The following is a 288,358-nucleotide window of genomic DNA, read 5'->3' as shown; positions in this document are numbered from 1 at the left end:
AGGTTGGACCCCAGTAGGAGGAAGTTAAGTCACTGAGGGTGTGTCCTTGAAGGTATGTTGGACCCTAGTGGGAGGAATTTAAGTCATTGGGATTGTGTCCTTGAAGGTGTGTTGACCCCAGTGGGAGAAATTTAAGTCATTGGGATTGTGTCCTTGAAGGGTATGTTGGACCCCAGTGGGAGGAAGTTAAGTTGTTGGGGTGTCTTTAAAGGGCATGTGGGACCCCAGGTCCTGCCTCTCTTTCCTTCTTAGCTTTACTCCACCATGTGGTCCATCTCCCAGGCCCCAAAGCAAACGAGCCAACCAACAAAGAACTGAAACTCTGAACCAAAATAAGCCTTTCTTCTAAGGTGATGGTCTCGGATGGTCGTCACAATGATACAAAGCTGCCTGGCACACACTGATCCCCACTGCCCCAGGCTAGTCTACAACCACTGGTCAAATTTCACTAGTGTGCAGTGTATTCAGCTTGATTCTTCAATCATTAGACTTACTGAACAGTGTTAGAACTCAGAGCTATGACCTTTTCATCTCTGAATCTTCTGGGTACCCACATGGTCCTCAAAACACACACAGTGCTCAGCAACAGTCAGTGAAAGACTCAGCCACCCAGAAGAAGGCCATCTTCTCTGGAACTCTCCAGAATCTGGCATTGTTTTCTCTCCCAGATCCCTTCCCAGAAGGTTAGAAAAATCTAATAAAACTCTCCTCAGGAGGTCTTGGGGAAGATAGAATGTGTGTCACCTCAGGTGTTAAATGGGTACTACAGCATTCAGGCAGTACATTCAAGTCAAGGGGGCTCTTTCCTTCTCATGAATCTTGCTGGCGATGGTTAACTCCAGGCACAGAGATGGAGAGATGGAGATGTATAGAGACAGACAGATGGAAATATATAGATAAGCCAGTAGATAGAGACAGATGAATGATAGAGGAAGTGAAAACTGGCAGGGAACGCCATGTGTCATGGTGAGGAGATGAAGGATAGAGAAGCAAGACTGATTATAGCTCAAAGAAACAGAGCCTGAAGTGATGCACACGGAGAAGACAGTCTTCAGAAGACTTGGAGATTAGCCTTTTCCTTGGGCGTTGCCATGGCTGAGAAGGATTTTTTCTTTAATTATATTTTATAAACACTTAAGAGAATTGTATTACTTTATTTGTTTGTTTGTTTATTCTGTACACATACTTTAAATGTGTGCTTGCATCCCATAATGCACGTGTAAAGGACAGAGGAAAACTTGGTTGGAATCATCTGACTAGTTCCATCATGTCCGTTCAGGGAATCCAACCAAGGTCATCAGGCTTGGGGGCAAATGCCTTTACCCACTGAGCCATCTTAACAGTCCTAATTTTTTTTTTAAAGCAAAGAGTCCTCATTTTCAGTGCTTTTGACAAGAAAGGCTAAAGGAGGCAGGATGGTCCATGGGTGCTTTTGGCTAAGGGAAATATAGATAAATGCCCATATGTACAGAGATTGAGTTACAGACACAGCAAACTAACAGGGTCCATGGGTCATGCATTCTCACCAAGGTCCAGCTCTGGATGTGTCTTGAGCATATGCCCTACAGTAATGTTTGGTGTAGGTGTATAAATTCCTACAGGAACCAAGCAAGCCAGCTTCTTCGGGCAGCTGGAAACCTGGGGTCTTGCAAGGAGGGTTTGGAAAACAGAGTATGAAAGGCAGAGAACTCTCATTCACCCACCACCTATGTTCCGCCTACAAGTGGTGTAGTTCTCCAAAGGATCCTGGAGTGACAGGGAAGCCACTACCTGCCCTCCCAGCAGATAAACAAAGAAGACAGAGCAGGGACCTGGTCGAGCATTGCTGGGCTTCCTGGCCAGCCAGGACTCATGAGGAAACTGAGGACTAAGCTGACACTGAGTGTGACTGTGGTCCTCAATCCAGCCCTGCTGTCAGTGCCAAGAATCAAAATCAAGAAGAGTCACTTGTTCCCCAAACTGCAAGAAATACCCAGTTCAGTTTGTCTTACAAAAATGCTAGGTATGGCTTGGCCAGTGGTGGTGCACACCTTTCATCTCAGCACTTAAAAGGCAAAGACAGGTGGGTCTCTGTGAGCTCGAGGCCAGCCTGGTCTACACAGTGAGTTCCAGGACAGCCAGGGCAACACAGAGAAACCCTGTCTCAAAGAACAAAAACAAAACACTAGGTATGGGATTGGCTTTTCTGTTTCTTCGTCCACTTCCCATGAAATTTTATCTCCATATCCAGTACTGTATGTGGTAGGTTGAAGAGATGGGAGAGTAGGGGATAACAACTGCACTCAACATCTCCTTGGCTTGCTCCTAGGAAACTCTTTTTTTTTTTTTTTCCAAGACAGGGTTTCTCTGTGTAGCTTTGCACCTTTGCTGGAACTCACTCTGTAGCCCAGGCTGGCCTCGAACTCACAGAGATCCACCTGGCTCTGCCTCCCGAGTGCTGGGATTAAAGGTGTGCACCACCACCACCCGGCTATCCTAGGAAACTCTTTCGCCAGCCTCTGGACCCATGGAAAGGTCAGCCAGGGCCATGCTCTTTCTTTAGGGGTTAAGTCTCCCTTAATTCCCTCTTCCCTGTCCACAAGATTAATAGGAGCCATGCCTCAGTATCAAAAGAACAAGGCACCAAATGAAGCAGAGAGCTGAGCACAAAACAGGTGTTAAATGTGATCCACTGGCGACATGTACAGAAGGCAGCAGACTCCATTTCCGTCTGCCCCCTCATGAAAGTCGTTTCAGTGGCGTTGTTGAGGAGTATCACCACAAGTGTCCACCTGCTATTTCACCTCAAAATAAACGAGGCTTTCTGGAAGCTGCCTCTACTCACCTGTCAAAACTGTAGCTGTGGAGCATAGAGTCCTTCACAGGTGGGAAGTCTATGATGTCAGACAGGTCCCTCAGCTCTGCGAAGACCGAGCTCCCTTGTCAGGTCTAAATATATCCCTAAAGAACATGTCTCAGCCCTTTCTTTGGCAAGGAGCTGTTGGCTTGGTTCTTAATCCACGTAGGGGTGTGTGTAGATCACAGTAATGCGGTCTTCCCTCACTTGGGGATGAGCCTGCCAGCTGTGTGATTCTGTGAGCACATGCATGGAGGAAGGATCTGATCTATGTCCCGTGGTCGGTTCCACATGAGTGTCTGAGTAACAGTCCTGCAATGAAGCTGGGCCCCTGTGGAATAGGTCAACCCAGACAAGGCCCTCTGAGATTGACTCTGTGGCTTTCCATCAATTCCCAGCTGCAGGTAGCTCATCTGCCCACGGAGCATATTTCTTACAAAAATATCAAACGTGAGTGAAGATGCATGAACCCAGGGCTAAGTATATTCCTTACAGAGTCTCATTCCTCATGCAGCCATCCAAGGAGGCAGGAGCTTCCACGGCCATCGCTGTAGATGGGAGAAATCTAACCCTGCGTGGGGAAGGAACAACTACATGCCTTGTTCAAGCTCACCCAGAGTAGACGGGCTCGCAACGATTTAAGTCTAGCATTCCAAACCCTGTTCTTCCTATTGCTGGTCCCTGACATATGCACAGTTGCAGCCACACAATGCTTCTGAAGCTTTTGTTGGTGAGAAGGAGCAAATCAAGGTTGGGATTGGCACATAAAGGTGGCCGAAGGACACCAACCGGGAAGGAAGGAGCCAGTGGCACCCCACACTGACCTCAGTGCAGGTCCCTTCTACATCCAAACCCAGCCTGCGACCCAGGGTAGTCATAGTTCTTCATGAACAAGCGATTGTCAAGTCTCTATAAGAAGGCCTACTCTGGATAAACACAATGGAAACAGAAGTCCCCCACGTGTGGGGACTGGAGTGTGTGGGGATTAGGCAGGAGGGTGTCAATTTCCTATGGAAAGATGGGGGGAACCATTTCTCCCTGGATACCTCTCTCCTTCCTGGACCTTGGGTACCTCCACTAGGTTCTTGCTCTGCAAACTCTGGCCTTCGCTTCTTGTTGTCATCCACCATTTTAAGCTGGAGTGTTTTTGAAGCAAAAATAGCAAAGGGGGAAATTATCTCCCTGGCCTGATTTAAAAATATCACTGAAACTGCAGCTAGTAGGAACATCTACAGCTCCATGTCCAGTGGGTAACTCATGAGGATGGCCTGATAAGACTTCATAATAACCAAAGGAGCCTTTTTACTGGGCTCCAAGGTCACAGACTGGAGTCCACTATTGTAGCTTAAAATGTGTGCGCCGACCTCAAGGACAGTGAGGTGATGTGGTGGGCATATTTTGATGGGGAGTTGAGTGGAGCTGGAGCTTGAAGTTGGGAAGTATGGTAGCAAACACTAATTTGGTTTGGTTTGAAATGAGATATTCAAATGCTTCTCTTGATGTTATTTTTCTTGGGTCCATGTGTTGAGAACTCCAGTTAGGTCAAGAGAGCAAACACATCTCAAGGAGATGGAATCTGTATTCACAGTGAGATGGCCTTGACTTTTAGTCTCTACCAGATGTCTAGAAGAAATGCAGAGGCCAGCAAGACCCTTCTAGAAGATTCCAAAGATCCAAGGAACAAAATTATCCTTTCTAGTGATAGCACCCACTCTGGTCTGTGTGGTAATATTTTATCCATGTCCTCTAATAAAATTTATCTGAGGATCAGAGGAATAGGAAAAGCCACAAGCTAACCTCACCTCACGGATACCTCAGTCTCCAAAGAGACCTACTTCCTGCATACCCATGCCTATATGCTGTACTGTTCTGCTATATCCTATGCTCTCTTCCCCCAGCTACATCACTTCCTCTTCCTGCCCAGATCTGTCACTTCCTGTCTGTCTGTACAGACCTCCAGACCTCCCTGGTTAACTAGTGTTGGAATTTAAGCTGTGTGTCACCACACCTGGCTCTGTTCCCAATGTGGACTTGAACTCACAGAGATCCAGACAGATCCCTGCCTCCTGAGTGATAGGATTAAAGGTGTATGCTACCATTCATTGCCTGGCTTCTATGTTTAATATATAGTGGCTAGCTTTTTTCTCTGATCCTCAGATAAATTTTCTTGGGGGACACAGACAAAACATCGCCACAAGTCTGCAATAAGACAGTAATCATGGAGATAATGAGCGGAGGATGTCAGGGAGACCAGGGCAGCTCGGAGAGGAGCATCCCTCAGTGAGGGACATGGTGAGCCCATCATTTGCTGGCTCTGTGAGCTCCAGTGGCATCCTGCCTGCATTCCTTACTTTTCTGTTGCTGTGATGAAATAGCATAGCCAAAATCAACTTAAGGAAGAGAAGGTTGGTGTGCGCTCACAGTTCCAGTGGGATAGAGTGTGGAAGGCATGGCAACAGAAATCACATTTTATCCACAAACGGGGAGCAAAGAGAGAACAGGAAGTGGGGCAAGGCTGTAAAACCCTAAAGCAACCTCCCATGACATACTTCCTCCAGCAAAAGTACGTAAATCTTACTCTTACTGTGTGGCTGGCTGTGTAGATGGGTGGCTGGGTGGCTGGGTGGCTGGCCCCTGAAGTCCTCTTCCTTCCTCTCTTGTTCCTTCTCTCTCTTCCCAGGTTTCTCCTATTTATTCTCCTCTGTCTGCCAGCCCCACACCTATCCTTTCTCCTGCCTTGCTATTGGCCATTCAGCTCTTTATTAGCCCCTCAGGTGTTTTAGACAGGCACAGTAACACAGTAACACAGTTAAACAAATGCAGCATAAACAAAAGTAACATACCTTAAAATAATATTCTACAACAGTAGTATCTGATGTCTGTACATTATTCTTTGAAGAAAGAACACTGTATCAAAGGGCGAGGCACTGGCCCACACATCTCCAGATCTATATTTTATGTAAAGTTTTCTTCAAAGGGGTCACATGTATTTCCCCAAAAGGGAATTTTTCCAAGTGATATTTTATTTCATGAACTGTTTACTTTTTTCAAAAACAGGTTTCAGGACACTAGGCACTTGATTGTGAGCCAGGTATCCTGCATCCCTGCCTCAGGGAAGCTTACAGTCTCGGCTTATTGCTAAGTGGTACTTGGTAATTCTAATAAACAAAGTAAGCCTGGGGTGTTCCTGGAGCTGACAGGCAGCAGTGTAGGGTCTGTGAAGTCCTTTCCAAGGGCACACCGTGTCTGGTTACAGCTTGATTCCTAGGTGGGAGAAGGAAGATCAGAAAAGTCGTCAAGCCAAACACTGCTGTTTGCTCATCCCTTGTATTTTTCTGGCTAAGCAACCCAAGTACATAGGAATGTTGTTGGAGTTTGTAGAACTTTCCTTTACATAGACCTTGTGCGGATATTAAATGCATCAATTCTAATAAGTTTTTACTGGCTATCTTAGGGTTTTGCAGGTTAACATACTATATGCAAATCTAATCTTTATAAAGCCTACATATAATTTTCATTTTTTTTTTTAATCTAACAATTTGGAACAACAACAACAAAAAACAAATGGAAAGGTTAGGAAGAGAGAGATGGCTAGGTTAGTGAAATTCTTGCTGTACAAGCATGAGGAAGGGTGTTCAGAACCCAGTAGCCATGTCAAAAGCTGTGCATGGTTCCAAGCCTACAATCCCAGCACAGAGTGGGCAGACACAGAAGGACCCGTGAGGCTCATTGGCCAGTCTAGTCCAATCGCAAGTCCCAGGTCCCAGTGGGAAGCCCTGCTTCAAAAGATAAGATAGGATAAGTGACCTCAAGAGCATGCTATGGTACTTCTCTCTCTCTCTCTCTCTCTCTCTCTCTCTCTCTCTCTCTCTCTCTCACACACACACACACACACACACACACACACACACACACACACACACATTTTATTTTCTGCTAGATAATCTGGTATGTCCTTCTTAGTGCCCTAAATGCACCTCAGTCAAACCTCACAAATTACCCAGAGTGCTATCTGATATGCCATAATATGGTAAACAGGCTTTTGTTCTCCATACTTGTAGCTTTCAAAAAAAAAAAAAGAAAGAAAGAAAGAAAGAAAGAAAGAAAGAAAGAAAGAAAGAAAGAAAGAAAAGAAATATTATAGGTGTGGAATAAACTAGATTCCTCCCTCTCCTTTTATGAAGGGAATCCATGAGAGCACAATTGGGGCCATCCTCCTGAGTACCACAGGAGGAGCCATTTAATTGTCAACTGTGGCCTGTGAAATGTCATTCAATTGCAGACTCAAGGAAAAAGCCAAATGGTTCTTAGCACAGCAACGGCTGGAGCTAATGTTACGTAAAAGGCAAGAACAAAGTGTTGCTAATAGGAAGGATGATCTCTTCTTTTTCCAAGACTGTAGAATCTCCAAGGTGAGGGAAACCTTCCTGCCTGATCTGTGCTTCCCTCTGAGATGACGCAGACAGCAGGCAGCCACTGCAGAGGATTCCAGTCTGTTCCTCACCAGGCCCTCAGAGCATCTACTGGCAGCTGGTTCCTTTCCAAATGTAGGCAGTAAGGCACATATGGGAACAGGGTGAGCCCTGAGCTCCTGTGACAAGGCATGGGGTCTCCCCATGAACATGTAGGACAAAGGACTTGGAAAGGCAATGTCTATGCATGAGGATACCAAGGAGAGAAAGGCTAGACAGGAAGTAACATCAGCCCCAAATTCCCTCCTCCAAGCCTCAGGTTTTGAAGGATCTTCCCTCAGGAAGGGTAGAGGAGCTGACCAAATTCATGAAGTACCAGTTTCTGGCCTCCCTCGCTTCTTAAGGGCTTGCTGACCCTTCAAGGAAGGCCTTCGTTCACCTCTGTGCTGCTCCTCGTATTGTCTGAGGGGGTGAGGAAGCAGGGTAGCTCTACTCATGAGCCCAGGCTGCACCATTCCTTGTTGGAGACCCCCTTTGTGATAGAAAAAGAAAGGGTCCCTGCTGTAATCCGGTCACATGAGCCATGAATACATCAGACATTAACAGACACGGGAGGGGCCTGGGAGCCACCAGAAGACTGACAAAGGCCAGCTACGTGCCAAGTCTAATGGAACTCTGGCCCTGACTGAGGAGAAGGCCCAAACTGGTTACTTTTCTGTTGCTGCGCTAAATTATCCTAACAGAACCAACTCCAGAAAGGAAGGGATTACTTTGGCTCACAGGTAGAGGGTGCTGAGCTTGAAGCAGATAGTCACATGACTTCTGCAGCCAGGAAGAAGAGAGCAATGATGTCTCTGTGCTTAGTGAGCCTATACTTCCTCTGATGTAACCTGGGGCCTAAACCCAGAGAATAATGCCACCCTCCTTTGGTGGTGGGAATCTCCCCACCTCAACTAACCTCATCTGTTTAACCGCTCACAGACATGCTCAGAGGCTAACTGAGTCTAAATAACCCCTCACACAAATCCCTCATAGCATGTCTCCCAAGTGAGTCTAGACCTTGTCAAGTTAACAGTTAACATTAACCGTCACAATACCCATGCTCAATGATGGACCTATTCTGAAGGAGTCAACCATCCCCAAATCAGCTTTCTAGCCTACTGACATGTCTGGCCAGACAGCCTGGAAAGTCACATAGCTTATTCATCTCTGTGAGTCTTCACAATAATATGCAGAGGTGGGCATCTGTGATTCCACTGTTACCAAAGAAAAGACAGAGACTCAAAATGATGGCTACAGAGTCTGCCAGTGGCCAACCCAACAATCATCTATCCTCGGTCCATCTTTCTCATCAAACCCAGATTTCACTTGGTACATAGACCATTGTGCACTTCAGGAGTCCCACAACCAGCCCAGCGGGGAGGAAGGGGACACTGTGGTGTGAGTCAATTGTGATGTCCTTGGCCAGACTGGTTATGAAAAAAAAAAAACAAGTGATAGATTTATAGAAAATGAGAAATGTTGTGGTATCATCAAAAGAGTTTCCAGAAAATCTTTTCTTTCTGATAAAAGAAATGAGCATTGTTAAGTCTGCAGGGGATTTCTGGAAATCCTGGCAGCAAGTCTTAAATCATGGGATCCTAGGTTAAAAGCCCAGGCTAAAAACCCACTGAGGAAGGCAGACAAGGATAGAGACTCACCGTGTCTCCCGGGTGAGCCGCTGAACTCAGCCCCTTTGGGGTTATTTTAAACCACAGCTTATTAATATAGGACACAAAACCTATTCTTGCTATTCAGTGACTGGTGCAACTTCTCTTTATCGTAGACTCAAACACCCAGATGGGTAGAGGAGTAAGGTCCCTCGCGTGATGTGGACCAGGAGGGGAGCCATGAGTGAGGCCAAAAGTCCAAGTTCTCGGACAAATACCACCTCAGCCTCTCCTCTGCTGGAGTGGGTAACAAAGCAAGAGCAACTTCCCGGGATTCACTAGGTGTCATCCTCACAGGATGTCAACTACCCAGTACTAAAAAAAAAAATAAAAAATTCTCCAGGATAACATTTTTTAAAGAATACAGAACAATCGCCCTCTCCCCCTTCAGTATTTTCCCCTCTCTAAAACATCACAAGTGATTCTTATTCTGCCCATAGTGTCAAGATAACAGGATTTAATTACCAAATTTATATACCACCAGCATGACATAAATGCATTGGCCTAAAATAAAACGAATGCAGTTATTTAAAAAAAGAGAAAAGAAAAGCCGCATCAATATGGTGACGGCGGACCCTGAGATGACAGTTTTATTTGCTTTATCTCCTTGCAGGAAGCAGTTAAGCCATTTCAAAGAGATTATTGGGTTTTAATGATCCAGGGCATTAAAAGACATCCTCTCAGCAATACTGACACTGTACCTCAGGTATCGAGGTAATAATTCAAGAAACAACAGCCTGGCTTTCCCCTCCTCTTTCCTCCCTACCCCCAAAGGAGGACGCCATCATGTCTATTCTCCACTTAGTGTGGCCATTGGCTGGGGAGGTCAGGGTATGCTGTTCTGTCTTCCTGCCAGTCCAAAGAGACCCTCCTGAACTGGGACTCAGCAGCAGCTTTCAGTCTCTCCAGTGGGCACCAGCATGGGTGTGGAGGTACTGCCTTGAGATCCAGAGGAAGAAGAAGAGAGAGGAGAATGGGAACTTGGGAGAAAGGGTGAGAAATTCAGGCCCCTAGCGTGTGCCGAAGAGCTTCAACAATGCCCTCCAAGGCCTCAGGCTGCCCTCATTCAGATTGGATCCAAGGTACAAGAATCAGGGTCTCTTTTCACACACACCCCTCCCACCATCACAAGCTGATGAGCTTCTAGAGACCAGCTGGGGAGATTCCCTCAACCTGACCATCCACAGAGAACATGTATCTCAGCCAGAGAAGTGTTTCTGATGTTTAGATTCTGGTCTTTCACAGAAGAGGCCTTTTGAAGAAACAACAGTCACGATACATGCTGTACACATGTGGCCGTATGTTGGAGATCCAACCTAGGCACTAAGCACACACACTCTACTGCTGAGCTACACCTTCATCAACAATCTGGAATTTTAAACTTGGAAATTAAGGATCAAGGCAATGCCTTCGTTTTGCAGAGGCTAAGGACCAGAGAGAAGGAAATTAAGGCTGGGAGGTAGTGGAAGAGACAGATGAAACCAAACCAAGTCTCCCCTCCCTGGCTACTCCTGGATTCCTCTTGAGGAGAATGTCAGCCCTGAAAAGGGTAAACTTTGAATGAGACTAGCAACCATGCCTGTCAGTCCCTTGGCCTGCTCAGGCATGCATGAGTGACCCCCTCTTCCCAAATGGTGATTTCTCTCACATCTTTGAAGATTTGGTCTGCATTCCAAATCAAGTCAGTGCTTACTGAGCATCCATATAAGCCACAAGCTCCTGGTGTCACCTACAAGAGTTCCACTCTAGAGATGTTTCCGTGGAAACCTGAAGAAAATAACAACTTGGTTAACCATTTTCCTAATAACCATTTTGATGCATAGCTGAGTTTTGCAGTTCTGAGTAAAGCGTTTGCATATAACTTCAAAGGTCATGACCATTTGGGACAATTTTACCAGCTAACATGGATGGGGCCTTGGTTCTTTATCCTCTAGGACATTTCTAGGCCAGGCAGCTCAGAGAGTCCACCCAAAGTCTTCATCTTCTGGGAGTTCAGAACACCAGCATCTGGGGTGTTACGTGTGCTCAGCCCAGGGCAGCCAGAGGCAGAGAAGCTGTAAGCAGACTGCATGATAACAGCATGAAATGAGGAGATATGCAGTTTGGAACCTGTGGGTGAAGGAGCTGTGCCCTTGTCCCAAAGGCACTGAGCACCTCCCAGGCATACAGGTGGAGGGTAAGGTAACTTCTTCAGAAATGAGAGGTCCCTGTGGACCAGGAAGCTGGGGAGTAGACACTAGAGCCATGAACGGCCAGAGAAATAAACTGTTGCTTGCTATGTTACTGCTATTTGGAACTTTATGTCCTTCAGAGGCCCAGGTATTGGATGAAGACTTCACACCCAGTTTGATGCTATTGGGAGATAGGAGAAATCTTTAAGAGATGGGGTCTGGGGCTGAAGAGACGGCTCATTTGTTAAGAGTACAAGCTGTTCTCACAGAAGACCTAAGCCAGGATCCCAACACCCACCCATGTCTAAACGCTCACAACAGCCTGTAACTCCAGCTCCAAGAAATACAATACTACTGTGGTGGTTTGAAAGAAAATGGCCCCCAAAGAGAGTGGCACTATTAGGAGGTGTGGCTTTGTTGGAGTAGGTGTGGCCTTGTTGGAGGAAGTGTGTCCCTGTGGAGGCAGGCTTTGAGGTCTCATATATGCTCAAGCCACATCCAGTGTCTCAGACCACTTCCTGTCATCTGTGAGTCAAAATATAAGAACCCTCAGCTCATTCTCCAGCACCATGTCTGCCTGAATGCTGCCTTGCTTCCCACCATCAAGATAATGGACTAAACTTCTGAACTGTAAGCCAGCCACCACAATTAAATCTTTTTCCTTTATAAGAGTTGCTATAGTCATGATGTCTCTTCACAGCAATAGAAACTCTAACTAAGACAACTACCTTCTAGCCTCTGCAGATGGTTCCCAGATGGCTGCTAACAATCACCCATACCTCCATTTCCAGAGGATATCAGATATCAGACGTGCACATGGTACACATGCATACATGCAGGCAAGCATTTGTACACATTAAATAAAAAATGTTAAATCTAAAAATAATAAATGAAAAGAATTGTGGGACCCTGGTCTACTCCTCCCTTGTTCATAGTCTAGCCTATGACTACGAACTAGTCTATGAAATGAACTACTTTTCCACTGCACATTCCTTACCATGATGGGCTGCCTCACCACAGGCCTAAAGCAACAGGACCAGTCATCCACAGCCTTAAATCTCCAAATCTGTGAGCCCAAACAAGCCTTGTCTGTTTACATGATGGTTATCTATGGTATTTTGTCACAGTAGTGGAGAGCTGACTAGTTCCATTAGTAAGGTCACATCCCTAAATTGTGTTTACCATGCAGATGTAGAGATGGGACAATTCTCATAGAGGTTACATAGTGAGTACTCAGCTATTATAAAGGAAGAAAAAGAAAAAAGAAACCCAGGTATAGGAAAAAAAATCCTTTTAGAAAAGTAATCCCTCTCACCCCAGCTCTTTCATGTGGAAACTAAGCTGTCTGGGGCAAACTCTTCAGTCTCTCCCAGGCCTTAGTCTTCCCAGCTGTACAATGGGCATGAGAATAGACCATCCTCATGGGAGTGGAAGAAAGCCTGGATTCAAGGCACTCAGCATTGTGTCTGGCAAATTAAACAAATGGTAGCTATTACACCATTGATCTGTTCTTCACACCTCCCAGGAGCACTCAGGACCAAGCAGGGGCTGCAGTAGAAAGCTCCAAGGCCACAACCTTTCATCTTATCAGTCTCTCAGGGGAGAACACTCTGGTAGTTCTGCCAGGGTCTGGGGTGGGAGCAAGGTCATGTCTGAGCATCGGGGAAACAAAAGACCCAGGAAGGGAGCATCACAGAGAACTCTTGAGTGGGTCTCAGAAGAGGAAGCTGAAGACTCTGCTGTCCCAGAGGGTAGGCTCCAGTCCCCCGGAAGGAGGAAGACCAGAGCAGTCCCAGGAAGTCACCCTCTCTAGAGAAGGTAGGTCAAGAGCAGAAGGTGCTTCCCAGAAAGGCTTTGCACTCCCTTCTCAAAGGTCATTTTGTATAGTTGGGGGGGGGCAGGCAGAGGGGGCAGGGAGCACCATCAGGAGGAGCAAGCCACTGAGCTTCTACCTCAAGGAAATGTTCAAGCCCCAGCCAGATGATCAAATGTTGATGAAAGGCACCAGCACAAAACAAGCCTAGAACCAGGAAACCTGCACCTGGAATGTGATTATTTACGGTTCAGCTAAGCTCAGGGCATAACATACAACAGCTGACCTCAGCCCCCAGCCCCAACACGAGGCAGACACTGCTTGCAACTCCATTTTGCAGAAAAGAAAACTGAGGCTCATGGATGGGCAGCCAGCCATGACCTTAATTCTTTTCACATTGCTGTAACAAAATGCCTGGTGTTAAGTACTTTATAAACCAAAGAGGTTAATTTAACTCACAGGTTGGGGACTAGAAGTCTAAGGGGAGGTGGCTCCAACTGGTCACCTCCAGTGAGGACCAACCAGCTATGTCACAACTGGTAGATAGCATCACACAGTGAGAGTGTGTCTGTGAGAGGAAGGCAGACGCCATGTTCTTCAGAATTTGTTCTCAGAGTAACTACTCCACTCATGCAGAGACCTGGCCCACTCTGGGACACTAGGATTAGGTGTTCCACATGAGCAGTCATGACCTCATCACCTGTCACTCGGCCTGCCTCTTAATGGTCCCTTACCTTCCAATACCACTACACTAGGGGCCAAGGTTCTAGCATATGAACCTTCAGGTGACACACTCAAACTGTACCCAAACGACAGCAGTCCCTCACTCAGAGTTGGTCAGTCAATAGACCACTAAGCCAGAATCCTAATTCAAGCAGTGACCCTGAACCTATGAGCTAACCAGTATTCTGCATTCTCGAGCCATTTTGTAACCTTTGTCCTGCATTCATGAAGCTTCTGGTCCTTACCTCTGGTGACAAGGATGGGAACATGGGGACCTGAGAAGCCAGTGGGTGCCAGGACAGGTGTGTGGGGGTGTGTGCTAAGAAGTGTGTGTGTGTGTGTGTGTGTGTGTGTGTGTGTGTGTGTGTACACATACATACATACATAGTTGCTTAACTATGACATCGGCTTTACCTGTCTTTGCTTTCTGTGTGTAACAGACATTGGATCTCTTCAGTACCTGTTAACTGCATCTCCCATGTGTCTTCCTTGTATACCCAGCCTCTCACTAGGCAGAGCTATGCCAGCCACCCACTCCTTAAGTCCCTAGCTTCTGGTCCTCAGCTGCCCTTCTCCAGCCTGGCGGGGGCGTCTCCCTCCTCCTCCCCTTCCATACAGGGATCTGAGTCATTGACAGCAAGTGGGTGAGAAGAAACAGAGAAAGCAAAATCAAAAACTAAAAACTCCCGAGGGCAGTAACAATTAATATTTAACTTGAAATTTCCTGGGAACAGATAGTGCAGACAATTCATGTGCAAATCGTATGCAAATAATATGCAAACATTCTCCACACTGGCCCATCGCTATTCTGGAAACCGACTGGGCAGCTCTGAGGGCAGCTGGAGAGTCCTCACGCCCTAAACCTGCTCCAGGTGTGCAGGACCCCAAAACAGGACTTGATAGGGCACCAGGTGGCATCATTCAGGGGACACCAGGCCACCCCAGAATCCTCACTTCAGAGAATCCCTTCCAATTCGTAAGGTCATGTGTCTCCTGCCAAGGACCGAGTTCCTTGGGCCTCTCCAGAATTCCTTCCTGCCTGAGGGCTGCCCTTGGCCTCCTCACTTCTCTGCACCAGCCTCTAAGGTCTAGTAAGAGCTTCCACTGCTGGCCCCTGAAGCTGCTCTGTCTACTGGCCTTTCTGTCCTTCTCAGGCCAAGGTCAGCCTCACCAGATACACACTGAGCAGAAGAAGCATGGCTCTTTCTGGAAGATGACAAGTCCCATCTAGGCTTCCTGTTGTTCTCTCTGTGGCAGGAAAACAATTCAGCCCCTCAACTCTCCTCTGGTTACCCCCAAGTCTAGAGGAACTGGGAACTCAGATCCCACAATCCAGGCCCAAGCCTTCCAGCTGAGGACAGAGCCATGCTCAGGTGCCTCTCTCTCATAATCAGGATCAGGAGCTCCTTGGATGGAAGCTGAGTGTAGGCACAAGCTCCACACTGACTCGGCACCTCCAGCTGCATCCATGCTGGGGAAATAAGCCAAGGACCCAAAGGGGAGCCTTAGCCCCTGGGTCAGGAGCATTGGTGGCAGTGCCTGTTCATCCCTGAAGCAAGCTCCCTTCACTCAATGCTTCTGCACACACACCCAGCATCGTCCAGCTGAGCATATGTAGGGAGACTGTATGTGCAGAGGTCAGCACAGCTAGCCGGGTCAATACCTCCTCAGTGGCAACTGTCCTCCACGATAATGAGGAAACGGGGCAGTTGTCCTGAGATCCAGAGGGTTTATGCTTGACCCTTCCTGGAGTCCCGGAAGCTAAGGACATATGTGGGAAGGCAGGAGCCACCCAAGGCCAGCATCCTGTCATCGTCTTGTCCAGATCAGGTGGGAAGGGCTAATGGAGAGCAGGAATGGTCCTGCTTATGGTCCTACAAGACTTCTAAATTCTGAAGGTGCCCCACATGAAACTGAGGATCTTGTAAGACATGCAGGTGGATGACGTGGGGCGCAGTGGAGCGCTTGCATGTGGAGGTGATTCTTGAAGAAGGCTGTCTGAGGATAGGAGCTGGAGCTAAGATTTCAGAGTTGGGATGATGATGTCAATGGAGGAAGAGAAGAAAGAGTGCTGGTATGGAGGCGGCCTGACCCTGCATCCGGGAGGTGAGTCCGGGGATGAAGAACTGAGTCCTGAGGTAGCCACTGTCTAGCTCTATGGGATAAGTCCTTGATTTTAGCTTTAGTCAAATAATGCAGCTCATCCACTGAGTATGTCATGAGCACTCACAACGTGTCTGTACTGTTGTGGGCATGGTAAGAAAACTTTACTATGGGGCTTCCAGACCAATGGGTGAAGATGCTCAGGAGACAGATCCAAAACATAACAACCTCAAGAAGGAAAAAGAAGATGTAGACCACATTAGACATTAACAAGAGGTAACTTGTGAGATTAAAAAGTGAACCCCATTTTTAGAAATATTAAAAAGTAGGGGAAATGGGAACTTGAGGTCTGAGAGGCTATAATAATATTATTTACTGTATATAACAATAGGAATTGGATCTATAATGTGGTAGCATAATGATAAAGGGCATTTATTTTAATTTCAAATCCTGTGGTTGCAAAAAAGAAAAACAGAAATTTGCTTACAGCAGCTGAAGTTAAAAAAAAAAAAAAAGGCAATGTATGCCATTCTAGAGGGAGATAGGCACCTGGTCCCATAAGATTTGTGTGGAGCTCCAGATTATCACTGAGGGTGGTGTGGCCACCTTCCTGTGGTCTCTTTTCTTCTCCTTTCTCATTTCATACTTCTTTACACTGGCCAGCTTACTCCAGCACACCGTCTGGTGGGCTGACCCAGCCCCTGACCTTTCCTGTGACTGGTCAGCTCTCTCACAGCTAACTCCCAGGTTTCTGGTTCCAAATTGCAAGGAAAGATTTTCAATTTATGCAATGTGTGTTCAGATATATAACTTACTGTAACAAGGAGGAAGTACCCAAGAAACCATCGGCTCAAACAAGACCAACCTTTCTTTCTCCTCTGAAGGCTTGGTTGCCATGCCCTGTGTTCTGTGAGAGCATTTAGGACCTGGGGTCTTTTCCACCTTTACTCTACCGTTCTTCTTCTGGTAAGGACTTTGCTCACATGGCTCATACCACATCCACACTGCAGAGGCGGGACAGAGGTGCTGAGCAAGAATAAAACCAACCCAGTCAAGAACAAATTGTATTTACTTGGAGCTAATTAGGATTGCAATCTGGAAGAGCGCAGATTCACAGAATCCTGGAAAGAAGCTGCATTTCTGATTTTGATGCTATTGTTAGCTAAGAATTGACATATATGCTGTCAATCTTATCAGAAGAGAATTGGACTCAGAAGTCTCTGCCTCTGGGTGTGTAAAGGGGCCCACTGTACAGGACAGTAGAAGTTAGCAAACAATGTTTAAGCAAACTGTAGCTACTTGGTCTATCCAAGAGAATGGCCTAGTTCAAACATCCAGCTGAAGATGGGTCCGAGATATGCTTAGCAATGGCCTCCTGACTCCATTTCAAGTGCCCAGAATCAATGTTACTACATTTTTACTATGATTATTATTATTGTTACCTCCATTCCCAAGACCAGAATTTATCCATGGGACTAAGCCTAGTTTCAAAGGAACCCAGAAAAATGACATCTTTGTCAGGTAGACACCTGGCCACACCCACTGTCTCTGACACAGGTAGACCAGTTAGCTGTGGTGGCAGGAGGGAAGGAAGGTCTGTCTGCCCCAGGGGCTGTGCGGAGGACACTCACCCGGTCCACACCATCCTGACCCCATATCAGGCCTTGCACTCTGTACCACAGCTTCTGTCTTCTCAAATAGATAAACACTTCCTGTGGGGAGGCTGAGGAGATGAGCTGAAACAAAGTGGTCAAAGCCACAGCATGTGTCTCACATCGAACCAGCATTCAATTAAGAAAGAAGTTCGCCTGTTAGATCTGAGCATCCAAAGTGGGTGGGGATGGCCGTTCCAGGTGGGGCTGCTCTGCATGCCACTCAGTTCAAACACTTGGGCAGTCTTCCTTTGCACTTCCAGTTCCTAGGAAGCAGTTCTCTGGATCTCCCACTCCTAAAGATGCTGAGCCTGTTTTGCCTGGAGTAGGACCCAGACACCTACTTTTTTCATGCCAGAAAATTTGGGGCCAGCAACTGAAGAGCTGCGTACAGAAGAAATATCCGTGTCTTTGATCATTTCTGAGTACAACCACCAACCCTGTGCTCGTAAAGACACAATTTTTTCAGTCTGCTTTTCTTGGTTTTCCAGGGGCTAGAAGAGGGCATGGGCTCTACAGAACAGAACATTACAGTGGGTGTTGTTTGGTCTCAAAATTTAATGTGGAGCATCTCTAAGCCCACTGGTGACCTCCTCCTCCAACTTCTGTTAGAAAACCAGAGGCCGTTTGGACAGCATCTGTATTCATCTCTATTACCCAAATGTGCAGGCTGATAGGAGTCACTATTAATAGCGCCAATAGGTGTGGCCAAAACCACACGTGTAAAATGCCTCCTCAGGGAGATAGTTAATCCCCTGAGAGCCCAGGTCATCTCAGGCTTGACTTGATCTTGGCCCATCTCCTCCGACATGACTGCTGGGCTCCAAGAAGTGAGGCAGGGCTGGACACCGATGGCCCAAATACAGCCTTTCCTACAGGCCCTTACTCTCCTGCTGCCCACTCAGAACAGCCCTCAGTATTTGAATAACATGGACTGGATAGTGTATGATTATAGAAGAAATATACAATCATCTAAAGTGGTTTCTGAAGATAGAGGAAGTCACAAAAGAAAAACAAAAGTCACCTGTAATCCTGCTATCCAGAAATAACCATTATTAACATTTTAGAGTAACACACTACTAGTTTTTCCTATGCATACATTTGCATAAAATTGCATACATCAAACCTGGATTTCACCAAATCCCCAGCTCTGTAACCGGCTTGCTCCACTTAACAATACATACCATTTTCCTGCATCAGCTCTTCCTGACAACCTCATTTTTAACAGCCCATCATAGCCTAGCATGTGGATGCACAATAGTTGGAATATTTTAGGCTATTTCTGTTTCTTGTTTTGGTTTTATTTTTTTAGTTTTGCTATTACAAATCTTATTATATGTTAGTAATGGTTTTCTCAGAATCAAGTTTGAAACACTAAATTCTGAGGTCCTGAAAACATACATATTAAAGTTTTAGTCACAAATCACCAAATTATAGATACCAATTACTGCTGGGGTAGGGTATGGTGAAGATCGTGCCCTGGGTCAGGCTGCAGGCTGCGAGGAGGGTGATGCTGAGCTAGTGTCTACCCCAGTGTCATCTCTCGAACCTCAGAATATTAGGGGAACCTTGCTTCCCCATCCCCAGATCCCCCAAGCTTGAGGAGCCCCTTTATAACCAACCTACAGATAGTTCTCTTTTGTGGTGATATTCAGCCCATTTTAGAAATCCTATGCAAACCTTTATCTGGCCTAAAGCAATTATTTCTGAAAAACCAGACTTGACAGAAGTACATTTAACTTTTTAAAAATAGCATTTTTTTAGTGCATGCTATTATCATTGTTACTTATTCAAATGTGTTGATGGTGGAGTAGGTGGAAGGTTGATGTTTGCATTGGCATGGCAACCAATGACTAATTGAATTCTTCACAGCCCATGATGGCTCCTGTGCCTTAGGTGGGGCAGAAATGGATTTTCCTCCCTCTATGTGTCATGAGCTTATGCTAGAGAAAAGGCTGCCCACTCAAGTTCGAGCCCCACTCATGAGCAAGCCCTTTCTCATGCTATTTATATTTTCTGTTTGTGCCATTTCTTGGCCTGGGAGGTTTAGCGAATTTACTTCCCACTCTGTAAACGTAGGACTTCTGATCTACAGATACCCTTTGGGGCTGTAAAATAGGACTCCTAATTATTGTAATAGCTAATAAACATTGGACCTTTCCAATGGTACCACACTCGCCTCAAGGCACTCAGTATTTTCTTTTTTTTAATTCTTGTTTTGTTTTGTTTTCTGAGACAAGATTTCTCTATTTAACAGTCCTGTCTGTCCTAGAACTTGCTCTGTAGACCAGGCTAACCTCTTAACAAGCTGTGTGATGTGGATATTGTTCTTGTCATCTCTCTTTTGTTTTAGGGTGTTTTTGTTTGTTTGTTTGGGTGCTGAGGATTAAACCCAGGGTCTTGTGTGTGCCAGGCAAGCATTTACCACTGAGCTATACTCCCACCCTCTTATAAACCTTTCATGTTGTCCTCATTTGTTTGCTTTTCCTTGGGGCTGCTGTGGGGAGGGTTCAGACAAGACTTCACATAGCGCAGGCTAGCCTTGAACTCCCCACCCTCCAGCTTCCATTTGCCATCACACCTGGTTTATTGTGCTTTCTCACACAGATGAGGAAACAGAAGTGTCACATGCCTGACTGACTTACAAGGGCACAGAGTTCCCACTGTGAGGGATGACACAGAGCTCTGGAAGCTGAGGGTTTCACCACAGTGTGCCCAAGCCAACCTAGAAGGTATGGTGAGTCCTTCACTCACAAGGGTGGGTCAGGGCTTAGCACAGACTTTTCTCTCACATTTAGGACAGATCTTCCAGCTCAACTAACCTAGTCAAGATAATCCCCCACAGGCAGAACCAGAGGTTTGTCTTTTAGGTGATTGTAGAACCTGTCAAGCTGACAAGATTAACTACCACACTATCCATCCTTTCTTCTGGAGACAGAGTCTGTATTTTACTTTTGGAAAGCATCCTTCCTCACTTAGGCCCCAAGCACAGGTGAGGACAACTTCATTCTAGCTCAGGCCCTTCCTTGTGGCCACAGTCATCAGCTGAGAGACAACACATGAACCAAGCTGTTCCCTTCGGAACCATACCAAGCTCTTTTTACTGGCTCTGCCAATTGTGACTTTGGATCTGCTATAAGCAACCAGATAGAGCAAACCTTCCTGGACAACAGCATTAACCCTAACAGATAAAGAAGTCAAGCCCAGATGACACTGTGTGTTCACCTATATCCAGCCACACCTGAATCTTCACCACTTTTAGGTTTTCCAGTCAAATGCTAAACAATTCTAGCATTTTCTTTTCACTCTTACATAAGTTATTTTTAAAATGGAATTCTTATGCCTTGTTTCTAAGAGTCAAGTCCTAAATTACTCAAGCAGAGAATTCCTCATTCTAGTCAGGGTAATGAAAAGAGGGTCTTCCTTCTCCTCCCAGTGTGTAAATGAAGACAGATGCACACCAACTGACACACACACACACACATGCACACGCATGCATACACGTGAGAGTTATGGGTATGTATTTTCTCTCCTCCTACCTCGACCCTGTTTCTAAACTTTCTACTTTCAAAAAAATTTGGTAACCAGCAGCGAAAATGGGAAGAATTCTTTCTTCCTTGCCCTTCCTCTTGGCTAGTCCCCACCCCCCTGTTTCCAAAAGAAGTTACAGATCTTGAAAAAAAATTAAAGTGTGCAGAGGGACTCTTCATAGCTAATGCTTACGACTGTTAAGACCCATGTTACTTGGCAAAATTCAAAACCACAAACAAGAAAGGCTATAGGGAAGTTACAAAACAAACAGCATTCTCCCGGGTTCTTCCCAAAGGCTTCCAAACAGGGCCAAGCATTGGTTCAGCTAATTCGGTAAGTGCTGACATACAGGTGTATTTTCCTCCCAGCGAGGGGAAGGGGAAATCAATAAAATATGCAAATAAAGCCTCAAACTTCAGAGCATGGAAATGTGGGTATTTTAATTTCCCTCGACACAGACAAATGCAGCCCTGAGAAATTTCTTCAGGAGGGTTTGTCATCTGCCGTTTATATTGAGGAAGACGTTAAAGAGCAGTGAGCAGAGGAGCGAATTATTCAGAAGGCAGCAAGCCCCTTGCCCACAGTGTGGTAGGCCCAGTCATTCCCAACAGGCCTAAGTCCTCCCAGAAGCCACTCAAAACTCAGCAAAGTAAGGATGAAATTGTCAGATTGTGCCTTGTTCTCCATGGCTGCCCCTGTGTTTTTGAAGGACACTGAAGGGAGCATTTTTGCTCCTGGAAGCTTTCTGGTGGCCTGTTTGGAAGATGTCTCTTTCTGTGGGAGGACACAGTTGAGCTTCTGAGCCCTGCTTCTGACAGGCTGCTGCTTCGGAGGGCCTGGCTCCTGACTGAGCTGCTGCAAAGAGGCAGCCTTGGCCCAGCATCCCTGGCCGACTTCACCACTGACAGCTTGTTGCTATGGGAGGCGGCTGAGCCTTGGTTTCCTTAGGTACAGAGTGTAACAGCAACACCTGCTCCAAAGCTTGGTGGTGAACCTTAAAAACTAGCCAATAGGCCAGGCATGGTGATGTGCACTTTAACCCTAGCATTCTGAAAACTGAGGCAGGTGGGTGTTTTGAGTTAAAGTCCAGCCTGCTCTGTATAGCCAGTATTAGGCCACCCAGGGCTGCATAGTGAGACTACCTTTAAAATGATGATGATGATGATGATGATGATGATGATGATGATAATAGTAATAATAAATAAAACCATACAAACTGAAAGCTAATAGGAGCCAGGAGTGGTGGCATACTTCTGTAACTCTGTGGTCAGAAAGCTGAGGCAGGAGGATTATGGTGAGTTCAAGGTCAGTTTGTGGCTGTATAGTGAAATCCTGTGAAGAAAGGAAAGCAGGGAGGGAAGGAGGAAATAGACTCACGATCCCTTTACAAACAGAAATGATCTATGGACACCTAGATACCTTCACTCCACACCCTTAAGTTTGTGTCTAGAAACCATACAGCATGCAGTGAGCATGCTCGCTCTCCCTCTCCCTCTCAGACCAGCTACATGTAGGAAGAATGTGATTTCCTTTTCCACAATGAGTTTAGGGAAGGGAGATTAGAATAGTAACATAAGGGGTAGACTTCTACCCTAGGGCTTAGCCACTGAAAAGGAGAAAGGGTTTAACTTTGAAATAGGATGAAGCTACGAAGGATTGAGTCCCTTGGGGCACTGGAAGGACAAGAGGAACTTTCTGGAAGTTACTTGGTGCTCCTGGGTTAAGGCAGCTGTGAGGTAGGAATGAGAACACATTACCTGAGCCAGAACCAGATGCCAGCCCCTTGCTGATGGGAGTCACTGCTTCCTCCCTGCCTCTGAGCAAAGAATGGGGCGACCCCCAGACAGGGTTAGTGTGGCATGACAGAGCCCACACAGGGAAAGCCCCCCACCCCATGCCAGGCAAGAAGCAAATGCCAAGAACAGCTATTATCTGAAGAGTTTGGATCCCATGAGAGTTAAAGAAAAACAGTTTTTACAAGGCAACAGAGAAAATAGACACACAAACACTACCCAAGGCCTGTCAACAGATTACTCCATATCCTTTCTGCTTTCCAGTGTAAGGACCCTTCTCTCTTTCATCCTTTGTCACCACAACAGCATAGTACTCTGGTTTTACAGAACCCCTGCATCGCAGCAGGGAAACCCCGTGGAAATGAAACCCTTAATGCTGTTCCCAACTTGGAGGATTTTGGTTTGGGTGGCTGCAGTGTGATGCTCTGCATTAATCAGACAGCCAGGGGCATCTGTTCCCAGTGCCCAGGCTGGAATAGAAGAGGTTTGCACCAAAGGCCAGCCAGGAGCCTGGAAGAAAGCCCAAGTCCACTGAGTTAGGTCTTTCCACCTCTGCCTCATCATGCCTTCTGAAAGAAATTCCCAGAAATAATAGCTGCCAGATTCAGAAGAAAAAAGAGAAAAAAAGTCCCAAACTCCATTCAAATGTTACTTGCTATTTGTCATCTTTGAGGTGGTCAAAGTTGTTCTCCTCAACATCAGTACCAGAAAATGAGAGCTGATTCTGGTTGTAAGGGTTCATTTTAATTGTCAGCTTGACACATTCTAGAAGCACTTGGGGTAGAAAGGATCAGTGAGGGACTGTCTGGATCAGGTTTACCTGTAGGCATCATGGGTTGTCTTGATTTCACTAATTGATGTGAGGTGACCCAGCCTAAAATAGTGGGCAGCGCCATTCCCTGGATTAGGCCCTGGAGTGTCTGAAAACCAAGAAGGTGAGCTCAGTGTGAGCTTGCATGTACCCTCTTTGCTACTGACTGTGGATGTGACCAGATGCTTTGGTCCCTGCCTTGACTTCCTCACAATGATGGACTGTCACCTGGAATCCAAAGTAGACTTAACCCTTTCTACCTTAAAGTTGCTTCTGTCAAGACATTTCATCATAGCAACAGAAATAAAATGTTGTGTGCCTGTGGCATGCACGCACCTGCACACACATCATATGTACACCCAATAACAATGATATATTAATTTAAAAAACATCTTTCCATTCAGTGTAAATATCAACTGGTTGGCAACAGCTGTATACAACAGGCAAACATACGCGACTACAAGCGTGGATGGAGAATCTGCTCCATGGACCACCCTGTGCTAAATGCTAGAGAAACAAAGCATGAGCACCCCCATCTGATGTCAGTCTGATGGGAAATAAACCAGGTCTACAGCCTTAACACCTGGGCATGCCCAATGTCGTCTCAGGGAAAGAACCCAGCTCTGGTCAAGGTTCTTGCTTGCAGACAATGCAATCCACTCTAGCTCATTTAAACTGAAGGGATTAATTGGGGTTTATAAATATCTCAGAAAATCAGTGGGAAGAAACGGGCTCTTGCCTGAGCTTCCACAATCCTGCCAAAATAGCCTGCCAAAGACATGCTGTCTCTGCCACAGACAGGAGCCTCTGAATCAGGAAGCCATTGCCACTGCGGCTGACTCCAGCACCATCATCCAAGCCAGCAGAATGAACGGCCCATGTCCTGCTTCTTTTCCCATGAAACTTACACCCAAATCCAAGTCACTCATGAATGTATCTGGCAAACTATAAATCACTATCCACGCCCTCACAGAAGGGGCGGGAAATGCAGAAGCTCTTCCATGGGAACTTGAGGTGCTTACCATGGGGAGCTATCACAATGTAGAGAAGCTTCTAACAAACAAACAAACAAAACAACAATAACCAAAAAAAACCCCAAAAAAACAAAAACCCTTGGGGTTAGGAAGGACCACTGTCCCCTCAGTGATTAAAGAACCAGCTGCTATGTCAAGTGGGACTGATGTGGCTGAAGTAGACGCTTCATGATGTACTTGGGATTGCAGAGAATGTCTCAATAACCTGGCATGACAGAGGCATGGTGGTAACTGATCTTCATTTGACCTTGACTGAGCAGGGGCTGGTCTGGCAAAGGGTTGCAGGGAGAAAACATTCCAAACATTGAAATAATTTTAGGACCCCACAGATTTCCTATCATACACAGAGACATGATTGTGAACTAAAAGACCCGTGCTTTACCTTCATGGGTCCCAGAGTTTTGGGTAACAGGAGAAAAGGTATAAGAATTTGCCAGAAGGTCAATGATAGTTAACCTGGAACTTCATGTGCTGTGACTTGGGCAAGGGCTGCCCACAGGCCAGGGTGTGCTCATCAGCCTGGAGCACTATTGGGGGCCGCTGGATCTTTACTGAAGGTTAGATGACCAGGGACTTTGAAGGGACATGACATGGCACTGAAAGGACCAAGCAGATGCCATAACAGGCTATCAGTCTCCGAGATCAGGCCCCATCATAAGACACCAACGCTTATACCACTCTGCTTGTGGTTTTTCCCTTAAAAAACCTCTCACCCTGAGAGCTCAGGGCCATCCTCCTTCACCCGCTGCATTGTAGTGTTGGACATGGACCAAGCCCAGGCTTGCTTGTTATCAATAAACTCCTGTGTGTTTTGCATTGGATATTGGCTCCGTGGTGTTGCTCAGGGGTCTTGAGACACAGGCACAACACCACCTTACCACAAATCCAAAAGCAACAGGCCAACCTGCTATGGATTGAAATTCCTGGAACTGTGAGCTAAAGTCATCCTTATTTCCTCAATTAACTCTATTAACTTGGATATTTGTTTCAATATCAGAAATCTGATTAGCCCTGGGATGGGGAGTTGATGTGACGTTGATGGCTTCATTTACGATCGTACTATCTTCTGCCTTTACAAGGCTTCTACCTCAACCTAGATGTTAGTCAGCTAACCCATTTGCCAGCCCATGGCTTCTGAATTGGTAATTAAGCACAACTTGGCCCAAATAGAGACCACAGTAGCTGCCGACACATGATCCTCTCTTGGGATTGAGCCAGAATGTACGAGAGGATGTATAAGCTATATAAAGTTCATCTGTTGGGAGCTAAGGGGGGCCACAAGAGATCTCAAGCTATGGGTGAACAAAACAAATTCAAGGAGGTGACAGGTACAAGGCCCTGCTGAGGGATGAGGGCCCTGCTGGAAAGGCAGGAACAGCAGAAGTGAAGCAAAGTTGGTTGAGTGTCTGTCAGTGATGGCAGGGGAGCCATAAACTCTTGCTAAAGACCACAGGGAGGGCTGGTCCAAGTACTGCCCTACAGCCTTCCATTTCCTGGATTCTGGTACGGGCTCTGCTCTGTGGCTCCTAGGAGTTTGCCTGCTTCCATTCCCATCTTCAAGGTTTTCTGAGCACGCAAGAGGGAGTATCACGTAGTCTTTGACTCTTCAGCTAAAGAATGGGTGTCTGAAAGGTCTAGACTCCACCCAATTACCCACCATGGAAGGAGAAATCGTTTTATTTTTTCTTTAATAGAAAGAAAATGAGAGTTAAATATTGGTTGATTACAGTTTAAATTTATAGTTTTAGTATTTTATTTGTACCTATATATTTATCCTAGCAAGATGCCGTATTGTGTCTACTGACTGGCTGGTGTTGCTGTGAAAATGTCGGTAACCGTGAGTCAAATCACATATGCTATTATTCCACTCTCCCACTCCAATACCCCTTGATAGCCACGCCCACCTCTGCACCTAGAAACGAAGCCCACCATGTGCATGAGGGAGCTAAGGTCACCAGGAACACAAGCGACAGGAATGGATGTTTCATCACTTTGAAGGGAGCCTAGTTTACATTCAGAACAGCACAGTCTTCCCCCCCTCGCCCTCAGCGATCAGTAAGTGCTAACCACATCCCTGGACCTCTTCTTAAGAGCGTATTGACCGATAACATTATAAATCAAAGGCTATTGAAAGGGAAGTTTGCTTCTGTGGGAAGTTTTATTGAGAAAGCAAGGCTGCAGGTGCCCTCCTAAGCGGCGTGGTTGGATCCCATTACTGGAGCTTCTTTCTCAGAAAGCGAGTTCACTACCCTTCTGCCCTTCTGTTTTTAACTCCCCCTCCTCCCCCACTACACACACATCCAGGATTCCTGTTCCAAGAGGGGAAGGGTAGCAGGCCCAGATGTAGGGGAGACTGTTCCCAAGGGAAGCCAGCAGCCAAGGGGCCGGATTAAGCAAGACATTAGAGAGCATGAAGATAGGACTAGGGTTCTAGTGGGGGAGCTTGTACACTCATTCCCTCTTCATTCAGCCATTGTTTCTGTCATGCAGCAAAGATTTGTTGAGAATAGGGATATAAGACTATAAGATTCAGGTTCTCGGGTTACAGGGCACAGAGTCATCTGGGTGGTACTGTCAAGTGGCATGGAGGTGCCTAAGGTGAGTCTAGCCATCTCTAATGTGCCAGTGGATCTCATTGGGGGAGTAGAGGAGATGGTTCATGTGTAAGGTGCAGCTCTGCCTGCCAGGAGCTGGTTAGAGAAGGCCTAACAAATGACAACGTGACAGGTAGCGGGGACCCAGGCCAGCTGATCACCATCATCCACATCTCCTCCTCCTCCTCTAAGTATTAACTAATAAGACACTTATGAGTACTTACTGCATGCGAGGCATTATGTCAATTGCCTTTCCTGATTTTCCTAATTAAATTCCTACAAAAAGCCTGCAGGGGCACAGACTTTACAGGTGAGGGAAAACAAACCACTGGGTGGAGGGAAGTGATAAGTCAGGGCTATCAGAGAGCTAGGTAAGGGCAGGGACCAACTGGGGGTGGCAAGACTCCCACTGCTGCTCCCCCAAACCCCAGGACTCTTCTTTCTGTCTGGGTGAGGTACATGGGCCCCCTGAAAGCACAGCTGGTTCTGATCCTAAATATACCGCAGCAGCAGCTATGGAGGACCTGATGGGAAGAATGAGTTCAGCAATGCTGGTGTCTGTAGAATGTCAAAGGACTTGAAGGCCTCCCCTCCCACCTACAGTCAATGGAAGATACTGTGGATGTCCCTGAACAGAGCCAAGTTCAGTAGCTAACCACTAAACAGGGCCCTAGGTGGAGCCTGGAACCAGGAAGGTTGTCCCAGGGTCTCAGCACAGAGAGGTTGCCTTTCGACAGTTACAATGCCCATGTGGAGGCTGCAGTTGTCAGAGGAGGCTGGGAAAGAAGGTGAATCTTGCTGAATGGAGCATGGTCAAGGGGTGGGAAATTAAAGGGCCCATTGTTGGCTGATGATACAAAGGAGCAACTGGTACGGGAAGTCAAAAGAAAAATTGGATGCCTGTCTTTCAACAAGGAAAATGAGGCTTATAGTGTCTTTACAATGCCGTTGGCTTTACCCCAGCAATGTCCTGTGCACCGAGCCTTTGTTCTTCTGTCCTGATGCTCTGTCTACTGGGAGTATTTGTCTGCAACCCATTGAGAAGATACAGGCTTATTTGAACAAGAGTTAATATTGTTGTGAGAATTCATCTTTAAACTGAAGACCATAGGGCCAGTTTATCCTATTACCCTTGGGATGTTCGTTTATCTGTCTGGTTTTTCTTTCTCCTTCCAGGCCTCTCCTGGCTGCTTGACTCTTTGCACAGCCAGTGTGTTCATGGGGTCTTGTGTTAACACTGGGATGCTAGAGGAACCTTGAATCACTCTCAGAACTACTGCCCTGCTCATGCGGTCAGTTGATTTTAAAAGTCAACGCTGTTTTGCAATGCTCAGAATTGAACTCAGAGCCTTGTGGATGTTGACCAAGTACCACTCATGCCTGGAGCTACCAAGTTTCCCCAGCCCTCCGTTCCATTTCTGACAAGCAGATGCTGCTGGTTGAAGATAGGGCTTTGAAAACTGCTGGTCTAAACTATTCCCAAGACACCTAAAGGACAGTGATTGAGAATCTGAGTACATCCCACCCTCATCTGTTTAGATCAGGATAACAACCGGATGATTCTTTATAAGGAAATGTCATCATAGTCAGAGAGATGGCTCAGTGCAAGGCAAGTCCAAGGACCTGAGTTCAATCCTCAGAGGTCATGTAGAAAAGCCAGATATGATGTTCATGCTTGAAATCCCAGTGTTGGAGAGACAAGACAATAGAATCCCTGGAGCTTGCTGGTCAACCTAGCCAAATGGGTAATTAGTGAGTTCCAGGCCAGAAACTCCTGAGGATCCTCTGGTCTCTCTCTCTTCTTCCTCCCCCACCACATATCTCATCAAATGCAGTGAACCAATCTACAGTTCAATACCCCTAAAAGATTCCCAGGCTTCAGATGATAGCCTTGGTGGGTACAGCTCCTGCTAGGGATACACCCTGGCAGGACCCCATCTGAAACAGAGAAGGTAGGGGAAATGAAGTGCCCAGTTTACAGTTCCGCATCAGCCATGATCCCCAGGATGGTACACCTGTCCTGGGCATTCCTTTTCCCCAGCACCTGGCAGACGATGCCCAAGAAGTCACCTGAATGAGTTCAGCAACAAGTCCCCAAGTCTTTCCAGAGCTTTGTGGGGACAGAGACCTCCTGTGCATGTCTGGGAGCTTCAAGCTTGCTTTCTCAAGAGAGGATGCCCCTCACTGCCACTACCTGCCATCTGCTGAAGTTTGGATCTCATTACCCAATCACTTTAGCTCCTGGGACTACTCAGTCTGAATCTTCTTTTCCATTTGTGATTGTTCAAGAAAGAAAAGAATTCCATTCATAGTTACTTCCTGGAAGCTTAAGAAGGTGGGGGGGGGATGGCTCTTGACACATCATTATTAAAAAAAAACAAAAAACAACTCTCTGAATGCAGGTTAAGGATAGTAATTTGCTTCCTGTTTATCACAGACATTTTCTAAAGCAGTCCTCCTGCACACCGTTTTCTCAGTAAGCTCATTAGTCTGCTGCACGCATCATATCTAGAGCAAAGGATTCCAGGATAGGGAACAGGAAGATGGGAGGAAAGGTTCCTTTCCACCTCACATTTTGAAAGAATTACACATTTATTTATGCCAAGGACACCACAAGATACGTAGAACACTGTGGTAATAATAATTATCTGAGGAGGCAGGATTTTGCACAGTTTTTATTCATTCTTTGCTCTTGTGGTTTGTGATCAGAAACGCACAACCATATCCTTATCATCAATCTTAGCTCCCACGGCCTTCAGGGCATGGGTGTGCATGGGAATGGCAAGGAGCCGCTCAAATGGGAGGGTGTCTGTGGGCCAGGACAGAAAAGTCTAAGGAAATGGGATGTGGTAGGATCCCATGGATTCGTGGTTCAGACTAGGGATGAAAAAAGTTAACACTATTTCACAAATCAGAACCAGTCTTTCACTGAAGGAAGATTAAAAAGAGAACGGTCCCAAGTTTCAGTTTAGGGGAGCTTCCCCAGAGGCAGGCATGTCCTGTATCCAGGACTCAGGGCTTATCCACAAGGCCCTCACCTCTGTTCCTCACAGGAACTCTTCTGTGATAGAGCAATAAGGTCTGGTCTTCATGACTTTGTTGAATCAAGCTGTGCATGGCATCCCACCCTGGGGAGGGCCTGGGACTTCCTTCCTTTTCCTCCTCTGCTCCCTTCCTCCCATGTCATTATGGGAGGCCTTGCAGCCTGGCCTCCCTCTGCCTCTACTGAAAGCTCTGTGGAGACTCAGGCCCAGGGAGCCTCTCTTCCCTAGCTCTCCCCAGACTCCTCCTCCTGACTCTCCCTTCTTTTTCCCTGACTCTCCCATGCAGCTGGCAGAGGGTGTCCTGCACAGCAGGCTCTGGGGTACAGGTTCCCCAATGCACTTGTCTGCTCAGCCTTTTGAGGAAACTCTCTTAGATTCTTACAGTGACTAGAAATAACCAGTTAAAATGAAAATGACCACAACTTGAAACTGGGTTCTCATTTGCTGCTCTTGGGCCAAGATGTTGAAGTGACTTTGTATGGTTCCGCAGGCACACATACACTCCTATGTGGGACTCCTGTGTAAGTTGACGGGACATTGACAGATGGCAATTTGCCAATGATAGAAGAGCTTTCTGGCTACATCTTAACATTGGAGCTAGCGATTGCACTTTTAGTAATGAGCTGCAGGGAAAGAGAGATGCCCACACACAGTATTTTGGGCAAACGTGTTCATCAAGGCACTGTTTACAGTAAATGCTTCTTTTGTTCTTTTAAGACGGGGTCTCCCTGTGTAGTCGAGGTTGGCCTCAGAGCTTGAGACTGTAAGAAGAAAGGACAGAAAGGCGTCTCAATAGTGGGAACAGGTTTATTTTGGGATAAACCTGAGAAGGACGCGAGAGAGCAAACCTCTTGCACAGGCCAGGGTTTCTGTAGGGCTTGGGAGGTGTTAGTCTTGGAGCTGTTTTCTGGAAAGGGCAGGGATGGTGCTCACTGTTTTGACTTCCAGAAGCTGAAAGGGTTAGTAATCAGACAGAGGAGGAGGTTGAGGCCAGAATGAGGCTGCTTTTGAGGTAGGATGGTCCTGCTCCTGTTCTTGAAGGCTCTCCTGCTTCAGCCTTTGGGGTGGTAGGGTTCCAGGCATGGGCTGCCACAGCCAGCCGTCTATTAGTTAGAAGGAAGCAGCAGAATGCAGATAATAGAGACAGCAGAGCACCATGGAGCAGCCATGCATATTCTAGAAGTACAGGTGATCATTCGGATATGGCTTGGGCTTTACTGTGAATCAAAATGCTGACAACCGCATCCAGCCTGCTGCAAGCACAGCCCTGTCCTGGACAACTGGTCATCAGTGACAGCTTCCGTGTGGGGGCTGCGACACTGCCCTGCACCCAGTGCTTTGGTCTGTGCTCTAGAAAACATGGCAAAACCAGCATTCCTCAGGCAGATTTTTGTTTTTATTGCAATGAAAGAGAACCCTAACCAAGGGTTTAGGAATCAAAGGCCTTTAACTGGCTAATGACCCAAAGGCAGGGCTGGCTGCAGTTGAGAATCCATCTGGCAGGGGCACTTGGTCACCAAGGACGTGGGTTCCTTCTGGGGAGAAAGAGGAGAGATTCAGCATCCCCACACTTCCTTAGGAGCAGCCCCTGAGCATTAAATGACAGCAACAGTCTGTTGAAAGGCAGGAGGGCCACTGGAGCGCTCACTTCCTCCGGGTCCCTCTGGGCGGAGCCTGTCTAAAGGGCTTCTCTGCCCTCCAGCAAACTGATGACCCAGTTAGGCTCTTTTCACTTGACGCCTGCCACAGCTCTTTCACATCTCCAAGAACAGGGAAAGGAAAGGGTGGGTACCTTTTGTGCACAGTCTGCGATGAATGCTCTCTTGTATCCAAAAGCTTTCATATGGCTGTCCCTGGACCATTCAGTTAAACCAAAGGAGGGGATGCCCACATCGTCTAGAGCTGGGGATCCTGAGGAGCTATCACAGTTCAAATGGACCACCAGACACATAATACAGACAATAAAGGACAACAGACAAATAAATACAAATAATTATTCAGATTTCTTACTCTGAGCATTGTTATGCTAATGTACACACAGTGAGCTGCCAAGAAAGAGGTGGGGAGAGAAAGTACTTAATTTTCAGTATTTCATACAGGGCACACTTTGAAAAACACTGTACTAAGGACGATAAGAGACATGTAAGCAAAGGGACCATCTGCCCCAATCTTTCTAGAACAGCCTCAGTTTATCTCTTTCTCCAGTCTGTTATTAGCCCTCCCATGCCCTCTTTAAAGTGTCTTATTTTAAATGGCAAATGATCTGGTCACTTCCAGTGGCCTGGACGGAGGACTCCATGTTAGATAGTTAGTCGTGGACATGATCAAATCATCTCTTGGAGGACTATGAATTTGAGACTTAGGAAAATAGGAACACAGAACAATTGAAATAGAAGATCTGGAACACTACGACTCAAAGAGAAAGATGAATTGGACTAGGAGCTTTGGGGACACTTATTTTAAGGTGTGTTACTTTTGTTTATGTTATATTTGTTTAACTCTGTGAAGTTGTGTTACTGTACCTGTCTAAAACACCTGATGGTCTAATAAATCTTTTTTTTTTTTTTTGAGACAAGGTTTCTCTATGTAACAGCCCTGGCCCTCCTGGAACTCACTCTGTAGACCAAACTGGCCTCAAACTCACAGAAATCCACCTGCCTCTGCCTCTGCCTCTCAAATGCCTGGATTAAAGTCATACACCACTACTGCCCAGCCCTGATGGTCTAACAAAGAGCTGAAAGGCCAATAGCAAGGCAGGGAAAAGGATAGGCAGGGGTGGCAAGCAGAGAGAAGATATAGAAGGAGAAATCTTGGAGAAGGAAGAAGGAACAAGAGAAGGAGGAGGATTTCAGGGGCCAGCCACCCAGCTAAACAGCCAAACACAGAGTTAGAAGGAAAGAAAAGGTAATAACAGAAGTAGAGAAAAAAATAGAAGTAGAGAAAAGTAAAATCCCAGAGGCTAATTTAAGTTAAGAAAAGCTGGCTAGAAACAAGCCAAGCTAAGGTCAATCATTTATAATTAAGAATAAGCCTTTATGTGTGACTTATTTGGGAGCTGGGTAGTGGGCCCCGCAGAAGGGCAAAAACAAACAACAACAAGAAGCTACATGGGTGTGCTTCCCCAAGAATAGGGAGGGAGGTCATCCAACATCCCATGGACCTCATTTCCTGCTGTTAATTGAGCTGCTGGGATCCTCACTACTACCTAAGATACTGCCCAGTCTTGGCTCCCACAGTTCACCTAGACATGTCTGTATTTCCTGAGACAGTCTTTCTCAGTGTAGCTTTCAACTCTGACTGCATGCGGGAGTCACCATTGCATGTTCTAAGACACACAGTCTGAACACTTCCATCCCCTGCTGCCCCAGATACTTTGTTTTTTGTGATACCATAATGGTTAATATAGATTATCTACTTGACAGACTCTAGCATCACCTAAGAGGCAGCCCCCTGGGAATGCCTGTGTGACCTACCCTACAGGCTGCTCCATGGACTGAGGTCCTATACTGAATAAAGAAGAGAAATCAAGCTGGGCACCAGTATTTATCTCTCTCTGGTTCCTGATCGCAATGTTATCAACCACCTCATACTCCTGAAATGCTTGCCCCCCATTGTAGGCTGTACCCTTGAATTGTGCACTGAAACAAGCCCTTCCTTCCTTAAGTTGCTTTGTTTTGCCCCCATAGCAATAAGAAATGTATCTTATAATGGTATACCCTTAGCCCAGCTGAACTTGAACTCACTATGCCTCTGAGGATGACCCTGAGTTCCTAATCCTTCTGCCTCCACCTCACAAGTTGTCAGAATCACAGGGTGGTGCTACTGTGCTCCCTTGCCCTAGACTTTTTATTTATATGGAAAAATACAATTTAAAAAGGTAGCTTCAGACATGTGATTTGCTCAGCTGGCCCTGTCAATGAGTGATGGGGACCTGGCTCTGAAGGCCCAAAAGCAGGAGCACTGGCCCTGCCTGTTCCCTGCTGCAGGCTGCATTGGGTGAGCTAGCCGAGGCAGTGCTGGAGAGCTCATCCAGGTAGTGTAGATGAGGGAAATCTAAGGAGCTGACCAACCCAGCTACCACCCAGGCCCAGTACTCAGGTTATGAGTTGGCTCACCCCAGCGTCCATCCACTCCATGAACTGCTGGAGCATGTTAAGAGGATGAAACCTACAGATCCCAAACAGTAGGATCTTCATGACATAAGACAACAGCAGATATCCAAGAGGAGCCCCAGTGACAACCCATTATTGGTGGTAGAGCAGAAACCAGAGGCTTCAAGTCAGGCCAATGACTCATGGTAGCAAACACTTGCAAGTGAAAATGAACACACAAAAGGGTGAACTATGTGTCTCAATGGGCCACACTACAGCTTCCACCACAAGATTCATCTTTTCTTTCTGATTTTTGTTTTTATTTTTGTTTTATTTCTTTGTTTTGTTTGGTTTTTTATTTTTCTTTTAAATTTGGTTTTGTTTCTGGGGGGCAAGGAGTTGGCAAGGGCAAAGGGTGGATGGGAGGGGACAGGGAGGTAAGTGGGATCAGAATGCATGATATGAAATCCACAAAGAATTAATAAAAGTAAAAAGAAAAAAAAAAGAAATAAATCCTCACGTTTCTGGTTAATTGTCAACAATGACAAGGTGATTCAATAGGGAAAAAAAGAGTAATTGTCCAATAAATATGTTGACATGATTATACAGGTGAGGAAGAGAATGAAGTTAGATCCCTAACTGCCACCACACACAAAATCAACTCAAAAAGGATCATAGACCTACAGGGAAGAGTTACCACCATAGAATGCTCAGGAGAAAACTTGAGTGTAAATCTCCATGATTCTGAGTTCCAGAACACTTTCTTAGGTATGATAGCAAATGAACAAGAGAAAGTAGGAGAGAGTTGGGAAAGAGGGAGAGAGGGGGGAGAGATGGAGGAGTGGAGGGGGGAGAAAATGCATATATGTATATTGGAGTTCAACTAAATTAAAAACTTTAAGATATTGTGTTTCAAAGGGCGTGGTTTATGAAAGTGAAGAAGTGCCCATAGAATGGGAAAAATATTTTCAAGTTGTATGCCTGATAAAGAACTTGTTTCCAGAAGATGTGTATGTCAGACCATGGCAGAGGGTGTCCCAGGGTGAGACAGACTAAGCAAGGCAAGAAGTTTACTTTGATTTCAAAGCCACTCTGTTGATAATCCATTAATTCGTTAATCCATGAATGAATTGATCCATTCACAAGAGCTGGCTTGGAACTCATTATATAGACCAGGCTGCCCTCAAGTTCCAAGTCCTGAGATTGTGTGTGCCCATATTTGGTTCCTAATGGCCTCTTAAAAGCCCAATTTAGTCCCACCACTTAATACTTTACATGGATTAAATTTCAACATGTGCTTTGATGGGGACATTGAAATCAAAGCAATAGTCAGGTTAGATAGAGACAAGTAGTTTAGTAGTTGCTGAGGATACAACCTGGAGGGCATAGCAGCTGAAGGGTATAGCAGCTGAGGGGTGTGGCATCCCTGCTGAGGGGCGTGGCATCCCTGCTGAGGGGCGGGCATCCCTGCTTAGGACTGATGGCAATGTTTCAAGACTCAACTGAGGTGATATTGGGAAATCTTGTGCAAGACAGCTGGGTCCTGCACTGTCAGGAGTGAGCCTTTGGGTGTATGAATGACTAAGAACAAACCAATACAGAGAATCATGTAGGGGATCCTGGGATAACAAACAGTTTGAATTCTTTTTATTTTCATAGAGTTCTGGATTTTTTTTTACCCAAAATTAATTGGGAAGTGGGGGGAGGAGGATTTGAAGGGAATTAGTAATTCTAACCCATCTGTCCTTATTATTTAAAATATATTTTGAAATAGTTTTCATCACTTCTAGCCTTTTGGCTATGATCTAGTATAGAATAGCTTTTGACTTAATAATTTTTTCTTTTTTCTTTTTTTTTGTTTGTTTATTCGGAGCTAAGGACCGAACCCAGGGTACTTGCTAGGCAAGCATTCTACCTCTGAGCTAAATCCCCAACCCCAACTTAAAATTTTTTCTGTAAATTTAGATTTATAGAAAAAGTATAATGGAGTCCTCAAATACCCAAATATACCCAGTGCCTGCTATTAGTAATAACTTCCATTAGTATAGTACATTTGTCATAACTAATGACCCCAAAATGATGCATATGATTAACAAAAATCCATGCTTCATTCAGATTTCCTTGGCTGTTGTCTTTTTTAATCTAATGTGTTTTTCCACCACAGGATCCTATGCAAAAATACCACATTATATTCAGTCATCTGTTTTGTTGTACATAAGCTCCTGTTGGCTGTGCTAGATTCTCAGACTTTTCTTGACTTTGGCCGTTTTGAGACATAATAGACAGATGTTTCACATGGCCCCTCTGCTTAGGTGTACCTGATGTGTTTCTCACCACAGACTAGTGTCATGCAAATGTTGAAGGAAAGATCATAAAGGTAAATGCCATTTTTGTCACACATCAAGGGCACATTTTAGCAGAATGACCTGCTGCTGTGGATGGTGACTTTGGCCACTGGGCTGAGATGGGATTGGGTTTCTTTATTGGTGAAGCTACTGAGTTTGTTTGTTTCTCTTCTCCTCCATATTTGACTCAGGAAGAATGTCTCTATGGATAGCCCACAGATAAAGAGCTGGGAGGCAAGCCGAATTTAGATCTAGAATGTTCTCCAAAGACCCATGGGTAAAAAGCCTGCTATGGGGAGGTGGTAGAAACCTTAGGAAAGATCTATGAGAGGACTTTAGGTCAACAGAGTGTGGCCTTGAAAGGGACTGTGGGACCCCAGGTCCTGTCCTTTTTCCTGGGTTTTGTGGTTCAGGAAATGAGTGGTTTGGCCTTCGTGCCTTATTGTCATGTCGTACCTTATTGTCATACCCCAAGCCCAAAGACTGCAAACCAGGAATAACCCTTTTTCTTAAGTTAATTGCCTCAGTAAAGCCAATTAACAAAACTCACTTCCTTGGAGGAGGAATATTTACAAGTATCTGGAATTCTCCACCATGATGTATAAAAGTCACACAAAATGATTCCTAACTATCACATATTATAAGCTACTGCTGAATTTTTCTCGACTATCAAAATGTTATTATTTATTACTATTTATTTATTACATTTGGGTTGCTCAAATCAGGTTTGCTCTGGATTTGACTCACTATGACCTCATTGTAGCATTCTATGCATGCCTGTCAATATTCTAAACTACAATTAGATCTAGAAGTTCATGACCTCCAAAGGTAACAACATTAACACGGAAGCCCATGTCCTGACTCAGACTTTTAATTCTGATGGATCCTTCTCTCTCCAGGAAGTGGATGTCCTCCAGGGCCCACATTCAGAAGGAGAAAGGCAGAGCTCTGAATGTGGATTTTAAAGCTGCCAAGAGTTCACTCCTGTCCCTCACAGTGCCTTATGGGTGTGCCAGGAGAGAAGCAACTAGGTCCACATGTGTTTTAAAGCTTGTGATTAGTTTTTGCTAGTACCTAGAGTCTATTTTTCCCAGAAGCACTATTATTTTTCAACGTGCCATTTTTAGCAAAATATATGTGACATTAGGTCAGAAATGCTGGTACATTTTTATTTAAAAAAAAAAAGTTGAGAATTCAGACAGTCCTAGATATTTCAGAGCATTGGGTGTCTTTATGTCCTGAGTCATTCCTGTTACATTCCCACACCCACCTCAGCATTCTCACAGAGGGGTCCTCGCTAGAGTCTTCGTTTGATCCTGTCATATACCCTGCCTAGCAGGTCCCTGCCTGCACCTGTAGCTTTTCTGGCCCCTTCAGTTCTGCTTTGCCTGGCCTCACAGCTCCCAATTTCCTACCTGTAAGCCAAACTGCTTTCTTTGATAGACTCTTGGCTGTCGGTGGCCTGCCTGTTCTGAGGATAGCCAATCAAACTCCTCATCTGCCACGTAAAGAGAGGTTCTCAGAAGTGCTGCTTAATGATGAGGCCAGTCACGGACAGGGCAACCCCAAACCGTGGTGATGGCATGCTAGACTTCCACTCCCAGCCACGGCAGAGGGTTGCTGCTTCTGAGGGCTTTTTCTCAGTGAGTTCTACAAAGCATCAGGGTTCCTCAGTTTTCTGCCTCTCTTTCACTCCCCAATCCTGCCTCTTAGTCGCTGTTCAGCAAAAGATTAAAAACTTAGCAAATCCCAGCACTCTGGAGGCAGAGCCGGGGGATCTCTGTGAGTTTGAGGCCAGCCTGGGCTACAGAGTGAGTTCCAGGAAAAGGTGCAAAGCAACACAGAGAAACACTGTCTCGAAAAACCAAAAACCAAAACCAAAAACCAAAAACCAAAAACCAACAAACAAAAAAACACAAGAGGATCAGAAGTTCAAGGTCATCCTCAGGTACATAGTAAATTTGAGGCTAGTCGAGACTAGGCAAGACCCCCCCAACTCAAAGAAAAGAAATCCAGGAAGCTTTGGTAAAATTACACTAAATAAAAATTCAATACATTTAAATATACATCTTATAAAAAAGACCCCCCCCCCAAAAAAAAACCCTTTGTTGCACTTAGAGGCACTGGGTGGACATTGTCTGGGAAGCCCTGACTCTATGCCTTTCCTTTAGGGGGCCTCCATCACCACAACACCAAAGGCCTGAGGGACACTGTCAAGTGTCCTCTCTGGAACATGGCATCGTGTCGACAGACATGCACCAGAACTCGTTGGGGCTGTCTGGGGAAAGAGCCACAGGCTTCAGCTGGAGTTTTATCCCAGTCAGGCTACTACCCAGCCCCATGCTGCACGATGGCTGATTGCCACTTTGCAGATGGCCCTGCAGCGGCTTGGGCCCTGTTCCTCTACATTCTGGCCTGGCTGTGATTCCAGGAAGGTTTGGGAACTCAAATGAGGGGGGAGTGGAATGGAGCGCTGGCTCCTCATGTCATTCACTCTTCTGGCCACTAGCTTCCTTCATTCCCAGTGTTCCACTTTCTCCCTCTCAGAAACCTGAGGTGTGTGTGGGGGGGGGGGGGGGTTGTTTTGTTTTGTTATCTTTCCATGCCTTCCTGGATCCCCACCTCCTCAATTCTTCTGAACATTCTTCTCCATCCCTCAGAAATTGTGTCCCAAGTCTGTTCCTGTGATGTTTCCCAGCCTAAAAGCTTTCTGAATCTAGACAAGGACGGGAGGCCTGTTTCTGCCACCACATATTTGTGTGGCTTTAGGCAAATGGCAGAGGTGCACAGAAGCCCCTAAGTGCTCACTGGTAAAACAGAGCTCAAAAGCAATCTAGTTTTTTTGTTTTGTTTTGTTTAGATCCATGTTGCATCAAAATCAGTTTGCCAAAAGGTGACTGCTAGTGACGGCAGCATTACCAGCTTCTAAACAGTGTGCCCAGACACTTGCCTACAGAGATGCCATCCCACAAAGATAGACTGGAGGCTACAGGGAAGGCTAGCCAGGCCCTGAGGGATCTGCCAAGCCAAGACCCTCCAGCTAGCTTGGAGCTTTTCAGGGTCTGTTTAGCTTGCTTAGGCTCCCTGTCCAGTGCTGACCCAGGGAGACAAGGGACTTGGAGTCTGCCCCAGACACTCTGTCACTGCCTCCCAGTCCCGAGGCCAAGGGTGAGCCTTCTTCAGATTCTTGCCAAGTTCCCCTAACTTAGCTCAAAAAGGCTGAGGTGTAAGGAGATGAAGGTCCCAGGAACGGGCAGTTCTGGAAACTCAAACCCGACTCTCTTGGGCCTTCTGTTTCAGCTGCTTGCAAAAGGTTTTACAGCTCTGGGGGACACCTGGGAATTCATTCCTCAAGAAACTGGGGCTTTGGGGTCAGTCTGCAAGAATCGGATGAGACCCATCTTCCTCTGCCAGTTCAGTTAGTTTAAAGCTGTAATCCAGGCTTGCAGAAGGCAGCCACCAGAAACGGGTCCAGCCACAGAGAAACACACGCCTTGGATTTGGGGAACAGAGATCAATGTTTTGTCTCCAAATAGATTTTGCTGAAGGATGGTGTGTCCTCCCATACCCTGGACACACCCAGGAAGTTTCTGTCTTGTGAAGTAGCAATTGAACATCCACTTGATCAAAAGAACGTTTTAATTTATCAACTGACAAAATGCTTTATTTATCAATCCATTCTGGGGCCCTCTAAAGATAACATGGAGGCAAAACCCAAAAGAAAAACCAAAGGCAGCCTTCTGCTCCATTTCATTGTGAGTGGAGGGCAATAATGCGCAGGCTCCCCTGCAAAAGCAGCAGTGTGATTTTCTTTTGTGCAAGAGAAATCCTGAGGTACAGGATTTCTTAACTACAAGGAGTCTGATGGTGGTGGATGGCTCCCATGCACTAATGATGTCTGCCTTTATATCTTTGGCTTGAACTCTAATTTGCTTACAGTTTAATGAACATCCGTTCTTGCTGCGAAGCATCTAAGTGCCTGGGAGATTGAACACTTAGGCAGTCAAATGTTCTCACTCCCCACACCAATCTTCAAGGTCTGTCTGCATTCTCAAAAGACTTCTAAAGGAGAGTGGCTTTTTCAAGCCCAGTGAGCCACTTCTGAGGAGTAACAGTACACTCAAATTAAAAGCTATGATATGGATGGAGCCTTGGGTTGTGCTGTGAGAGGAACAAAGGCTTCTCTAGTTTGGGTAATGGTGAATTCCTGACTGCCGTCACTGGCAGGTAGAGCTTCATAACGGCTTCCCCCCCCACCCCCCCACCCCCCCACCCCCCCCACCCCCCACCCCCCACCCCCCGACTTGGCTTTTCCCAACAATCTCAACTCCTTTCCTTCTTCAAGAATTCTCTTCATCTCTGAGTATTTGGAAACAGGAGGCCAGGGAAGAGACTTCCAGTGTGACCCCTGTTGCTGATTCCTGAGGTCACTTTATTTCAATACTTGGCCCCTGGAATAAACTGAAATTATTTGATAGGGTTACCTAAATGTATGTAATTATCACCAGTGGTCATGATACATTTCACTTACCTTGACTTCTCAAAGCTCAGCCTTTGGGGTAAAGCATAGGAGTGAGTGCCAGTGTATGGATTCTGCTGCAGCAAGTCTGGGATGGGACCTGAGATGCCACATTACCACCGGTGAACTCCCAGGTGAGGCTCCTTTGTGCTGGTCCATAGACCACTCTTGCAGTAGTCAACTTCATCTGGCATCTGGGTGACCTAACTTCACTTTCAGCCACATGGTAGAATGCAGATTAATTAAAATTTTGGGTTAATTTAAGTTATAAGAGCTTGTTAGAAATAAGCCTAAGCTATCAACTGAGTTTTCATAATTAATAAGAAGTCTCCATGTGGTTGTTCAGGAGCTGGCTGGTGGGACAGAAAAAGTCACCTGCACTGGACCACTGAGATGTGGAGAGGGAATTTGATTTCATTATGTCTGACTCCATTGCCTGAGCAGAACACTACTATACCTACCTCCTCCTCTTTTAAAAATAATTAATTAATTTATCTATCTATTTATTTATTCTATATGTCTTTTATATCACGTATCTTGATCCCATTTATTTCCCCATCCCTTCATATCTACCCTTGGCCCCACACCTCCCCCCAAATAATGCAAAATTGAAAGGAAAAAAAATTTAAAAGGGAAAAAATTTAAATCTCATCACAGAAGCTGCAGTGTGGCACAGTAAGTCATACCATAATTCCCTTTGTCCATTTATCTTTAGTTGCAAGTGTTCATTGCAAAGAGTCATTGGTCTGGTTCAGGGCCTCTGGTTTTTCCTATCCTATCAATGCTGGGCCTCCTCCTGGACTTCCTGTTGTTGCCCTGTGTTGTGGAGATCCTTCAGCTTTGGGTCTGCAGGTCAGGTCCCTTCACCTGCTTCTGGAGATCATAGATGGGGTGGATGTTGAGGCAGGCCAAGTCATATCCTTGGGTCTGGGCCTGGGCAGCTGTAGGGTTGGTCCACCAGATGTGAAATGGGAGCAGCTCTCCCATGTTTACAACGTCAGGGTTAGCTCACCCACGCCTGCACTAACAGGGTTGGCTCTCTCACTCTTATGACCACAGGGCCAGCTCTCCCACCTGCCGCAGGCATTGATGGGTGGGATGTGGGTGGGGGGAAGGGCAACTCTCTTCTGCCCATGCCACCATAAGACAGATGGGTAATGAGGACAGCTCTCCCATGCTCACAATTTCAGGGCTGGCTCACCCACACCTGTGCCAACAGGGCTGTCTCTATTGTGCTGTCCTGGCAAGGTGCAGGGCCTGCTCTCCCGAGTGTTGTAGCTGATAGCTAAGTGAGTAAGACTTCTTCCTGCACAAGCTTGGCCTGAATTTGGAGCCCCAGCCTCCATATAAAAGAGTTAGGCATGGGCTAGAGAAAGAGCACAGTGGTTAAGAGCATGTACTGTTCTCCCAGAAGACCAGAGTTCAATTTTCAGCATCCAGATCAGGCAGCTCACAGCTACTTGTAGCTTCACCTCCTGGGAGATCTGACCCCTCTGGCCTCTGCAGGCTCCTACACACACACACACACACACACACACACACACACACACACACACACACAAATAAATAAAATAAAATAAAATAAAATAAAATAAAATAAAATGGGGAAAAAAGCTAAACATGGCTGCATGTGCCTGTGACCCTGATGCTGAGGGTGGCAGAGACAGAAAGCTACTGGGCTTGCTGGACAGCAGCCCATCTGAGGAACAGTGAGCTCCAGGGTCAGTGCAAGACCCTGCCTCAGAGAATCAAGTGGAGAGTGATATAGCAGTACACTCATTTTTCTCTTCTGGCCTCCACATGTACACATGGATGCTTGCACATACCCACATATACCATATGTATACACACATGCACACAAATAACATTTTAATTTTTTAAAATGTGACTAATTGTTTAGATATTAAAAAAACAAATAATCTAATTGAAAATTGGGGTACAGATTTAAACAGAAAAATCTCAATGGGAGAATCTCAAATGGCTGAGAAACACTTAAGGAAATGTTCAATGTCCTTAACCATCAGGGAAACGCAAATCAAAATGACTTTGAGATTCCATCTTACACCTGTCACAATGGCTAAGATCAATAACACAAGTGACAGCGAGGATGTAGAGGATGTAGAGCAAAGTGTACACTCTTCCATTGCTGGTGGGAGTGCAAACTTGTACAGCCACTATGAAAATCAACATGGTGGATCCTCAGAAACTGGGAATCAACCTCAAGACACAGCTATACCACTCTTGAACATACACCCAAAGGACTCTCCATCCTACCACAAGGACACTTGCTCACCCATGTTCATTTCATCTTTATTAATAATATTCAGAAACTGGAAACAACTTAGCTATCCCTCAACAGAAGAATGGATAAACAAAACATTTACACAATGAAGTATTACTGTTAAAAAAATATTATATCATGAAATTTGCTGGCAAATGGATGGAATGAGAAAAAAATCACCCTGAGTGAAGCAACCCAGACCCAGAAAGACAATATTCACTTATGGATAGATATTAGCCATAAAGTAAAGGATAACCAAGCTACAGTCCATAGACCCAGAGAGGTTAGGTAAAGAAGAGAGGTCTGGGGGAGCAGGGGGCGCATAGGAATCTTCCTGGGAAGGGAAAGTAGATTTTACAAGTAGACTGGAAGCAGGTAGGGATGGGATGTGGGGATCAGGTAGGGGGAATTGGGTGGAGAGAGAGAGAGATACAAGGAGAGATGGCTGGGATTGGGGGGTACATTTGGGGTGATGATGTGGATACCTAGTGCAGTGGAAACTTCCTATAATCTATGAAGGTTATCTTAATAAGGATTTCTAGTAATGGGGGACACGGAGTCTCAGCTGGCCATCTCTTGTCACCAAATGAGGCTTCTAGTACCAGGGTTGGATTGCATTCAAGAGAGTTGTTGGCCAAGGGGTCCCATAGCAACCCAGGCTGTTGCTAAGACAAAAGTTTGCTCTCTTTAAACTGACAGCAATTGCCCAAGGACAGCACCCACACAATTCACTGGACATACAGAAATAGAGCTGGTGCCTACATGGAGCCCTCACCTCTATGTCCTAGACTCTTTGGTGTAGGAAGGTACTCTGCAGGCTACTGAAAAAGAAAGGCAGAAACCAACTCAGCCACAAAACCATTGACCTACAATCTGCCCTGACTGCAAAATATGCTAGGGCAATGGTGGCACAACTTGTGGGCATAGCCAGCCAACTGACTTGACCTAAGGCCCACTCCATGAAAAGGAACCCACACCCAACACTGCTTGGGTAACCAAGAACTGGAGACTAGATAGCACAGAAACCTAGGGTAAAACCAAACACTACTGCTCTAAAAAAAATAAAATAAAAATAAACAAAATAATTCTTAATGATATTCTGCTATACTTATAGATCAGTGCCTTCTCCAGTCATCATCAGAGAGACTCACTGGGGCAGCAGAAGGGAGCAGATGCAGAGAGCCACAGCCAGACATTATGTGGAGAGAGAGAGAGAGACTAAACTGAAGATCTCTATCAAATCCCTTCCCTTAGAGCTCAGGGAATCCCATAGAAAAAGATGCAGAGCCAGAAGGGATGGAGGACACCAGGAGAGCATGAGCTCACAGAGGTTGAAACAATAAGCACAGGGCCCACATAGTTCTAGATCAGGTCCTCTTTTGATGTATAACTATTAGCTTAGTGTTTTTATGGGACTCCTGAGAACAAGTGAGTCTCTTGTGCCTGCTCTTGGGACTCTTTTCCTCCTGTTGGGTTGCCATGTCAAACTTTGATATGATACTTTTTGCTTCATCTGACTATATTTTATTTTGTCATGTTAAAAATATGTGACTATCTGGTGCTAACATACCGGAACAGACAACATGGCTGAGCACACCCATGAAAATGGGTGTTGTTCTTTTGGGTTTTGTTGGTTTCCTGCATGTTTTAGGATAGAGGAACTAAGTGTACTGATGCTTCCTAATAAAGAACAATGGAAAATGTCCACAACCTCAGGAAAGCATTACAGATAGTTCAAAGAGGGCCAGTGAGATGGCAGGGGTGGGGGATGGGGAGTGGGGGGGGGTGTTAAGGGTGCTTGCCACTACAATGGATGACTTGCATTCAATTCCTAGAACACATGTACACACACACACACACACACACACGCACACACACACACACACACACACACACACACACACACACACACACTCCAAAGCAGAGAGAGAGAGAGGGAGCAAGGACTAGGGTTAGAGGTCACCTCTATGCACCCCCAGTTCTGGCACTGTTGAAGCGAAGGATTGATTCCTTGGCTAGTAGTTATGGTGGTGACAGTATATGCTGAGCCTGACTCCTGAGCTACTTCTTGGACGCTAGCTGTGGAAGGCCTATGCATGCTGAGCCTATCTCCTCAGCTACCTCCACAGGACTGAAAGGCAAACATGCCTTTCAAATGGAAACACACTTTTATTTCCTGAGGGCCCTCTAATCAAGGCAAAAGCTATTACTTGATCGCATAATTAACCTTAGGAATAGAAGTGTAAACAGCACAATTCATGAAGCTGTTAATTGGTCTTCCCCGCTACCAATATTAGCCCAAGTTGATCTGTTGTTCTCCTCTGTTGCGTATTTTAAACAGGAAGTTTTCTCATTTGGATTTCAGCGCAACCAAGAGGGCAAGGAGGAAAGCAGTGTCTTTCCAATGGTCTGAGAGGGTTTTGTAGATAAGAGCTATTTGTTTCTCCTGGAGGAAGAGACCACTGCGCATATTTGGACCCGGCTCCAGTCTGCCCTTCTGTGCACTCGCTAGTGGTGGGTCCCTGATGGAAGAGAGCAGACCCCCAGGCAGCAGAAACATAAACCAGCCAGGAATGCTCATGTGCACTCATGCTGCCCACACTTGGAATCTCAGTCTCATTTTGCACTGATTTATCTGCACCAAGTTTTTGACTGAGTAGGAATAGAAATGTTGGGGAGTGTGTAGACTCAGGGCCTGTGGACATGTGTGTGTTTGAGAAAGGGAGATGCTTTGGGCTTGGGGGAGTACAGCACCAGAGAGGGCTTTGGTTTTATGTATTTTATATTTTATTTTTATTTAGGGGTGTGTGTGTGTGTGTGTGTGTGTGTGTATGTGCTACTAAAGGCCGGAAAAGGGGTTAGATCCCTTGTAGCTGAAATCCCAGGCATTTGTGAGCCACTTGACATGGGTTCTAGGATCTGCACTGCAGTCCTCATTGTAGAGTGAACATGCTCATAACTATTGAGCCACACACAGGCCTCACGAACGTGAAAGAACTGCACTTGGCCCAGGTGTGGTGCTGTACCCTTATAATCTCAACCCTGAAGACACAGACGCCAGAGTCCAAGGCCAACCTGGGAGACATAGCAAGGCCTAAAGAAAGAGAAGGAAGGGACAGAGGGAGGGGAGACGGGCAAGGAGAAGAAAAGGAAATCGTTGTATTCAGCGAGGCAGGAGACGTAAATTCTAATACATGTCACAGCAGTCTCTGCTTTTCCACAAGGCACACCCATGTGGGAACGTGGGCCAAGGTCCAGAGGTGGGAATAACACTTACGGGACTCTGTCATTGAAACCCTGAGTGTGGAACCTAGTCATTTAGTTAAGTTAGACCCCGAGCCTCTCAGGGCTGCTTTAGCTAAAAAAAAAAAAAAAAAAAAAAAAAAAGCTGAGGTAGTAGTAGCTTGGGCCTGATCTATTCACAGGTACTTTAAAAAGTCTGACGACGTGGCCAGTGAGCCATCGCCAGTACTTCAGGAAATGAAGAAGCCGCCTGCTTCAGCAAACAGCCAATTCCAGTTGATAAATAATGGTTACAAGGTTCTACAAAACAGACAAAATTGCTCACGATCTGTCTTTGCTTTGAAACCTGCAGTCATCTTGCTGCATGAAAGTCTAGGCCACTGAGCCGAAAGCCACAGTGAAGCATGCACAAATGGAGAGCTGTGACTAGAGGGCTCACAAAGCCACAGAGCGCAGACAGGCAATGTCTGTGGTTTAGGGGCTTTGGGACAGTCTAGGGTGTGCTAGAAGGATCAGGTGACAGCTATTTGCCTATCACTTAGACTTTGGGATATGGCCTGCAGGGCTGCGCTGACACCAGCTAGCCCTTCTGCATTGGCCACCACACCCAAGGGCCACAGGGGGGTGGGGGAAGTGGGGGAGTGAGGGGGGGAGCTCAGTGGTTCTAGAACCTTCAAGGAGTCCAAGCCAGGGCACATGAATTCCCTCAAGGGACAGTCTTGCCCTTGCAAATGGAAGGTCAGTGATTGCCCACGGTACCAGTATCCACCCACTCATTTCCCCTGCCACTCCCTGGGGACAAAATGCCTTTGGTGTCGGGAGGCCTGGTAGCTACTGTAGACCCAGAGAACTCCTTCCAAGTCATGTTTCTACGCTTCCACTCCGGCCTGGTTGAATGTTGCCCTAGACATTTTTTTTGAGGGAGCAACAGAGCTATAAAAAATGGATACTCTAAACTTAGCTTTCCAGAAAAATCAGCTATTCACACTTTGCCAAGAAGTACTTTCCAATAGAGAAAACACCTTAAGACTCTTGGTAGGAAAATTGGGAAGCATATCCCACTGTAAGAAGAACTGATGGGGAAATGGGCCAGGGAGGAGGGGGTCTACTGCCCTTGAGGCTCCAGGAATGGTGAGTCCTCTTCAGGAAGGGCACACAGGCTGTCTATCCATCTGTACATGCCTGAATTAATTCAGAATCTGAATCCAGAGCTCCAAGGTCATGGAGGTGAGCATCCCAACTCCTGAGTTCTGATGTGGATCTCTGTCTTTATAGGCAATACACACCTGGAGTTTCATCATTAGATATTAATAATGTCTAATTATGGTCAAGGAAGAACAAACTCTCTTCTTCCATCCCTCCTTGATTTGATCAAAGTCATTAGTGTTTATATTTTATGGCTTTGTAAATATTGTATGCCTTAGGACTAATTAATGCACTGTGATGGTTTTTTATACATTTTTAAATTACTGATTGCCTTATCTTATCTATTGCATAGCTTTTATATATCGAAATTTTCTGTTTCCCAAATATATCATTTGAACTTCTGAACTTGGAGAAGTTTCTTTTCTGTCAGGGTGGATGATCTGTTGTTCTCTTTTGAATTCTTGGGACCTCCACTTGTCGTCCCAGAATGCCCTTTGCTCAGCTTCTGAGTTGATATCCTATTTTCTGCATGACACATTGTCTTAGTCAGTGTTCTGCTGTGAAGAGACGCAATGACCACAGCAGCTCTTATAAAGAAAAACATTTCATGGGGGCTGGCATATGTTTCAGAGGTTTAGTCCACTATCATCATGTGTTAAGCATGGTGGCAAGTAGGCAGACATGGTGCTGGAGAGGTAGCTAAGAGTTCTATATTTGGGTCTGCAGGCTCCAGGAAGGAGAGTGAGCCACTGAGCCTGGCTTGAGCTTCTGAAACCTCAAAGCCCACCCCCAATGACACACTTCCTCCAATAGAGCCTATTCCAACAAGGTCACATATCCTTTTTAAATAGTGTCACTCCCCAGGAGCCTATGGGGGCCATTTTCATTCAAACTACCACACACATGTTCTTTGCTCATGGTCTATCTCACTGTTTTGTTGGACAATCCCTTTACCAGGACATTTGGAGCACGAGCTCTCTGGGTCTTTCCAGCTCTGAAAATGTCTTTTCTCTCTCCCTCTCACTTGAAATGTGTTGGCTAGGTGTTGAATTCTCACTTGAAAATAAATCACCTATGTAAGTCTGAATGAAGGTCTGGGGCTCATATCTACTGCTGCTATTGAGAAGTCTAAAGTTTCAATTCTTCCTCTTCCTTCTTGTCTTGTTGCAGTGCTGGGGATGTATAACCAGGGGTCTCAGAGATCAGCTGGGGCTTCTGGTGCTTAGTGTCTTGTTCAAAGAACTGAAGCAGCCCTCAGAGACAGAGGAATAGTGAAGGGTTTCATTCAGAAGCAAAGCAAACACGCAGAGTGGATGCACTGCCAAGGGGCTGCCCTTCCTGATCAAGCGAGACGCTCAAGAGTATGCCTTCCTGTCTTCCAGGAGAAAGTCAGTTGCTAGAGCCAGGGTGTGGGTAGTTTTCTGATTGATAGACTTAAGCTATGCAAGCCTTCATTCACTGCATGTGTTCTTTACCATGATGCATCTGCTCTTAATCATGTGTACATCCAGTCGTGCATGAGTATAAGATGTAAATACGGGTTTATCCTTAAATGCTTAGAAGACACAGTTTGCCTTGTTGCACATGGACCTAACTAGTGTAGGCTGAATTGGTGCACTGCCTCAAATGTCAGAATATGTTCCAGGGTGTGTTTGGCCAAAAAAAGGGAAGTTACCAGGGGCTGCTAAGGAGCTGTAAGTTGAAGTGACTTTATTTGGAGATGAGTTTGTGTATTGTTTGATGCAGGTGCTGGGTGGTGGGTTGTTCCAGGTTACTAAGTTACCCCTGTAACCTCCCTGCTTCAGCTGGAACTCAGGGCCTTGTGCATGTCTGATAAGTGCCCTATGGACTCAGTTGTATCTCTAGCGCCTCTGGTTCTCTTTTTTTAGCCCTGATTCTCTCTCTCTCTCTCTCTCTCTCTCTCTCTCTCTCTCTCTCTCTCTCTCTCTCTCTCTGTGTGTGTGTGTGTGTGTGTGTGTGTGTGTGTGTGTGTGTGTACGAAAGTATAGGTGCCTACAGAGGCCAGAGACATCAGATATCTTAGAGCTGGAGTTCCAGGCAATTGTGAGCCAATGTGTATTCTGGGAACCAAACTGGGTCCTCTGCAAGAGTAGTATGTTCTCTTAACCACTGAGCTATCTCTCTAGCTCCATATTATAGTCCCTTATCAAGGTTTATTTTATATGACGTTTCTGGAAGGGGAATTACTCTGAGATTACAATCTTTTTTTTTTCAAATGCTCAGTGATCCTATCATATTTAAGAGATAGACACCAAGAGACCAAGAAAACTGGGCACAGGGGTGTATGTTTGTAACTCCTGATCGTGGGCTGAGGTGCAAGTATCACAAGTTCAAGGACAGCCTGGGCTACTCTGTCTCAGGCAAAATAGTAAACATAAAGCAATAAATGTATGCCAACAGGAAGCTGTGTTGATTGGGTGGGCCAACAGCTCTGCTGGAGGACTCCTGCAAGTCCTTCAGCAAAAGGCAGATGCCAAAGCCTCCCATGCAATGCCAGTTTGTGCCAACTTTTCCCCTCTCTCACCTCTTCAGGGAAAGAGGCTGCACCGCACATTACATTCCTGTAGGAGAGACTGCTTTCGGATCCCTGGCACATTTGGGGAGGTACTTTGGAAATGGTGTCCGGGAAGTCTTAAGTTTGGAATGGTGACCTGAAATAGTCACCATGACAGTGTTAATGACAGTGGCAGTGATGATGATGCTTACTACAAAGTGCACATGTACTGAGTCACACACTTTGCCCTCCACACAGGTGGGATGGCATGTGCATGCCCCCCAGCAAATAATAAGTGCTTTAAAATCTTTAAACTTTAAAATCTTCTAGAGCCACATGAAGTGGCTGATATGGAATTTGAATTCAATTGTCTCTTATTCCTGATGATGATAATAGCAATTGGCTGCTACCATGTATTGAAGACTCACTGTGCTTGGGTTTACCTTCCACATGGCCTGGCCTCCTTTCGTGTCTAAGAATGCAAAAGCTTGCTCTTCCTCTGTTTGGGTGGCTGTTTTTGGCACACACAAGTAGACCAGTAGCATTTATTTTTAAAAAATTCTTATATAATTGAAGCCTCTCTCTTCTGTAGCAATCATCCCTTCCCCCACCCAAGGACCAGAAAACAGACTTTCTTAAAAGGATTATTTTTACATTATTTGTGTAGGTGTAGGGTACAGGCATGTGAATGTCAAAGCACAACTCGTGGGAGTTAGCTCTTACCTCCCACCACGTGGATCCCAGGGACTGAATCCAGGCTGCGGGGCTTGCCGACAAGCACCCTTACTGCTGAGTCACCTCAGCGGCCCTAAAAAGGTGGCTGCTGATTTGACCAGCACTGTTGCCCAACTCTTCCTGTATCCCACCACTGTTCAGATCTCAGAACAAATTCTTTGGCAACTCTTCTGTTTGTGCAGTTGGAAAAGGTGAGGGATTCCAGCACACAACACTGAGAAACCAACACATGTGTGCTCTACAGCTCTCTCCAGTTCAATTAAGGCTTCTGGTTGCCTTCATAGCTTCCAAGTTGATAGGTCAAGAATGAGGATCACATTTTCTGGCATGGTTTGTGTGTGTGTGTATACATACAAATATAGATTTATGTGCATATATGTAATACACATATATACATGCATACACATATACACACCCCCTCATGTTTGTAAGAAAGCTCTGAATGTATATATATATATATATATATATATATATATATATATATATATATATATATATATATATAGTGAATCGTGGTACATATCTTTAATCTCAGCACATAGAAAGTGGAAACAGGCAGAGCTTTATGAGTTCAGGTTAGCCTGATCTACATAGAGTATTTCATGCCATTTAGGGCTATATAGTGAGACCTTAAAAAAAAAAAAAGAAAAAAGAAAAAAAAAAAGATCTGGGTCTCTGGAACCCCAATACAAGTTTCTTTTCTTCTGTGTGTTCTTGACAATAAAATGAGATTATCTGTAATAACTGCTTTATCACACAGATTATTTAAAAATACTTAGAACCGAAGTCTACAGTGACCACTAGCTGCTAAAGTTAGGGCAGTTGTTAGTTCTCAAACTTGGGACAAATGGCTGAGGTGCCAATTTAAAATACCAAAGTGGACCTGGCTGCCGGGTTCTTCCAGCATCCTTCAGTCCCTAGCTGTTAAAGGGTCCTCCTGGCTGGCATGCCCCTCCCCTAAACTTCTCCAGCCAGGGGTTGGGTTGCCCTTCGCCCAGCTGCTCTTTGCTCTATAATCCTGCCATTTTTGGCAACCCTGGCCCTTTTGGCCTCTTGGCTCCAGGTCCCTTCTCTTCCTCTCCCCTTTCCTCACATGACCCACCTCAGTCTGCTGGTCATGTCCACTCTGGATTCTCCCAGATGCCTCTGTGTTTTCCCTCATATATATAACAAATGTCTACCATACCTATTGTAGTCATGGCCTCCTTTTGTTTTTTCCATTGAGTAGCAACTATAACCCTTTAATGACTACTACATGTCAGGCACTACACTAACTTGACCTACATTGTGTCATGTTGTCCTCATATTACCTCACTTACAGATGAGGAGTCTGAAGGTGAGAGACTGGCCTATTCACCTTGAAACAGATGAAGCTATGTAAGGGAGTTGTCGCACTCCAGATGGGTAGGGGTTGCTGGGAGTTGTAGTCCTCCTAGTGGGCAGAACCCATACTATAATACGCATTTCTAATACACATATCTGATGACTGCCTAGACGTCTCAGAAGGGATCCACATTCTCAAGCCTTCAGAAGTTTGTTGTAGCGTTCTTATACTAAATGCTCACTTTGGATCCAGTTTTGACAAACCTTTTTACATTGGTAAACATCAGGTCTCCCAAATCTGGACAGAGTCTTTATCACAGCTGCTCTCAGGTGCACCCTTACCTTTATACACACAAGAATCCTTTTGGGGTATATTTAAACTAATCACCTGACTTTACTAACCACCTTGACGGTCTCACTTTTCCTGATTACTACTTAGTATGGTGTACAGAGGGTTTAATGGAGTCTTAAGGCTGCAATGTGAATCTTAAAGTCTTGTTGGCAACCTCCTTACAGTGAGGAGTGTTTTGCTGTTTCTTTTATAAGCTGTGAACATCCTGGGGGGGGGGGGGGGGGGAAGCGGTAAATTGGTAATATGTTTTTGTGGCCTATTATTGTTGAACCTTTGATTTGCAAGAATCACTTCAAAGTAATTTTTCCTCGCAGAGCCCGGCTGCCAAAGTGAAGCAAAGTCCGAAGACAACAGAAGAAGATTTTGCCACAAGATGTTCAGAAGGAGAGAACCACCAAAATGTCTCCTCAGTGGTGCCTTGTCCTTCAGGAGCCTAGGAAGAATCAGATCTGAACTAGAAATGCTGCTGTTTTTATACTCAACTGCAAATTGGGAAGTTGCCAGACTTTTACAGCAATGAGTCTTCCTGGGAGCTGGATGTGGAATTCATTTCTCCTTTACACTCTGGGGGAAGGTACCCTCTGGTGCTCCCTTTCCTTGAAGAACCTTTGGAATTACCTTTTGATAGTTCCCTGTTAGTTTGCTCTGTCCACCTAACCAGGGGCAGTCGGCAGGAACTTCATTCACTTGGGCCCCATTGGCATCACTTGAGTGGCTGGTGAGACATGTTGGCTAGTTACAATGCCAGACCATGCCACGTTTGTTCACAATTCAAAGAGGTGACCAAAGGAGCTGGGTGCGGCCATTGTGGATCAAATAGTATCTATCTAGCTTGTGGGTGGCAGAGAATGCCAAAATGAAAAATTATGTACCAACTTTTCAAATTGCCATATGTTACTTAAGGCAGGAGTCCGGGAACATTGTGTGAACACACACAACCACCTTTCAGACCCAGTGGTCAGTGATCCACTGAAGACACACTGGGTCTCCTTGGACACCAAGCCCTTTTTAAGATTTTTGTGGCCTCGATCTCCTGATCTCCCTACCTCCTGAGTGCTGGGATCCCATACAGGAGCCATCAAGACCAGGTTTTCCTTTATTTTTTTTTTCCTTTGATGGGTGAAGAAGGAAAAGGGATAAGGGGAAATGATATTATGTCAACACACAGAAACTGTTTCCAGTAGTCTTTGTGTTTGTAAAGGTGCTTGTATACATAATCTTCAAGTTGCCAAAGCAACCTGCCCCAGAAGCCCTTTATTCCAATTCATTCATGTCTTGGCAACACAGCGGCACTTGGCCCTTAGAGTTACAACAGAGTTGCAGAACAGGATGCTCTCCTGCACTGCCCTAAGGTATGGCAGGTGAGATCCTTCATTGACTGGCAAACCTGAGAGAATACAGGTCGCAGCCTGGATCTTTACTGGGGAAGAGGCACGCCTAACAGAAGGAAAGGAATGAAGCTGTCTGAGGGGAATGACTATTGACTGAGAAAGAATTCCCAAGTGAATGAACCAGAGGATGGGAAACACAGTGACATCCGTTCCTGCTAAGCAAACAGCAGGGCTTCACACAGTCCTAGGGGCAAGGCTAGGCAGGCTCACTGAGGGCTCGGCCCTTCTGGAACCCCTATTTCATGGGGTGTGGTAGATGCCTTAGGGAGAAGGGTCTGGAGGCATGGCATGGCTGGGGCTGGAAAGCTGCTTGCCTTGACTCCTCATCCATTAGAGACAGGCTCCCAGGAGGTGTCTCCCATTACTCTTTGCATCCTCTGATTCACTCAAGGAAATGATATTACAATAAACTAGCTGGAGAACTGAGAAAATGGCCCACAACTGCTCACACAAATAATTCGATGCCAATTGTTGTTTTTTTGAAATTAGACACATAGGTTGGAATATTCTCATAGCCCTTTGGTAGGCACTAGCTGTTGAGGTTAATGAAAGAGCTGAGGCAACCGAGTTGGCCAGGGGGCTTCCCAGTCAAAGTTACAAACAATTCCAGTAAGAAATGATGCCCAGTCCATGATACCCTTAGCAACACTCGACAGCACCTACTGAGCACCTGCGCTGGGCTCATTTCTGTATTGTGATCCTAGCATTAGCTTTTGTTATGATGAGTTATAAAACTGTAGTTACATGGAGCAGCAAATTCCTTCAGCAGAAGTAAAGCAGTAGAGGACCCTCAGTGATTTTTAACTACGGTAATTCCTTAATTTCCTTAGAAATGAGACTATCATTTTCCTTTTCAGGAACAGATCTACTGTCACTACGACCCTTTTTGAAGTACAGGGGCTCATGTATCCCAACCTCTAATAGAACTTGCTAGAAATAGAAATGAACTTCTGATCCTGTTGTCTCAACTTCTCAATAGCTGGTTTATGTGGTGCTAGGGACTGGACCCAGGGCTCTGTGCATGTTGGACAAGCACTCTACAATTATACATCCGTAAACATTATGTATTCCTCAAATACTTAACACCTGAGTGGACACAAAATCATTGTTAGGTGCTCAATGTGAGATGGGAGAATCCATGTGACTCCACTTAAGATCATGTAAATTGGTATAATACAATGTATACACACAGGTAAGTATAAATTCTACATTTCTATCTATGCCATTTTCATGATATACCTGAATGAGCCACAAAACAATTGTCAAATAGAGAGCATTACAATGACCTGGTTCTGTTATCTTGAAAACTGTATTTATTTTTGTGTGGGTATGATGGGGGCAGGTATGGCATTCATATGATATGGTGCATGTGTAGAAGTCAAAGGCCACCTTTTGGGAGTTGGTTCTCTTCTGTCATGGGTCCCAGGGACAGACCTCAGGGCACCAAGCCTCTATTAAGCCTCTTTGCTAGCCTAGTGAACATTTGAGTTTTACGTGCTGCCGAAGACCTACTGTGCTTTGTAACATCCTCACACTAACGTTAGGAGCTACCATCCAGTATAGAATGTGAGGACAGATGAGGTCAGACTGTCAAAGACCTAGGAACTGACATTATTAGCAATGGGAAGCCTGATTCTCTGCAAAATCAGTGAGCTTTTATTTTCTGTCATGTTTTAAAGGTGGGTGTTTTCTTCAGTAATACCACAGCATAGCCTCATTGTAGGCAACTCGTTGAAAATATCAATTTCCAAGAATTGTATCAGCCACTGAGTTTTTGTTGACTGATGTCACTAATGTGAGCAGCAGGCAAGGCTCTGGGCTGAGGCCTAGTCTTCTCAGAGCTGCACTCACAGCCCAACTAGTCTGTACTGTGCTCCCTCTGTCTGTCTGTAATGCTCCAGTCTTGACTGTCGCTCTCCCTACTGTTCTTACTGTGTAGCTTGCTGAGGCCTACTAAACCAAAGTAGAGAGTGTGTAAGCCAGTGCCTTTCCATGCTCAGGGTCACGTTTAACAGGCTCCTGGCCCCACGCCTAAGATATGACTCAGCCTTTGAGCAGTGGGGCTCCGAGAGTCTCGTTCTCTACAAGAAAGGACTCCACATTTATTTGAGCTTTGTTTCTCATGGCCTGGATAGTTGAGATTATTAGAGATATATGTTTTTGCAGACTCTGTAATGGCAAATGAAGAATGTAAGGAAACAAAACAAAACAACAAAAACCAAAAACCAAGAGGGCATTTCCCTCCCAAATCTTGTTTTAGTTCGCTAGAATTTCATCAAAGGCTGCGCGAATTCGGTTTTTGAAAACGATTGGGTCCTGCCATCACGATGGTTAATCTGAAGCACTGCCTACACAGCCTGAGCTGCAGCTCTCAGGTCTACCATGCTTACATACCCAGCACAAACACGGAAGTAAGCCCAGTGGAGTGGCCTCCCTGCCCGCGCAGGGTGACATCCAGTGCCTCATGCTTGGCTGAGCCTGGAAGCACTGGTTTCTATGTCAGAAGGAAGGGAATGCCAAGACACCAAAGCTCGACTGTTTAAAACAGTAGACACAAACACTATATATTTATAACGAAACAGTATTATCTAAGTGGAAGAAATAGGCATAATAACATGAAAAAACACATTTTATTGCACTTAAGTTATAAGAAAATAAAATTTCTAAGTGAATCAAACCATAGACACAATCCCTTTAAAGGTTGTTTTCCTCCATCATGTCAGGTTGTTACATAACTAAAATTAACCAACTTGAATCTGATTGTTTTAAATCAGACTATAAATAAAACAAACAAAAAATAAACAGGAGGAAAAAAGACTGCCTAGGATACAGTGTTAACCACTTTCACAGTTCAGCTTGAGTTACGGCTCCTGGTGAATGAGGCGGACCATCTGACCCGTTCATCGCGCTGGTTTGCGTGTGACGCCATCACTACAGAGCGAATGTTCCTCTCACGTCAGCTACTCAGAGCAATGAAACTGTAACAGTTGTTTCCCCAAATACTGTAAGATGCTACGACTGACCAGCAACTTTCTTTTATTTTGTATTTTATATATATCTTTAAAATATCTTGTCAGTTTTACTATGTACGTTCATCCATTCACCACAGCCCTCAAAAAAGAAGTTTCTCCACAGAACAGGCACCTCAGGCTCTGTCCCAAGGAATGTGTTTTAATTTTTGCCCAGATAAAAGAAAATAAGCTTTGCACACACTCTCGATTCTTTATTTGCAGGCAAACTTCACTCTTTATTATCTGAAACTTTTCCATTCTCAGCCTCTTAGAGGCTCAGATGGCTCAAGTTTCAGTGGCAAAAAGTCTTTTTTTCTGTAACCAAACTAGAGCAAATTTGGAATTCAGTCTGGGACTAAAACGTCACAGCAGAAAACAAATAAAAAATAATAATTTGCTTTTTCTTTCTTTCCTTTAGCAGCATAAATAAGTTTGGCCACTGGAGTACAGTACAGGTAGGACACGATCCCGTATCTCAAGACCTACTTCTAGCACCAGCAGCGAGAGTGCCATCCATCTCAGGACTCACAGGACCCAGGACAACTTGCCAGCTTCGAGCAACGGATGCACTGAAGAGTGTATATGGAAGCAACAGTAAATAGATTAACAGAGGCTAATACTGTGATTGATTGACATTGGCAATGGTTGGCAAAAAAAAAAAAAAAAAAAAAAAAAAAAAAAAAGAAAAGAAAGCTTCATGATAACTGTACAAAAACAATTCACAGTATTTCTTTAAGCTTTTCCACTTCAGAAAAATGACTTTTGTTGCAGATGCTCTCTGATTGGAAGATGAACCAGCACGGGTTTGGATAGTATTGCCACTCCTTTCTAGGTGACGGTAACAAGGTCTTGGTGTAGCTCTGTCCAATGGCCACTGGAGAAGAAAATCAAGAATAACTGCACTGGGTTGCGTTTAGAAAGCCTCGTTTTGCAAAGCTGCCCCTCAGTCAGAAGTGAAGCCTGTAGGTGCGGCGATGGCCGCCACCTCTGTCAGTTCCGGTTTCTGGTCTCTTTCATCCTTCTTACCTTCTCAGTCTGTAGGTCTCTGCAGTCTGGTGCCCCAAGCCAACGTCCTGCACCACTGAGTACAAGGGATATTTTTTCCTTTTCTTTTTTTTCTCTTTTTTCTTTTTTTTCCTTTTCTGTTTTTTTTTTTCCTTTTCGGTTTTTTGTTTGTTTGTTTGTTTTTTGCGCAGGGGGAAGGGCAGGGAGTATATTGTCTACACAGCTGGACAAAACTCATCTTGTCTGCTCCTTCACTTCAAGTCCACATCGAAGTCCAGCACCAACAGCTTGGTTTCCTCAGTCCCATTCCGACTGCCAACAGCACATACCAGCTTGGTGTTGGAGGCCCTGATCCGCCACACAACTCCCCCGCTCCCCCCACTCTCCAATGTGACTAGGTTTCGAATAAATTCACCCGTTTTCAAGTCCCAGAGTTTTACAGTTCCATCATCTGAGCTGGTAATCACAAAGTTCTTGTTGAACTGTAAACAGGTCACAGCACTCTGATGCTTGTTGGGACCTAGGCAAAAGCACAGGGATTTAATTACTAGTTAGAAATGATGGTCAGGGGCTTTTGCACAGGACTTGTCTTCTACTTAGAACATACAAGAAATTTAACATCGAAAGGCTGCATGTTTAGAAACCTTGTTGTATTTAAGACCAGCGTGCATATAAAACCATCTGGTAGTAATTTCTAACTGAAGCCCCAACCCTCAAGCCCTGAAGTCCAGGAAGCCTGGTTAGCTACAGGCACACAGTTTGTTCTCTGGCTCTATGAAAGAGAGTGTTCCTGAAATGACACAGAGCAATGCAGCTTTATACCTTCTACTGTCGGAAAAAGGAATGTGACAGACCTGTCTGTCACTCTACCACTCTGAATGGACCAGCCAAAGAAGAAAACTGAACCCGTACTACCCCAATTTCCCAAGAATAGGCAAAATGAATGGGCAAAGGCTACCACGTGATGCCCCTCCAGATGGCCTCACTAAAAACAAACCAACCTTATAAGGGCTGCATCTAAATATAAAACTGTGAATCATGAAGAGTCCAGTGGTGCCTGCTGCCAATATTAACCTTCTCCCGCACCTCTGTATCTCAGAGGGAACCATTACTCCTTCCCATCCCAACTAAAGCAGTTGGCTAAGTGGAAGCCAAAGTAATTTCCTATCAGAGATGCTTCAATTCAAAATATAATGATCAGTCAAACAAAGTGTTGCTTCTGTGAGACAGCCAAGTCTTTCTTCTCATTGTTAAGGTTAAATAGAGTCGACTGAACATGCAGGAAATGCGTAAGAATTTTCACATTAAAGACACAATTGGAAACCATTTCTCAAAGTGGCCTAGTTTTGAAAGCCAAACCTTCATAAAGTCATCAGGAGTTAAGTACTCTGCACAAGGTTAAACCTCTGATCCACACAGGTTCTCTCCCGAGCAGCAATGACATTTTGAAAGAAAATGGCTGTAGGAGGGCCAATACTTACCTTGCAATGTTTGTAAACACTGTCCTGTTTTGATATCCCAGATTTTAACTGTAGAATCTGCATTCCCAGAGACAAGAATATTGTCTTTGAGTTCCATTCCACTTGTTAACGACTGGTGTCCTGTTAACGTGTGAATACAATTCCCTGTCTCCACATCCCAGACTCGGATTGATGTATCAAGAGATCCACTCACCACATGGATGCCGTCAAACTACAACAGACACAGCATATTAGAACAGGGACATGGGTATCTGTCCTCTCAGCGGGCAGACCTTCCTCACAATGGGGAGGGGACACAGCAACATGTAAGGCCAGAACAAAGAGCGCACTGGGGTAAACTCGCTGGTAAGCTGATGTGCATGCCATCATGCCAGTGTGTAGACCATGTCTCCAAAACACTCTTCATAAATTCTCTTAAAAATTGAAAAAAAAAATCAAAACGGAACAAAACTTCCCAATAGTTCAAACACAAGGCAGAAATAACTTCAAAAAGTAAACGAAGCACCTGAAATGAACATCATTTTCAAATCACCTGGTCCCAGCTGGAAGCTACATCCTACGTATTCAGTAAGAAAGCTGAGTCTGACTTGCCCATAACAAGCCCAAGCCAGAGCTTGAGACAAAAGCTGTGCTTATCAGCACCCAAGGCATAAGAAGGGCCACAGATAACTTCTGTGATGCTCAAAGTAAACTCCATTAAAAACTGTAAAACGAAGTTGTTTACAAAACTCATCGCAGACAGGCAGTGGTGGCGCACATCTTTAATCCCAGCACTCAGAGCCAGCGGATCTCTGTGAGTTTGAGGCCAGCCTCGGCTACAGAGTGAGATCCAGGGCAGGCACCAAAACTGCACAGAGAACCCTGTCTCAAAAAACCAAAAAGAACTTACTGCTAATTAGGAAATATCCCAAAAGATAACTCTATCAGGAATGAGAAGGAGGCATTTTAGTAACAAAAGCAAGCTATGTAACCTCTCTCTCAGCTTCCAAGGACTCTAAAAGCCAACAAACACCTATCAATCCCCAGGAGGCATATCTAACAACTGGCTATGTATCCTGAGATCTGAGATTCTCTACAGTTCTGAGCACACCACAAGTAGCAACAAGAGTGGCAGGCAATTTCCTCCCCTTGGAAGCCATCATCTTTTCTAAATTCACATCTTTCTCATCTACCGGTATTTCATTACTTGGGCAGCATCATCAATTAAGAATCAAATGCCCTAAGAACAGCAATGTCAGCACTGGGATCCTGTTCTACTCGGCTGATCACTAACAGGCAAGTAACTGGGAAGAAAATTATGTAACAGGAAATATTTTAAAATGGAAAATGCTGCATTTCCAGAAATAAAGGCGACCCATGTTTTATGTCTAGTTACTGAAGATCTTGAAATATCATAATCTACTAATAAATACTAAGTTCAAGTCTAAAGGAATACAGCAGGCTAGCCAAATGCACCTCTCTATGGCTCCCAGTCAATGGCCCTGGGCAAGTTCGTAGTTTTCTGCAGACAGGCTACACAGCCACTTTAAATGGGGATGGAATCACAATTACATGGCCCATCAACTTTTAGCTATCAAGGCAAAGGGGCAGCTTTTGGCCAAATTAATCCTCAGCTAAGGAGTTTATTAAAATCCAAGGTATTCTCCTACGAGACTATCTATTAATTAATGTAGCAAAATTTACAGCCCTGAAGTATCAGGTTCTAAGACAAATATTTGCATTTTTGAGAGAAATGGATCACAGAAATTGAAAGCATTAAATCAGTTAAATGATTTTGGAATTAATGTTTTCTTCATGCTAATTTTAAGGTATATATATATAAACAGCAACTTGGCAGTAACTAACTGAGGAGAATGATCTTATGAGTCATCAGCAAAGCATCTAAGGGATGGGAGAGACACAGTCTTACCTGTAATGAATAGACTCTATTAGTGTGTCCCTGTAACGTGTGTAGACAGGTCTCAGTCTCTGGATCCCACACCTTCACCATAAAATCATACGCTCCACTAACAACCCTCCTGCCATCATATTGAACACAGCGGACGGCTGCTACATGACCCATCAAGACGTGTAAACACTGGCCGGTCTCAATATCCCAAACCCTAAGAGTGGCATCTCGAGAGCCGCTAACAACTCTGCAGAGAGGGAACAGGAAACAAGGTATTAGAATTCTGAAGAGCATGAACACACCTGACAGGTGAAACGGTGTTTGCTTTTTCTCCTTCTTAAACACAACAGAAAGATCTCCAGAGGAGACACCCTACCTAATGCCTTCAAATATGTATCTGAGTCGCTCTCCCTGGAAAGGGAACTGAGGAAGACCAGAGGCTCATCTGGTGGTCCCCCTGATTTATGGACCTTGGTTCCCCCTCAAGGTTCCATGGCACAGTTTGGAAACAACTGCACTGTATCCAAGAAGCAAACAGCTCTCCACACACACAAGCTATCTTGATTAGAAGTGAAATGGTAACATTGCACATGCAGCTCACCCCTCAATGCAGATCTAGGTGGTATTAACTTAGAACATTCCAAAACTTACTTTATGATCTTTGTCATTTCATTACATTTCAATTATGAATTCCTATTAAATATTTGAGAAAGTAAAAATTTCAATGATTTGGGACTCAGAAAACTATGGCTGTTTCCTTATACTTCCCATGTAGAAAAAAAAGTCAGCTTCAGACATGTGCTCACAGCTGCTGATGCAGACTTTTAAAGATAGTTCAGAAATGCCTTCAGAAATTGGCTCAATGTTATAAAATTACACTCTTCTGAAAACCAGAGTGATACAATCATGCAGTTACCTCTGGATTGCTAACCAGGCACCTTCATGTCATTCCCAAGAGACTAAAGCCAGTCTCCACACTGCAAAGAGTGGACTGATGACATGTGGGAAAATGAACACATCCAGAACGGAAATGCAAGGTCTCTTGAAACTCATCCCTTACATTTCAATCACATAACACACTGTGCAAAGCAGGCTCAAATTAAAATAAAAAGGAGCCCCCTGTACACACCACAACTGTAGGGGACAATCTATTTACCAAAACAGTTCTGAATTAAAAAAAAAAAAAAAAGCACTATGGATAGAGTACAGGCCATGGCTGCTGTGGATGCAGTGTAAGGACCCTTCTAAGATACATTCTTTTAGAGGAAAAGCTGTGAATTCAAGGATCCTCCCGTTTCTACCTTCCCAGTGCAAAGATTAGCAGCAACATGGATCACATAAGGCCAACAGAGTATTTTTTGACAAATGAAGTAGAAAACACAATTTTTAGCTGTCTGCAATGAAGATGTGTGAACAGAAGGACATGATTTTAGCAGAAGGGCACTGCAGGCAAGATAAAAAGCACCAGGCAGAGGCATTGGGAAGGCGAGGACAAGCAGACCAGGCTTGGCTGAAACCACTTTGAAAACAGGACTGGAAGATCCCATGTAATTTGTGGGAGTAGAAGGGCATCAATGCTATCCTAATATCTCCATCAGCTGTGCAGAAGGCAAGACCACATCTGAGAGCTCTGAACAGTTCAGATGACAGGTAACGAGAAAAAAAGTCAAAGCCCTGGACCACAGTGTCAGTCTAGTTCCAGGGATGTGATTGGGGGGGGGGGGGCAACGTGGGTGGGTCACTCAAGGACTCATAGGCTAGAAGTCTCAGTGACTGAATTTGTTGCTCTTGCATAACATAAATGTGATAATGTGATTACCAAGAAAGAAAATGACTTTTTTCTTTTTTTTGGTTTTTCGAGACAGGGTTTCTCTGTAGCTTTGGAGCCTGTCCTGGACTAGCTTTGCAGACCAGGGTGGCCTTGAACTCACAGAGATCCACCTGCCTCTGCCTCCTGAGTGCTGGGATTACAGGTATGTGCCACCACCGTCCGGCTAAGAAAATGACTTTTGTTTGAAGATGATGAATCATCAAATCATCAACAAAAGGGAGTGGAGAGCTGAGCTTCAGGAAAAAAGGCTATACCGTCATCTGAAGTGACACAGAGAGACAACCCTGCAATTTTAAGCCAATATAACCAGACTTTCCTAACTTAGGAACATTATTGTACTTTAATCATTAGTGTCTACTTTAAGAGCTCATTAGCACTATGAATCTCAAATTCACAAGTAAGAAAAGTGAAAGTCCCCACCATAATGGGATTTCCCTTACCTCTTTTCATGGAGATGCATACAGCGTACGGTGGAAGTGTGCCCATATAAAGTGTGTATACACTCTCCAGTCTCAGCATTCCATACTTTGAGAGTCCGGTCAGTGGACCCACTAATGATGATATTGTCTCTCATCTGTGATGACCATACTCCACCGGTGTGTCCCACTAACGTTCTTAGACACTGGAAAAACACTTCAGATGATTAATTTTAGGTAGAAATGAAAGCAAGTCAAAGAATATACTAATATCTCACTAAAGTCTAGAATAAATTTTACTTATTCAATTTTATTAGAGCATTAGGAAAGCATTTTGCTCACCAACGCTATACGACACCATTATTACCAAACTGTTTATTTGGTAGTGATACATGCTCATACATGCACACACCACTGAGCAACAGTGCTGACAAAGCAAACACCAGATGAAAAGAAGATTAGCATGACAGGGCTGGAAAGACGGCTCAGTGGCTAAGAGTACCGACTGCTCTTTCCGGGACCCGGGTTTGATTCCCAGCACCTAGTGCCCCACAATCACCTATAACTCCAGTGCCAGGGAATCTGACACTCTCTTCTGGTCTCCAAGGGCACCTGGCATGCACACATACATACATACAGGTAAATACTTACACACATAAAATAATAAAATGAAGTAAAAAAATTTAAAAAGAATTGTAGGTTATATAAGACATGACAGAAAGCAAATATAATAAAATGCAAGCAAGTTTAACAGCTCTAGCCTGGCCGCCATGATTGAAAAATATTAAAGCTGCAGCAGGGTGTCTCCCACGGAAGAGAACCAAGGCAAGAACGCCAAGAGGGTTGGGTGTGGCCACATACCACAGTTTACTCGTCTGCCTGCAGGCAGTAGTTAGGGGCTGGCCATGCTACTCTAGACATGTAAAGACAGACACGGAGACTCTGAGATAAGTCCAAAACTAATATTATATCCCAGAAACATGTAGCTGCTTTGAAAATTTAACATCTGCTTTGAGTATTTATAAGAGTCTTGTCCAAGGAACAACACAGCAAAGACATTTTTAAAAACATAGATTATTCTCAATTTTCTCTTACCTTTTAAATGGTTGATTACTTAATGCATGAAAATACTCTCTTTTGGACAGATAAAGTCAATGCTCACTAGAGACTCATTAAGGAATGCTATAGGAAATAAAGCCACTGCTTGGACTACTTGGCTTTTGAACCCAGTATTTAAAACCTCCCTGCTTCATTCACTTACTGTAATTCAAGACTGAGACAACTTCAGATTAACAGGATTGACTTGACTTCTAAATTATAGCTAGCTCAGCCACAAAGCAGTCTACAAGGAAACTTACAAATCACTCAGTCATATTTGGAAGATGTTGGGGATAACGATTCTAATTCACATGGGCAAGGTGAGAAGTAAGCTCAGAGAAGAGGATGTGCATCCGAGAAACCTTAGACCATCTAAGTGATAGAGACAGCAAACTACTGAAATGAAGAAAACACCACTGCCACCATGCCAAGGTAACATTTCTAAAGGCAGCCTGATGTTTGTTATCACAACAGCAGAGGATCAAACCCCTCCTTTACTGTGACTACACACACAAAACGGCAACTCGAGGAAGTGTGGAAAGAAGTGAACTTACTTTGCCAGTGACTGCTGACCAAACTTTTAAAGTGTTGTCATCAGAACCACTAACTATGCGGTTACCGCAGAACTGGAGGCATGTGATCACATGGTCATCATGCCCTTTCAGCACCTGGAAGAAAACGTACATATCACATTTATGTTATTACATCACGTTCTTTAAAATACAGTGAAGTGCCGCAAAGGTGGTTCAGATAGATGGGGCCTGGGGCCAGATCCCCAGAACTCACGTAAGAACTGGGCAGAGTCACACAAAGGCCTGTACCCGGACACTGTCCAGTGTGGAGACAGGAGAACTGCTGGAGCCTATGGTGGCCAGCCTAGCTCCAGGGTCAGGAAGAGACTCCATCTCAAAGAAGTCAGTCAGAGAATGAGAACAGGAAAGCTGACATACTCCTCTGCCTGTGTGTGTGCATGGGTACATGCAAGGACACACACATATGTGCATACAACACACACACACACACACACACACACACACATATCAGTGAAAGCAAGAATGGTTTGTGTGTCAGAACAGTAATCTGTAATCTATTTTTAAGATGAAATTTATGTAAAATATACAGCACATCTTGGGCTACCAAGTGAGCTCCAGGCCAGCCTGGATAACCTAGGCAAACCTCAGCTCAGAATTAGAACAATAAAAAGAGGAGGAAGAGGACTGGGCTCTGGGTTCAACTTTTAACACTTCAAAAAATAAAAGCACCTAGAAACAGGGGAATAACAAATAACATTTTTTTTTCAACCTAAAAATTATGCCAGTGAATGCTGGCATATAAAACAATGCCTCCCAAAATTGGCTAATTTTTTGTTATAAAAGTTTATGCACTGAGGATTTCTACCACTTATATATCTGAAATAATATTCTAATACAGAAAATGAGACTTCTGCTTCAAATTATAAAAAACAAAACACAGAAAAATCCACAAAAAACAAAACTGATATTTCTAAAATGTAATAATGATAATTAATAATATCAATGTCATGCAGAGTGATCCAGAACAAATTTACTTCCTCTTAACTCATCTTTATTGGGAGACTTTCTTGAGACCAGGTCTCATACCATAGTGCAGGTTGGCCTAGAACTCAATATGTTTCCCAGGTTGGCCTTAAACTTACAGATTTCCTTCTGCCCCAGTTTCTTGAGTACAAGCACAAGCCCCCATGCCTGGATCAACTCATCTTTGATTCCAATAAAATTATCAGATTAAAGAAACCAGAAATAAAAGAACACTGTTAGTTACACTTTGAGTTAATTTTAAAATACAGCCAGCTTTCTTTCACAGAAGGTAGGCAGCAAGTGTCCTTCAGGCCAACAGAAGAGCTGGATCAGGTATTCCTACTGATTGAAGGTTTCTGTTACCTTGGGAGACTTGAGTTCTCCTCGTCTCCAGTTGGTATCAATCCTGTGCTGTCTGATGTACGCACTCTTCCATGGGCTGTGTATAAAACCTGGCTTGATTATTTTTCTTCTCTTGATGTGCAACGGTTCATCAATTCCTAAAGTATCAAAGAGTTCAAGAGAATAGGTCCTTTCACCACTAATAAAAATTACACATTTTATAAAGATCTTGTTTTGTTCTGCTTAGCACAAGTGAGGTAGCATCTCCTAACTTGTAACACATCACTGTGCCATTCAGCAGTGAGTCTGCATTTGGCATGGCACCTCTGTACTCACTGTTACTTCTCCTGCTCACAAAGAAGGTGCTGGTGTGGACACACAAAGATATGATGGGCATGTACTGCTTGTGTGAATGTAAAATGGTACCACCACTGTGGAAATTAGTACAGGGATTCCTCAAAAACACAAACGTAACACACAATGTAGCACTTTTAACTTCTGCATATATACTCAAAAGAATTAAAAAGAGAGATGCGAACAGGTATCTACACACCCATGCTCATACTGATACTATACAGTTAGCCAAAAGTTGGAAGCAGTCCAGGTGTCTGTCCAAAAACCCCAATACAGCAATACACACAATGAAATGCTGTTCGGCTTTAACAAAGATGCATGTTGTGACACGAACCTTGAAGACGGTTTGCTAAGTGAATAAGGCAATACAAAAGGAAAAACATTGTATAATTTTACTTATCATAGGTTCCTAGAATAGTCAGTTTACAGAGATAAAGCATGTAGGCAACAGGAAAGAAGGAACGGGGAGAATATCACTGGATCATACACAACAAAATGACTTAAATGATACTGGCCTGGAACGCACTATGTAGACCAAGATGGCTTTCAGTAATCCTGCCTATATCTCTCAAGTAGTATGATTACAGATACACACCATTACCTCAGGTTATGTATGTATGTATGTATGTATGTATGTATGTATGTATGTATGTATATTGAGACAGGGTGTTACTATGCAGTCCTGGAACTTATTATGTAGTCCAAGCTGTTCAGAATCATTTTTAGCAAGCACAGTTAAAGGACATTTAAAAATGATTCTGAAGCTGGGCATGGCAGCACACACCTTTAACCCCAGCACTCAGGAGGCAGAGGAAAGTAGATCTTCATTAGTTCAAGGCCAGCCTGGTCTACCTTTCGATTTCTCAGACAGCCAGGGCTGTGGAGACCCTTTCTCAAGGAGGAAACAAAAGATTTTGAGAAAGGTGAGGCAGAGTTGATTAACCCTAGTTTACATATGGAGATGCTTGAGAAAGAAGATTTTACTGATTAATCTGAGCAGCCAGAAGTTGACTTCAGGACCAGGCTTAGCAAGAAGCCCCAGCTCTTCACCTCAAGTCTTTACTAACCCTCACCTGGCCACACAGCTATGCAGAGAGCATCCTCTATACAATACAGCACTACCAGTTTTTCCTCTAATATTCTGCTTTTCAGAAACAATTTTTTTCCAAAATGATTACTTTTCTAGATGCTTATTTGCACAACAGAAGGTCTTACCTTTGATCAATATGGAGGATACTTATTCCCTTCCTAAGAAAGGGGGTTCAAACCAAACCAAACTATGCTTCAAGACTACAAGGTCCAAATCAGGAGGAAGATGTCAAACAGTACAATCTTCCCAGCATTTATGAATGTCCAGCTCATGGGGGGTGACCACCAAGTATCTATGGGAGTAGTGGATACAATACTCAATTGTATGGGTATTAATTGCTGAACATGGTTTCCTTTAAATCAGGTGGACTCCTTCGCTGCTGGGATCAAGGAAGTGAATAGACACAGACTCACTCTGGCAGGTACCACTGAGCCAGCGATTTATTTTCCCTACACAGGGAAGTTATTCTGTCTACTTGTCTCCAGAATCCTTTGCTTCTGCAGAGTAGAAACACATTCTCTATGTGATTTTGAACCTTACCCTCTTCTTTACATTTCTCTCTCCAGAGAAGGTTGTCCTCAGCCAAAATCCTCCAGTATCGACAAGTCTGAGCTGCTTGCAGCAGGTCCTTGGGTTCCAGGAATGAAAGTACATAGAGTGCCAGCTGTGGGAAGGAAGAAGGACAGCACACTCACACTTCTGAAAATAATGGAGGTTACTCTCCACAGGGTGAGTATCTCCACAGGGTGAGCATCTCCCTAGGACAACTGTTATTTGGTAGACTGAGCGAGCAAATCAAGAAGAGCAGTATTTTAAGAGCAAAGAAAACGCTCATTAATCTCCTATCAGGAATCTGAGGCTTTATTCTGGATGATTTTATTGGTATTTACTTACAGTGAGAACAGTGCCAGTGATCCCAAGTTTCTTGTGTGAGCCTAGTGCTCAAGTTCTTAGATTAGCATAACTTTCTAACTTCACTAATATTTTTTTTTATCTCTGACAGTCTTTGAAAGAGCATGTAAGCCAAAAGAATCTTCTGAGGCTTACCTTTTATTAATAATCTGTGCTTACTTCTTAAATGCTAAAACATTCTCAAACTGTGAGGCTTGGTGATGGCTCAGTTGGCCGTGTTTCATGCACAACCATGAAGATGAGGGTTCGGATCTCAGCACTCTTGTAAAGCCAGGCATGGCAGCGGCAGCAATAATCCCTGTGCTCGGGAGGCCAGACAGGAACTCACTGGCTACTCAAGCTGAATGGGTAAGCTCTGGATTCAGTGAGTGATCATGACTCATGACTCAATAACGTGGGAACAACTAAGGAACACACCTCTGGCCTCCACATGTACATGTGTGCAGAAGTATCTGCATGTATTTATGTACACTCATTTGAACACATGCACATCCCACACATATACAAAATAACCCTCACAAAGATTTTCAAATTCTATTGATTTGAGGTCAGGAAAGTTTTTGCATGTTGTCTATACAAATAAAAATAAAGCAAAACAAAATAGAAAAACTCTCAGAGATAACTAAAAACACTAAGCTATAAGAAAATCTGTAAAATTAAGATTCTAAAGGAGAGTTTCAGGTATGTAAAATATATCAAGTGAGTATTCACTTCATTTACAAAAAGTGTTTCTCCTATTTTATGTCCTGATGACTTCATGTTACTTTCCTGAGTTTATTCAGAGTTTTGTTGTAGAAAAAGCTCACAAGAATAACCACTTCTTTTGTGGGACAATGTCATTTTTAAAAAGTACTGCTAAGGGGAAAAACACCAGGAAAAAGATGTTTTATCAATTTTGCTTTTCCCTAGAGTTATGTTTAGTTTCATCGACTGTACTCAAATTTAATGCAAAATTATACTTAGGACTATTAATGTCTCTGAAGAAAACCTTAGAGTGGTTCTCTAAGAAAAGAGACAGCATAACTACTTTTCTGCTCCAAGCTGAGGTTTCAGGATCATCTGTATGGTGTGTCCCTTTTTCCTGCTGTCATTTTAGCTGGTATGTAATTAGTAGCATGTGTATAGTAATTTGAGAAAATATAGAGCATGGGAGTTATTCCTTTCTTCTGATAAAAATTAAGCTGTGAAGTCTAAAATGTCAACACATGCATTATATTTAAACTATGTAGCCACATATGGCTGTATGATGAAGTGCTGTAAGAATGGAATTTCTATTTGATCTTTCTCTCTCAGATGGAGGATGACTGGTAAGAATGGACAAGGACATATAGGGAAAATTCTACGTATTAAAAATAATTACAGGGGGTGGGAGATATAGCTCAGCAGTTAAGAGCATTGACTGTTCTTCCAGAGGACCTGGGTTCAATTTCTAGCACCCACATGGGAGCGCATACCTGTCTGTAACTCTGGTTCCAGGGCATCTGACACCTTCACACAGACATACATGCAGGCAAAACACCAATGCACATAAGAAAATAAATAAATAAATAAAATAACGACATAATTCAAGGACCAGAGAAATACAACAGTCAGAAAACTACTAGTCTTGAAGGAATGTGAGGGAAATAAGTGACAAAATAAGAGCAAAAATAGTATTACTGCTTGATGAATCCAGAATTTTGAAAACATCGACTATAAATAATAAACATACTCAAATAACTAAGGTCAGGTTTCAGGTAACCGAGGGAAAATTTGAAGAAACTCAGTGATTCTTATGCAGACTTACCTATCCACGTGGAAGAAAGATGTACCTTGGTTATAAGCATACTGTATGTGACAACTGCACCATTAAGCCGTAGACAGCAGGTTGTCAAACCGTAAGGAGCAGGACACTGCTCACAGGAGGCAGCGGTTACACACTTGGACAGCACCCGCATGGGCACCACTGAAGGCCCTTACTTACCTCTTTGGGGAGCAGGGAGATGAAGTCTCGCTGGAACTGGGGCTCTATCACTTGCATCATGTGCTTCACCTGTGTTGGTTCACAGCTGTCAATGAGCTCATCTAAAGCCAGCAGCTTCTCTGGTCCACTCCAGCTCTACCAAGGAGGGATTGGACACTTTTACCACCTCAGAGATGTCCCAATTACAAACTACACAGAAGACCCGAGTGTCCATGTCTGAGCAGTGGAACCACATGACAAGGGACCATGGACTGAGAACTTGGCCTCCAGAAGCCTCTGAAGCCATCCAGGTTTTAGTTTCAACAAATTTACGGAGTACCTTTCTTGCAAAGCATTGCCATGACTGGCAGAAGAAAAAAAAAAAAAAAACCCTGCATTTATTTTTAATTATAATAGTTATGCATTCATCTAACACCAAGACACTGGAGGAGATACCAAAATCTTGTTCCAGAAACATCAATCTGGGTTATTGAATAAATATGGAATTTTGATAGATCTTTTTTTTTCTGTATTCATTTTAGTTGACAGCCATAAAATTTTATGGCTTGATGAAGACCACAAGAGAACAGGAAGAAGCAAAGAGCTAGAGAGGTCCCCAGAAATCCACAATGATACATCCACTGTAGACTACTGGCAATGGTTGAGAGAAAGCCTAAACTGACCTAGTCTGGTGATCAGATGGCCAAACACCCTAACTGTCATGCTGGAACTCTCATCCAATGATGGAGGTGGATGCAGAGATCCTCAGCCAGGCCCCAGGTGGAGCTCCAGGTATCCAATTGTCGAGAAAGAGGAGGGACTGTAAGAGCGTGAATTGTTGAGACCAAGATTGGAAAAGCACAGGGACAAATAGCCAAACTAATGGAAACACATGAATTATGAATCAAAAGCTGTGGAGCCCCCAACTGGATCAGGACCTCTGGATAAGTGAGCCAATTGAATAGCTTGAACTGTTTGGGAGGCACCCAGGCTGTGGGACCTGGACCTGTCCTTAGTGCATGAGCTGGCTGTTTGGAGCCTGGGACATATGCGGGGACTCTGATCAGCCTGGAAGGAGGGGACTGGACCTACTTGTATGTACTGAATCTACCAGGTTGAGCTGAATCTCCAGGGAAGTCTTTGCCCTGGAGGAGATGAGAATGGAAGGGAGGGGCTGGGGGGGGAGGTGGAGGCAGGAGGGGGGAGGACAGGGGAACCCATGGCTAATATGTAAAATTAAAACACAAATATAATTTAAAAAATTTTATGGCTTGAATAAGGCTTTCATCTAAGAGCTAAGAGATTTGCAACATCATTTAGAAAGAAATTAAGTTGGATATTCTGCATATCTGACAAGTGTCTTCTCTAAACTTTAAAAAATGCTGTTTTATAAAAATAATAAACAACAAATAACAGAAAAAATTACCTAAGTTAATTTTTTAAAATTAGAATATAAACAAAGGCCAAAAAGGAGTAAGAAAAAAATGCTATACTTATGAAAAGTGAAAACACATAATTACACTTCAAAAATATTAATTCCTTTAAACAGCTCTCAGGCTGGATTTAGTTACTGTTTCATTTTCTTCTTTCTCTTTTTTTTTTTTTTTTTTTAACTATTTTTCCACCAGTGAGCATGACTGCTTAGGAAAGCCATGGTTCTTAAAAGGAAAAATTCTTATGGCCATATGAGTAATTTAAAACTTTGGAATTTTATAATAACTATGTAAAACATTTAAGTAACTTCATAAGAGACAAAATACATAAAGACTGAGCTGTGGTTGGTGATTTAGCTCAATGGTACAGCGCTTGCCTGGCAAGCACAAGGCCCTGGGTTCGATCCTCAGCTCAAAGAAAAACGTTTTAGGGGCTAGGCTCTCCTTCAACTTGGTATGCCAGACTTTGTTGACTACCATGGGAGGCCTTACCCACTCTGAGGAGTGGATGAGGGTAGAGTGGGAGGGAGGTGAGGAGATGGGAGAAGGGGAGGGAGGGGGAACTGGGGCTGGTATGTAAAATGAAAAAAAATTAATAAAAAAAAAGAGCTGTGTTAAGGCTCTCAGAAAGCTTCACTCAGAATAATTCTTAAAGAGGTATTTACTCCTTTAGACTCTACAATGACCTCACCTCTCCCTTCTAAATTTACTCCAGATGATGCTAGCATTACGGAACAGCAGCCAGTATTTAACTACTTCCACGACCTATCTCCTTTGCCAATGTAAGGAACCACAGGCTCCAGTAAGTCGTGTCCTCTCCTTTCACTTGCACATACAATGTTCAAAACATTCATGCCACTCATCCTCAGTCCTCTGTGCTCAGGCAGGCACACACCTAGATGTTGGACATACAATACATACAGTGCCCTACTCTTGAGTAAAAGCACTGGGTTGTTCTGTCTTCTCCACAGCACTTCAGGCCTTGGCTCAGATGTGACCCATTTGACAATGTGGTCAATTTCCATTCATCACTGACCATAGAGTATACATAATTTAAATTTTCTTATTTATTGACTTACATCCCTCACAGGGTTTAAAAAGGTTTTTTAATATGTTGGTCATTTCTACCTGTTCTACATTACAGAAAATTTGTAGATACTATCATGGCCATGGCCATTTTGGGAGATGGACAACTATGCTGACTCAATGAAACTGCAAATTTTAATTAAGCATTTGAAAACAGAATAATAGTGCAGAATCAGAGACCAACAAATCCACCAACTTCAAAACATCGAAAACTTGGTCATCACTGCATCATCTAAGCCACCAGTGTCTCTTCTAGATGATGATGTTCAGACCCCTAAACAGCCTCTGGGCTTCATAGCTTTGTTCTGTTCTATCGCCACACAGTCCTCGGAGATTGGTTAAAGGGACTCTTCTCCTTACAACCTTGAGCCTCCTAAGAAAAGAACTGGTTGGCACAGTAGTTCCCAAACACTGTCCAGGATCCCACAATTCACTCCAAGGACAGTTTAGTTTTTCTACAAGCAACTCATCCGACGTTGATTCAGGTGGTTCATGAACCAGCACCTGGGGACACTGGCAGGGTGTGCTTACTATTCCAATCAGGCACAAGGTTTTATGACCTTAGGCAGCACTGAGCTTCATGGTAGAAACTCACTTCTCTAGAACCTAAGCATGGCAGTGCAGTCTACCTGACTGTTTCACTTTGAGACAGGGTCTTGCACTGTAGAGTCTGGACGGGTCTTAAGTGCATGGCAATCCTCCTTGCTCTACTAGGGTTACAGACTTGAGCCACCACACCCAGATTACCTATCTCTATTTGAACAGCTCCTGTACTACTGTGGGCAGTTCTCCTTGTTAGTCCAAACAGCTTTACAATCCAACTCAGAAAACATGATCCATCACATATTGCTTTCTAAAGAACCCAAGACTCAATCTGCTTTATTGTGATGTAAATACATTAATTTCTTCAACTTTCTTACACAAGGTGTAACAAGCTTTCTTCATCACGCTGTAACAAATACAATTTCAAAGCAACAATAAACTGACCTTGTCACTCTCTTGAAAGTTTTAATCTTTTGTTCACTAACAAATAAGACAAGTAACATAAAGCAGAAAATACATGTAATTTTGGAGGTAGCATGGAGCTGGATAAATCCTTCAATATAGATTTTATTAATTATAAATCTCAAAACAGATGTCTTTTATAGTTCTTGGTTTTGGTTTGAGTCTTAACATCTTTCCAAAGCACACAGCCTTAATTTAAATCTGTCCTGCTAAAGTGTGCAGACATTTGCATAATGCTAACTCTCTCACACACACTTCACCTTTGTCCCTCAGATTCCCATGTGAAGCCAAGTACTGACAGGCTCCTCTAGACCCAAGATAACTTGGCTGACAGCTGTGTCTTGGCGAATGGAGGAAATTGACATTTACCGTTGTCCTTCCACATAGAGCTGGAGGTACATCTATATACTTTTTCCTTTGGACACTTTTTACTATACGATTTGTTTTATGTAGTATGAAATAAAGGGAACAATGGTTCTTTAATAAAATTACCTACTAGTTAGGAGGCAAAACCAAAATTTGAACTAAGCTTTTTCATCTAGACCACACATGTTTCTCTTGTATGATGCCTTTGAACCATAAAAGACTAATTCCATTAGTGTCTTTACCTACTATAAAATTTTTAAGTGAAAAACCATACACTGTATTATCCAAATTACATAAACAACCAAACAAACCCTACCCCTCTGGCTAAGGGAAAAAGCAGACACAATGACCACGGGACAGTTTAATCAATTAGAGCAGTACAAAGTTTGGGTTTTTGCTTCTGTCTTTAGTTTACATTTCTGTTTTTCAGTAATAGTCTGTTATCTATAGTATCATTTGTTCTCATGCAATTTACAAATGGAGTAGAGAGTACTTTGTCAGGGTAGATGAAGCTGGACCAAATGCTGTATCACTGCCTGAAGAGCAACAGGAGGACAGTAAGGGGACAAGAGCTCCCATTTCGCTTGTTACACAACAGGGAAGTCACCATTAAATGCCCCAGTCGCATATTTGTAGAAAGCTTGCTAGTTTAATTACCCCTCATGGGTCAGCTCACACCATCCCACTTTGCCATGGAGCTGTGGCTGTCTATAAGATTGGCAGTGAAGCATCACAAGCCTTCAGGCAAGTGATTCAATTCTAGTTAGTTTGGCACTAGTCTGGAAACACACACCACACCACACCACACCACACCACACCACACCACACCACACCACACCACACCGTACAAGACAAGACAAGACAGGACAGGACAGGACAGGACAGTGGGGCCGGGTCATGTCAGAGACAGACATGGAACAGAAGATTAAGGTTGATCTACCTTGTCAGGTGGGCCTTTAGTTGCTACAGATTTGTTTAAACAGAATGTCTGGGGGAGCAGGACATGATTAAGATCTTTACTTGCAGGGATAATTTCACATTATTTCTGTGAACTAAGAATGGGCTCTCTCACTACAAATACTCATATGAAACAGACACACTTTTATAGGACCAAAAATGGCTCAGTGAATTTGGTTTTCTGATTTTATTTTTACAGCTGACATTTTTGAAACTGAGATGTAGTGAGTATAACATGTGGGCAGTTTATTAAGGAAAGTATGGGTACTAAATAAGCATTGAATAAAGAGCTCTCTAAAACAACCTCTTGGAAAGGAAGCATCAATGTCTCTACTGCAGGTATATATCAGAAAAAGTTCTCTTAATCAACATCCTAAGTGGCTTACAGAAAATATTTTGGTACATTAAAATGCTGTGGGGAAAATGGGCCCAACCATATAAAAATTTAGAATAATCTGCTAATGAGCTTTGTTCCAATCAACATTTTGAAGGCTATTTGGATGGACGCTAAAGCTACCATTTGGTTTTCAACATCTGGATGAGACATGAACTCTGCACTCCTGGGTGCTAGGTTGTGCACACACTCATGTGCATGCAGGAGAACACACTGATATTCCCATTTCCCTGGCTTAATTAGAGATTAATATTTTAAATATTCCTGTAAGACTATATAAACAGATGTCTGGATTTAATTTTGAGTCTTATTTATTTTTAAAGGGCTGGGCAAGAGAATTCTCAGGGTATATATTAGAAAAAAAAATGAACTTGAGGCAAAAGAAAGGGGGAAATGATAATCCTTACGTGAGTTTCATCAACAAGTGTCTGTGAACATGAAAACCCTTTTTGTAACTGTAGTGTTACAACATTTCCCTAAGTCAAATGCAACTTCCATTTCTTTAATCCCAAGACTCTTAAACTTAGTACTATGACATTTTGGGTTGGATAACTATGTTTTTGGAGGCTATCTTTCATATTGCCTCTTTCATCTGGGGAAAAACTCAATCCTGTTGAAGAACCAGGGCACCACCCCTGTCAGTTACAGTAGCTCCACCTGCTCCAACCCACTTTGCCAGTGTTCCAGTAATCACTAGAAGACACAAAACAATCTCAAATCCATCTAACTATGATGAAAACCACACACACACACACACACACACACACACACACACACACACAAAGAGAGAGAGAGAGAGAGAGAGAGAGAGAGAGACACAGACAGACAGACAGACAGACAGACAGACTAAGTATTTAAAATATTAGGATTTGCATAACAGGGCTTAAATATTAGAAATGACAAATAAAGCCAATATAAGTTTTTGAATTATAGCTTCCTTATGTGTTCATTATATACCTAACAATTCAAGAATCCAGAGGGAGTGAAATGTGTTCATTTTATATTAGTATGGTGGCCAATATCAGGTATGTTCACATTTTATTGATTATTGTCTGGAAAGAATTATTGAGGACTTCATCTATGGCAGCTGTTTTGATAAGCACTTGATTTAGTCTACCATTCACGATAAGATGTAAGACAGTCTAACTAACTTAAGTTATAAAAATCTGTAGTAGTCAAGGTGACTAATCTTCCCAGTAAATGTTCAAAGAATTTAAATTCTAGTAAAAGACAGTAATTGGAACTTGAGCAGATTAAAGCCAAATGCAAACAAGGCACTGAGAGGAGCCACCAAGTCATCTCCACTAGGGAAGTAGTGAAGGGTAAGTCACCTCCAGAGACTCGCTGACAGTTCTTAATCTCAAATTCCTTATTCTCAAGAAACGTGTTCAGAAATCAAGAATACATTCAATGACATAGAAATCCAAACACAAACAAGAAAATAAAGACTTGTCTAACTAAAAAAGCAATAGATATGCAAATATAAACTTATACAAATAAGCACTATACTTTCATTCTGAAAGATGCATGTCACATCGTAGGCTTGTTATTTTAAGTGTACACTCGGGGATTCCCAGGACTACTGTCCTTCTGGATGACTACGACCCTACCCAATTCCAGAAATCTTCTATCATCCTCCCTCCAAAAACCCTACCCCTCTTAGCAGGTAGCCCCAGTCCTCTCCCCTGTCTACCTGGCACCCACTAACCATCTTGGTCTCTTTTTATTAATAACCATTTCCTTTTACATCTGGCTTCTTTCCTTTCGTGCAGTGTCTCTGAGGCTCATTCATACCCAGCACAGCACCCAACAACACGCCATGTTTCAAATGGCTGAATGATCCCGCACTCCTATCTCTGCCCCAAGCCACTGAGTGAAGCATTTCAATAGCGTGGTCCCACAGTCACCTGAAACATTTTCAGCCACTCTTGGAGGCCGGTGGGTGGCTGGACCGATGTGATCCTGCGTCGCTGTTGCCCTTGCCCATTGGCAGCTCTTAGGTCCCCAAAAGTTGTTGGTGTTGCTGAACATGGTACAAGCCCAGTGGTACTAAAAACAAAAAACAAAAGTACAGAGTGGAGGTAAAGATAGGTCTTGGTTAAGAACTGTGAAGTCTGATTTCATCAGAACAATGATCTGGTGTTCTTCAAACATCAGTACAGCAATCCCTTTTGCTGGCTATCTCAGAGGGCAGGGATACACAAAGCCTACTTTGCTTTCTTCTTTTTCTCCTGTTCCACAGATGGTCCCACTATGCAGACAAGGCCAGCATCAAACTTACTATGCAGCCCAGGCTAGCTTTGAACTCACAATTGTCCTGTTTCAAACTCTTCAATGCTGGAAATACAGGCATTGGCCACCACATTTGGCCCTGTTTTCCTATTATAATTAAAGTTTCTTCTTATCATCATCCAGGCAATTTTATTGGCCATCACATGGAAGACTCTATGAAAAATCTGTATGTCACCAGTACATGTTTGCTTAGGGCTACAGGCGCAATTAGTAGCAGCGCACATGCTGAGTGGACACGGGCTGCTTCCATTCGTACCCCAAGTGAGTGAGTAAATGACCAAGCAGACAAGCAAGCAAACATGCCCTAGAACATACAGCTCCTACTTCTATGACTAGTCCCAATTAAAGCCTAGATTTTCCTTATTAAAAGGAATGTGAAAGCATTAATGTTACCAATATTACAGAGATAAATATGTTCTGGATTTCACTTCTTATACATAAGTCCTTAAGCTTGTCCCAGATGCATTTATTAAGCTGAGCTTAGGTATCTGGTTGTAGTCAGCCTTGATCAGACATGCAGTTTTTCAGAACAAGCAGAGAACTTTCAGGTAAAATTAAATGAAAAGAGACTGTTGAAAGATTCTTATCCAATAATTTAAACTTTGAGACAGTGGGAAAAAAAAATCTAAACAAATACACTCAGAACCCAGTACAGTGTTTCTGATCGAGCTCTGCTACCTAACAGCAGGCAGAGTCCAGCCCTATACTGGTGTTCTCGCGTGGTGGCTGCTCTAAGCCAGCTCAAGCATCCACAGCAGGGCAGACACTGAGCTTTTCTGTAGGCAGTACGAAAAGGACAAGCCCTGTCTAGGGAATTCCATCTGTGGGAGAATCCTCAGTTCACTGAACTCTGGGAATGAAAATGTTTTAAGTCCACAGAGCAGCCAGCTCACACCTGTTATCAAAGCCCTTGACGATGAGGCAGTAGGACTGGCCCATGTTTGAGGCAAGCCCAAGTGAGACATAGTGAGGTCCAGGCCAGCCTGGGTTACAGTGAGGGTTTGTTTCAAAAAGAAAATAAAAGAAAAAGAAAAAATCCAAAGAGCACATATAAATGTACCCTAACAACTGATTATCAACATCTGACAAACTGCTAATGAAGCAACTCTCAAGTTTTTAAAATGATACCTAAATCACTGTATTTTACAGAAAAATCTTCATGCCTGTACTCTCTGAATCTTTTAATATTTATTTAAGACAATCTCTAATATTCAATCTTTCCTTCCTTCTAATTCAAGAGCAAATTCAGCTTCTTTTTCTCAAAAATAAAACAGGATGTGGTAATAGTTTAAACTTCCTAAGGAAAAAAAGGCAGAAAATGAGTTTCGTCTTATTACCTGCCAAAAACCTGTCCAAAGCATCCCTAAATATCAAACATATACGTTAGTAACTGACAAAAGAGTCCCAAAGACATGACCATAAATATGCATCAGTTCTAATTTTGCTTTAGTACGGATGATTTCTTGTGCAAAGGCAGTTGCTTTCTTGATATAAAAAGTAAGCAACTAAAATTTTATGAAAATCTGTTCTGTACCAAAAATTCCATTCTAAAGTAACTGAACATTCAATACTTTAGTCTCGGTATTAAAACATTAACAGAAAACCAAAATGATGTGGACTGACTGACATCTGTCCATTAAAAAATGACATTGACAATTAGTTTAGCATCAAACTCAACTTTCTCAACTGAGAAATACATTCTCAAGGTTAGAAGGAAACGCAAATGAAACGAACATTTTCCTCGCCACTCTCTCTCTCCACACCCTCTGGTGGAAGTGCCTAAAACAGTGGGACTGTCTGGTGGCCAAGAGAGCGAGGGGAGAAGAGCTGCTCTGCAGCAGGAAGCGTCTGTCCTGGCACTGTCTCTCCAGAGCTTTCTGTATGTAAAATTATTCTAAGTTGTACGGCCCCTTAATTTTACAAAAGAGCATTAAAGAGATTTCTACAATTGAATGAAATAAAAACTAACTGTTGGAGGGGGATGCAATCTGTAATAAGGTTTTAAGGAACCTTGTATCTAGGCAATGTTAATTTCATTCTACTTTATAGAATAAAAATAACTAAATCAAAATGCTTTGGAAAAAAAAGATCATAACCATGAAGTCCTTAGAATGTCTATTGTTCATTCTGACCTGTTTTTTCTTTTTTTAAAGGGGGGGGGGGGGACACAAAGGTTCTTAAGATACTTTTGTCATTTAAATTTTAAAATGCAGCATTCCAAAGCCATTTTAATTGGCTGGGAAATGAGATATTGTGCTTAAGAAGTTAGCCTAATTAGCGTGAGAGTGAACAAAGTTTTATACTGATGCAAAATCCAAAAATGATGGAGTGAAGCAGGAAACAAGCCTACAATTGTATCTAGTTGTTATGGAAACTATTCTACAAGAGTAGAAATGTATGTGTTAAAACATCAAGTCAATAAATGGGGATTTCTAACACATTCATTCCATGGAGTAAGACTAAGTTCGTAACTGTGAGATTTACCTCACTGCTAATAAATTTATCTTCGATTTGGTATATGTAAGTATCTTCCCTAGAACAGCAGTTGCTATAGTAACTAGAGACATTTCCTCACATTCAGATCTCCTGGTTTACTGTTTAGAAGTCCCTAAAATTGTGGACTTTAAATTTATGTTCAAAGAAGTCCTGCATGTGCCTTCTATTAGTATATTAGTAAGAAGGTACAAAATGGACAGTGCCAGCTCTTCTGCTCGGGTTTAGACTGGAGCCCTTCCCCATTTCTATAACATCAAAACATGTTAGAACAGCTGACAACACTGAATACAGTAGCATCGTTATTCTGCGAAAACAAATCCAAAGAAAAGCTTTCAATGACACCCCCATCTACCCCCTCTATTTAACATTACCTGGTATAATCTGAGACTTTGCATGGTTTCTTTCCCAAAGAAAAGGAACGGACCTCAGAACCATGGTCCAACTTTCTTTTCATCTATAAGGTAAAACAGATAAGTTGTTGTTGTTGTTTTAAATTACCTGGTCCATTATCAGACTTTGAGTTCGCATGCTAATATTAAAAACTGTTAATTTTTCATGTACCTACAATGGTGACTATTGGTAGTTTAAATAGAAAATATATTACATAGTTTTTCCTATTTGCTTTACTCTTATAGACTGGGTAGGTAATATTCTCTTAGTATTCTGTTGGGATGAACAGTGTATGGTGATTTAGAAACTAATATTCATCATATCCTTAGAGAATTATATACTTTTTATATTTCAGTTTAATAACAAGAAAAATTTTATTAGCACACACAGAAAAGAACCATATTTAACATGCCTTTCTTAGTAATCTTCATTTTTCTTTAAATTTATTTTAAGCTAAAAAATTAAATTAAAAATTTCACAAGCAAAAATATGGATAACTGAATTTTAAACATTCATATCATTATAAAAAGGTAGAGAGCAATGTACATAGCTAATCTTGACTAGTGATTATAATAAAGAAGAAAGTAATTAGCGTGGACAACAGAGACAGTTCAAAAGAGTAAACCCTAACAGCAGAGAATCTGCATCTGCTACAATAAAGCTGTAGGAGAAGCCATCAGCTGCTACATGCAGAGTATACACAGCCCATATTCAGGACAAAATAGTCTTAAAACAACGGAAGGATTTTAAGAGAGTGAACTATGACTAAGATATATGTATATAAGACATGTCCAACACGTACATCCTAAAGGTTTCTCACTATGCGATGTTATGCTATCAATACATTCAAAACTGCATTCTGTTGATGTTAATATTGAAATTTACTTTTTGTATTTCACTATCAATTAATGTAGGTCATCTGAGTATATGTTTATTTCCAAACTAGAAAATAAGATCTGTTAAGGTTCAACTTTTTCTATTTCAATACCCTCTCTTGGATTTGCACGTACTCACTAGCTACTGTATTATTGCATGTTATGGGGAGATAGCCATCTTTATTTTTATAGTAAAGTAGAACCCCTATTTTGCAGCAGCCTCATTTTCCTACCTATTGCTTCACATAGGAACACATGGAACATAGTATATATACTGTAAATACTAAAAAGAACGTAAAAGACTCAAACTCTAGATGGGACAGCAAGGACTCTAGTCATCATGCACAAAGTCTTCCAGTCAACACTGGATGGTTCTAGCTGTGAAGGTTCAAGAAGCTTATGCACAATTTATACCTAGTTCATGAAATACCTACTGGGGAAAATGGAATTGGTCTGTGTTCTTCCCTGGGAAGTTTCTATACTCAGATCATTTTAAAAACAATCCTCTCCAAAATATACTGTTTCTTTCTCTTTGTAAATAACTGTATTGAAAACCGGACATAAATAATATAAAAGCTGTAATACATAGATAGCCATGTGCTTCCACGTGTATAATTCACAGACACACAGATATGCACATGTACACGAATGAGTCCATCAGGAAGGTCATCAGCACAGAACTTGATAACTTTCACAGATGTCTTTCACCATCATTATGAGAATCTCTGATACTCATCTGAATTAAGTCAGTAATGCTGGCTCTGGCTCTCAGAACTTCCCAGAATGTCTTGTAAATACACTGGTACAAATGCCATCTGCCACTAAAAGCAAACTTTATTTCCATCTTAGACTCTTTCAATGAATAAAAATACTTAAAACATATATCAAGGAAATCACCGAGAAGGGGGTTTTATGTTTAAATTATTTTATAAAACAAAGCACCTTTTGAATGACTATAAAAGTCTTTTAAATATTGTACTGTTAACCGAAAATACTGACTTTACAACCATAAATTAATTGGATAATTTTTTAAGGTACCACAACTAGTACAATCTCTTCAAATATGAACCCCACACATTTCAGTGACTACACTTTAAGAGTTAACTAGTGAACACATATGTATGTCTATGGTACAGGAAAACTGAACAGAAAGGTTCACGAAAAGCCAAGTGAGGCTGAGTATTTCCAGGTCAGCATTTAACGGAGCCACATTTCTCAAGTCTGGATACATTCTCAGTGAAAAATTCTCAGATGAAAATATACATTTCATTTTAAAGCTTCCCCCAGCTCATGCCGTCGCTCCATAGCTGCTTACAACATTCATGAAATAAAACAGAATACCAGACATCCAGCCACCCACCAAAATTAGAGGATACTGCAGCCATCTCTGATGATACAGATTTTCCTTCTCAGGCAGGCACACACACACAACCACACAGCACAGGAAGAAAACAGATTACTTACTTTGTAAAAAATCATTTTTAATGTGCCGTAGAAACCCATATTTTCTGTATTTTTCCCCTTCAGGGATTCTGTGCCCCCGTGTGTCCGGCTGCTTGGCAGTCTCTGACAATATAACCCCTTTTCAGGTAGGTATGTCACAGATTCTAACGTGGACATGCTCAGGCACGCCAGAAGAGGAAGATTAAGCAGCGGAACCGGCAGCAAAACTCCCCAGCACCAGCAGACGCAGCTCAGAACCAGAACGCTGCTCGGGACGCACACACGCATGCAGCTCCACTGAGGAGAACTCGGGGAATAATGAGCGAGAACCCACAAGATTATTGGAGGAGACTATGCCCTGTCAAAGCCTTGACTGAACAGATTCCTCCCTCAGCAGCAGAGGGATCAGATTACATCTTCCCTTGAACACAGAATGGTGCAGTCCAGGGTTCAGCAATGCAGACTGCACATCAATTATATGGTGATCTGCTCCAGGGAGCCCGTAAGCACACAACGCGCCGAACAGAGGGCGGACGTGGGCAGCAGAGACCGCCCCCACATGACAGCCCCTCTCCCCTTCCAAACTTTCAGGAGATTATTTTTGTGTTTTGTAAAACCCACATTTTTGGCGAGTTTTAAATAGCACTCAGCGTTACCACAAATAAGTCCTTCCAGAAACATTTTGAAAATGAAATGTATTTGGGTACCCCCGCCCCCAAGGCAAAAGCAGGCTATTTCATTAACTGTCATCCCACCAGCCAGAGGGTGGTCAGAGGCTGATCAGGCTCTTCACCTAGCTTGGGCAATACGGAACGGGCAATTCCAAAGGGAGGAATTAAATATTTTGGGGGGAACTGCCAATAAAGTAAACAGGTTTGAAGCATATAGGTTTTGTTTTTTTTAAAAAAAAAAAAAAAAAAAAAAAAAAAAACAACAACAACAGAAAACCACCCAGAAATGATGTAACATAAGATATATTTCGGCTGGTATGCCTCTTATATTAAGATTTAATGAAAGTATTTTTTATGCTTTACCATTACATTCTTTTAAAACATAGTTTTCAAGATAACTACCAGTGATTCTGGGGAACCAAGAGGATTATCGTTAAAGATAAGCCAATTCTACCTAATGCAGAATGTTTGTCTGAAGGCTACTTTCTCCAAAGTGAGCAAAAGCTGCTATACTCCCTGCTCACTGGGGAACCTCCTGACTTTTGTCCAACCTGGGTCAACAGGAGATAGTGGACTTTGATCTCAAAAACGATTTTGACAATGCACATTGCTTAGCATTAAAAGGGAACTTTATATAATAATAAAGAACTGCCTAAAGGCAACATTTTTCTTAGAATGATTATTGTATGAATTTAGGTATTCATCTTGCAACCTGCTACACAGTTGGAGGCGGTGATAAGGCTCCTTAGGTAAGAAGAGCCTGTTATTAAGTGCCCAGCTAATTAACTCCTACCTTCCCCACTAATGTTCTTTATTACAGGTAAGCTATGCACCTATAGTTATTTAAAGTACTTAGTTTCTTTTTCCAGAAAAAAAACAAAAACAAAAACAAAAACAAAAAAACCCACCAGTTGAACACTGACTAACAGTTCTGCATGGTGATAGAATATTGTATAAAATATCAACTTTAAAAATGCTCACTATTATCACTAAGACAATCGATGTAAAGCCGTTTACTTTCAAATGAAAATAGGATAATGTAAAATTTTATGGAGATGCACTTCTTAGATTCTTTCATAGAAATTATGTTGTACTATTATCTTCTCAAACAGACACAATATGTACACAAATACTTAGCAAAAGTTAGTTTTCCTAGCCATCAATTCATTTTCTTCAAAAGGACATTCTTTTAAAATTGAAATCTCTTAATTGGGGGGGGGTGTCCAATAATTAGGAAGATACACAGACCCCTAATTACTAGTTGCCTTATGATTTAGGAAAATAAAACACAACAAAAAACAGCAAATAGAACTTCCTTGTTTGTTCCAGGCTATTGAAGAACATTAACAACAAGCTGGAATCTCCTGTAGAATTGTCAGGGTCAACCATCTTGTCTTGGGTAAACTTAGTGAACCAGGGGTAGGACAGGCCTATGTCAGCTGAAACTGTGACCTACCTCCAACTGAACTAACCTTTTCCAAGTACTGAGTTAAGAACAGAGATGAACTTTCATTAGTAAAACTGAATACTATCTCAAAATGTTGCTGTTGAGTCTTCTATATGGTCAAAGGAATGCTCTCATGGTTACACAGCTGCCATGAAGTTACAGGAAAACTGGCTCATAAATGTTTATTGGAATAATACACTGGCAAGTCTATACTTCCCCCATTCCTTCATCTATCTAGGTTCTCACTTGGGAAAGACTTCTATTAACTTATTCATTTGTGAAAAATACGTATGGTTATAATCGCTAATGATGACCTCAATCTAGCAAGTATTTAAACAATTCTCCCAATACTTAATTTACAATGCTAATTTAATTGACAAAGCAAAACTAGTTAACCAATTTTCTAATCAGATTTCAAAGTAACAAAGTAAAAATTTTCCAATGTCCTTTGAAGTCCTTTCAATGAAAATTATGCTGTGTCTTTCACCAAAATCCATCTACTCATGAACATTGTAAAGGAAATCAACCACATAGTCTGATTTCTGGCTGTCTTAGCTTAAATACTGATGGTCTCAAGCATTAGTCACATTTTTATAAGATCCTTGTTTCTACCAATATTACACCTGGGTAGACAGAAACATTAGAATTTTAGTTTATGATCTATGTAACTCAGCTTATTTTGTATTTTATGCCTTATACTATAATATCAAATAGTAAGTTCATCAAAAAGATTAGCTAGTGGGTTACTACCACTAAGTAAATATTGAGAGGAGTTGTATAAAATTTTAGAATATCACATTAAATAGATATTCATTACAATAAAGTAAATTTTCATGTAATTTCAGCTAGGCAATAAATTTTCCATTCTTTAGAAGCATCCCTTGTGCTAAGAAACTATAAGCATTACTTAAAATCTATTAGCAAGGTGAACAACTTTTGAGTTGGTGATGTATATAAATGGATGCCAGCAGTAACTCCAGAAATAAACACACAGATACATGTTCTGTCGCAGAGCCCAAGCCTACAAGAGATCATGTTTGTAGAATGGTTAACTCACAGAGCTAGTCCAAGTAAACAGGCTCTTTCTCAGCAAATGGTTGGAATCACTGAGTTCGTTAAACTAGGTGCTGGTTAGAGACGAAACCAAACAAAACCTAAGTACAGTGAGAAAGAATAAGCAGTCTTCTGTGGACGGTGCAAGTGCAGTCTGCACACACCGTGCGGACAAAAGAAAGACTGAGCCCGAGTCCTCTGCCTGCCCTTCAGGCTCACGACCCCTCACACTGCACAGCTCCACTGCCGCTGCACAGCTCCACTGCCACTGCACAGCTCTACTAAAGGTCTTAGAATTGCTTCTGTCCCAGCACTCTGGCGTTATCTTCATACACCTTCATCTCTACTAACTACTCTTTGAAGGTTCATATCTCACTCAAGTTTATTTGTAGGACGTTCAGAAAAACTTTATGTATCAAATAACAGCTTTAAACAACAACTGGCCATACAAGCATGCAGTAGCAACCATAGCATAATTTAGTAAAGACAGAGATACATATGTATGTATGTATACATAAAGTATGTTTTTTAATACCTATTGTGCTTAGTATTTACAGGCTTATTGTAATATAATCAGTTGGTTGTACCGTGACCATAATTTCTTTGTTACCTTGCTAACATTTAAAAATACATTTCTACCTCATAATAGTAAAAGGATGTGTCTGTATTTTGATGCCAGTGATTCTGTTAGCATGACAACTCTACTCTGGGAAGGAATAGGAAACTACCTACCACAGTTAGCTGTCTTGCCCTGAGCACAGAATTTAGATTAGAGACAGTTCAAATTTTCTACATCAAAGAAAGGAATGCCAAGCATGTTGAGGCTGTAACAAACGTTGTGAAACGTTACCAACTCATCACCATTAACTTTCTGGGATGTAAGTTCATACTAAAAGGCTCCCAGCATCTGCACGTGTATTGCTGCGGTGAGGCATTTCCTACATTCATTAAAAAACGTGTCAAGCATAGGACAGTATATGATTTAAGACATTTTCTTCTAATGTATAGTAAATTAAGAAAGGACAAGGTAACACACATACACACACACACACACACACACACACACAGTTCTTAGAACCCACAATAAAATTAGTTCTAAAAATACTAAAATCTAGTTTTTGAGACTACTTTCCAACTAAACCAACACTATAGTATTAACGCGTTACTAAAAACCACCAACATTAAACAGCATAATCCATAACTTAAAATATAACTAAAAGCTTACACAATGAAGACTTTATAACACGAAAGCTGTGACCATAGAAAACCAAACTGCAAGTGAACACAAAGCTCTGACTTTACAGGTTTTATTTAGCTAATTATAACTGTAAAAGTAGTATTTTCTTTCTTTCTTGTTTTATTTTCCTTCCTTCAAGTTCAAGCTATTTAGTATCCTCTTTACAAAGAACCAGCCTCTGGTAATTGACACAATCAATTACAATGTTAATGCAGAGATTACAACACATGTGTACATACACAAAAACCTAAATGCATAAATGTCCACACATCCAGAACTTACACACAGATGAAAGATTTCCATTTAGCATAGTCACAGAAGAAAATAATAAAGATAGGAGTTTTATTTATTTTTCTAGAATTATATTTCTGTAGAACTGTCGGGGACTTAGTATGAGGGCAACATCCTTCACATTCTAGTCAATGCCTGTGCACTAGCCTGGCACCAACACATGCAAGCCATCTTTGAGTTAGCTCCAATTTACCTAAGAAGTACTGAGTTTCTCCATCTCATTCATACTTCAGATCTACAACATAATATTAGTATCTTAAATCTGTACATTATTAGGTATTTCCCCTTAAATTTTTATTGTAAACCTATTCTTATAATAATATTTTTCAGTAAAGTAAGGAAAATGTCATGGAAAAAATACAAAAAGAGGTCGACTTTAAGAAAAACAAAACAGTAAACTAACACACAGGAAAGAATGAAACGATAAAATTAATTTCCCTTTAATGTAAGGCTTATAGCCTAATTTACTATCCTATTTTCTCTATCCACTTCCAGATTTATTGGATGTCCAAATGTATGTAAGAAAAGTTTTCATAAATCTGAAATCTTATGTGTGAATACCAAGCTTATATTCATTTCAAGGTGTTTAAAATTCTGGAGTTAAATTAGCTATTAGTCACAACAAAGTTTGGGTCATTAAAAAAAAAAGCTAAAAGCTAAGAAGTAAAAGTAGTGTTATCCATTGAACCAACAAAAAAGTTGAGTAGTAGTAGGCATCCATATGCCATGGAATGGACCTGGAAGCCATCTAATCTAGATGTCCTTTGTGTGAGGATGAACAGAAGATGCAGAATCAGAGGAACCTTGACTTAAACACCAGTGTACCCTCAGTCACTTGGCCTTCATGAGCTCAGTTGGTAATGGTATTTACTCACATACCCCACAGTCACTGTAAGGACTCTGTGAATGTCCAACATGTAATGAGTATCCTACAAATGGTAACTGCCATTAACAGGTGAAAAGGCTAAGAACTGAGTGTCTTACTTAGGTTAAACAGGACTTGGCTCTGGCTCCAGAGCTCAACATTTCTAATTCCCATTACATAGGTGGTGGGTCAAGCTGAGCAAAAAATCAGACACTGCTAAAGAAAAAAAAGTGCTCTGTTATTTAGATAATAATTATAAATGCAAACTACAAGCTAATCTTACTCAGCTCAACAGAACGATCACTCTGGTCCTTACAACCATGCTTCTATTATTATAAGTAGGAAATCTGAGGAAAGTGTCAATTCAGGAAAAGGTGACAGAAACTGAGAAGAAAAGTTAGGTTTAAAAATCTATCAACTAGCCAGGCAGTGGTGGTGCACGCCTTTAATCCCAGTACTCGGGAAGCAGAGCCAGGAGGATCTCTGTGAGTTCGAGGCCAGCCTGGTCTAAAGAGTGAGATCCAAGACAGGCACCAAAGCTACACAGAGAAATTCTGTCTGGAAACAAACAAACAAACAAACAAACAAAACAAATCTATCAACTAAGAAATAATAATTGAGAGAAATTCTCTCTCTCTCTCTCTCTCTCTCTCTCTCTCTATATATATATATATATATATATATATATATATATGTATGTATAAAATACTAAAGACAAACAAGAATACTACATTAAATACTTCAGGGTAACTCATGCACCACCCCATCTACTAACTCAGTTACCTAACATTAAAGTTTCAATGTTCTTTAATTTATTAGCCACCTAATTCATTTAAGAGGCCTGCATGCTTTTCTGTACAAGGAGAACTTACAGAAATGTGTAAGTAGGCATGAAGACTGCATTTTTCATTTTGGTTGGAAATATTGACTAATAAGAGGTCTTTCTCTTTCACAGACACTCACAAGCAAGTTGTATTCTTGAATACAGTGTAGTGGAAAGGACAGTTTAGAGAGATTTCTTAACCATTAGTAAAATGCTATACTCCTAGTGCACCTCAGGGAGGCAGAGAGAGATATGACTCATTGATTCCCACTAAGAGGACCCTTACTATTAAAAAATGAATAGTTTGTTTGGAATTTTTTCCATATTGTTCTACCATCAGCCCTTTCTCCTATGTCCCTAGATTCAAAAGTTTCTTTCTAAAATACCTACGTCACTACTATTTATCAAATACCAAACTGGGGAAGGGCTACTTTGAAGTTCAACAATAACCCCTTAAGGAGGAGGGAAGAAAAACCTAAACATAAAAATGTTAATGGTGGCCATCTAAGTGGCCCTATAGGCCTTCTCCTTCTTTCCTTGCCCGTCAATAAAGAAACAAGCTTGATCTCTGAGCACCTCTTATGTGTGCATAAGCACATTACTTGGATGTAGTGTGCGTGCTCTGCGGGAGGAGGGAGACAAACATACTAAAATACGAACACAAGAAGTTCATACCAGCTCTAAGACAAGAGTAGAGTGCTAGGAAACAAGTGAGCAGTTCAAGGACAGGGTAATTTGGAATGGTAGCACCTAGGAGACAACTTTCAGTTAAAGTGATAGGGTTGAGCCCAGGTTCAGGTTGTTCAGAGAGGATATGGCCATCTGTTTAGGCTGAAGCAATGGTGAATGATGTAGTCAGAGAGGTAAACACAGGTCAGAACATGAAGGATCATACAGACCACTATCAAGAGTTTGAAAGGCAATGTGAAGTCACTAAAGGACTTCTAAATGGGAATGATTTAACACAACATTCCTGTATAATGCCTGCCCATACTCTTGTGTATTCTCATCAATGTAAAGTTGTAAGTCACTCACAAAGTGATCATTACCTTTTGAAATAAGGGATACAATAAGGTCTCTGCCATGTAAGCACAGGACCTCAGTTTGGATCATCAGCACCTACATAAAAGCCAGGTGAGGTGAGACTGCACCTATCTGTAACTCTAGCGTTGGGAGAGAAGGGCAAAGACAGAAAGATCACTGGAGCTTGCTGCCCAGAGCACCTAGCCAAAAATTAGCATCAGACTCAGTAAGAGACTGTCTCAAAAATGAAGGTGCAGAGCTGTAAGGGACTACACCCAATGTTGACTTCTGGCCTCCATTCACCTGCAGGCACACGTGCACATGCCCACTTGAACATACACACACACCCACACAGAGACATGGTGAAAAGTCTAATAGTATTTGACCTCTTTTCAACTGCTCCATATTATAGTTACCACCTCAAAACAGCTCTCAAATATAGCACCTAGTTCAAAGTCCACTAAACTAGGACCAAGAAGAGACCTAAGAGCAGGTGATCTCCCAACCCCTAGCTACTATGTACCACTTATAAAGCACCATTTGAGGTTCTTCACACTTACTCATGCAGTTCTGTGAGAACCAAGGAGCTAATACATTACAGCCCTATCTCGCTTTCTGTTCTCATTTGATTTCTACATTGGATAATTTACTATTTTAGAGGGCAACTAGATTCAAATAACCAATGACTATTATTGTATCTGCCAGTATTTGCTTTAACAAATGTCCACTACAATAAAAGATGTACTTACTTTCAGTTATCGGAGCTGAAAGGACATTTCATCATAAACTATTCTCTGTGACCATAAAGGAACACAGAGAATAATCACAGAACCTCCAAGTTAAAGAAGACCTTCAACCAGAGTTGCTCTTACCCACAGATGCAGCCTGGCAACAAGCAGTCATAGATCTGCTTTGCAACTCTATGACTTGATATGGTTGACTCTCTGACTTTGGCAATTATGTTCAGTTGCCAACATTTGGTGGGTAGATACATAAAGTCAGATTCAAACACTGAACTTTTAGAAACAAGCATTTCTTCTCACCAACTCAGTAATTTCCTAGAATTCAAAATAACAACAGACAGTTTTAATCAATTTCTTCTTCCTTTTTTTTTTTTTAGACAGAGTCTCACTCTGTAGCCTTAGATGGTCTGTTAAGTAAATTTTAAAAACTCTAACCATGAATCAATGCCTGTGAATACAAGCTTACCCCACTTACTTGGAAACACTGAATACTTATTCTACATTGGTTGTAGGCTAATAAACAAAACACCACCAGTTTTTTGCTTTATGAAAAGTACATCAGAGTGATCTTTTAATGTAGCTTACTTGCTCTTCCAAGTATTTAAGCATTTGATGTACTGTCAAGTGAGCAGGAAAGAAACCAGTGATCACCCCACTATGTTTAGAAAGAAAGGAAGGTGCTAAATATTCATATCAAAAACATCAATTTACATTTGAAGCAGTTACTGCGTGTATAATTTAACAAATTGCAAGAATTATGAGTAGCATAATGCTTACATGATCTCCTACCTGTGCAGCAGATTCCAAAGACAATTTGAATACAAAAGCATATTGCTGGAAATAGACGGGCTATTAGTAGAGTTTGACATAATCTTTTATTTATAAATTCATTCTGTTTATTCACTTAAAAAATTAGCACATGATCTAAAGATGTATACCAATAAATACTTGAGACCTTGAATGTCTAAAAATTGACTTTAAATGGTTGTCATACCTGATATCTAACTTCAAAAGGTTCTTTTTTTTGTGGAATGGTATCTTGAGTTTTTCATTTGTCAAATGAAGGTGTGAAATGGAAGGATGGATGAGCAGATGCTGGGATAAACTGAGATCCACTCTAGCCCTGGACATGGCAAACAGCTGGCATCCCTACACTGTGGTTTGATGGTTTTTTGAAAAGTGATTTTTAATCTTTTAAAAATTTATGTTTACAAGTCAACATATGTGTACGTTTTTTAAGAACCTGAACTAACCATATTAGGAATATAGTTAGAATACAAACTTAAGACTAGCAAAAAGGTGTCACACTTGACCAAAATCTTAAAATCATGGCATTTGTTAGTTCTTGAGATAAAGATGTACACTCACAGATAAATAATTTCTTTATGTTAAGCCTCTCCTTTAAAAATTATCCTAGAGAAATAAAATAGCATATTGAAACATCTTAAAGATATTTCAAGAGACAATAAATGAAGATCTAATCCGCAACACAATCACACCAACAGCAAAGATTAAAATTAAATGTTGCTTTCTAAAACATTTTTATTTATCTGGCTTTTATTTAACAATAACAATGAACAGGTTTTTGCCAGGCCAAGCTATAATTTACCTCCACTAATCTATTCATTCCAAAACTTTAATTTTGTGAAATCACTGCATTTGTTCATATATATGTAGCACAGGAAAAGGAGATTACTGGGATTAATTTACACAGTGATTTTCTAACCCCAAACCCCATGGCAATACAATCAATTTTAGCCAAACACTTTCTGAGTGATATAATGGTTTCCTATTTTCTAAACAATAAAGGAGAAGGTGAAAAGCGAATTAAGGGTTAAGCTTTAAAAAAGAAAATCTAAATCTACCACATTTGAGAAGTATTGAGCCAAGGTTAGCAAATTCTAGACATTAGCCAAAATTTTTTTAAAAAGATGTAAAGCTGAGCATAATATAGTAGTCTCTATCCTAGAATACTTCCTAATTCACAAGGAAGGGTAGATAGGTCAGTTAAAAAAAGAAAAACAGATGAGTATAATTAATGAAATCTATTCCTCAATTCATATAACAACACGTACAGCTAAAAAGATGAAGAGATAACTATTTCTAGGAAATACATATGATAATATCTGACACCAAAACAATACAGGGAAAAGTCACTAGGTATTAAAATGACTGTGTGTTCCTTCAGTGGCCACAATCAAAGAGGCTATAAGCAACTACTTTACCCGAAGGTGTCCTTCTAGGAGGATGATGTGCCCTGGGAAGAGAACATACCAAGTGAGGCCTTTTCCAGGTGGTTTTGTTCACTGGCTCAGGACAACTGTGCAACAGCCTATGACAAGGGTGCCATGACTCCAATCCGATTTTTTGTGAAGAAAGAAGCTGAGAGTTTAACTAACTTCCCCAAGGCCAGAAAAACATGGTAGTAGAACACAGGCTGATCTTGGCCTCTAATTACAGAATGAAATGGTATTCTCAAAATTACGGCAAGAACTATTGGTAGTTCAGATATTCTAGGATGTTTTCTAGGATGTTATATGTAGATGAAATCTGCACCAAAGCTATGGTAGACATAGAGAAGAGACAAGCCAGGTACCAGGTAGCTACATGTGTACACTGACACACTGCACATATGAATTTGCAAAACAAAATTGCATCTTTTTTTTTTTTTTTTTTTTTTTTTTTGCTTGACTAGCTAGAAGACAACAAATGAGCAAGCTAGGATTGTTTTTGTTGTTGCTGTTTGACTGTTTCTGCTTTCTGGAGGACAGGAGAGAAGGAGCATGTTTCTGAGACATCCAAACTAGGATGCACCATGTATCAACTGGCTCTGAAGCTCAGAAGGTCTGGACTGAAGAGGAAATAGTGTAAGTCACCTGCACAGAGGTTTCTCCTAATTTCTCCCTAAAATCTCCTCATTCTAAAGCTGTCAATCACAGTGAAGCCAGAACCTTGTCACAGTATGACTACCCCATTTGTCTTCCCCATAAGACTATAGGCTTCATGACAGCAGTGACCATTTCCATTTTGGTGCTTCTGTAGTGCATCAACAAATAATACTCATAAGAGATTATTGGCAATGTAAGATATACTTTGCCAGATAAACACAGACGTACAGAAATAATTTTAAAATGTTATCTATTTAGTTTATTCTATTATATATTATTTATAATTTTGTATATTTATGTATTTTCTCCCTAGGGAAATGTTGTGTGTCTCAGAAATATAATTTGATACAAAATGGAAATGGAATGGAATGGTTTGAGACTTCTCATACCTTTAAAACTGCCCCACTGAATATAAACTTTCACTATAAAAGGAACATACTTTAACAATGTTTATCAATGTACAATATTTTCTGCAAATCTCAGGTAGTTTTATTTATTTATAGGTATTAACAGAATTTGTGCCTCTACCAATCCAAAAAAAAAAAATACAAGCATGAAAGTTTATAAACAAACATGTTATAACTTCAAACCCCAAATTAACTATCTATATTTTATATGTAATGTGCATTTATGTATTTTAATCTCCATTAACAAGAGTTTTACTTACATTAAAATTAAAGCAGATACTGTACATTTTACACATACTTTCCTAGCTGTATTTCACTTTAGCAGTTCTTTTTAATAATTTTCCACTGAGACAGAATATATAAAAAACTAGAGTTAATATAAAGGAGCCAAGCTGGGCGGTGGTGGCCGACGCCTTTAATCCCGGCACTCAGGAGGCAGAAGCAGGTGGATCTCTGAGTTCAAAGCTAGCCAGGTCTAGTTCTAGGGCAGCCAGAGCTACACAGACAGAGAAACCCTGTCTTGATACAAACAAACAGAAAGCAAACCGGGAGGGGCCAGAGGAGCAAGAAGCTGCTGAAACACTTTCTTGTTGTTTTTTTCTTCACAGTCTTGATACACAACCATGGCTAATCTGGCACTTGTTATGTACCACAGAGTAGCATCAAACTCCCAAGTCCTTATATTACAGATAGATGTGTGCTACCTCATCTAGCTGAAAGTTTTAAAAGTAAGTACTGACAGTCATTTCAATTTGATCTCATGTGGCTTTATGGGTATGAAAAATAAGCACAAGATAGTTTAACAAGACATGCCTCTCTTCATACTGTTTCTAACTTTACAAGTACGTACCTTAATCTTCAGTATACCCAACACCACACATACACTCACATTTCTAATTCTTCTGCCATTTTCATCTTCTAATATTTTAACACTGTATAGCAAAACTGAGCACTATTGTATTTTTCAAAGTATATATTTTGCATATAGCTTGAAATTTAATATATTTAAAATTATAACGGCACAAACTGGTAAGAGACAGTAACTGATAGGATCAATGCTTCTGGATCATGTTAGAGAAAGATAAAACACACTAAAATAAAGAAAAAGCTCTTCAGATGTTTTTGGAGTTGGGGCTTGCCACTTATTACCTTTAGTATTAATTAAGATTCTAAAAAGGTCTGTTCTATTCAAAGCTGAACAACCTGGAAAGCTCTAAATTCATGACAATGACCTTGGACTTTCTCAGAAGGATTCTTAACACACTCTGTCATTAGTAAAGCCTGCTCAGACACATGCCCATCTGCCAGCACCCCATCTGCAAAAGAGCTTCTTATTCTTATAGCCAGGACAGCTTCTGCCTGCTTCCTCCTCATCTCTACACACCAGCTGTATGGTAATGAGTGCGAGCAGCTGAGAAATACTGCACGATAACAAAGCTAACAAGAAAACAGCAGAGCAACACTTCCTTCCCCTCTGGGAAGCAGTGGCAGCAGGAACATAGCTGATAAGCTATTAAACAGGGGTGCAGACCAGAATAGTGTGTGTGTGTGTGTGTGTGTGTGTGTGTGTGTGTGTGTGTGTGTGTGTGTGGTGTGTTCATACATGTAAGCATGTTGAAGCATGGCTCCTACAGGACTAAAATACACAAGAATGAAGAAAACACAGTGTAGTAAAGAAAAGTCTAAATGTTTAGGTACATTTGCTAATATCTGAAGCTCAGTTCTCCCGAGTTTCTGCCTGCACAGTAATGAGCACCACTTTAATCAGATCATCTTCAAAGATGCCAACAAGTGTGTTCCATTTCTTAATTGATGAACTTGAGGGGCTTTAGGAAGGGAAAAGGTATAACTTAAAATCATAATGGAAGGGACTGACTAGAGACATTGAAGGAAGTAACAGAATACATGAATCAATAAACTGTTTTCAAGTCTTATATAGCACTTGTAAAAATTCCATTTAATGGCATTTTAAGCCAACACCAAACAAAATACAAAGATGTCATGTATCATTTTCCCATTGATATAGACATAATGGGGTTAATTTTTATACAGGGTAGTCACACTGAATGAATCTACATAATGAAGGTAGAGCCAAGTCACATTAACTTTCTATAGGCAGTGATTACCAGTCACTCAGCAAACTAAAAAAATTGACTATTCAAAATTGACACTATGCATTTTCTTTCACAATTTGAAAAATATTCAAAATACTTACTCTAGAAATCAGAAGTAGAAGTAAGATATATTGATATTGCAAATTGATCATACTCTTTAGCCCCATGGGCTTGAGGACAGTGAGCTCTTGTTACACAGGCACACTTCCTGTGGATTCTTTTGTTTGGCCATTACAGCAACCCTATGATGTAGATAGGCTTACTTGCTAAGTATTTACTTACTAAGGCTTACTTAGTAAACAATACAGTAAGGATGCATACCCAGGTCTGGACGGCGCCATCATCCACGGACTCAAGCACTCCACTATTCTGACATGAACCAATAGTGAAGACTGAGTTTGCTTTTTTTGCTGTTCTTTCTAAATATGGAAAGCAGTCCTCAGATCACAGGAAGCGTTGAAAAAAACCAAATTAATAGATGGAAATACATTTGGCTCAGTTTTCTCTTAGTGAGAGTCAGGGGGAAAAAAAAAGAACTATAAAAATGTGTAACAAAGTGTGTAATGATCTTAGTTTTAATATTGAAAAATAGTACATACCAATTACAGAATCTTAAAGTAAGATTATATATTAATCTAAGTTTTGTTTGCTTGACAAGCTGACAAAAATTTCCCTCACAATCTTGAAAGGCTCTTATAAAACAATTAAGAGCAAATTGCAATGATTGTAGTAGTATGCCTATTTTCATGAATTAATTTACTCACATTTTACTGTCTAACTACAAATGAATTTTATTCTTTTAATTAACAACACATTCCTTGACTTCAAATACAAATTAAGGATGTGAGTTTTTGCAAAACAAGAGCTTTGCATAATACACATGAGAACCTGAATTCAACCTAACAGAGCAGGGCCAACTGTGCACTGAAAAGTGAGACATCCAGTTACCATTCATCCAAGAACAAGTCTGTAACTGCAACAGTTTAAAAATCCCCAAATTCAGACAAGAGACACAAAAACAGTGCAATGCTGCCTCTACGTGTTCACAGCAGTAGTAACAATGACATTCAAAAAAATCTAAACTGGTAAAGACTTCTGTGGACGACTGAAAAGCTATAAATTGCTTACAAGTGAACTACTGCATATGAATCACCCAAACATAAATGTAAATAAGCACATAACAAACTTCAGTTCCCACATTCAAGAACAACAGTAAAGGAGAAATTTAAGACAATAGCTTTATTCAGTATCACTGTATTTTTTTTCTTCTCAAAACAGATCTCAATATCATCATATGAAGATATCACAAAATAACCTACGACAAGCATGTTAACTGTCCATGTGTTTTGGGGGTCAGTATTTAACCTTTTCTGTCTTGGGTTTCTTTAGGTTTATTTTTATCTCAGGTAGGAGATTGCTATCAGCAGAAAATTTTATACCACATTTCAAAAACTCTTAGATTATTTCTATTATTATTTAACTGATTTATGTGTTAGAGACAATTAACTTTTCAGAGAAAATAAGAGAGAGGGAGGGCAGAGAACTCAATTCTGGCTGAGGAATAATTCATATGCAAGTTACTGGGATGTGGTTGACAGAACATTAAAGACTCTCAAACAAAAGTCTTGTTATAAAAATACAATTAAGATGAAATCATGTATACTCTTTAGGTAAAGTGTGTATATATCCATGTATGTGTGTAAACTTATAAGTGTATACTTACAAAAAAACTTTTAATACAAATTATTGCAACTAATTTTAAAATAAAAGTATATAATAAAATAGGGCTGGGAAATGGCTTAGCAGTTAAGAATGTGTACTGCTCTTGTAGAAGACCCGAGTTTGGGGTTAAGCACTCATTATTAATTGGCTCACAACAGCCTGTAACTCCAGGAGATCCAATACCTCTGGACTCTGGAGAAACGCATGCACGTGTTCTTGTTCTCTCTCTCTCTCTCTCTCTCTCTCTCTCTCTCTCTCTCTCTCTCTCTCCTCTCTCCCTCCCTCCCTCCTCCCTCTCGCTCTAAAATAAATATTTTTAAGTGCATTGTAAAATAGTCTGGGGAGCCGGGCGGTGGTGGCGCACGCCTTTAATCCCAGCACTCGGGAGGCAGAGCCAGGCATATCTCTGTGAGTTCGAGGTCAACCTGATAGCCAAAGTGAGTTCCAGGAAAGGCGCAAAGCTACACAGAGAAACCCTGTCTCAAAAAACCAAAAAAAAAAAAAAAAGTCTGGGGGTTGGAGAGATGGCTTAGTGGTTAAGAGCATGGGCTGCTCTTCCAGAACACCTGGGTTCAATTCCCAGCTCCCACATGACAGCTCACAAATGTCTATCCAGCTCTAAGTGATTTGACACCCTCATATAGACATACATGCAGGCAAAATACCAATATGCATAAAATAAAAATAAATTAAAAATAAAAATAAAAGAATCTGCTGACGTATTTTGGCACAATCCAAATACAAATGCACTCTGTAACTACAACAATGTCTGGTCTATTTAATACCTATTTGATGAATGAATGAAATCATGTACCTATGGGTTTTGTTCTTGTTTTGAGACAGGGTCCCACTATGCTGCCCAGGTTGACCTGAGCACATACATCTTCCAGTCTTAGTCTTCCAAGTGCCGGCATTACAGGCTACACCATGTCCAGCTTGTCATTCTGGGTTTTTGACATATGACTACAGAATGAGAACAGGAGATACATCTCTCAAGACAGGAAGACATCAGTGGTCTCCTTATCAGAAGCTGCTCTGTCTTATCCATCTTTACAATGCTAACAAAATACACAAAGAACACAAATCTGTAATGGAAGGTTAAAGCTAAATTAGCTGATCTTATTTTAACATACACAAACCTTCAAATGTGGTTGGGGTTCTTTCCTGTGATTTAATGTATATTAAACACTGATGAAAAATGATACTTAACTCCAAACTATCATTATATTACAATGACCGACTAGGTTAATAAAATTTAGGTTATTTATCTATCTAATGCATGCTTTAAATATATATATGTATCTGTACAGGAACTTAAGATAAAGCTTGGATAACCCTGACATTTCCAAGTGCATTCCATTTTAAATGTAAATGATAGTTATAAATCTTACAATCTACAGCTTTTTAATTCTGAAAACAGCTAAATTCTTATATGTACATTCTGAATTTTAGAAAAGTAATATGGTATATATATTACATATTACAAAAATTCCTAGCATATTATATTAGTATTTATGCAGCAAAATAAATAATCATTTAGGCAAGTATTAAAGGAGGCCATCACACGTGAGCTTTAAATTAAGTCTTTTAAATCTTAGTTTCCAGAGCTTGTTAGATTTCTGGTGTACAGGCAAGGGACTGGGTAGATTTATTTCAAAGTATTTACTTTGCCAGGAACTTACTTCCAAGTTTATTTTTAGTATATTTTTCATCTGCTGCTCACTCTACAAGTCCTACTAGTCAATTTGTTTCTTAAAGTGTAAATTACAAATGTAAGTAGCCCTGTTTTTTGATGCTAAGGCTACTAACCATTTATACAGCTTGCTACGGGTGACAAGAAATGATTCAGTATTTCCTCAGTGTGGTTGTTGATTTGCATATCATGTGCTAATTAAATCTGCTTTATGCTTAGATTTAACAATGGAAGCAAAACCCAATGTTAATAAAAATCCAATGACAAAATGTCTAGAAAGCAATGTCATAATTACATAATTATGAACATTCTGGGTAAAGATGACCTGTTCTATATACAGGTTCATTCAAAGTTCTCAACTCTGTTCCATGTACTCAGTATCTTTTGGTGAGCATTAGTATTAAACCAATGGGAAGGTAAAGGTGATTAACTAGCAGCAGAATAATGGAAACCCCAGCCTCCAGTGAAAAGGATGACTAATGAGTAAGTTCTTATTGCAGACCAGTGCATAGCAGTGGTTGTTACCCTGGAGACTGACCAACTGCTTGAGAACTACATAACTCCTCATTGTAATACAAGTTATTAAACCTTCCTATGCCTCAGATCTCCCACACATGTAAATAGGAACAATATAATTCAACCTACTTCATGAGGCTATCTTAAGTATTTGATAGAAATAGTTAGAGTGGTGTCTCATGTGCATAACCAATTAGACGCTTCCATTACCTCATGTGACTGTCATCAGAACATGAGCATCTCCACGAGCACTTCTGGCCTCCTTACACTAGAATCTAAGCTCCGTAAGAGCACAGCATTTTTCTCTCTAGTCCGGTTTAATGCAAAGGCTACAGAAAAGCTCGCTCTCAACTTGGTCCAGGCACTCTGTGCCAGTGGATAACCTGCAGCAGCAGGATTAACGTGAGGAAACAAGACACAGGCATGAGCAACAGGCCTGTTCCTTGACTGGCCAGCTGCTTAGCAAACACCATGCTTGAAGCAAAACTACTCTCAAGTTTTCGTAAACGTTGAGGGCCCCTCTTTGTACAGAGGCCCATTTAGGCATTTTTTCCTCTTGTATTACAATGGCTTGAGGTTTTACCAAGATGCTTAAAGGATTGTATGTTTTTGTTTTTTCATAACCCTGTTTAGGAGTTTCTATTTATAGCAAGTGCCTCACATGTTACAGAGAGTACAGACTCCCCAGGAAACCATGATTTCTACTTTGTTTACTCATGTCTATGCATGAGGCATGCAAAGTTCTCAGGAATAAACAGAATGACAAAATTTTAAATTGCATAGTGTTACATGGTAACCAACTGGTGGCCTTAAGAGCACATTAGAGGACCTGCAAATGTCAACCCTTCTGACGTTCCAGTGGAGCTGTGTGCAGAGGGACACTTGGGAAGCAAAGTCTCTACTCCTCACTCTAAATTAGCTCTCTCCAGATCAGCTCCCACAACACTCATCTTCCTCTTCTAAGTATTAGGCATTTTTTTCTCTTTTAGCCTTTTCTGACACTCTCAAGTCCTTGTGCCTCCTAAATGACTCCTAGATGACTACACTATGTATTTGTTTCCTTCGCTTTCAAAACTGGTAAGTAGTAATTACTTTTAAAATTAAGTGTCAAACTGTATCTGAGTTTGGTTAAATTTAGAAAATGAAATATTCAAAATCACAGCTGCACAGTCATTTTAAAACACGTAAACAAAAACATGCTATGCTCTAACAGCACAAAAACTCTTAGAAGGAATTTTCAACTTTAACAGCTATTTCAACAAACCAGTCATATAAATATTTATACTAACTTTCTCCTGCATTATCACTTGCAACATAAAAAAAGTCCTGGAGTCAATCTCTGTAGTCTAAGAGTTGACAGCCTAACTGAAGCCACCATGTTTCTACAAAGCAGTCACACAGCACCACTGAGAATCCCAAATCATGTCAAGGGCAAAGGTAACACAGCAAGTGCAGTAGGTTAAGGGGAATGGATGAGGACCACTAAGGCAGAAGCCAGTGCCTGGAGGAAGGATTAACCATCCAGGCAGGCTCCACTGTGAGGTCTTCGAAGGACCTGGAGAAACAGACCCACAGATAACACAAGAGGCTGATGTATGTTTAAAGGTTTTCTATCTCTCTGTTAAAGAGCTATCCACGCATATCTATATATTCAGCTGAAGGTTCCTAGAAACAGATGTTGAGTGAAATCTGATTTGCCTATCAAGGTATCCTAGATGAGAAGACTTGCTAACAGCTATGAGGAACGAAAGTTAATCATGGCAAGAGAGGAATGCTGAAGAAAGGGAGAACAAGGTAAGCCTAGAAAGTGGCTAATTGGCAAAGCTATGACAAAAATGTTCGACCTAAGTAACACTGTACAGAAACAGGCAAGTATCTCTGGCAGCTGCTGCTGCTAGCAAGAGATTATTAATAGCAATACACTTTGGGAGAGGCTGCCATTAATACTGTAAAAATACCTCACGAAAATCCAGAAGTGTAAGAGTATAATGTGACATAAAAACCAAGGCATCTATCAGAAGACCAGTAATAAAAGAAGACGCTGAATCAGAAATACATTTTTTAAAAAATCACACATGGGCAATCTATTTGTATAAAAACATAGAGCACAGTTTAAAAGGTATGAGAAGAGTAGAAAACCCTTACAGTTGGAAATAATACAGATGACAAGTCTACGGCAAATGTCCTTTCCACATTAAAGAAAATGATCACTGTGAACAAATAATTTTGGATTTATTTTCACGTTTTCTTCATAAAGAAATAATGACATGTACTTAGTGGAAATTCCAGGACAGATATTACCTAGGTAAATGTCCATAACATGTTTCAGTAAGAATAAATAGGCTTGGGATTATCTTTGTATTTTAATAATGTTAGAAACCCCCTGTGGCATTTTTATAATTGGTACAATTTTCTGGAAAGTGACTTATCACTAGCCACTAAGAATGGAATAAAGTTAATTCTCCTTTACCAAATCATTCTACATCTACAAAATCTGTGCATAATGATATGATTAAAAATTGTGTGTGTGTGTGTATACATGTCACTATTTAAATTAACAACTGTATAAATGTCATGTACTTAGCACACTTATGGCACATTCCTGTGGCAGATGAGATACATTCCAGAGCTCATGTCTTAGAGAAACACTAGCAACACAGTAAGAATGGGTACAACTGTCAATTTGGTTTAAAAATAATTAAATATTTAAAACTATTGTTTTGGTTGTTTCTGAGCAGTAAAATTACTAACAATTTAGGAAGTAAAAAAAAAAATCTTTGGCATATAATAAGCATGTCCTATTTTTGAGATGTAAGAGGTATTAAATATTAGAGGAAAATAAAATGTCATTATATAAGCTATTGAATTCAGATAATTTGGAGAGATGTTACACTTCTAAATTCAGAATGGTAGTACATTATACATTTGCTTTACTAAGAAAGGCTGTCATGACTGGCATACTCTTTAGGAGCATGCAAAATCTCTATACACATGAAGATTTTACTACAAAAGGGATAATTAGAGGCACTCTTCCTAAAACAAATAACAATACAACTGCTTACTAATTCTGGCAGGCCTTTGCTGAAAAATTCTAACTGGGTGGTCTAAAGTCCACTAGTAGAACATTATTAAAATTACATACAGCCTAAACTAATGAGTTTTTACATACAAAACAACCTATGAAGTTATGTCTGAAGGAACATTAAAAATTTGAATACAGCTTTGACTCTATTAATGGCACAATGATTAAGAAAAAAATCCAAACCCCAAAAAGTACTTCGGAGGAGGTGCTGTGTAACTCTGTCCTTGCCCACAGCACTGACTGAGGCCGTGGATGGGAAGGACACTGTGTCACTCTGTCCTTGCCCACAGCACTGACTGAGGCCGTGGATGGGAAGGACATTGTACTAATGGGAGACAGACCTGTCTCGAGGGCTGCCAGCCGAACACAGCCACTCAGGTACATCCCTGGCTAACAAGGAGACAAAGAACAAACTAGCAAGTGACATGAACATTTCAAGATTTTCACTGAGTAAAACTGTTTCATATTGGTGACTTAAATTAAAAACCTCAAAGGTGATTACATAAGACATTTTAAGATTATAAATGGACTTTGCTGCAAAAATGTACTTGTTGGTCAATATCTCCTCAGAAATGCCTTTTAACAGTAATATGCTCCCAGACTTACCTTCCAAGCCTAATTATCACAGTAGGTGAAAGGGTCAAGTTTGTAAGGAAAAAGCCTGTGTAGCCCACAAAGGATGGTAGTAAGGATAGCGGGCACCTGTAGGATCAGGGTTCCAAGACTAAACGCCAGCTCTGCCATTCACCACAACAGCTGGGCAAGTTCTCTTGGTTAAGTCTCCAGTCCCTTATCTACTACCTGGAGAAACATCTTGGCTTACAGTATTTATCTTGCATTTAAACCATTTAAACTAAAGGCTCAAAAGAAAACTATCCGGAAAGAGCAGTACCTGGACTACACACTGGGCTCTCTAAAATCAAGCACGGTGGTGTATAATCCTGGTACTAGGAAGGCTGAGGCAGGAGAATCTCTAGTTCTAGACCAACCTGAACTACACAGTGAGACTGTCTCAAGAAACAAGCACAAATGAATAACAGAGAAGGACTCACGAGTCCTTTCCCACACTCATACCCGCCTGTCACCAAGCTCTGCCCCACTCAGTTCTCCATGCTGCTGAATGAAGCCTGCACTCCACAAACCCAAAACATACAAGCCACTCTGAGGTCATTATTGGGCCATGAACTAGCACAACCAGGTGCATGAAATTTTTATCTAAGCCGAGTGGTGGTGCACACCTTTAATCCCAACACTCAGGAGTTAGAAACCCTGTCTCAAAAAAAAAAAAAAAAAAAAAAAACCAAAACAACAACCCTATCTATACCAACAACTACATATCATCCCAAAATTTCTGACAAAATAGTAACACTGAAGAATAAAACTAAAAGAACAGTCTAGATTCTTAAGTGTTCCAAAGCTGAAATGAGTAAAGTGAGATTTAAACACTGAGTGGTTTTCTTCAAAGATACTAACTGTAAAATTTACCATATTTTTCTTAGTTAAAAAATTTTGCATCTTTGTGTTAGATGTCCTCAAAATGTAGAAAAAATAGTGTATCGGTATTTCAGAAATATATTACTATCATAATTAAAAGCATTCCAATTTCAGAGAAAAAATAAAGTTAAGCAATTATTTCTGTCCTTCTAAAGGATAATCAAGGCTTATTCCTAAACTTCCGTGATACTAAGAATTGCCTGTAGAGCTTATCTTTGAAAGGATTTTTTAAAATGGTGTGCGTGTGTGTGTGTGTGTGTGTGTGTGTGTGCGTGTGCGTGTGCGTGTGTGTGTGTGTGGTGTGTGTGTGTTTAGCGGGGAAGGGGGTCTGTGCATGTGAGTGCAGGTGCCTGAGAAGTCTAGAAGAGGGTGTCAGGATCTCCTGGAGCAGGAACTATAGGTGAGCTGTGAGCCACCTGATGTGCTGGGAACCGAACTTGGGCCTTCTATAAGAACAGTATGCACTATTAACAACGGAGCCATCTTTCCAGGCCCCCGCACAGTTGGTTTTTTAGCAAATAGTCTAGCTGATGGGTTCATCGATGCAAAAGTATTTTAACTCAATAGTTACAGATTAGTACCTAGTTTGTTATTTACTTACTGCCACGTTAAAAAAAAAATTAATGCTTACATACTCCAGGTGAGAGCTTAGAAAAACTAATCAATTAGACCACCCACATTAATATGATACTTGATAATAAGTTAAAGACATTTTCTAAAGAGGGGAGAGGGAGAGAGAGAGAGAGGTTGAAACTGCAGCTATGGTTATAGCTTTAAAGAATTTTTCACAATTTCCATACTGTCATTGTTTTCAATTTCATTCAAAACATTAGCCCTACAAACATGAACTGACTCAGCATCTATGAAAGGGATATCATGTTCTCCAAAACATCTGGCATAAAATATAATCAACTCTATGGCACTTCAGAAGAATTCTCTCATAAACAAAATACACTTAAAATATCTGCCACAGCTGTACCAGGGGAAAGTTAGTAAGCTAATGAAGATACTGTCAGTCCATTGAAAGGAAGCGGTGTGGAGAGAAGGTCTCAGAACCCTGGTGTTTCCAGGAGGCAAAGCCAATGGGTCACACAACACTCAATGATGAACAGGCGCACAAAAACTAAATGATTGATTTTCTTTATAAATTAAAACTTTTCAAACCTTTAGACATTTTTTTAACTTCTAATTTTCTAGTTCAATTTTTATTTTCATACTTAGTTTGATCATGGTATTGCAGCTGCATGGCTATAACTTACATAGTAACCTAGAAAGTCAGAGGAGTGACATCAGAAAACCTCCAGGAAAGCCTCAAGGTCCTTCTTCCCATAAGATCAGCTTCTATGCAACTTCCAAACAAATGCACTGTGACATAACATCTCCCACCTATCAAAACTCTCTAAGTTTGTTACAAAGTAAGAACCAGATAAAATTAACTTGGTTATTAATAATCTAAGTATTTAATGTAAAAATACTTAATATGGGCTTCATGTTTTATAAGTTTGTTAAGTTTTGTCTTTTGAACTTATTTGTGCTTTTTTTTTTTTTTTTTTTTTTTTAAGAGAAGGACTACATTAACCAGTTATTTTACAAATGCCTTTACAGCTGTCAGAGGCCTCTTATAAAACACTCACATTCAAGCAGTGACCTCACTCCACAGAAGCTCTCCAACTGACAAGTGAAGATGGAAATCAGAAGATGGAAGAGCCAGGAAAGGAAAGGAGAAGAGGAGAAACAGGACAAGAGAAGTACTTGGATTCTGTTTCCAACTTTTAAAATACACTGTTTTCACTTCGTTTTCCAACATGGCCGCCACTTATTTCAGACAGAATTTGAAATCACTCAGAAGGAACTAAGCAAGTAGAAAAAAATTATTACAAAGCCCACTTCAATCTCAGTAAAAAGAAGAGTCTCTTTACAGAGACAAAACTATTTTTTTTTAATGTTATGGGTTGGTTATTCTTCTTGTCTCTTTTAGTTTAAAGAAAAATAACTATAAGAGGTCTAAGACTCTATCAACATTGATTAAACAAGCTCTCATTTGTTTCCAAAGAGACTGTATGTGCGCGTATGCGTGCATGTGTTCCTATACAAACAAACATGTTAGGGCCTAATGTGCTCAGGATCATAAACGCATTTCAGATCTACAAATGCATCACTCTAGTAAATAATTAAAAATGCTAACACCAGCTAAGTCAGAAGAAACACATATTGCTAATACTAACAGCTTCAGTAGGTCATACTGAAAAACATCCAATGGATCTTGAGTTAATTATACATTAACACTAGTTCGCAAAATGCAAGTTAGTTCGGGATGTCTATATATAAACTATATCACACAGCAGCATGCTACTTCTGTCTCAGCAAAAAAGTGACATCTCCCTTAATTTATTAAGTTTTAATTCATGAAACAGCTTTTAAAAATAACCCAGTGTTAAGGGCCAAAGACATCTAAGGACCTGGAGTGCTCTTTGAACTAGATGCTGCATTTCCCACATGGAAGGAATTCACCAACAGCTTTTGGCTTCTCATCAAAATAAAAGTTTCAAAATTGAGTTTGTAATATTTAGCTACATATCTCAAGACGTATCTTTTTCATATTTACCAGTTTGAAATAAGTTTAGAGGAGTCTCAGGAAAAAATACAGGAGACAGAAGACACAGTGGGTAAGCCTGCCAGGCTCCAGGTCATCTGTAAAGCTAGTGCTGTGTGCATTTTCCCTGACTACACAGTGCATCGCTGGTGTGTGTGTGTGAGGACATGTGTGTGTCCTCACAAACACACATGTAAGCCTGAAGCCCTGCTTCACTAGAAGAGAAACAAGCATTTAAAGAAACATTCTTGCTTTGCCAATGTGACAGACTTACCCGTCTTCGACAAAAGGGCAGGCCCTGGGCAATGATGCTAATGCTAAAGATCTTCATCACAGTCTGATGTGGCAGAGGTTCTTTTGTGGTTTTAAGATCAACAGGAACCAAGCCATGGTTCACGGGAGCTTTTCCCGGCTTTGACATTTTAAACTCCTCTTGGTTGATGAATACTCTCTACATGTAATACAGGCACATTACTAAAACACTAGTCACCAAATCAAAAGACATCCATAGTAGTTTTAAAGGGCCGAGAACCCAAGGCCTGCTGCTGCTTTTGTCTTTCAGCCTTCTCTTTGCGAGTGTCCTGACCTGTCTGGGGCTTGGTGAAGTCCAAACTGTCCTAGAATAGCCAGGAATTAGAAACTCCTCAAGTGAGCGCTGCTGCTCCTGCTCCTGCCAGTCAAACAGCTGGTGAGCTCCCACAGCCAGTGAGTGCCGGCCAAAGCAGAGCAGGGCTGGGCTGCAGGGGCCTGGGAACACTCCAACTAAACAACCAAGGTGCTCCCCCGAAAGCGAAAAGTACCATTTTCTTTACAAAATTCAAAACACACACAACTCTATTTTCTCCTATTGAGTCTTCCTTTCTCAAATGTCACCATAAATATCTGAAGAATGCTTTGAGTTGCTTCAACTTTAAGGGGGTGCTTATACATGTTAAAAACAACATGCTTGTTCAACCTCATCTGTATTAGCAGGTGCTCTTTTCAAGTCTGCTGTGTGCTTTTTCCTTTCTACACAAATCATTCTTTATCTCCTGTTCACCAAGACAGTAAACACGCCCTACCTCTCTCTAGCTATTAATAACCCTGAATCATTCTACTGGATATTATCGATCTCACTTTCTCTGTAATTCTGGAAAACTCCCTGATTCTAGTATAATAGCCCTCACACTGACTGGAGGCACATACACTGTTTATTATTTATAGAATAACCTATGACAGACAGTGATCGTGGTCACACGCCACTTCTCAACAGGGACATGCTCTAAGAAACGCATGGCAGTGTGCACACGGCATCACGCACACTGACACAAATTCAGTGACTCAAACATTGGATGGCACGTGGAAATTCCTAGTGCTTAATTTCTCCAACGTATCCGTTAGACAAAGCTTCCCAAACCACAGAAAAGGACTGAGCTGTACAATTCCAAAGAACTTTCAATAGCTCCCTAATGCCCAAGGTAAACTTTAGAGGCAAAGACTCTACCTCAAAGTATTCCCAAACCAATCTCTGCAGCATAATCTCAAATACGTCCTTAAACTAACCACTTAGGTTGACCTCAGACCTGCTATGCAGCCAAGAATGACCGTGACTGCTGACCCCTCCCGCCTGTAACTCCCGAGAGCTACAATTAGAGGGGTGAGCCACATTGTCCGGCTTCTTTTCCCCTCCCACTTTGAAAAGATTAATCTTACTCTATAAGGAGCAGACTGATAAAAAGACAGTTTTATAAATATTCTTAGCCCTATCCTGATGTATCTTCTTAAACCAGATCAGCTTCTTTCTAATATCAAAATTTGAAATGTAGTTTCAAATGCAAACTCACTGGCAGTACGTAGGGAAATTGGAATATGGTGGAAATCACTGTAACTGCTATGGAAAATGGTATGGCAGCTCCCCAAACCTCGTGCAAAGGCACCACGTCACTCAGCATTTCCACTTCCAGATACACACCCAAGACTGAAAAGCAGGAACCTGACTAGAAGTACCATTACTCACAACAATCCCAAAGTGTGAATAACCCAAGTAAACGAAGTGCTACACTCATACAGTTGAATGCTATTTGGTCTTCACAACGAACATTCCAGCCTCTCTATACTGATGAAAATTGAGGCTGTCATACTAAATGAAACAAGTACATTACACAGAAACACACGTAGCATGACTCCATTTATACCAAATACTTAGGCAGTATGTAGAGAAAGTTCAGTTCAGAGACAGGAAGCAGAAGGGTGGTCTCAAAGACATGGCAATAAATGTGTTTAACACTACTACAGAGTTTCAGCCAGAAAAAATGAGAAAGATGCAGAGAGGGGAAGTTATGCATAACTGTCATACAATATTGTGAATGTACTTAATGCCACTGATCATACATGAACAAATATTACATTTTATGTTATAGGTATTCAACAGCAATAAATTTACAAAGTAAATGAGAACAGACCAATACACCAAAACTCCTCCACCCTGGGACTGGAGACTTGGCTCCACAGACAGAGTTCTTGCTGTGCAAGCATGAGGACCTGAGTATGAAGCTTTGTACCCACCCATACATAAAAAACTGGATGTGGCCCCATGGGTCTGTAACTCCAGTGCTGTGCAGGGGACAGAGGCAGAGATTTCTGGGGACTGTTAGGCTTCAGTCTAGCTCCAGGTTGAGTGAGAGGATGTCTCAGGTAATACAACAAGGAGTGATTGCATAGGACACCATATGTTGCCCTCTGTCCTGCAGAGGATGAGACTACACAGCACAGACACCCACACATACACGCACACGCACGCACACGCACACGCACACACACACTGTGTCTATTTATAAAATAACTTATGATGGGCAATGATCACAGCCACATGTCGCTTCTCAACAAGGACAAGCTCTAAGAAACGCATGGTAGTGTGTGCTTGGCATCAATCCCCAACAAAGATCCAGAGTCAGAACAGAGAAAAGATAGCAGAGGGACACTGGACATCTATAAACTGTCAGATTGGAGGAAAGTTAAAACAGATAACTTAGACCACCATGTCTATGGTCCCAGCAGCCTCTCAAGACCCTCAGGAAAAAAAAAAAAAAAAAAAAAAAAAAAGCTACACTCTCCCATTCTCAGCATCGACTCTGATACTCACTTGACTCTCCTGAGTAAGAATGGCATTTCTGCTCATATTATATAACCCTCACTCATATTTTGCCTGTCTCCTTAGAACATCCCTTTTGCTAATGTATCCCCAGATAGAATCACTACTTATTTTGCTAATATTACAATATAATTTTATACAAACTGAGATCTTTATTTTCAAAACAATTTGTTTCAGTGATAAATCTCTGAAAACAATTAGCCCTTCTAATTTCTTTTTGAACAACACAGAAGACATCATTTAAACTAAATGATACTTCAATCCTAAAAATAAAGAGGGCAGTACATTCTGTAAGTTTAGCAATCATTCTGCATTAAAAAAACTATCAAGCAGGTCAGTTGTGATTTTATTTTTACTTAAACCACTGGTTAATTAAATAGCAGCACCCCAAACATTGTCTTACTCATATTTACATTTAAAGGCCTCAAAGACTGGAAAGGCCATATTGTTTACATGTGTGTACTTTTAAGATCTGGATTCCCAGACCCCGCCAATCTATGCATTTCTCAAATCTGATGTAAGTGGGAAGACTTGGAGTTTAAAGAAACTGGAACTGGGAAAAACTTCAATGAACATCAAATTTCTTCCCTTGGTTCCTAAAGAACTAAACAATTAGGAAGGAAAACTAGACTTTCCATGTTCCCATGATTGTTTAGGATATTAGAAAAACCCAGGTGAGAAAATGAACACTGTTGGATATCAGAAACCACAGTTTCTGAAGTACCAAGTGGTAGCATTCTAAACTCTTAATCGGTAGCCAGCTGCCCTCAACTGGATTGTACAGAGCACTGCAGCTCTAACAGACCTAACACTAAATGGAAGGATGCCTAGCCAAGCCTTTAGAAAGATAATGTATTTAGTGGTGATCAATGTGGGGTGTTAACTTCCAAGTGTCTGTGCTTTAAGGAACTCTTAATTCTGAAGCTATGTTCTTAATCTAGAATGTAAATGTGCAAATACCAAACCTTTCAACTACACAAGAAAACCCCGGTCAACAAAGGACACCAAGTGACAGTGTGTATGTCATCTCAACTGCTAACTAACACACAAAGCTGGAGCCAGTTCCATGTGCTCCACAATCAATGAAGGACGTTGTGGACAGTGTATATGGCACCTTACCTGGAACACAGTGTGTGTTTTAAGGGGTCTCCTTACAATGTCCAGGCTAGCCTCAAATTTCTGGGCTGAAGAAATCTTCTCTCAAAGAATCCTCCTGCCTCAGCTTCTAAGTAGCTAGGCCTACATGCATGTGCCATTGCACCAGCTCTAAGAAACTGAATTAGTATCATGGGTTTTCACATTTTTTTTCTATGGAGAGAATATTAACACATGCCATTGAATCTTAGTGTTTCAAGTATTCAATGCTTCTATGAATTCAAGCCGAAAAAATGACTTAGTTCTTAGTGAAATGAAAAATTCTAGATACTTTAAAATCAATAGCACTAACTAGAGTAAAATAAGTCAGAATAACTATTCTTCTAATAGACAACAAAGTATTGTCAACCATACTCTGGAATTTGTATAGATGTTACTGTCTGTGTTGAATCAATTTTCAATCTTTCATAGCACAGCACCAAAGGGGGAAAGACTGTTACACTATTGTTCACTAAGCAATTTATGCATGAAGATGAAGAAACTAAAACAAACAGGAAGCAGTCATGATCCAAGAAGTTCTCTGCTTGCATTACTACTACCTCACCTGTAGAAAAAGACAGTCAGTAAAAAATGAAAACTTAACTTTATGGTGTACCCCATACACCCTTAGTATCCATAAAATGAAATCGAATGGAAGAATTGTTTTCTATAAAAAGCTGAAGTTCCGTGCAGAATTATTTCTACAGAAGTTCAACACAGCATTTAAATGCTCCAAGTGCGCATCACAAAGTTCACAATTTCCAGTTACAGATACTGGGGCATCACAGCATGTGAACGTTACTTGTGGGTCACAATGTATTACTGAGCTTCCCTGATAAGTTTTGTTATCTAAACACAAAGGACAACCCCCTAATCCCTAACCACATAAGCAGATAGTAGCTTGGGTTCTGAAACAGCAGACAGTTTATACAAATAGACATGGCTGCTACACATTCAAAAACTGAAAGCTGTACACACACACACATGCACACTCACACAGAATATTTTTAAACAAAAACATCCCAGAATATTGAGTTGTAAAAGGTATTATAGTTATTGTGATGTATATACTCAAGGTGGTTGCTCCAAATTCCACTGGAAATTCCCAGTTATAAATTAAAAGTAAAATGCCAGAAAGTTCACCAAAATGATCAGTTTAAAGGTGACAAAAACCACACCATAGGACACCAGATATTCTCATCCTTTAAAGTTAGTATCTATGAACTTACTTACAGCTAAACTATTTTTTGAACTGCTCTCCCAATGAACATCCTCTAGACCAGTGGTTCTCAGCCTATGGGTTATGACCCCTAAGAAGGGGTCGAATGACCCTTTCACAGGGGTTGCCAAAGATCATCAGAAAACACAAGATATTTACATTACAATTCATAACAGTAACAACTACAGTTATGAAGTAACAACAAAAAATATAATTTTATGGTTGGGGGTCAGCACAACATGAGGAACTGTATTAAAGGGCCACAGCATTAGGAGGGCTGAGAATCACTGTCTAGGCTGAATTATCTAAAGCGGAAGGGCAGCTGTGCAGCACACATAGAATAGTGGTTGAATTTTAAAATCTAGGTTCACTGTCACTATGAACTGGGAACCTTAGGCTGGCTGCTTACCCGACACTTGAGATTCCCAATGAAGAGAACGGGGCAGAAGACAGAGAGTGAAAACTTTGCAATCTGGAGTGCATATGGTAGCTTTATTGGTCTTATGCAGATTATCAATTCAGTGAGCCTTCTTTTACTACAAGTTAGTGACTAGTAAAGTTAGCTCTACAAAATATATCCAACATGGCTTAGTGGAGAAAGGTGCTTGCTTGATCCCCAGGACCCAAATGGTAGGAGAAAACCAACTCCTATAGGTTGTCTGTCCTCTGACCATGTCTACTCACCTCCCTCCCAATAAATGAATTTAAAAAAATATTAAGGCCGGGCGGTGGTGGTGCACGCCTTTGATCCCACCACTCGGGAGACAGAGGCAGATGGATCTCTGTGAGTTCGAGGCCAGCCTGGTCTCCAAAGTGAGTTCCAGGAAAGGCGCAAAGCTACACAGAGAAACCCTGTCTGGAAAAACAAAAAACAAAAAACAAAAAAACAAACAAAAAAACAAAAAAAACAAAACAAAACAAAAAATTAAATCTTTGAAATACAATACATCTGAATAAAGCTCACTGCTTCAATCCATTTGTGTACTCTTCCAAAGCAGGCAGCTGTGACTGTATGGTAGACAGAGCAGTTGAGCTATATACAAAGACAGTATTTTAACTGGAAAGAAGTTACAGACACAATGAAAAATGTTCAAAAATGGACCAAAAGATGAAATTTAAGAAATTAACACTACAATCAATTACCTATTTTTATTTCCTTCTCCTATCTACCATAGGGACCTAGGCAGTGACATACAAGGCATACAGACATATGATAGATGGATTTTCTCTTTTAATGTAAGCTTTGGATTTCAATCCTACATTTGAATCTAAGAACTGTTAACTTCACAACACATTTTCATTCTTTTATCAGGTATTTACAGAAATACTTGAGATTAAAAACTAAAGCCCAAATTTCAGATGATATTTTCTAAGTATCTCAGCAATGCCCAGTATGAAGTCCTCAATGTCTACAACATAATTTACCTCATGATTAAGTTTAACTCTTATGTTCTGTGCTGGGTTACCCCAGCTGTTAAACTGGCCTTACACAGCTGCTCGCCAAGAATTCAGCAGACGATTAATATAGCTGTACCTTTAAGTCAACTATGACAAAAATGGCATTGTAATTACAGGTATTTCAATCATGCAAGAATCCTAATCTCACATGATGACAGGGAGAGGCTGAAACAACTTCATCTTCCAGTTTTCAAAATCGATGTAAAAATCTAAAGTCTGTCATTTAAATTACTTTTATAAGCAAGTTTAGGCATAAATAACTCATGAACTTTTTAGCTAAAATATTACCTATAAATCATTTATTTCTCCTGCAAAAGTCCTAGACTGTTTGCAGGCCAGGAAGTCACACTATTCTGTGCCTGCAGAAAGTGTGTGTGTGTGTGTGTGTGTGTGTGTGTGTGTGTGTGTGTGTGTACATGTGTGTGGTGTGTGTTTGTGTGTATGTGCACGTGTGTACACCTTTAAAACATAAAAGAATTTAAGTATTTACTCTAAATGAAATAGTTTAAATATACAATAAACCTAGAGAAAATAATTAATTTAGGGTTTCATTCCTAGATGAACTGATAGTCTCATAAATCTCAACATTAATTTTATAGCAGACATCTGAGTTTTCATTTCTTCAATAAATAAAACACTAATTAGCTATCAAAAAGATAAATTAACTCCATTTCTGTAATCCCCGGTGCGCTAGTGCAGAGAGATCTTGGAGGTTAAGAGGAAGAAGTCAGAGGCTGTGGGAATACCACTCGGGTAGGGGATTACTTGCTCTGCACACATGAGCAGCTAGAAGTCAAGCCCCAGTCACCATGTTTACATGTATAAAGAAGGTGGGCCCAGGCATCTAAAATTCTAGTGCCCAACATGAGAGAGAAGGATCCCAAGCCTGGCTGGCTGGCCAGTCTAGCAAAGTCCAGGTTCAGTGAGACACCTGCTATCCACCTCTAGCCTCTACATAAGAAAAGGCAAGCAGGATGGAGAGAATAAATAATACAACATCTACAGCATACACAGTACCAAAGATGGTCACTCTGGGTGTTCCCGTCTTCACACTCTCCGGGGGGACAATAATACTGTTTACTCTGAAAGGTAGAGACCACATCCTCTTCACTGAAAAACTTACCAGACTTTTCTGTTCTTTAAACATCTTTAAACATTCTGTCCTTTAGAACATCCTGTGACAGTCTAGGTTGTCATAAAAAAGACTCAGCTTGCTTTTCACACTGATGTACTGTGCCCAAGTGACCTGAGATCACAGAATAAAGTCCAAAGTAGCTTAGGTAAGAAGAATATACAAGGATAAGGCCTGAAAGTGAATGATGGGAAGAATACAATTCAGCCTCTAGGGGACTCGAACCCATGGCTTCACTTCTAGCTCCACTCTGACTTGTACAAACAGACTGAATGTGTAATGTGCCAGTGGATAAAAACATAAACAAAAAAAAGGGCACCAAGGATACAGCTCCATTATGATATGATACCTACACAGTCTACACTGTGGTATGGTACCTACACAGCCTTCACTGTGATATGGTATCTACACAGTCTACACTGTGATATGGCATCTACACAGCCTTTACTGTGATATGGTACCTACACAGTCTACACTGTGATATGGTACCTACACAGCCTTCACTGTGATGTGGTACCTACACAGTCTATACTGTGATGTGGTACCTACACAGCCTTCACTGTGATGTGGTACCTACACAGTCTATACTGTGATGTGGTACCTACACAGTCTATACTGTGATGTGGTACCTACACAGTCTATACTGTGATATGGTACCTACACAGCCTTCACTGTGATATGGTACCTACACAGTCTATACTGTGATGTGGTATCTACACAGCCTTCACTGTGATAATGGTAACCACACAGACTTTCCAATGAGTGTTAATTTGAAACTTTAACAAGAGTGGAAAGGAGAAATGGCTGTCCAAAATGAAAGGATGACTTGCTATTCTGAGAGTAAAAATATTTTGGTAACAATTTCCCACTTTGATAATGTCTACCTAAAATGACCCATTTAGCAAGTCTCTGGCTATTTTCAAAATAAAACTTCAGAAAATGTTACATAATACTTAGGCTTGGATTTCTTGTGAGCCAGTATAATATATGAAAAAGAAAAGAATATGAACTCAATTCCTCATCACCACACTTTCATCTTTATTTCATGAACACTCAAAAGACCAGAGTAGTAGACAGGTAAAAATAAAGAAAAGAAGTCAGTTTTAGGACCTGGAAATCCCAATTCAAAGGAGTAACTGACGATGTCACTTAAGCAGAAGCTCCTAGGAAACCCACATACCCTACAGTTTCAATGGAATGTGCAAATGCAGTATTTTTATCTGTAAATTTTCCAAATATTTTAAGTGTTAAAACATTTTATGAGACAACAGTTTGCAATCTCTGTTATTTCTGTCTGGAATAAAGAATCACAAAATAGTTAAAAAGAGGCAAAAATACTATTGATAAATAATTAGTAGAATAATGAGTTCTTACATTTTAACCTAAGCTTCCCTACCACAGATAGGGTCTCACTATGTAGCCCTCAAGAGCCTGAAAGGTAGGTAAACAAGGCTGGTCTCAAACTTACAGAGATCTGCCTGCCTCTGGTACAAGTGAAGTACTGGGATTAGAAATACACCACCACACCAGACTAGTTTTTCCCACAGCAGTAACAGAATAAAGCAAGACTCCTCAAAACTAACTGTAGCTGATAAACACCACAGACGTACCTCACCTACTTAAAACTGTCACTCATTATACCCTCATATAGATGTCAACACACTGGCAAGCTGTAAATAACTATTGTTGAGAATTCTAAACATAATGTAGATGAGCAGAACCAACACACACAGTGATGAATAATTTCAAGTGTCCCCAAACTCAGCAGCACCTTCCTCACAGTCCAGTCTTCACTGGCTCTTCTTTCAACAACCAGAAACCCAGATATTTAAAGCATTTTGAAAGTAGAACATCTCCTAAAAGGAGCTTCTATTTGCAAAGCAGAAGTCATTTTAGTGACTACATTAGCAAGGACCATCTGACAGAAGGGCAAGGAACATCTGTCTAAAGTAGGCACTTTTCTGGGGAAAATATATTTAAAATGTTGTAAGATGTTTAAACCTGGTGGTCACTGAAAACAAATATTCCTCTCTCTGCTCCTATTTCATAGTGAGAGGTTAAGCTCCTAGCAGCTTGCTTTCCTTACTACGGCACTTACTGTTAGGAGCAACCAGTTAGGACTCCAGGCCTTACAGCCAATGAGTACACCAAAAGTTTACAAAGTGTATTCTTTCAAATGCACCCTAAGTACAAGTAATTGTTGCCTCTGTTTACAATGGCATCTTCAGTGTGAACATCTAGGCATTCTCTCTAGCTCAAAGCAGGAACTAGACCTGCAGATGTATCAAATGGGCCCTTCCTTCAGTTACTCCACTCACTGTCCCACAATACACAATCATCTCAAGAATATGCCCTTTCATCTCTTCTGAACATTTTCATTTGGCCCCAAGCTTATCAATATTTTCTTTTAAGTTCTTTTCCAAACTCCTCCTTCTAGTTTCAACATTAAGCAATTAATTATATAAAGCGTACTTCACAGTTAGTGCTAACTAAACTTAAATAGCCTACATTTCAACTCCATGTTAAAATGCCACGATCATTTAGGCAGAAGTCAGTGGAACAGTTTCAACTCACAAATCTTAGAAACCAAAAATGTTTTGCATGACACACTATCAAGCCAGCTTTAGCACAAACTTGTAACTTTAAAGTAACTGACATTATGAAATATAATAAGCTGATATCTACTGAAGACTCATTCCTCATCCTTGTCCTGGCTACCTTTCAGACCACACTGAACCCTCTCAGTAACACTGTGATAGGTACGGCCACCATTCTTAACATCACAACATAACAATAAAAGTATTATTAGTAGTAATAGTAATAGTAATAATAATAATAATAATAATAATAATAATAATAATAAATTAGACACATGGCAGCTGAATACCTGAAAATAATCTAATTCAAAAGAAAAACAGACCATACAGCACAGCTGTGGCACTCAATGCTGTATTTCTACCCAGTTCTTATTAACACTTATTTACTTGATGAAAACTATTTTGATTTTGCAATTAGTAATAAACACCCACCTTTTTTTCCCTGTGTATGATCTAGAATGAAGGTGGCTTGTAGTGAAACAAAAGTACAGAAGGGCTTTATTAAAATTTTGGAGCATGCAGAATATTAAGAAATCATGAAATACCATCTGAAAACACATGCTTAAAAAGACAAATCTGGCTCCTTCAGCTCCTCAGGGGTAGGCAGTCTTTGAAAGCAGCAGTGCAGGCATTTCTCACGTCACATACTGATCCCTCTTTTTACCTGCTTCATGTTTTTAGCCATTTAAGAATTTAACTTTCAGGGCTGGTGAGATGGCTCAGAAGTTAAGAGCACTGGATGCTCTTCCAGAGGACTCAGGTTCAATTCCCAGCACCCACAGGGCAGCTCATAACTGTCTATAACTCCAGTCCCAGGGGATCCAGATACAGTCAAGTTGACAACCAGGAATAGCCATCATAAGCTGTAACTTTAATATTCATTGATATGCAAAAGGATTAACTTGCCTATAGAATTTAGATCTCCAATCCAAAATTGCCAGCTTATTCTTCTAGTAAATAAACTAAAAAAGTGGCTTAATAATAAAATGCCAACCCAAGGGGGCACTCAGGGGATGCAGTGGTTTACATCTCTGACGGTGTCCGAGTCCCACCCTTGTCGGCTGGCTTCATGTCCTCAGTTGCAGAGAAGGTGCTCCAACTGTGTTCATGATCCTTGCCCATTTCCCAGAAACAGTGAACACTGACTAGTGAGAATGACCTTTGTCCTCCAGAAACTAAGAGAGAGAAGTGTTCTGTCAAATAAATACAAGCAGGAAATGCCATTTCTGAACAACTGATCATGATCCTCTTCACACAATCATACTACTTAGTGAGAGTCTAGAGGGGATGGTTCACCAACACCACTATGGTGATATTTTACTTGTGCTGAAATATGATTTTATTTGTATGTTAATAAATAAAGTTGTCTGGGGATCAGAGCTAAAAGCAAGCCATTTAGCAGAAGTCCAAGGGTGGTAGCACATGCCCTTAATCCGATAACATGGCAGGCAGAGTCTCTGCATAGTCAAGGACACAGCCAAGCAGTGACCCGAACCTTTAACCCCAGTACGAACCATAGAGATCTGGAGGTCTGTATAGACAGGCAATGACGAGAAAATCATGTGGTTGGGTTTAGAGCCAATGAGAAGGTAAAACAGAAAGGCAATAGAAAGACAGGTCACGAAGGAGAAGGTCTCTCTCTCAGGGGAAGAGACGGCAGTGACTGGTAAACTAAAGGTAGTCTTGGGCTTCGCTAGTGCTCTGATCTCTTAGGCTCTGATCTCTGTATTTGGCTCTGCATTTCTTATTTACTAAGACCATTTATAATTTCATCTACACACCACACTAAAAGAAAGCACGAAAATCCAGTCAATTGGTGACCATTTTTCACTTCATGATGACTGGATGCTTATAGCCCACATTGATACTAACACAAGAGGGACCACCTTCTTTTGCACATGTGCTGAGGAAGCCCAGAACAACCAGTCATGGGAGGTCTTCTGACTGAAGATTATGTGTAAATTCATGACAAGGTTTCAAAACTGTACTCATCTCCCCAAAGCAATGAATTTTGTACACATGGACAATATACACTGTATCTTTTTGTTATTAGATAGCAAAATGGGAATATGCTAATTGCTTGCTTTAAAAAATACAGAAGTATTATATGACAACATACATAACCATCCTAAATATTTATTCCAAATTGGGGCAAGAAATGACAGGCAAGAGACAAGCAGACAATAATATATTTAAATACATGAAAACAGAACTATCAACAAGGTACTACATGGCCCTCTAGTGTTCAATGAAGAAACTTAAATGTTTACATGTTTTACTGCCAAAATGACTTTCTCCAATTTACTAAAAACACTGCTAAATATATCAATATAAGACTCCTTAAAAACTGAACATTCCCATCTCTTTGTAGTTGTTGTACTTTCTTTTTAATTACTATCTATATGCTGAGTATACAGCAAGCAAAAGAATTCTAAAATGTAGGCTGGAAAGGCAGGGCAGTAAAAATACTTCCACACAGTTTCAACTCAATTCCCAGCAGTTACTTTGTAGACACTGACAAACTGCTCCAACATTTATATGGAAAGGCAGAAGACCTGAGAGAGCCAATCTAATACTGAAGAACAAAACTACAAGACTGACACTATCCAGCCTCAAGTCTTTTCATAAATCAAGAGAGCACTGTTAGGAAACAGATAAATACACTATAATTACTTGAGGGCCCCAAAACAGACCAATGTAAATGCAGTCAACTGATCTTTGACAGTGCAAAAGAAAAGTCAGTTTCCCATAGATGGTGCCACAGCACCTGGACCTCTACATGCATCAATGTCATCATCCATAGACTTTACACCTTTCCAAAATTTTTCTTAAATAGACTGCAAGCATACATGTAAAATCAACAACTATCAAACCCCAAAAAAGTGACAAGAGAAAACTGAGGCAGATAGCCTCGACATTTTAGTTACCAGGTAAAAGGCATCATCCATGAAAGAAGTAATCGATAAAATGGACATCATTAAAATTAAGCAGTGTCTCTGAAAGGCACTATCAATAGAAAAAGAAGACAAGCCATAAGCAAGATGAAAATTCTTGTAAAAACACATCCAGGGGGGCCAGAGAGATGGCTCAGCGGTTAAGAGCACTGGCTGTTCTTCCAGTGGACCTGGGTTCAATTTCCAGCACCCACATGGCAGCTCACAACTGTCTGTAACTCCTGTCCCAGGGATTTTGACATACTCACATAAATATACATGTATGCAAAACACTAATTCACATAAAATAAAAATGAACTTTAAAAAATCCAGTAAATAACTTATTGAAAATCATAAAACTCTAAAAACAGTATTGTTAAGAAAACAATCTAATTTGAAAATGAACAAGAGACCTGAATAGATACCTCCCCAAAGAAGATGCATTTACAGTTAAATATGTACCTGGAAATATGTTCACTATTATACACCACTGGAGAAATGTTGATGAAAACATTGAAGAAATGCAGCACATCTCAGAACAGCCCCCAGTGCAGAGCACTGGGAATGCAAGCACCAGCAAGGACGGACAGCGCAAGCACACTCACTGCCAGTGAGAAAGCAAAGACAACAGAAGACACTCTGGCAATGTCTCACAAAAGGAAACCTACGGCTCTAGTCCTCCTCATCTGCAGCTTTGCTCATGGAGGCCAAAATCTGGAAAACCAGAACAGTCTCTATTTGGTGAGTGGATAAATAAATGGCAGCCCACCCAGACAAAGGAATATTATTCAACCACAAAAATAAATGAACGAGCCAGCCTTGAAAATACACTAAAGAAATTTAACAAATGCTATTAAAAAGCCAAGCTAAAAGAACGGCATCCTCTATGATTTCAATTATATGGCACTTTAGAAAAGGGGACACTGGAAACAGTGAAAAGACTGCTGGGTGCCCTGGGTTGGGTGGGTGGAGACGGAACAGGCTCATCTTGAGGATTTGTAAGACAATAGAAACGATTTTATAAAGCACTACACTGGTAAGTATGTCATTACACGTTTGTTCAAACCCACAAAGTACATACCCCAAAGAGTGAAGTCTAATGTAAGTTTGGCTTCTGACTTATCATTTGTAAAGCATGTATCATTCTGGTGAGGGAGGGGGTTTACAGTGGGGCATGATACGTGTGGGCGGGGCTAAGCAGTGGATGCGAGCCCTCTGTGCTCCCACTCAAAGTCCTTTAAAAATAAGTTTATTCATTTAAAAATGACAAAGAATGGCTAGTGCAGGAAAGTCTCCCACAGAAACCATCTTCCAAATCTGGAGGATCCTGTTGAGTGTAAGGCATTTCTTCCTACCAGGTACGGGTAGGGTGAATACAGAGATGAAACAAGGTCAAAGTTCGTAGGAAGATTCATGCTAATAGAGCATAATTTCAGTGGTGTAGAGAGGGCAAGTGTCTTTCTAAGAGACCATTAAACAGGCTACTAAATGAACTGTCTGTTACCACTATTGGTAATTCAAGGATTACAGTGGCCTGAACCATGCAAAATATGTACTCATGTGGTCAAAGACTGGCAAATTAATATTATACAAATGAATCCACAAAATAATAGCCAGTAGTTAGATCAGAGTATTCCTGAGAGGTGATAAATATTAGGCAAAGTTGACATAAGAACAATTTTAATACAAGCCCTAATAAAGCTGCCATAGGAGCAGAGATTTAGCTGGGGTAATACTGGAGAACTGAAAACAGATGTTAAAGTTTATGGGTGATTTCCTGGCCTGTGGACCCCAAACTTAGTAACGCTATCTCACTGTACATTCCTATTTTAAAGGAGTTACAACCTGGACTGAAAGTGAGGCCTCAGCTCCAATGCCAGCTCTGCTACCGACCTTACAACCAGGAGAACTGTTCATGTGTCATCTCAGACATGAGACTGACAACTAAAGACTGCCGTAAGCACCACGAACAGACACATCAGGAAACTGGCAGTGTTCCCAACAGAGGAACAGCGTTCAAGAGACAGTTTCTTATCTGTTTTGTTTGCTTGAGACAAGGCTCTTCTATGTTGCCCAGCCTGGTATTAAACTTGTGGTGATCCCTAGGAGGAGAATATATAGTAGGTGGGACTAAAGCACTGTGCCACATGACTGGGTGTCACTATTATGGCGATCACCATCACTGATGCCATCGTCCATTGGACTGGTAAGGATAGACGATGGTTGGGTCACTTGCCCCTCAGCAACATCACACTGATGCAACTTTTGCAGAAAAACCCCCAGGACGGTGTCCTGGGAATACATCCAGTATGACAGAAGTCTTCTAATGAAAGGGCTGTTAATACTCTAGACAGAAATACAATGGCCAAAAAGAAAGAGAGCTCAACCTAAAGAACTGTCTAAAAATACAAAGCTACTTCAAGCCGATAGGAGCAGTCCCTAATGATGACCTTGCATTTGGAGCTGATGATCCCAACAGTCTCCTCCATTTCAGATTCTAATACAGAGCAGTTAAAAAGTAGGGCAGAGGCCTGGCAGTGGTGGCGCATGCCTTTAATCCCAGCACTCTAGAGGCAGAGGCAGGAGGATCTCTGTGAGTTCAAGGCCAGCCTGGGCTACAGAATGAGTTCCAGGAAAGACGCAAAGCTACACAGAGAAACCCTGTCTCGGAAAACAAAAAAACAACACAACAACAAAAAAAAACCTAGGGCAGAAAAGCTAAGTAGTTTACTGTATTAACAGATCTAAGTAAATGGAGAGTTGGGAGCAGGAAAGAAAACGGAAAATATTGTGGCCTTCCTGTTAAAGCACTGAACATTTCAGAACTATTTTTAAAGCTATATTCTCAAACTGTTCCCCCCCACACACACACACACACAAATTAAATGAAAGAATGTCTCATGGTATGATGGTTGGACCAAGAACGGGCCCCATCAGCTCATATATTTGCATGTTTGGTCCTAGCTGGTCAGACTGTTTGAGAAGGAATAAGAGGTGTGGGTTTCAAAGGCCCAAGCCTCTTTTTCTCTTGGACCTCTGCTGGTGATCAGAGGTAAGCTCTCAGCTGTTGCTCCAGCACCATTCCTGCCTGCCTGCCACCTCCATCTCTGCCATGATGGTCATGGACTCACCCTCTGAAACTGTAAGCAAGCCCCCAATGAAATGCTTTCTTTTATAAGTTGCCATGGCTATGGTGTCTCTTCACAGCAAAAGAAAAGTAATCCATGGAGAGCCTAAAGCTGTCTGGGACACCCTGAAGAATTTGTTTAAGAGACCACATACTAAAAAAAGTTTCAGCTGAAAAAATGGCTTAGTGGTTAAAAGCATCTACTGCTCTCCTAACGTTCCCAAATCCACGCCAAGCAGCTAAGGACTGTATAACTTCAGCTCCAGGGATCCAACACCTTCTTCCGGGATCTGGGCACCCACATGCACATGGAGCACACACACAAACATCAATACAAACAAATCTTTTCAAAAAGTCTCAAAGACAAGAAAATACAGCACCATATAGCTGTCTTCCTCCAGCAATGAACTCAATCGATCTGGCTAGAATGTGCCAGAGCTCTAAATGCACCTGAGATGTGGGACCTCATCACACCCAGACAGAAAAGCTGCCACTCTCGCCACAACACTCAGTGACCTTTACAGTTCCACTTCTCTCCTTCCTTTAAGGACATATGCCAGCTCTTGGGAGGGACTTTTTAATCTAACCCTCTATTATGCATTATAAAAATTATTCAAAAGCCTAAGCTAAATAAATGGTTTCTAGTAGTTATGTCTATTTTCTTCCGATACTAATAAATGCTTGCTATAATACAACTGGAAAATGTATTTAAGAAGAATATTGAGATTATCTATCAAACTAAAAATGAAATTCATCCTGAATACTATGTGCTCATCCTGCATACCATCTTCCTTATCACCACCACCACCAACAACAACAACAAAAACATTGAAAAGATTGCCCTTGTAATTACACATAAAAAGCAATCTGCCTCAAAACATCTTGGGATAACTCTGCTCCAGAAGTTTATCATCTGTACTCAAGTTTTAAAATCCCCTGTTCTGTTTCTGTTTTTGAGACAGGGTCTCTAGGCTTGCCTAGAGAGATACCTACATTTGTTTCCCAAGTACTAGGTAAAGTACCCCATTCTATACAAAGGATATCTTTAGTTTACAGAGAAAACTTAATTAAAATAATCCTTTCATTATTTCAGTGAAGATACAGATTGAAAAAAATCTGATTCACACACAGATCTAAAATGTATTTAAAGTAATTATAGTTTGAACAATGTTAAATATTTTTAAAACTCCATTAACAGAGATTAATTAAAATTTTACCATAAGTTGAATTTACTTTGTCAATCAAATGTAAGCCTTTCAAGGCAGTTTAACAGAAACTTCACAGTTAAAGACTGGAAAAGGTATAGATGCACTAACAAATTCTACCTCAAGTTAACAGCCTATGCCTATTCACTGCCAAGATCTTTATATTGAAGCCCAGTTTGTTAAGTTCAACTACCATAACCTTTGTCCATTAGTGGTGATATAATGACTAAACACTAAAGATTGTGTGTGTGTGTGTGTGTGTGTGTGTGTGTGTGTGAGAGAGAGAGAGAGAGAGAGAGAGAGAGAGAGAGAGAGAGAGAGACAGAGAATAGATTGCATTTTAAGGGATAGATACAGACAAAGCCAAGTCACAGGCTAGAAAACTGCTCAATTAAACCAACCTATATATTTTAAAATTATCTTGATTTCAAAATTTAAGTCAAAAGATATGTTGCTTTGGGAGAGAGGTTATGCTTTTGTTTCTACAGGAAATGATGGATTCATTCTGGGTTAAGGAAAATCAGGTTTGATGAAGGAATACCCCCGGAAATCCTGGCTATAGACAAAAATATAAACCTATGAAAACTACAAAACACATAACATATATTTTATCTGCTCAAACACATAACAAAATTATCATCTTTGGCTGAATTGTATACAGTGCACAGTCTATACTTAAATTAATACAAATATGTATGTTACCTTTAAAAGTTTGCATATTTTCAGAGCAAAGAAACCAGACACCAGTAAAAACCGGATGGCCCAGGTGATTCAACATCCAGAACAGTTTCAAGGCTGCTGACTGAGATGATCCAGCCTCATAGAATACTTCAGTCAGGACTTGGTTATAATCTTGAATTTTCTCAGGGTCTCCCAAAGACTACTAGTACCCCCAGTCAACAGGAAGTAGTTTAGAGAACTATGCCCACTTTCCAAAAAAATGGATTACAGATGTTTGTCTTTGTTGGGGGGTAGGAGTGTTTGCAAATTATTATTGGTCATGGTAAAAACAAAACAAAACAAAAAACTAACCAAAGGAATTAGATTCAAAAATCTATTTATAAAGGAAGGAAAGATAGGATATAGAAATGATAGGATAAGAGGTACAATGATAGGATAATAAAGTACATTATTGAATATACTTTAATCCAAAAAACAACTATTAATCTTAAATATTTTACATTGGTATTGATTTTTGTTTATTGATACAAATTTAAAGTTAACTTGGATATACTGTATGTATACTGCTACTTTTGTTTAGGTTATTGTGCTTATACAGCTCATTTAAAAATGTAATGTATAATTAAGAAATACAGGTTAATAGTCATTTATAAGAGTCAAACTTTAGTCATGTTAGGTATGTTTTCAAGGTTAAACAGATATATTTAGATACAGATATGGTCTTCAAACAGTTCAAAGACCTACAGAATATGGCATTTAATATGTTTAATAACCTAAGGCTTTTCATGGCAGTAAGGCATGTCTGCTACTTCAGAGAATATGGCATCGAAGAAACTCCATATGGATTATGTTTATTTATGGCAAAAGCTAGCCATGTGGGCAAAGAAACTGTCCTTGCCTCAAATGCTGACAGTTTACTGTCCAAAATGGACCATCAGAACACAAGAAAGGTGACTGCCAAACTTTGCCAAGACAGTTAAGACAGTCCTTCAGAATTCCCTGCTTCACAGGAAAGTCTGTCAAATATGCTAGGCCTGTAGGCCAGAGTTGGGTGGCCCAATGTTGCAGAGGAACTTTGGGTGACTGTCCAGGCAGCCTGAGGTCCCTGCCATTAGGTAACATTTCACCCTTCTGGGGTCTTCGTTGGAGTTGAAGACTAGATAGTTATTGTTTTCTTTAGTTATGATAAAAGGTAAATTAGATATAAAATTTTAAACTCACCAAGGTAAGTTAGATAATAGAGTATTTTCTCTAATTTTGCCAAATACAAACAGACTGGACATTGTAACTGTAATTCTTACTTGATAACTGCTTTTGTTGTATATAATGTTACTATGTTAAAGTTAAAACCTTCCTTTTTAATTAGACAAAAAGGGGGGAAATGCGGTGGAATAATCCTTCTATACACGTGAATATGTATTACTCTCATTGGTTAATAAAAAGTTGACAGGCTGGCAGCCAGGCAGGAAGTACAGGTGGGACTGCCAGGAACAGAAGACTCTAGGAAGAAGAAGATAATCAGAGATGTCAGCCAGCCGCTGAGCAAGCAGGATGTGTAGAAAATGAGTTAACAAGTCATGAGCCACATGGCAAAGCATATATAGAAATATTATTTAATTTAAATGTAAGAGTTAGCTAGTAACAAGCTTGGTCAAGCATTTATAAATAATATTATGCCTCTGTGTGGTAATTTGGAAGCAGCTACCAGGACAGGGAGTGGTTGATCAGGACAGAAAAACTTCCAACTACACTAGCCTACATTTCAGTCAGAACCCAAGCTCCAATACCAAGAGCTATCACTCCTTGTGTTAAGGGAACCCATCTCATGCCTTCTGGGCTGCCCCTTCCCCTGTTCCATCATCTGTTCCATATTCTAAATCAAGTTAAGCCAGACCCCACCCCACCCCATTTCCATTTCTTCTCATTTACAAGGCAAGGACACAGCCACTCAAGGAGTCGTATATCCTAACAAGTGTTGTATAAGACAACTGCTTTCTAGAAATGCCTATACCTAACAGAACTTTAGACTTATGGGCAAAAATAGGCCTTGGACTTTCTGTGGAGAACGTCATTCTCTAGGGAGTAACATAACTTAGGTAATTACCTTCAAGTTTCAGCTGTTGGCCACATTAGTCTATAAAGTTTTCTGGCAGTTCCAACTCTAGTAGAGCCACCACACAACTGTTACCTTGATCCTGGTCCTGGCCACCTTCAAACTTATGGTCTAAAGCCCTTCTCTCTGGTCCCCAGGACTACAGGCATATGTGACTTGACCCTGCTTATCCTCTACTGTTTAGAGCCTAAAGACACAATCTAGTCAACATACTACGTTGCATATGTATTCATGTATATACATAGTTCTTATTGGAGGCAAATGGATAAAAACAGATAATAGAAAAAAAAATCTAAGAATCAAGATGAGTAGAACAATCTGAGATAAGAAACGAAGTTCCAGATGGAAGCATCAGAAATGACTTCCCAAACATGCTTGTTTTCATGAAAAGATCAGAAGAATAAAGACTTGATGTCTGGTAGTCGCATTTGCTTTTCATTGTTAGCTGAAATTGAGCTAATAAAAATAAAACAGTAACAAGAGTTAATAATCTGTATGAAAATTTTCATGTCAAAGATTCAATATGAGCTAAGAATCTTGAGAAAATAAAAAATTAAGATGTTGTAAGCTGTTAACACAGTTAAAACCTGAAGAGACAGATACTCATAACTGTCCAAATAAGCTGGCTCTCGAACTTTGGGAAGACTACTTACACTGAGACAAACAGCTAGCATAGGACTCCTAGGTCAGAAGCATGTTTGATGGACTCTAGAGTAACCAGCCCCAAACTTCTTTCTCATGATCGCTTCTTCCTCTTTCAACTTCAGTCTTGCAGCCTCGCATCTTCAATGATGTCTTGTTAAATATCACAAGAAAAGCAGTTACCTGGGTTCTCAGGTGGTTCTAAGAGGAGCGGAGGTCGCTTCATAATACTAAACCCGTTCCCACTTGGAAAATACTCTTGTACTGTTCGTTACATTCTACCATAGGGGGCAGCATACCACATAGAAAAAGAAAGGTTCTTAGAAACTGGGCATATCAAGAATAAAATTTTTTGGTATTAAGAACGTGGACAGGGCCTGCACAGGTTTGTGCCAGATGGGATCCCAGAGCTGAGAGAACCAGCACTCATCCCTAATCCAGAAGCTATCTGCAATGGAAAACCACATGTAAATGAAAAGATTAGTTTTCTCTAACAGAGTCTCACTGGGGAAACAAAGTACTCTTAAGGGAAGGTCCCCTGCCCAGCAGTAAACACACAAATGAACTCAATGTTAGCTTTGGAGGTTCTTTGTCTCATAATACTTTGTCAGGGTACTTTTTTTTCTTTTTACCTCACAGACAGATCCTGTGAATGATTGATTATATATATGGTTTCCAGTTCTGTGTTTTTAATGGGATTCCTGTGTGTATGAACATGTGTGTCTCTGTTTCTTATGCTTGGTTTTTGGTTGTTTTTTTTTTTTCTTCTGTTTGCTTGTTTGTTTTTTCTGTCCTATTCCAGTTCATTTGTTTTTGTTTTATCATGTTTTATTTTATTATTTTCTATAGATTCTTGTTTGTTTTCTATGGAAAGCTAGAAAGGGTGTCGATTTGGATGGGAGGGGAGGTTGGAAAGATTTTGGAGAGCTGGGGGAGGTGAAGCATCATCAGAATATATTGTATGAAGAAAAAATCTATTCTCAAGAAAAGAAATCTAAACATGAAAAAAACAAAACCTAAAAACAAGTGTGGTATGGAATGAACCATCTGGCTCTCTCTATAGACCTCAAGTTTCTCATCTATCACAGGAATTGAATAAACAGCAAATCCTGACTACCAATAGCCGTGGCTTTTAGTATTAGGTTGGCCTGGAATTTCTAATCTACACTGTTTACTGATGTTAAGTTTCAAACTCAGGACATCTGGCTGAGGTGCCTATTTAACACACCAAGCTGGACCTGGCCACCAGGTTCTCCCAGCATCCCTCAGTCCCTACCTGTTACAGGGTATGACTCACATACCCCACCCTCTACCCTGAGCTCTCCAGCTCAGGAGTTGGGCTGTCCTTCTCCCAGAGGCTTGTCTCTATATAATCCAGACATTTTGGTTTCTCGCCTTTTGTGCTTTGGACCTCCTGGCTGCTTTGCCTGGTTTCCCTCTCCTCTCTCCCTTCCCCTCACCCTCTCCCCACATGGCCCAGCTCAGGCTGGTCATGTCCACTTGAGTTTCCCGGATGTCCCTGTCCCTGCCTCTACTTACACTCTCCCTTTTATCTATAATAAAATTTCTCTACCACCATTCCTAGGAGCAGTCATCCTTTCCTTTCTTTCTTTTTTTTTCAAGATTTATTTGTTTGTTTATTTGTTTATTATCTATCTATCTATCTATCTATTTATTTATCTATTATGTCTACAGTGTTCTGCCTGCATGTATCCTTGCAGACCAGAAGAGGGCACCAGATCTCATTACAGACAGTTGTGAACTGCCATGTGGTTGCTGGGAATTGAACTCAGGACCTCTGGAAGAGCAGCCAGTGCTCTTAACCTCTGAGTCATTTCTCCAGTCCCTCTCCTTTCTTTTTTATTTATTTATTTTCATTTAACTGTACATTTCCATAAAAACAAAACTTAATGAAAATGGAGTGTATCTTTCTAGTAAAGAACAGAGACTCCCTACAACTAAGAGTTAATCCAAATGGGTCTGTCCATCACCGGGATAGAAAACACCTGAAAAGAAATAAAATAACATGGGAGTAGGCTATTGAAATTACACAGACACTTTCTCTGACACAGTTGTTTTTTTTTTTAAACAAACTAAAACAACACAGATTCAGCAAATTGAATTTTAAGCCAAATGTATCAGACACTGTGTTCCAAGTCAAACTGTATTGAAATAGATGCTGTTAAAATTGTAACTATTTATAAGTAAAATCCAATGATTCATTGTTGAATTAAAAATCAGCAAATAAGAAGTAAAAGGATGTGTACTATAGATGGTGTTTGTTTTTATGTCTGTAAACGAGTGAGCTATTATTACTCAAAAACAATCTCTACAACAGTTTACCCTCTAAGGATGTTCTACATGGACATTCCTGAGTCCCAGTTAACTTTTGGATAATGAAACAGAACTATTTTCAATGATTTGCAGTAACTTACATATTAGAGTAACTCTGGTAAAAATACAGCCTATGAATACATTAGCTATTTTGCAAATAAAAAGATTCTCCATTATTTGATTTATACACATTATGTTTCATGACAGCCCTGCACACTCACACAAACCACTTCAGCAGCAATCTGAAGCTGGTAATTTTTTGTGGTAAGCAAGATCATTTTCCTCCGTATTTTGCAATCAGGTTGCACTCTTACCAGCACTCCAATTTATAACACTGTCTGATACCTTTAACAAACTAAAACTTAATAAAGTTGTTACACACGTGAAGCTCGTTAGCAATGTTCCAAAGACTCTGAGAATGATTTCATGACACCGAAACAGCACAGCAGTGTGTGAGACGAAAGGATATGAAGATACTCACTTTGGTTGTCTTTGTATAGAATGGGGAAGAGAGCTGGTGAAGGGGCAGCTCCGCGATACTACTACAGTTTGTGACACTGCTATTGTGCGTATGTTCATCTTCTCTGCTACTGTCATCAGACTGATCAAAATCGTCACTCTCCTGGTCCATCTCCTCCTCCTCCTCCTCCTCTTCCTCCTCCTCCTCCTCCTGTTCCCCTGCATGCTCTTCATCTTCCTCTTGCTCTTCCTGGTTTCCCGAAGAGTCCTCATCTACTGAAATGAAGCGGTTATTGTTCTCTTCCACTTGCCCTTGCTGGGAATCATTCTGGTCTCCAGGTCTCGGGTCTGCGCCCACAAGTTCACCATTCCGTGCAGTGTGCTCCGCCTCTTGGTGTCTCTGTTGCTCCTGTTGTTCCTCCTCTGCCACGCGATTCATCTGCTCCTCATCTACCTGGCTTGAGGAAGCATTCCCTCTCAGAGAGCCTCCAGTTCGTCGTCGTTTGCTGCCCACAGAGAGCAGTTCCTGATTCATTTCCAAAAGCCAGCTTGCTACTTCTTGGACCTTGGCTAGACTGTCAGAAGATGCAAAGGTTTTCACATTCTGTAGGAGGAAATGGGGGATAAATAAGATTTGTACAATCTATGCTGTCGTCTACTTTTGAGTCACATGCCTATCATCTAAGTACAATTAAAGACTGTGGAAAGCAGTCACATAAATTTTAGTAAAGTTTTAAATTAAGTAAGTTATAACATTTTTAAAAACTCATATAAAGACCTTTATCAATCTTTTTCATATACCTCTAAAAGCTTGGTAGTTGTTTTGATCAGTATGATATAACTTAGCCAATAAAACAATTTTAAATCTTAAACCATTAATTCAGAAACCATGGCCTGTATAAACCATTCACTAAATATTAAACATATCCACACAAACAAAAACCAAAACAAAACCACCCATCAAGTGCCCAGCTGAGTTCATGAAATGTTGAAGTAAATCCCCTTCAAAAAGCTGTATTAACCTGGCAATTCCCCAAGCTCCTCTGATCACAAACTCTTGCCTTCAGATAAGAAGCACAATCATTGTGATTTCTATCTTCCACAATGAATATAAATCAGCTGAACAACAAATTTTAAAATTGTAATTAAAAATACAAAAGCAGAAAGTTCTTAGGTCCATACCCTCTGACCCAGTAACTCCACTTCTGGCAATCTATCCTAAGGAAGTAATCCTGAAACAGGAAAGGAAAAAAATAACACAGAAGATGCTCATGGACGCAGAGAGGAGAGCAGGGGAGAAGGAGAGAGAATGAGTCAAATAGTCCTCGAGCTACAATTTGTGTCCAAGACATGATCCATTTAAAAAGTATGTTGAGGACTGGGCGCTTATATACTTTGCTGCAAGAAAACTTACATGAAAAGTACATACTGCAGTATAATTTCCAGATTGCACAAGGACTGCATGGTGTTATTACAAAACACTTGCATCTTAAGCAATGGTATTACAGATACTTCAAACCCATCTCAAATTTTACACATTGAGTATGTTTTCTTTTGCTACTTAGTATAGGCTCTAATATTTCATGTTGCATTTTCGGTGTGATCATTATGCAGCACATTCTTTGCTGATAGTTGATCAAGTTCAAGTTTACCTAAAATAATTTCACATTACATTCATAAAAAAAAAAAAAACTAGAACCTGAACTTTGACATTTTCATATAGAAAAGGTTAAAATTAAGCTTCAAAAAATGCATTTTTGTTTTACAAACTAATTTTCAACATTTTAGAGAAAGCTTTGTATGTATCAGAACACTCATATAAAATACAACCATCAACGAACAGTATTTTATTGTGTTTAAAATGAAAATTTCAAGTTTAATATTTTTAAATGTTCTCCTATGTCATACCAGCAGAAGTATATATATATATATATATATATATATATATATATATATATATATAACAGAACTTATGTTTTTATCAATATCTAATGAGGTTTAACTGGAGCTCAGAAAAATGAAATCTGATAGCTAATATGTTTTTATACTGTACAATTATCAAATGCTGCACTATTTCTTGACAACTGGACATGATGAGAATGTAAATTATACTGGCAAAACCTTACAATTTTCAAACTAGAAACGTTCCTAACTAAACATTAGACAACAGAGGTTCAGTCCAAATGCGAACTTGTAAAACTAAACCTTCTTAGTCTACAAGAAGCACATGGTAAAACTAACAAGAGTATGCTCAAACATGGATGTTGCCTTCTCTAACACCAGAATCAATGCAGTGTTCACAGATTATTAACTTTAAAACAAGCATCCACTTCAGACTGGAGGGAAGTATTTACAATTGTTTCTTTACCTAATCCCAAATACTACCAAGAATAAATTATAAAACAACAAAATCTATTACATGTTTCTGCATGCATCAAGCAATGACATTTAGCATTTTTTGACTAGAACCCACAGTAAAGTAAGATTTCACATTACAAGGCTAAAAGGAAATATTAAACATGCCTGAAACTATTGTTTCAGGCAGAGTAGGGATAATAAAACACTCACAATACTAAAGTCCCTCTAGGTCACCACTGTTAACTAAACACAGTTAATTCTCTTTGTGGTCATCATGTTTGGTTTAGTCACTTTAGTCACCAAATTAGTCAATCCTGAGCCATTGCTCTTGGGGAAAATGGTTCCCATCAGCCTCTGTATCACAACACTGTTTATCTACCAGAACTCCACTTCTGACTAAAAACACCTTATTTAATGTATATAATGGACTCAACATTGAACTCATGCCCAACAAGTATAAAACCTATCTGAATGAGACTTATCTAACATCCATTATTTTCTCTATAAGGTAGCTTCACAATCTTTCTCAAACATTAGAGGGTGATTTAGTTGTATGACTAGGGTCATTTTAGACAACACAATCAACAAAAGTCACAAAAATGAGAAATATATTTCAGTACAGACCATGAAAAGGACACCTGTTTATGGTGTGGCGCTTAAACAAGAAGGTAAAGCATTGTCTTGTTGACACATGCATGCTGTGGATATCGCTCTGTATAAATAAAATACTGATTGGCCAGTAGCCAGGCAGAAGTATAGGTGAGACAAGTAGAGAAGAGGATGCTGTGAAGTAGAAGGCTGAGGCGGAGAGACACTTTGATCGGCCACCAGGACAAGGAAGATGTAAGGTACTAGTAAGCCACAAGCCACGTGGCCAAGTATAGATTAATAGAAATAGGCTGAATATAAGAGTAAGAGCTAGACAATGGTAGGCCTGAGCTAATGGCCAAGCAGTTTAAATAATATAAGTGTCTGTGGTCTGTGTGTTTATTTTATAAGTGGGCTATTGGACTAACGGGGCTTGGTGGGGGCTGGAGAGAAGCTCTCCAGCTATACATGCATGTCAACTGGGTTCATTTTTTTTTTTTTTTGGTGGGGGGGCGGTCATGTACATGTCCACATATGGCTATAAAAGGGCCACAGGTAGGCTGATAACATGGTTCAGTGGGTAAAATGCTTGCTTTCCAAGCATTGAGGATCTGAGATCAAATGTCCAGCACTTATGTAAATGCTAGCATATCAGAGCAAGCTTATAACCACAATGCTGAGCAGGGGAGCAACAGGCAGATTCTAGGCATTTGTTAGCCTGCCAATCCAGAGGAAACTGTAAACTCCATGGTTCACTGAGAGACCCTGTTAAAAAATAGAAGTTGGAGAGCAATACAGGAAGACACTCAGCATCAAGTTCTGGCCTCTGTGTGGCATGAACCCTGCACACAAATGCACACTCTCACTAGCCCACTAAAACAGGTAACAAGCCCCTACACCATGCCCTCCTCCCCTTGTCTTGCCTTTCCCTCCAGCACTAAACACACAGCAGCACTAGACCAGCCCTTGCTGCTTAGGACGTACCTATGCATCCAAATAGGTGCTCAGTATTTGCTAACTCCACAATCAATCTCAGCTCTCTAGTCCTGCTTAACAAAGTTCATGCACCTGAACTTAATTTAGTAGCATCACTAGTCATGTCTACCATGTGCCCCAATCACTCTTTTCCATCTATTGACTCACTGCAAGAACCAGAAATGTCAAATCTTGGTGGCAAATTACAAACATTTACATGTTTAACTTTTCCCCACAAAAGAAAGCAAATATTAATAGAAGTTGGTAGCTGGGAAGACAGTTCAGTTGGTATACTCCTTGTCATGGAAGTATGAGACCTCAGTTTCCTTAGAACACATGTAAAAAAACTTGGATGTGATGGTGCACACTTGCAATCCCACAGTGGGGAGGACAAGACAAATGAATTCCTGGGGCTTGCAGGGCAACTAACCTAACCACTTTATCAGTGTCATGGACGGAGGGGGACAGAGACAAGAAACTGCTTGGGTTTGCTCACCACCAGCCTAACTCCAAACTGGGTAAGAGAGCCCGTCTCAGGGAAATATGGTGGAAAATGGTAGGACAAGACACTCAAAGGTCTCCCTTGGCCTCTGTGCATACACAGCAATGTGAACCTGCACACACATGGGCACATACACCATACAAACACGCATACACATACACAAAGACAAAAAAGAAATATTGCAAAATTCCATTGACCCACAATTTTTTTAATTTCAAACTATTTACAATGATATGAAAGTATAGAAGTTTTCTAAGTGTAGTAGAGATGGACTGAAGTGGTGCTTAAAAGAATTTTCTCGGAGCTAGAAAGATGACTCTGTGAGGTTAAAAGCACTTGCTGCTCTTCCAGAGGACCAGAGTTTGGTTCCCAACATCCAAAATGGGCAGTTCACAACTGCCTGTTACTCCACCTCCAGGAAATCCAACATCCTCTTCTGGCCTCTCCAGACACTGTACTCATGAGCACTATTCCACATACAGATACACACATACACTTAAAATACATACTTTAAAAAAGAATTTTTTAAATTTTGTCTGGAGTGAGTCTGTATTTTGACTGATGTGCTAGGTATATAAGTATACATGTTGTTTAGGACTTACTTATGCTTTCAATGTTATGTTAAAGCATCTCAATTTAAACATATATACATATATCCACAAATACATATACACATGTGTATATGTATTTGTGTGTGTGTGCTTGTGCGTAAAATTGAAGGCAATACAAACTTCTCTATTTGCTTTTCTCTTACTATGAGTATGCTGCTAAATGCTGAGGAAGGTGTTAGCCTGGGATTCCATATCCTCATGAGTAAGGACTTCCCTACAACATCAGATAAAATCTCATCAGGGAACAGGATTAAAACCCAGATTTTTCCAATTCAATAGACAAAATGACAGATTTCTACAAACGCACAGCTCCTGGAATGGAAGAGTCAGGCCAACGCTCACTGTCAGTGTTCCCTAGCAGGTACATTTTGATAGAGAATATGAGCGAGTTATATAAGCAACAGCCCTAGGTGAAGCATTTGAAGCCTCTCTCTAGAGAGCCAGTGACTGCAGGACTGGTGAGACCCAGAACCTGCTCAGCTTCAAAAGCAACTCGGCATCTTTAAAGAAAGCCTTGTTCAGCACCATCATCACAAGGAGACTGGGAAGTAACCACTATGGATTCAAACCCTTTTAGCTGTTCTCTCCACTCTGCCACACAATCATTTTGTAGGAACATTTTGAACTTCAAAATAAATCTATCACTGAAGTATGAAAAACAGTATTTGTAGAGAACCAGAGATGAATCTATTTCCTTAACGAGATTCCCAACTTAGCTATCATTTTAATATGGCAACTATTGGTTTTAAAACATAAAGGGGGAAATCTTTTCCTACAATTTGCTTTTTAAAACCAAGAATCATGTTCTCTGTGACTAGTGCTTGCCCCTCTTGTGTCATACCTGAGTCTTCATTTGTTACGCCTGTAGTTACAACTCTACCAAATCCATGCTGCCCCCGGACTTATCTACTCCTTTTTAAGAACTCCTGTCTGGACTGCTCTCCTTGCTCTCCTTGGCATATTCCTCTAAGACTATCTACTACCCAAACAGTTTCTTCAGACAGTCTCAGAGACAGTCATTTCCTTCCTCCAAACTCTTGGCACGAAGGATTCATGGACATACCAAGGACGACACTGTCTCACTGCCCTGCACAAGAGTGTTTTCATACACTATGGACTAGAAAAAGAGAGAATACTGACCAAAGGCATAAAGCCCTGCACCTACAATAAACAGTGCAGCAGCTACTGACAATAACTTACAATTAGGAAGAAAATAGTTTTTCTTATTAGTTTGACTTTTAGCACTACGAATAGGAAAGATTTGGAAAGGCAATACAACTATGGGTAGAAACCAGGTTATCTGCATTTCCTTCTGGTCTGGTCCCTCTTACCCATCAACACTGTGGTGGCCAAACCACCATCACCATAAAAAGCCAAAGCCACTTAGAACATTAGTTATAATTCTATTTTTTTTTTTTCAGCTGAGGATCGAACCCAATCTTACGCTTGCTAGGCAAGCACTCTACCACTGAGCTAAATCCCCAATGTTTTTTCTAACAGAGACTGTGAGCTCTACATGGTAAGAAATTCTGATTCTCTTAAAAAGATCTCCATCTGTGCAGAAATAAAGTAACAGTGTCTTAATGATGAATCATTAAAATAGATTCTAATTGCAATAATCTCTATTTTTCACACAAGACACTTTTCAGATTTTTCAGGGTACAAAACAGTACCTCTGCACCAACCTAACAAGGCAGAAATTGTGAGTGCTCTCCAACTTGGAGGTACACTCAGTTTCAGTACAATGTGTTGTATAGTTACCCTAAAAGTAAGTAGCAGCATCACCTAGCATCGTGGGTTGGTCACAGCTTGAATTCCTCATCACAGTGGAGGCTGCAAAAGGATTTCACCACTAACCTCAGACACTCAAGCAACTAAGAAGATAAGGGTGGTCATGGCCCTCCAAAACCACATTTTGGTTTTCACATTTGTTCAAAGGGTTGGTATATAGATCTTCAAATTTCTGAGTCCATTTCCTTCATTTCAAATTATTCTTCTTGCTTAGACAAGATTCAAGCACTAACTCAAAATAAGAAAATGGAAGAAATAAAAAAGAAAACACTATCCAATTCCTAAACTACCAATTAAGGAGCTATGATACAGAAAATGCTATCAATCTATTTCCTGCATTACCAACTAAGACACTCAGGATACAGAAAATAAAAATGTTAGCAGGCAAGAAGCTAAGACTCATTGGTCTTGGTAAGTGGCGACGTCGCCTCACCTTATTGTGCATACCCCAAAACTCATGCATGCAATCCTATTGCCCTCAGTGATGGTTTGGATTAGATGTCCCCCCACAGTCTTTGGCATCTGAATTTTTGTTTGCCAGTTGGTGGCACTAATTGGGGAGGCTTGGGAACGGTGGCCTTGCTGGAAAAAGTGTGTCATTAGGGCTGGACTTTCGGTTTGCTCTCTGCTTCCTGCTTGTGGTTTGAGAAGTGAGCTCTCGGCTGTTTCTGCTGCCACAATTCCCTGCCATAATGGACTAGCCCTCTGGAACCCTAAGTCCAAACATACACTTTCTTCTGAAACTTGCCTTGGTCGTGATGTTTTATCACAGCAATCGGAAAAGTAACTAATACACCCTTGCTTAGTAGTTACAAAGTGCTTTTAAAGCTGCATATGAATTTAAGTAAGCACTGTATTTACATTTAATTAAAAGGACTTTGACATCTGAAATTATTTTTAAAGCAAAATAATGACAATCAAAGTCTAGATTCTAACACAAAGAGGATATCCAGCTTCTTCATCTTGCTGTCTTCTAGTTCCCCCAAACAACTGAAAAGTAACAATTGTCTCCTACTGAATTTTATGTTATGCCAGGTGCTTGTTGGGTGCTGTATATATAAAGTATAATGCTACTGTCAGAGTAAACCTTTGACATACATGCTGCATCACAGGTGAAAAAAAAAAAGGTTCAAAATTCCTAAGCACTGACCATCTACTGCAACATATTTGCCCTTCTGAGTTCCACTCCCAAAGCTATAAAAGCTACACCATATTGTGATCAAAGATAAGCCATTCCAGTTCCAGCAGAGTTGTTTTACGTTGAGGGCAAAAATAAGAAATGGTAACAAAAAAATATTTTTAAAAAAACATAGACCATTGCTGGAACTATCAAAGCCAATGGATGGGGAAACACACAGCTACATAATGTCCAGGCTATAAAGCTTGGTGGATAAGAGAGAGGCCTGGATTCATAGTGAATAGCTACACAGACAACCTGGACCAGCACCTACCTATAAAATTGGGCAAATCACTCAATGCCTTTAAATCCCAGCTGTCTCATCTACACAAGAGGATTCTGAATGACTGTACCTGTGTCTCACAGAAGTATTAAAGATTAAGAAGAGCCTGTGCATATACAATGTTGACAGATATTACCACACACACTGAGTACTTACTATGCTGTATGTTAAACATCCCATACTCCAAAATCTCAAGAAGTCTAACTGCTCCCAAATCAGAAACTTTCTGTATGCCAGCATGAGAGTCAATAATTTTGGATTCTGGGGCATTTTAGATTTCAGTTTTTTAAATTAGGATGATCAATCAATAATGGCTACAGAAATAAAGCAAAATCTCAGAATATGCAACATCCGAAATACTTTTCTTCTGAAGAATTTTGGCAAGCAAGATACTTAAATCATGATGAGGCAGTTTATTTTAAAAGCTTTCTTAAAACTGGTAACTGGAAGTTATGTAATAGCTAATAATATTAAAAGTTAAAGTGGAACACAGTGACACGTGTCTCTGACCCTGGCACTCCAGAGACAAAAGGAGGACTACCTACTTGTAGGCCAGGCTGGATTACACTGTGAGACTCTGTCTCACAAAGAAGGGTGTGTGTGCGCTAAAATCTCTAGTATCAGGAACAAAAAGAAACAAACAACCCCAAGGATGAGGACCTAACATATGTAGAGGGCACACTGAAAAGCTCCTTCATTCTGAGCTCACATTTCACAGGGATGTCCATCTGAGGCCATTGACCACAAAGAGGCAAAAGGAACACGGAAGGCTGGAAAAACTTCTACATCTGACCGCACTTGAAACACCAAGAACCCCACTGCCTCTTCTCTCTCAGTGCACACTGACAATATTCACAGTGGTGTCGGGACTCTAGTAGGCAAGTGTGTTTTGTTTACTAAGATTACTATTGAATAGAATAGACTACACACACATACACACACAAGAGTTTTAGGTGGCCTCGTCTTCAGTAATTTCTAAGGGTATAAAGGGTCTTTAGTCTGAAACTGCTGTTCGGGTACTCAGAAGTGGCAATGGCACATAAAGACCACTACACTTCTCAAGTGGAACTCTGGAGGGTCTCATGTGTCTTCTGTGTTTACCAGCTTTAGAACTGACCCTAGAACTGGCTCTAGAGACTTAAATGCTTGAACCAAGATGACAACAGCTAACAACTGCAGAGCAAAATGGGAAGCCGGGTCATTAGATCATCAAGTTCTCTTAACTCAGTCTTGAGTATAGATGAGTACAGTATATGAATAATACACTTTGAAGAGCATTGTAAATACTAAGTTAATACAGGTCAAATACTTTTAATAGCACTATCCACACAGCAGGTGACCTTACTATCCACATAGCCAGTTCTCACAATCCAAGCAATACACTGCATTTCTTCAATCAATTTAAACACATAAAGTTCTTCCTTTACTCCAGTTAAAAAATCTCCTCCCTTGAAAGCTCTACTTGCTTGGCTTCTCTGGCTGATATAAAATCAAAGTCTAACCATGATATTATCTAACTTACTTTCTCAACACAACCATCTGACTTCATTAAAGTATTTCTCACATGTAACTGTAAACTTCATCATTCTGTTTGCCTTTTATTGATCAAAAAGTACCAAGAGATTTCTCCTATGAAAGTATAGAGCTCAAAATCAGGGAGCCTTGCAGTGTGGTCTCAGCACATATTAGATTAGAGTTTGTTTAGCTCCAGATACTCCTGGTCTATTAGTGAAATTGTACAGACCCTCTGTTACTGTGGACAAAGATCTACCAGTAGGTAATCTGGGAGACAAGAAGAAGGAACACTGTAAGTAAGCAAGCATTTGGGGTCCTTTGGTGTGCCCTGTTCACACTGTTCCCTTTGCTTTTTTCCACACAGACCTCGTGGATATGGGTGTTTTGCCTTTACCCAAATTATGTTTTATTTGGAATTCTGGGAATAAATACTTTGAGCATATACAAAACTGCCTTTGAGTTTTAGGTGGTGGGATCTTGCTGCCTTGTAGGCACAGATCAGGGAAAAATCTGTCTCTCCAGACTTCCAAAGTAACTAAAAGAGTCGAAGTTTAAGCTAATTTTCAAAATAGGTAGCTGTCCTCTTAACCCAAGGGGTAATAGCTGACATTTTTGGACAATACAACAATGTTACAACGCTGAGAAGTTTTCTGACAAAAGAAACTACGGCTTAGAGTATGTATACTGACACTTTTTAATTAAACATCAAATGCTGCAAAGCTAGACCAGCAGGCACACTACAATGGGCAGTGCTTTCCAAAGACACTACAGTCTACGTAGGTACTCTCATCCTCTGGCTCAGGTAACCCAGCATAAAGACTCCCCCTTTGACAACTCTGATGTGGTAGGCAACAGTCACATGAGGGGTCTGCCAGCTGTCAAAACAACTAGTAGGAGCAAATATGGACAGAACCATTACATGTCCACTTCCCTACCACCACATCGTCCTGTTTTTCTCAGCACTAAAGTTACCATCATCAGGAGTACACTACTTCTACTCCCAATGCAGTGAAATGCCTAATTCTTTTTAGGTAAATTACGTTTGCTCTCTGGTTGTATTTTAAATATATTCTTTAGGCTGATTGTTCTGCAGTTACTATGTGCTGGGTCTGAGTGTGAAATTATTTTTATTTAACCTGACTGATATCCTCTGAGCTTTGTATATATTATGACAAGCATACCTTTACAGCTCCCAAAAAAAGCCGTTGCCTTTTTATATTAAACAGACTATTCCCCATCTTTCTGCTTCTTTTTGGAGTGCAAAGGAGACAAATACCTGGTTCTTAATCTTTTTTTTTTTTTTTTTTTTCCAATTCACCTGTCTGTTGGAGCATCACTGTCCCTTTGGAATTTTCTCTTGGAGCTTTGTCTACAGGAATGTTTTGTGCCTCTGGTAGAAGTTATATTGCTTCAGAGAACAGTCAAATCTGCTTCAGCTAGCTGCCCATGAACATCACCACCTAGTCACCACTTTAAAGCCACAGTTTGTGAAAGGTGACAGTTAAAAAGCAAAAGATAAGATCTGTCAATCTGATGGGAACTTCCCCACAGCTTCATCTGGCCTGTGTCATTTAAGTTACTTTCATTCTCGGATGTCACACCATGGGCAGAAGTCATATGAGAGCAGTGGACCAAGGGGTCTGGGTAAGGCTGCATGGTTTAATCTTAGCTCTATGGCAACAGGATAGCAGAGCTGACAAATGGTCATGGGATCCTGTCATCAGGACACTAGATCACAAACAAGTTGGCACTGGGTGCATACACTGGGAGAAGATTAAAAAACAAGCTGTTTTATAAAGCTATGGCTCAAAGGGGAGAAGGAAGGGGACATAACTAGTGGACACGGGAAAAGATTTAAAAACCAACCTCATAGCCTGAGAGACCTGTGGGCCAGCCCTCTTGGTCAGCCCTCCCCTGTCAATTTAGAGTGCACTTTCACTGGCTTGCTTAGATCTTCTGTAAACCCATTTCAAATTTTCTCAGCTAGCACACAAGAAAGAGCCAAGGAACCCTGATAACAATGGCATGGATGATCTTAAAGTAGAGCAGAATGAGATATGGAAATTGATAGTGCATACTACTGTAAAACGTGTGATGTCTGTCTTAATGATTCTACTAGAAACTATTTCACACAATATTAACATTCATCTTCAAGTCAGTTACTTTAACACACCTCCTTACACTACTATTCAACCAGTGGGGAAGGGGACCTGCTCTAGGAGCCTACAGGAATTCCAACTGTAAGGTGTCAGAAAATCGTTTCCACTTGCGCTTATATATAAACACAAGATTCTTCTCTCTTATTAAGAAATAAGATATGTGGGCTGAAGAGACAGTTCAACCAGTAAAGTGTTTGCCACATAGCTTGAAGACCTGACATCAATCCCCAGATCCGACATGAAAAGAGTCAGACATGACTAATGCTTCTAATCAAAGCAAAGGAGACAGGAAGACCCCTGGGGTTCACTGGCCAACCAATCTAGCCAAATTCATGAGCCCCAGACCAGTGAGAAACACTGTCTCAAAAAACTAAGTGGGCAGTGCCTGAGGAATGACATCAGAGGTTGACCTGACCTCTGTATATATGTGCAGACAGACAGACACAGACACACACACAGACACAGACACAGACACACACACAGACACACACACACAGACACACACACACACACAGAAGCATGCACGAATACGTGTATATACTACTAGGCCATAATCATGAGATCCCTTGGAAAAAAATCAAAGATTCCACTATCAGCTAGAAAGTGTGACAGTTTATATTGTCAAATTAATAGGACCTCGAATCACTCAGGAAAGCAGCCTTTGGCCATGCCTGTACCTAGCTCCTTGATTAGGTTAACTGAACTGGAAGGTCCACCCTCAAGTTGGGAAGTACATTGACTTTCTCGGCTGGGTCCTAAATAGAACCAAAAAGAGAGAAGTTGCTGGACAGCAAGAGTTCAACACTGTTTCCACATTAAGAATGCAACCTGAGCACTAGGACTTCCCTTTCATGACAGACCATAACCAAGTGTAGCCAGAGTCAGCCCACTCTCCCTTAAGTTGCTTTGGTTAAGGTTAAGGGTGTTTTATCACAGCAACAGAAAAAGTAACTAATACAAAAGGAATCCTTTCATAGTTTAGTTTAAGAACTACAAAGTTCAGCCAATATACTTTTCTAAAATTTAAATTTTTAATTACTTTAACTCACGGCCATATAATGCTCTTTTTGGCATGTACCCTCTGCTTCCTTTTCCTACCATTGTAACCAAAGTTTACTGTACTAGGCAACCGGAACTTATACATGAGAAACACACAAACAAACAACAAACAAAAAAACCAACTATTGTATAAAGCTGATCTATGACCAAAAAGCTGCCATTTCTTTAAGATAGCTTGAAATCTACATGGGACTTTAGTACTCTATACTATCAATTACTTGGAATTAGATTATTATTTACATTTATCAAGCCCAAGAAGGAAGAAATCTTATGTGATTGAGAGTGTGCAGTTCTACACTTGAAATTCAATAAATATTAATGGGAGAAACAAATATCCAGCTTAGTCATATATCACAAATATGATTGATTTAGATACTCAACAACTAATAACATGGAATTTGCTCCTTGGCAAGGCCCTACAACTTGAATACATGCCTGCTATAATTTACAGAGTATACTTTTTTCACATTTTAATTCTTTATACATTTCTTCACAAGTACTAATGGCATGCCAGCATTTAACATCATTTATTTGTGAAACTAACTAAATACACACACACACACACACACACACACACACACACACACACACACACTGCAGGGGTTTTGTTTGTTTGTTTGTTTGTTTGCTTGTTTTTTTAGTTTTTTCGAGACAGGGTTTCTCTGTGCAGCTTTGCGCCTTTCCTGGATCTCGCTCTGGAAACCAGGCTGGCCTCGAACTCACAGAGATCCACCTGCCTCTGCCTCCTGAGTGCTGGGATTAAAGGCGTGTACCACAACCGCCCGGCTCTGTATAACAGCCATGAAAAGAACCACAGCATAGAACTTATCTCACTAGAATATAACAACTGGGAAAAGAACAGCACAGAACTTTTCAAAGCTCATTGCCTAGTATAAACAAGTTTGGATATGCAATTTTTGTAAGATGGTTTAAAACTTAGTGGAAGTCAGGCATTTTGCAATGTCAAAGCCTATGAATTCTAACTCTTGACTGTGCAAAACATGAGAGGGCACAATAGCCTCTACCAAGCCATAGAGCCTCTTTCATACACCTACTATGCGTGTCCTCTAGCATCCCGGGAACAGGGCTGTGACATAAATGACCACAGATGATGGGAACAAATCTCAGTTCTAGAAAGACTTCTTCTTCTACCAGAAAACAAGCTAAGGAAAGGAAAATATTAATTTTTGTTGCTGCATTTTTATCAAAATGATAATATAATGGTTGTTTAAGAAAAACGAAAGAGAATTAACTACATAATAACCAGATTAACTTTATATTAATTTATAAACTGTCATGCAAGAAAACTCATACAGTTGACACAATGACAAGAGGATAAACTCGGCATGCTGTGTCTAGACTGCGAGAAATGGCATGTCTCAGTGTAAACAATGAACTTGCTGTATCGAAGTACTATAGCTTAGCTAGGAGAACATTTTCCTGAGCTACTAGAAAGGAGCACACAGGTGTGAGCAGAAGTGCTGACACAGCCCCCAATGCAGCAGCAGCCTGCACTCTCAAGTGCAAGTCTGACTCAGGAAGAATTCAGACTAAAAGCTTCCTGCCATCCATCATCACCATCACCACTACCATGATGATAAAAGCATCTAGGAGTGTAAGGAGTTTATTTCAGCTTACGGTTCCACATCACAGGTCAGCACTGAGGGAAATCAGGGCAGGTGCTCAAACCAAGTAGGAACCAACCTAGAAGCAGGAGCTGATGCAGAGGCCATGGAAGAGTGCTGCTTACTGGCTTGCTCTCTCTGGCTTTCTCAGCCTGCTTTCTTACAGCATCCAGGCTCACCTGCCTTGGTATGGTACCACCAACAGTAAGTTGGACCCTGCCACATCAATCAAGAAAATGCCCTAAAGACTTATCTAAAAATCAGTCCTATAGAAGCAAAGATTCCTTCTTCCCAGATGACTACAGCTTATGTCAAGAGGACATAAAAATTAGCCAACACCATCAGAAGAAAGTTTTCTCACTAAAAGGGCATTATTAATATATAATAACATTAAGAATAAAACTGAGGGGCCAAAGAGGCACTTGCTGCCATGCTTGATGACCTGAGTTCACTCTCCATAAATATGGAAAAGAAAAGAACAATAGAAGAACCGACTTCTGTAAATGCACCATGGCATGCATGCACCCACATACACATAAATATTCACTAAACAAACAAACAAATAAATGGTCTAAAATAAAAAATCTACAGAAAAGGATAACTACAGGCTGGCTAATGGCTTCAGCTACTAGATTTTCCATAATAAACTCCATAGTAATGCTTTGGGTACAAGTAAAGACATGAAATGCTTCCTCCACATTTATTTTTACAGGGATGAGGCAATGATAAGAAAGACTATATCCTAGATATTTTTATTAATTTCATCAATTGTATCCCAAGTGTGTCCTAAATCTTAAGACTCAGAACCAACACTGGTGGTCCTGTTTACCTGGTGACTTATTAGAACTGTTACTGGTTGTTGGTGGTACAGAATTCAAGACTGCAGAAGCTTCTGAATGCCATATTCCTATTTTCAGAGCCTGATTTTGCAGAACTTTGCCCTTTTTCAGAGAAAGATAGATTGTTTATTATTTGTATATATGTGAAACATATGCATGCTTGTCTATGCATGGGTACTACAGGCATGCTTGCACATGTATACACGTGGGGAGTATAGGTCAACATTAGGTATCTTTCTCAATCTGTCCCTCCTGCCCCCCTCCATCCCTCCTTTCCCTTCCTTCCCTATATCACTCTCTCCTTACTTATTTTGGTCTTTTAAGACAAGGTCTCTCTATTAAGAAATTCTGGCTGCCTGAAACTCACTATGTAGACCAGGCTGGCCTTGAACTCACAGAAATCCACCCACCTCTGCCTCCCAAGTTCTCACTCGAGACAGTATTTCTTACTGAGCCTACAACTTACCGATTTAGCTACACTGCTTGGCCAGCAAGCCCCAGGGATCCTATCTCCACCCCTCCAGTCCTGGGATTACAGGCACATACCACCAGGTCTTACTTTTTACCTGGATACTGGGGATCAAAATACAGGTCCTCATGCTTATGGAGCAAGCACATTACCCACTGAGTGATCTTTGCAGCACCATATGTAACAAAACTGTTCGTGTGTTATAGCTTTCAAGGATGTCCAGAGCTGTCAAGTACTTTACTTAGAGCTAGCTTTACTTCTTCAGGGTTTGCAACCATGGATGGGGTAAAGACCATCTACACTGAGATGAAGTTTATTCCTGATGCACACTTCAATCACGTTCAGTCAGCCTCAAATAATGCCCATTTCAGCTTGTGGTTTAAGGAACACTAATAGAGATGGTTACAGTGAAATATTCAGAAAAATAAAATAAAAATTAGAAATGCAGATTGTAATTATAATGCTTGGCCCTTTATGTCAAGTTAAACTTAAATTCTGGTGTATGATGTCCATTTTTAAAAAGTGGAATCTGAGTCAGTTTCATCGATTTTATAGTAATGCCATGACAAAGACGCCATCCATTAAAATAATGTGTTCCCCCAGGAGTCATCGCTTTAGCCTTTTGTAGAGCAAAATTGAAATCATTTTCTTCATGAAAATCCAAAATTAACAAGGAGAAAGAGGTGTACATCATCCCTGGTTATAGGTAACTCTTTTGTTTCACTAAGCTGAATAATAATAAAGCTGACTTCAGCATTTAAATCTGTTGACAATATATACTTCAAACCTTCAATATGATTCATAACTTAATTTTGGCCATACAAATTATTACAAATTGCATCAACAAGTTCTTCAAATGTACCATTTGTGATGCTGTGAACTATGGGGTCACTTAAGCAAGGACTAAGAGAGGAAGCATGTGTAGTGCTTTAGGGTCCAGGAGGTAGAGTGGCCCCTTTAACAGAAGACGTCCATCAACTTAGTAACACCTGTTTACTGTGAGCAACTGCTTCTAACCCCGCCTCCTGCCCCAAATCACATCCTTCCCAATAGACAGATAATGTCCTTGGCACTTCGTCACTGATACCATTTTTGGTTTTTCTGTCAGTGTAAGCTCTCTGCTCTAATAGTCTGGATTGGCTTCTGGCTTGGGGATTAAGGTCAATAACTACTCCAAAACTTTATTTTTCTTTCTTCATTTCCTAAATTTACTTCATTGAAAATCAAAAGCTTCACTATGAGGCATGTCTCTTCTCTGTAAGAATTTTATTGTTGTTGTTGCTGGAGAGCTCACTGTATGGCCCTGGGTAATCCTGGAACTGTGCTACACAGACCAACTGGCCTTAAACTCAGAGATCCATCTGTGTTTGCTTCCCAAATGCTGGGATTAATGGCATGTGGCATACCACATCTGGTCCCTGCAAAAAATTTAATATGGAACACACAAATACCTTTCTTACTGAAAATAAATATAAGCAGTAATTAAGAGCAATTTCCACTACTGATAAACACTAATAAGTAAGGATCAAAAGTACAACCTACATAGAATAAAATGTTTGTAAGTGACTAGAACTCAGCCCACTACACTACCACTACCACTTACTCCTGAGATGACTGGCATTGTCAGGATGGGTACTTGTCAATGCAGGTGATGTGCCAATCTCAACACTTACTTTTTTTTTTTAAACTCCTTCCTTTTCCCTGTGTCTTCCCTTAACATTTCCAAACTAACGGACATTAGTTCTTTTGAGCACCTTCCCCAATCCAGAAACTGGACCCACTAGCCATTCCCTCCTGCATAAAGGCTCCAACTCCTTAACCTCACTCAGTCCTCCTATGAACATGCACAAGTCTGACATCAACTCTTAAATGTCAACACAAAACCAAGAGAAATGAGTGAAGTCTCACAAAGAAGAAATCTGTACCAATTTAACTGCTCAGGTTTAATTTTTGTTTTAACTTTTCTTTTCAATTTCTTCTTAATAAAACTCAAATCATAGAATGAAAATTTTAAGAAGCAAAAGTCAGTAATAAAGTCTGCAGTGAGCAGAAAGTGTACTGTCTTGACTTCTGATCTCTGAGTAACTAAGGACTTGCCAGCTGCTCTGCACCCATGTTAAAGGTGCTCTTTGGGTGGCTGGCCCATACAGAAGCAACCACTACAGACCTTTGTTCCCAGGCTTATTTCTCTTTTTAAAATGAAACCTGTTGCTTACACATTTAGTGTCTGGGTTTATTTTTGTATTGTTTTTAGACAGGGCTCCACTAGGTAGCCCAACTAGGCTAATCCTCCTCACTTAACTTCCAGACTAGAATTTCAGGCAGATGCTATCATATCCAGATGTCTTTAGAAAGTCAACAATGGTTTTTAGTCAATCTTAATCATCTATTTTAGAATAAAGAGTAAATAAATAAATTTTAAGAAGTCCTCCTTAAGAATTCAGACATTTGTCCCCTAAAAATATGACTAAAGAATATCCAAAACATTTCTAGTCTTAGGTTCTAAAAGATGCCACTTTCTAGACTGCTCCTAACTCATGCCCATGGAAGCCAATTACCAATAACTCTTGCCAAGTTCTGCACGAGATATGTGTAGTTGTCTTAGATGGAGGGGACTTACTGTAATATCCAGAGTAGCCATTTGGATTGAACACCTCCACCACTATCACCTTCCCAAAAAAATATCACCACCACCAACAAACAAACAAAAACTAGTAACTTCTCAAGCTAAAAGTGCAATCTGTGGCATTGGACTCAGTCCACTGCTCCAACCTGTTACTTACTCCTGTTCAAACATGCTTTTCCCATCACCACTGCCCAATTCATGGATCAACTCAGCAGCACTAGCCCCTTCCCTCTGGAATGTAATGCTGCTTTCAGCCTCCCTGTCCTGAATGCCCTCCTCGGGCTGGTAGCCACCCCACTCTCACCACATGGATAAACCATCCATGGGAGGCAAGGGCACTGGCTGATTCCAGGACAGATTCCTAGAACATGTGGAAAACCAATCACTGGCTCCTTCTCCACTGCTCTCTTCTGAGATGGCTCTCTCAAAGCCATTAAAGCAGGCCTAACAGCCTCAAGCTCCCACAGCATCTAACTTATTTTCTCCAATGTCGGCTTTCCTAACAGTAACAGGCTCACCAACCTCTATGGAGCAATCTTTGCCTTGTCTGTTCCATATCTGCAGTGGTTTGTCTGCACAGGAATTTAACTGTGATCCAGCTACCAGTAAGTGACAAGAATGGCACATGAATCGTCCTCATTAGCAGGCATCTAACAATGGTTGACTAAAAATGGAAATTGTTCATTATGTAATTTGAATAAGGAAGCCTTATATTACAAGTTTCCCTTGTTCACCACATTTTGAACACTACAATTTCAGATGGAATTAACTAAGACAATATTGGGGATAAGAATGTGGGCCCTGAAGTTATGTAATACTGAGGTAAAACCCTACCCACCAATTAGTGTGATCTCATCAAGTTTGTGAGTCTCAAGGGCTCATAAATTCTAAGTGAGGCTTCTATCCAATAAATGTTTTAGGTAATGATGAAAACAGATAAAATGTTCAAAATGCCCAGGGCCTAGCACAGGGCAGAGCATGGCATGGCATACACTACTCTTACTAAACCGCAATTTTTACATTAAATCACTAGATCATACTGGGGTGAGGAGAAGACACCCTTTAGGAGATTTACTGAGTCAAGGTTTACCAGAAGTTTTACTCTTTCTTAAACATGCTCCTGAAATAAATAATTATCAGTATATGAGATTGCTCATTCTATCTCAACACCATTAACAGTACAAAGCATGATTTTACAAATCTGATTCTTTATTAAAATCAATTAAGAAAAAGAAAACTTGTAGACAACATATAAAACAAGTTATAAATGAGAGTATGTTCTCAGTATCAATGTTTCTCAAAAGACACAAAAAACTTCTTTAAAAAAGAACCCAGGGCTGGAGAGACAGACAGCTCAGTGGTTAAGAGCATATCCTGCTTTTGCAAAGGACATGAGTTCAATGGCCAGCATTCAAATGAAGCAGTTCAGAGAGTGTGATCCAGCACTCTCCTCTGGCCTCTGTAGGCATTGCACATATGCACCATATACCCACTCATACACAGAAATCATTTTTTATACAACAGATTCCTATATCCCATTACACAGCATCTGCCAATGGTTACTAATATACTGTGCATGTGTATATACACAGGTGTGGTACACTGTGTGTGTCGACACACCTGTAAATGCATGCCTGTGCAATTGGAGGGAGGCCAGAGAACAAGCTGGGCTGTTGTTTCTCTTCAGGCACAGTCCATCTTGTTTTTAACACAGGGTCTCTCACTGGAACCCAAAGCTTGCCAATCAGACCTGAGTAGCTAGCCAGCAAATCCCAGGAGCCCTGTCTCTGCCTCCCCAGTGCTGGGAGCTACAACCTGGCCTTTACATGGGTACCAGGTATCAATGTCAGGTCCATAAGCTTGCACACCAAGCACAGGTCGCCAGCCCTCATTTTTACTTTCCCTCCTTTCTGAGTGGTACAGATCCAGACGATCCTGGAAGCACCACTCCAGAAAAGGATACACAGTATGGTGTGCTTCTAAGATGAATTACCACATACATGTGACTGCTCACTAAGACGTCAGCATGCCACTTCCTTCTTATCAAGACATAAATACTAAATGAGAGCATCTTTAGACATTTGCTTCAATCTCTGCAGTTATGGCTTAACTGCAAGGTAAAATTCTTGAAATGTATAAGAAAATATTGTGTCTTATTGCAATATTTCTTATCACAAAGAAAGTACTTTAAAGTAGAGCTTCAACCTTGGTTATACTATTTCCTAGTTGTCTGATTTTTAGGAAAGTTACGAGACCTTAGTAAGCTCAGTCTCCTTGTCTTAAAAATATCGGCTGGTCGGTGGCAAGGGTAGGCAGATCTCTGTGAATTCGAGGCCAGCCTGCTCTAGAGAGCAAGTTCCAGGATAGTCAAGACTACACAGAGAAACCCTGCCTCAAAACAAACACCTGCCAAAAAATAAATAAAAAATAAATTAGAGTACTCATCTCACAAATGAAATGACTGACACAGAAGTCCTTACTAGAGCAGCCTGGTCCAAAAGAAACATTGAAGGGAAAATGTGATTCCAGTAGTACATCACCATCCCGGGAAAGCACTAATTCATCCAACGTCCTATTGGTTGCCTAAGCAACAAAGGAGCCTCCACACAACTTACATACCAGGCACACATGCCAGAGCACTAGAAACAACAGTGCCTTTCTAAACACAATCACTAAAAACTATCATGTTAAATACTAAACAAAAGACCTAACATTATCACCATTAGAGTGCTTAGGAAGAAAAAAAAAATCCACCAGTGTCAGAATTTAACCCCAGGTCTGGTCTTTTAAATACTAGTATAAATTATGGGACAAATATCCTATTTAGAGAATATTAGGTATCAAAAAGATAAAACAGCACTCTTAACAAAAAGAAAAAGACATGAATAGGGAAATGAGGTATCGATACTGCCTACAAATTCATTCTTTAAAATTCCAAATTCCTTCCACTTAACTCCAATTTCTACAGCTTCAAGCCCCAGTACTATAGGTACCTCTCACTGACAGGACAAACTGATTTCTTTTGAATGAGTATTTTAAGGGACCTTAAAGTGTTCATACATATGTAACTTGACCAAGATCATCAAATTAGTCAGACAAAATCCAGGTCTTAAATGCTTGATCTGGGACTCTTTAGAAAAGGCTGCTCAACTGGGTCTAGAACTTCACAAGATACATCTCCCACTTAATTCTATTTTTTAATAATTTATTTAACTTTATTTTATGTGCATTGGTATGAAGATATCAGGTCCTCTGGAACTGGAGTTACAGACAGTTGTGAGCTGCCATGTGGGTGCTGGGAATTGAACGCAGGTCCTCTAGAAGAACAACAATCAATGCTCTTAACCACTGAGCCACCTCTCCAGCCCTTCCCATTTAATTTTAAATGAAGCACTATCACACTGCAGAATAGTAACAGTATCCTTTACCTTTCACAATGATTCTAAGCAAGCAGTCACACATTGGCACTTATTTCTCTTCAGGTATGCTCAATCAACTATACAAAGCTGGGGGAGGGAGCTTTAATGTACAATACTACAGTAAAACATCTGATTGATTTGCTGATGGTACATCATTTAACATTTTCAATAAATATTGAATTCAGACATGCCCTAGAGCAAATCTTAAATGGTAATAACATCATCATGTACATATTACCAATGTACACAGCCAAGGTATCAGCACGGAGCTCACCTCCCTACAATAGCAGGTGCATTCTAAGAATGAGTTTGTATGCCTACATTTGTAATCAATTGTTTGCTCTAAAGGCATAGGAAGCCAAAAAAAAAATTATTCAGATATAGTCATTTTGTAAATTTTGCATATTAAATAATATTGGATATCAAGTTTATTAATTTCCTTTATCCTTAAACATTACAATAGTCCTTATATTAATTTGCTGTATCCTTAAACATTACAATAGCCCTTACTGCTTTTCTTGATATTCCTAAGAAATGATATAGTTCAGACTTCCTAAATAAACCACTGAGAAATCAAAACACCAAAAATAGACACAAAACAAAGTTTCTAGTAACTCTATGGGTCAATAATTTCCTGTAGTCCCAATATTGTCATACAGCTAGAGTTGGAACCTGATGAGATTTCCAGGTGTTAAGACTATTTTACCTCCTTCAGAAGCTCATGGTTTAGACATGTGTTCTCATGTCACTACCACAGTAAGTTGATGCTGAGTTCAGAAGTGGAGAGAGAAGACTGTGGTTTATTCTATTTAAGGCCAGGCATACCAATAAACTTTTTACGAAGTGGTTGATGAAAAAGAAAACCATACTCTCTAAGATTTCACAGGGGCACTCAGGTAAAACTGACAGCAAAGAAAACAAACAAGAGAAGCCTACTACTCTTCTGATTTCTGAAATAAATGCTGCTACTGCTGCTGCTGTGGGTGGCCAGCAGTCTCAAAGCAACTCCGGGCTGCAATCACAACATCCATTAGAGTGCTCCACAGTCAGAGCAAGCAAGTGGTTTTCAGTGCCGCTGGTAAATCACCTGATCCTATTACAAAATCAATTACTGCAGTACATTTCCACTGCCACAATCTGATGATGACAAAATGATATTGGATAGCTACTGCAAGGTCAAGAAAACTGCTAAGAACATCTTAATTGGTCTTTTATGTTTAATCATTTGGTCCTACTAATAATGCAGGCATTTTAACTGTATATTTTTTTGGAAATAAATCTATGTAGTTACCTTTGGTTGCCTGGGACATTCGATGGAAAATCTCTGCAACTGGTCTGATGTATGGCTACGAGGGAAGAGATCGGAGCAGCAAGACGAACGACACAACCTCTTCATTAAAAAAGAAATAATGATGCAGCCACAGCCACACATGGACTTGATCATTAAAAGAGAACTTGACTTAAAAAATCACAACTAGTAAGGTCCCATATAGACTAAAACTAGCTAACTGACTCATTCTGCAGCTCTCTGGCTGGAAGAAACACTGCTAAAAAAATGAATTAGAAACAACTGAAAAATCAAGTTCATAGCAACAGAAGATAACAGCCACAAACTCATCACCAAGAAAATCTGCGCAAAGCATCAGGTCTCCTGCTACTACACAAAAATGTAAAGTGCTTTAATATTCCAGTGTTTATATTAAAGCTCAAGAACTTAGCAAAGGAGCAAACTCCAGACACCCCGAAACATACCAACCACTCTTTCTGCCTTCCATCAGTTTGGATCTGTTTGCCTACACCTTCAGCTCAGCCTATCCAACCTGTTCCCTCTGTAAATTTCAACAGCCAACCGGAAAGAGCCCCACCCCTTGCTGTCCCCACACACTGTTCAAGAAAGACTCGGACTCAGAACTGCTGCAGCACTGCTCAGAGAAACAACAGAGGCGAATTACTGGACAGGCTTCCAGCTCACCACTCAGAACTGATGACCTATGACTCTCCAAGAAGCCTGCCAAACACTCACAGTAAGCATGCTCACTCACTTTACTTCTCTACTACAGGTTTACTTACATTACTGTTCTCAATCTTAATAGTCAACCTCAAATTCAATGGGAAAACAGAAAACATAGGCTTAAGTCCTTTTTCTTTTAAATAAAATTTGGATAGTAGCTAGTACAAATCTTTGAATAGTGGTGGGAGAGGGCAGGAGGGTGGCTGAGTAAAATGTACAAAGTAAAAAATTCCCTCTGAATACTGTACTCAGACCTGAGAGGCAATGAAAATAAAATTCTACTGCAAAACAATTCAGTACAGAAAATGAGGAAATGAGCAGCAAGGTGAGCCATGCAATCCCTGCTACCGTGGATGTTCAGTTTACTGGGAAGAAGAGATGTGACTATGTACATAAGCATGGTAATAACTAAACGCCACCAAGGACCTCTCCTCACACTGCATCTTCTCCCTTGGTCATTTGCATTTCAGTAGACAGAGAAATTTGAGAACCTGGAAACCTCTTTGAAAATATAAGCAAACAGTATTAAAGATGTTAGTCATTTCCTAATTCCCTAATATGTTTATACTTAAAACATTCTACCTTTCCTGATAACATATAGTTACTTGCATCTGGTAATTACAATTCTTTCTAAATTCCCAGAATAAGAGATTCACATTAATACAAATACATTAGTCTTCTTAAATAATCATATTCAAGACAACTTAATGAACAGATACAAATGTCAATTCTTTTTAATACATCTTTTAAAAAAAGAAAAGAAAGTGAAAATAACAAAATCCCTTCCATTCCAAGATTCTATGTCCTGTGGCATTGAAAAGCTCTGTGTTTGCGTATGTCTCATGCTCAGTTCCTTCCCTGCGCTATCAAGAGCCACTACTGTCTCTGCCTTCACCTTGCACTGTCCTTTCAACAGTCATGTTACACCTAAACCAGTTTTCCAGAACACCTATGAACAGGCATGCACGTCAAGGTGGGGACAAAAACCCAACCTTCTGTAAATAAAAGCTACAAAAGAAAGAAGCAAAATAATTCAGTAACCTCCTCCTCGCCTGCTGAAGGCACTGTATGCAGAACAGAATTTAAATCCAGATGCAGTTGCGCTGTACTGCCTGCCATGGAGTCTACCTTCCTGTGCTGCCGCCACACCAGCCACTACATGGCAAACACAAGGACTGCCAGCCTAAGTTCTAAAGTGACCTAACAACAGAACTTGTAAAATCTAGCTCTAGCCAGGCTGCCACCTTTTGAAATGCACGTCAAAGACATTAAGGGAAGGAAAAGGTCTCAACTGCTGTTCATGAGCTTCTCTAGCAAATAGGGGAAGCAGGGGAGCAAAAAGGGGCAATGAAAAAATTAATGCATCATGCTAGGGTAAGAACAGGCACCAAGCATTAACACTTGACATAATTTACACTGCCAAGAAATACACAATATGCTCAGAAGTATATAAAAAAATAAAATAAAAAATAAAGCAAGTATTTTTACTTCAAAGCACATGTAAGCTGCTCTCAATGAAAACAAGGCATTTGACAAGCCCTCAGCATTACTACTGCTTCTAAACAAAGCCTAAAATAAGATCCAAAAGCATAAAATGCTTCTGAAACATCCAGCCATGAAATGCTTCATCAGCCTCATTTTCCCTACCACCCCCAATATCCCTTGGCTCTTAAATTAGTTTTAACAAAAATAGAATGTAAGCAATAATGGTCATTTTCATTATTTATCATTTTTCTTCCTTGTCAGCTAATTCAATGTACTATTGATCCTTAGGTTGCATACAGACAGAACTTGAAGTCTAACCAACAGAAAGAAACATTTTTAAAATGTCAAAAAAAAAAAGGTGTAATTTTGTTCTGGAAAAGACAGTGAATATTTAATCAAATCTACCTACAGGCCTGTTTACAGGGAACATTACATATTAATACTTGATCATGAGTAAATTAAAAGTATGATTATTTTTTCTCTCTAGTGCTAGGGATGAAACCCAGGGCTTTAAGCATGGCTAACAGTGATCTACTGCTATGGAATAATCCTTTTGTACACTGTGAAGATTTGTCACTTGAATGGGTTTAATAAGATGACTGGCCAATGGCTGAACAGGATAAAGTTGGGCAGGAGAGCCCAACTGAGAATGATGAGAAGGGCGGAAGCGGGGAGACATCAGCCAAACACCAAGCAGGACGTGTAGAAAATGAGCTCATACACCATGAACCACATGACAAAGCATAGATAAAAAATATGGGTTGATTTAAAGTTAAGAGTTGGCTAGTAACAAGCCTGAGCTATTGCATTTATAATTCATATTAAGTCTCCGTGTTGATTATTTGGTAGCGCTGCTGAAACAGGAAAACTCCGCCTACAATCTACCATTGTCTTAGTTACTGCTCTAGAGCAGTGAGGTGACTGACACCATGACCAAGGCAACTTTTAGAAGAAAGAATTTAATTGGGAGTTTGCTTACAGTTTCAGATGGTGAGTTCATGACCATCATGATGTGGACTATGGCAGTAGCTGACAGTTTATCACTCATCAGGAGGTTGGAGGCAGAGACACTAGCCCAGATCAGAGCCCACCCCTCAGTGATACATCTCCTCCAACAGGGGCACACCTCCTAATCCTTCCCTAAACAGTTTCACCTACTGTGGACCAAGTGTTCAAATATATGAACCACTACAGGCCATTCTCATTCCAACCTTAACAACCACTACGCCACATTCCTAGTCCTCCTGATTACTTCAATAAAGTTAACCAGTTTCCTTAATTATAAGTAACTCCATGTCAAAATTTACCTTAAAAAGTTAAATACTGTATGTATGCATACTGAATTAATTTTCAATTCTTGAGAAAACAAGAGGATCCATTTGTTTAGTAGTAGCCTTAAATGTTTGCCTACCATGCACAAGGCCCTGGATTAGATCTCCAGCTCCATCTATCCATCCACCATCCATCCACAGAAACCTACAAACACAATTCCGCAATAGGATATTCTTCTCAATTAGCACATATTTATCTGTCATTAATGCCCTCTTCTGGCCTCCATGGACACCAAACATATATGTGGTACAAAGACATACATGCTGGCAAAACAATCATACAAATAAAATAAAATAAATCTTAAAAATAAAAATAAAGAAGAACATATTATGGCTAGTCTCCAGTCACCGTGGCATAGGCATGAAGTCCTGGAGAGTGAAGAGGCTGAGCAGGAGAATTGCTGTCATGTAAGTTGGAAATCAGAATGAGATTTTGTCTCAAAAACCAGGTAACATTTAGAAGACAACTGGGAAGAGTATGGCACAATAATTTAGAGGAATTCTCGTTGTAAGAACTATGGTGAATGTTTGACGTATCGAGGTTTTATAGTAAATATTGGTGGGTGATTTAGTATCTAAATCTGTACATATTAGCCCACATTTTCCCCCCACAGGGTTGAGGTTCCCATAAGCCCCATACAATTAACTTTCAAAAACATTCTCTTTGGTTCTATCCTTGACTGAACTTCAAGTCCTTGGTCTTCTAGAACTAATTCTTGTTCACTCAGTCACTCAAGTATTTACTAGCATCTAATGTGCTAGGCAAGTAAGTAACAAAGGCATTCCAAAAGAAATAGAAATCCCTTCCACCAGCATTAAACTTATACTCCAGGATCAAAGACAAAACTAAGTTTAAAAAAAGACATAACAAGCAAAATAATTACTGTAATAAATGGTGGTCCACACCAAGAAGAAAAATACAGGAGAAAAGATTAAATGGTTTGCAAAAGCCTCATGTCTACAAGAAAAATCTAAGTAAAACTTGTATAATATTTCAGAACACTTAAATGTCAGGAGAGGAGGAGCAGTACAAGCAAGACAGTCTGCAGGAAACGGAATGGGCATTCCAAATGAAGTTTCCAATATGCAGAAGAAAAAGGAGTAGGTTTACAGATTCGTATTTACTACAACTATATTCAACTCAAAATACTGCCAATATTGCTTTGGCTTTTTTCTTTCTTGCAGATATTCTAAATTCCTACATGCACTACACATACACACACATTCACTCATACTACCCTCCCACATACACACACAATTTCACAAATGCCTCTCATGTTCACTGAATCACCACACGATATCATCACATTAACTGTATTTCCATAACCATTAACACCAGTCACTATCCAGATTTTCCATGTTGTCTCATAAATGTCTTTTCCAGTTAACAAGTTCTAAGCAGAAAGAGTAGCACTCTGTTGCCCCTACCTTCTTCCATCATTTTAATTCCAAGAAGTTCTTCAGGCGCCTGGATTCCCTGCCACTGTCCAGCAGAAACACATACATTGTGCAGTGTCTGTATTTTTCACTGTATCTCTCTGCCTTGTTACCCAAACTCGCAGATTAACTACAATTAACTTTCAGCAATGAGTGTTCTAAATTCAACTAATAAAGAAATGCTAACAATATAATTGGCACACATGGGAATTCTGGTCCCAGAGAAACAAGCAGCAACTTAAGTTTGCTAGTGATTCCTAAACAGCTGTTGGAAGACTGAGCATGGTGCAGTTACTCTGAAGCGACAGAAGAGGGAACTGTAATATTTAGAAATTCCATACTAAGTAGCATTACATTTTACTTTAGATTTAAACACGAAATTTCAACTTAGTGATGGTCAAAAACACAGTTATTATTATTACATTTGCTTCCATCCGAAAACAAGCAAACAAGACCCCACTGTAGAACAAAGTCCTTTTAAAAGGCTGAACATATGGATATTTATAATTCAAATGTACTAATCAGACATTATCAAATGTTATCACTTAAAATGATTCGAAAAACAATGTACTTCTACTTTCCAAGTAACTTTCTTCAATAAATAAGTTTATCTAAATGGGCTAATATATTTTGCTAAATAACTGTTTCCATCATAAATTCAATTTTTAACTTTTAAACAAGGAAGTTCTGAATTTTGAGTTAAATTTTTACATATCCACGTGTTCAAAAAGAAGTCTCAAAGTAGCAGGGCAGTGGTGGTGCACGCCTCTAATCCCAGCACTCAGGAGCGAGCACCTGTGAGTTCAGGGCCAGCCTGGTCTACAGAGTGAGTTCCAGGACAGCCAGAGTTTCAGAGAAATCTTGTCTTGCAAAGCAAAACTCCTAACCATGTACAGGGTTAGGGAAACAGATAGTGAGAGAGCTTCCCGGTATATGCAAATCCTTGGGTTTCACCCCCGCCCCAGCCCTAAAAGATGTCTGCTCCAAGCAATATGATATTTTTTGAAAATATAAACTTAGAGACGGAGGAGATGGCTAGGTAGGCGAAATGCTCGCTATGCAAGCATGAGGACCTGAGCCAGATCCCAGGTAAAAAGGTTAGCATGCAACTGCAATCCTACCACTGAGGAGACAGAAGCAGGGAGATGTAGGGGCTCACTGGCCAGCCAGTCTAACCCACTGGGAAATTCTACATTCAGTGAGACCCCGTGTTGAAAAATAAAATGGACCATGAAAGAAGGTCACTCAGCATCAGCCTCCACACATATACCCACGGGTGACTTTCACCAGCAGTACCTTTAACACCCACGTTTCTTTTCTTTGTATTTGATTTATTTATTTGTGTGAGAGCATGCATGTGCTTGTGCACATGTGTGTTAGTATGGGCACATGCATGTATGTGTCTGCAGAGGCCCTGAGGGGGCATCAGATCTACTGGAGCTAGTAGAGGTGCAGGAAGTCGGGAGCTGCCTAATGTGGGTGCAGGTAACTTAACCCGGGTCCTCTGCACGAGCAGTAAGTGTTCTGAACTGCTCTACCATCTCTCTTGCCCCAATTCCAGCTTTTTTTTTTTTTTTAAACCAAGGTCCTTTATGTCCTTTTGAGGCCTCATCAATCAAAGCTTTTGTATTTCACTTTATTCAAAGCAAGCTAGGTTTTCTCCATTCATGCTCTTTAAAATTCTATCACTTGTTATACATTCCCCAAGTTCTCCCATACACATCTAAAGGGATTTTTCTAATAGCAACACTCCATGACTAGGTACCAAGGTCTGCATTAGCTTCTGTGGCTACACAACAAACTCACTGGCAGAAGTAAGATTATTGGCTCAAAGTTCTTGAAATCACATATTCAAAACTAGTTTTACTGAGCTAAATCCAAAGTGCTTGAAGGCCAAATTAATTTGTTCTCCTTTGCTTTTACAGCCTGCAGAATGCTTACTGAATCCCCCAGATTACTGGCCCCTTTCTTCTTCAAAGCACAATACTACTTGTGCATCTTTCTCTAATCTCTTCCTCTTTCCTAGCCTCTTCATTTCAACATTCTAAATCACATATGCAGAGTTCCTTCAGTACAAGGCACAACAGAGCTTTTGAAAATTAAGATGCAGACACATTTGGGGGAGGCATTATTCAGTCTTCCAAAATATAATACAAAACAACAAAATATAAAAAGTCAGACATGGTGGCACATGCTGACAATACAGCCCTCCAGAGTCCAAGGCAGTAGATCCAATGCAAATCTGAGGCCAGCTTGGTCTATGTAAGAATTATGGGATAGCCAGGGTATATACAGAGATGCTAAAAGAATTTCTAAAACGAAAGGTATGAAATGTAAAAGCAAAAATATAAAATGGTCTTCGAATAAAAAACTTCTGAAAATCAATCATACACTGAGAAGAGTCAACAAATAGCTGTCTAAGCAGCTCGTGTCAAGAATACACAGGGCTCTTGACAGCTGAGTCAGACAGTCTAACAATGCTGGAAGAAGAGAAACGGGGCTGGGGGACTGCTGCTTACTTGGTACAGAGCTTCTGGTAGGGGTAAGAGCGAAGTTCTGGATATAAGTAGTGATGGGTACACAGCAGTGTGAATGTAATTAATGTAACTGAACTGCCTACCTGAAATTGTCAGAATGGCAGGGTTATGTTATAAAATCTTCACATTTTAAGAAGTGAAAATGTGCTACTAAGAATCCTGAACAGAAATTAAAACTTAAACAGATTTCATATAATAAAGAATATCATTTAACATCAATCTGTGATATTATTAAAAACAATCTGGTATATCATTTCTCAGATATTTAACAAGAAACACATTCAAATAAACAAAAAGTACAATAAAGATCCTCAACAACAATCAACAAAATCAAAATTTAATCAAAAAGAAACAGCACAATTTGATAAATGTTTTCATGTAGACATTATTTAGTCAACAATATAGTATTATAGATTGTTGTTTTTATTTTACAGTAAGGAAAAAGCATGCAGCTTTTTTATAGAAAAATGACAGTAGTACATACTTGCTAGCATTGATGTGCATTCTTTCACTAGGTGGCTATTTCCCTTCAAACTGATGGATTTCCTTTAGTTACTTGTAACTGGTCAGATGATCGGAAACCCCAGTGTTTCTCTATCTAAACATGTCTTTGTTTTCTTACTTTTAAGTGTGACAGTCACAGAATTCGTATGTGACAGCTTTCCCTTCCAGCTCTCTGAATGACGACGCTTCATCTTCTAGCCAACACTGTTTCTGCTAAGTTCTTTTTCTGTTACTGCTTTCAAGGCTTTCTCTGTACTGGTGGCAAATGAGCAGCTCGACCACTTACGTGACTAACCGCAGATTCGTTGATGGTGGTACTGCCTGAGCTTCTTGGTTTGGTAGGCTGACAGACACTTCCCACTGAAGAGGCTCACCAGCCATTGTTTCTCCTCTGTGACTGCACGCAGCCAGCTCTCTTTGAACAGGTCTTCTACTCTATTCTGTCCCTAGTCTTCCCCCCCCATCCTTCCAGTTGATGGCTTTCATGACTGAGTTAATTGACTCTCCTCATTGTTCAACAGTTGTTTTGCTTATTTAATTAGCTCTCCTTCCAGACAGCCCGAAACTCTCTGCTGCTTCTTTACAGTATCTCTGCTGATGTTCTCTATGCTCTACTCACTCTGCAGTATTGTTCAATCATTTGAACACAGGATTACTTGTTTTTATGATGATACCTCAGAGTTATTTTAAAATCTTTAATCATTAGCTAGTCCTCTCAGAGTCAGTTTCCACTTGTTAATTTACTGTATCTGAAAATGAGTCATATCTACTTTCCATACAGATCTAGTAATTTTTGGAGGAAAACAGACAATATAAATAATGTAACAGCATATCTGGACTTTGCTATATTCTTCCAGAGGAACTTCTGGTTTTAGTGTTGTGGATGGGAACTCCAAACTGTTTCCTCTGCAGTGTGAGGGGACCTGCCTCAGTCCCCTCCCTCATCTCTGAGCCATTCTTTCCTATTTCTCAGCCTGAGGCCTGGGACATTACCCTGGCCCAAGTAGTTGACGGTGGCAGTGGAAGAATTGGGTAGAGACTGTACTCGGATGGCTCCCATCCTCTGATGTTCTCTGGCCTCAAGGTTTCTTCCCAGCATCTCAGCTCTTCTGTCAGCCTGTGTTGTCTGCAATACTCTAAGGAAGCTTCTGGCCACCCAGACCACATGACCAGTCAAAAAACATAATCAGTCAAAAAGAAACAAAGACATATCTCACTCGGATGGATCCATTTTCTCTCAAGAACAGAAATCACAAGCAGGCATATTAAACTGCCAAAATCCCAGTACTTGGGAAGCTGGGATATCCAAGACCCACCAGGGATACAGAGCAAGACCCTGTCTCATCAGGCATAGAGGAAAGAACGCTCACATAACATAAGTAATATAAACCAACCACACACAACACTGACTGACATAAACCAACCACACACAACACTGACTGACATAAACCAACCACACACAACACTGACTGACATATACCAACCACACACGAACAACATAGTCTTTGTAACACACAGAGTCAAACAGGAGGTTAATGGAAACAAACACCTGAGGAACTGAAACACAAAACAATAGTAACTGCTTCCACTGAGCTCTGGCCATGAGATACAATACATGTCAGTGTTCTGTATGGACTTGTAATAAAGCCTGTCACAGACTTTGACTATCAATAAGTACTTATTTTAAAATGAACTTGTAACTTTATGCAAAATGCACAACAAAACAAATGCTGAGCTCTATCAAAATTAAAATCTGTAATTCTTCCAATGACATTTTTTAAAAGTAAAAAGATAATCCAAAGAATAGGAGAAAATATTTGCAACTCATATTTGATAAAAGTCTAGTAGTCACAATTTATAGAGACTACTCACAATTCAATATTAAAAGTACAATATAAGCTGAAAAATGAGTAAAGAACTTGAATAGCTCTTTCTTCAGAGACAACAAATGATCAGTAAGCACATGAAATCACCCACAATGAACTACCCTTTCACACCAACTAGGAAGACTAAAATGCAGGAGTAACTGTCCATGAGGATGTGGGAAAACTAGAACCTTTGTGTATTACTATAAAATGATACTTGAGGTGGTACACAAAGGACTAAGTATCAATCCTACCCCATTCACATATGCTCAAAAGAAATAAAAGTAGACATCCACACAGAAACTTATACAAGAAAGCTCACAACACATACATTCCTACCAACCAAAAAAGTGGATCAACCAATGAATGACTAAATAAAATGTGGCATACAAATGACTATTAAAAAGTCATAAAAAGGAATTAAATACTGATATGACACATACAATGCTGAAAATATTGTGCTAAGTGAATGAACCCAGGCACAAAAGAACAAATACTGTGTAGTGCCATTTTTACCAATGTCCAAAACGGGCAAACTCTCACAAGCAGAAGCCCCATCATTGATTGCCTAGAGAGAGAGACAAAGGGAAGAAGGGGAATGAAAGCAGCCTGAGCATGAATGGCCGTGAGGAGTGTACACACTGAAATATACTCAAGGATCACCAACAGTATACAAGGATGAGGTTTTCTGCTGTGTGAACTATAGGACAATAAAACTGCCACTGAATACATTTAAAATTCAATATTCACCATAAGTCAATAATGGTGACAGTTGGCTCTAACTCAAATTTAGGAAGGGTCAAACTACCCCTTTCTGTGTATACACTCCAGAATCAGTCACCACACTATAAGGTAGTAAAAATCCATATAGGTATCCTTGTTCTATCATATGCTCCTAAATTTGCTACAAATTACAAGTGAAGATCATAACTGCTGAGCATGTAAGCATTTGCTATAATTGCTACGGAAATAGCCTCTGGTCAAATACTTAACTATTTCAAATACAGTAAACAGTTTAGTACAAGAAAGGATGTTTTTTCACTTCATATTTCTTTATGTATCTAGGGACTCTCCTTTAGCTAATGAAATAAACATTTTTAGTGATTATATTATTAAAATAGCCATAAACTATATCATGGAATTTGACTATCAGATGTCTAAGCATTTTGTCTCATTTTGTAGAACACTCAATCACTTTAAAAATTTTCACTATTAAAAAGGAATGCATGTAAATTGGTGTAACCACTATGGAAATCAGTACAGAGGCTCTTCAAAAAACTACAAATAGAACTCCCTATGATCCAGTTATCCCACTCCTGGGCATATATCCAAAAGAATCCAGTCAGCATACCACAAAGTGTTCTGTACATCAGGACTTAGGGCAGCGCCATTCATAACAGATGCATGAATGGACAAAGAAACTGCAGCACATACACATTATGAAAGTCCCCCCCCCCCCCCAGCTATAAAGATGAGTGAAAATACGGTAAGAAAATGGGTAGAAACGAGATCATCATGTTAATCAATGATTAATCCAAATTCAGGGAAAAGAAACTATGGTCTGTTGTATACGCAGAATATACATAATATGTGTGTAGGTGGATGCATGGATGGTGGATAAATGTAGAAAGGCGGCTATCTAGGAGAAAGAGTAGGCCTAGAAGAAGTGGGAACAAGAGACAGGCTGGGGAGATGGCTGGGTGACTCAAAGTGCTTGCTGTGCAAGTGTGAGAGCCTAACTTTTGGTTCCCAGCACTCACATGAAGCTGGGCAGGGTCACGTGGGCCTCTAACGCCACCACTGGGTTGGGGAACACAAAAGGACTGTCAGGGCTTGTTGGCCAGCCAGCCTGGCCAAAAGATGGTGAGCTAAAGTTTCAGTGAGACCCTGTCTTAAGAGAATAAGGTGAAAGTGATAAAGCCAGATACCTGACATCTTCCTCTGGCTTCAGCATGCATGTACACATACCTGTACTCACATGTGCACACATATATATACCACATACATATACTATACACATGGATGGGGTCAAGGGGTGAAGAAACAGTTTGCCCTAGTGAAATGGTAACTTACCAGATTTTTAATTAGAGGTAACTACAAAAGTTTTCATTTTACTCTTAAAACAAAAAAAATAAAAATAGTACAGCTAGGAAATAGCATAGATGCTAACCCACAGTAATAGTGTTTATGCTGACACACTGTAGTAAACAAGATTTAATACATTAAGGAACAGTCAAGCAATGAATGGGATGATAATAATAATAACAACAACAACAATAATAAATCTGTATGTGCTATAGTATATAGTCATAGGTTGGAAAAGTCTTATTAATTCATAAATTTACTGTTCCTGCTTACTAACCTGATTTTCTAGACACAATGTGTAGAGGGATCACAAAAGATATAAAGAGAAGAAATTCTCGTACCTAGGTAAAAATGAAAACAAAAATAATTCTTATTGCAATTTAACTTAGTGTTGTCAGAGGTGTTCAAATATAATATGCATCAACTTAAGGAACATGCAAAAGTACAGGGAAAGCGAGTACTTACCAAGTATTTAGAGAGCCTTTTAAAAGTCTCCTTGATAGCTGAGAGTTCCTAAATAATAAAAAGAAAATAAAAATGATTCAATGTCAGTTAAACATACTCTGCCTAATTTACACAAAATTTTCATGTTCTTAAAAAGAACTTGTATACATAACACATGGGGGAGCTAACAAACTTCCAGAACACTGGCAAAGTTTACAATATTAAAATATTTTCTCCATAGCAAAGTTATATATAAACTGGCAAATTGATTTTACTGTTTATAAAAGTCAGATTTAAGTCATCTTATTTAATGAAAACAACTATACTACAAATCATCTCTGTCAAGTCCCAAGTTTAATTAGGTTCAAAGATTTAGGAATAAAAGTACTAAATAATATTTAGGGAACTGACTAATTAAATTGCCAGGCACTTCACTCTGGACCTTAAAAGGCCTATCTTTTTCGTTGTTAATCATATCACTCTTATTAACGACTAAGTCATCTGCTTAAATACAGCAGCTGCACTCAGCTACACAGTTCATGTTTTTAACCATCATTAAAAACTGGATATGGGTTCCACCCTTTTGGGAAGTGGATACAAGAGGATCAAGAGTTCCACGTCAGGCTACACAGGAAGTTTTAGTCCAGCCTGGGCTAGAGATAACACCTCAAAAGAAAAGACACACATCTTTTATCAATACCATATGACACGAATGTACTTCAGTATCAAGTAAAACTGCCTGCCTTTTAGTCAAGGGGAAAACTTTTAAAATTCCTTTTATAGACTCACCAGATTTAACTAAGAACACAAACTGTTACCATCTAGAAAGTATACCACCGGTGATAAAAATAAAGTGTTGCTTGGGCCGGCAGGATGGGTCGGCAGGTAAAGGCCCTACGTCATGATCTGTCTGAGATTTCAGCTCCATGCCCAGAACACACAAGGATGAAAGAGCTTATCCTGCAAGATGTCCTCTGCCCCCCACAAGTATGTACACAGCACATACCTGCATACACAATAAAGAGTGTAATTTTTAAGATTTCCTCATGAGTACATCATACCAATAGATTTTCTGTATCTAACTGTGCTAAAATCAAGAGCAATCAAATTAACAGCATCCAACCCCAGACCATTGGAAATGTAGGAAGACGGGCATATTAGAGACATAAACAAAATTTAGGACAATAAAGTTTCTGTAAGATGACAAGAAATGGTTTAACTTTTTTAAATAAGGCAAAGATTATTCTTAAATTGCACAAGGGAAAATTGATTGTTAAAATCAGGTATTATTTATTAAAAAAAAAAAAAAAAAAAACTTCATGCAAACTATAGAGAACTCTAGCAAGGGACATGTGCAACCAAGATTCACATCCAAAACACATTTTGAAAAAATTTTCAAGTCATCAAGAAACTGACAACCAGGGCTGGAGAGATGGCTCTGTGGTTAGGGCACTTTCTGCTTTTCCAGCACCCACCCTTGAGACTTGGTCCCTCACTGATCCTGGAGCTTGCTGCTTCTTTGTCTAAGCTGGCTGGCCACAGCCATCCTCTGTCTCCGACTGACCCCTGTCCCAAGCACTGGGGTCATAAGGGCCCATGAGCATTGCTGGCTCTGGCTTGTGCTGCAAAGCACTCTCACTCACCGAGAGGTCTCTACAGCTCCATCTGTGAATGGTGTCTGTGGTGGGGCCTGAACCTAGGATGCCATGTATGCAAGTCAAGCACTCTGCCACTAAGCTATAGCTCCACCACTTACACCAAGTTTTGCTAACACTTCTTATATTCATAAACATAAGGGCCAGTGAGGTGGCTCAGCAGGTAAAACTTTACCACGCAAGCCTGACTCATTTGATTCCCAGAACCCACAGTGGAAAGAGAGAACCAACTCCTGAAAGTTGTCCTCCACACAAACATACACTGTGGCGCGCACACACACACACACACACACACTCTACAAATACATAACCCAGCACATAAAGAAGGGAATTAACAGCAACCACATGGTCATGTCACACATTTGTAAAACCTTTAAAGACAACTATTCAGTCCTATTGTTTAGAAAACTAAGATTTTGCCGGGCGGTGATGGCACACACCTTTAATCCCAGTACTGGGGGGGGGGGGGGGGGGGGGGGGGAGGCAGGTGAATCTCTGTGAGTTCAAGGCCAGCCTGGGCTACCAAGTGAGTTCCAGGAAAGGTGTGAAACTACACAGAGAAACCCTGTCTCAAAAAAACAAAAAATAAAGAAAAAAGAAAAGAAAACTAAGATTTTTTTAAATCAATGATTCTAAAGAAAAGTCTTTTTAACCTTTTTAACACTTATCAAATAAATTCTTATATCCCTAAATTTCTTGTTAATACTGACAATGATAGATTCCTTATTTAAAATATAAGTAGTCTCATTTCTTTTTATTTTACTTTTCCATTTGATTTACCTAATGACTGTCTCTTAATGTAAACAAATTCTATTAAACTAAATTAGCATCTTGTTTTAATTTGAAGGTTTTTTTTTAAACACATTTGAATAAAGACACCTACACCTTTATAACTCACAGCAACAGGTTTGCCTTGGATTGTTACCTGTTTCCTTTCTGTTTACATTTGTTTGTTTGTTTGGCAGGTGCACAGGCATGTGTATGTATGCACACAAGTGCCACAAGACACACGGAGATCAGAGAACAACTCGTGGAAGTATGTTCTCTTTGTCCACTTGTAGGTCCCACAGGTTGAACTCAGGTTGGCAGACTTGGCAGCAAACACCTGTAAGCATTGAGACATCTGGCAAAGCCAGGCCTTGAAGGTAAGCTCCCTCAACAATCCCCAACGCTGACGAACTTAAGCTTCTCCTCAGTCCAGCAGCTAGTAGAGATGGACTCACAAAATGTTACAAGAATGTAAGAATTTGCACTGGGGGAGGAACTGTGAGGTTTCTGTGAGAGGACAGTCAGCCACACAATACACAGGCTGACACTTCCGGACCACAGAAACACTTCCACTAAGTCCGTTTTTTAAAAATCAGATTCCATTCTCCCTTCACGCATGAAACATACTTCTTTAAGGTCTTGTCTTTCAATTACTAAGAGCAATATCAGCATCCTTTAATGTAAGTGTTAATTGGACAGGTATCCTATAACAAAAAAACGAAACCCCTTAATGAGAAATTTGTCTTCCTGAAAGAGAAAGATTAACTATTGAATTCTAACCCCAAAGAGATCTGTACCTCTCAGTAAAAAGAAGAAAAAAAAAAAAAAAGAAAAAGAAAAGGAAAAAAAGGAGAAGGAAGAGGAGGAGGGGAGGGAGAAAGAGAGATAGAGAGAGGGTGAGAGAAAGAGAGAGAAGGGAGAGGGGTGTCTACTTTGAAGGTGAGAGTCTACAATGACCAAAGGCAAGACCAATAATAGATAGATCACCAGACTGTGGGTTTGTGGAGGGGTAGTACCCAGTTTTATGATTTCTGATAACATAGAGATCTCAGAAAGACTGTAAGAATGGAAGCAGGAAGTTTCCGCTAACACAGAAGAAGTAAGTACAGTTACCTCAATGGCTGCACACTGTTCATCAATAGTAAAGTTCATGAAGATTCTCCCTGTGTCTTAACCATGCAAACACTGATACTTAACAATGAAGCATTTTCCCAGGCACTAGGTAAGTTAGAAGTTCTAGTGTTCTGTAGCACAGTAGTCTATAGTCTAACTATTACAAATAACAATAACATAATGTATTTTTCAAAAAAGCTGGATTTTGAATGTCTTCACCTCAAAGAAAGGATAATCCACAGGTTGAAAACCACTGTTTTACAGGAGGGGTGAAAATTCTCAACTTCACAGGATACACACGAGATCTGCACTATTCCATCCCAAGTGAGACTTCAAGCACCCACTGGCATCGTGGGGTGTGTTTCCCAGGGCTAAGAGGCAGCTACTGGAAATACATCAACATCAGACCTTAAATTATTTGGGACAAACATCAGAGGTCATTTCTCAAGTTTCTCACCCATTTAGTCTACTCTAATATTTCACAAATGAACTTAGTGTATGCCAATTTATTTTTCTCCTCTTATACAGAACTATACTCTATTACCCTTTCCTTCAAACATATTTTTTAAAAGCTGTATGCCATGAGAAAGTTTTATTTTAAAAAAATCTAATTTTTTACTAAAAAGACCTCATGATACACTTCTGTCTCCTTAATGAATGAAGTGTAGGGCATTGGGTCTACAAAAGAACAGCAGAAAGCTCTCATGTGGTAACTCAGTTTGAAAGAAATACCTCAGCTTTCTGACTGAGATTCATATAGCTGCTTCCAGCAAAACAGAAGAAGCTATGACCAGTACCTTTAAACCATCTGATTTACTCCAATTATGAAAACAGTACAAAAGAGGTTTCAGTACAATTCACCTCATTTGTAGAGTGCATGTTTCCTCACAGCTTTCCTCAACACTTGCACAAACTGTTTGGAAATCCCTCACAGTTACCAGCAGCCAACTTCTATCAAGCACACATATTCCTTAAATCCACACAAGCACCAGTGCATCCTTTTACTGTCCTGACATATACACTGTACAAGACTGTACAAGTCTAATTCCTGTTCTCTAAAAATGAGCTTACTCCAATATTTCATTTGTCTTTGCTGCATATGGTGTTTTCCCTACAAGTGTTGTATATGTACACCAGTCTCATGCTGGATACCCACGGAGGCCACAAGAGAGTGTTAGTGCCCCTGGAACTGGAGTTACAGACAGTTGTGAGCTGCTGCGTGCTAGGAATTGAACCCAGGTCCTCAGTAAGAGCAACAAGTGCTCTTGACCACTGAGCCATCTCTCCAGCCGCCATGAACTCCAGAAACAAAATGTCATTCTCTCTGCTATGCAGCCAGCAGATCTGTAGCAAATTAAACTGGATGGAATACTAACACATATTATAAGATCCAAACTAGGTTCATAAGAAAAGAAAAGGTGTTTAAAACAACTACATATATAACCTCTTTAATCTTGTACTACAAAACTTAACTATGATGTTATAAAGGAGTCTACAAAATTATATCTCTACTACTTAAAAAATGGCTAAAACAAATGGGCCATAGGAATTCGTCTGAAATATAGTTCAAGGCAGCCTAGAATCAAGTGGAATGTACTGTGTAATGCTGGTGTGATCAATGACATATTTCATATGAAGGTGGTCCCATAGGTTAAATCGTAGAAGAAACTTTCCTACCACTAACAGTATGAGAGCAGTTTTACTGACATAGTACACCTGTGTATCTGAGATAACACTGGGGTAAAACAACATACTGTAGCTTCACTGTATAATAGTATACACACAATTATGTCCACTGAATGTTGCCGGATAATAATACATGATTATGCTATTGATTTATATATTTATATCATCCATCATTATTTTAGAGTGTACTCTCTACTTATAAAAAATATTTACTTACTGGGTTTGGCGGCACATGCCATTATCCCAGTACTCAGCAGACAAAGGCAGGCATATTTCTATGAGTTTGAGGCCAGACTGGAATATATACCAAGTTCCAGGATAGCCAGGGCTACATAATAAGATCCCGTACAAAAACAAACAAACAAACAAACAAACAAAACACAATTAACAGTGTGCTGTGTAGCTCCAGCAACAAAATGTATCTCATGTTTATCATATCTTTTTAATGCAACAACAAGCTACTTGAAATAATTGACGCACACCATCTAGGTTTGTGTAAGTGCCTGCTATCATACAACAAGACTAACTACCAACACCACATTTCAGAGTATATCCTGTCATTAGGCAAGATATTACTGCACTAAAAGTCCCAGGATCCTTTTCTACCAACCCAATGGCTACAAAAGCAAGTAAGACTTAAGAACTAACCTTATAAAAAATATTAAAGCATTTCTCCTTCTATTAAAAAACAAATGATCCCATGAAAACAGTCTGAAGAGAATTTTAAAAATAGTTTGAACTCAATGAATATAACACACAACATATCAATGTGCATGATGTACTCCATCTAGGCAATGCTTGGGAGAAATTGTAAAGGAAATGGCACATATCTATAATAGCAAGAAGACTCCATATTCAAGACGAGCATGGGCTACTGAGGGAGATCCTATCTCAGAAGAAAGAGGGAAGGAAAGAAATGGGGAGGAGAGGACAGAGACAAGGAAGGGAGAATGGAGAGGACAAAGAAACTGAACAAAGAGACCAAGGCAAACTCAAAGCAGCAGCAAGATGAAAATAATAAAGAGCTGAAATCAACTGACACGCTGAAGGAACACAATAAAACTGAAAAGTTCTCCCTCCGAAGCAACACATGAAACAAAAAGGGAGACGCTCTGTCAACAAGAGCAATAAAGCAGGCCACCAAAGCCCTCACAAACAGTCACTAACGAGGGAACACATTATAAATTCTGCAACCGAGAGGAAATGATAGTGTCATTCTGAAAGATACAGACTGTCAAAATCCATGTAAGAAAAGTCAAATAATCTGAGTTTTCCTAAACATATAAAGAAAACAAACCTGCCATTACAAATCATTCCAAGACAGAAAGCACCATGCTTTGCTGGGCTTGTAACAACTGCAGTGAAACATTCACATGCACACAGAACAAAATCCCAACTAAACACAATCTCTTCTAGACAACTGAAGAAGGAATATGTCTCAATGCAAAATGCCAAAGGACATTATTCCAGGAGGAAAAAAAATCCTTCACAAACATACACAAAATCCTCAACAAAATATAAGAAAATTCAACCCAACAATATAGAAACTTGAGTAAGAAATGGCTTACAGGTAAATACAGTTTATCACAGGAACAATCATCTGGCTCCATATTTTTTAAAAACCAATAGAACTGGCTAGATAGCTTAACAGGTAAAACACATTTGCTGCTGACCTGAGAGCACCGGAGTTTGAACCCCAGAGCTCATCTAACAGAGGAAGAACTGCCTAAAGTGTTCTCTGACCTTGGAAAGAGGTGGTAGCCTGGGCCTGTGTGCACATATGTGCATGCCCATACTAAATAAATTATAATTATATATAAAATTATCATTTTATATATATATATATAATTATCTTTTTTTCTAAACAAGAAAAACCATATTTTCATATCTGTAGAAGAGGCATTTTGATAAAAATCTAGCATCTACTCCCGACTAAGAAAAAACAACTTGGGCTAAAAAGATAGCTAACAGTGAGTAAAGTGCTTGCTCACTGTGGTTGTTTGAATGAGAACAGCCTCCATAGTCTCATGTGACTACTTGATCTGTAGGTGGAATTTTTCTGTCCTGACTGCCTGCTCCCAAGTAACTGACACAGAGGGTTAATATTACTTATAAATGCTTGACCAATAGTTCAGGCTTGTTACTTGCTAGCCCTTATGCTTAAATTAACCCATATTTCTTATCTATGTATCGCCACGATGGCTTGTTACCTCATTTCCTACACATCTGCTTCCTCAGTGGCTGCCTGACATCTACCCTGACTCCACCTTTCCTCATCCCAGCATCCTCAGTTTGATTGTCCCACCTAACTTTATCCTGCTTTGCTATCAGCCAATCAGCTTCTTTATTAACCAATAAGAGTAATACATATTCACAGTGTACAGACGGGTTATTCCACAGCACTGGTCCTGGGTTGGTGGAACTATTTGGGAAGGCTAAGGGGTATGAACTTGTTGGAAGTGGTGTGGCACTGGGAGCAGGCTTTGCCATTCCCAGCATGCCTCTCTGCCTCCTACCTGTGATCAAGATGTGAGCTCTGAACTGTTTCTGATATCATGTCTTTGTTCCACCATCATGGACTCAAACTGTCTGATCCAGTAAGCCCAATTAATCGCTTTCTTTTAAAAGAGTTGCCATGGTCATGGTGTTTTATCAGAGCTACAGGAAAGTAACTAAGAGAAAAGAAAAAAGAAAAAGAGCAGCAACATTTCCAGTGTCGTCCAGAAAGAGAAGAGGGCTAACAGCTCAGCAGGTAAACTTGCTGGCAAGCCAGACAACGTGGAGTTTAGACCCTGGATCTCACAGGAGAAAAGGAGGACTCACTCCTGGGAGTTGTCCTCTGGTCCACATCATGTACATACACAGTAACAACAAATACTAAGTAGAGAAGTAAGTTTACATCTACAAAATAAAAGCTTTAAAGCTGAGGAAGGTAACCATAGACCTACTAAATGGAGAAATATATTTATGAACTGGGAAAGCCTCAGTATTATTAAAATGTCAATCCTCCTAATATACACAGATTGCCTCTACATGATGGAGAAAGAGACTATAGGGAAAAGCAAAAGAACTGTGCACAGGAGCACATACCTTTAATCTTAGCACTCAGGAGGTGGGGAAGGAAGATTGAGAGGTCAGGGCTTGGGCTACACAGGATCCTGTCAGAAAAAAAAAAAAGAAAAAAGAAACTAAGGAAACTGAAACCAAACTTCATTTACAAAAGGTTTTTTTTTTTTTTTTTTTTTTGTGTGTGTGTGTGTGTGTGTGTGTGTGTGTACACATATGTACAATGAGAAGAAACTCACCAACCAGATATAAAAACTTAAGTCTGTTAGAAAATATTGCCGTATTAGGCAAGAAGGCAATGAAACAATACAATGCCAAAATTCTCACATGTTACAAAAGTAGTTACACTCATAGCTAGCTGGCAGTAGGAACAATCATTGACAGAATGGTTCAAGAACATTCAATCATCAACTTTAAAAAACTATCTCGGGCTGGAGAGGTGGCTCAGCAGTTAAGAGCACTGGCTGTTCTTCCAGAGGTCCTGAGTTCAATTCCCAGCAACCACATGGTGGCTCACAACCACCTGTAATGAGATCTGGCGCCCTCTTAAATCTTTAAAAACTATCTCTCTGGGTCATTCCATTCCAGTTACAATTCTTTCAATAAAATTTGATGCCTGAATATGACAATCAAAGTAAAACATTTAAAATATGGAATAATCTCATGAGATAGGAAGCTAGGAAATGCTCTTCTAAGAGTGAAAGGTAAAAATCAAAGAGTAAAAGTAAAGGTCAAGGGATGGCTGAGCTCTTCCTAGGACAACAGCTGCCCCTTTTGCACCTTCACCTTTCCACGGTCCTACAAAAGGCAACCTGAACACAGATCACCTCATCTAGTGGGCACGGCTAGGACAAAGACGACTCGGAAAGGCAACAGGGAGTAGCTCCCAGTGGGGAACTCAAATGGACTGCTGAGATTCACACGTGAAGGAATGCAAACTACATGTTCTGGAGAAAAAGAGGAAAAAAAGACAGAAAAACCAAAGGCAACACCAACCCCTCCTGACCTTTTCCAATCTCCTGCAGAGAAGAGACCAGCACAGGAAGGAACCACACAAAGAACCCCACTTTTGCCAACAAACAACTACAATTCTTAGCCAGGAAAGGAACAGAAGTCACCAACCAAAAAAGCCACATAGTACTCAGATAATCCAAGTCAAAATATTTCGGCTAATGAAAATTTCCAACCTCTCCACCAAGAGTCACAGAAAGCACAGTAAAACAAGGTCAACTGAAATGACTACAGTGAACAGTTACAAGTTTGTTTGTTTTATTCTTTAACTAAAAGCACAAAGACCATGACAGAAATAGACAAGACACAATAAGAAATGAATTTAGAATTGATCCTGGCCAGTTCTATGTTGACACACGCTGTAGTCATCTGAGAGGAGGGACCTCAGCTGAGAAAATGTCTCCAGTGCTGTAGGCAAACCTTGATGACATTTTCTTAATTATTGAAGGTGAGGCCCAGCCCATTGGGGTTGGTGCTACCCCTAGGCAGGTGGCCCTGTATTCTATAAGAAAGTAGGTGAACAAGCCATGATGAGCGAGCCAGTGAGCAGTACTCCTCCATGGTCTCAGCATTAGCTCCTGCCTCCAAGTTTTGCCCAGCTTGAGTTTCTGCCGTAATTTCCATCTGTGATTCAGGACACATAAGCCAAATAAACCCTTTCCTCCCCAAGTTGCTTTTGGTCATGGTGCTTCATCACAGCAATGATAATCCTAACGAGGACAACCTTTTCCAGGAAAGTAAAATCAAGGGAAGAAAAGCAATGAATTAAAAATAACATGAGGGAACTGAAGAACAAGAAAAGCACAGCCAAGAGAATAAAAACAAATAAGGAAAAAAATACACTGACAATCTAAAAAAACACCTATAATATGCACAATTGAAAATTATGAATAAAAGTAAAATTAGAAAAGAAAAAACCTAACAGGTAAGTTATAGTTCAAGGACTAGCAAAATGGCTCAGTGTAGAGGAGGATGCTTGCTGCCAAGTCTGACAACCTGAGTTTGAACCTCTGATCCTGCATGATGGAAAGAGAGATTCAACTTCTACAAGTATTGTCCCCTGACCTCCACAGATGCATGTCCACAGACACACAAAATAAACAGGAAGATGTGCCATCCTAATGGCATTACGTTTTCTCTAGCTTAATAAATCCTGTATCTCGTATTATTTTGGGTACCTAATAGCACTCAGAGATGTACAAACAATTCAATTGGGTTATCTTAACTGCATAAAACCATCCTATTAAAGCTATTGTTTTTTCATGTCAACTGTGTATGGAGGGTCAACTGTGTGAAGACTGGAGATGAAATTCCTGATGTTAAAGAGATGGAGTGATAACCTAGCTCCTCACATTGTGTGTGTTTTAATCTATTTGTAAAAACTTCCTCTTCTCTGCTTAAGAGAAGGTCAACTGCTCTTTCTTCACTCCTCTAGCAGAACCATGCATTGAAGTAAGACCTCTCAGCTCTTCTGACTGACAAAGCTACTACATCTCAACCAACGAAGCAACTCCTCCATTGGTGCTGATGATGAGGCAATCCTTTGTTCAATGTAGAACATCAGAAGCTTCAGAGTCTGGTTTTCTCATTTTTCCACTTTACCATAAAAACATAAAAATTTTCTCTCTATAGTATATTTTAACTGCAAAATATGTTAAGAATTAAACTAATATATACTTTAATTTATTCTATTTTCCCCTGAGAACAAAGTATAAATCTATGATACCTGCTAAGTGTCTCAGAAACAACCCTTATAACATTCAAAATCAAAAGCATAACTGATCACTTTTCCAATCAGCACTAACTGATCAACTTCAGTAAGCACAGCACAGAAAATGTCGCAAAATTAATGAATCTTTGACTTCAACCAATTCAATCTGAAGAATAAGATGGGAACTTAGAAAAACTACTGTAAAATACTATATGATATCATTAACTACTACATATGATATAAAGGATATATAATTAATTTTATACAAAGATGGGTAAATCAAACGCCACAACCAAACTTCAAATCCATCAGTAAGGCTACATTGTAATACCACTCTTGTAAAGAACTGGCTTAAGGAAATATCCTATTAGGAGATGCCTGTTGGTTCATGAAGAGCTGTTTGGATATTCTAGAATCTGGCCTTGATTTCAAGCAATGAGCAGTTACTACAAGGTTCTATGAGGTCTGTCACTTAGAAAGATCACTGCTGTGAACAACTAACCTCTAGTACTACCACTCCAAAATAGCCCCAACCATCTGAATTATCAAAAGCTCCTGTTTTAAGAATTTAAAAAAAAAAAAAAAAAAAAATGTGGCCTGGGCAGTAGTGGTGCACTCCTTTAATCCCAGCACTTAAAAGGCAGAGGCAGGCAGATCTCTGTAAATTTGAGTCCAGCCCGGTCTACAGAGCAAGTTCCAGGGCAGGCTCCAAAGCTACAAAGGAAAACCCTGTATGGAATCCCCCTGGAGCTATAGTTACACAAAGTTGTGAGCCACTCAATATGGGTGCTATGATAAAACTACTACTCTGTATCCACTAAGCCATCTCTCCAGCCCTAAAAGCTCCCATTTCCAATACCTTCAGAATGCATAAAGATTTGGGGATTTAAGGCACCACAGAAATACATGAAGACTGGATTTTTAAATATGATTCATGAGCAATATGACTACATATAGTATAGGCTACTAGTTTAAATTCAGTATTTTCTAAAATATTTATTATTAAAAGATAAAAATCAATTAATACATGAAATGATTACAATACTAGGTAATTTCAACCCCTTCAAGGATTCAAGACAACATTCCTGAGAACTGTAAGATACACTGTGCTACTTCTAAATTCAATAGGAAGAACTGGGGATTTTTTTTTTTTTTTTTTTTTTTTTAAATTTGGAAGCAGGACCACACACACAATGGCGAGCATATGCAGGTCAGAGGACAACTCTCTGGAGCTGGGTTCTGTTCTGACACTTTATGGGTTTCAGGAATCAAAGGTCATCAAGCTTGCCCGCAAATACTTTTACCTGTGGACCCATCTTGCCAGCCCAGCATTCAGAATACATAAACCTAATCATGCATTTACCAACTTACACTCTTACTAGGGATGTCCATGGTACTACTGTCTTGGCTGGTGCTCCTGTTTTTCCAAGGGCTCTCTCTCTTGCTCTACTACTTACCATTTCTTCGGGAATCTAACCCCACACACCACAACTATCCTAATCCACATTCTTACATAAACCAGCTACAGTCAATCGGTCCAACTGACACAGCCATCCCAGTCTCTACTTGTTAGCTATTTTGAATAAATCTACTATAAATATTCTTAGAGAAACTTTGCGGACACATTTTCACAAAGAATGAAGTTGTAAATCAAAGCTACAACACATGTTACAATGTAGATTAACCTTGAAAACATTACTCCAAATGACATATGCATTTACATATTCTACCTAGAATCATCAAGTTCATAGAGACAGCATACAGAAGTTATAAGAGGCTGTGGAGGAAGGAATGGAGAGTTATTCCTTATGGTAAAGCATTTCTGTTGAAAAGAAAGATTACAGAAATGAACAGTGATTGCTATAAAATATCACTGCCACTGCACTACATACATTTAAAAAGTTCTTAGTCTTAGTTCTTCTCTGCCAGCTCCTTCAGCCATCCCTTTTAAACCATCTTCCATTCCTTTTTGACTCCCAGCTGACCCACAAAACAGCTCTGTACCAAGGACCCACAGACAACGCATTTGGCTTGGGACTCAGGCTCAGGAATCTATGTGTAAGAAAAGGTGGAAAGATTGTGTGAGCCATAGGTGGTGGATGACTCCAAGGAAAAAGCATCTTTCAGACACAAAGAGGTTGATACACAGATGAACTCAGACACACAACAGATGCACAAGACCCACAAAAGTTCAAACCAGACAAAATCATAGCAAAAAGAAGGGGAAGCGGACAAAGTCCCACCCCTAACCAAGAAGATATTTACAACTGATACCTGCTGAGAAAGAGATCAGTCCAGGGGGAGTTGGCCAACACAAAACAGACACTGTGGTTTGGTTTGTTTGGGGTTTTGTTTTTGTGGAGGTTGTATGCTTTTGTTTTGTCAATTTTTACTTTCTAGTTTCTGTTTGTTCTGACCTGTTTTGTTGTTGTTGTTTTGTTTTTGGAGACAAACCCTGTACAGCCCTGGCTGTCCTGGAACTCTGCAGACCAGGCTGGTCTCAAGACACACACACACACACACACACACACACACACACAGAGAGAGAGAGAGAGAGAGAGAGAGAGAGAGAGAGAGAGAGAGAGAGAGAGGAGAAGAGGAAAAGAAGTGAGGTGAGAGGAAGGTGGGGAGCAACTCAAAGGAGAGAGAATAAGATCAAAATTTATGAGAAAAATGTAAAAACCGTTAACAGAAGCAAAGGGCTAGTTCTGCCAACACTTGTTCAATACATGCTAAACACAAAATTGGGAACTTTGCACATCTCTTTAAAAAAATATATAATAATCTTATGCTCTCCAAGTTCAACAAGATAGAAATTGTTAGTATTCACATTTCAGAGATAAAAAGTAAGGATTTGGCAAAGTTAAGTCACAGAACCACTTTGTTTTTTAATTATGTGAAGCTATGTATCTGTGTGTACATTTTGTGCACTTGAGTGCAGGTACCCACAAAGGCAAAAAGAGAGCACTGGATCCCCTGGATCTGAAGTTACAGACCGCAATGAGCTGCCTGATGTGGGTGCTACTGTCTGTGGGAAAGGCAGCCAGGGGTCTGAACCACTGAGCCATCTTTCCAGCCTGAACTGAATTTTGTTGTCTTAGAGCAGATCTAGAGCTATTCCTGGGTGAGCTAGGTTATTACCATTACTGTATTGCCTGGGGTAGTTTGTTAAACAACAAAAGCAAATGGGAGCTATAGGCAAGTTAAGGGTTTCTGGGGGAAGAGTTATATACCCCAGCTGTATCTACCTATAGGCTGCACTCACTCAAGTAAATACTCCATAACCCAGGCTCATACAAGGAGTCCTACAGAAATATAGTGGCCTACAAATAAAAAGACATGAAAATGAAATGGAGACCTGATGGAAAGGAGGGTTTTGTGCAAGTGGAAAACAAATAAGATAATTTCACAAGACGATAACCAAAGTATATTATATTTTTGTATATAATGAAATTATCAAAGAATGTTAACATTATATAATAGTAATAATTAATGTATATTTGTAGAGCAAAGCAAAACAATATTTAAACTCTTATAAATTCTATACTATGTATATTTTGCCACAATTCAAAGAAAAGATGGGGAGATGGCTACCACACACATGCATACTCCTACACATGAACACACACACACACACACACACACACACACACACACACACACCTGCCTCCTCGTGAAGAGTGATACCACTGAGTTCCTCAGAACCCAAGAAGCATTGACCCTGCATTCCCTAAGCACAGGCAGGTAGGTTCCTTTGACACAGTGACCTAAGTGGGATGTAGGAAGGTGATCTGAGCCCCAGAGCACATTCTTGACCACTACAATCTGCTCTCTCTTAGGCAGGAGTCAGAGTAAAAAGATTCACACCATTTATGCTGCCAAGTACTCTGTGAGTGTATGGGACAGCAAAACTCAAGATAGCACCTTTAGTGCTTTTTACCATGTAGAGATAACACATTCAATAGGAGGATCATAAGCAAAGCGTCTGTCTAACCGTCATGCCCTCCTTACCAAGATAAACTAAAACCTCGAAACTCCTGAGCCAAAATACAGCTTCTCAAGACTCAAGAGATAGCTTGGTCTATAAAGTACCTGGCTAGGAAGCACAGGGACCTGGGTTCAATCCTCAGAGCCTACATAAATAGCTGGGCATGGTGAAGCATGCATGTCCCAGAGACAAGAGGCTCTGAAGCCAGGCTGCCAAAATAGCAAGCTCCAGGTCTCAGTGAGAGACCCTTACCCAAAAAAGCAAGTTACATGACTGTGCTGAAGAACCATGCCAAAGGTCAAGCTCTGGCCTCCACACACACGTGCACATATGTGCGTGTGCGCACACACGGACACACACATACATTTTATCCTTAGTTGCTTTTCTCAAGTATTGGTCACAATGTAAAAAGCCTAAGTAAAACAATACTAGAACATAAAGAATAGTTGCCCTCTGCCCTCTGCCCTCTGCCCTCTGCCCTCTGCCCTCTGCCCTCTGCCTCTGTCAACTTCGGTCTTCTGAAGAGAGGAGACAATCTTGTTAACCACTTGCCTCATCACTATGACAAAACACCCGACAAACACAACTGCAGGAAGGGCTTACTGAGCATGCAGTTGAAGCAGTTGGCAGGCCTACTGCAGGAAGGGCGGAGGTCGGCATGCACCACTGCAGGAAGGGCGGAGGGGAGTTCGTGGAGGAGGAAGCCTGTCTGTGCCAGAGGCTCCTCACATCAGACAAGGAAGGAGGTAGAGAGTGCCAGAACCAGAGTCCAGGCTACAACCTTCAGGAGCACTCCTAGTGACTGGCCTCCACCACCCAGGCCGGCCTCCCATACAGCACCAGCTTGTGAACCATCATTCAAAACACGAACCTGCAAGGGTCACTTTAGACCCAACCATGACCGTGACTACCCTAATGAGTATTCTAAACCAAGAACAGCTTTTCCCCACGGAAGTGACCTTTTAAAACATACAGAAGCTGCTTACAGCATAGAAAAGCTGGACAGGATGGTGTATGTCTGTATCCAAGTGCTGACTTTGGAATGCTAGAGCAGAAGGACTTCAACGTCAAGGTCAGCCTGGGCTACACAGTGAAACTCTGCCTCAAAAAAAAGGTTTAAAAAGAGACTTGAGAGAATGGAATCAGTGTAGAATCGTAAGAGACAGGAATTATATTAATAAGGTTATTTTTATTGACCTAATAGAGCATGCACCAGTATTTGTGTCTTCATAACATCTGACCTTCAAATTTTTATGTGAAAATTTCAAGCATACATAAAATGTACAGAATAAGCAGAATAATGGCTGTGGACCCATTAGCCAGATTTAGCAATCAATTCTTGTTTCATCTTTAACTCCCATTCCCCGTCACTCAACTATTTTTAGAATTACTAGATAAATTTTACATACCTGGAAATACACATTTCATAGCTGTCCAACAAACAGATATCCATGCCCCTTTCACACACTGGCCAGACACTGAACACTCCTATCACGTCAGGAAACATGTCTGGTTGACTATCCACCATCAGCACTCTTTACAAGCCAAAGGCACTCAGTGGTCACTTTCTTTACTTCTGTCATTATAGACTGGCTCTGTCTTTCTAGAACTTGATACAAATGAAATTATGAACTCTGCATCCAGCTTCTCCTGCTGAGTGAGTCTGTGCAATTCATCTACGTCTCTTTCTACACTGGAAGTCCCTTTTCATTAAGGAATAGCACTTGCCTACAGGAAACTCTAGCCATTAGCTACTGAATGATGTTTGGGCTGCTTCCAGTTGTCAGCTACTCTGAATAAATTCAGTACTCCTTCTTTTCAAAGAGCTTCTTGTGAATGAGTGTTTACATTTCTCTTTGGAATACACAGGAGGACAATGTTAGATCCAGCAGAAGTAATACATGTTTCAATTTGTAAGAGGCTGCTAAAGGTGTAATCTAAATCTAAGAGGGTCCTGAGTATCTTCCTAGAAAATCTGTGTTACCAGTCTTAAGAATTTTAGCCCTTCTGGCCATTTTTTGAAGTTTACCTTATAGGTTTAACTTGCATCCCCCTAATGACTGACATTAGAAACTTTTATCTATATTAAAAATATATACATTTAAGACATAAGACCAGATTAAGTATAAGCAAAGAGATAACAAGTAAAAGAGCATGAGAAAAGGCTGAAAGATAAGCTAAGTCAAATCATGTGAGTGGGGACCAGTAATTCAGATTTACACTTGTTTCGTTTGAGCTAAGATAGCTACACGGAGTCGTGAGAAGGTTTGGAACAGTCAGCTTAGTGTAGAGTAGAAATAAAGGTACTGAGGATGCCTGGAGAAAGGAAAAATCAGGAGAGAGTAGTCTAGTCCAAGAATCAAGCAAATTTCATTTTTTATTTAATAATTAAATCAAAGGGGGAAAACAGAGGTAAAAAATAAATTTAAATTGTTGCTTAGAAGTTAAGAATAATGCAGAGCAGCAGAAAATGTAAGGTGGCTGAGAGGAAGGGAATCTGGATTTTAGTAAGAATGAAGAAACTAAGGCCTCCGACCAGGGTTCCTGTCTTCCCTGGAAAGCGGGAGAAAGTCTTCTGTGGAAGAGACACCGGTGGGGTCTGCAGAGAATGAAGGACTGAAGCAGTACTAGGGAGATGAGGAACGCAATCAACAAAAACACTGCGACAGGCAGCCAAGCTGTGCAAACACCCCACTGTTTGACGGCCATGAATCTATAATCATTTTTCTAATCTCACCCTTACAAGTATGTACAATTACCTATTTATAATTGAAAGTCTCTATTCATACGTGTGTGTGTGTGTGTGTGTGTGTGTGTGTGTGTGTGTGTACGTGCACTCTCCGGAGTGGCTTCCAACTATAGTATTTAAGTGGTCCAGGAACGAAGAAAACAGGTAATAAATGGGACAAATATATGCAAGTAAGGAGAAGTTAAGGCCTGGCTAAGAAGCAGACAAGACTCAGTAAACAAGAGAAAAGCAAAACAGAGCAAGTTAATGCACAGAAGAAGCAAAACACTAAAGTCCAAGGAGCTACAGGAGCAACAGCTAACCCAGCTTCCAGGAGGGACACCAGTGATTAGCTAGGTGTAATAATCATTAACATAATTTCCCTGTCACAGGTTGAAAAAAAAAAATCCCAGGAAGTAAATAAAACCCAGAACACTGGCTAGTCATCCATGCAGATACTAAATCCATGCAGATACTAAATCCAAGAAGAATTACCGTGGTGCTGGAAATGCACACTCATAAGTGTGTCTTCCCTAGAATTTGTAATAAAACAAACCTCCAGAAAGGTGGAGCTGATTCGAGGCTGACCCCAGGGATTAAGACGCTTCTTAATGTTTTCTGGGCATTATTTTCTACTGTAGTCATTTACATGACAAGATATAATGATACTTCTACTGAAGAAGGAAACGTGATGAAGTTTAAAGGGACTTATCCGAGTTATTCTCTTAAGCCATGCTATAAGAAAGTGTAGGATGCCCCAAATGCTAGGAAGGATTCAGGTTACAGAGTGTGGTTGCAATTACAGAAATGTATTAACTATCTCTGTATTTCACTTCTGAAAAGTGTCCCATAGAAGCTTCACTAAGAAGGATACATCAAAGCCATTCTTTCAAATGAATCTTTTAGCCAGTATGAAAGTGAAATCTTCACGTGTCAGTACAAGACTGCAAAGGGACAAAGTTTCTGCCCTATAAAGGGTTGCTAGCTGGAACTAAGTATTTAACCTTTATATGGACTGCAGTTAAGACTCTTCGGTCCTTAAAACTCAAAACTCCCTCCCTTCTCCACACGCTAACATAAAAATAACCAAGATCAAGGAAGGGTTGCAGCATTAGTAAACGTACAATGCTAGTACAGAAAAAGTAAAGGAACAGGCTTGGGCAGCACTAACAATCACTCTGCTAATTTATGGGCTTATCAAAACAGGACACCCCAAAGAATCTATTATTTGAATTAAGAGTTCAGGGGGAACAAAAAACGGAGGGGGGGCTAGGGAGTAGGCACATGGGGTATGGGAGTACATTCCTTTAATCTCAGCACTTGGTGGGCAGAAACAAGTGGATGTCTAAATTTGAGACCAGCCTGGTCTACACAGGGCTACAGTAACAAGAATAATCTAAAGAAGGCATCTATGAAAGAAAGCAATCAACTGTATCAGAAGACATTGAACAGGACATAAGGAGACAGAGGACCATGCTAAAAGCTATAAATTCAGTGAGTTCCAATCAGAATTCCAACATGTTGGGGTCTGCTTTTTATTAGACTATTTTGGGAGGAGGTGTGAAAGCAATAAGCTGACCTCCCAAGTTTCAGAGAAGATTCACTTGATGATATACCAAAACCACATTAAAACTGTTCTAATTTTAACAGTATGATGGAGCCATCAAAGCAGACAAACCTAGTGGGCCCGAGAACAGAAACAATGAAAATCAAGCCCACTGTCTCGGCCAGGCTTCTCACACTGTTAAAGCACATTGAGAAGGCATTTCTTTGGCTTGGGGTTGTAGTTCCTTCCCGGTGGGGTGGGGTGGGGGGGGGGGGGGGGGGTGACGGGGCAGAGTAGCTCTTATCCTGTGGTGAGGAAGCAGAAAGACAGCATGCCTGCCTGATGCCAGAAGGCTTTTGCCTCCTTCCCCTAGCACCTCCCTCCTCAGGTTTCCGCCCCCTTCTTCTGGAGTGGGATGGGGGATCTAACCCAGGCCTTGCACATACTACCACTGGAGTATATTCTCAGGCCCTGGGCTCTGAGACAGGGTCCTGCTAAGTAGGTCAAAGGGGCCTTAAACTCCTGACCTCTGGAGGAGTGGGATGAGGGCTGAGTACACCTGTTCTCCTTCCCACTTTGACTGCACCTGCCCCTCAGTCTATTGACTGGTGCAGCCCATCATCAGAGCAGCTCTTCCTCGCTCAAGGCCGTCTGCAAACACCCACAAGTGGACTCACTAAGCTCCCTCTGTCAGGCTGACAGTCAACATTAACTATACACTCAGACAACAAACTGAAACACTAACAGGGTTGGGTGTAAGAGAGACTAGAAAAAGTACTTGCAGTGCGTATTTCCTAAAACACTAATGTACAAACTATTAGAAAAAAGTGGCAGAAATCAATATAAAGCCAAAATACAACAAAAAAAATGTAAAGCATACAAAGAAATGGTTCAATGAACAGGAAACCAAAATGACGATTTCAACTTCTCTAGAAATTAAAGTAATAAAATTAAATAAATTTTATATCAAGTTAAAGTTGAAAAAAAAAACTATGAAAACTCAATTCTCATCTTCCAGACAGGCCAATCAGAAGCTAGATAAAATTAAATGCTGACAAGGAAAACATGGTGGTAGATATCAAGTAGTAACTCCCAAAAGTGACACCTGCACTTAGACCCTCCAATCTCCTACTTTCTGGTGTCTAGCCCAGATCAGTTCACACACTTACTGTAAACACTATGTGTGCTTGTTACAATATTGCTTGCTAAAAGGCAAAACCCAACCATACTCAGCATGGAAAAGTTAACAGCAACTTTAAGAAGTAAACTAGCTTACATGTGTCACTTGAATGTACCTAGAAAGCAATGTGGCATAAAACTGTGTAGGTCATTTTATGTACATTTATTAGATCAATCTGGGGTCACGACCCATTTGGGGCTACACATCAGATAAAGTAGCAACAAAATAATGTCATGGTTGGGGTCAGCACAATATGAGGAACTTATTAAAGGGCCGTAGCATTAGGAAGGCTGAGAACCACTGACTGCCATAGACATACAAAAACCACAGTGGAATGAGCGCAGGGCCTTAGGACACAGGGTATCTAGTAAAGGAGGAAGACGGTTAACAAGGAAAGAACTTCAAAGGAAGAAAAGTTCAGTTCAAAGCAGGCCTGGGCTACAAAAACAGGTGAGGGATTCATGGGAGACCAAGCAAAGGTTAGACTCCTTGACCTTGAATTAGGCACAAAGGGTACATTATAATACCTTCTGAACTTCCACAGTGTGTTTGAGTCGTGTGTGTGTGTGTGTGTGTGTGTGTGTGTGTGTGTAATATTTATATTTATATACATATAAAATGTTAGTTATTTAGAGTAGTGAATGTGCTGATAATGATTACCATTTCCAAAAGGTACAATGAAAGGAGCTAGCAGGAAGTAGGAGATAAACAGGCTTTTGTCAAGGTAAAAACCATGAGCCATTACAAAGACATAATTCAGCTGGGGCAGCTGTGACCTATGGAAGAGAGCAGCTCTGAGCCTCAGTAAGGAAGAAGGAAATTGGACCTCCTGGCCAGCCTGCTAAGGTAAATCAAGTATAACTAGTTTGTTATCTCAGCTCACTCAGCCTGGCTTCATTGTTTTTCAGATGACCTTGAATCTAAGAGGTACATTCTGCATTCTGTGGATAATGCAAGACACAGAAAGGCCAGTCACCAGCTCACAGGGAGCTTATCACTCAGTGTGGCACTAAGATACACACAGAAAGAAAAACTAACACTTCACCTAGACAACTGCAGCTGGCATGCAGAAAAAAAGAAGCCAGCCAGCAGGTGGGGTTGTTCAGAAAGGTCTCCTAACTACAGTGGAACTAAATCTGAGTAGGTGGAGGACAAAAACACCCCAACAATTGAAAGGTGCAACACACTAGGCAAGAAAAATGGTAGCAAAAATGTAAACCTCTGGGGAAGAAAAACTGCAGGTAAAATGCTTGGCAATTTTTAGGTCTTAGAAAAATAAAATACTTTCACCATAAAAGAAAAATCTACAAAACCAGGACTCTAAGTTGAAAAAAAGAACTTGTTAAAACATACCAGGTGTGGGCTGGAGAGATGGCTCAGAGGTTAAGAGCACTGCTTGCTCTTCCAAAGGTCCTAAGTTCAGTTCCCAGCAACCACATGGTGGCTAACAAACATCTGTAATGAGATCTGGTGCCCTCTTCTGGCGTGCAGAGATATGTGCAGACAGGACACTGTATACATAATAAATAAATAAATAATTAAAAAAAAAAATCACCAGGTGATTCAAAGGATCCTTCTCAGAGAGCCAAAGCACCAACCTGCAGGCTGTGCAACCAGGAAAACAGCAGTCTCCCAAATGATCCCCCCAGCAACACTCCAGTACCACAACAGCTCAGTTAGGCCAAGGGCACAGGGCCCTCGGCCACTACTGCCTCCTCAAACTCACTGTCTCACGGCCCATATCCACATGAAGTAGCCTTTCCAAGCCAGAGCATTTCTCTTTTGAACTTCTATCTTATGGATGCACATAATCCACAAAGTCTAGATCGCATGGCTGTGTCCTATTAGAAGGGATTCTGAGAAACCGAATTCTGCATGTTATAGCCTAGCATGCAAATATCCGAGACAGGCTATCTGAAATAAACAATCAAAAACATGACCAATATATACAATTATTCTTAACGATAAATCCCAACAAGATTCTCAAGATGACAGATTCAAAGGCTTGTATAAAATAAAGACTGTTCCTCACAGGAAAGTGAAAGACACAGTCCCATCAGATGCTAGACCAGCTCCAATATCAGAGACTTTAAGTGGCAGCTGTTTCCTGTGTTTTCTATAACCTACAGACTAAACTGCACAGGAGGAGAAGGAATGAGAAGTAGGAAGGAAAGGGTTAACACACACACACAGAAGAAGGAACTTAGCCAGGCCTCTGGCGAGGGCTAAGGAAAGAGGACCACAAACTCAAGGCAAGCCTGGGCAGCTTAGAAACGGTCTTGAAATACAAACTACAAGTAGCAGGCACTTGTCAAGCATTCGTGAAGGCCTAGGTTCAGTCCCCAGTATTAGGAGGGTGGGGAGTATGGAGAACTTAACAGATCCTAAAGGGCTGCCCTTCTATTTGAGACCTAGGGATTCTATCACTTAGAGCCACAGGAAGGAGAACTGATGCTAGTGTGTCTCGACCATCCTGTTTGTCAGTCTTCCTCACAGGAATGTTGCATAGCTTCCTTACAGAACTTCCATCATCCAAGATCCACAGCCCTTCCTGCAGGTTCAATGGAAGCATCTTCTGTCACCACAGCAGCAGTCAAGTGTTCTAATAAACATTGCCCTTAAGGTTTTTCTTGTCACCTAGGTAAATGCAGTATATTCAGGATCTTTAGTGGAGAATTCTGGGGAGAGAGTCAGAATGATGGCTCAATGGTCAGACAGATAAATGGACTCCACTGACCCTGGTTTCACTTACTCTAAACTGTACCATGAGTTTCAGTTAGTGTAAGGCAATACAAAAATAAAAGAAGCAAACAATTACAACCATTTGAGCTAAAATACTGAATCCAGAATCTTTGTAAGCACACCACAATAACTCAATTCAGCAAAAATGCAAAAACATGTTGTCTGTGTGTCTGTATGTGTCTATCCCTCCCCCTCTCTTTTCCTCTCCACCCCACCCCATTTTAGAAACAATTTCATACATACATATAGTTTTTGCTATCTTAGCAAGTCTTAAAAAGTACTCAATACACAATCCCTTTCTTTCCAGTCTGACTAGACAAGGGTGCAGTGTGATATAATCTTAGCTCCAGTTGTCGGTCTGGAGACCTAAGGACTGTGGGTAAGATCGGTCACTCTCCTAAGTAAGGCTGTTCTAGGTCTTCAAGAAAGTGGGCAAAGTTGGATGTGAGGGGTAAGGCAGGAGGTTCATCAGGAGTTTAAAGTCAGTCTAGACTATATATGAGTTTACTGGCTACAGAATGAAAGTTTGTCTTTAAAAGAAACACACACACACACACACGAGGACAGGCAAAGATAACTTCTGCCACCAACAAGCAACACTCACAGATAATGGGGAAAACCTGTAGAACTGTGTGGCAGAAGTTATCTTTGCCTGTATAACTTCCCTGTATAAGCCAACAAGGTGATTCAGCAGCTCAAGGTGCTTGCTGACAAGCCTGATCACCTGAATTGACTCCAAGGAAGATGAACGAACCGACCCTTGCAAGGCATTCTCTGCACTCTAAGTACATGTTCACAAAGTTAAAATGTAATAAAATCAAAACAATAACAATAATTTCTTCTATTAAAAGAATGTATTCAGGTACATGTGCAGCACAATGGTAGAGGACCCACCTAGTGCATGCCATAGGTTCCATCCCAAGTACTACCAAAAAGAGACCAGATTAAGAAGATGATTGGCAATAAATGTGTAGTAAATCCAAGTTTTAGAACATACATTTTCTTAAATTTAACTAGCACTATCCTTGTAGTAGGCCGTTTCGTTACTCTGCACTTTGTGTTTAAAGTCTACTTAGTTCGCATTAAGTAGTACAGTGCTCGAATTGAAGAGCCAGAGAATTTACGCCTCTAGAGGGCAGCATTTGTCACAGGACAGAGAGTGAAGGAAAGAATCCCATTGTCCAACACACTTAAGAAATACAGGATAAGCAAGCTTTAGTAAGCTTCTCTCTTCAAGAGATGTCTCAGAACCCTTAACACACTAATGTGCACTGTGAATCTTACTAGGCTATAATTAACAATATATGGTGCTCCTTCAACTTAATCACAGAACTCTCTCTTCAGGACCAGCGGTCCTAAAATTACTGCCACAAAACATACTATGGAAACAAACTACTGAACAATTTCCTCAAAAGAAAAGCTAGCAGGTTTGTTCCAGTGTCTCTTCCTCCTTTGTTCATGGGCTTATTCCTCTGACTTTAGAGCAATCTCTGGACATCACCATGTGTTTGCAGCTCATGGTGACGGTGGAATAAAGGCCAGCAGAAGCCTGTGGGGATCGGACATGAAGAATTTATGCCAGGCTTGATCAAAGGAAAACAGCAGAGCAGGAAGGGAAGGAAAAGCTAGTGCTCTAACTACTTGAGATACTTCAAGCACATCACAGAAGAGACAAGCTAAAACACAACCACCAAAAACAGTGTGTATCTACCAAAACTCGAAATAGTCAACATTTGATATCTATTAACGATCTTCCCACATTACAGGTCAACCGGAATTTAATGTGTAACCTAAAGATTTGTTCCAAGCTTTAGACCTCTACATGTATACATGTATACACAGAGAACAGTTTCTATTTGTGAAAGGAGTATTAAACGAGATCGCGGTTTGGTTTGATTACTGTCTTTTCTAAAACGTGGTGTGTGTGTGTGTGTGTGTGCGTGTGTGCGTGTGTGTGTGTGTGTGTGTACGCACGCGCACTCGCTTGCACACACAAACCACAGCATATGTGAAAAGGGGAGAGGATAACTCACTCAAGTCAGGTCTCCTTCTGTGCTGTGAGTTATGGGGATCAAACTTGGGTCATCAGGCTTGGCAGCAAGCACTTTTCCCCCTGAGCCATCCACTAGCCCACCATGTCGATTTTTACCCATGAACAATGTTTGAGTTTTCTTGTCTGTTAATCCTCATGACAGTGAGGCATGCTACAAAGAAAATTATAGTACTAAGCAGCTCATTCCAAGGCTCTTGATTAAAAAGTCCCCCTGGCACTTACTATTCCTATGACATAAAAATAATACTGGTCTTGCCAGTGACTGTTTCTGTTTCATTTGGAGTGTATTTTTTTACAATTTTCAATATAAAGTATAATGTATTTGCTAAAAGACTTTTATAAATTAATACAGATGGTTTTATATAAATAATACAAATTAAATAAATCACAAGTGGTAACTAAATTCAAATGCCTTATTTGCATTATTTTAATATCTTCTTATGCAATTTGACTCTTTATATTTTTAAATGAATGGATAAAAAAGGAAGTGGTACAAGTGGAGATGCAGCTCAGTTGGTAGAGTGCTTGCCTAGCACACACAAGGACCTGGGTTTGACCCCCAGCACTGCTTAAACCAGGTATAGTGGAGCAAGCCTACAATCCCAGGGCAAGAGAAGCAGAGGCAAGAAGGTCCTAAGGTCAAGGTCATTCTCAGTTACTTAATAACAACCACCTATGGTATCAAAGACCTTTGTAACAGTATCAAAAATCAATAAATCCCAATTCTAAAAATTACTTTCAGTTTCAATGAGTCAAAGGACAAGGGAGACAGATGCCATCAGGACTTCAGACAAGTTCTCACAGAGCTTCCAAATGAAAAAAAAAAATTCCTGTCAAGGTGTGGCTTTTGAAAATTAAAATGATCAGCCTGCCATGGTAGCACACAATTGTGACCCCAACACTAAACAGGCTGAAGGAGAAGGATTGAGTTGGATGCCAATTTGAGCTACACAGCAAAACCCTATGTCAAAAAAAAAAAAAAAAATCAATAAACAAACAGAATGGTAAAAACCAAGTAATAATTATTAATAATGGCATGGACCTCACTAATATCTCATATGTCAAAAATATCAGCTAGGTACTAAAAATTAGCATTATCAAACCAACTGCCCCAGCTATCCCAGGAATACACAAGAAGAAACTGATGTTCCTTCCCTGCTTTACCCCCATATGACACACACTGAAAACACTATACTCAGTTTTCTGAGGCAAACTATTAAAGCTCACAAAGAGAGTTCATAACTTGTTCAGTATGTACATGCCAATCCTAGCCAGTCTGTAGGAATGAAGACAAAGCAGAAGTCATTTAAAGATCTTGTGCTCTTTGCTCACTGGCTAACTGTGTAAGAATTTCATAAAAATTTACTCCACAGTTAACACTAATGAGAATTGAAATGTTTCCCGCTATTCAACAACAACAACAGCAGTGTTTGTTTCTTATATCTCACTGAATGTGAACACAATGAACTGAAGCATCTAAAAAGGAAAGGTTAGCATGACCTGGCTACTTAAGTAGACATCGATGCTGAAATTTAGTTTCCCTAACACAATCCATAATCACGATGTCATACTTTTTCTAACAAACTCACGAACAAATGTTTAACTAGAATCCTTAAACTAATCAGTCACAAAAACGACAAGAAACAGTTGAAGGACATTTGACTATCACTGAAACTTCAAAGCTGGCTCCTCCTGTGCATCAGTACTGCCCCAACTTCACCATACATCAAGATCACCTGGAAGAGTGAGGCCAGGGAAGTCTGCTGTGCCCATTCTGAATTGAGGTTGGTGCTACCATGGCAGTGGGCACACTTGGAGAACCACAGGAAAACAGAACTTAGAGATAAAATTGGGCTAAATTAGTGGAACATATGTGTGAACATTGTGAGGCGCACGACAGTCTAAGTACAAGGGCCCTAATGCCTTGTGTAGCTAAAGCACAACATCTGGGGCAGCAGCTTAAAACCATGCTCCATGTTTTTCTCTTTTCCAACTTTCAGGACATTGCAAAGTACAAGCTGTAGTTTACAACAGACATAGGAAATAAACTGAGGACAAATGACTGCTTTAAAAATCAAAGCAGCAGGGGAAAATGCCATCGCCTATAGGCACTGTGAAGCCTGATGGAAAACACACTGCAGACCTAGGGAGCCAGCACAAGCATGAGGAGCTGAGGAGAGCACTGGGAAGAGGAACAGGAGATGCTGGCCAGCCAGAGCAGCTGGAATGTCGAGTTCCGGGCTCAGGAAGAGACCCTGTGTCATCCAAATAAGGCCAACAGACAGAAAGGGAGACTCCCTCTGACTTCCTCTGGCTTTCCTACGTCCATGCACAGGCGTGTACACCTGATACTCATGTGCATGCATACACACAATAGCACACAGAGACAGACAAATAGATCTATTCTAGAGAGTAACCCACCTCTAATGTGGAAGTGAACTAGGAGAACCTAGAAACAGTCTAGACGTCCTTTATGGAAAAATTGAAACTATTACAATATAGGAATTAAGTGAAGGACCTAAATATTTCTATATCATATTATATTAGAAGGAAACCTTTAAAAGAGCTTAAAATTTTTATTACCAAATACTTAACAAAACCAAAGAAAAATATTGTTTCCCATGGAATAACTTGTAAAGCAATGTTCACATGTGGAAAACTCCTCCATGATTAAATTTGTTGGGGAGCAAAGCCTCTCACAAAGATGACTGGCTATAAACTAGTGTCCATTCAGAAGGGTCACATGTCCAGGTCATCCAAAGTCACTCTACACAAACATTCTTAAAATATATTAGAGTGGGAAGAGGGATGGGAAGGGGAACTGTGGTTGGTATGAAAAAATGAAAAAAAATTAATTTTTTTAATTAAAAAATATGTTAACAGGGAGAAAACTGCAAGAATTTCAACCTAGAGTAAAATAAGGCAAACTTCCTTGGTGAGACAGCTGACTGGGGCAGAAGAAAGGACAAGACGAGCCTGGGACATCTTGTGCTGCTGCTGTACCTGTCCTCAAAAAGAGATGGAGACGTGGTGAAAGAATCAAGTGCCTTCAAGAGGCTCCTGAGGACCAAATCTAGGATGACCAAAACGAAGAGAAGATGGTTAAACCCAGAGACTACAGATCTGAGTCTGTCTGATGAAACAGAAAATATCCATGAGCCTATTCTGATACACTTAGAAAAAAGGAAAAGCGTGTCCCTCAGGAGAGACAACTGCTCCTACAGGGAAAAGGATAGGGGCTAACCCTGGGCAAACACTAAAGCAGAACTACTTACCAGGTAAGAACAGCAACGGAACTTCAAACCAGTGAAAGCATGATGAAAATGAAGTAATTAACTTAATCACAAAGTACTTTCCCCACAGACACTCAATCGCAAGGCTGACATGAAACTAGTATGCAAGCCTAGCATCAGCTTAACCAGGCGACCAATCCTGATCGCTCTAGGAGATGGGCATACCAATACTGTATGCCATCCAATAAGGCTCGGGATACCATTTGTGCAGTATTCTCAGCCAAGAATGGTTACCAATCATTGTTGATACACTGGAGGTATTCAACAAAATTACTGACTAGTAGTCTCCCAAAGTCTAGTAATAATAAAAGAAGAACACGAAGGACATGAGGGAAGTGTGGTGGTTTGAATGAGATGCCTCCCACAGTCTCGAGCACTTGCACACTTGACCGCCGGTTTGTGGTACTGTTTGGGGAGGTGAGGTGGGTGGGGCCTTATTAGAAGAATTGTGCAGCCTAAAACAAACTCCCTCCATTCCCAGTCCGCTCAACCTTGCTCTTGTGGTGCAAGATGGAAGCTCTAAGCTTCTAGCTCCAGCAGCCATGCCTGCCAGCTGCCATGCTGCCCCCACCAAGACAGTGACAGAATCCTTATGCCTCTGGAACTTTTAAAGCCCAAATAAATCTTTCTTCTAGCAGTTGCCTTGGTCATGGTGTTTTATCACACAATAGAAGTAGCTAATACACATCCAAGTAGGACTAGCAAATGACTGTTAGATCCTGGCCTGACAAAACTCAACAGTAAACCGACCAGAGCACTGTGTGGTTAGCCTGGAGGAGGTAACAGTACCATATCAATGTTATTTTCCTGGTTTTGATCATGCTAGAACGTTAAGGTATTAACACTGAAGAAATCAAATGAAAGACATATGGGAATTCATTCTTTGTACTATTTTTGCCAAGTCTTGTTTTGTTTTTGAGTCTGAAGGAGGGGGATCTAAAAGCACCAATTAAACAAAACCAAGTGGGCTGGGCTGTGGCTCATTGGTAAGGCTTTGTCTAGCATGCACCAAGTCGTGCACTCCAATGCTGCAAAGAAAGCCAGTGAAGTGGTGCAGTCTTGTTTCCAACCCCTGTCAAACACCTAGCAGAGCTGTAAAGAAACTGCTCCAGTTGACCCAGACTCTCACAGTGGCAATCGCCAGGTAAGAGTTTTAAAGGAGGTTAATGAGCTGGGGCAGTCACTGCTTCCTGGATAAAAGAAAGAAGGAGCCGAGAAGTCAAAAGGCAGACGCTGAGAAGAGAACTCTGCAGGTAAGAAAGAGCACTTGTGCTCTTCCACAGACCCAGAGCTCAGTTCCCAACACTCACAGCAGGAGGCTCACAAGCGCCAGTTCATTCCAGTCCCAGGGACCTGGCACCCTCTTCTGGCCTCCACAGACATCTGTGCTGCATGGTTGAAAAGTGTCAAAGGCACACATGCTGCTATATAACTGCTGTCTGAGACCCTCACAGGAACAGGAGTGCAGAAGCCGCTTTTTGAGTCAGTAACTACACACAATGTGGCACATCATGCTAACGATGGAGGAGGAACCCTAGGACCCTTCACAAGATGACAGCAGTGACAGCATCAGCAAGTCTGCCTGCTACCCTAGGACACAGGCAGTCCCAGACTGCAGACCCCTCTGCTCAAGAACTTTCCAAAGCTTCTATGTCACACTGTTTGAACACAACCAGACAAGACTTCCAGTCCCTGCTGCCAAGCCTTCCCCTCCATGATGGACTCTATCACTTCTTAAACCATGAGCCGAATAAGCCTTGCCTTCCTCGTTGTTTTTGTTGAGCATGTTGTCAAGGCAGTGAGTAAAAGCAATGCGAGCCTCTTCCCTCACTTCAACAGGTGCACCATGGGTGTAAGAAACAAGGCAGGCCAGGCACGGTGGCGCATCCCTTTAATCCCAGCACTCAAGCAGCAGAGGCAGGAGGATCTCCCTGAGTTTGAGACCAGCCTCGTCTACATTGTAAGTTCCAGGATAGCCAGGGCTACATAGACAGTACAAAACACCTGGGAGATCACAGAGGCTCTCACACATTCTTGATTCTACTAACAAAGTAAAAAATAACTCTTGGTTTCTGTTCCCCCACTTACTCTAATTTACCTCTTTTCTGTGCTTAAAAAATATGGGTGAGACAGGAGATGGCTTCCCTTGGGCAGTGAGGGCAGCACACCATAAGGATGCAAGGATAAGGAGAGTGAGACCATCTTCACCTACACAATAAATCCCAGGCCAGCCTGAGCTATGAGACTATATCGTAAATAAGAAAACAGATTTCTACATCTGTCTAGGAAGCATGCAGATTACTGTGAGGATGCCACACACAGACCCTATAGAGGATGCAACCTGGAAAAAAAGAACACAGAACTTTAGAGCTCAAGCAGTTCCACAGATGTTAATAGGAAATGTCTGGATAGGAAAAATCAAGACCAAAAGGAATCTATTTCTCTCTTTAATTTAAAATGACATATTTATAAGAAAGAAATTCAGCACAAATTTAACTTGGCGTTTGGATTAAAGAAGCAAGGATAATCTGTAGCCTCTTACCCAGATTCCTCCACCTCTCCAATAATGCCACTATTTGTATAATGAAAATGTATTACAACATATTTATCTTCACAAAATTAACCACAGAAACATTCTACGCTACCACCCTAACCTACAAGATAATTAGACATTTATTTAAAGACAGCTTCTTGGGGAGTTTCACTGATGTTGTGTAATTGAAAAAGAGAGTTCATTATCTGCAGCATATGCATGTCTAATGCGGTGGTCACTAGCTAGGAGCACCTGCAACATGACCACACTCACCACGGGGCACTTGGGGTGTGCACTATCTACAGCAGAGACAGGAGGATGCAGCCAACTTGTGCTACACAGGGAACTCAGGCCAGTTGAAGCTACATACCAAGGATAGTGAAAAAAGAGAAGGAAGAACAGGGAGGGAGGTAACACTAAACTGAATGTGTAAGGGATAAAATGCACACATGATTTCAAAGGTTTAATATTCTAATAACATTTTAATGCTTCAATAAATTATCTTAGCTTAAATGCATTAAGTGATAATATTTGGATATATTATACGAATATATAGTAAATATATAATAAATACACTAAAATTAGTACCACCTGTTTCAATACCACTAGTAGAAAATTTGCATTCAGGTATGCGGCATTGTGCCATGCTGTCTCAGATGGTAGTTAGCAGCTTTTCAGGGAGTCTCACTGAGTCTCCTCTGAGCTCCCTTTTTCTACTGCTGCAAGAAGCAAGGCTTCCTAGACAGCTGCCTGCACTTCCTTTGACAACACAAGGGACACTGTTAAATCTCCTAAACTCACACTGTGGTGTGAACTGTACCAAGAGGAAACTTGAGATGAGTATGCTCTGAACTCTCTGGGGTGGGGAGTGCTCGGTAACCTCTGAAAAGATTCAACAATACTAGGATTTCTAGTGGGAAATAATCTGGTTTGGCCTTATGAGACAGTAACTAGAAAAGTGCATGAGGAAGCTGCCTATTCAAATCTGTCTAGCCTAGGTGCTAACAGAGATTGAGAATATGCTGGAACTACCTAGGAAAAAAACGCAACAAGAATCATTTTGCCACATCCCAAAACAATAAAGCAACACCTAGTAAGGAAATAATTTGTCACGGAGGAATCTGAGGAAAACAGAAGATAAGAATAATCTGTACCAGGGCTGGAGAGATGGCTCGGCAGTTAAGAGCACTGGCCACTCTTCCAGAGGACCCAAGTTCAATTCCCAGTACCCACATCAGGTGGCTCACAACTGCTCTAGCTCCAGTTACAGAGGATCAGATGCCCCCTTTGACCTCTGTGGGCACCAATCATGCCCATGATGCGCAGACATACATGCACACATAGACCTAAAGTAAAATAAAATTGTAATTACTTTTTTAAAAAACTGAGGAATAACTTGTCTCCATCTCTTCTTTTTCTTCATGCTATTTAAAATACCAGAGTACAAATTAGTCTAGAGTAAACAGAAAATGAGTTTTTGTCAGAGATGAAGTTGCTTTAAGGAGGGACTGACTAGAATGAGGAGCAATCTTAAAAGGATGATGCAACTTCCTCCCTTGTGATGTTTTCATGGTATATAAATGTGTCAAGCTCTTCAAATCATACCTTTTAAGTAGATGAGCTTATTTCATATAAATTATACCACAGCACAGTTGACTGAAAGTACACAGGGCACAGCAAACAAGCAAATCTGACAGGTGCGTTCGCCACCCCTGTGCACGTGTGCAGATGTGGGCAGAGCAGACTCTGTCACTGGGTTTTGACTGATCTCAACACCACTGCAAGGACCACACGGCAAAAACACAGACAGGCCTGAGGAACTCAGAAGGATCCCCGCTGGCAACCAGCAAGAAAACAGGGACATCTGTCCTACAATCATAATTCTGCCAAGCAGTGAGACTCCCAGACGAGGCAGAGCATCCGGGCAGAGAGATAACAGGCAGACGAGGCCTGAACGTCACTCAGCCTGGAAGCTCCCTGAGACAGGGGGACCAGCTGAAGCAGACCCAGGTTCCTAGGGAGGCTGTCAGATACTGAGCTTATAATCACTGTTTATGTAGCACTGAAAAGCCAGTGACTCTCAGAATTAGAAAATATGGCTTAGTTCTTCTCTTTAATGCTGCCAATCTTCATTACTAAACCAAATTCTATATATCACCTCACCATAAGTAACTAATTCAATTTCCCCAGTCAGTAAAATAAGGTGACACTACTCAAAACTTCAGTGTAAGAAAGACTTTGTAACTTCTCAGGCCGCATTTCCTCCATCAACTGTGCGAACAAACAAGATGATAAACTCAGGAAAAAGGAGAAGAGAAATACAAAGACAGGAGAAAAGAAAGGAAGAGGGTGGTGAAGAGAAGCAGTCTCCGGTCTCATCCACTCATACAAGAGTCAGCAAGTAGTATGAAAAACTGATTTTGAGCTCTAACATGCCCAATCCAAGAACTTCAGAGAACTTAGTTAAGAAAAAAAAAAGTGTGTGTGTGTGTGTGTGTGTGTGTGTGTGTGAGAGAGAGAGAGAGAGAGAGAGAGAGAGAGAGAGAGAGAGAAAATAAAGTCTGAAACCTAATTAATAGGAAAAATAAGGCCAGCAAGATGGTGATTATCTCCTAACCTGACAGCCTAAGTTTGATCCCTGGAACTCACCTGGTGAAAGAACTGATGCCCACAAACTGTCCTCTGACCTCCACACCCATATTATGGACATGTGCCCATAGGCCCACATGCACCATACATATCAAGACACATGTGCACTCACACACAAATAAATAAATCAATGTTTAAATATTGAAAATTCATAAAAGGAAGACTATGTATGCTCTGCCAAACTTAAGAGAATACATAACTAAATGCCACTGAAGAGAACCAACACTTCCATAGAGTGTGTGGGTTAGGCTCTGGTCTAAACTGGCAAATGGTACAAGCAGTATAGAGTAGCACAGGAGCCGAGCTGCCTGCATCAACCCCAGGTCAACTACCAAGTCAGGGAGGAAGTGGACCTCCAGGCCAAGCTTTCAATAGGAGGCAGGGCTGTGGGAAAGGGGCAATTCTACTGCTGCACAGCCTGCCAGGAGTGCTCGCTCACCATGGTGTCTGTCGACCCACCTCTACACCACTAACATCAACAGCCACTTTCAAGAAAGGCCAACAATGTCCAAGGACAAGAAAAGCTTAAGACTTGTGATTCTCTTTGCTCCAATCCCCAGTTTCCATTAGCAGAATTCAACTGTGTTTGTGCATTTTTAAATTTATAAAGGGAGGCTGTTCCTTTTTGTTGTTGCGTGTATGTACATACATTTGTGTGTTGTTATACATGTGTCACAGTGTGCACGCAGAGGGAGTCAGTTCTCTCTTTCCACCATGTCCGTTCCAGAGATTGAACCTGCAAGCAGTACCAACTGAGAATCTCAGGCCCTAATTCAGGCTTTTTTCCCAAAAAAATATTTATTTTATTTTTAAGTGTGTGTATGTGGTGGAGGGGCACATGAGTGCTGGTGCCTCGGGAGTCAGTTACAGGAGGTTATGAGCTGGGGAAGTAGGGGTGCTGAACCTAGGTCTTTTGGAAGAGCAGTCCACACAAGTCCTCATGTGTGGAGTTATCTCTCCAGCCACCCCCATTTTGGTATTTTTTAATCTTTAATGAAACATTAAACTAGGACTCTAGAGTAACTAGGTACTCTACTCTTACATGTAACCTCTAATAAAATTTTACAAAAGCAGTTTCAAATTATCAGATAGGCAAAGTTTAAACATACATAACACTACTTACTAAAAAGTAGTGGACTGCCTGCCTGATACAAACAGGGCCCTGGGTGTGATTCCACTACCAAATAAATAAATAAAACATTTAAAAACCAATCCCCAGGCTTAGCTCTTTGTAAGGTAGTAAAATTAAAATGTGACGCTTTTAAATCTCCAAATAAACATATAAAAATAGTAGTGCCAACATCAGAAGTAATTCTTAACTGAAAGTATCAATAATATACTGAATATGGACTTACTCTAGGCAAGAAAAAAGTGACGTTGTTTAAATGACCAAAAAGAAATTACAGTAGGGAAATAGTCCACAGAACTACTTACTTAAATAACATAATCAAGAGATTAACAAGTATTAATTCTCAAATTTCTGCTATGCTTCACACATATCCAACCATAATTTTCAAACGCTAAATGAATCTCTTTCCCCGAGGACGCCAGCAAGTGCCTGCAATCCCAGCAGTAGTCAGCTAGAGGCAGAAGGATCAGGAGTTCAAGGTTGGCCCAGACTACTTGCAATCTTGTCCTAATTAATTAATTAAAATTGTAAAAATTATTAACTGAGTATAAAATTGACCAAAGTCCCTTCCTTCCCTCTAATCCTGATTTTGGTAGTGCTAGGTATGGAGCCCAGAGCCTTGTACATGCTAGGCATGCACACTACTACTCAAGTGCACCAATCCCAGCCCTACTTTATGTTTTAAAAACATTTTACCTTAATAAACTTCTGCAAACGAAGTGACAATGTCTTGGACAGCTGGTCTAAAAGTGACACTAAAAACATGACTAAGAACCAAGGTTCATGCAAAACCATTCAAATATGGCTTAAATTTCACAATGACTTTGAAAATGGAAACATACCTGGGAACTGCTATTCTCTGAGCCTGTAATCTTCCTTTTAACAGAGCGACCTCCTACACTTTTCCTGTGGTAACACAGCTTACCATGGAAAGCAGCACAATGCAGAGTTTCCTGAGTTCAAATTCCCAGCCCTGTGTTCAAGTCTCTCAATCTGTTTCCTCTACCTATAGCATGTGACAAAATGAGAAATAAACTATAAATGATGTATGCGGAAGTCATTAGCACAATGACTGACATACAATAAACATTCACTAGCACATCATGCTAACAATGACCCTGATGACAAATACACATTATTAATTTGTCACATGACCAAATCTACATGCTTATCTCCTAGATTCACACAATTCTCCCTTCTAGCTTTTTACCTGTGAATAACTAGGGCAAGTCTGAGGCTAAAATCAATCATTATAAGAAAAAGGGATGTAGTGGCAACTTCCTCACTTCCAGCTAAGCTCTTCCTTCTTCCAAGCCTCAAATGCCTCAGCTATGTATATACCAACATATACATATTCTTTTGTTTTGGCTCTAAGTTTCATTTAGCATTATTCATGTAATACAAGACTAATAGGACAACATTTATTTTTTTTTTCCAAACACAACACCAAAAGAGGTCTGTGAATGAAGAAAAAAAAAAAAAAATCAATCAAAATCGTCTTGCAACCCATTTTAGATCAACATTTCTTAAACTGTCGGTCATTATCCCATTGGGGTCACATAGCTCAGTGTGGAGGTTGTAAAAAAATCTGGCAATGGTAAGTTTCTGAACACATAATGTCTGAAAGTTCATTTAAAATCAGATGCCGAATTTTGTATCAGGTGACTTCCCTGAAGTCTTGGTTCTGAACACAGAACACAAGCACTCCACACTGTGCATGTCATGCCATGCAGAACACACACACATCGCCTAAATGTGTTGAGTCAGATTCGAGACTACTGTGACATGTAGTGTTTTTACTGTCCATACAAAGTTTCCTGCCCTTACAGAAACATGATGGTTTAATTACGGAAAGCAAAAGACTTTTAATATATTCCAACCATCATTCCCACAAATGCAAGTATCAAATTAGTGTATCTCTTAATTATATTGTATTAGAATGTTTGCTTTGAAAAACAAGTTGCTGGCTCAAGTTTCATTTCAAAAAATTATTCAGTGAATTTTGGCTTAAATTAGAACAAAATTTCCAACAATTTCTGAAATTACCCTAAACATACTACTGCCATTTATACTAGACAATTAAGCAAAGCAACGTTCTCAACACTGATAATTATAAAATCAAAATATCAATCAACTCTGGAAAAATGCTAAAAATGTCTATGCCCTGCAGATCAAGTATTCAACTAAGATTTAATTCTTTATGTTAAAAATTAGGAAGCATTTCCATCACATTAGTATGTAAATTTGCTTTTGTTTTTAATAAATGATATAACCAAAGAATTGCTTTACATTTTATTTACTGCCAGTAAATTATTTAATTTGTATATATATTTTACATACTACACCCAGGGTTGAATATAAATCTTTTAGGCAAAGGCAAACAAGTTTAAGGAAAAGTTTAAGACACCTGTGTCGTATCAAAATCTTCCTATGAATCAAGAGAAGCCAGCATGAAATACAGCTCTCACAGTTGTGCAGGGCTGTCTTAGTTCTCGATGTTTCTTAGAAAGGAGGAAGGAAGAAAGTCCCAATAAATCTACCAATTATGAAAATTCACTTCTTGGGCTGTAGCTATTGCTCAGTGGTTAAGAGAGGTCCCAAGTTCAGTTCCCTATACCCATGTTGGGTGGCTCACAACCACAGGTTAACTCCAGCTCTATAGGATTCAAAGTCCTCTTCTGGCCTTCACAGGCACTTGCATACACCTTGCATACACAGAAACAAACACACACACACAAGTGTAAATTTTTTAAAAATTATTATAAAATGTACTCCTAATTCACTCAGTATTTGCGGAATAGCTCTAGAGAAGACACCACTAAGCACCTGGGTTTGCAGGTAAGAAGACAAAGCTCCCAGGTTAGAGAATACTGAAAAACATTTCCTGTTTTGTTCTCTTCCGGTCTTGGTTCATATACCATATGCCTACTATGTAGCAGGAATGTTAAGGCATGTGGGGAGGAGAAATTCACTAAACAAAGTAAGTAAGACATGACTGCTACCTTCAAAGAAAGTAAAGAGAAAAGCAGAATCACAGCAGAGGCTGTAAAAGCTACAGAAACCCTAAGTAAAATAACTAACTTTACTTACATTAATCAAGACATGTTTCCTAGGAGGATCTTTCTTAAAGAAGAAAGACTCCTCTAGACAGAGGAATAGTAAGGCACAGAGACAAATATACACCTAAGTCCAGTGGGCCTCTGCATCTATGGGCTCCACATCCACAGATTCAACATCCTCAATTTAACTCAAGATCAAAAATATTAAAGATAGAAAGAACAATTTTAAAAGTGCTTGTTGGAGCTGAGAAGACGGCTCAATTAATGAACAGCTGTCTATGCAAGCATGAAGACCTCAGTTCAGATCTCTAGGGTAAATGTTAAAAACCAGCCACTAAGCCCAACACCGGGAAGCCAGAGACAGATGGATCCCTAGAGCACAGTGATCAGCCAACCTATCACAACTGGTGAGTTCCAGGTTCAATGGTAAACTTGCCTTAAAAAACCAGGTAGAGAACAATGTAAGACAAACCAGATATCAACCTCTGGTCTCCATACACACATATGCTAACAACACACAGGTAAGTGTGAATGCACGAGCATAGACACACCCAAAGAAAAACTGCTTTGTGTAACTGAATACACACATTTTCCTTGTCCTAAACATAGGGTTTAACAATTGTTATATCACCTTTACACTGTATTAGCTAGAAGTAACCTAGAGACAAAGTATTCAGTGTGATGCAGCTGGCTATAAGCAGTGCTGCAAATAGCCTGGGGGGAATCTGGAACCAATACTGAGGGACAGCTGTATACACACATGTACACACACAAACAAACAAAGTATGCATATGTCTTATATACCTGGAAACATAGCCAGTCTTTTGCATACAAAGCATACATACAAATTGACTAGTTTCTTGATTTTCACCAGATGGCACACAAGCAATACCATGTCCAAGAGAACATGGTGTTCTTCCCAATTCCCACTTGAGGACGTTAGGACTTAACTGTCTCCCAGGAATTAGGGGACAGTAAAGAGAGGTCTGCATGGAGACAGGATCTGTACTAGAAAGGCTACCAGCCAAGAGTCAACTGAGGGGAAAATAGCAAGAACAAAAACAAAGAAATGAAAAAGCTCATGAAATAGAGAATAGCAAGATTTAATTTTAAAAAATGATTAAAAAAAAATTAAGAGAAGACAGACAGGAAAGCAAGTTCCTCCATTAAAAATTCCTTGACTTAGTAAGTAATCCAACAAGAGAAAGAGAGAAAGAACCCACGGCCCAGGCTTCCCCATCAGATAGTGTTCCTCATCTGGATGTGTGCTCTTCCTTTTAATGTACAAGCCCTCAGTTCTCAATATACTTTTACATGAATAGTTTACCATGTGAAAAATTAGTAAAATCTGTCATCAAGTGGGAAAGTTTTCCCAGTTTCTGAAAGAACATATGAACTTTTTAATTATCATTGAAGCAACTGCCCTTTCACCTTAAAAAAAAGTGTTATCAACTGATTTCCCTATGTCTTTCTTAGAGAATGAATGTAAATTAAGTTCTATTCCTGTTTATCTTTATCAATAGCCAGTTCTTATACAGAATCTAACTGGTAAAATGCCTTATACAAAGAACATATGCAAAAGAAAGAGTGGGGGCTTACTTACAAAGTAGGTTCCCCAACACTGGCATTATTGGAATTTTACAGAAAATCCTCTGCTTTGAGTACTGTCCTATATATTGTTTATACCAGTTTCTATTCACTAGATATCAAGAGTTCATCCCCCACACACTGCTCCTCTGCTCTTCCTTTCTTCTCCCTCCACACAGCTATAACCATCAGAAACACCTCCCCTGTTACACATGAGTTACTACATGCCAGATACGGCTCTGTGAGCCTCACTTGTCCTAAAAACATAGGATCTGGTTTTCCCCACCACAGATAAACTGAACAGACAGATGAAAGAACTTGCCCAAGGCCCACAACCAGTGAGGATGAGCACCTGGGTTTGCACCACACAGCGGTGGCCCGAGTTCCTGCTCTACAATCATTGTTAGTTACATCAGCACATTTTTCATGTGATTTTTGTAAAGTAATACTGCAACATAAAAAGTTAACCATTAAAAAAAGAAAAACTAAACTAACTATTAAGAGAAATAGAAGTGAAATTGTAAAACCTCCCATACCCTTGTGCAGGATAAACTAACTTTCAGCACTAAGGTCACCACTGTAGCAACCAAAGTGGGTAAGGGAAAGCGAAACCACCACCTGTGAAGATCTTTTCTATGTTATCTATTAGAAAAGTCACAACACCCCTTGGAGCAAGTATTATCCTTTTTTCCTAAGTAAGGAAGTTCAGCTTAGAATGGAAAAGTGGTCTATAACCTTAAGAGGTTCACAATTTAATTGAAGATACAAGAAAAAAATTTTAATGAGACTAATCAAGCTAACTATTTCAATTAAGGATAATGAAAAGGGAGGAAATACAAAATGGAGAAATGCCACATAAACAGTGAGTACATTTGAAAAGAGGTTTTCTGGGGACTGTCTGGAGAATGACAGAGATAAAAAGCAAAAGGTGGGAAGCTGGGGAGAGGCAAAAACAGGAATAAAACAAAGGTCTGAATGAAGGCTGAAGGGAAAAAGCCTAAGCTAGCCAGCCTAAGTGTAAGTCAAGGCAAAAATGAACACCTTGGGGCTGCCTTAAAAGGAAGTCAGAACTGGAGCTGGAGACTAAAAGGTGTGCTCAGGGTACTCCCAATTCAAGCACAGCAACAGAAACAGGGCAACACTAGCAGGTTTGATTAATGGCAGTTTCCAACACACAAAGTCCAGCAACCCAATTTCTTCATTTCTGGCTTGCTTTATTGTGTGTATCTTGCCTCCTCCAACCAGAGAGATAAGTTTCAAGCAAGCAGATATTTGTATGCTCTGGTCACTTAAATCAATGCCTGGCACAGTAGGTGTTCAGTAAATATCTTCTGCTGAATAAAAACAATATTCAAAATAGGAAAAGATCACAAATGACATCAGTTTTCAAAAACAGAGCAACCTCACAGAAACAATAACTCAATACTATGTATTATTACTACAGCAGTTAGCATTTACTAAGCACTGAGCCAGACACTGCGTTAAGGCTTTGTGCATAATGCCACTCAGTCTTAATGACTCTCTGAGAGCCCTAGGTACTGTTATCATCATCACAGTTTTACAGGAAACACATTGAATAAATAATGTGCCCAAGACCACAAAGTAGCAGAGCTGGAACTTGGGCCATCAACCCAGTCTGCCTCATTTATTCATATAGAATCACTAGCATCCCTCTCACATGAAGCTAGGGAATAAAAACAACCAATCAGGGACGGCAGGAAGTCAGACCCTTTGCCAGACCTTCTCCTATCAGGTACGGTGGAAATTTTCCCACCCTGGAACACAATGATTATGCATACAGATTATAAATTCAATGGTTTTAAGAATCCAGATGTTGAAAAGCCAAGAACAAAATCAATCTTCTAATCAACATTTCAAAGAGTAACAGATAACAACTGGTAACACCCCAAGTCCACAACCCAAAGAAATAACAGGGTGTGACCTCTGACTAAGACTGACCTCAAAACTTCCGGAGACAGGCTCCCCAAGTCTGCTTCTCAGCCCTCCCTCTTCTGCCCTGCTGCCTCTCCCTCCCCTGTACATACCTCCTCTCCTCTCCTCTCCTGTCCTGTATATACCTCCTCTCCTCTCCTCTCCCTCCCCTGGACATACCTCCTCTCCTCTCCTCTCCTCTACTGTACATACCTCCTCTCCTCTCCTACAGGATGACTTTTACAACCAATTTAAATATGTTTCCCACTCCAAATTTCTCAATCCAGTAAATTAAAATCTTATCTTTCTCGAATGAAAACAAGCCCATCTGTGTAAAAGATCCATGGATAAAGGCCCCACACCTCCTGTAAGCACTCTAAAAAATCTTATCACCAAATTCACAGCTAAGAGCTACCAACCACACATAAGGCAACAGATGATTGAGTTCTTAGAGAAATCAAGACAGGCTCCCCCCTTAAGTCTAAAATCAGTTGAAAATAACTGAAATGGGAAGAAAGCTGGAGACAGAACTCCAACTGCTACCAACAAGAAAAAGTTAAGATACTGAAAATCTTAAAAATTGGATCTTCATTAAATCAACCATCTAACCAGAAATCAACCTTCAGATAACCAAACCTAATTTTGCATTTACAACAAAATCTAAAGGAAATTGGCCTTAAAAGGAGAAAATAAAGCAAAAAAGACCAGAGCTAACAAGATCATCACTGCTAAGAAATGTCTCCATCTTTTATCCGGCCTGTGGGGTCTTATATACTTAAATATATAATTCTGCTAAATAAAATGGTTAAAAGCATAACCAAATGGTTCTCAAGTCATCAAAACCTTCCAAACACAATAACATCAGAGGAATTAGAGAGATGTGTTAGAAGTTCAGCTCAGACACCACCCTTACAGCAGAGCCCAGTTCGGTTCCCAGAACCCACGCTGCGGGGTTCACAACCACGGGGCACTCAAGCTCCAGAGGAACTAGCACCTCAGGCCTCTCCACGCATCTGCGCATATGTGCACAGTGCACAAACCCACACAGAGACATACACATACACACACAATTAAAACCAATATAAATCTTCTTTTATACCCACTAAGAAGCACTTATGCTGATAAAACCAGGTAAATTCTAGACTTTTAGAAAAGTATTTCTGAAAGCTATCTTGTATTTAAGGAACATTAAACACACATAAATCACTTTATGGAAAAAAAAGTAGTAAAATTAGGTATCTACTAATGATATGTTCACCTAAATAAAGATATTTCAGTCTCAGTTTGAAATGTAACTGATAACAGATAAATCTATTCAGCTTCACGATTTTCCAAAGCTTTTTATTTCCAGAGTCAAAGAGGCCTAAAAAAATGAGAAGAACTGGTAACTGAATTACATTCTGGGATTTCTCAATGGGCAACTTGAATCATCATCACTATCAGAAAAAAATATCACTAATTATTTAAGAATAAAGAGGAAAACTGTTTCATTCAGTATTGAGATCTCTGGAAATGAATTAAAAGTCCAGTAATGTTCAAAAAACCTTTGTCTATAAACAGTCCTGTCATTTCTCTAGTTTGGGGACTTTTTAGTAAAATGTTAAGGAAACAGATATTCATTTTGATGCCTATGAAACAGGACTAGAACCAAGTGCTCATTTAAATGTTGAGCAAAATAATGCCTGACTCTGACCTTCTCCACATCACATATTAAAAGACGGGGAACTTAGTCAATTCACATCAGTGAATCATATATATGAGATTCACAGTTTTCAATTCTTTCAACGACAGCAAATCTTGTGAAGAGCATGCTTCCCCCAGTAAATGGGTGCTCAAGTAGCCATTGTGTCCCAGGCCACCAAGTTAGGAAACGTACTCCCCATTTAACTGCGTATCAGCCCCAGAACTGTGGATGTATATATTCCCATGTAAATGAGACGGGAGCTAGCAATGTGCTGCTATTTCCAGGAATGTTTTCAACCTCTGGTTGTAGTTAGTTATAAATTACCTCAATACTTTTGGTGACACAAATTCTCAGACCCAGAACACCATGCCAAGTTCTATCACTCCTTTGACTCTCTTAAAAATCAGACATCCTAAAACATCAGCTAATGGTACACACTCTTCCGACAGACAAACACCTTGCCGCCTTGCAATTTCACCAATGGAGTTGTTGGTATTGAAAAGTGGAGTGTGGTGGCACAGGCCTATCTATACTACTCCAGCACTAACAGCCTTGGGGAAGCTGGCACAAAGAAAGGGCTCTCAAGTTTGAGGCCTATGTAGTGACGTTGTTAGTTCTGCACTAGCCTAGGCTGAATAAAGAGAAGTCAAAAAACAAAAGCAGTGTGGATGTGAAAGCCCAAGGCAAACATAGTATGCTCAATGGTGACCTCTCAGAGGTAAGGCTAAGTTGAAGTGGTGTTAACCTTATTTTGCACTAGATTTTAAGATTTACAATTAGAGCAGCCATGTAGCATAGGACAAAGGCATCAATCACAATATACCGGGTACACAAATACACAGAGAAGGGAAAAAAGAACTACCTCCTTCCAAAAGCCACCCAGATTTCCAGTAGCTATTCTTCACCTGGAAGGGGCAGAGGTGACAAACCACACAGGACCTGACTGATGTGTAGCTGTGCTTTAGGTCTGATGGGGATAAAGCAAATGACAGCCGAGCAGTAAGATCTCGTGTGCTTTTCCATCTACACGCAGGGGAAATAACACAACTGAATGCTGGTTCTCGTGTTTCCTGGTTGAGCTTATTCTATTAGAGAACTGCAGTACTTAGAAAATTTAAAGGAACATTTTTCTTTTAAATTAATCTTTCTACTGTCCCAGAACTCGGAGAGAACTGCAATAGTTTCTCAAAGATTCCACAATCTCAAAGTGTCTTAGGAATAATTTTAAGTATATTTATATACAAACATGTAATTACTAGAATATGTATAAACATCATATTCATTTAGGAAATATACTCCATTTACATATGATATAAAAGGTGTTATAAGAAACTCTAAGTGAGGTAGCATTGGAAAACAGCAAAAATCTATATATTTTCAGGCCTATCCCAGAATGGTTTTCTACTAGATGGGAAAAGCCTCAGAACAGAAAGATGTAATAGCGCGCGTGCACGCGCGCGCGCACACACGTACACACACGTACACACACACACACACGTACACACACACACACACACACACACGTACACACACACACACACACATACAATCCTAAATGTACTTTATAGTGACCCTCTCAAAGACACTAAAATTACCAATCCATATGCTCTATCATTCAAACAGGGTAAGAGAGCCAAAGTATCAATTATACATACAGAAAGGATAGTTCACTCTATTACCTGAAGAGTAAACCAACCACAAATCAAAAATATCCAGAAAAGAAGATGAGTATTGTACATTTGTAGACTTTTTTGTTGTCATCCCCTGCATGATATAGTATAACAACTGTTAACTGTTTATATTGTATTATGTATTATAACTAATCTAGAGGCAAATTTTCAAGTATACAGGAAGATATATATATTCATAGGTATATATGTGTTATATGTAAATACTTTTTTATTACATCATTTGTGGGGGGCACACACAACACTGCACATATGGAGGTCAGAGGACAAATTTCAAGAGTCAGTTATCTCCTTCCATCATGTTGGTTTTAGGGATGAAACTCAGGTCCTCAGGCATGGTAGCAAGCCACCTCACTGGCCCCTTTAAGAGACTTTAAACATGCTCAGATTCTGGTATCTGCAGGGGCCTTATAATACAGAGGGATCACTATAGTAAACACAGCTTTGAAACTAACTGAAAAGGAATCACAAGTGTACTGTAATGTACAAAAAAGAGCATCTAGAAACAAAATTTGTAAAACCAAGGTAAATATACTATCATTTAACACAGGTATTAGTATTTGTTGTCATATGAAACAATGTTTTAACATTACTTGTAGCCAGACACTGTGGTGCACACCTTTAATCCCAGCACTCCAAAGGTAGAGGCAAGCGGATCTCTGAGAGTTCCAGGCCAGCCCAGGTCTACAGAGTGAGTTCCAGGACTACATAGCAAGAGCCTGTCTGGGAAAAAATACAAAACAAAAAAAAACAAAAAAACCAACATTATCTGTACCATTAAAACTTGCACTAAGTGAATAGCTAGTCCTTTCTAGGCAATACATTTGCAATATATTTACCCTTAAAGATAGCAATGTTGTTTAAAATATACATTCAAATTGTAAAAGTGATTTAAAATATAGCAACATTTAAAAAAATGAAAATAATTTTGAACTAAATTCTTTTTTTTTTTCCTTTTTGGATCTTCAAGACAGGGTTTCTCTATCTAGCCTTGGCTGTCCTGGAACTCACTCTGTAGACAAGGCTAGCCTCAAACTCAGAGATCCCCCTGCCTCTGCCTCCAGAGTGCTGGGATTAAAGGCATGCGCCACCATGGCCTGGCTGGACTAAATTTTTTACACTGAGTTAGTAATGAGATCATTACTAAAATGACTTTAAAGAGATGGATGCATTAAAATTTAACATTCCTAGAATCTGACTTAACATCTTTGTCTGATTTAAAACAACTTAAATGCTTTTAATGTGAAATTAAATGTTTTACAATTTATTTTCAGAACCTTTCAAAAGTAAGCTTCTACCACTGGGGGATGTAGCTCAGTGATAGTGCTTCTGGTTTCCAATCACCAGTTGGGGGAGAGGGTGGCTTCTTCCTTCACAGAGTCTTTTAGCCATAATACAAAATAAGTATATCCCGGGTTGGGGATTTAGCTCAGTGGTAGAGCGCTTGCCTAGCAAGCACAAGGCCCTGGGTTCGGTCCTCAGCTCAAGTAAATAAATAAATAAATAAAATAAGTATCCCTCCATATCAACTGTGGTGGTGTGAATGAGAATGACCCACAGGCTCACATATTTGAGTGCCTGGTCTCCAGTTGTTAAAGACTGGGAGGTGTGGCCTTACTGAAGGAGGTGTACCACTGGGGGTGGGCTTTGAGTTTGTGGAGATGTGAGCTCTCAGCTACTTCTCCAACGCCATGCCTACCTGCCTGCTGCCATGCTCACCCACCATGATGATCACAGACTGATCCTCTGAAACTGTAAGCAAATTAAGTGTGTGTGTGTGTGTGTGTGTGTGTGTGTGTGTGTGTGTGTGTGTGTTGCCTGGGTCATGATGCTTTGTCATAGAAATAAGTAAGTAACTGAGATATCAATTATGGCACCTTTTGATAAAATGGGGTTCTCTTCTTTTTAGATCCTTTTACAGAGTATCATGTCTGCTTCTTAGTCCATACTTCTCATCATTACAAGCAGCCCAGAGGAGCACATCATCTGGAAAACGGAATCCACCTAAAATGGCCAATCTGGCTCTGTAGTGTAATGTAACTCACTTTATATATTGGTAGATTTAAGTGTCCTCTGGCAGGGAGTTACAGACTTCAGCCTACAGGCCAAACCCCGTCTACTTCTTGTTTTTATGCATGAGCTCTCATTGGAGCAGTCATAGCTCGAGTCCATAATCATCTAAGGCTGCTTTCACATGGCAGAAATGGAGCTGCAAGTTATGAGAGTATGTTGACCCACACAGAAAGGTTGCCAACCCTTCCTCTACGTCCCACAAGACTTCTCCAAGAATCATCTTCAAAGTATATTTAAATAAGCTGCTGCTAAGCCACACACACTCTGGAGCCCTCTGGTGCTAAGACACACACATAGGAACCCTCAAGTCTCTTGTATTAGGAGCAAAACAGCCATGTCAAAGAACGTAGATGTTACCATTCCCCATCATGGAGTCCCACCATATTAGTAAATCATGTTAATGCTAAAAGGTTGCCTTTTAAAAACACTTAAGCATGTCTGTGTCCATGTAAGAAATGGGGAAAGCAGGAAAAAAAAAAAAAAAAAAAAAAAAAAAAAACCTATATAGCAGATATTCCAATCACTATCTTCTCACCCTAAAATTACTGTAGACCTATGTAAAATCATTGTAGGCTCCTTGTTTAAAAATATCTATTCCTGGATTTCTGACAACCAGATATTCTCTTAAGAAGCCAAAGAAGCTTTGGAAGGCACTGAATTCAAACTAAGGAATATAAAGATAATGATCATGTATTTCTACTCACAATCCTTTATTCTTGTCAGAGGCAACACCAAATGTTAACCATAAAGATGCCTGAATATTCTTAAGAACTAAATTGCTTTTAATTTTAAGTTCACACAAAAGAAAGTATCCCTAACACTTCAGTGCCAACACAGGAATATCCCCTGCACTGTACAGGACACAAAGACTCACATCCGTGAAAGTTAAAGACAGGGAGAGAACCTTCCCTTTCAGGAAGTGTTAGCCCCACTTCATTAGTATTAAAACCAAGCTTAGCTGGCCTGTGGTGGTATACACCTCTATAATCCCTAGGGAGGCACTGATCACCTAGGGAGGCAGAGGCACTGGATCTCTGAATTCAAGGTCATCATGGTCTACAGAGCAAATTTCAGGACAATCAGGGATACATAGAGAAATCTCCATGGGGGATGACCAAGATTATAATACAAGAAAATATAAAAAACCTGAGTTTGTTGGTATGTCAGACTTTGTTGACTACCATGAGAGGCCTTACCCACTCTGAGGAGTGGATGGGGGCAGATTGGGAGGGAGGTGAGGAGGTGGGAGAAAGGGAGGGAGGGGGAACTGGGGTTGGTATGTAAATTGGAAAAAATATTTAATAAATAAACATATTTAATAAAAAAAAACTGAATTTGGAGAAACTAATCTTCCATTTTATTTTTTAGTTCCCTGTCAAAATCCTAAGTTTTCTGAAAATATAACTCAGGATCTAAATACTCTATTGAAAACCTGTAACTGTTTTTAAGACAGAATTAGATGCCCTGGGATTGAGTTGGCAGCTATGTTTAAAGACTGCTCTTCTTTCTAACTGCCATTTTTACTCACTTATGAAGCATGTCTTTTGGGGAATGTCTCTCCTCTTATTATGCCTGTGCATAAACTAACACAAATATGCTCCATCCCCAAAGTTTAAAACTCGTTTTTCAGCTCTTTACTAGGTATTAGTAATCTCAGAAACCTAAAGGCTTTAAGAATGACTCCCATCTCTACCCACACTGTTGGCATATTACCCAAACTACTTTGCAGTCTTGAAAGCTACATGAAGCATGGCTCTGTGGATATAGCTCAGTTGGCAAAGTACCTGCTAGATAATGCACAGAGCTCTAGGTTCAAACCCCAGCAACTACATAAACAGTGGCACACACCAGTAAGTTTAGCATTCAGGAAGTCAAGGCAGGATCAAGATTAGAAATTAAAGGTCATCCTCAGCTACATAGCAAGTTCAAGGGCATCCTGGGACAAAAGACAGAGTCAAAAAAAAAACAAAAACAAACACAAAAACAAAACGAAAAACAGAGAAAGAGTGAGAAAGTTAAGAGAGGGAGGGAAAGAAAAACAGAATGAGCCAACACATGAACTATATGGCTATCCAACTCTTAATCCAAAATTCAACATCCAAAGCAAAGTCTTGCTACCCCGTTTCTGAACTCCTGCTCCTGAGAAACTACTAGCATCATGCTAAAAAACATTCAAAGCATTTCCTTTTTCACGCCTCCTTCTGTGCAGCCCCCATAGTGTAAAAATGTTGGTTTCCTAGAGAAACAAAATCCTAAAGCCAGCATAATGTCTTTGTCCTAAGTGTAATTTCTCCCATCACTTGAAACTGGCCTCTCTGGAGCAGTTTTCAAATTCTTTTGTGAACTATAACCATGCATCTCTACAGCGCAAACTGACCTTAACCCTAGTGGAGAACCTCCAGCAGTAGGTACATATTCCCACCAAGCAACTTCCTAATTAGATCTCAACTTTTAGTGTTCTGACTCTAAATCTTCAATATTTTGTTTGTATATGTTCTTTTCTTCCTGAAGGAGCTCTTCCAAGTTTGGCTCAGAGACTCCCATTATTCCTGGGTAGTCCAAAAATCAACATTTCCATAATGAAATGTACAATGACAGTCCCTGGCATATAGTGATCTTGGAGTAATAATGGTAATACATTTCCCCCTTTCCTACATTTTTAAAAAAATCTACTTATTATTCCTGTTACAATTACTAGTAGTAGTAGTACTATTACTACCACCACCACGACCACGTGTGTGCACACGATTCAGGTCAGAGGACAACTCTGGAGTCAGTTTCCTCCTTCCAACTTTGGTTCTCTGAATTAGACTCCAGTCCTCAGACTTATGCAGAGAGCAGCTTTACCCACTGGGCCATCTCCAACAGTTTTATGAAATTTGTATTTGATTACAATGCAAATTGCATTTGTCATTGGTAAGGAAAAGATACCCCAAAGACTTAAAGTATCAAATGTTTTGTTATTTCTACATTCAATAAAGTACTTCCACAATTTAAAACCAATCAAATCCTAAAGTTAGTACGCAACTTTGACCAGATGCGATACACACTCCAAGTAGAATTTCTTGATTTACATCCCCCATCTTCCCAAAAAGCAAACTACGCAAGACTAGGTTTCTCAATCATCTTTTTCGAAAAATGGAATACACGACTTTTTCAGGGTCACAAAGTAATGTTAACAGATCCAAAAACATGTTTTATTCTAAGCCTAAAGTTACATTCACCATCCAATATTTTCATGTGAATTTCCATTTACACTAAGTAGAGTTTACAGTGTCTTATGAAAACATATGAAAAACAAAGCATCAAAGGAAAAGGGCAAGAAGATCCAAAGGAGGACAAAGTGATTAAAGAAATGGGAAAGAAAAAAAAAACTACAAGTACTTTAAGAGTCAGAAGTTGGGACAGATGACAGAAGAGAATAACCAAAGTCTGGAAAAGATAAACAGATGGGTGTTTTAGCATTCCTCAAACTATACCTTGGAAGTCTGAAGATAGGTGAGTTGATACACAATGCAGAAACTAATCAACTTTCAGAGTAGTCACTTTAAAAAGAGAGAATAGGACCCAAATATTGTGAAATATGAGAAACTTTCAAACAAATTTAATCATGATCCTAAATGGAGAAATTAAGGTGCATGGGCAAGCCCAGGTGTCCATTTCTACAAAGCTTCTCTCTATTCTGCCCACATTCGGTTGTCTGAATGGACCAGAATTCTGTCTTACACTATGTTCCTTGTTAAATAAAATCCCACAGTCTGTTTAACCCTCAAGGTGCTTAGCTTAACCTTACATATGTGAAACATGACTTTTCTGTACCTCTAATTTAAGCACTCTTAAGATACCTAAAATACTTTCTTGAAAGAGTAATAAGTTTCTCCTAAGTTGACAAGTGAAGCCAAGTAAGAGAAGCCGCAGGCATGCCCTTTCAATCTCTAGTGAAAATGTGCTACCACATAAAATACATTGCTCTTCCCCCCAAAAAAGAAAAGAGCATTAGGGAAGAAGAAAGTGTTGCAACTTGTATGAAATGGCATCGCATTAAGTGCTCTCCCCAAATTCAGTCTCAATGAGTTGTGTGCATCCTAGGAACTCGGCCTCTCCTAGGCTATTGAACCATGCTAGCGTCCCTGACACACTGGAATCTCTGGACTTGGCAAAGACGGCCTCGGGGGTACCAAACTCCCGAATGTACTAAAACGAAAAGTGATCTTCCTCTCAAGGACAACTTCAAAAACAATCGTTAAGAGTTTTAAGGAGTTGATTCAAGTGATTCCCACGTGGGACTCCATGGGAGTTTCCCTGAAACAAAAACCACTGTGCCGGATCATAATCGGTGGCCAGGAAAATGTACAGGACAGACCTGTCCATGGGCTTTCTCCATTTCCCTTTGCCAATTAGTGTGCAGAAAGGTGCAAACGTCCACTCGGGAGACATAGCTCCTCCTCTAAGTAAAACCCCCTGTACTTGCATTACTCCTGCAAAGTGATGCCTTCTCCTCTCTGCAGGTCTCTACTGCCAACCCTCCCAAGAAACAGCCAAACTCCACTCCACACTGTTAGCACCCATCCGCTCCCACTTGCTACCCTAGAATTCCCCCCCCCCCCCCCCCCCAGTCCACTCACGCTTCAGGGACGAGCGGTGGCGCTGACAATGTGGGCTGGCTCCCTTCCTCCTTCGGGCTGAGGCGGCAGCTGCGAAAGGCTCGGCGCCGAACTGAGGAAGAAGCGGTGCTAGCAGCGTCGCTCCACCAGGCAACCACCCGGGTCTCTTCCGCGCTGCCGGGGCAGAGGCGGCGGCCCCGCTCACCGTTTTTCCTCTTCCTGGGTCTCTGCAGGCTGTGGCTTCTGCCCGTCCTGGGCCACTTGTCCCGGGACAGTCACGATCGGAAAGCTCGATGATTTTGTTTGGGTAAAGTTTCCTCTGGGTGGAGGCTGCGGCCGGCCCCCCGGGTCCCCCCCGGCCCCGCTGCCCTGGGGGGGGCTGGGGCGGGGAGGGGGCGCCGAGAACTCCCGGAGTCCCGCCGAGGAGCCGAGGGGGCGGCGGCGGGCCCAAAGAGAAGCCCCCCCCAGAGGGGGTGAAGGGGAGGGGAGGGGAGGGGAAGGAGAGGACGGCGGCGCCCGGGCCGCTCACCACGCCGCCGCGGCCGCTTCACATCGGGGTCCCCGCCCCCCCGGCCCGGTGGTGGCTCCTGGGCTGGGGGCCCCGGCTCATTCACTCCACGAAGGGATGCGACGGCCCCGGGCGGCCGGGCCGGACGGTGGCTAGGCTGGGGACCCGGCGGGCTCGGATCGGCGCCGCCCCCGCTCCCGGCTCCCGCATGTGTCGCGGCGGCCGGGACCCCCTCCCTACACCTCGGGGGGTCCTTCGCCCCACTCTCCGGGGCGAGGCAGAAAGCCCAGCCCCTCGCGGGCGTCCTCTCCCGGCTGAGCAGCTATCAGTCCCGACCCGCAGCAGCCGCCTCCCTGCCCCCCGGCCGCGGGCTCCGGCTCCGACTGGGGCTCCGGCTCCGGCGGCAGTCGCTGCCGGCCGGGAAGGTAAGGGGGGGAGCAGACGGCGGCCGCGGCTCCCGCTGGCCCGGGCTGAAGCGAAGGTCTCGGCGGCGGCCAGTGCACGGGCGCCCGGTCTCTCGGATGCTCGCTCACTCTCTCGCTCTCACGCTCTCACCGGCGGCGGCGGCAGCGCCCGGAGCTCAGCTCGCTGTCTCCCTCGCTCTGTGCGGGGCTCTCGCCTCACTCCAGAGAGGGGCGGGAGGAGAGCGGCGCCCGGCGATGACGCAAGTCGCCTAGCAACCGCTCTCCTCCCCCTCCCTTCTCTTTCCTCTCTGCGCCTTCCTTTGCGGGCCTTTTCTCCCCATCTCCAGCCACCCCGCCCTGGGAGACTGCGGCGCGCTCTGATGACGCACCAAGGGAAGAGGAAGTCGAGCTCTGTGAGCGGGTGGGTGCGCCTCGGGCCGCGGGACTGCTGCTGCTGCTGCCGCCGCCGCCGCCGCCGCCGCCGCCGCCGCCACCGCCTCTACGGCCGCGTCAGAACTGAAGAGAGGAAGGGGAGGAGCCCAGGCGAGCCTAAGCTACCGCCTGATCTTACCCCTGACCCGAGGGCGGCGCGGAGAGCGAGCTCCGTAGCCGTTCCCTCCGGGGCAGGTGCGGACTGCTCCTCTGGGAACAAGGAGGAGGCCCAGGCCCCAGGGCCGGGCTAGGGCGCGCACCACCCGAAGGTGAGGCATTTGGCCCAGAGCAGACTCGCGATCAGCGAGACGGGTGGAAAAGTTGACCTACAGCCCAGTGGCTGCACCTGCTCCCGGGAGCATGCCCCACCCTTCCCGTGGAGTGGGGTGAAACCTTGAGCCGCATTATGTGTGGCGGTGCGGTACGAAGGTTTTCATGAATGAATGAATGAATGCCTCTCGCTTAGCAATCCCGGAACTCGGCCGTGATGGTGGAAGTGCAAGTGTTTTTGTAAATTGCAGCTTAGAAACCTGAGAGTTGTAATGCACCCCACCCCCACCCTCTAGCCGTGAAAGGAAAGGGATGCGACTTGACATTGGGAGTTGCAACTTCAGGATTTTGTGGGAAAAGGGGAGAATTGCCGGGGTTGGGGAGCAGAGGGCTGAAAGCGAACCAACTCTGGGCTACTATAGAGGGGATTTCTACGTTTTCAAGGGGCGGAGGTAGTCGAGCCTCCCTTTTAAGAGTCATTCTTGCTAGTCTCTTGGGTCTTTGGGAAAGCTGATCTTGTTCATCACAATGCCGCTTACTATCTTCAAAAAATTTTGGCCCGCGCGTCTCCGGACTTACTCAAAAACCGCGAGCGCGCGTTCCTCCCTCCCCTCCCCTCCCCCTCTCCCCCTCCTCCCTGTTATTAATAAATACATTGGGCTGCTTGTCCTACAGATTCTGTTCTAGGAAATAGGTTTTAGGAAAATCTAGTGAAATTTAAGCTGTGGTTCTCTAGTAAAAGAATTTTTCAAGATAAAAGGACCACAGTCCTCAAGAAATCTGTCTTGAACCTGCTGCCCTTCTTAGTGGTGTGAGAATGAGATTAAAGCAGCAGCGAAGGTGAAGAGAAACAAATCCCACAGTTAGGTGGCTGGACCCCAGCACCCCACAACTCTGGAAGCAGCACTGATGGGTATCTTAGGTCTTTCAACCTTGCTTGGGAAGATTGGACTAAATACACTATCCACATGTTTGGGAAGCACAGGGCTTTGCTCTGCTGCAGCCACCACATGCAAACAGTAGATCAAGGAAATATCTACTTTGATAAAACAAGGGTTCATTTTTTGTTCAAAGGCTACATAAATGAATGAATGAATGAATGGGGGGAGGAGGATGCCACAGAAGTAAAGACAGACTCAACCCTGATGTACTACTCCATCTGAAATCCCGGGAGTCAGATATCTCACCCTCATCGCGCTGGGTTTGACTGTCCACAAGCATGATCCATTCACCTGCCGTGTCCAATGAAGACTCACAGAGAATCAATAGCCAGATATGGCTGCAACATAATCCTTTTTGTTGAGCTCTCTTCCTAATAGCAGAAATTACAGAAATGCAATATAGGTTTAGGGGAGTTTTGTGCCGCTGAGCACCGCAGAGTTTGTGTGGAATGGAGAGGGTGCAGACATCAGAGCAGTGCCACTGAGAATGCTTCCAGAAGAGTGTGTACCATGCAGTGTCCAGAGGCCTGATCTGTTTCGTTGGCAGCGGTTCCACTTTAGAACCTCATCACCGAGGGACAGAATGGCACTCAAACGAGCCCTGAGCCCCCTACTTCGGAAGAGTAGCTCCACTAAGCTTACTGAATAAGATCCATTCACGTCCCTCCCAGCCTGGTAACAGGAGAAAACAGCTGTTACATGCCTGGCTGCTGGAGAGGAGGAATTCGTACGTGTCCAACTCATTCTATAGCCTTCCAGTTCTATAGATTGCCTATTAATCAAGAAGAGAAATACATCAGTTAAATCGGATTTCCAAAAGTGTAAATCAGGATCAAAAAGTTATTTCAGGTAACAGGGTTCTTTTCCTGGCTCATGGCTTTATCATAAAGATCTGCATACTGTGTTAAAGTGTGACAAAGGGATATCCATAGAGGTTTCATAACTTTTCCCTTGAATGAGCTTGTATGAGAAACCAATTAATGTTTTATTATCCCACACCAGTGGTTTCTACTGGGTTTTTGTTGTTGTTGTTGTTGTTTACTTTTTTAAGAAAGGGTTTCTCTGCGCAGTTTTGGTGCCTGTCCTGGATCTCACTCTGTAGACCAGCCTGGCCTCGAACTCAGAGAGATCGGTCTGCCCCCACCTCCAGAGTGGTGGGATTAAAGGCATGCACCACCCACGCCTGGCTGGTTTCTACTGTTCTATCAGTTAAGCTTTTTCATGAAATAGACTTTAAACATAGAAGGCAATTATGTACTGTGAGTAATTAATTATCAAAGAAACTACCCTGTAAGTAGTCAACCAGGCCAGTCAGTGGAGTTTTGCTAACCTTCCAAAAGCCCTCTAATGACCTTCCTAAACACAACTCTCCCTCCTGGAAGTTACTATTATTCTGACCTTTGTGGTAATTGTTTCCTTGCTTTTCTTTATTGTTTTATCACAGGTGTTCATCCCTAAGCATTACATTGTTTAGTTTTTCCCTTTCTTGTGAATGGTACATAAATGAGATAATATGTAATCTGTTATGCTTACCATATTTGCTCAACTATGCTGTAATCCATATGTTGCTCAGGTTGTTCATATAGCTATAATTCGTTCCCTTTAATTGCTGCATATGCAGTGTTTCATTGTAACAATATGTAACAGTTTGTTTAGCTATTTTGTTGTTGATGGAAGTCTGGGCTCAGTTTGAGGCTGCTATAAATGCTGTTACAAAGAGTTCCTTAAATTTGTGTTCATCTCATCTACATCAGTTCCTGTGTAATCTGTATGAGAGTGTATATCATAAACATGAATAAATAATGTCACACGCTCTTTTAACATGATTCAGTCACATTAGCTACAGATGAGTGCCATTGCTCCACACCTCACAACTCTTGGCAAGAACTCAGTTTTCTCATCCTGGTCAGTGGGGAGAGTATCTCATTTCAGTTTTAACTTACATTTCCCCAATTTCTGACTTTGTTGAGGACCTTTCATATATCCACTATTGTATTAGTCAGGGTTCTCTCTAGGAACAGAATGTGTATAGAGGGGATTTGTTAGAATGGCTTACAGGCTATGGTCCAGCTAGTCCCAACAATGGCTATCTACCAAAGAAAGGGCCAAGAATCCAGATGTTCAGTCTGTGAGGTTGGATGCCTCAGCTAGTTTTCAATATGCACAGGAATGCCAAAGAAGTGGATTCTAATGCCAGTGAAGGAACAGACTTGTCAGTGAGGTGGTAAGCAAGCAAGCAAAGAGGGCAAGCTTCCTTCTTCCATGTCCTTCACATAGGCTGCCAGCAGAAGCTGTAGCCCAATTAAAGGTGGCTTTTCAGAAGATCTGGATTAAAAGTGGGTCTTCACTTCAAATGATTTAATTAAGGGGAAAAAAAAAAAAAAACCTTTACAGGTGTACCCAGCTGCTTGGGTTTTAGTTAATCCCAGATCTAAACAAGTTGACAACAAATAATAGCCATCACGAGTATATTGATAACAATTGGATTAGTCTTTATTTTTCTAATGTGCAATCTCTGAAATGCCCACAATTCCAGTGTCTTTTTGTAGTCCATATTTGAATACCAAGATTGGGGTACAGTAAATGCCACCAAATGAGTTATGTTTGGGACAGATTTTTCCCCGCCCCCCCCAGACAGGTTTTCCCTGGCTGTTCTAGAACTCACTCTATAGACCAGGCTGGCCCAGATTTTCGTGGGGGGTGGGGGAGTGGACAGATTCTTTCTAAAATAAGAATTTAGCTTACCTAATTACTTTATGGATTGATAGTAAACTTTAAAGTGGGATACACACACACATATATTCCTTTCAAAACAATGTTTTTTTAAACTATTAAAAGTGTAACATCTTAGTTGTATTGTAGTTTTCCTCAGTTCATACAGGCCTTGTTTACTCTCAAAGCTGTGTGAGTAAAATCTCTCCTAATGCTTTGTATTTTTCTCATTGACAATTATAAGAAATTGTTTTCCCACAAGATCTTTTGTATTTTTCATTTCCTTGGTTCATTGATTTTATAAAAGTCACAATGGCTTATTCTTTTCTCCTACAGTCCCTACTAGAATATATGGAATTATTTTTATAATTTTAGTCAGTAATTCCACATATACTGTGACATACCACCCAATATACTACATTTGACTATTACTGTTTCTTATCTCAGCTCTTTGTTAAAACTTGGTGATATTTTAAAACTGGAGGAAGCAGAGGCCTTGAGAAATGAAGTGATTTACCCAGAGTCAGGAAAGCAAGTAAATAGGAAGGTTAGCTCCACCCCAGGTTTTCAAAAAAAAAGACCATTCTATCACACTGACTCAGCCTTCTGGAGCAATAAAGCAGACTGGTTCCTGGGATCTGTAGAATATTGTTCAGTCCCACATAGCAAAGCTCTGAGTTGAGTAAGTTTCCTTCTGGCCTAAGCATTTGAGGACCTGTTGAGGACTCCCTGGAAAGGAGAACTGTCTAGGAAGAGAATAAGAGACATTAATGGGAGGGGAATGGAATCAGTGCATTATGTATGAAATAGTGGAAGACTGCTGTTTACAGGAGTGACGATTTTAAGATTAATGTGTAAAATGGATTAAATAATAGGAAACTTGCCTTAAAAATAAAACATCTTCTTCCCTCTGCCCTTCAACTTAGAACTAATCCGCTAGTCCCTGATAAGTGTGCAAAGAAATTGATAAAAAGAAAGCAGTAGGCAGTGTCAGGTGTTGCAGGAAAGGTCACTGGTTCAGTGAGCAAGTCCCTAATAATTTCACAGTGCTGCTGCAGGTGTTGAAGAATGGCAGAATCGATGACATTTTAAGAGATTGAAATCAACCCAGGGAACTTGCAGACTGATAGCACTCGTCTGGGTTGCTTTTCTCATTTGGTTTTGTAAGAGGACTTGATTCTGAAAAGTAAGTGACAGGTGACCACTGGTTTCAATTTTTGAAACAAAGTAAAATAACTGAATTTGTAATCATTTATAATCTAGCCTTAAAGCCTCAGAGGCATCTCCTTCAGGATATAACCACTTGGTTTTACCCTGGTCATGAAATATGTAATAAAACCCAGCCACTGTTAGCATTTAGGCATCTGTACTGGCCTACCTTTAGGGTCCGGACAGGATATATCTCAGCTGTCAACACTAAGGTCACCCCCTGTGCACATTCACTGTTTCCTTATAAAAGGCCGACCTTGTAAACCTCCCATCTCTCTCTCTCTCTCTCTCTCTCTCTCTCTCTCTCTCCCTCCCCTCCCCTCCTCTCCCCTCCCCTCCCCTCCCTTCCCCCCCCTCTCTCTCTTCCTTCACAATCATCCCCAGTGATCAGTCTCGGCCCCCTTCTCTGCCTCTTCTCTCCCCTCCCCTCAATAAACCTCCTACATGGGCCCTGTTGTATGGTGTGATGCCTTCCCGCTGTTTTTTAAAATACAACAGCCACTGCTTTTAAAATGCTGAGTAAAACTGTCTGTAAAAATGTATAAAAATATTAAGTAGGGCTGGATGTTACTTAACTTTGTGCCACAAAAGCTTGAGAATGTCCAGTTTGTGACTCAGAACTTAAATTACTGAATTTACAGGAAGTTGTAAGAGCGTTTGTTGTGCAGATGTTACTAGTGTACACTTGTCTTTACTTCCAGAATGTTATATGATATGTAGGAAGTAGAAGAGAGTATGGTACACAGAATATTCACATTTCCATCACCATTCATTTGACAAAATCACACTTCTCTCCCACTTCCTAGCAGTTGGCTAAATGCAGGAGAGAGGTTGTGCAGAGGGAAAGAAAGATGGTACCAAGGAGATGGCGTCTCCATACAGATGCCTGCTGTCAACCCTGGCAGCCTGACCTCAGTCCCAGGGACACACACAGTGGAAGGAGAGAACATTCCCAAGTGTCCTTCCCTAACTTCTGCACACACAAAGAAAAAATAATAATATTCTAATATTTGAAAAAAAAAAAAGGCTTCACTCCTCCATTTGTGGAGTTTGAAGCCTAATCCTTAGAATGCGGCAGGGTGAATAGCTGTTAGCCCTAGCTACTACCTTTTAAGACTGTTGATTAAGCTGGGTGGCAGGGACACACGCCTTTAATCTCAGCATCTGGGAAGCACTGGCAGGCACATCTCTGAGTTTGAGGCCAGCCTGGTCTACAGAGTGAGGTCCAGGACAGCCAGGGCTGTTACACAGAGAAACCCTGTCTCAAAAAACAACAACAAAAAACCCTTGTTAATTAACACTATCTGATGTGTTCTCTGGGTAAATTAGTTACAGCTTTTGTTCTCTTAATAAGCAAAGATGTAGTAGAAATGTTAGATATTTTTGAAATTTCTGTCAATGTCTATAACTACAAAGAGCATGGTAATATGTCTTCATACACTGTCCACCTAGTTCAGTCATTACCATTTTGCTGTGTCTGCTTCTGGACAATTTGAAATGAGTTTGCAGACATTCTGACAGTTCAAGTCTTGAAGTACTTCAGCAGGAAGTGCTCAGGAAGAGGATACACCTGTACCTACCATAATCTTTGATCCCCCCACCCAAGAAAAGTAACAAAAAAAAAAAAATCTATGGCTAACTTCAGTTCATATTTAATTTTCCTGTCCTAACGTTATAGTCCATGGCATCCCACCCATCTTGGGCCCAGTCAAATTTCATACAAAGCATTCTTCAATTGTGTCTCTTTGGAGAAACTAAAACTGTTCTCCACTAATACAGAGACCTGCCTTCTGCTCTCTTACCCTCTTTTTACAGCTTGTTCAAATCCATTGAGCATTTTGAATTTTTAGTGAAAAATTATGTTTTCTTTAGTAGATGTGTACTTACCTTTGACATTGTTTAAGGCAGCTTTATGTTTAGCAGTAGAGAGGAGCCACTAAATTACAGATCACCCCTATTTTCTGAAGGCAATCTGTACATTTCTTGGGCACTGCTCCTTCTACCTTTTCCCAACATGCTTTCCCTAGAAGACCTAGATGGGTCTTCCAGGCACACCTTAGTACTTCTTCCTCTGTCCTTGAATTGTCCTTCCTAGGACCTTCTTAAGAGTATCTCCTAACTCCATAGTTCTTATTCTCTATCCACCTTTTGGGTGACCAGAGCAAAATCTACAACTGATACCCTTTGGCTGTGTCCCTTTATCCTTCAGCAGGAAGCTTGCTACTGCAGCCCACCACCACCATTCGCCACTGTTGCTTCATCACATTGAATTACTGTAGTTACCTGATCCATAGAAAAGAAAAGGAGATAGCTTTTATCAACGCTGTATTACCCAATTTTCAAGTCTCACAAAGTAGGTGAAGAGCCTACATTTCCCAGCCTCCTTTGCAGTTAGACTGGGTCATGTGCAGTTAGCCTTGCAGATAAGATGTGGACAAAAGTCATACGTATCACTAACAGCTTCCTGACTATAATGGCAGAAGCAAAAGATGTTCAGATAGTGCACCACATGATGGCAGGAACCAAACTCTACCATTGCTTGCTTGGGTGCTACCCTTGAGCTCAGACAGTGGTCTGAACAAGTTTCGTAGCAGGCTTGCACTTTGACAAGACATAAAGTAAGTGTGGGAGTACTCTAGCCTAGTAAGGTGGCCACATCGGCCTTGTGACCCACCATGACAATGCTACCCACTTTTGTGATGCTAGGTTTCCAGAACCATGAGTTTGCAATTCTTATCTAAACTGGAAAAGAACTTGTGGAGAAGACCCAAGAGGCAAGGCTGTACAATCTGGAGTTTGATGCCAGCCTGGGTTACATAGTGAGACCCTGCCTTTAAAAATTGTAAAAATGTTGGCTCTTCCATAAACTAGGTGCCACCTTAGGTCAGCTCTCTTTCAGGTAGATACTTGCTGAAGGTTTGTTTTTCAACAAACGGGTTTCCATTTCAAAAATGTACAGCTTTGGCACTCCAGGGCTAGCATCTCCCTTACTAGCCAAATAAAAGTCATGGCCTACTATTTTATATGAGGAGATTCACATGAAGTTCGATGCCAGCTGTCTGCACCATAGCTGGCATCCCCTAAACTGTCCCAGCGCCGGCTCATGAGCCAGACACTGCTCTTCTTTCACTTCATAACCAAAGACTGTTCTACCCAGCAGCCTATTAGGTTTGGAGTTAAGAATGGCAGTTAGTAGAGGAACCTACTTAGAACATAGGAAACATCTTCCAAATCCACATCAGAGTCTGGGAGATAGATGGTTCAGTGACTGAAACATTTGCTATGCAACTTCGGGGGCCAGAGTTTTCATTCCCAAAACCTATGTAAGAATGCCATGTGGGTATGGTAGGCCACCTGCAATTCTAACGCTCAAAAGGTGGAGATGGATTCCTGGACCAAGCTAACTAGCCCAACTAGTCATATTGGCTGGGTTCTGTGGAGAGACCAGGCCTCCAAGAAGAAGGTGAAGAGTGACAAAGAAGTTTCAGGTCAACCTCAGGCTACTGCAACCATGTACACCACTCACACTCATAAACATGCAAACACACACACACAAATGAGGGGGAAAAGCCACATCAGATACAATTTCCCTACAACCGCTAGTTTAGGGAAATTCTCAGAAACTACATCTCTTTGTATCTTCTTCCAATGACACTACATTTGTTGTTCTGACCCTCACATATTCCCCAGATCTCTCCAAAGCGGTCTTAAACACAGGTCCTTTCACTGCATTAACAATTCCCAATGCTCCTCCCTTTCACACACACACACACACACACACACACACACACACACACACACACAGAGACAGAGACAGAGACAGAGACAGAGAGAGAGACAGAGAGGGACCACTAACTCGTGAGTACTGAATGGTGCACATAACGTAACTGGCGTCAATATATTGAAGGGCTACTGTTTTTCTTCATAAAAGTTCAGCTGCGAGAGGGCATTGTTACGCAGTCCTGGAATCCCAGCATTCAGGAGTTGGAAGCCAAAGAAGAAGGCCAGCCTGGACTCTAGAGTGAAACTTGAAAAAAGATGAAGAGGGGGAGGAGGAGGAGGAGGAGGAGGAGGAGGAGGAGGAGGAGGAGGAGGAGTTGGCTGTCAGGGAGTCCAAAATTGATGCAATGCTCACTGTTGCCATTGGGTGCCCAGGTGTGTCAATTTCTCTTCTCCTCCATGTGCCGTACACCAGAAAGAAACACTAAAAGGGAAGAATGAGGTTAAGAAAGGCACGCTAGTTGGCAACTTCCTCCAGCAAACAGAGCTTCCAGGATGGCTTGTTCACATTTTCACAGGATGCTCAAAACACTTGACTAGGACCAGGGCTGGCCTATACCTTCAAAGCCCTGCCACCATTGACCCACCTCAGGGTGGCCAGGTGTCGCCTCCTAAAGGATCTATAACATCCCAAAACAGCCCCCCCCCCAGCTGAGAACCAAGTGTTCAAACCCAGGGGCCTGGAGGAGCAGGGGCAGCATTTCACATCCAAACCTAAACCCAGGCAATTGCTTTTCCTTTGGCATTTGTTTCCTGCTCATGTTTATCATCTAGTTGGCAAGTAACAAAAGGCTGCTGATCCAAAAAAAAAGTCACATCCATGTTGATTCTTTCCCAGGTATTTCCAGAACAGTTTCATTTAGACCTCGATGGCATGGTATCTTGAGGTAATGCCCTGTTCCAAGTACAGCTGAGAAATATTTTGGCTGGGCACTATTGCCTAAAGGTTGGAGTGAGGTGGGGGGTCTGTGAATGAGAAAAATGGGAAAGGATAAGATAGGTAGAAAATTCCCAGTTACTCAAAGGACTGAGGTCTCCCCTAGAGATGAAATACTATTGTCTAAGCTCTAGAAATGCTTTTGTTCTGGATATCCATTTTCTTCCTGTGTTTTACACAGAAATATGTAGTTGGAGAAGCTGCTGTTTTTGTAGTTTTAAAACTGAAATTTTAACCCTAGGATCATCTTTTAATACATGAATTTGTGATCTTCAGATGGCTGACTTTTAGTCTTTTGTGTTGTTATTGAAAAACACATTTATTACTGCATTTTAAGCTCTTTTTATAGACTCAAGTAAAAGATGTTTACATCTTCCTTTCCTTTTCAAACCAAAAAGTAAGTATTTTTGCTTATTTTAAAACAAGTTGAAACTTATAGTTACAACTCCAGCACAAGCAGCTTTATCTTGAACAGTTTAGGAATAAGTTGTCAACCACATGCCCTCTTGCTCCAAATGCTTAAAGGGATCTATGTATGATATTCTCATTAATAATCACAATTAACAATCAAAGTCTTGGTAATATAATCCTAGGACCTCATTAAATTCAGTTATTCCCCTCATATCATTATATGTCTTATAGCAAGACAAGGGGCCGCTTCAGAATGTGTTGTAGTTAATTGTCCCCTCTCTTTGCTGTCCCATCCAAAAAGCATTCGGCTTACATGACCTTAATCTTTTCAAGATGACAACTAACAATTCGTTAAATATCCCTCAACTTCAACCTGTGTGTGCTTAGCAAGAACATCACCAAAACAACAGCATATTCCTTCTGCATCAGGTGGCAGTTTGAATCTGTCCCAGCACTGATGACGGTCATGCCAGTCACATGACTGAAATGGTGCCTGCCAGTCTTCCTCACAAGGAACCCCAGAGGGAAGCTGCTGAATTTCTCACTTGAAATTAGTAATTAGCTTCTAAGCAAATATTTTAGCTCTCTGTTCGTATTATATTTTTCATCAAACTTTTATTCTTTTCATTTTTATCGGTGTGGATTATCATTTTTTTATTTTGCTCAGTGGGCTATGAGCTGTTGGTAGCAATGATTATTTTGATGCTCAAATTGGCCCATATGTAGCCAGCAGAATCCCCTTTAGAATGGATTCCATCATTTTGGCCCATTATTCTCTGAATATTTCTTTTTACACCTATTAAAGACTTACTTTTTAATCATATGTATGAGGTCGGGGGAGTATATGTACATGTGTGCATTGAGCCCGAAGAGGCCAGAAGAGGGGTCGGGATCATCCGGAGCTGAAATTACAGGTGGCTTTGAGCCACCTCGTGTGGGCCCTGGGAACCAAACTAGTTCTCAACAGCTTCAACCGCCAAGCCATCTTCTCCACCTCTTGTTACACTTATTGGTGCTGAATGTATGAATGTGAAAGTATATGTACAGGCCGGAGGAACACTGTGCAGGAGTTGGCTCTCCTTCCCCCAGGGAGGTCCCAGGGATCGAACTCAGGACATCAGGCTTGACAGCAGGTGCCTTTCCCTGCAGAGCCATCTCACCAGCTCTGAACATTTACTTCCTTTAAAACACAACAAAATGGTCCGGGCTCATCTTGTGCTTTCCTTGTTCCAGTGATGGAGTCAGTCATTTCTCCAAGGAGCACGTTGCCAAGCAATTTGCAGGACAATCAGATAAATTTGAAATTCAGATGAATAATGAATCAATATTTAGTATAGATGTATTTCGTGCAATAAGTTTATATGCAAGGAATGGTTGCTATTTATTATTTTTGGCTAATTCTGGCACCCAGTCAAGGAGCCCTCGTTCCTCTCAAGTGACAAATAGTTCTTGGAAGGCAAGATCTCTGCAGAACTGGTGTTGGCAGTTTCCGTTCCTGACTCTTGGACCCTTGGGTGGCAGAATAGGTCACACATGCACAAAGATGGCACTTGCACACTCTGCGCTGAGCAAGCAGGTGTCGCAGACACATTGTATCCCATAGCATCAGCTGCTTCTGGTTCAACGGTGGGTTTTGTTTTGTTTTGTTTTGTTTTTTCTAGTTCTTACTCTTCATATTTGACTTCATTCTTCTATAGTGAGAATCTGGCTACAGTTATCCCTAATACATCCATTTATTTGATTATCGCTTTAGCTGCCACTACCCCTTCAGCCTGACCTCTGTGCCAGGCCATCCCCACATGAAGACACCTTCTTACCCCCAGTTTGGGCCTTACAGCTCAGCCAGCTAACCCCCGGAATGCAGGTGACTCCTCAACTTCTTGGGATTTGGCCCTTCATGTCAGATGCCCCCATCACAGGTCTCTTTCAGTCTCTGCCATCCCACATTAGGCCATGCTCATGCAGAAGCCTCCTTCATCCTCCTCGGGATCCACAGAAACACCACCGGAGTGGCTGCCGACACTCCCTCCCCTTTCTCTAAGCACAAAGTCCTAGATGAGTGGCACCAGAGCGGATGCTCTTACGTTGCCCTTCACACATGCTTTCTCTATAAAGAGGCCACTGCAGCAGCTGCTGGAAAGGCACTGCCTAGGGAAATTCTAATTCCTTTGCACTGAACTGAAAGTAACCAATATTTATTGACTAATAATAAAATTCAAGAGAAGTCCAAAATTAGAAAGGTGGGCTCCTGGTTAGCAACCTGTGTCTGTCTGTTTATGCTTCCTCCCAAAACCCCCTAAGGCAACAATAGAGGGATTTTTTTTTTAAGCTACAAAAAGCACAATGAGAACAACAATAAAAAAAGTGATGACTGCAGAGAGCGAATGTCAGAAAATTCTAAAAGGTAGAACATGGTGGCCATCAGGAGTGTCTGACTCAGAGACAAGGAAGTCATGGCTTGAGCTCCCACAAGTATCTGGCAAGAACAAGCCTGTCCATCAGAACACACGCAACTGTCACAGAACACCAGCAGCTTCTCGCTGCAAGGAGAAGCTAAGAACAGCATCAACATGCTAGCACCGAGTAAAGCAGGGAACTCCGGAGGCCGCAACCACACGCACAGAACTACAGGCAACTACGGACTGCTGGGAGCAAGGGAAACAGGCTTCCCCAGGGAAGAGCACACTGTTTGGCTATCCAACCCTGAAAACATGCATACAAGTACCATTATATAGACTAAGCAGGTTGTATTTGTGTATTTAGGAGTGTGTGTGTGTGTGTGTGTGTGTGTGTGTGTGTGTATGTGTGTGTGTATGCACATACATATGTAACAACATTAAAGAAAAGAGGCCATGAATTTGAAAGAGAGCAAGGGGGATAAATGAGAGGGTTTGGGAGAAGGAAAGAGGAGGAGTAATTATATTGTAACTCCAAAAAAATGGGGGGGAGAGGAAACACATAAATGGCCATCAATGATCACCAGATGTTTGAAGAAAGTCTAACGTAAAAGTTTTATTAAAAAAAAGTAAGAAAAAAGAAAACTGAGACAATACAGAAGGAAAAAAGACATCAAGATTGTGACAAATGAATATAAATCAAAGGAGGACAAGGGATGTAGCTCAGTTGGTGATACTTGCCTAGCATGCACAGAGCCCTGGGTTCAATGCTGCAATCCCAGAGCTCAAGATGGACAAGTAGGAGGATCAAAGTTCAAAGTCATCTTCTTGGTTACATAGCACCTTTGAGGCCAGCCTGGACTGCATGAGACCCTATCTCGAAAGGACAAAAGCTCAATAATGAAGGTGTATGTGTGTGTGTGTGTGTGTGTGTGTGTGTGTGTGTGTGTGTGTGTCTTGAAATTACTAATAGTTCATCTCTAATAATGGGAAATTAATAGATGATGTCCTGATGTGAAAAACTAGGACCCATCTGTATAAGCTTACAGATGCTAATACTAAGGGGGATGTCCTAAGGGTTGAAAATGGCCCCTCACTGACTCTGTGGATAACACATTAGTCTCATAAAGGAGGGGAAAGGCAGGGGCTAATTTTTCTTTGCATCCCCCTATACTATTTTGATAAGAACATAATTTAAAAGTTAATTATGTCCAGTTTGATAGGTTTTAATAAAGCATACCATGAAAAGTAGCAGAAAGTAGTGGGAGGGAACCCAGAGTCTGCACGAATTCAGTCATTCACGGCTTATGATGATGTGCATCTTTACACATGTCATGTTCACAAATGGGGTCATTAAACTGGCTTATTGGAGCCCATTCCCTGTGGTGGGATACCTTGCTCAGCCTTGATACAATGGGGAGGGGCTAGGCTCTCCTTCAACTTGGTATGCCAGACTTTGTTGACTATCAGGAGAGGCCTTACCCACTCTGAGGAGTGGATGGGGGTAGAGCGGGAGGGAGAGGGAACTGGGGTTGGTCTGTAAAATGGAAAAAAATTAATAAATAAATTTTAAAAAAATACAAATGGGGTCATTATACTTGCCCAGCTACATTAGTTTGTTAGGGATTCCTTACCAAATGCCAGGGGCTAGATTGAACAGAAACTTATTTTCTCATAGTTTGGTGGCTAAGGTGTTGGGTCCAGTGACCGTGAGACCTCTCTCCTTGGTTTGCAGATGTCTCTCTTCTCCCTGAGCTCTTCTTTGTGTGTGCGTCTTTGGCTTTACCTCCTCTTCTGACAAAGACATCAGCAGTACTGGATCAGGGCTCTATTCTAACAACCCCGTTTCAAATTTATCACTACTTTCAAAACCTTATCTGTAAACACGGTTATATCCTGAGCTCTGGGGTGGGGTGGGGTGGGGTGGGGTGGGGTTGGGTTCCCAGCATAGGAATTTTGAGGGAACATGATTCAGCCCACAATATCTACTGTTTCATTTGTGTATTTACTAAGATAGATTGATCTTTTTCCATGTGCCAACCTAAGCTGTGAACTAAGGGTTGAAATTGAGATCAGCCTGGAAACTAAAATATACATTTGAAAATGAAGGCACAGCCCACCCACATAATCCTTTGTTTGCAGGACAAATTAAATTGAATGAAGTTACATGAAGAGGATGGGAATTTTCTAAAGAGGAAAAGGTGGGAAGCATGGGCAAATCAGAATAGCAAGTATCATTCCATAGCATCAGCTGTGCACTAGCTCGAGTAGATGGTACATAAATTGTGGCATTTGCCCAGCACTACTACCCTGCTGGATAAATATTACCAAGACTGCGTGTGAAACCTTAGAGATCTGAGAATATGGCTCCGTCAACAAAGGGCTTGGCATGGAAGTATGAGGAGCTCAGTTTGGATCCCCAACACCCACATCAAGGCTAGGAACATTGGCATGTGCATGTAATCCCAGCACTAGGGAACGGGGACATGATGATCCCTGTGGCTTGCTGACCACTTGTCTAGCCAAATCAATGAATTCTAGGATCAGTGAGAGACCTTTTCTCAAAAAACGAGGTGGAGAAGTGATTAATAAGGACATAGGACATAGTCCTCTGACCTCCACACACATGAGCACATATCATGCATACAAACCCCCCACATGCACACACAAAAACGTGCGCGCGCGTGTGTGTGTGTGTGTGTGTGTGTGTGTGTGTGTGTGTGTGTGTATCAGAGAGGGAGAGAGAGAATACAAAACAAACCTCAAACACTCAGTAACACCTCAAGGCTGAGCAGCTTGTAATCGTCTTGAATTTGGATCTATTTGGTGCAAGGCCCAATACCCATATGTACTTCACTACTTGTGATGGTTATTCTTGGTCGTCAACTTGACTGTATTTGGAATGAACTACAATGCAGAAATGGAGGGCACACCTATGAGAGATTTGTTGCTTCCTTTGAAGTGGGTGAATCCACTTCTAATCTGGACCTTTGTGGTGAGAAGACATTTGCCTTTGATCCAGATCTTGAGCCGGGGGACACACACCTTTAATCCAGATTTTGAGGTGGGAAGATACACCTTTAATATGGGCCATACCTTCTGCTCGATATCTAGGTAAGGACACAGAAGAAGAAAGCTTTTTATTTCTCTGCTGGCTTGCCTTCACCTTGTCAGCACATCAATCCTTCTCTGGCATTGGAGCCTGCTTCTTCAGACACCAGCACATAGAGAAGATCAGCTGAGACACCCGGCCTCATAGGACTAAGCAACTGCTAGATTCTTAGACTTTCCATTCACAGCTAGTCATTGTTGGACTGTAAGTCATTCTAATAAATTCCCATATATATGTATATTTATGCATATATACATACATATGTAGATTTATATATAGATGAATAGACAGATACAGAGAGACTCATTCTATAAGTTCTGTGATTCTAGATAACCCTGACTAATACACTACTCTTCACTGTGAGTCACATCAGGTGAGAAATTGTGGTTAGACACTTTTCTTTAAATTATTTATTAAAGATTAAGCACATCCAGAAAACTATAGAGAGAACACCTGTATAAAGTACACACCAGCTGGCTTGAGAAAGAATATTGCTGGTGACGATTCTCAAGCATTCCTCTATGCACCCCCTCTTGATCCCCATTCCCCCCCACACACACCTTCTCCCAGAATTCAGTTATTCTAATTTTGTGCACTTATCTATCATTCATGCATACACATCTTTTTCATTTTCCATATTTTACAAAACCATAAATAATTATGTGCTCTTCTGAGATTCCCTTTTCACTCCTCAACATTTGGTCCTCAGAATTAGCTTGGGGGAAAAACATGGTCCTAACGGTAGCCTCTCTGTTGCTGGTGGTTTGGTACCACCAACCAGACTCTTGTTATCCTCACCAACTATGGAGCATCTCTCATTACCAGCCTTGACCTAAGGACAGACAATTCTGAGCTTCTCAGAATGCACTAGGACATTCCTTATCCTTTAACAAGAAAGAGGTGCATCCTCTGGGCCCTACTGAGGAACACTGTTCGTTATCGAGGCCTCTGGTAATAAGCACAGTCTTATTTCTAACCTCTTCCAACCTTCAGACACCTTCCATGTCTCTCTTCTAAGAAGTTCCAGCATCTACTGTTATACTCAACTTTAAGAGCTGGTGCCCAATGTGGGGCTCGAACGTACGACCCTGAGATTAAGAGTCTCATACTCTCAGTTTTCAGCTCTCAGCTATTGCTCTGACCTCTTGGCTTTTAACTCTGCAATTGGCTCTGTGTTTCTTATTTAACAAGATGGTTACATCTATAAAGAGCTGGCATGCCACATGTTAAGCATACTTCTCATCATTCTACCATACATCCCAAGTTACTTGATAACCACCAACTTTGGCACGCTCTCCCCTGCCAAGCCATGTACTCTGCCATTCTTAGTGCTTTAAGATCTGTTCCAAGGTACATTCTCTGCTTCTTGTTGGTACATATTTGCCAGGCTTCTGCAGTGCTTTTTGGTGAATCATCCCTTTTCCACATAACAGTATTTCCCCGTGTGGCTCATAAAAAGACTTCTAATTATCGGTCTAGAAGCCGAGACGAGATGTAAGGAAATACAGAGGAGTGTTATCTTGCCATGCATCTGTTCTATGTGAGGCCTCTGCACAGGCTCCAGGCAATAGAAGCCTGGCTTTACTTAGCAAAGGAGAAAGTCCAAAATACTCTAGCTTAGAACACTGAGAGCAATCTGGAGATTTAAAGTCCTCAAGTCTATCATCCAGATATCCACATCAGAGTCTCAGGGTGCTTGTTCCTAAGCAAGCCCCTGACTTTAGCTTAAGAAACCTACTGGCTTCTGAAGCCAATCTTCTTTGCAGATCAGTTTAGTTTACCAGCAAATCTGAGTCTTGTTTTTCAGCTAACTCTCCTTGCTTCCTACAAACATGATGTTACAGAAAGGTGTCTGGTTTTCAGCTCAGGCTGGTTTCCTGAAATAATGGTATTTTCTTCCTTCATGGCTTCTATATCAGTTAACAGGAATCAGCCCAGCTTTGTAAGTCTCAGAGTGACCCTTGCTCCCCTCCCTCAACGCCATCCGTACATTTCCATTAACATCTGCCCAGTGTACTTTCCTCCATCTGAACACTATGTCAGTAATGATGTGGCTGCAGAATGCCCATTGGTTGATGAAAACTGAGTCTTCGTTGCCATCTGATCTTTGTTGCTCAGCCAGTTTATCCAATTCTAGAGTCTTCCTTCCTTAGATCTATAGACTGAGGCTGGGTTCTTTAACACTAAGCATTAGGGTGTAAGTATGATATGTAGAGTCTGTAAAATGCGGTACTGGGGAGAAACAGAGGAGGAGTGAAGAGGCGAGGCAGAGAAGGGGAGAGCCAATGTTAACTTCTATAATGGCCCGCGTACCACTGAAAACAGCTGAGAATCAATCCATGCCACAAGGAACCTCCTGGAGACATGTGGCACATACCTCAGAGTCCTCAACCACGGGAGGGAAGCTGGGGTGTTTGCATTGCAACTCCCTGTTTGTTTCCAGCAGAGTACCACATCATGAACAGATCAAGGCCCGAAAGTCACATATAAGAGAGAGCACCCAGTAAAACTAGCTTGTACCAAATCATTCCAGCAGGCTTAGGGCGCTGGAGGCTGTCACCTGTAGACTTCCAGGACTTCCTGGCACACATAGCACAGGCACTTCTCAGTCCTAGTCCCTGATCTGCTGTGAAGAGACAACATGACCGAGGCAATACTTACAAGAGAAAGAATGTGATTGGGAGCTTGCATACAGTTTCAGATGTCGAGTCCACTATCATCATGGCAGGATCATGGTGGTGTGCAGGCAGACCTGGCACCGGAGCAGAAGCTAAGAGCTACATCCTGATCCACTGGCAGAGAAAGAGATGAGGGGCGGCGGCCTGGCATCCTAGCATGTGCTCTTGAAACCTCAAAGCCCATCCCCAGTGACACACTTCCACCAACAAGGCCACACCTCCTAATCCTTCTAATCTTATCAAATAATTCCACTTCCTGGTGACTAAGCTTTGACCATTCTTATTCAACCACCACACCTGCTCTTCACCCTTTCCTCCTCAGCCACTTTCCTCTTCTCCTTGGTCTACTTCCACCTGACATTCTAGCAAGTTTGTTTATTTACTCAGACTTCTCACCGCCACTAGAATACAGGCCAGAGACTTCATTGGCTCATTATTCTACCATAAGAAAAAAACATCAGACAGTTATTCCCCCCCCCCCCCCCCCCCCCGGCTTATTTCACTTAACACAATTATTTTGAGGGGATTTTCCTCCTCTAGTTCTTGTTCACTTCCGATTTTCACTGTGTGACTATGCCACGATTTTTTTTTTAATCTATGTGTCTATTGATGGATATTTGAGTTATTCTCAGTCAGGACCTATCACAAATCAAACCACTGTGAACATTTATAGATGAGTTTTTGACTTGTTTTGTTTCCATTTCACTTGGGGAGATACCCAAAGGTTGAGGGGCTGGGTTGTATGTTTAATTTTTTAAAGCCCGATTCATCTATAGAACATCATTTCCTGTCCTTGCACACCCACCCGACATCCAAGACAGTGTAGGTCCTCCATGGCCTCACCAAGCTCTACTATGGTCTGTCTTTTTTGTTTGTTTGTTTTGTTTTTCAAGACAGGGTTTTTCTCTGTAACAAACAGCTCTGGCTGTCCTTGAACTCACTCTGTAGACCAGTCTGGCTTTAAACTCACAGAGATCCTCCAGCCTCTGCCTGGAGTGCTGGGATTAAAGGCGTGAGCCACTATCGCAGGATGTGGTCTTTTTAATATTATCCATCCCATTAGGCATCTCATTGTAATTTTAATTTGCATTTTAATTTAAAGCCCAACTTATTAATTTTTTTGTTATAGCAATGGTTTTTGTATCTGAGAAATCTTTGCAAAAGACAGTCACTAAGATAGCTGCCCCCCTCCTCCATTTTCCTCTAGAAATGTTTTGCTTTCAGCTCTTACATTTAGGCTCATGATCAAATGTAAAATAATTTTTTAATGCAAAGGCCAAGACTCGTCGCTGCTCCTTTTCCTTTTGACTCAAAGTTGGAGTTGATTAAGAGCAGTAACATATTTAGGTGCTGGCTTCACACATATACAAGAAAACAGCAATTGTACGCACCCAAGGCTGTGTGGGGCTTCTTAAGAAAAAGAGCCATCATTTAAAAGCGTGTGCCACTACCCTGGCAAGAGGTATGAATCTTAAACACCAGCAACAATACATTTCACGTTTTAGATGTCTTCCTGTGAAAGAACTCAAAACATTTTTAAATGCGCTTTAGAAACCATAAGGAATAAAATAAAGGCTTTCCATCAGCTCTCCCTTGCCTCCTGAATTAAACAGAGGCATTTCACAAAAGAATCTACTCACCGCTTTTCATCGTTCTCTTCTACCGCTGCCTGTGCACCCCAGATCCATGGGCCTGCCCAGTGTTTACAGAGCAGCAGCCTGAACCGCCATGTCCCGCCATGTTCTCATCTTGTGAAATGTTGAGACGGCTCCTTTGCACCCAGCTCCCTGCTCCCTTAGCCATCTCTAATAGGTACAAGTCCTACTGGTCATTTGGGGCTTTTCTGCAAGTCCGACCCACCACTCCCCAATAACTAGGTATATCCGTCCCTCTCACCCCTAGGCCCCCTGGGGACTCCTTTTCTGCATCCTTGGAACTAACTCTTTTCAGGAGCCACGTGAGGCACTTGCTGGAGGAGATTTTCGGTTGGGAGCTAGGGCAATGGGGTGTGCCTGTATTCCAGGTACTGAAAAGACAAAGACAAGAGGCTCACTTGAGCTCAGAATTTATGGTCAGCTTGAGCAATAGTGACATTCCTTTCCAAATATATAATTTATTTTTTTTTTTAAACTGAAACAATACATCACTATGTAACCCTGGCTGGCCAAGAACTCACTCTGTAGACCAGAGCTTCACTTACCTCTGCCTCCCGAGTGCTGGGATTAAAGGCATGTGCCACTACATCTGACTAAATAAATATTTTAAAGGACTTAAAAAAAAACAAAACCTTGACTGTCAGCGGTAGCACATGCCTTTAATCCCAGCACTCGAAGGCAAAGGCAGGCAGATCTCTGTGTTCAAGACCAGAGTGAGTTTCAGGACAGCCAGGATAGGGTTCTTACACAGAGAAACCATGTCTCAAAAACATATATATGTATATGCAAATAATAATTCATAAAAAGACCATGAATTTGAAGGAAAGCAGGGAGGGGTATATGGGAGGATTTGGAGGGACGGAAGGAGGGAAGGTAGAAGTGTTGTAACTGAATTATAATCTCAAAAATACATTTTTTTAAAAATTAAATAAATATAAAAGTAACTGGAAACATAATAGCAAAATTTAAAGATAGGATTATTTAGTTTATTTGTTTTTTCTGATCTTATACTATAATATGGGTCCTTTAGCTTTTTCAGTAACTGCCTGGCTGCAAAGATCCATTCACCCAGTGTGCACTCAGAATTGTCCACTCACCCAGTGTGAGCTCAGCACCGTCCACTCACCCAGTGTGAGCTCAGCATGGTCCACTCACCCAGTGTGCGCTCAGCACCGTCCACTCACCCAGTGTGCGCTCAGCACCGTCCACTCACCCAGTGTGCGCTCAGCACCGTCCACTCACCCAGTGTGAGCTCAGCATGGTCCACTCACCCAATGTGCGCTCAGCACCATCCGCTCACCCAGTGTGAGCTCAGCACCGTCCACTCACCCAGTGTGAGCTCAGCATGGTCCACTCACCCAGTGTGCGCTCAGCACCGTCCACTCACCCAGTGTGCGCTCAGCACCGTCCACTCACCCAGTGTGAGCTCAGCATGGTCCACTCACCCAGTGTGAGCTCAGCATGGTCCACTCACTCTGTGTACGCTCAGCACCTGTCCCAGACAAGCTCTGAATACCAACTCCGTGACCTCAATCTTCTCTCTCCGTGTTTCCCTTCTTTCATTAAAAGATGCAACGAAAATAGCAGCTGTGATTAAAACATCTGAAGAGAGAAAACTGACAAGGCAAACATGCACAACAGGCTAGGAGCTAAGGAGGATGAGGACTGTGGTTGAGACAAAGAATTCCAGACCACAAAGAGGGAAAGAGGTATAAATATTTCTCATTTTAAAATGCTCCCTTTTACAAATCTATAATAGTCATCTTAAATAATCCATCTCATGATGCTCATTTCTCAGCCTCATGTAGAATTTTTTGTCATATGCGTATGAACATTCTAGATACAAAATTTAATATAGCATATGTAACCCCTTTCCAGATTTTCCTTATCATTCAATTATAGATTTCTTTCTTGCAGCTAAGATGAAAAGAATCGTCTGTTTGTGGGTGTTCACATTCTCTGATTTAATAACCATTTTGACAGTCCTCCTTTGTGGACATAAGACTTTAAAATAAAATCCATGAAAGTATTCACTGATGAGCAGAGGGTCTCAGTATTACTTTAGTGTTGATATATTAATCAGAGATTTAATTATTCAGTTCATTTCTTTTGGCATCATGTTATCATCGTATGTAGTCTATTTTCTAATCTGGTTAAAACTGGTTTGGTTCTCAAGACTGTAAATATATGCAATAGTACCTGAAACCTCAGTGTTTAAAGGAAGAAAAACACAAAGCCTGGTATAATGTTGTATTTTCAACTGCATATGTACAATTAGATTGTTTTGTTCCTAATATATTCTATTTTTAGCATTATCTAGTCTTGCCAGAAGATAAATACAAGCAGATGCAAATGGCTTGAGTACTCCCTATGTTAGAGGAGAAATCCTTGCCCTGTAAATTAGCATAAATTATGCCTCATATTCGATGTGAAGTTAAAACTGCCACCAACTACAACAGTGATCCATTGCCTTAGTCCCATCTTAAGAGTGAACAGAAATGGAAAAAAATATATAACACATAAAATTTTGTTAAATGCCATGGAAGTGATTACAGTTTAGGAGTAGGTAGTAGATGTCTCTTAGACATAGTCACGAATCTAACACGTATAATCCTTACGTAGCATGCCTATCTTGAAGGGAGAATACATCTAGTGACAGGAAAGATACCATGCTTTTTTATTCTCATCAGCATTGCTGGTGATTCAGAAATTTCCTTTTGAAAACTTAAGTGCAGTTATAGATTTTATTGCTGACAGCAGTCAGAATGGATTGAAATGTATTAGTTACTTGCTAGGAAGGAAGATGTGGTACATGAAAAAAAATTCAGAGTGGAAAAACAACAAAAGGTAAAGATCTCCTTTTGTTCTCTCCCTCTCTTCCCCTCTGATGCTAGGGATGGAACCCAGAGTTCCTATGCATGTTAAGTATGCACTCTAACACACGAGCACACACACACACACACACACACACACACACACACACACACACACACACAGAGAGAGAGAGAGAGAGAGAGAGAGAGAGAGAGAGAGAGAGAGAGAGAGAGGAACAGAGACAGAGACAGAGATTTGCTCTTTTTTTTTTTTTTTGAGACAGAGTCTCTCCCTAGCTAAGAGCTTGCCAAGTAGGCAAACCTGGCTGGCTATTGAGAGCCACAGACCTGCTTGTCTCCCCTCTCCAGCTCTGTTTTTACAAACATTCACCACTACAACAGGCTTGTTAAAGTGGGCTTGGGGGATTGAACTCAGGGCCTTATACTTGCAAGGCAAGCACTTTACAGATTGAGCTATCGATCATCTTCCCCGCCCTGGGCAAATCCTCATAATTCGAAGTACTACTTTAGGGTCCAAAGGCTTAGTTCTACTACTTATCATCCAGGAAAGTCACATATTCATCATTTTTTCTCATCTCTAATCCAGTATGAAAATGTGGGTTGTAACCATTCCCATCCTTCATAGAAAACAGATATAAAAAAGACAAAATGAGATCAGGAGACGCAAAGGTAATTTGTAACACCTCATTATCATCTGTATTCCTTCCTTCCCCGGAAAAATACAGGTTGCCCAAGAGGTACCCAGGGAGGTGCTTCAGTATTTTCAGGATATAATTCAATATTAGATGTGGCCTTGGATGACTGTAACTATATGGATTGCTTCCAGTCCCAGTATCCAAATGCTGGCTGTGCCCTCCACAACTACAGGGTTCAGCATTCAAGGGCAGGGTCACAAGGTAGAGAATTTAGATCCTGTTTTGTCATAAATGCACAATACTGTGTACATATGCTGTATGATAAATATACAACATATATTTATTGACATACAGTGAAATTGTAAATGGTTAAGTGAATTAGAGAGATAGCTACCCAACCAGATGGGCTGCTTATTTTCAAATGAATAAATTTCATAACAAAAGAGATTTCCATATTAAAACATCGAGAAACACTTTTGTTAGTTGGTAAAAAGGTAGCTATGATTTCTCACCACTTATTCTGAAACGTGTACATTTATGTTGCAAAGAAAGTATTAAAAATATGTAAATTCTACCTTCAAGTTTAAGATCAGCCACAACACAAATGTCTCATAAAGTACGAATTCTGGAAGTCTCTGCACTGTGCATGTCAACATCATTCTCAGCAAGAGACAGTGATCTGGAGAGGGAAGAGCATGCCACCACAGACTGAGTGACCCAGTGGTAGGAAACTCTGGCCCTGACCTTTGGACATTTTCCAGAAATTTCCTCCCATAGAGTACTTTCAATCACTCGACATTTCAAAGGAACTTTCTCTTTAATTTGGATGTTCTTGTAGTGGTTTGAATGATAACTGTCCCCCATAGGCATTTGAACATGTGCTCCCCGCTGGGGAGCTGCAGCCTTGCTGGAGGAAGTGCATCTCTAGGGTGGGCTTTGAGAGTTTAAAAACACCATACCACTTCTGGTTCAACCTCTCCACTTGTGGTTGAGGATGTATGTAGTCTTTCAGCGTCCTGCTCTGGCAGCCATGCTGCTTGACTTAGGTCTCCCTGCCATGATGGGCCCTTCTCAATCTAGAACCCTAAACCCCAATAAACGCTTTCTTCTAGGAGTTTTTGGTCACAATTCTTTATCACAGCAACAGACAAATAGTACAGCCTTCTAATTTGAAACAGGCTCTCTGTGTGGCCCTGGGAAATGTCCCAGCCCTGCAGGAAGATTCTCTCATTCCAGCACCTATTCTCTGGGACTGTGGGAGTGAACTACTGTGCCTAGCTTACGTCTTTGATTTCTTTCATTGGACTTTTGTGGGTTTTCTCATATACATCTTGGACATATCTGTCAGGTTTATAACCAAAGGATTTTTTTTTTTTAATTTTGTTTTGCAGGGTTTTTGGTTTTCTATTTTGGCACTAATATAAATGTCATTGTGTTTGAAATTTCAAACTTATTGCAGATATATAAGAAAGCAATTGACCTTTTGTGTTAGCTTTGTATTGCTATAATCACTAATAAAGTTCCTAAATGATTTGGGGGGTATTTTTCCATAAAGTTATTTAATTCGTTTTTTTTGTGCTCATTAATTATTATTGTTGTTGTTATTATGTGTGTACATGGGTGCACATTATTATTATTATTATTATTATTATTATTATTATTATTACTATTACTATTATTTATTGTTATTAGGTGTCTATGTGGGTGCACATGCCATGGTAAGCCTGTGAGGATAAACATGCAACATTATGGCGTCAGTTTTGTCCTTCCGCCTGTACATGGGATCTGGAAACTGCATTTGGGTCATCAGGCGTGGGCAGAAGCACCTTCACCCACTGAGCTATCCCATCAGCCCTTAGTATATGATGTAAGCACTTAGATCAGTTCCAGTCTCTTTCAGTTACTTATTAGAAGATCAATACTTAAGTTGCCCTGTCTTGTGCCAACAAGGACCTCGTTAGGTTGCCTCCTGAGTCTCTGACATGACCTCAATAGACCGAGTACCTTCACTGATAACTGGTGTGATAAGATGTTCTGAGCTAGTCTTGTACAATTCCTGCCTCTTCTAATATTCTATAGTTTTTGCCCAGAGCTATAATCACTCAGTTCTCCAAAGAGCCCTGGTCCCTTCTTTTGGAAAACAGAAATCAGTAGTCATAAGTCTGGGTATCAGTTGACAACTACCCTTGAATTTCTGTGAAGGTAGACACCCAAGGTAGCTAAGTGGACCTGGAGGAACTGGCTAGGGACATGTGGCAATCCAGGTGAGATGGTGTCTCCTGCACCATACTATTGACAGAGGGCATGGCACAAAGAGGCAGATAACAGCAGATTTTCCTGTCACAGAGGCTGGATTTGCTTCTTACATGTGGGGACTGAAAGGCAAGAAGGAAGGGCTGGGGAGGTGGCTCAGCAGTTAAAGTACTCACCACACAAGTACAAGGAACAGATTTCGGATACCCAAAAACCCATGTAAATGCCAGGCAGGTATGGCAGTCAGCCTGTAACTCTCACCAGGGACAAAGACAAAGGATCCTGAGAGCAAGTTGGCTAGCAAGACTAGCTGTATCTGCAGGCTCTAGCTTTGACTGAGAGGGCTCGCTGCAAGAAGAAGTGGGAAGCATGATTGAAGAGGATTCCTAACACCAACCTCAGGCTTCCAAACATAGGCAGGCACACACACACACACACACACACACACACACACACACACACACACACATCCATGTGGCCTACATATGAGCCCACACATGGGGAAAAACATGCATTTTACATGCATATACACAAAAAATGGACAAAAAAAGACAAGAAGGATTCAAGGACATCTGTGTTTTCAGGGAAGAATAATGGGGCAGATCATAATCAGAATAATCAATATTCTGGGAAAGATGTGCTAGAGCCATATCTCAAAATCCTGGTGGCCCAAATTTTATTTAAAAGATATTGTTGGGATCTGAGGGTGTAGCTCAATGGTAGAGAAAACATGGATGGATTATGAAACCTTGAGTTCAATCCTCAGCAACCCCTCCAAAAATAATGTCTCCAAACTCCCATACATTTAGTAACTGTTTGCCTTATGGATTCTTCCAGCCCTTGTTGACTCTATCTACATTTTAATAGTTGCATTACTATGTACATATAATTTCATAGTCTGCATTTTTCCATGTGGGCAATTTGAAACACTGATTTAAAAAATTTCAGCTAAGGGCTAAAGAGATGGTTCAGTGGTTAAGAACAATTACCGTTGGTCACTAGAGAGATGGCTCTGTGGTTAAGCTGTTACTGCAGAAGTCCTGAGTTCAGTTCCCAACACCCACATCAGGTGGCTCACAAATGCCTATAACTCCAGCAGCAGGAATGTCTGGCCTCTATGGGCACTTGTATGCATGTGCACATACCCTTACACAGATATAAATAAGTAGACATAATTAAAAATAATTTTAAAAAGCATTTTTTAAAGAACACTTATTGTCATTGCAGAGGAAACAAGTTCAATTCCCAAAACCTGTGTCAGGCAGCTCCTAAGACTCTATCTAGCTCCAGGGGCTCTGATCCCTCTGGCCTGCACGGGCACCTGCACTTATATGCACACACTGATGCACAAACACATAACTTGAAATCAAACAAATCCTTTGAAAAAATCAACCATGCTAACATGCCATAATTTATTTAATTCTTTTATTATTGGGGAATATTTGAGCTGCTTTTAGTTTTTAATTCTTATGTCTTGTTAAGACTCAGTTATGAACAAGAAAAAGTGATTCAGCTGGGTAGTGGTGGTACACACCTTTAATCCCAGCACTCAGGAGGCAGAGGCAGGTGGATCTCTGTGAGTTGAGGCCAGTCTGATCTATAGAGTGAGTTCTAGGACAGCCAGAGCTACACAGAGAAACCCTGTCTTGAAAAGAACAAATGTAGGGATTGGGGAGAAAGTGATTCCATGTGCTTTAAATTGATAGGATGCTTTCTTATAAAGGTAGAAGTGATATTGTAGAATCACTCAGTAGAAGGGCAGCTGGGAGTCTGGAAAGAGCCAGAAGACTTTTGCATAGCTCTTCCTGCACTTCTTCCGTTTCTTTTGATGAGCTGGCCTCACTCTTTTTTCTCTTACCAGGAACGCCTCTCCTTGTGGGGGATGGAGATGCCCTCTAGAGCAGAATATTGTGCCACCTTGACCATCAATAGAGTAAGCACCCTCTGCCTCCTTTCTACACCAAGCTGGTGGTAGATCCATCCCTGTTGGAGCTGTGGGTAGGAAGATTCGATTATACAGGGCAAACATGACCTCTAGAGATTTACCCTGTGGATGCCCAGAGAGGGGAGCCCTGAAGAAGAGGAGCTGGATTATGAGCTGATCCTAAAAGCTGTCACCTTTTGAACAATGCTGCTATAGGCAAGTGTGCAGATGTTCTTTCCTTTGTCCTAAGCACATTCTTCTAGGGGGACTCCCTGGGTGCTGGAGTTGGAATAGTTTCCTGACCTGTGAGCTGGGCCGTGCTGAGGACATGCCAGAAGGAAGGGTGTTAGGAAAGACTGGTCGGGCAGCTCTTAGGAGACTCTTCGCTCCCTGCGGTGCTTTAAGTCGCTGCTGCTTCTACACTCAGTGAGTACTAGGAGCAATATACTCTCTTCACATACTTTGTTTTCCAGTAATACTTATTAAACAGAGGAAATGAGAGAACAATCCAAACCAATGTTCATAAAGTAATATCATAGTTTTTTTTCCTAAAGAGAAGGGTATTTTTTGGAGGGGCAGGAGTGTTGTTGTTGCTAGGGATAAAGTGTTTAAGTACACACATTCTAAAAGGCATGTTGTTTTATGTTTTATTCATATATTATGTGTGTATGTGCATGTATTTGTGGATGTCTTAGGAGATGAGAAGAGGGTGCTGGATCCCTCAGACTTGGAGTTACAGGTGATTGTGAGCCACCTGGCATGGGTGATAGGAACTGAACTCAGGTCCTCTGCAAAAGCAAGTGCTCTTAACCACGGAGCCATCTCTCCAGCCCCAGCACCCCATTCTTAAAGGGAGTTAGGAAGTTACAAATTAATTTGTTCTTATAAATAAATAATCCATGTCTGTTTATCATTCTTATTATCCCCCTTTTTCAACACTTCTAAATGTGTCCTGGCCTCTGCCATATTCTCTCTAGTTATCCCTTCACAGCAAAGATATGAATAATTCTCTCTTGGATATAAAAAAAGAATAGCCATCACCAGGAACTCTCAATTCCTTCAAGTAAGTGACTACTATCAATAATATTGATCATCTAAATTCTTTACTTTTTTTTTTTTTTGAGCTGAGGATCGAACCCAGGGCCTTGAGCTTGCTAGGCAAGCGCTCTACCACTGAGCTAAATCCTCAACCAGTACATTTTTCACAATATTACATTGTTCTTTTTTCTTTAATCAGATCTAGACTGTTTTGCTTGTTTTTGAGACAGGATTTTGCCATGGCCCAGGCTGACCTTGAACTTGGTGTCCTTCTGCCCCAACCTCCTGAGTTCTGAGATCAGAGATATCCACCAACATGCCTGGTCCAGGTTCAGAATTTATACCCACCTTTGGATTTTTAATTCATGAATGCTAAAGTTGGACAGAAGTCTGGGACAAGATTTCAGGAACTGGAGGGAAAGCAGGAAGAATCAAGGACAATGACATCCAGATGGAGGTCATCCAGGTTGCTACAGGTAGAGGCATGTGAGCCGAGTCACGTGAAGGAGAGGACTTGAGAATGCCAAAATAGGAAAGTTGGAGATATTCAACAAACCTAGAAGTGTCAAAGCATGGCTTCCAAGCAGGCAGCCTAGCCAGAGGACTCAGACTCCTGACAAAGCAGACACGGGGGTCCAGCGTGTCAACAAGGGGGACCTGAGAAACAGCCCAGGAGACCAGAGGACAGCACAGAGCTCGGTCCTGTTCATAGAGGGGAGCATCAACATGTGTTTCTAATGCATTGTGTTGCCAGAAAACTGTCCTGTCTGCACTCCATTGTAATGTCCCATATTGCTTTATTTAAAATTGTGTAATTCACAGAGGCCCAGTCAGAACAAGGCTCCTGCTTCCCAGTCAGAAGTCTCCTCTTCCTGTCTGTTTTAAATGTAAGTATGGAGGGAAGCATTAGCCTGGTAGATGTGCTCTCCTCTACAGCAAGTAAGAACTCTGCAGGCGCCAGTATCTGGGGCTGAGGCCCAGGCAGGTGTGAAGCTCCCTGGAGAGCTTCAAAAAAGTTCCCAAAAAAGTTCCTCTACACATCTAAAGGAGGGAAGACATCTCCTTATGTCTTCCATTGTTTCAGACCTAATTTAAGGGTCACAAAAGGAATGGCCATTGGTTTCTGAGTTTTCTGTTTCTGAGTGCTAGAAGTGAATAGACAGGGAACTGTCCTGATACTTATAGAACAAATGGGGTATTCACTGGTAATAAATGGACGTATTTCTGTTCTGGAAATATTCATCCAGTGCCTTCAAGAGATGGCCGGCCACTTGTTTAAAGAACCCAAAGATGAGCCAAAGCTGCTAGCTGTGTTAAGGGAATAGTCGTGGGCAGACATCTTGAAGGGGTGGGTGGGGGCAGGTGGATGAGGACCAGCTGCCTGCCAGGAGACACTTAATTCAAAATAAGATGACTACCCACTGTACTGGAAAACAAATGTGTTTGCAAAATTCCTGTTCCTACCTCCTGAACCTAGCTGTTTTCAGACTTCAAAACTAGGATTTAAAAAACAATGCAAGACTTATACAGACTACAGTTTGATCCATTTACAAAAATCCAGGGAAGCGTTGGCATGTGTTTTCAATACATTCAGATTTTTTCCAAAAGACTTTTTTCTTCTTCTCTCTATAATGATTAGCTCCATGTTGCTTTATTTAAAACTGTACAATTCACAGAAAAAAAGACTAAGGCTTGTTCCAATGTATGGGCCAAGTTTCTCCTGTGACAGGGAACTGGATGTGCTTTCCTCTTTGTTGGTGACTCGCTCCCTCTGGGAACTTAATTCTTAATAAAGAGTAAGCGACGGGGTTGCTTTTGTGTTCTTGGCTTCAAATTACACGGCCATGCAGCTTCTGAAATGTTGTCCTTTTTGCCTTATGTGCTCTCAGTAGTAACGAAGCAAAGTAGATTTGCATTCAGATGCCTCCTTGAGTTCAAAATCTAGAGGAAGAGGTTCTAGGGTTGCCAACGCACTATTGAAATGTGAAGCCATGATGGAACTGTATTAGAAGAAATCTCCAGGACAGACTGGAAAAAAAAAAAAAATGTTCTTCTTACCATGAACTCCAGAAGTGGTGGGAGGATTTTTTTTTTTTTTTTTTTTTTAAAGAGGAATATTTTAAGAGAGGCTCTGATTAACAACTTTCACAAAAATTTCAGTTATTCTAAGTTTGGCATGATAGCCCAAATCCAACAAAATGAGCAGACAGGGTTAAAATTTAACTAGCCAGAACTATAATTCCTCAAAGCAGCAAACCCCAACTCATGTGTAGTAAGATTTTTTTTTTTTTTAACTAGGTTGCTGACCTAGTTCCAGACACAGACTCGCAAGCTCCAGGTCTCTAAAAGAGTAGGAAGAAAAGCTACTTACTTATACTCTGCAGTTTATTACACTAATTTATGGTCCTTCAAGTCTGGGCAGGGGATGGGCTGTTCTTGTTTTATTGAAGAACCTTTTTGTCCTTTGTTGGGGATGTTTCCAGCTGTTCAACAATCGACTCTAATAGAATCTTATGAATAAAACTAATGAAAACATGAAGACGTGATCTCTAGAGACCAAACATACAGTAGCTTATTGTTCCCTCTCTGGAGAATAGAAATACCTTCTCTAACAAGGTACAATGGTGCAGACAGGAACCAGCACTCTGGTTTCAATGCACAAGGCATTCGGGGTCAGGAAGAGGCCAATGCTGCTGACCTTAATCGGGTCAGCCTGGCAAGCTCAAGAAACAGGACAAACAGAAAGGTAAATGTGTTCCCACTTTGGGAAGTGGTCACTCGGTTATTAAAATTGTTTTAGGAGGGAAACAAATGAGCAGGACTAGCTCTTTGTCCTCTGACCTATCTCCATGTGTTTTCAGAAGAATATATGTCACAGGTCATGTTCACTTTGTCATAAATGCTAATCCTTGTGGCGCAGTGTGTCCTTTTGAATCTTGGGGAGTATAATAAAAACTGGAAAATGGAAAGTTGTTACAACTCAAAAAACCTAGAGGTTTTGTTTGCTTATTATGCTGGCAATGAATCCAGGCCCTTGTGCATGCTAAGCCACACATCCTGCCCATATATGCAAAATTATTTAATACAGCAGACTTTCAATGGGATTGTAGTAGTATCACTTGCCTAGTACTTAGTGATGCCCACCTACAAAATGAGAGGCTTAGGTGGCCAGTGTATATTCATGTGGGTCACCTACTCATGTCACTGGCAGTACACAAGGTGATTTTAGGTAGCACATGGACAGTCGCTTCAAGTTATTTATTTATTTAATTATTGGCTGACTGATTTTTTTTTTTCTTTTTCTAAAAACAGGATCTCACTTAGCTAAGGCTGGAGTCCAAGTTGCTCTGTAATAAAGATGACTTTGAAGTTTGGATCCTCCCGAGTGCTAGGGCTCCAGGCATGTGCTACCATACCCGGTCTATGTGGTGCTGGGAATCAAACTCAGGCTTCACAAATGCCCACTAGACCACATCCCCAGCTCCATTTCAGAATTTATTTTTCCAGCTAGAGAGCTCAGCCATTAAAGGCTCGGCTCACAACAGAAAGTATAAGAATTAATTTTACTAGCCTATTAAACCTGTGATGTTTCTGAATATTACTGTAAATTGGATAGTTTATTTAAAAAAATCAACATAGAGGGAAATAGACAGCAAATTATGAGAATATAATAAAGTAGGGACATTGTGATGAGTTGCTGACTTCGACCTCCGCAGAGGAGCCAACAGTTGATGTCCAGGAAGGAGGAGTGCTGGGAGAATTCTCGCGCTGCCCATCCCCCAGAAATTACACTCGCTATGTGGCGCTTTCCTTGAGGTTGACAGGATTTTGACTGTCCTCTAAGCAACTAACTTCATTGGCTACTTTCTTAAGAACTTAAAAAAAATCGCCTTCATTGACTACTTCAGTTCCATACATACGCTCCAAATGTTTCTGTGCTAGCCACTGGCCACCACTGGTTCTAAAGGAGCTGTGGGTTCTGTTTGGCTTCCTTGGAGCTGCAGTGAGAATGACAATGATACACACATTGATTTCATTAACTGAGTGTTCATCCAGCCTTGCAGTTTATGAACTTTATCTTATGTAATTCTCACCACAATCCACCCCACAACCAAATCCCATCACTTGCCCTCTCTTCAGATTTAGAAACCAGTTGTTGCTAAGCTAGCTGGTCTGTGGTGAGCATTTAAAAATGCTACCCATGCCTGCCTGATTTCTAAGCATTCATTTTTCTTACATAAAGTTTAATGCAAGGTATTGAAAGAAACACCCCCTTCCTTCCTCCATGGGCATTGAAAAAGCATTTAGGCTAGGGGTAGGGACAAGGATTTTGGCTGGACGTGGTGGCGGTGCCTGCAATCTCGGCCTTCAGGAGGCTGAACTGTGAAGATCACAAGTTCCAAGTAACCTGAGTGAGAGAGTGAGACCTTGTCTCGTTAAATGTAAAACATAAAATGGGTAGGGAAGCTTCTGGAAGTTCAGACTCTGACAGGGAGGTCAGAGGCTCAGGTTGAAGTGGTAACTACAGGGTGGCTCATTTGAGGAAATAAGGGGTTGCCTGGAGTTCTGCCATCTATTTGTCTTAACAGTTTGATGGCACACTCTGAGATCCTGGGGGTGAGGCCATGCCCTGCAGATAAGCACTTGTGCCTGGGAGCAGAGCTGGCAGTCAGAGCTGAGGCAGCCCTTTCCTCCTCTGAGGCTTATCTATCGGCAGCACCAGGGGCCTCTTCTGTCACTGTCCTCTCCTCCAGCTCTCAGCTTCCGATAGATGTGACAACACCCTCCACTTTTCCGCCCTACAATAGTCACATTCATTGTGACAAAATGCCTGAGGTAACAAACTTTTTGTTTGTTGTTTGTTTGTTTTGAGACATTGTATCACTATGTAGCTCTGCCTGTCCTGGAACTCTGTAGAACAGGCTGGCCTCTAACTCACAGAGATCTGTCTGCCTCTGCCTCCCAAGTGCTGGGATTAAAGGTGTGTGCCAACAGGCTTAGCAAGGAAATCAACTTTTTTTGTTTGTTTGTTTTGTTTTTTCAGACAGGGTTTCTCTGTGTAACCCTAGCTGTCCTGGAACTCACTCTGTAGACCAGGCTGGCCTAGAACTCACAGAGATCCGCCTGCCTCTGCCTCCTGAATGCTGGGATTAAAGGAGTGCAACCCTCCCACCACCCCCTCCACCCCCACCCGCGCCCCCTGTGGTAATAAACTTTTAAAGAGAAAGCTTTACTTGGCTCACAGTTTTAGTCAGTGGTCATGCAACTACTGCTTTGGGCCTGTGGTGACTGTGGTGTCACTGGAGGATGCAGGAATGGGGCCCTTGGCTGATGAGGCTGTTCACCTCCTGGTGTCCAGGAAGCTGAGAGAAGACTAAGAGGGAACCATCTTGCTGCAGCCAACCTCAGTGGCACCACATAGAGATCCCTGGGAGACATTTGGATTAGAGTTCAAAGGAGGATCAGGGACAGGTCCCTTGTCCTTGAGAATTCTGTCACCTAAACAAGGAGGGGTGATCCAGACAGAAATTCCATCTGCCAGTATAATCATCAGCTCTCTGTTTATCAACAACTAGAAAAGCAGGGGTTCTCTTTGAGAGAGAGTCTCACTCACTAGCTCTGGCTGCCCTAGAGTTCACTAAGTAGATCAGTATGGCCTTGAACTCACAGAAATCCACCTGCTTCTGCCTCCTGAGTGCTGGATTAAAGATGAGAGGCCAGCACTCCTGGCAAACAAAGAAATATTTTAAATTAAGTTGCTCACTCCTCTTCCCTTCCCTTCCCTTCCCTTCCCTTCCCTTCCCTTCCCCTCCCCTCCCTTCCCCTCTCTTCCCTTCCCCTCCCCTCCCCTCCCCTCCACTCCCCTGTTCTTTTTCCCCTTCCTCTGTCTTAATCTCTTTAAGGTGTCTCCCTTTAAGGTCTTGCAGTCTTGCTGAATCGCTCAGGCATGTCTGGAACTCACGATCTTTCCACTTCAGTTTTCTGAATGCTGGATGACAGTCCAGTGCCCTTTATTTCATAAATTAGTGATGGGGGCACAGAGAATAGTGCTCGCCTTTAATCCCAGCAGGTTGGAGCAGAGGCAGGCAGATCATTGAGTTCCAGGCTAGCCAGAGCTACATGGTGGGACACTGTATCAAAAAAAAAAAAAAAAAAAAAAAAAAAAAAGTGGAAGGTGGTGTGAGAAGAGGGGAAGTGAAAATAAAACACCCCCCCACCCCCAATAAAAAAATCCCAAACTTAACAGATGTCAAAAACAAACAAAACCCACTGGTAAATTGCTTCAAAATATGCAAAAACTAAGATAAAAGAAACATCTTATCAAGTGGAGAAGAAAACGGAACCATGTTCCTAGTGCTTGGAAAGCAGACTTCATCCCAAGGATGCTCAAGTGTGAGGAGGCTGCAGGTGTGGAAACAGCAATTTCGGTACTGAGCCCCATTGGCTCAAAGCCCAAGAATACAGCCAAGGAAAGATGGATGCCACCCTTGGCTTAACCCCAGGACCACTTGTCTCTTTACCTGTTCCATCTCACTGTTGGGTGACGTCCTGACGAAAGCATCTCAGGAGACTCTGCCAATCCCTTACCAGACCAGTACATGAGATGGCAACGTTCATAGGTCAAAGTGGACAAACATGAGCCACCCAACTTGTTCACAACCTCTCCATCACTGGGATTACGGTGTGTAACTCCATCTTGTATAACCTGACTACTCCTTGATGGTGCCACCATGGCCATCATGGCCTTGGGAGCGAACTTTCAGCAAATGGGCTCTCAACTTCTGGGTGGAAGCCGGAGGGATTGATCCCTGAACTAAGTTAGCCTGACATGGGCTCAGCTCTGGCACAGTCATTTGATAACTTGTTGAAGACAGGGTTTTAACTTCAGAAGGACCAAGTTAAATGGGAGGAGACAGGTTGTCCCTGGGGTGGTTTCCACCACTTGACAGGTTCTGGGCCTAGGAGGGCCAAGTAGTACACACACCCACACTAAAGCAGACCACTTCACCCCTTCTATGGCAGAGCACATAGACACTTTTGACTCTGTTTTTGTTTTCTTTGGCTCATCAGTAAGTACTGGAAGATACTCAGTACACATTGTTTGACCCACAGATGAATGTGGTACACAGTTTGAAAGTGATCCCTCTGTGGGGAAGATGAAGGAGAGAGCCTTGCCGATAAATTTAAAAAACAAATGGAAGCATATTCAAGTGGCCCTCTGGAAAAGGGTGTGCCGGTGTTCCTGGATATATAATATCCTCGTCCCCTGGGTCTGCTCCCTTTTTTGTCTTAGCCCGCTGGACTCCCTCCAGTGACACAGCTTTCCCATGCTGTGGGCTCTTCCTCACTCACTGCTGGTTCCAACTTCCCCCACGGTGAGCCGAACAGCCGGACAACCAGACAGCCGAACAGCAGTCTTTGGTCTTTGTCCCTGCTGACCTCAGACTGTAGTCCTCAGTTCCACCCACCCAGCCCCCACCCCACCCCCCTTCCTGGCCAGAGATTCTGGTTCCTGTAAATGGTGTGGATGGTCATGGTGTGAAACTGTGGCTTCAGACACTCATTAGTTTGCCATTCCATACATACATCCTTGAAAACTCAATATGCACTCAGTACTGCTCACATGCAACCGAGTCTAAGTCTTGGTGTCCTAAGTATCCGTTCTGAAAGAGATAAAGATTGAGAAATGACACAGTTATTCTTCCCAAGTATAACATGTTTCCATGTCTGTCTTACTCCTCAAGATGTATTTAGGTCAGAACTTTCTTCCTTTACTTAGTCTCTGTTATGACTCGTGGATATTTGATTAGTCACAATCTCCTCCACTAATCCAAGTTCAACGAGAGCTCAGTCCTTGCCTAGTGACTTACAATTGTGACTATAAATATTTCCTGAATGAATAAAGATTTTGTTTTTGTTTTTGTTGTCGTTTTGGTTTGGTTGTTTTTATTTTTGTTTTTGACAAAAAAAAATAGATATTGCTGGCCTCTTATTTTCAGGCTTGCTCTCCTTGTCTTTGTGAGAATTTAGAAAGACTAGCGAGAAGAAATATTTTTATTTATATGTTTGAAGGGTCTCGTTTAGGCAGGTTTTTCCTTGCACCTGCTCTGTGGCGGAGGGTAACTTAAATTCCTGCTCCCCCTCCTCCTGTCTCCCCAATGCTGGGGTTACAGGCATGCAGTGCTCTGTGGGTCTTAAGAAACACTATTAAAATTTGGATGAGTCAATCTTCCTGCCTCAGTCTCCCAAGTCCTGGCATGACAGGCGTATGCCACCCGGGCCCGGCGGTCAGTTCTCTTTAACATTTCTGTGTTTTTCCCCACCAAGGCTTTGAACATTCCTTCATGCTTCACAAGCTAAAATACCGAATCCTGTTCTCCTTGTCTTTGTACAGTTCTCAGAAGAATAGAAGAAAATTCTATGCTTGTAGGACCTTACAGGAGTGTGTTATGGCTGGATTCCCACAGGGCTGCAGCCTCTGTGTGTCTCAATAGCCGCCTCCTCTCCACACTTCACGATAAGTCCAAGAGGAGGCAACTCCCATGATCCTCCACTTCACAGGAGAGGAAATTGAGGGATGGAAAGTTTTTTTGTTTTTTTTTAATTGTATATGTGTGTTTTTCCTGAGTGTATGTCTGTGCACTGCATGTGTGCCTAGTGCCCATAGAGACCAGAAGAAGGCACCAGATCCTCTGGAACATAATTTTAAGATGGCTGTGACCATGTGGGTGTTGGGGATCAAATCTGGGTCTTAATGCTCTTGAGCACTGAGCTGTCTCTCTAACCCCTTAGACTGTCATTTTTACCTTAAATTGCTCACTATCTCAGTCAGGGTTTTTATTGCTGTGAAGAGACACAAGGCAACTCATAAAGGAAGCCATTTAATAGGGACTAGCTTATAGTTCAGAGATTTAGTCCATTATCCTCAAGGTGGGAAGCCACATAGCACACAGGAGAAGGGGAGCTAAGAGTTCTCTATCTGAATTGGCAGGCTGCAGGGAGAGAGACAGACAGAGACAGAGACACTAGCATGAGCATCTGAAAACTCAAAGTTCACTCCCAGTGACACGCTTCCTCCAAAAAAGCCATACTTTCTCTAACAAAGCCATTCCCTAGGCATTTGAATATATAAGCCTATGGGAGCCAATCTTATTCAAACCACCACACCTACCCTATTTGAGGGGAGGGGTACTGGGTATTGAACTTAGGGCTTTAAGCATGTTAGCAAGTCATCCACCGCAGAGCTAACCATTAGCCTTTACACTGCCCTTTGTGAAACACTTGTCATCTGAATTTTAAAGTGTTTCTTAAGACGCACATAGCAATTCATGCATGTTATTCCAGCATCTGGGAGGTGGAAACAGGAGGAACAGGAATTTAAGGAACAGCTTAGGCTTAATGAAACCCTCCAGACAAACAAAAATATTTCTTTAATCTTCTGCAAATCTTACACAACGACAAGGAGAACAGGCTTTAAAGCAGAGTTATTTCAAAAAAGTACAGAATGTCAAAATGAACAAGACCCTGAAGGCGGTTCAGATTCATTTTTGAACATGCCATTTAAAAAATGTCTGTTTGTTTCCACTGAGCATGGGTGCCATTTCAGGGTGTGGAAGTAGAGGCAGGAGGATCATGAGTTCAAGGTCAGCCTGGGCTACATATTGAGACCATATTTCAAAAACAAACAAACAAAAACAACGACTGCTCTTTTAAATAACTACTACTGGCCGATTGTAAATGATAATCTTTGAAACTTGACTTGTTATCAGCGTAGTTGAAAAGTGGCTGGTTTCAAAGTAAAACAAACAAAACAATGAAAAATTGTAAGAAAGAGTAATTGGGCTGTGGTCAAAGACAGCCAGGGGACTTAGACAACTTTTCCTTTCCTAAGTGAGGAGAGTGGAATGGTGCTCATCTAGGATTCTGAGAATAATTTCCATCCTGCAGCACAGAAAGGACGCTCGAGGTTTATTTGACCGAAAAGTCCTGTGGCTCTCACCTTGTCCATTTCCTGTAACTGAATGGGTAGAGTTCATGCAAGAGGTATTAGTTACATGGGGCTCAGAGGATCATCATCTGAGGGTTTTGTTTTATTTTGTTTTGTTTTACAAGAGCCACAGCAATTATTATTACCTTTTGAGAGAGAGTCATTTGCATTTGAAAAAGACACATAGCCTGACCTTCATCTTTCTCTCCTGATTGGTCATTGTAGTCAGCACCATTCAGGCTGACCAGCAGCAAACACAGTGAGGAAGCAAAGTTCTCAAGAGTACTCAGCAAGTGGCTGAGGCCACCCTTGCCCAGGCTGGGGTCAGTCAGGATGGACTGCTGCCTCTTCCTCTTTCCTTCCACTCATCTCTTCTCTGCCTAATTTCACCTCTGACTCAGGGTCTAAACCAACAAGCCATCTGCGTGCTCACCAGACTGGTGTCCCATGGCTTACCATGGAGTTATGTGCCAATACCCACTGTTAGTGTAAAGACCTTTAAGGCAAAAGGCATTGAATGTAGCTAACTGAGCAAACGTCATAGGTGAGCAACACAGCACACTGTAAAGCCTCAGTTGTTTTTCTTGACAGCCAAATGACTACAGCTGGTCAGCTCTGCCCAGGATCACGACAGAGTAAAGTCAAAATGCCTATTGTCAAGATGAAAATCGATGAGTTGAAACATGGTAATAGGAGGCTATCAGAAAAGTGTCATAGACTTAGTTGATAATTTAAGGCAACCCCCTCTTTAATCTTTCCATAGTTAGGGCAGTTGGGACTTGCTCAGCTACCAGGGAAGCCACAGCAGTCCCACCACCGGAAGAAGCAAAGCCAAGGAAATACAAGAGGGAGTGAAAACCAGACAGAGGCGGCCGGCGTTGGCGCACTCCTTTAATCCCAGCACTCGGGAGGCAGAGGCAGGCGTATCTCTGTGAGTTCAAGGCCAGCCTGGTCTACAGCGCAAGATCCAGGACAGGCACCAAAGCTACACAGAGAAACCCTGTCTCAGAAAAACCAAAAGATTAAATAAATAAATAAAACAAAAATAAAAAGCAAAGAGAGAAATGGTGCAGATGAAATGTGGTTCTTTGACAGGGAGCCCCACACCCTAAGCAGTTAGGAACCGGGGATACTAGATTAGGCGTCCCTAGGATTGATAATTTCACAGTACCAGTGAACAGTGGGAGAATTATGGACACAATGAAGAAGTAGCAGTACTGGGGTTCCCACACTGACTCACCATGTAGCCTGAGGTCATGCCTGGCTCATCATCTCACGATTTCTCACCTGTAAACCATGTACAGCTGTCGAGTAGAAACTAGAGACACTCAAGTTCCTTTCTTGCCATGTCATGGAAAACAATTTTTTTCTTTCATTCATATGCTAATCAGTTCATTATCACCGTGAGAAAATACTTGAGATGGATGAATTATAAGGAAGAAAGGATTGTTTGGGCTCTTGGTTCTGGAGGCTTCTGTCCAGGGGCAGTTGATCATTGTTTTTTAATCCTATGGTAAGACAGAACACATTGTGGAGAAAAGTTGCTCACCTCATGGTGACCAGGAAGGAGAGGGGAAGAGGAGGAGGTCTGGGGAAGGAGGAAAAGAGAAAAACAAAAGTGAATATGACTCAGTTATAAACAAGAAAAAGTGATTCAGGGGAGCAGTGGGGGTCCACACCTGTAATCCCAGTACTCAGGAGACAGAGGCAGATGGATCTCTGTGAGTTCGAGGCCAGCCTGGGCTAAAGAGGGAGTTCCAGGACAGCCAGAGCTACCTAGAGAAACCCTGTCTCAAACAACCAAAAAGAGAAAAACGTGAACATGAGAGTAAGGAGCTGGGGTCCCAATATTCCCTGCAAAGGCATCCTCCCAACGACCTCACTTCCTTTCTCTAAGCCTGCCGTCTATGCACACTACAGGCTGGTGACCAAGCCTTTAGCACACGCTCTTTGGGAGGCATTTAAAAGCTACATTGTAACAATGTCACAATGTTCCTTTTAGAAACAAATAATAGGGTGGCACTGTAGCCACTACAGTTTTTAAAGAGCTTTACATATCCCAACTCTAACAAGACTCCTTCATTTTGCTTGCTACCTCCTACACCCATGGTTCAAATATAGTTGTAGTTATAGTGTACATACATTCTGTACAGAAATATTTAACAGTAAATAAATCCACCCACTAGAACAAAAACATGGGTTTTTTTCCCTCCCTGATTATTGAAATGTATTACATATGTTGCCAAGTCCTTCTTATTATAAGTCCTGCATGAGTGCTTTTATTGTCCTTTTCTATGAATAAGGGATTTTATGGGAAATTAGACATTGTGCTTAGCTTTGAGACTGGTGCTGTCAGGGAGCTTTTCCACACAGACTTAACTTTATACACAACTGGACTAAAGTGTCTGTCTTACTCAGTGTTCTATTGCTGTGAAGAGACACCATGACCACAGCAACTCTTATGAAAGAGAAGCATTTGACTGGGGGCTGGATTACAGTTTCAGAGGTTTAGCCCATTATCATCCTGGAGGAAAGAATGGCAGCAGGCAGACACGGTGCTGGAGAAGTAGCTGAGAGTTCTACATCTGGATCCACAGGCAGCAGGAAGAGAGAGAGACACTGGGCCTGGCTTGGGCTTCTGAAACGCCAAAGTCCATGCCTAGTGGCACATTTCCTCCAAGGCCGTACCCACCCAATAAGGCCATACCTCCTTAATCTCTCTCAAGTAGCGCCACTCCCTAATGCCCAAGCATTCAAATATTTGCACCTATGGGGACCATTCCTATTCAAACCACCACAGGGTCCAAGCACTGTGACCTTCAGGTTCCTATGCTTCCCTGTGTCTTCTGTTTCTACCCCTCCGGTGAAGGTCCATCTCTTGGAAAGAATGACCTTGTTCACTTCTGAGGACATATTCACTGCTTTTTGTCTGTTTCCTTACATAGTGGAGTTTTCCAAGGCTGAACCCAAAGCTCTCATTTCTTCTTTTTATAACACTGAGCCCCTGGGGTGGGCCACCTATTTCAGAGGCTTTATTTATTTTCATTTCTTTGTTTTTATGAGATAGGGCCCTATGTAGTTTGGAATGACCTTGAAATCCTAATTCTCCAGCTTTCACTCCACAATGCTGAGGTTCTACGTGTCTGACAGAAGAGCTGGTTTATCTTATAGCTTTACAAGTTTCCCTAAACCTAACCTCTCCTCTCAGTTCCTATGGGCCCCCAAATACTCACCCTACTTATCAAACCCCTCCCCCAATTCCAGTGGAAAGTGAAGATAATCTTGTCAATAATCGCAGACGAGGGGTTGGGATTTAGCTCAGTGGTAGAGTGCTTGCCTAGCAAGTGCAAGGCCCTGGGTTCGATCCTCAGCTCCAAGTCATCATCATCATCACAGACGAACCCTAGAGGGAGTCCATTCTCAAAGGTTCATAGTGGCCTTCCATTGGTTCTCATAATGAGAGACAATGGCAATAGTGGAGTTGGCCAGCAGCTGTAACTCAGAAGAGCCTCTCCCTTCAATTAATTAGGAAGAAAGAAGCATTTGTTATGGAGAGGTGAGTAACAGGATTAATAAAGAAGTATTTGATGTGGCAAGATGAGTGACGGGATTTTTGTCATCATGAAACTGATTCAGGTAAAAACCTCGACTGTTTAGGATTCCCCAGAATTGAGATCTTAAGAACATAATTTCTGGAAAACATCTGGTTTAGTGCCAGGAGTTCAGGAGAGCAGTGCTTGCCGACCATGTGAAGGGTGCGTGTCTGATTCTCTAACACCAGAAAAACAACAACAACCAAAAAACAAAAACAAAAACAAAAACAAAACAAAACCCATGAAAACCTTGTTTGGATTTCTTCCAATACTTAATTTGATAGGTAGTTAAAATACTAAGGGGTATGAATTATCTGTCAAGTGTTTCAAAAGGAATAAAAAGGGTTTAATGAGTCAGTATAGGACTAGACCAAGATAATTTTGTAACATTTACTTTCTATAAAAAAATGTAAGTACCGGAATTCTTGGTGTCTCACTATGATGGCAGAGATGGATAGGGATGTCATTGTATGAATTAGTTGCATGTGTGTCCTTCATTAACAAGTGCCAGATGAACAAGAGAGACAAGGTCAGTTACATCATCAAGGCTAAGGGGAGCAGGCTGAGAGGTCAACAGGCCTTCCCAGAACTCTCTGCTTTTCCTTGAAATGGAACAACCCCCACAGCCAGTAGGTGTAGGAGAGAGAGAGAGAGAGAGAGAGAGAGACAGAGACAGAGAGAGAGACAGAGAGAGAGACAGAGAGAGAGAGACAGAGAGAGAGGGATTTGGGTGTAGTTACTGAGCCAGATTAACTGAGCTGGATGTGGTGAATCAAACGTGTAGTGCTGTTGGCCTAGCTCTTTGGGAGACTGAGGCAAGAAAATCACTTAAGTCCCCGAATTCAAGACCAACCTGATGGGATAGAGAGATGACTCAGCAGGTAAAGGCCCTTGCCACCAAAGCTGATGACCTAAATTCAATCCCCAAACACACATGATGGAGAGAACTAACTCCTGAAAGTTGTTCTCTGACCTCCACATATGACATACACTAAATAGATACCATGTTTTGTTTGTTTGTTTGTTTGTTTGTTTGTTTGTTTTTTAAAGATCAACCTAAGCAACATAGTGTCTGTGCCCAAACCAAAAGAATATAAAAGTTAAAAGGTCCTTGACCTAGGAGAGCATACACACCCATGGTCCCTCTAGCAGGAGCTAGAAGCTGAGTAGAAAGCACAGATAAAAGGGCTGAACAGAGGCTGGGAGAGTGGCTTAGTGGTAGAGCATTTGTCTAGTATGTGTGAAGCCCTAAGTACTATCCCTACCAGTGCAAAGAAGAAGGGGGAAAAATCAGACTGGGTAGGGTAACTGCAAGCATGAGGACCTGAGTCTGTTCCCTGGGACTCACATAAAAATGCTGAGCTTTGTGGCACCTACCTGTCATCTCAGTGATGAAGAGTCGAGGACAAGGACTCTCTGAAGCTCACTTACTCGCCAGTCTAGCCAAACTCCAGGCCAGTGAGAGACCCTGTCTCATGGGAGGTGGGTGGTATTCCTGAGGACGACATCTATGGTTGTCCTCTGGCCGATGCATTGCAAAACCAGGTGTTTATATCGGCCATATCTTTTGGGAAGAATAAGAAAATTTTTAGTACAAAAACTAGCCACTCTACACACCCTCCTTCCTCCCCTGAGGGTGTAAAGGAACATCTCAACAGATAGCAAAGGATCCGTGGAAGGGAGACACTTCTGGGTTGCAGGGGGCTGCTGTCGGCATTTGTACTGTGCACATGGACAGGGGGAATGCCCACCTGCTCCCCATATGTGCTTCTGTGGTCTGAATAGGAAACGTGGTTCTTCATAAGAGTGCTCTGGGCAAGTGCAGATGGAGAAAGGGAATGAACGAAAAGCTCATGCAAAGAACTAGCCATCCCCATGACCGCAACATGGGTGCGGAGCGGCTGGCATACAGCCTTGTAGGAGAGTCTTACAACATCAGAGAAGAGAAAAAGAAAATTCTAAGAGGACAGCACAGAGGCAGGGACCCCAGGGAGAGGTCACTAAAAATCACATCAAATCCTCAGTCGGGGATCAAAAGTTGGTAGCAGAATTATTCCATAGACCTTTGTGTTCGCGCATATGCGTTTTGAGTAAGTTAACTATGTGGCTCATTATTGTTACTTAACAAATGAATCCAATCAAACTGAACTTATTTGGGAGTCTATGTGTGTTTATGAGTACTCATGCGCCTATGGAGGCCAGAAGTCAATGCTGGTGTCATTTCCTCAGGAGCCATGCACCTTGCTTGTTTTTGTTACGTGTGTGGCTTGAACATGTTAGGATATGAGTGTGGAGGTCAGAGGACAATCTGTGGAAGTCGGTTCTCTCCTTCCACCATATGCATTCTGGGGATTAAGCTTAGGTCATTATGCTTGGCAACAGGTAAAAGGGCCCATCTTTAAAAAAATAAAAATAAAAAGATTAAGAAAAAATTTTTACATTTGTTTGAGTGTTTGCCTGAGTGTATGTATGCATACCACCATGCCTGATATCTATGAAGGCCAGAAAAGGGCATCAGATTGCCCTGAAACTGGAGTTACAGTCACTAGCTGTCACATGGATGATGGGAATGGAACCTATGTCCTCTGCAAGAGCAGACAGAATTCTTACCTTCAGAGCTGTCTCTCCAGCCCCCAATCTTGTTTTTGTGAGTCATGTCTCATGAGATCTAGCACTCACCCAACAGACTAGGGTGGCTAGCCAGCAACCTCACAGGACCCTCCTGTCTCAGTAAACACTGTCACATCTGGCTTTTTACATGGTGCTAGTGATGGAATTTGGATCCTTAGGCTTTGTGGCAAGCACTTCACTGTCTGAGCCATCTCCCCAGCCCGGGTTGGGGAGTCTTTATAAAGCTCTGAGTTAAAAATAAAGAATCTAGGGCAATGGTTCTCAACCCGTGGGATGTGACCCCTTTGGGGGTTAAACATCGGATAGCCTGCATCTCATATATTTACACTACAATTCATAACAGTAGCAAAATTACAGTTATAAAGTAGCAATGAAACAATTTTATGGTTGATATCACTGCAGCATGAGGAACTGTATCAAAGGGTTGCAGCATCAGGAAGGTTGAGAACCATTGATTAGTGGCTTTGGTTTAAAAAAAAAAAAGCAAGCTATCCTTCATGAGCTTTTGTGCAGATTCTCAGTGAGCCTCCCAGGTGAGGAGTGTCCCTCAGAGGACTGTGGTATGAAGTCTTTGGTCCAATCTCTCTGGGTTTCACTTTACACTTGTGGGAATAGATCCTAATGGCACTCAAGAACATCTGATCTGGAGAGGAAAGCCCAAAGCAATAAAAAGACAAATGGAGTCTCACTCTTTATCCATTTCTTCTGTCACTTTTTCCCCCCAAATATATACTCTCCTGAAGAACCAGGCTGCCGTCTCCCAGTATCACAGGCAGCCTGGCTGGGGTGGCAGCTCACGTATCTTTAAACTCTCCTTAAGGTTGCTTAAGGCAAGACCAAGAAACTCACCTTGGCCGAGGCCTCCTTCCAAGAAAGCCACAGCCAGCTTGCAAGGGTCAGGGACATCTGCTTCTGCCCCCTCTTCTAACTCCTGGTACTCATCAAGTCCAATGCCTTCAACGCCAAAGCTAATGTTGACTTTACCAAGAAACCACCCCAGAATCTCACATTTCCTCTGCCTGCCAATGCACTAATCTCTCTCTGTGTCTCTCCCTCCTCTACTCTGTGTGTGTGTGTGTGTGTGTGTGTGTGTGTGTGTGTGTGTGTTCATAGATGTTAGAGGTGATGTCTGGTGTTTTCCTCAGTTGCATCCTGCCCATCCCTAGTTTTTTGAGACAGGGTTGCTCATTGAGCCTTAAACTATATGATTGGTCTAGTTTAGCTTGCCAGCAAACCTCAGGGCTCCTCCTTGTCCTCTGTGCACAGTACTACACCAGCATTTATGTGGATGCTGGGGATCAAACTCGGGTCCTCATGCTTTCACAGTAAGCTCTTTATGGCTGAGTCATCTCTTCAGCCCATAACTTTCTTTGTGCTCCACTTTGACTGCGGTTTCCTCAAAGGAGAGGCCAAATCTCCTTTGCCACAATACCCCCATCATTTCGCTGGTTGAGTGTTAAGTTGTTTTGAACAAAAGTATTCTCACCAGGCTTTTATCAAATAAACACAACTGGAGTAAGTGGAAATGAATTTCTGTTCATGTTATTTAATGTGCACAGAGCACATTCTAAGTATTTTTAAATGCACTTATTGAGATGTGCTCCATGTGTTATATAACTGACCATTAACATGGTCATGCCGTAAATGTTTTTACTGCACACACGTGATTGTGCAGCCAACTTTATGATTTAAGTTTAGAATAGTTTTGTCTCTCCAAAAGAAGTTCTATCCCCTAATTAATAATACTGTTCATTCCCACCTACCACTGACCTGGTCTGTACCTGTACAGTTTAACATTCAACATTTTGTATGAATGGTCTTCATGATTTAGATTTGATACTGATGAAACATTTTGAAATTTCTCTTTTAAAGAGGTCAGCTCCTTTAAGTCAATCTCGGGGTGGGAGGTGGGGGGACCCACTGTAGGAGGAAGAAATCATCAGTTGGGCAGGAGGAACACTAAGTGACCTTTTTAAGGGTGTTTGTGTTTGGAGGGGGAATAACAACACCATTACACAAATAAATGACTCCTATTTAAGAGCAAATGTTTGGGGAGATTACAAAGCATAGCACTGGACAGCTGCCCCTCTCCAGGATAACTGCCACCAGTGGACCCTTTTGGTCCCTGCCCATGCACTGTGTGGAGAGAAACATCAAGTTCTTGGAGAAGGCCTCAATTGACCATGCACCTCTCATTCACAGAGTGAGGGACAGCTTTGCAATAACCCTTGAAACATTTTCTAAGAATTAAATCTGTCCTCTTAGATAAACAAACCTTCATGGTCAATTTCATGGTCTCTAAGACACGCCTTTTTTTTTTTTCATGCTTAAATATTTCTCAATTGGGATGTGTCTTACGGTTGCTGCTGGCCTACTAGCAGTCACACAGAAGTTGTCATTGATGGTGCAAGTCCGAACCTTTCATGGCTTGTCCTATTGACATGTACAACTGCTGCAGGTTCCCAGGTCATTTACAAGTCTGTCTAAATGTGGATTCTGTAATTGGACATGGACCTTCTACATACTCATTGCCCAGATATCCTGGGGGATTATATTATCTGAAAACTGATAACAACAAAAATGTATTTTGGCTGTAAGTTAAAAGGTGATGCAGATGACACAGAGTCTGCATACTAAAAAGCTTTGTGAATAAGTTTACAGTACCAGGCATGAGTTCCCTTCTACAAAGTGGGCCTTAAGGCCAATCAGACAGCTGTTGGTTACCCCTAAGATATTAATGCCACTATTACACTACTGGGCTTATCTTGCTAATTGTTTTTATAGTTCAATTATTTGTAGCTGGGCAGGACTTTTGCTAAGTTCTTTTGGGGGTGTCTCAAAAACACAGGCGAGGACCTGTGCCTGGAGAGACCCCAGATCCTAGAACTTACTACTGCTATCACTTTGCTAAATGGATACAGTACCCCACAGCCTTCTCAGTACCTATCCTTATGCCCATAAGAGGTTAGAGCACAGCCGGGCAGTGGTGGCACACGCCTGCAATCCCAGCACTCGGGAGACAGAGGCAGGTGGATCTCTGTGAGTTTGAGGCCAGCCTGGAATACAGAGCTAGTCCAGGACAGACTCCAAAGCTACAGAGAAACCCTGTCTTGGAAAAAAAAAAAAAAAAAGAGGTTAGAACACCTCTTGCCCCTCATCAAAGATTATTCTTTTGTAGCAGATGGAGGCTATTACAGAAGGCCACAACTAGTCAACACAGAACATGAGTAACTATGGAGTGTCCATCTCTAAATAAGATATATATATATATATATATCTCACAACTCTAAGACTCACGGAACATCATGGAAGAGGAGCTGGAAAGAGTGCAAGAGTCAGAAGCCCCTGAGGACTGCTACCAAGTAGTGTCTTCCAAAATGACAAGAACGTCTCTTTGATAGACTCTCAACAGCTATGGTCACCTGCACAAGGCCACACCAGTCAGCATTCTAGCATGAATGGGGGAAGGGGTCACAAGGCTCCACTCCTAGTTTAATAGTTGTAGGCAATTGAGGGCTCCTGAGGGAGGGAGGGTGATTTTCTTCTAGAAAAAGCAGATGTAGCGTGCATGAGAGAAGCTGATGGACAAGGGGTGAATATGAGCAAAATTCATTGTACTCATGCATGAAATTCTTAAAAGGTGTATATACAATAAGTACAAATTAGAAGTTTAAGGAATGCCCTAGATCCAAAGTTTCCTTTTCTATGTAGCTCTAATTGTCTTGGAACTCTCTGTGTAGACCAGGCTGGCCTCCACCTCACAGAGATCTGCCTGTCGGCCTCCAGGTGTGTGCCACCACACTCAGCTAACTTTTTCCTTTTTATGTATGCACAAGAGTGAAATGTGAGGCGAGATGGCTCGGTTGTTAAGAGAGCTTGCTGTTCTTCAAGAGAACCTGAGTTTAGTTTGCTGTGCCCATATCGACCAAGCACAACTGTCTGTAACTTCAGCTCCAAGGGTGCTGACAACCTCTTCTGGACTCCTCAGGCACCCGTTCACACATGGCACACGCATGTGAACACACAAAAATAAAAATGAATTTTTTTTTAAAGTGAAATGTAATTTTAAAAAAATCTGTGTCTAGGCCTGAAGGAGCATCCCAGGACTGATGACAAATTAAAAGGCTTGTGTTAGAGTTTAATTGGCAGGTATCTGTGTCTGTTTTTGTAGAGCATAAAATAATGATACCCTTTATGAGCTTAAACTTTGCATCTTAAGGCCAGCAAATCCCCAGTGTGTTGTCTCATCCTGTATCCCTTGGGAATCTGAGCCCAGTTCTCAGAGACTCAAGCCAGGAAGGCTCAGAGATGAGCCCCCTTGAAGGAACCGCTAAGGGGACAACATCTCACACCTGGTGCTTGTATGGGGATCAACAACAACAGAAGCCGTGACAGAGACAAGCAATCTGGGATACAGAAGATTCTAGTGGGATTCCTTTTTCCAAATGCTGGCACACAGCCCAGAGACAGCTCTGCAAGCTCCCGGAATCCTCCGGAGGACTGCAGAACTCTATAAACTATATGCTGACATCACCCTTGTCTGGGCAGAGCAGGAGCAGCGGCTGCCCAAGAAGGGCTTTTCAGCATCCCTAATGAAGCAATCACCATAAACCAGATCGAGAGAGGGAGCGTGTTCACCGCGGCTCCTCCACCCAGGAGTTCCACATCCCAGCCACCAATTAACTTTAGAGTTCCATCTGCCTTTCCTGCCAAGCTCTCCCATAAAGGAATTTATCACCTTCTGTTCTGCTTTTCTTCCCAAATGTGAATCAGAAGTGCGCAGCACTGTTTAAAAAGGCACTTTCAGCAAATCTGATTACTCTCCAAGCACCTTTACATGGGACCAGCCAGCTCTTCTGCCTGCCCTCTCGTGGCTTTATTAAAGACGCTGCCCAGAAGCTGACTGTTAGACTGGGCCAATAAGAAGAAGAAGCCCTTGTTTCTGAGACGGGCACTGTTCTTAGGGACTCTTATCTACTTACTGACTCCCCAAGGCAACCCCTTAAGATCCTTGTTCTGCCGCAACTGAACTGCCTTACCCTTTTGGAGGAGAGGATGGGAGTGGGGGGAAGCTGGAGGGGAGCGGGAGGAGGGATGAGAGGGGGATCTGTGGTTGGTATGTAAAATGAAGTTTTAAAAATTTAATAAAAGAAGAAACAGAAAAAATTAAAATATGAAAAAAAATCCTTGTCCTTACTACTCCCGTGTTACAGATGAAGAAACTTAGGCATGGTCGAGTTAAGGAACAGACCCAAAGTCACTCAGCTCCAGGCAAAAGAGTTGACGGTGGACCCAGGCAAGCTGCCCAGAGTCTCTTGTGTGTGAGCTTGGCGGTGTTTGGCTTTGAAGAAGAGCATATGCTCCTCTTTACTTTGCTTTATTCTTAGTAAGAATGGGAAGGCTCCCCAGTCTTGTGGCTTTCACACCTTTAAAATTAGCCATTTAGTGTAATGAGTCAATTAGAGAAACCTTGGTCAAAATGGCACCAGGCACTGCCCTTGTCTATCCATCTTCCTGGCCTGGGAGGTGGCCTTGGGGACTTGAGGAGGGGTCTACTGGATGATGTGGGCGTTGGAAATCTCTACCTAAATACCTCTCGTTATTGACGACTTACCCAGGACCCCAGAGAAGCATCTGAGTTCCCAAGGCTTCGAGCTTGTCAGGGCCAGAGAGCTCTCTGTTCAGGGCAGGCTCTCCAGACACGCCTCTGCTCCCTTGCCTCTGCTAGGCTCCTTGGCCCTGTCCCAGCATGCTGCCTCCGCATGTCAGTTAGCGCCAGCAATGCTGTCTTAATGAGGACAAATAAATGTGCTCATCTCACAGAGCTCAAGTGTGAATGAGGCGATCGGGCTGCACGCCCCTGCAGCCCCCTCGGCTGCCCTCGCTAGGACAACACTGCTCAGCTTTGTACACTGGCTTCTGGGGAATGGTCGTGGCGGATCTCTGGCAGCACCCAGGGTGGCTCTGTACTCGAAAAATCAATCTCAACGTCAAGAGGGTTTGTGTGTTCAGCTATTAGTTCATCCTCTGTGGTTGTTATGTCCTCTGTGCCTCTAACTTACAATAAAGTCTAGAAAACCCAAACCACCTGAGAGTATTCGAAGGTCTCCTTCAAGTTGGTAACAGCTTTTGGTGGAAGCATAAACCCCTTACTTCTGCCTGGCTCACTTGGTATTTGCAGGAAACACAAAGCGGCATTGTTTGGAAAGCATTGTGGCTTGAAAAAAGTGAATCTGTGTACTGTCCCTCGAAGCAGGCGCTGTCATGACTTTTTCAGAGGGCTCCAACCAGACCTGCCGCTGAAATGGTTGTGGAGTAACAGTCACATATAATTACTGCTCTGCGCGTTTGAGTTCATGAAGAAATGGTCCTTTGATTGCAACACTCAGCTTTGTGTTTACTGAAGCTTTACCACCTGACGCGTAGTTTAACAACTTCTTCATAACTCTGGCTGCACTGAGAAGATTCTAGGCAGACTTGCCTGCATTTCTGGCCTTGTCTGATGGTGTTCTGATAGCTTTGATAGTGTGATACTATGTAGAACATGTGAGGGTGTGGGGTTGATGGGGGGTGGGGTGAATTAAATTTTTGCTCAATGCTGATTTTAAAAGCATCTGCTTTCCTCTGATTATATTTAAATATAACACATTATACTTAGACCCAAATACAATTACAGTTCTGTGTCTCCAGGTATCTTCAGATATGTGTGCCTTTGTCTTTGTAGGCTTGGCCAAGTTATTTATACTCACACTTAATTTCTCTCTAGAAATAACGTCAGGTAGGTCATTAAGAACTGTGGGTTCTCTTGTGCTGACTGAAAGCTAGAAGGCACGCAGCCACAATATGGGGGAAAGAGATGCACATATATGAACAATGCTGGCACCGAAGGGAGCCCCTTCAGCTCTGTGTTAAGGTGGTTATCCTTCTGGACCTCACTCAGTCTGGAGGTTTGAATCTAGGATCTAATGCATGCCAGACAAAAGCACTACCACTAAACTACAGCCCCAGGCCTCAACCAATTCTTAACAAGCCATTGTCAGGGGTCATGTCTTGTATAAATGCAAATAGCTTACTCAGCTTTCTATTACTGTGGTGAAATACCTGAGGTAATCAACTTACTAGACAAGAAAAAAAAGCTCATGGTTCTGATCCTTAATTACCTGTTCCTATGCTTTTAGACCTATGATGGCTCAGTACATCATGGTACTGGACGTTGATTTAGGAGGCTTCTCTGTCTCATCATAGTCAGAACTACTGGGCACATGACATAATCCCAGCACCTAAGAGACAGAAGCAGGAGACACTGTCTCAAAAACAAAAACAAAACTAAAATCTCATAGTAGCCAGGAAGCTAATAGGGAAAGAGAAAGGTTGTGTCCCAATATTCCCTTCAAGAGCACAGGCCCACTGACCTAAGTTTCTGTCTTTACCAGGCATGTTCAACCCATAGCCTACAGGATGCATGAAGTCAAGAATAGTTATGACTGGCTGGGTGTGGGGGCACTTGACTTTAGTCACAGGAGTAGGGAAGCAGAGGCAAGTGGATATCTCTGAGTTCCAGACCAAAGCCTGGTCTACACAGTGAGTTCCAGGATAGCCAGGAACAAAAAAAAAAAAAAAAAAAAAAAAGCTATGAATGTGCTCCAACACGAAATTACAAACTGACTTAAAACGTGAGAATTTTGCAATATTTTTATAACTCACACCCTTTTCTGATGTGAACTCTATAGACTTGTCACCACAGTGTGGCCACGTGTTGAAATGTCAGAAGGTTAGACTTGCCTTCCTGACTACATCTTACCTTCAAAGGCTCTGTCTCCTGTCCGTAGCACCAAGGGCTGGCAGGCAAGCCTTATACACATAGGCTTTTAAGGGATAGTCCAGAGCCAAGCTACAGAGCTGAAGATTCAGCAGGATGACAGAGCAGTTACCTAGCAAGCATACAACCCTGCATTTGATCTCCGCTATAAGGGGGAAAAATCCAAACTAAAGCAGCAACCAAGTATGACAAAAATTAGAAATACAGCCCTGCCTAAAGTACTCTACTTATTATAAATGTTAGTAGAGTGGCCTCAGTTTCCCAGGAATTTTTGAATACCGTCACTGTGCAGTGTATACATGTACGGTCTCCCTGCCCCAACACCTTCCCTGCCAGAATCTTAGGGTACGTGACCCAAGAGTTATGTGGGAAAGGCTAAATGGGTTTCCTGCTGTGTCTATCCCATCAAAGAACAACTATCCTCGAAGGTTCAATCTGTTGTATACCAATCTAAAAGATATCTGTAGTATTCTCGTAATATATTTTGGGTTTTTTGTTTGTTTGTTTGGTTTTTCGAGACAGGGTTTCTCTGTGTAGCTTTGCCCCTTTTCCTGGAACTCACTTGGTAGCCCAGGCTGGCCTCGAATTTACAGAGATCCTCCTGGCTCTGCCTCCTGAGTGCTGGGATTAAAGGCGTGTACCACCACTGCCCGGCTTTGGTTTGTTTTTGTTTGTTTGTTTGTTTTTGTTTTTGTTTACTTGATTGATGCAAACATCAGTTTCCCTGCTTAAAACATCCCAATACCAGTAGCCAATTTGAAGGGTAAAATGGGCAACTAATGAGCCTTGGGAGAAAAGAGATGTATGGACGCTTGGGGAGCTCACCAAGTGTTGTTTGAAGGACATACAGTCAATGTGGGTTAAATACCCTTCTCACCTGCCCTTGGCATCAGGCTGGCAGAGGGAAAGGGTCTGTGCCAGCATATACTAGCCTGACCATCGTCAATGACAGGATCTCTTCAGAACAGAGGACCAGAACTGAGCAGATCCAGCTAGCTTCTAACCCACCCGTGTAGACATACCCTTGAAATTTTAAGGGTAACTAGACTGAAAATCAATGAGGGTGTTTGTCTCCCAAAGCCTGTGTCTGGCCAGAGCTCAATTCTTCCTGGAAACATTGCCACGCATACCTGATATGGTAATGAGACAGGCCACTACCTCAGAGTGTGAAGCACCAGCTTGACAAATGGTGAAGTAAATACAAGACAAAAGAGGCAGGTGAGATTATATCTAGGTCAGGTTAATATGCTGTATTTTCATACGCCTGTGAAGCCATTTTACATACACAAAGAGCATTCTCCTTTGAGTGGAAATGACACCCTTTCACAGAGGCACACCAGGAAATAAGAAAGAATCACAACAGGTTAAATGCGCTCTGAGCCTCAGTTTTCGTGTGCAGATGCCCGTCGTGAGTAGCTTGTAAAATCAGCCACTGTGACCGCTCCTGCGCCGGCTCTGCTGATTGTACAAATACTTAGCAATGCAGCCGCCTCTCCAAGGGCAGGCTCCAGCCTGACGTTTGCACAGCCAGCAGAAATAATTTCTTGTGGGAGATAGAATTTCGTCGTTTAGCAATATTCCATCACAGAAAGCTGCACCCTCAGCCACACGCGCTGTCTCTTACCGAGGGGGTGGCTGCCCTTCCGCTGCCTGCTTCCCTTCAAATTAACAGGCAGCCGGCAGGTAAATCAATTCCCTTTATACAGGACGGCAGGGCAGATAACGATAGGGCTCTTTAGTGGGAATATTTATCATGCGAGGTGGTCGCAAGGTTTTTACAAGTTGTGGGGTTTTTTTTCTCCTTGATTATCAGAATGAATCATGTTCAACAACAACAAAATGCTAAAAAATAAGAAAATTTGGAAAAAATGTATTTCAATTATTCAAAGGTAACCACTTTAACATTCTAGTGAGATCTGTACCTTCTTATACAGCTGATGTATCATGTAGTCCTCACTTGAGATTATATTATAGATGTGGCACCTTCAGCTGCCTCTTTTTGTGAATTAAATATTTCTTTTTGTGTTTGCTTTTTTTTTTAAAGGTATATGTATGTGTGACTGAGGTGTATGTCATGGGGTTTTGTGTGTGTGAGTATGTGTGTGAGTGAGTGTGTGTGTGCGTGTGTTGGTGTGTGTATGTGTGTGTGTGTGTTTGTTTTTTTTTTTTTTTTTTTTTTTTTTTGTGTGTGTGTGTGTGTGTGTGTGTGTGTGTTGTGAGCATGTGCATGTGGAGGCTCAGAGGTGAATTCTTTCTCAGGAGCTGCTGTCGACATTGTGTGTGTGTGTGTGTGTGTGTGTGTGTGTGTGTGTGTGTATTTCTCATTGGCCTAGAGATCACAAATAGGCGGGGCTGCCTATCCCTGCCTCCCTGGTGCTGGGAGTTTAAAGCACACAGCCATGTCTGGGCTCTGGGAAGCCAAATTCAGGTCCTTGTATTTGCATAGCAAGCGCTTTAGCAACCAAGACATCTCTCCATCCCGTCAATGGCATTGCGATGGATGTATATTTGTATATGATTTCTAGGCCATACCTCTAATTTTTTCCATAAGGTAGATTATGGATCCCTAGAAGTAAGGATGTCCAGAACAAGATAAATAAATATGAAGAGAACATGGTAGTGCTACACAATTATTTTGTGGGTTAATCAGAAAATACAATGCTGTATTTTTGATTGTGCACCATCTGCCAGCAACATTCTCAAAGCGGTTCATTTTGGTGCTAAGGGAGAAGCCTTGGTGCCTGCTCTGGAGGGCAGAGGATGAGATAAAAAGACCCACACCATCCAACCTCTTCTTGATCCTCTAGACTTCCCTCTCCCCTCCGCTGCGGCCGTTCATGCTGGCTGTCAGCCTGGCTTATTAGCGGTGCTTAGAATATTGGCACAGCACACTTCTGGGCATGCCGGAGGGTGTTTCCAGAGGGTGAGCTGAGTATAGAAGACCCACCCCGAAGGCAGTGGTACCACCCAACAGGCATGTACTGGAATTGAACTTCTTTGTAAGGCTGAATAATATCCCGCTGTAAGTACAAACTACATTTTGTTGATTCTTTAAGCTGTTGTTGGACACTCGTGGGATTCTATGTTCTGGTTTTTGTGAATGACACTCTGTGAGATTAGTAGACACACAAAACCCAAGTCCTTTCCCAAGGTCAAAAATCCTGTCCACCCTTCCCCCTACAGCCACCCTCTGTTGCTTCCGGTAAGCACTCCTTTGCTTTGGCCCCTTAGGTCTAAGCTGGTGGCTGCTGTTGCTAACTTGAGGCATTGTACCATTCTCTGTAGGTCTCCACACCTTGGTAAACTCCTACTTGAATGCCCCATCAGTCTGGGTGAAGACTGTCACCCAGACTTTGCTGTAAACTATACTTCAGGCCTGAAACAAAGTGTACCACTTGAGATACACCTGGAAACACACACACACACACACACACACACACACACACACACACACACACACACTGACAAGCACCAGCAAGTTCAAAACAAATGCCCAGGACCATTGCACGTCAACTGATTCCAAACAGTAGAGTTAAAACCTGGAAAATGGCCAGGCAGTGGTGGTGCACGCCTTTAATCCCAGCACTCAGGAGGCAGAGGCAGGTGGATCTCTGTGAGTTCGAGGCCAGCCTGGGCTACCAAGTGAGTTCCAGGAAAGGTGCAAAGCTACACAGAGAAACCCTATCTTGAAAAACCCAACCCAAAACAAAACAAAACAAAAAAACCTGGAAAATGTTGATTTCAAGGACATTTCCCCATCACTGCGCTACCGCTGGTCCAACCCCACCACAGGCCCTGAGCATTCTGCTTGCTGTAGAGAGGTAATGTGTAGGGCTAGGTCTGTTTTTAAGAACTTGGACAAACATTTACCAACTGAAAACTGATACGGGAGTATTCAAAAATTAATCACAGGTCATTGGCACGATTTCTACATGAGCTTTGTTTCATGTCGTGTTGCCTTCAAGTAGCCGCCAAGCTTGTAGGAAAAGTAAAGAAAGATTCTCATAGACTGCCTTTTAAGCTGTCGATGTCTTGCTCGTTTTTTTCTCCAGAATAACTGTATTCTACCGGAATCTTTTAATGTTTAGGATTCTGTAGTAGCTGACCAGGCGGTGGTGGTGCACGCCTTTAATCCCAGCACTCAGGAGGCAGTGGCAGGTGGATCTCTGAGTTCGAGGCCAGCCTGGTCTACAGAGTGGGTTTCAGGACAGTCAGGGCTACACAGAGAAACCCTGTCTCAGAGGGGGCAGGGGCGGAAGTCTGTAGTAACAGTAAAAAGCTTAAGTGAGGCCTGGGCTCAGTCAGGAAAGTCTTTGCCATACAAGCATAAGGACCTGAGTTCCACCCCAGAGCCCACATTTTGACAGAGCCAGGCCGCTGTGCTACATGTGCACCCATATACCCACATGGACATGTATTTTACCTCTCTCTCTCTCTCTCTCTCTCTCTCTCTCTCTCACACACACACACACACACACACACACACACACACACACACACACACACACGAGCGACCACCAGCATCTCCCCTTCATATTCAAGTTGCTTAACTAACACTTGTTGTGTGCATTTCCCAAGCAGGACAAGGGAAATGCCCTTACGTGTAATGTCAGGAGTCACACTGTATGTGACTGCGTTCCCAGTGCCTCCTGGCTCACAGTGGCTGCCAACCTGAAGAGCCGTCAAAGATGAGTGGGGAGCGGGCAGGAAGGAGTGAGAACAGCCTAGGTCTACCTCAGTAGTGGGGCAAACACTGAGTCAGAGTATTGTGCCATCCTCTGCTTGTGACCTCATTTGTATTATTAATCCTGGCGGTGGAAATTTGGACCAACTATTTTTAACTTCTCTAATCTGTAAATTATCTTTAGAAAAATGGTGTGTGTGTGTGTGGGGAGAGAGAGAGAGAGAGAGAGCGAGCATATTTAGCTGTACTGAGATGCATCTAAAATCTGATCAAATGTAATCAGATTTAAAGTTCTTTGGTTCATGAGTTCTATATTGCAAAAGAGGAAATGAGACCCACAAGGATTTAAATGACAGCTCCAAGTTCATGCCACAATAAAGAAAAAAGCTCCACATCGAGGCCACCTGGTTCTTAGCTGAGTCGCCGGCCCGAAATAAAGACAGACAGGAGGTTTAGAGGAAATTACCCGGTAACGAAACAAAGGCGTCAAGAGAGAAAACCAACCAACTCAGCTGATGCTGTGAATGTCAGATGTCCCCTGCTGGTGACGCCGAGCCACAGTGCAGTCCTCACGGGAACGCAACTCATCGGCCCAAGGTTCTAAAAAGCACAAAAGAAAGCTGCAAACTATCTCCAACTTTAGTGAACCGGACAGGTGGGGAAAAGGACGAGGAGGCCCCTGTCTGGAGAACTGTGATTCATAATTCAAGGCAACCGGCAGCAGTGAGCTGAAGTGCAGTGGCCATGGTCTGGCTGGACACAGGCCAGGTGTGAGTTACACACAGAACTAAGTGTCCCTTCTGGGCTTTGATGGGTCCTCCCCTTGCCAACCTATCAATAAACCTCTTCACAATCTCCTCTACAAAGCTAAGTTGAATGGCACGGTTTCCTTCTTGACCCTTAATTTAAAATACTCCTAGGCTTAGTTAGGGGTGGTGGTGAGCACCTCTAACTCCAGCACTGGGAGATGGAAGCAGGAAGGGGCTGGAGAGATGATTCAATCATTTAAGTGCTTGCTTCGCAAGCATGAGGACCTTTATTTGATCCCCAGCCCTGGGAGGCAGAGACAGAGGGCTCCCCAGGGGGCTCCCTGAGCATCCAGTCCAGCCTAATTGGTGATCTCCAGACCAGTGAGTGATTCTGTCTCAAAGAAAGTGGACAGTGTTCCTGAGAATGACATTTGATACTGTCCTGTCCTCGGGCCTCCACATATCCATGAGTACGTATGCACATTCAACACTCTCCATGTATAGCCAACACCCACACCTAAGCCAACCCCCCCCACACACACACATATGCACTAAAGCACGCACACACTTAAAAATATTTTTGTTGTTGTTTAATGAACACAAAGCAGGAAGATAGCTGAATTCCAGGCCAGCTTGGGCTACATAGCAAGACTCTCTGAAACAAAATATTAGTGGCATTTGCTTCTTAAGTACTGTTCTCAGAACTAAAGAGTCCTGCCTTGTTGTTGACTAAATTGCACTTGAAAGAGCCCAGACTGTGAACTGCAGGCAAAGTGAGCTTTTGATGCTCAGTATTTCAATATAAGCATGTCTAAGATCTTACTTGGCGTTTTTGAAGACTCTGAGCCTAAAACACTATTGGGTTTTTTTGGTTTTTTGTTTGTTTGTTTGTTTGTTTTGCCAGAGCTGAGGACCGAACCCTGGGCCTTGCATTTGCTAGGCAAGCACTCTACCACTGAGCTAAATCCCCAACCCCAATCTTTTTTTTTTGGGGGGGGGGGGTTCCGAGACAGGGTTTCTCTGTGTAGCTTTGCACCTTTCCTGGAACTCTCTCTGTAGCACAGGCTGGCCTCAAGCTCACAGAGACCCGCCTGCCTCTGCCTCCCTGGGATTAAAGGCGTGTGCCGCCACCCCGCCACGCCACCGCCAACACCACCGCCACCACCCAGTTTAAAACACTATTGTAATCACAGTAAAAAGCTGGTGTTTTAAGCCAGAAGTGGGTAAGATAACAGACAACTGACTTTCAGCAGGTAAGTACAAAACAAACACACAAGCCTAAATCAGCAGCTTCAATCACGGGCCACAGTTTAGGACACGGTGCTATGGGGTCCCCAAAGCAAGTCCAGACTTCACTTCTGCAGCGCATGTAGCCTCTGGGCACCACTCACATGTCACTAAATTTGCAGTCATTTTCTGGTGTGCCCCACCCTCACATTAAGCTAACTGTTGGTGCCCACAGTACAGGAATAAGTAGAAAGGCCAGGCCTGAGCAACCCTTGTGTTTCTGACACAGTAGAACACATAACACAGGAGGGTTCTGGTGGACTCACTGGGAGTGGTGTGCGTGTATGCGTGCATGCGTGCGTGTGGTGGGAGTGGTGTTAGCTCTTCCTGCCAGGGCCTGGCAAGTTCACGTCCTGTGTTCTGGACTAATCGGATCACATTGTGAACCCTTGAAGGCTGCAACTGCTCACTCATGAATATCTGAGTCCAGCATTCTTTCTGTGTATTTGTAAGCCCCCTTTTCCTCTTTAATGGGATGCCCTGTTTTAGTACAGCAGTGAATGAATGGCTAATGGAGATAAGAGTGAGCCTGTGTTGACAGGGGAAGAAATATGTACACGCATGACCAGACCTGATCCTCCTCTGTGGAGGGCATGGAAGAAACACCCTTTGTTATTTGCTCCTAGATCTTCAGGTCTGAGTGATACTATGATGTGTATTGTGCTGTGTTATGATGTGGGGCTTCTATTGAGAGCATGAGGTTGGACTATGGCCCAGAGCATAGATAAATGAATCCTCTCTCTCTCTCTCTCTCTCTCTCTCTCTCTCTCTCTCTCTCTCTCTCTCTCTCTGTGTGTGTGTGTGTGTGTATGAGTATTTTATTGGTGTGTGTGGAGGGCTGATCTCCGGTAATGAGCAAATATGGAAGGGCAGGATGGACAACCCCTTCTTCCCATGGTTTCCTTAAGGGGCTCAGTTATCTTGGCATCGCTGTGACCAGAACACCTGACAGAAACAACTTAGTGGAAGAAAGGTTTCCTGTGGCACAGAGTTTCAGAGGTGTCGCAGCCCATCATGGAGGCAAAACATAACAGCAGAAGTGCTTTGATCCACGGGGGCGGGAGCTATCATGCAAGGCTGTTCGCATGACTCAGACAGGAAGCAGAGAAATCTAGGTTGGAACATGGAGCAGGCCTGGCCTTCAGGGCCCCAGTGACGCCCTTCCACCACCCAGGCTCAGCCCACTGAAGACTGGACAGCCTTGAAACTAGCACTTCCCACAGAGAGAGAGCCTTCAGGACATGAGTCCTCAGCGTGCAGATGTCCAGATTCAAATCACAGCCATGCCTGGGGTCAAGGTTTAGACAACTTAGAGGTCTCCATTGTCCAGACAGCCCTAGAGCTATAGCTGTGACTCTCTGGGTTGCTTTGGTCTCCTCAGCCCAGGTGTGGCTGGCTGGGAAGAATTAAAGGCTTTCTGTCTTTGCGTGAGCTTCAGTCTCAAGTTAGAGTCCCAGAGGAACACTGGACATTGAGAAGCAGAGGATGGGCCCCCAGCTGCCAGTCTGGTGGCAGGAAAAAGGGGAGGCATGTCAGTGTGTGTTAGCGTAACAAACACTGGAGATACACAACTTCTAGGGCAAATGTTTATTTTGACTCTCAATTTCAGAGCTTTCAGCCATGGTAACTTGGCCCTGTTACCTTGGCAACAGAGTAAGTACATGGGGGCTGGAGCACATGGTGAAGGAGCTGCTGGACCTCCTGATAGTCAAGAAGCAAAAGGAGACGATGGAGGGGCCCGGGATCCCCACATTCTCTGCAGGAGCATGACCCCAACGATGCTAACTTCCTTCCATTAATGGGCTGAATTCTCAGGAGTCTCACACCTCCTAACGTTGCCCCAGGCTGAGATCCAAGGCCTTATTTATTTGACATGTGGGCACTTGGGAGGTGTTCAACACCCTAAGTACACAGGTGAGAGGAGGGAAAAAGAATAAGAAGGCAGCTGCCCAGCGGTGGAGGCGCTGCGCCTCCTGAGCAAATGTCGCTCGCTTCTGACAAGAGGGAAAACCATCTGCAGTGGGGCTTTAAGCTCTCCTCATGGTCTTCTGTTTGCTATGTTTGTTTGTTCTTTCAGACAGGGTTTCTCTGGGTAGCCCTGGCTGTCCTGGAACTTGCTCTGTAGACCAGGCTGGCCTTGAACTCAGAGATCCGCCTGCCTCTGCCTCCCAAGTGCTGGGATTAAAGGCAGAGCTACCATCGCCTCCGCCGCTGCCACCACCACCGCCCAGGCATTGTCTTCATTCTCAAGAAGGAACCCAGAGTGAACAGGCAAAGGGTAACAAGATTAGGAAGCTGAGTTTGAGGAGACTTGAGGTCTGTTCCTATGTCGGGGCAGTCAGTGGGCAGCATCATTTTTCTAGTGATGTATTTAAATAATTTAAGGATCCAGGAGGCATCACAGCAAAACCTGGCACAGAAAATAGGTTGAATTATGATTCCTCAGATATGTCTAAACCTCCAGCCTTGGCACCTGTGAATTTGACCTTGTTTGGAAAGACATAATTGAAGGCATAGACGTATGTTATTCTGATATGGGTGGGTGGGCCTCAAGTCCAAAGATAAGTGTCTTTGTTAGAAAAGAAGTCAGGGAGACACAAAGGAAGGCTCCATGAAGAAGTAGGTAGAGGAAGTTGTGTTCCCATAAGCCAGAGATTGGCTTGGTTGCCTTCAACCACTAGAAGTTGGGAGACAGATACAGAAGAGGTTCTCAGGGGCTCCATGAGGGATTAACCCCATCAGCCCACTGATTATGGACTTCCAGTCTCCAGAACTGTGATTGAATTATTTTCTTTTGATTTTTGTTTTTGGTGCCCAGTTTGTGATAATCTGTTAGGAAGCCCTAGGCCTTCTGTGTCACAAGAGACACTCAGGGGAGACCCAAACAGGCTTCCCTTGCGACTAAGGGCTTCCAACAGCTCCTTCGTGAATGCCATACCACATATTCTTAGAGCCTGGGCCTAAGGTCATACTGCTGTAAAACAGAACATTTTTAACCTTAGGGAGGGGTGGCTTATTGGAATCCACCCCTTGTGCAGCCTTCAGGGAGTCTGAAATTGAGGTAGCCTCTGGCTGTCATTGGGAGCTGAGGAGGCTTGTCATGTATCTGGCTGGGGAGAAGCAGCAGCCTAGTGAATTTGGTTCTGGTTGATTCCCTCTTGACTTCCAGAAGCTATTGGACTGTCATTGCTCTAGGGCCTATAATCTAGGCTCATACCCATCCCTCCCTTCATATAGAAGGCTTTTTCACACAGCAGATGCACTGCTTACTCTGAGGGGGGCAGGCTGTTCCGTCAGTGTGGGGCTCCCAAGGGCTTTGCTGTTGCTTTGCCCTGGGTTCTCCTCAGTCGCCAGCGTGTTCGTCTGGAGCCCAGCTCACAAGTGAGGCTCAGCATACACTTGTTGGTCCCCAGCCTTTTCTCCAGCTGCTGGAGGGAATCTCTACAGGGCCAGCTCTGATGAAGGGGAATCCCAGTAGCAAGGCCAGGGCTTGCACAGTATAGCTTGGGACAGACCAGGGAGGAGAGGGCATAAAAAAATCTGCATGCACACCTGTTTATGCTGCCCTTTCCATAAAAACCTGCCAAGCCTCTAAAAGAGAATTGCCCAGTCTCTGCATGGCACAGCTGGCCAGAGAGCAGGGACAAAGAGCCGGACACAGGTCCTCTGCCCATAAAAACAGCATGACACTCACGAAGGCTGGCCAGAGCCATGGGTTCCTGACTCGAAGGATGGCCTTTTAGAGCTGAGGATGACATTCTGAGCTACTTCATTTCCAAATGAGTAAAAACAAATCAGCGGCCCTTCCTTTTCATCTGGCGGGCGATTTTCTTCTCCGAGCAGCTCTTAGCAACGGCTTCATCCCTCCTGATTAGTGCTGCCATTAGAAAAAAAACGATTCCTCAGCACAGTGAGTCGTCTCAAATCCTGACAACTGTAACCATTCCAGATGGCGAGAACATCAGTGACCATAATGGCCCTTCCCGTCAGTGTTCGCCCGTGGATTGTTCTCGGAACCACAGGGGACACACACAGGCTTGTAGCCTGTGGAGAGTTACAAGGGGTGGCTGCAATGTAATGACACTCATTCTGCCAGCCCCATGTGGAAATCAGTCGCCTTTCTTTAGAGTCACATCTTACAGGAGGGGCAGAGCCCAACTCCAGCTGTGAGAAGCCGAGAACAAAAAGACAGGAGCAATCCAGAAAACACGGAGCCAGGGTAAGACACAGGCCCTCAGATGCCCATCAGCATGAAGACTACAGATGTCTTTCATGTCACCTGCAGGCCTCCGGGTCCAATATGGGAAGCGAAAGAAGCAATCTGTTGTCGCTCATGAGGAGACAGAACCAGTCCCACGTCTTCACGATTCACATTTTCTGGGAAAGATATGCCAAGTTAAAGGAAAAGAATTTGTGGGAATGACTTCAAGAGGTGGGTGAAATTAAGTAGCTTTCCTCACCTGGGTGTCTCCTGCCTCCGTTAGGTATAACTGTCAAGAGCATACTAAACACAGCTGAATTAATTCAACCAATTTTGAGGTAGAACAGGGTGAAATCTCATCATCATTATGGCAGAGTGAAGTGGCCGTTGCACATTGGGTTGTTTAAAGTTAATGGTAAATCAGCTGAGCAGCCACTAAAAAGATGACGCATTGATTCAATTCCAAGTTGTTACAGTGAGAGCAGCTGAGCTGATACACACACGGAGAGCTGGCAGACGGCTCCTTTTGGTGAGAATATTCATTTTTATGAATTACTCATTCTTTTTTTTTTTTTTTTTTTTTAAATATCCTCCTCTTTAGCCCTGTCCTCATTTTTCACCTCTGCCTTGAGTTCAGGTCCCAGGATTTCAAAGGTAGTAGAGAAAGGATAGCTGTGCATTTAATAGGGGGCAGGAGGGAGGACAAGGAGGCTCCTGTTTTGGACAGCCCATATGAAAATGAAGAAGGAGGAGGAGGAGGAGGAGGAGGAGGAGGAGGAGGAGAAGAAGAAGAAGAAGAAGAAGAAGAAGAAGAAGAAGAAGAAGAAGAAGAAGAAGAAGAAGAAGAAGAAGAAGAAGAAGAAGAAGAAGAAGAACAAGTTAGGGGCAGTAATTGGCCTCAGAAGCATCTGTCAGCTAGTTATTTACCCTGTGTGTTTTCATGGTAAGTTTGTTTCAAATCCAGGCTGTGAGTCACCATGACAGTGAAGCTATCTGCTTACCTCCTACAGGAAGAAACTCTAGACCTTGCTCATCCAATGAACCAAAGAATAAAAACATACACATTCGGGCAAAGAAGCACACCCCTCTAAGGGAAATGCACCGGAACTGCGTCATTTCCTGGGCGCAGAGGAAGGGATCAAAGCCCCATCCAAGCTCCCTAAACATGTGCTCTGCTGTGAGCTGTACCCCCACCCTGTGGACATTTGTCTTCACAGATCTGGAAACACCCTTGTCAGTTGCTCAGCTTCTTTTAATGGACAACTGCAGCAGAGTCTTGGTGGGCCTGATCATCACAGCCTACTACTTTCTGTATTTTATCTGCCCATCAAGGCCCCTACTACTTCCTCAAGGTGTCTGGGTGTTCAGCTAGCAAAAAGAGGCCAAGCCTATTTTCTGTTGCTTCAAAGTACATTTACTCTTCCCTGTTTGGGTCCCTCCCTGTGTACAACCTGCCTGAGGAACGTTGGGAGGAGGGCAAGTGGGAAAGCTGAGGAAGACTCTTTCAGACGATAGGCTACAGCCCAGGGGACCCTCTAACTCCTAAAGTCAGAGGCCAGGCAATAAAACAAAGTGGCTGAGAACTTGGGCTCCAGAGGCAAGGCGCCTTGCCTGGGGCCCTGGGACTCTTGCTGACTACATGTATGGCCTTCAGCAAGTTACTAAATATCTCTGATCCTCCTTCTCTGGAAAATGGATATAATTCTATTGTTTCTCTCATAGGTTTGTTCTGGGGCTTAAATGAAGGCAAACGGTTGCCTTGCCTGGTGCTGTTTGCTGAATGTTCCTGTCTCTCCCGAATCCATATCCTGAAATGCAATCACCAAAATGATGGGATTAGAAGGTGGGGCCTCTGGGAAATCACTGGAGTTCCTCCATCAAGAATGGGATTCTGAAGCCGCCTGGGCGGTGGTGGCGCACGCCTTTAATCCCAGCATTCAGGAGGCAGAGCCAGGTGGATCTCTGTGAGTTCAAGGCCAGCCTGGGCTACAGAGTGAGTTCCAGGAAAGGCGCAAAGCTACACAGGGAAACCCTGTCTTGGAAAAAAACAACAACAAAAAAAGAATGGGATTCTGCTCACACAGGCAATAGACCTTGCATTGTCCACATGGTGCTAGGTTTGCAGGCATGCACAGTGGAAATGTTTTGGGGGCATGGAGGATTCCACTGAGATCCCATAGGAAGGCCAGACAGTCCACGTGGAAATTCAAAGAGCTCCTTTGGGAGGCCTTGAAGTCAGCCATCTCGCCGCCGCGTGTTTTGGTGTTGCGTTGAATCTCTGGAGACTCACAGTATACTAAGAGGGGTTGCTGAAACTACCCAGTGGGTCCAAGCAGACTCCAGAGTCTCCACAGGCAGGCCCTGAGCTGGGAACAAATAGGACAGTGAGGGCGAAGCTGCAGCTGCCCTGGAGAACTGAGGAGGATGCCAGAGATACCAGGAGCTCTGACCACCTGCTGGGAGCAGCCAGGAAAGCCTGAAAAGCTAGCCCTAGAGAAAGGCCATGTGGGCTGCAGCTAAGAAAGCCACAGCCTATTGGAACTCATGACATGACTCCATGTGTCCTGGGTGCCATTTAGGGAGCTACAGGATTTGGTGTTAGCGTTGCTGGATTTGGGCCTTGCTTTGGTCCTATTTATCCTCATTATTTTCCTATCCCTCCCTTTTGGAATGAGATTGTTTATCCAGTGTCATTTTGTCTACATTTAACTTATCCTTTTGCTTTTCAACAAGCACTCATAGATCTCCTGGGTTGGGGGAGGGTATGGCGGCGGGTAGGTGTGTGTGTGTGTGTGTGTGTGTGTGTGTGTGTGTGTGTGTGTGTGTGCTCTAGATTTACACTTTTTTAGAAGTGTTGGAATTGTTGAGGAACTCCTTTTTTTTTTTTTCCTCCAGAGCTGAGGACCGAACCCAGGGCCTTGTGCTTGCTAGGCAAGCGCTCTACCACTGAGCTAAATCCCTAACCCCGAGGAACTCTTAAAATGTGTATATTGTCCCCCGTTTTTTGCCTAAAATGAACCCCAAAGGTTCATGTTAGTGGCTATTTGGGAGGTAGTAAAATCTTAGGGGGCAGGACCTCTTAGGAGGAAGTTAGGCCTTTGGGGGCATGCCCTCGAAGGGGATGTTAAGACACTAGACCTTTTCTGTCTCTCCCTCTCGCTTTGCTTCCGAGCCTCTATGAAATAAACCAGGCCCTCTCTGCCACATGGCCCCACCACACTGTGCTAGCAGTAAGAGGACTGTCAGGGGGGACTCTATGTGACTGTCTCTTTATTTCAGATCCACAGGGAAGAGGGCTGGCTATTGGCGTTCACCGCTCCTGGATACTGACAGAGGAACCCTGGATGTCCCCCAGCTAGAAACCAGACAGAGCTCCTTTGGGAGGACTTCAAGTCAGCCATCACCCTGTCTGTCCTGCTGCTGCTCTGATTCTCTGGGGGCTCACAGT

The 288,358-nt window shown here is 41.8% G+C and overlaps 1 protein-coding gene across 8 annotated transcripts; it reads right to left on the bottom strand.

Annotated features, from left to right (window-relative positions):
- Positions 1–56,778: 56,778 nt before the first annotated feature.
- Fbxw7 (F-box and WD repeat domain containing 7) lies at positions 56,779–220,981 on the bottom strand. Of its 8 annotated transcripts, none has more exons than XM_036189868.1 (16): positions 219,851–220,981; positions 204,045–204,208; positions 168,373–168,420; positions 168,185–168,248; positions 166,339–166,390; positions 132,679–133,260; positions 81,494–81,576; positions 78,242–78,383; positions 71,115–71,249; positions 68,780–68,903; positions 66,817–66,953; positions 65,452–65,565; positions 63,824–64,005; positions 61,574–61,799; positions 59,665–59,875; positions 58,322–58,703 (listed from the first exon to the last, which is right to left on the bottom strand). In XM_036189868.1, exons 5-16 carry the CDS (start codon positions 166,381–166,383, stop codon positions 58,435–58,437), a joined length of 2,250 nt encoding a protein of 749 aa, XP_036045761.1. In that variant the 5' UTR covers positions 166,384–166,390; positions 168,185–168,248; positions 168,373–168,420; positions 204,045–204,208; positions 219,851–220,981; the 3' UTR covers positions 58,322–58,434. The 8 variants fall into 8 exon arrangements, with proteins under 8 accessions (XP_036045762.1, XP_036045765.1, XP_036045761.1 ...); XM_036189867.1 differs by lacking the exon at positions 204,045–204,208 and adding an exon at positions 176,664–176,731; XM_036189865.1 differs by lacking the exon at positions 204,045–204,208.
- Positions 220,982–288,358: the final 67,377 nt, after the last annotated feature.

This window comes from Onychomys torridus, chromosome 6 (genome assembly GCF_903995425.1).
Source record: "Onychomys torridus chromosome 6, mOncTor1.1, whole genome shotgun sequence".
NCBI lineage: Eukaryota > Metazoa > Chordata > Mammalia > Rodentia > Cricetidae > Onychomys > Onychomys torridus.
This window is presented reverse-complemented; position numbering and strand designations above follow the sequence as displayed.

Bases quoted from the DNA above. Each gene is read 5' to 3' on its own strand.
- Fbxw7 (XM_036189868.1), bottom strand. From the start codon at position 166,383: ATGATGGGGCTTCTGCTTGTGAGAGTTTGCCCGTTTTGGACATTG. The intron at 78,384-81,493 runs GTAATGTTAAAT...TTTTGTTTTTAG, and splicing joins AAAGTCTCAGATTATACCAG to TACCACTGGGCTTGTACCAT. The intron at 58,704-59,664 runs GTAAGTATTGGC...GCTTTTGCCTAG, and splicing joins GTGTTTACAAACATTGCAAG to GTCCCAACAAGCATCAGAGT.